This window comes from Episyrphus balteatus, chromosome 4 (assembly GCF_945859705.1).
Source record: "Episyrphus balteatus chromosome 4, idEpiBalt1.1, whole genome shotgun sequence".
NCBI classification, from domain to species: Eukaryota; Metazoa; Arthropoda; class Insecta; order Diptera; family Syrphidae; genus Episyrphus; species Episyrphus balteatus.
Window position 1 is genome coordinate 9,928,430 of NC_079137.1, and position 230,105 is coordinate 10,158,534.

The 230,105-nt window shown below is 31.8% G+C and overlaps 10 protein-coding genes and 1 non-coding gene across 11 annotated transcripts; 6 read left to right on the forward strand and 5 right to left on the reverse strand.

The window, feature by feature from the left end:
* Window positions 1–4,760: 4,760 nt before the first annotated feature.
* LOC129918153 (uncharacterized) lies at window positions 4,761–5,732 on the reverse strand. Its single transcript, XM_055998524.1, has one exon. It carries the CDS (start codon window positions 5,730–5,732, stop codon window positions 4,761–4,763), a length of 972 nt encoding a protein of 323 aa, XP_055854499.1.
* A 1,186-nt stretch (window positions 5,733–6,918) lies between these two features.
* Window positions 6,919–12,128, reverse strand: LOC129918155 (uncharacterized). The gene is made up of 2 exons (XM_055998525.1): window positions 10,901–12,128; window positions 6,919–7,865 (listed from the first exon to the last, which is right to left on the reverse strand). Exons 1-2 carry the CDS (start codon window positions 11,961–11,963, stop codon window positions 6,919–6,921), a joined length of 2,010 nt encoding a protein of 669 aa, XP_055854500.1. The 5' UTR covers window positions 11,964–12,128.
* A 5,333-nt stretch (window positions 12,129–17,461) lies between these two features.
* On the forward strand, window positions 17,462–35,711 carry LOC129918156 (uncharacterized). Its single transcript, XM_055998526.1, has 4 exons — window positions 17,462–17,465; window positions 19,511–19,837; window positions 34,210–34,719; window positions 34,909–35,711. The coding sequence occupies exons 1-4, from the start codon at window positions 17,462–17,464 to the stop codon at window positions 35,709–35,711; spliced, it is 1,644 nt and encodes a 547-aa protein (XP_055854501.1).
* Window positions 35,712–40,563: 4,852 nt separating this feature from the next.
* LOC129918157 (uncharacterized) lies at window positions 40,564–60,477 on the reverse strand. Its single transcript, XM_055998527.1, has 4 exons — window positions 60,471–60,477; window positions 60,286–60,411; window positions 54,097–55,362; window positions 40,564–40,670 (listed from the first exon to the last, which is right to left on the reverse strand). Exons 1-4 carry the CDS (start codon window positions 60,475–60,477, stop codon window positions 40,564–40,566), a joined length of 1,506 nt encoding a protein of 501 aa, XP_055854502.1.
* A 14,844-nt stretch (window positions 60,478–75,321) lies between these two features.
* On the forward strand, window positions 75,322–78,527 carry LOC129919922 (uncharacterized). The gene has a single exon (XM_056001030.1). It carries the CDS (start codon window positions 76,722–76,724, stop codon window positions 78,507–78,509), a length of 1,788 nt encoding a protein of 595 aa, XP_055857005.1. The 5' UTR covers window positions 75,322–76,721; the 3' UTR covers window positions 78,510–78,527.
* A 12,047-nt stretch (window positions 78,528–90,574) lies between these two features.
* LOC129919923 (uncharacterized) lies at window positions 90,575–92,637 on the forward strand. Its single transcript, XM_056001031.1, has one exon. It carries the CDS (start codon window positions 90,837–90,839, stop codon window positions 92,613–92,615), a length of 1,779 nt encoding a protein of 592 aa, XP_055857006.1. The 5' UTR covers window positions 90,575–90,836; the 3' UTR covers window positions 92,616–92,637.
* A 6,378-nt stretch (window positions 92,638–99,015) lies between these two features.
* LOC129918161 (uncharacterized) lies at window positions 99,016–144,145 on the reverse strand. The gene is made up of 3 exons (XM_055998535.1): window positions 142,831–144,145; window positions 99,188–99,534; window positions 99,016–99,108 (listed from the first exon to the last, which is right to left on the reverse strand). The coding sequence occupies exons 1-3, from the start codon at window positions 144,143–144,145 to the stop codon at window positions 99,016–99,018; spliced, it is 1,755 nt and encodes a 584-aa protein (XP_055854510.1).
* On the forward strand, window positions 136,572–199,785 carry LOC129918164 (uncharacterized). The gene is made up of 5 exons (XM_055998537.1): window positions 136,572–136,696; window positions 138,362–138,379; window positions 183,284–183,319; window positions 197,122–198,374; window positions 199,718–199,785. The coding sequence occupies exons 4-5, from the start codon at window positions 197,201–197,203 to the stop codon at window positions 199,783–199,785; spliced, it is 1,242 nt and encodes a 413-aa protein (XP_055854512.1). The 5' UTR covers window positions 136,572–136,696; window positions 138,362–138,379; window positions 183,284–183,319; window positions 197,122–197,200.
* Window positions 159,339–162,912, forward strand: LOC129918162 (uncharacterized). The gene is made up of 2 exons (XM_055998536.1): window positions 159,339–159,369; window positions 161,471–162,912. The coding sequence occupies exons 1-2, from the start codon at window positions 159,339–159,341 to the stop codon at window positions 162,910–162,912; spliced, it is 1,473 nt and encodes a 490-aa protein (XP_055854511.1).
* Window positions 199,786–202,267: 2,482 nt separating the features above from the next.
* Window positions 202,268–207,279, reverse strand: LOC129918165 (uncharacterized). Its single transcript, XM_055998538.1, has 3 exons — window positions 206,973–207,279; window positions 203,821–204,837; window positions 202,268–202,386 (listed from the first exon to the last, which is right to left on the reverse strand). The coding sequence occupies exons 1-3, from the start codon at window positions 207,277–207,279 to the stop codon at window positions 202,268–202,270; spliced, it is 1,443 nt and encodes a 480-aa protein (XP_055854513.1).
* Window positions 207,280–213,194: 5,915 nt separating this feature from the next.
* Window positions 213,195–213,267, forward strand: Trnav-uac (transfer RNA valine (anticodon UAC)). Its single transcript has one exon. It is a non-coding gene; the product is annotated as a tRNA-Val (tRNA).
* Window positions 213,268–230,105: the final 16,838 nt, after the last annotated feature.

A 230,105-nucleotide genomic window follows, 5' to 3' on the forward strand; every position in this document is an offset into this window, starting at 1 on the left:
GTTAAATTATTGAGTGAATTTTGTTATGCTGTTTTTTTATGTTTTTTTGGAAAAAAACATAATTTTGTTTTTGAATGTGTCATGTTTCTTTTATTGGTTAAAGTAATTTAGTTATACTTTTACACAATCAATTTATCTTAAAGATGTGATAAGTATCAAAAAATGCCTCGAGAAGAATTTGATTCGAAATCAAAGACAATAAATTGTATATGTTGAACATAAATATTACATTCCTCAGCTCCTTTTTTGAAATAAATTTAATAAATTGATAAATGCCAAATTGTTTAATGCTACTTTTGACCTTTTTGTGGAAAAAGATGTTAGGTGATTATGTGTTTAGGATTGATCATGATAAACAGCTTGTGAAGTGACTCTGGAATTGGTTTTATTTTTTTTTTTTTTTTAGATTAATTAAATAATTTAAAAATAATAAACTCTTCATTTTTTTTCTTTTCTTTTTTCAGGTAAGAAATTGATTAACATTGAACTTAAAAAAAAAAACAGGTAAAACATTATTCACATAAATTTTACTTTGAAAAACTAAATCAAAATCTTTCTTGTCTCAGCGTAAATTTGTATTTACTTTCATAATTTTTGATTGGAAAGAAAATATCAGACTAATGTCATATTTTAAGAAAGATGTGAAAAATTTAGGTTGGGGATCTTTGGATTGTTTAAAAAAAACATCATCGGGTGGTTCTTTTGCCATCTGCTTTTATGGAGATGGGAAAAGAAGACACAACAATGACTTGTACTGGATACTAACTTAGTAAAGGTACATTGTTACTCCAACAATGTGAAACAATTAAAAGCATGTGAATGCTATAATGCTCTACTTTTTAAAATCATATTTAAGAGTCAAGTAATGAGATATCACCTTCGACAGCATTTACTGGCATTTATTTGAAAAAAAAAAAAAAATAATAATAATAAAAAATCAGATACTGATTGATTTGTCAAAATATTGACCCAAACAATTTTTAAGGCTTAAAGAAAATAAAATTTCCATATAATTTGAATAAATTATTATCAAAATTTAAAGCCATAAGCGAATCCGCAACATACAAAATTTCTCACACGTATTAGTGTGGCACTTTTTTTATATTCAAATTTGTAGCTAAAATTTTTCAATGTTTCGATTTTTTTTCACAAAAATGATTTATATTTATTATGAAAAATAATAAAACTAGACAATTTATGGCGTCCTACGCAGAGGTAAATAAAATGCACGACTGGGTCGCACGAACTTGCTCTTGGAGTTCAAGTTGCTTAAATTTTTAAGACTTTTTTTATAGAAATTTGGAAAATGTAGGTACCTACTATATAGGTATGTAGGTACAAAAAAAAAAAATAAAAAAAAAAATCATTTTTTAAAAAAATAAAATCTGAAATCAAATTGCCCTCCAAAACAAGTATACAGTTTTGATTGATATATTAAAGTGCATTTTTAGAAAAAAAATTTTCAAAATCGTTAGAGCCGTTTTTTTAAAAAACTAATTTTTTATAAATAATTTTTTGGAAAAAAAGTTTTTAAACAAAATTGGTATGTCATTTTGTAGAAATCACTAATCAACATCTAAAAAAAAAAATTTCAAAAAAATTCACTGTCCCGTTTTCGAAAGTTTGATTTTTCAAAAAAAAAAATTTTCAAATTTTTTTTAAAAATCCAAAAATTATTTTTTGGAAATTTTATTTTTGGTTTATATTTAAATAATATAAATACTTCTTCACAAAAAGTTTCGTTGAAATCGATCAAGGAGTTTCGGAGATAATCGGATTTGAAAAAAAAAAAACGGTTCTATGGCAGGTACCATTAATAATGATTTTCGAACAAAAATTTTTTCATTAAAAAATAGAGAAAGATAGCTTAGAACTAACATTTGAATTTTTTAAACAAAATCGTTGGAGCCGTTTTCGAGATATTTCAATTTTACCAAAATCGGTATATGACAAGTACCGTTACTTTTGGTCCAAAAATATTAATTCCAAAACCCCTCTGTAGAGTCGCCAAATAATGCTACATACCAAGTTTGACATCAATCGGTCCATCCGTTTAGGCTGTAGCTTCGTTTAAAGACAGACAAACGGACTTCCGCATTCTCTATCATCGTAATGTCATGGAAAAATGCTTTCTCAACTTTTTTTTTGTACGAATGCATAACTTGATATATAGTCCCTAGATCGCAAGTAAAAATGGATTAAAGCTGAAACGTGGTTTTTCATAGATAAAATTCTTTGATAGAAAAGCCTCTATAAATAAACATTTTTTCAACATTTTAAAATATTCATCTTCAATTTTAATTTGAGATAGGTATCACTTTGAAGAAAACTTCTTTAATTTTATTTCAATAAAGGAAAATATTATAACGTCCACAATTTTGCACAATTTTTTTTTTCTACGAGTATTTTGCAATAATATTTCTAATTTACAAAAACAATCTACCCAACAAATTATCCACCACACCATCATCTGTCATTTTCCTCACAATCTCAATTAAAGTTGACAAATCTATCACAATCCTCCTTCAATTCAAGATATAAAAACACTTTTAACTTTCAATTTGAAAACAGAAAAACAAATGACATCTTCATAGAAATAACACACACATCATTAGAACATCCCATCCCGCCCATGATCATCATCATCACAACTTCTTTTCATATCAATTCATCGACACTGAAAAAAAAAAAATTGTCGTGCCTCACGTTTCATCAATATCCGCCACCCTCAAATATGAAAACATAATAATTATTAATAAAAACACTTTTTGTTATGACACGAAACAAAAATATTATTTGTTTCTTTTTAACAACACAAGAGATACTATACACAGAAGGAGGTATTGATACAAACCTACTTAGAGTCCACAATGTGTTTTTCTTTAGGATTAACGCAAGTAATGCGTAGGATGAGGCACTTCAGATAGCGTGCTGCTTAAGTTGTGCCAATAAAAAAAATACAAGATCACTCTTTGATTTGAAAAATTATTAAAGAACTTAAAAAAATCGTTCATTCACTCGACAAAAACTATGTTTTTTGTAAAATTTAACCTTTATTATAAATTTAAATTCATATTATGAGAGCCAATTGTGTTCAAATATTCGTATTTTTCTTTGAACACAGATAAAATACAAAATACGAAAGAGCTGAGCAGCGAACTTAATTTTGTTTTATTTAATTTATTAATTTAATTTAATAAAGTAAGGCCTTTTTAGTGAAAATTTAAATCGTAAAAATAATGGGAGCTAAAGTCCTTTCTTAAGGTATAAGAAAATCACTGAGGTGGATTTTTGTAGCCTCACTTGTTAAAAAAAAATATATATAAAATAAAATGTCTTTCAGAAAGGCACTCAGATGACTTTTAATTGTATAAAGTGTCTAATTTCTTATGTTTTCACTACTGAAAAAAAAGAAACATTTCTCAAAGGAAAACATACACAAATATTTCCAAAGCCATGAATTTATTATTTATTAAACATAAACATTTCTTGCCTAGAAATTAGTCTTCATACAATTTTCCCCCAAAGTTTCCATTTAAAAATACAATATTCTCCAATAAAACAAATAGTAGCACCCATCAACGCAAATCATAATAATAAATTATCAAAATTTTTATAACTGTATGTAGTAAGCTGAAAGAGTTCCAGAAATTTTTAAGAACTACTATTACATTCACCATTCTATTTTTCCAGCAGAAATTAATAACATTCTTCAGAAATGAATAATTTCTTGAAGAATTCTTGAACACAAATATAGTTTTACAACATCGAAGAAATTTTAGATCTTTCAGAAGTCGTTGAAGAAGTAAATTCAAGTTCAATTATTGTTAGCAAATTTTCATGAAATTTTTCTTTTAAGGAAAATGAAGAATGTCCAGTTAACAGAATTACTGGAATATCAAGTGAAGTTAAAATGTTTCGTATGAAATTGTCATTTAAATCAGAGAAAAAATAATCGTTTGTTGATTTGAAAAGAAATATAATTTCAAATCTCTCGATTTGCTGAAGATTGTGGAGGAAACTTGAAAAATGCGTTTTAAAGTCAGCTTCTGTTTTCAAAATATTTTCGGCAAAAATGGCAAGAAAAGTTGCAAAGCTTGTAGTTTTGTAATTCATTACGAAAAAAATTCTATTTCATGAATTATAGTTAATCTTAAATTTTGAAGGTACATTTGCCTTCGCGCACAAGGAACTGTTGGGGTGGTTCAGGAAGAAAAAATCAATTGAATAAAATGAGTAAGTGTTGGGTTGAATAATAAGATTCTTTATTGAGTATGTCTTACCTCTGAGATGAGTTTTACAAAAGTGAACGAGTTGCATTTTAGTAGAAAGGAAATAGGTTTGTGGGGGTAAAATGGGAAATTATTTGGGATATTATATGGGGTATTGAATTGTTCAAAAGGAAGTTGAACTGAGCGCCATCTAATATTTCGTGGGCGAATCTCACCTAAACATTGCCGGCCGCCTTGCAGGATTGCTGCAAAACAACTACATGTGCGAGATAATACATATTTTAAATACACCCTATTAGGGGTTGGAGAACCTTTGAAAAGAGGGGTTCTGCTCACTCTTGGTGGGAAATGTTAGTATGGGAAAGGGAAATACAATTTGGTTTTATTTGAATAATATGATTTAAGTTAAGTGTATAAATTCAATTTCAAACTAAGTTATTTCAAATACGTACAATTTCTGAAGATAAATGCATTGGTAAATAAATTTTTACACAAAATAGATATAAAAAAAATTAAATTAAAGATAATTCAAAGTGTGTTTTCTTCTTCATCGCGTAGTAGGATACAAAGCTTAACGATAGGACGTTTCAATATACCTTTTTGAGTCTTAACATCTGCTACCCTAACTCTTCCGTCAGAACCTGTATAAAGTTTTACTATGCGTCCTAAAAGCCATTCGTTACATGAAACATTTTCTTCTCGGATGACGACGAGATCGTTAAGGGCTATATCGCGTTTTGAATATTTCCATTTATATCTTTTTTGTAGCTCTTTAAGATACTCTTCTTTCCATCTCAAACAGAAGTTATGATGGAGAATTTTAACTTTTTTCCATCTATTGCTTAGGCTCAAGGAAGTGGATGTCATATCCGGTTCCGGTGGAGCCAAAAGGGGTGCTCCTCGTAGGAAATGACCAGGAGTCAAGGGTAGTATATCTATGATGTTATCAGTTAAGGGTATGAGGGGACGAGAATTCAAACAGGATTTGATTCTTGCCAGGAGAGTAGTAAACTCTTCAAAAGTGAATTTATTTTGACCAGCAACTTTGCGGAAGTGGGCTTTAAAACTTTTAACGCCCGCTTCCCACAAGCCGCCCATGTGTGGGGCACCAGGAGGTATAAATTTCCAATTAACTCCTTGAGGTTGATATATACCAGACACATCTCGAGCAAATGAGTCTATGAAGAGCCTGAAATCGTTCGCTAAAACCTTGCTAGCGCCTACGAAATTAGTTCCGTTGTCGGAAAATATGGTTTTTGGAAGACCACGGCGAGCTACAAAACGAGAAAAGGCAGCTAAAAAGGCAGAGGTAGAGAGATCACTTGTGGGTTCTAGGTGTATTGCTTTAGTAGCAAAACAAACAAACAGACACACGTAACCCTTTGTGATGCGACAGTTACGTGCAGAAAAGCTTTTGATAGAGAAAGGGCCAGCAAAATCGATGCCAGTATTAGCAAAGGGAAGTGAAAGTTCTGTTCTTTCCCTAGGCAGTGCAGCCATTATTTGAGTGGTAATTTTTTGTTTATAAATTGTGCAAATGGTACACTTACTTATGCAATATTTGATTAGGTTTTTGAGTTTTGGAAGAAATGGGTTGATTTCTACATAAAGCTGAGTATTCATTTGGGAAGTAAAGGTTTTGTGTTAAACGAATTAAAAGGGTTTTGGTATAAGCGAGTTCTTGTTGGGTAAGAGAAAAATTCATATCCTGAAAGGGTTTCGGTCTTCGGGGTCTAGAATTTCGGGTAAATCTAAAAACATAACACATGACGCGTAACATTCTTGTCCATGAAGAAAATCTTCTTAGAACGGATTGAATATCGGGAAAAAGTATAGTCAGAAAAGTCTGAATAGGACGCGCTTCAAGATCTTGTTCCATTGGAGAATTGGGAATCGAACTAGGCCAAGAGTTTTGTGATCCCGATAACCAGTAAGGTCCACGCCACCATAGTTGCTTGTCAAGGAGTTCTAACGGGGTCAATCCTCTGGTTGCAAGATCTGCTGGGTTATCTGCAGACCGAACATGTTGCCAGTCGATAAGTCCAACATTTTGAATTATTTGAGAAACTCTGTTTCCGACAAAAGTTTTCCACATATGTGGGGGTTTCTTAAGCCAAGCCAGAACAATAGAGCTGTCGGTCCATAAAAACGTTTTTTCAATAGTGTAATTGAGTTGAGGGATAATTTTCTTAATGAGTTTTGAGAGAAGTAGGGATCCACAAAGCTCCAATCTTGGGAGTGATATCTGCTTAACTGGGGCGACCTTAGTTTTAGCACAAAGAAGGTGAAAAGTAAATTTGTTATCTTTATGGTTCACTCGAATGTATAATGCAGCGCAATATGCGCGCTCAGAAGAATCACTAAATCCATGTAGCTGAATTGAAACTGAAGGGTTATATTCAATCCATCTAGGAATTCGAACATTTCGGATTTCGGGAAGGGTTGCTACGAAATTCTTCCAAGCTTGACACGTTAGAGGCTCTAAGGGTGAGTCCCAAGACGTGCCATCTTGCCATATCCGTTGCATTAAAATCTTCGCCGTTATGATAGTCGGGGCTAGCCAACCGGCTGGGTCAAACAATTTTGCAATTGCCGAAAAAACTTTTCTTTTAGTGATTGGGGAAAATTCGATTTCTTCGAAGTGCGAAATTAGGGAAAATTCAAATGCATCATTAGCAGCGTTCCACTATATTCCTAACATTTTTGCGCTGGACTTTTCTTCTAGTTTTAGGAACTCTAGACTTAAGAGATCTGCAGAGGGAAATGAATCTAAAAGTTCGGAACAATTAGAAGTCCATTTTCTAAGGGTGAAACCAGCTGAGTTTAAGGCTGCCACTAACTCTTGTTGGCAAAGCTTAGCTGTTCCAATATCATGAGCACCAGAGAGGGCATCGTCTACATAAAATTCATTTCGAATAATGTTTGATGCTAATGGAAATTGAGTTTGAATATCATCAGCTAGCTGTTTTAGGGTTCGGATTGCTAAAAACGGTGCACAATTGATACCAAATGTGACGGTTTGCAGTTCAAAATCGCTAACGGGTTCATTTCTTGAGTTTCGAAACAAAATTCTTTGGAATGGGGTGTGTTCAGGATGAACAAAAATCTGGCGGTACATTTTTGTGATGTCAGCATTAAAAACGTATCTATAGAAACGCCAATTGAGAATTAATGAAATGAGATCTGACTGTAAGCTAGGACCAGTATAAAGAATGTCGTTTAAACTTTTACCATTTGAAGTTGGACTGGATGCATTAAATACGATTCGGGTTTTGGTAGTAGTACTCTCGGGTTTTATCACAGCGTGCTGAGGTAAATAATAAGAATTTATGTCGGTAGACTTTTGAATTTCGATCGGAGCAACTTTTTTCATGTGATTTAGGGTTAAATATTCTTCGAGAACATTGTTGTATTCAGTATGGAAACTTGGGTTTTTAGCTAATGCATTTTCAGTACTAAGATACTGTTTCAAGGTTTGTTCTCTCGATACCCCGAGAGCTGGAACTTCATCTTTGAAAGGAAGCTTACAAATGTAGCGACCATCAGCATTGCGAGTTGTCGTTTCAGCAAACAACTTTTCACAGATTTCATCTTCAGGAGAAGATATTATATTGTCTAAAATTTCTTCAATTTCTATAAATTTTGAAATCTCTTGATTAAGAGAAATTTCACTGAAGTATGTTAGGGACGTCGAAAAGCATTGCATGGGTCGTTGAGAGAGACTTCCTGATAAGACCCATCCAAAGATGGTATCTTGAGCTACCAAGGATCCGAAGATGTTATGTTTTAAACCATTTCGAATTATCGAAGGATATTGTAATGTTTTATTTCGGGTTCACAATAAAACTTATTTAATTTCCACTTATATTTTCGTTCAAATAAGAACACACTTTATTTCAACTCAATTTACTTTTATTATTCGTTCAAACAAACACACGTTTAAATCACTTTATTTACTACTAAACAATTTCCAACACTTTATTTCACTTTGTACTGCACTCTTTCACTTTCAAAATTAAACTGTATCCGGTCGGTGTCCACGCTGCCCTTTTATACCTGAAATTCGGAATTCGAGAATGTCTTCGAAGGTTCTCGTCTTTGCTTCTCGAAGCTTCCTTTCCAAGAGGGGGCGCTTCATACTTCCAGTCCAGTGGGATATTTTGGGATATTCAGCAGTCGAGGGAATTTCTTTGGATGCGTTCAGAGGGTAGTTTCTTAATTACTAAAGGTCCGTTCACATTTCTACCTTTACTGTAGCAGGTAGTGTGTTCAGACTTTTATCTTAAAAGTAGTTCGGTAATTCATCGTTACATTGCCCCCCTCTTAGGATTGTTCGTCCCGAACAACTCCATTGCTTCTTTCACCATTATAACGATGTAAACGGTCACAATGAACTACCTTTAACTTGCCTCTTACCCCTCTCTGTATACGGTAAACCACGTCGTTGATTCTGGTTATTACTGTGTAAGGGCCTTCCCAGTTTTGTTGTAGCTTCGGTGATAGTCCCTTTTGTCGGTGGGGATTGTAAAACCACACAAGTTCTCCTTCTTGAAACCCTGTTGCTGTCGCTCGCGCGTCATATCTTGTTTTCATCCTGTCACTAGACGCTTTTATATTTGTCCTTGTCCGTTGGTGAATGTCAGCCAGTGTTTCTTTCAGGTTATCAACATACTCATCTATTTCCTGTGGCTCATTTGGAACACATCCGAATTTTATCTCACTTGGCAGCCGTATTGTAGAACCAAAAAGGACTTCCGATGGTGTATGTCCAGTGGAACTATGTGTTGCACTTCTATAAGCCATCAAGAATAATGGAATATGTCGATCCCAGTCTCGTTGATTATCGTTGACTACTTTTGACAGGTGTTCTTTAAGTGTCCTGTTAAATCGCTCAACCATCCCATCAGATTGTGGATGAAGCGGTGTTGTTCGCGTCTTCTTGATGCCAAGGAGTGAGCAAACCTCTTGAAAAATCTTAGATTCGAAGTTCCTTCCTTGGTCGGAATGAAGTTCCATGGGTACTCCGAACCTGCTCACCCAATGAAAGACAATCTTATCCACAACTGTTTTGGTTTCCTGGTTTGGGATGGCAAATGCCTCAGGCCACTTGCTGAAGTAATCCATCACTACGAGGATATACCGGTTTCCTTTGTTGGTTTCGGGAAAAGGACCTGCCACGTCTATTGCAATCCTCTCAAAAGGTGTGCCCACATTGTACTGATGCATCTTGCTTTGCATTTTTCTAGCTGGTCCTTTGCTAGCGGCACAAGTATCACATTTTCGGCACCACTTTTCAACGTCTTCTCTCATACGTAACCAGTAGAATTGCTGGCGTACCTTTTCCAGCGTCTTGTTGATGCCTAAATGGCCTCCAGAAGTTCCCTCGTGCATCTCTCGGAGAACATCATTAACCTTTGACTGAGGTAGGATTAGTTGCATTACATAAGATTTACCATCTGCGGATTCCCACTTACGCCTGAGTAACCCTTCTTGCACATGAAGTGAGTCCCATTGTGCCCAATATGCTTTTAAAATGGGGCTTCGGTCGGAGATGTCGGCCCATTCTGGTTTCTCTTCATGTTCCTTCCATGCAAGGATGGGTTCGATGTCCGAATCTTCCTGTTGGGCCATCCTGAGTTCTTCATTACTCCAGCCGCAAATGGGGTCAGCTCTCGTTCTTCTTACAGCGACAACTTCCTTTTCCTCTAGCCGTGTGCAATGCTTGCAGTCTTGCTTGCACGGGCGCCGAGATAATGCGTCTGCATTTGAATGTAGCTTTCCTCTTCGATGTTGAATCTGACATTGATACGTCTGGAGTATCTCGATCCATCTTGCTACTTGACCCTCTGGATTTTTGAAGTTCAAAAGCCAATTTAGTGCACCATGATCTGTGCGAAGAAGGAACTTCTGTCCATAGATGTATTTATGGAAGTGCTTTGTTGCCAATACCAGAGCAAGAAGTTCCCTCCTGGTCACGCAATAGTTTCTTTCTTGTTTCGACAGTACCTTGCTGAAATAGGCAACGACTTTTTCTTCTCCATCATGAACTTGCGATAAAACAGCACCAATTCCAACATTACTTGCATCTGCGTCAATGATGAATTGTTTGCCTGGAGTCGGATAGGCCAGCACAGGAGCTTCACATAACCGCAGCTTCAGTTCCTGAAAGCTTTTCTCACACTCACCTGACCATTTAAAGGGTTTACCCTTCTCCGTAAGCTGGTGTAAGCTTTTGGCGATTCTCGCAAAATCCTTCACGAATCGTCGATAGTACGTTGCCAGACCGAGGAAACTCCGAAGTTGATGCTTGTCCTGAGGGGTTGGCCAGTTCTTCACAGTGTCAACTTTTTCAGGATCAGTCTTTACTCCTTGGGATGAGATGATATGCCCCAAATATTTAACCTCGGTCTTGAAAAGTGCACATTTCTTTGGATTTAACTTAAGATGTGCTTCTCGTAGCCTCTGGAATACAGCCTTTAGGTTTTCACAATGGTCATCAAATGTTTTCCCGTAAACGATGACATCATCCAAATAGACTAGGCAAGATTTCCAGGTTAATCCATTTAAAACGCACTCCATTAAGCGCTCAAAAGTAGCTGGGGCATTGCATAGCCCAAACGGCATGACATTAAACTGCCACAGACCATTTCCTGTGGAGAAAGCCGTCTTCTCCCGATCTTCTGGATGGATTTCTACCTGCCAGTAGCCACTCTTCAAATCCAAAGTCGAAAACCATTGTGCTCCTTCCATTGCATCTAGAGTATCGCTGATTCTTGGCAGTGGGTAGCTGTCTTTCTTCGTCACATCATTCAGCCTGCGGTAGTCGACACAAAATCGAGTGCTTCCATCCTTCTTTTTGACGAGAACTACCGGTGATGCCCAAGGGCTTTTGGAATTTTCGATCAGCCCGTCTTTCTTCATTGTCGATATCATTTCTTCAACTTCACCTTGTTTGGCCAAGGGGAGACGTCTTGCTGGTTGACGAATCGGCCTAGCGTCTCCTGTATCGATTCGATGCTGCACCAGTTGTGTTCGGCCGTATTGCCCGCTGGGTGAAGAGAAGATATCAGCATATTCATGAAGAAGCCTTCCAGCAACATTAAGCTGATGTTGACTCAAGTTGTCTGATTTGAGAATTTGAGTCTTTAGTTTCTCAGAGTTCATAGTCATCTGTGTGTCCATGTCGTTGATCTTAGTTATTGCGGACACAGATTCACATTGCCCAACAACTTCTCCTTTCTTAAGCTTGATTGGGTACGGTTTGATGTTAAGTATACGTACAGGTACCATGTTGTTCTTTGGTGCCACAAGAGTCTTCCCGATGATGATGTTTTCGGAACTTTGCTCAACTTCTGGTTCAACCATGAGGTATCGATGGCTTCCAAAGTTCCCCTTTAACTTGGTCCACACAAAAACTTCTGAAGAAGGAGGCAGGCACATGTCTTCTTTGATGACAGTTCTAATTGTTGTCGAGTTGTCAGTGCCATAGACCATTGGAATCTCTACATTTCTGTATTTCAGGACTTGATTACCGATATCCAAAATGATTCCATGCTCCTTCATGAAGTCGATTCCAATGATGCACTCGTCACATATATCTGCCACCAAAAACACATGCGAAAACTCTAGTTCTGCCATACGGATCGTAAGACGAACTTCACCGTACACCCTTGCTGCTTCTCCTGTGGCGGTCTTCAGACGGTAGCTGTTGGTGTTATGTAGCCATGTCATCTTCACCAAGTCTCTTCGTACAATAGAGGCAGTGGCACCGGTGTCAATTGTAGCCACGTGTTGGTTGTTGTTTATGGTTGCCTCCACTGTCAGACTTTTGTTGTCTCGTTTAGTCTGTGAGACTTGAATTGTGGTTCTGGGGCCATCGATACCAGAAACCAGCTTCTGCCCCTCGAAGTTGGTTCTTACTCGTTTCCCGAATGGGAATCAAGTTGAGGATGAGTGTTGGTTGTATCGCTTACCTGTTGTTGGGCAATATTCCTGTTTCCACAGTGTGTGCAAGCAGTTCTTCTTGGTGGCAATCTGCACTGCCGCTGGAGATGTCCTGTCTTGTTACAGTTCCAGCATCGAGCAGCTCCGTCTCGTTGGTTTCTTTGGAATGCGAGTTTTTGACAAGAGCATTCCTCCACTGCAACTTCTCTTACCCGATGAACGCCTTGAGAAGCCTGTTCTGCTGCTTCCATTGTTAGTGCGAACGCTAATGCTTCAGGAAGGGAACGTTTTCCAGCTGTTCGAATCGCTCGCTGAAGATTTATATCAGATACAGCACGAACAAAGGCTTCTGTCGCAAACTGATTTATAATGTCGTCTCCTGCTGTCGGATATGCCAGATGAGCTAACCTTTCAATATCTGCTTGGAGTTGTTGCAGAGTTTCTCCTCTTTTCTGCACTCTTGTATTGAGTTGGACGCGGAAGACTTCCTGCATATGGCCATCTCCAAAGCGTTTTTCAATTACCTGGACAAGAGCGTTAAAGTTACCATTCTTTTCTGGTGGTAAAGTTTGTAATAACTCAGCAGCAGGACCTCTAAGAGCAAGAGTCAGCGCTATACATTTGTCTTCGTCATCCCAGCCATTTGTTGTGGCAGCTGCCTCAAACTGTTTTTTGTAGATTGACCAAGAACTTTGTCCATCAAAGGTTGGTGGATGCATTTCCTTCTTCTTTGGATACTCACCAGAACTTTCTCGGATCTTAATTTTCCGAACTTTGTCAAGTTCTTCGGTAAAACTTTGCATTTTCACTTCCATTCCTTTAAATTTGTCTTCGAATTTTATTTCTACTTTCTCGAGTTTTTCTTCAACTTTCTCAAACTTTTCTTGAGATTGTTTTTCAACGCCTTTGATTGAAGCATCAAGAGCAACGAACTTGTTCTCGATCGCATGAAGCTTACCTTCGATGAGGTTTTTCTGTTCATCTAGAAGGTTCTTTTGCTGTTCCAGAAGATTCTGTTGTTCACTCTTTTGTTCTTTACGTTGTGCCTCAATTTTTCCGAGAACATTACTCTGTTGTTTTTCTAATTGTTCTCTCTGTTCATTGCGTTGTGTCTCAATTTGTTTGAGAAGATTTTCCTCGAACTTAGCAAGGAGAACAGACATCATGGACGACATATCGGAACCAGTACTTACTTGTTCTTCTGTCATTTCAACTTCGAATTGAAATGTATCCAAATTTTCGTTTTCCTGGGTTAAATAATCCTGCAGACGAATAATGAGGTCATTTTTCGATCCAGCAGTAGGAAGACCTCGCTTATTTAATTCCGCCTTCAGCTCAGTTAAACTTAACTGATTTAATGTCTTACCCATTTTAACTTTTTAAAACGCGAGCACTTTTACTTATTTCAAAATGTATTACACTTTGTTTATTGTTAAGACACACGCGCACTTTTTATTTTTTTTTTTTTTCCCGCGAAATTATCTGATTCGCACAAATAAATAAGTTTTATTCCACTTTTCTGACACCAATGTAATGTTTTATTTCGGGTTCACAATAAAACTTATTTAATTTCCACTTATATTTTCGTTCAAATAAGAACACACTTTATTTCAACTCAATTTACTTTTATTATTCGTTCAAACAAACACACGTTTAAATCACTTTATTTACTACTAAACAATTTCCAACACTTTATTTCACTTTGTACTGCACTCTTTCACTTTCAAAATTAAACTGTATCCGGTCGGTGTCCACGCTGCCCTTTTATACCTGAAATTCGGAATTCGAGAATGTCTTCGAAGGTTCTCGTCTTTGCTTCTCGAAGCTTCCTTTCCAAGAGGGGGCGCTTCATACTTCCAGTCCAGTGGGATATTTTGGGATATTCAGCAGTCGAGGGAATTTCTTTGGATGCGTTCAGAGGGTAGTTTCTTAATTACTAAAGGTCCGTTCACATTTCTACCTTTACTGTAGCAGGTAGTGTGTTCAGACTTTTATCTTAAAAGTAGTTCGGTAATTCATCGTTACAATATATTATATCGGCACCAAGTACGAGATCAACCTTTGAGCTTGATTTGAAATCGGGATCTGCTAAAGGAAAATCAATGGGTTGTGAAATCTCAAATTGTTCTATACAACAAGATGGCAAATCTCCCGTGAGTCGTTTTAAGACAATGGCGTTTACACTGAGGGTTAAATCTGGAGTTTGATTAGATCTAAGAATAAGAGAACAAAGTTTTGAAGCGTTGGCAGTAATAACAGCATTTATTCCAGAAATATGAGCTTGGATAGACTGGGCAGGTAGCTTAAGTCGAGTTTGTGCTTCCTCAGAAATAAAGGTCACTTCAGACCCCGGGTCAAGAAGTGCGCGAAGAGTAAATGATATACCATGGTGTTCAACAATAACTAAAGCGGTAGCTAATATAACGCGGTTTCGGTTGCTGCTATAATATGAATGTAAATATGATGAGTCTTGAGTTTGTGGTTGAGTGGACTGTATAAACGAGGAACTATGAGCTGAATTGGGATCTGAACTATAGTTTGTAAAGTGTGATTGATTTACAGATAAAGGGTGAAGTAGAGAGTGGTGACGTTCTTTACATTGTATGCATGTGTAGGTACTCTTACAATCTTTTTCTACATGAGAAGTTGCAAGGCAATTCGAGCAATAATTATGGGATTTGACGGTTTTAATTCTATCATCTGTTGTCATTTGCAAAAACTTATTACAAAACCGTAGGGGATGATTTTGATCGCAAAGCTTACATGTGAAATTGATTTGTTTACTATGATACGACTGTTGAATTCTTTCGTGAGAGGGTTGAGGTGAATGAGTTTTAGTAAAAGTTGCTTTTGGTTTGGGTTTTAGGCGAATATCAGAAACTGTTTCTAAAACTTGAAAACGGTTGGTTAAAAAAGTGTCCAACTCGGACCATGTAGGGATCTTCCGCGGGTTTTCGATGGACTGTTCCCACAATGAAAGTGTTACGTCAGGTAAACGACTCGAGCAAAGATAAACGAGAATAGAATCCCAATTGGATGTATCTATTTTATTAACTTTAAGAGCGGATAGACAATCATTAATATCTCTTTGAATGTTTTTAATTCCTACACTTGATTCTTGGGCAATGTATGGCATGTTAAATAACGTTTTAAGTTGAGTATTCACTAGAATACGCATGTTTTCGAAACGATCCTTAAGGGCTTCCCAAGCGAGATCAAAACTTCCAGCGGTGAGTGGGAATTTGCAAACGATGTTGCTTGCTTCACCTCGCGTCTTAGATCGAAGATGATATAGTTTTTGCACAGCACATAATTTAGGGTGGTTTGCGTACACTGCAGTAAACATGTCCCTGAACGAGGGCCATGTTTGGTATGTACCATAAAAAATCTCGGTGTCACACGGAGGGACTTTAAGACATGACACTTCACTACTTGAATTATTACTTGAATCCTGAGATTGCCTTGCACTTTGAGAGTCGGATGTATTATCTTTTAATTTACTTTCAAAAATTGTCAATAATTTCTTTGTGAGCTCAATAATATCACTTAAACAATTAACGAATGTATCCGAAGCCTGTTTATATTTAGCTTTCACTGATTTTAATTGATTTTCATCGTCTGTGCACTCAGAAGAACGAATGCAAAATGAATAACTTTTCTTAACTTCATTCCAAAGATTATTCAATTCAAATTTATAGGCTTCTAAGGAACTGACTGTAAAATCAGTAGAAGCTTTACCTTTAAAATCGGAACAAAATTCGACCAATTGATCTGAAGCCAAAATAAAATCATCGAGAGCAATCATATTGGAAGATGAATTGTAAAATGTATGAGTTTAAATGGAGTTTGAAATACAAAAAATGCTTATGGAAATTGAAGGGTGGATATGTTATTGAAATAATGATCGCTAAATTGAGATTATTATGAAGCGTTGAATGGGGATGCAAAGTATTTTAAAGATCAAATAATAATGTCAAAGAATACTCACTGTTAATTGAAATCTTGGTTATGTAAACTCTACGCATGAAATATGTAGGTATATGTGTGTGTAGAATTGTAGGTAGGTATGATTTATACTTTTTTTTTTTTTTTTATTTTATCCGGGATTTATAGCTATGGATATTGAATTTAACTTGAAGAAATTCTATCAAATTGCTAGAGGTTTAAATTCAATTGTTCTTTAAACTTTGTATAGAAGATTTTAACACTTTTATTATATATGTAAAATACCATCGGTAGTAATTTGTGCGGGAAATCACGTGGGTATGATTTTTGGTAGCTTTCACCTATTTTACAACTTTTTTATCATTATTTTTCTATTTTTTGTAAATTATAACGCTTTTTAATAAACTTATAAGAGATAGAGAACTGAAAATTCACGTGTTTTGTGGTTCAAGACGACAGGATTTCGCACAGTAAAGTATGGGGCAGAAAATGTTAAACTTCTCTTTTGAAATGATTTTATAGCAAGATTTAACTATTTTACTGACAACTTTGTCTGAAATATTATTGAAAATGATACTAACAATGAGAATGAAAAAACACTTTACACGCGGTTTTTTTTTTTTCTTTTTTTTTTTCGTTTCTCTACCTTTGCAAGGAATGTATTACCGATCGCGAGAATAAAGACAAACTAATGAATTTTTACCAAATTTATTTTTCAATGCACTGATCTACACAAACTGTACGCACCTGATAAGAAGTTTTGCTCTGGATTAGCGGTGGTTTTGCATATGATGATAATAATGATGATCAGTGGATGATAAAAGGCGAATTGGGTACAGTTTTTCTCCGTTGGGAAGTATTTTTTGCCAAAATTGATGAGAGAATTTTGTTCTCGTTGATATACATAGATGATGTGTGTTGTTTTTATGATGAATTTTCTCTTTTTGTGTGATGTGATGATGAAAGCTTCTGAGGGAAGTTTTTTAGCAATTCTTGTGGTAGGTTAGGGTTTAGTCATTTGTGTATGTTTGGTGTATGATGATCTTGTATATAACATCCAATACGATATATGTGTGTATGCGGGAAATTGAGATGATTTGATGAATGATAGCGAATTGGTGATGAATGATACGATGGGAATTTTGAATGTTGAGATGAAATCCAACATTATCTTTAAAATCTTAAAGATTTTTATTCAGCTTTTTGGGATGGGTTGTCTTATGGGTTGATTTAAGTCGAATTCAGCTTGATTATTTCATATAATTTCAAGGACAGAAATTATCCGGCTCGTTTGGACCAAATGTTGGGGTGGTTCAGGAAGAAAAAATCAATTGAATAAAATGAGTAAGTGTTGGGTTGAATAATAAGATTCTTTATTGAGTATGTCTTACCTCTGAGATGAGTTTTACAAAAGTGAACGAGTTGCATTTTAGTAGAAAGGAAATAGGTTTGTGGGGGTAAAATGGGAAATTATTTGGGATATTATATGGGGTATTGAATTGTTCAAAAGGAAGTTGAACTGAGCGCCATCTAATATTTCGTGGGCGAATCTCACCTAAACAGAACTGAACACGGCAAAAACTTCAACCAAACCAGGTAGACATTAGGGTGGGTCAAAATACAATTTTTTGGATTTTCAAAAAGGCTCAGCGATTAAAAGGTGCTAAATGGTTCGGTTAGCTTATAAGTAAAATTTCATTTCATTATTTTAAGCCTAAGTGCCTCCGGATTGTGGTTTCATTTTTGAAAAAAGCTGATTTTTGCCTAAAAACCACATACGCTTTGCTTAATTTATTATTATCTCATTTCTTATACAAGCTTATTTAAGGGGATGTGCCAAAAAGCTTAAGCGTGTAGGTTGGGTCTGGACAAGAAAAAAAATCGTTTTGGAGGGGGTTAATATTCGCCCCCGTTTATCCAAGAGGGGCAATTTTCTAAAAAAATGATTTAATTAGGAAAAAATATTATTAAAAATCAACCGTTATACCTACAACAACATGTTATTATATGTGCCTAATGCTCTCCCATCAAAAAACTCAGTAGGATTACCCTCTTCTACCAAAACGTAAGAGGGCTTCGTAGCAAAACCGCTGACATTTTCGTCAATTCTCAAACATTCCCACATGATATTTTTGCTCTGACAGAAACCTGGTTAAACCCAAGTTTTTTGGACACGGAACTTTTTTCCCAAGAGTTCTTAGTTTATAGAAAGGATCGTCATGTTGGAAACTCAAGGGAATTGGGGGGAGGTGTCTTAATAGCTGTACATAATAAATTTGCTTCTTCTTCTGTTTCATTCCCTTTTAAACTATCAATTGATCTAATTTGTGTAAAACTTACTGTAGAAAATAATTTTGTTTATATTCTAAACGCCTACATTCCTCCAAAAAGTTCAGCATCCGTTTATGTCGAACTTTCCTTTGCTTTAGACTTCGTACTTGACCTGGTTTGCCCCAACAGCAATATATTACTTGTGGGAGATTTCAACTTACCACACATAGAATGGATTCCTTCCGAAGACGAGACTTACCAAGAAGCTTCGTTAACTTCTTCTCAAAATGAACTGGCTCTTCTTGATAAAATTAGTTATTCTGACTTACAGCAAATAAGCTGTATTAAAAACTTTAAAAATCGAATTCTCGATTTGGTATTTTCCTCTGACGCTATTAGTACTCTTGTTCTAGAGTCTAGAATTGGAATTACTAATATAGATAATTACCATCCACCTTTGGAAATCTTTTTTGACTGTAGCAGTCATGTTACTGAAAACAGTAATGACTTCGATTGCTCCTATTTTTTTGATTTCAGAAAAGCAAATTTTGAGTTGCTATCCGAAAACTTATATAGGTCTGGAATATCTGACGTATTGTCTATGTCTAATATTGATGAAGCTGTTAACAGTTTCTATAGTATTCTTAACAATTGTCTTATTAATACTCTTTCCATGAAAAAAATGAAAAACACGAATTTAAATCAATCTTGGTACACAAAAGAACTGAAATCGTTACGAAATAAACGAAATAAAGCATGGAAAACTTACTTAAAAACCTTATCTCTAACTGATTACGCCTCTTATAGCGCTCTGTTTGAAGAATTTAAATCTCTTTCAAAAACACTTTACACCAATTATTTGACAGAAAAAGGAAATAGCTTAAAAAAGGATCCTAAGTCTTTTTGGAAACTCGTTAACTCAAAGAAAAACTCAGATGGCTACCCTGCAAACTTTATTTATGAAAACGTCCCAATGCAAAAAACCTTTGATATTTGCAATGCTTTTGCGACAAATTTCCGTAAATCTTTTGTTGATGAAGCTTTTGACATTGACGAAACATTTTTTAGAAATCTACAAAGCTATTCCCAAACGTGTTGTAACAATATCCCTTTACTAGAAAGTACTGTTTTAGAAATTCTTTCATCGTTGAATGACGATTGTTCAGTTGGACCAGATGGTGTTCCTCCAATATTATTGAAAAACTGTAGAAACTCGTTATCTAAGCCCCTTACGTATTTGTTTGAACTTTCCATCAAATCTGGAAAATTTCCCATCATTTGGAAATCATCATTTCTAATTCCAATTTTCAAGAAGGGTGATAAGACAGATATAAAGAATTACAGACCTATTTCAAAACTATCGTGTATTCCGAAGATTTTTGAACAAGTTGTTTGTGAGAGTGTTGCATTTTTCAGCAAGAATCTAGTATGTGAACAACAGCATGGTTTTATGAGGAAAAAATCAACTGTAACTAATCTTCTTACCTTTTTACATAAATGTTCAAATGCTTTAGAAAAAGGAAGTGAAGTAGATTGCATATACACTGATTTTTCTAAAGCATTTGATCAATTAAATCATAAAATTATTTCTTTCAAGCTAAAAGCTTTTGGTTTTCCGCCTTTTTTTATAGCCTGGATAGAATCATACCTAGAGAAAAGATCCTATCAAGTTAAATTCAGGAACTGTCTTTCTGACCCCTTTATTGCTCGCTCAGGTGTACCCCAGGGAAGCCATCTGGGTCCATTTCTTTTTATACTTGCTATAAATGATGTAACTTCATGCATAAATTCAAGTGAAATTCTCATATTTGCCGATGATATGAAGATTTTTAAGACAATAAAAAACAACCATGACCGGATCCTTCTACAAGCTGACATTGACAGTTTTAGTGTTTGGTGTGGGAAAAACAGTCTCTCTCTCAACCCAGTCAAATGCCAAACAATTACTTTCTCTCGAAAACGAGTCCCGAATGCCTTCGATTATTGTATATCGCAACACAAGCTCTGTCGAGTATTTAGTTTTAAAGACTTGGGTGTCCAATTCAGTTCAAACTTAGAATTCACCGAACACATTAATCTCATAGTAAACAAAGCGAGCTCAATGCTTGGATTTGTAAAACGCTGGGCAAAGGAGTTTGACGATCCATTTGTCACACTTTCTCTATACAACTGCTACGTTCGACCCCACCTCGAGTACGCTTCCCAAGTATGGAGTCCATTTTATGAGGTTCATAAGAATCGTATAGAATCAATCCAACATAATTTCATACGCTTTGCTCTGAAGGGTCTACCTTGGACAGATCCTTACAACTTACCACCTTACGATCAGCGGATTCAACTTTTAAACATGCAAACTTTGCAACAAAGACGTGTTAATAACGATATTATATTCTTTCATCAATTAATTAATGGCCAAATTGACGCTCCTGACTTATTAGGTTGCCTTGGCTTTAACTATCCGGGAGGATCTCACCACCTACGAAGATTTGAACTCTTACATATTGACTTTCATAGAACAAACTATGGTATAAACGAGCCTCTTAACCGAATGAGCAAACTTTATAATTTAAACGATATTGACTTTAATATGAGCAAGATGAAATTAAAAACTTTATTTCGAACCAGTGCTCCACAGACGTGATTGTCAGTTAATGTTTTAGTTAGATTTTTAAATTGTATTTATGTTAGTATATCATTTTTTGCTAATATTAATTGTATATTGTGCATGTGGATAGTATTTGATTGTTTTTGTCCTACTAACTACTAACACATGCACTAATGATGAACCCTCTGATAGTAGTATACAGCTTGCTCTAAGCTGACTACATCAAAGAATCTGAAGTGAAAAAAAAAAAAAAAAAAAAAAAAAAATACCTTTTTGTTGAGCCCAAAATCTCTTTTTTATTTTTATTTCAAATAAAGCTGTTTTATAAAACAATTTTTGAAAAATTAATTTTCAAAATCAAAATTTTGAAAAAAAAAAATTTTAATTTGCGAACTAATTTTTTTTCAAAATTTTATGTGATTAAGTACTATTTAAGTTTTCAAAAATCAATGATCTTATTTGTTTTCAAGCAAAAACAGAAAACCAGATGCAAAAATGTTTTGTCGTTTTTGAGAAATTAAAAAAAAACCAAAACTACATTTTTCTAAGACTTGTTAATTATTTTATGAAACATTATACAGGGTGTCCCACAAACACCGCCCCAAATAAAAACCATGGATTCCTGAGGTCATTTTAAGTCGAAAAACTTAAGAGGTGATTTTCTCGTTTTCGTCCCGTTTTCGAGTTACCACGGTTTTTATGATTTTTTCTCTTTTGTCCTTTAACTGGCCTTATCTTTGTCAAACTACGTTTTAATCGAAAGATTTTTGTTGCAACCAATCAAGAATTTATTGCAATTTAAGTTTGTCTCAAAACTTTTATTTCTGCGGACTACCGTTTCTCCACAATTCAGCATCAAACACAATTTTCTTCGTTTTTTAAGTTGTTTTTTACACTTTCATATCATTTAAGTCAAAAAAACACGTTAATGAGTATAAATTTTTTGTGCTTTTTATTAAAGCCCAGTTTATTTTCATAAAAAAAATAAGTTTTATTTCATAAAAAAGTAATTAAAAAAAAAATAAACAAACTGAGTGAATGAAAAAAAAAATAATTTTTAAATAAAAAATTAATTTAAATGAATTAAAAACTTTTTCTGAGCAACTGTGGTTAAGAAAAGAACAAATAGATAAAGCTCAGAAAAAGTTTTAATTCATTTAAATTAATTTTGTATTGAAAAATTATTTTTTTTTTTAATTCACTCAGTTTGTTTATTTTTTTTTAATTACTTTCAGTAGCCTTTTTTATGAAATAAAACCTATTTTTTTATGAAAATAAACTGGGGTTTAATAAAAAGCACAAAAAATTAACACACATTAACGAAATCTTTCAAATCAAACGTAGTTTGGCAAAGATAAGGCCAGTTAAAGGACAAGAGAGCAAAAATCATAAAAACCGTAGTAACTCGAAAACGGGACGAAAACGAGAAAATTACCTCTTAAGTTTTTCGACTTAAAATGACCTCAGGAATCCATGGTTTTCATTTGGGGCGGTGACTGTGGGACACCCTGTATACTAAGTATATTATACTTCTTTTATTATTTTTAAGGCAATACCACGCCTCCAAGGCAGAAAATCTGAAGTTTGAATATTTTTCCTTTGCATTAACTACAATTCTACCAAGTTTCAAGATTTAAGGGTATTCAGAAGTATACTTTTTAATAATTGATATTAATTCTACCAAAATGAGCGGTTACCACGCCCCCTGAATGCAAAATCTCAATTTTTCGATTTTTTTTTCTTTGTATGTACTTCAAGATCCATGACCATAACAAGTTTCTATGAAAACTAGAAGTTTGCCATAATTTTTATCATTTGTTAGTTAGTATGTTAGTGAGTAAATCAGCTACTCTTTTTGCGATTTTTGAAAGCCTTTTTCTCAGAAACTACTAATCCTACGTAGCTGAAAGTTTTTGAAAATCTTGATTTGGACTATGTTAAAAAATAAAACGAGTTTGAAATGTTTGACATTATTGAAACAAAAGTTAGAATGGTTCTAAAACTGCCTGAGTTGTTTCCTAAGGGTGTAGGACCAAAGTTCATAGAGAACTTGGTTGGGCAACCGGAGGTAGAAGATAAAGTCTGATTATAACCAAACTTTATATTACTGTTCTATTTACAGTTTAGCACCTTTTCATTACTGTGCCCGTAAAAAAATCAGCAAAAAAAATTTCTCCATACATTTGTGACCCAGCCTAGTAGACATTTAAAAGTTCATGTTTGAATTCCTAATGGAAATAAATAATTCGTATATTCCACTAGATTCATAAACACATAATTGAAAAGCTCTACTTGATGACCACCAATTTTCTAATTTACGAGCAATTAATTATTTACCTTAGAAATTTAGTTAAGTTATTATTACATACTATTACTTTTCATTAGAAATGCAATTAAAATCGTAGCTGGGGTGAGATTTAAGGAACACGACGAGAGTGGTTAATGAGATAGCCAAAGCAGGTAGTATTTTGATACAATTTTGAGTGAATCGTGAAAATTGTGCCACAGGAATCTCTTCCAATAGTACCTACAATTTAAAAGTTATAAATATTTGTAAATTCAAATAGGTGACAAATTCGTTATACAAAAATACTAAAATAAGCTTTGAAACAATTTTTAAACTGGAAAAAAAAATAAAATAAAAATAAGAGGTTTTTAGTTCTATTTTGTATTTCGTTCTTTATGCTAAACAACTGCTGACTTTTAATAAATTAAAATAATTATACAAAGTCAAAAGTTTCTTAATGAATACACAAAAAAAAAAGTGAATCCCAAAGTTTAGGTTTCTATCAATATTTTCACCCGTACCGAATTAATTTTCAATGTTTTCATACAAAATATCAATAAATTATAGGTAGTTTTGAAGTATTTTAGTAAAAACTTTCGTTAAACTTTAAAAAATTGATAGAAAATTTTTAAAATTGCCAATCTAAGACCAAAACAAACGGGTACCTACCTGTCATTTATAACCGAAAAGAAAAGTAAATTTTTTTCAAAAACGGTTCTAACGATTTTTAATAAATTTTTGTACGTAATATTACAGATAAGACCCAACTTTTGAAATAAAAAAATATTTTATGAACGGTACCTGCCATAGAACGTTTTTTTTTTTTTTTTTTTTAATTTCTGAATTTCTCTTAAAAGACTAACCCGATTTCAACGAAAGTTTTTATACAAAAGCGTTTAAGTAACCGTAATATTTACATTTTAGAAAATTTTCAAGAAACCCATTTTTGGATTTTTAAGAAATATTTCAAATAATTTTTGTTTGAAAAATCAATTTTTTTGAAAACGGGTTATTGAAATACAGGGTGTCCCAAAAGTAATGGATCAAACGAAATATGCTGATAGGCCAACTTAAGGACTCTAAGAATTTGGTACTGTTTTTTTTTTTTAATGTAAGAAAATTTTTATTATTATTTTAAAAAACAACTGTAACGATTTTCAAATTTTTGTTTCTAAAATTTTCTTTTCATACAAGAAATCGGATGGTATATTTTGTTTTGTGAATTACCATTAAAAAACATTTTTTAATAATTATAAAAACAGATGTTATGTATTTTTTTTTTAACATTTTCAGAAATACCTATGCTTTAATAAAATCAAATCATAATTTTCCCTAATTTCATTGAAACCTTTATAAGATAAAAGCAGTTGTGCATTTTATTCTTTAATGGTTTGATATTATAAAAATATATTTTTTAACACCCGTTAAAAAAATATAACGCATAAATATTTAAAAAAAACGAAGTTTTTTAAAAAATTCCTTCAAACATAATGCTTACTGGAAACGAAATGGATTAATTTTTCATATTGAATATGATATCCACAGCTTAACTCATTTTTTCGGAAAAACAAAATCCCAAATTAAAGGCTTCTAAAAGTCACCGAAGCAGACTGAATCGAATTTCTAACGTCACACCCGTTACATCTTATCTTAAGAGCTTGTGACGTTGAAAGACAGGTTAGCAAAATGTAATTTTAAAAATATACATTTTATAACTGAATGTTTTTTGTTTAATATCGTCGGAAAAAGTGTAACAAATTGGCGCCCAACATAAGGTGTTGAAGCTAATATTATGCAAAAAAAAAAATGAAGTAACTGTGTCACACCCGTTACAATGAAAATATGTACCTGCTTCTAGTTTCACACCCCAAGTTGTTTAAAGTGCCTTAAAATAATTGCCGACTAATAAAAATGTCTTAGATTTTTTTTGTTTTTGCATAAAAATTTGAATTAATCATTTACCAAAAAATAATCCAAATGTATTGCCAAATACTTGTCAGATTAAATATAACAATCTTTAATAAATTAGAAATTCTCATCAATATTTTCTCCATACACAGACCTCCTTGAGTGTCAAATTTTAATAACCCGGAGATTCACAACTTTGTTAATATAGGTACGTTGGCCTTATTTGGGTGATCAACAGATATTGAAAAAAAAACTCTGAATTGCAGATAATTTAGCATAAACGTTCAAATGTATTTTAATACAGTTTTGTTTAGAGATGAGGTAAGTCGTGATTTTTAAATCACAGGTATACCTGTGACTGTGATTTTTAATTCACGGTGATTCTAACCTGTGATTTTTAACCGTGATTTCAATTTTTTTTTATGAAAATCCCAAAAAAAAAAAAAAAAAAAAAAAAAAAAACGTAGCATTTTTAACGTTTGTATTTTCGTACGATACTTACGTAGGAAGTACTATTGAAGCTCAAATACGAGTATATTTGAAGCAATGGAGCTGATTTTACAAGGAAAACTGGTTTAAGCAAACAGATCCGCGATTTACCAAAGCCATTAGTGATTATACTGGGGAAAACATTATTTTGTCTAGGCGACTCTTGATTTTACGGAAGAAATTTATTATTTCACGAGAAAAGTAACTTTTAAACCCCTTATTCTAATCAGGGCAACCTGCGATTTCACAGCAAATATTCGGGTGCAAACCGTGATTCTTCTGGAGCCATACGTTATTGTAAGGGGTTAACAAAACAATTATTTTACCGAACGTGCGTGAATTTCGGTAAAAACAATTCACGTTGCAAAAAATTGTTTTATCCAAAATCACAGGTTAAAAGTAATTTTCAATGCATCTGCGTGAATTCCGGCTAAAATAATTCACTTTTACACTGTTGCAAATAGTTGTTTTGGCCAAAATAAAAGTCATTTTCAATGCATTTTCGAACTCTGCTTAAAATAATTCACCTATACACTTGACCTGTTGCAAAAGTTGTTTTGGGAAAAATCACAGGTTTAAAATAATTTCAAAGCATTTGTGAAGTGAATTCCTGTCAAACCAATTCACGTTTACAAAAGAACTATTGCAAAAGTTGTTTTGGGAAAAATCACAGGTTAAAAATAATTCCAAAGCATTTGTGAAGTGAATTCCTGTCAAACCAATTCACGTTTACATAAGAACTATTGAAAAGTTGTTTTGGTAAAAATCACAGGTTATAATTTCCAATGCACTTGTGTAAATTCCGATAAAAACAGTTCACGTTTGCACAAGAACTGTTGCAAAAGTTATTTTTTCCAATCAAAGGTCAAAAATAATTTTCAATGCATTTTCGTGAATTCCGCTTTAAATAACTAACGTTTACATAAGAATTGGTGCAAAAATTATTTTGAACAAAATCACGGGTTTAAAAAAATCCTAAACATTTGCGTGAATTCCGGTCAAAACATTCACGTTCACAAAAGAACTATTGCAAAAGTTGTTTTGGGAAAATCACAGGTTAAAAATAATTCCAAAGCATTTGTGAAGTGAATTCACGTTTACACAAGAACAAGAACTGTTTAAAAGTTGTTTTGGGAAAAATCACAGGTTATAATTGCCAATGCACTTGTGTAAATTCCGGTAAAAACAATTCACGTTTACACAGTAACTGTTGCGAAAACGCATTGAAAATGACTTTTGACCTGTAATTTTGGAAAAAATACCTTTTTGCTACAGGTCAAGTGTAAACGTGAATTATTTTCCGCGGAATTCACGAAAACGCATTGAAAATGACTTTTGACCTGTGATTTTGAAAAAAAATAACTTTTTGCTACAGGTCAAGTGTAAACGTGAATTATTTTCCGCGGAATTCACGAAAACGTATTAAAAATGACTTTTGACCTGTGATTTTGGAAAAAATAACTTTTTGCTACAGGTCAAGTGTAAACGTGAATTATTTTCCGCGGAATTCACGAAAACGCATTGAAAATGACTTTTGACCTGTGACATTTACTTTTGACAAACATTTTTGCCTCACTTCTAGTGTAAAGTGTAAACTTAAAACATAGAGATCTTTTTTATGATTGATCTATGAGATCACGCCATATCCTAAACGAACTTGTCGAAAATGACATTCGGGGTAAATGCTCTATTTGAGCGAAATGCGAACTGTAAAGTGAAAAGTAAATACCCAATTCACGGTTAAGGTAATCACAGTTTATTTGAGAACTGTTCACAGGTAGTGATTGTGATTTGTCAATCACAGGTTAAAAATCACAGGTCGTGATTTTTTGCTCATCTCTAGTTTTGTTAGTCAAATAGAATTATCATTTTTTTTTTAATGAAAAAAAAAACATCAAATGAATATTTATAATTCAAATAGCGTGACGCAAATCTTATTTTATTGTAAAAATATTTACTTAAAAAATCGTTTAAATTGAATTAAATTAAATATATTCAATCTGGTTTAAATTCTTTTGTTTTTTAACAAAAAAAAAATGTGATACACTGAAAAACTATGTCTCCATTAAAACCATTAAAATATCTTTTCTTAATTAAAACATTCTTAACTATTCAAAAAAAAAATTATTGAATAGAAAATGGAATAAAATTTCAATTTGGCACGATCTATAAAATTTAATGGCACAATCCATAGGCGGATTTAGGGGGGGGGGCACGGGGGCACGTGCCCCCCCCAGAACTTAAAGTTCATACTTAAAGGAAATCAAACTATAAGAGTTTTAAAAATATATGAATAATAACAGAAAGAACTTGAGTAAAATTCTTGTCTATTTCTGGCTGAAAATGCGAATTTTGTTGATTGTTTCATCCCTTTCCCATGAAAAGCTCCACCTCACAAATAAATAAACGATTTTTCGATTTAAAAAAAAGTGAATTTTCAAAGTGATTTTGGTGAAAAATTTTGATATGGACATCGAATGACATTGAATGATATAAAAAAAATAATTGTACCTATATGCAACTCTATTTTTTCATACAGAGGGGTTAAAAAAATTTGCACTTTTTTCGTTGTTTTTTTTTTCAACATTAGTGTTTTTAAAATAGCGGAACACGTCACAAAATTGCATAAACTATACATTATAGAACTGCAATATATGTAGAACAAACTTGCATTTCAGAAGTTTGCCCAAGTTTGCACCCCGAAAATAAAGACCCCTTGAAAAAAAAAACTCCTCAAAAGCGACCCTTACTTATAGATTTTTATAAATATTATTTTATTGAGAAAATTTCTCCAGGGATACCTCTAAAAATATGTAAAAATAATAGTGTTCCAAATTTCAAAAGAATCGGTGCAGTAGTTTTGAAGTTATGAGGAGCACCGGCGTTGAAAACATTAGTTGTGGGAATAACGATTTAAAGTTTTGAACTCTGGACTAAAAGACTAAAACGTTCCTGAGGGTAGTATTAAAATACTTATAACTTGGTCAATTTGGCTCCAAGAGACCTACGATTTGAACACAATATTCTTGAGGTATAAAACAATTTAACCCCTTGTAGCCATGTGACATTTCTGTAACAAACCGAAAAAGATTGCATAAAAGCTCTACAAACTATTTTTTTTTCTTTTGAAGCTTCTAATATTATAATCTTTAAGTATTGCTTTATCGAAATAGTACTTCAAATTTCTAATAAATAGCACCAATAGTTTTTAATTGACAGTTAATGTTGAAAGTTGGGCTTTTTTTGAAAATAAGCAAATTTGTATAAAAACTACGAAATTCAGAAAAAAAATAGTTTTTGTTAGTAAACCCCACGGGGTTTTATTTTTGGATTTTAGGAAAGTGCCTAAAAATTAATATTAGATAGTTTTTTGCTTGAATTTTTGAATTTTTATATAAAAATAAATTATTTAAACTTTTTTTTACTCCCAAAATATCGAAATAACTAAGTAAATAATGACTTTATTGAATTTTTAAAAAATACGTGTTTTATTAAAGATAAAGGCCAATCGATTGACTTATTAATTTTTAAATTTACGACCTTGGGTTACAAAAGGTTAATGCAAATAAAAAAAAAACTGGGTTTCCCGGCAAAAAAGTAGGATTCAGTTTTTTTGTTATTCTTAGGAACTTTAATATTTATTAGAATGAAGTCTTTAGTATTTGACTAAAAACTACTAGGTCATTAACTAATGGTATAATTATGTCCATAATATTGCAAAATTTTATACAAAATCAATTAAAAAACGTAAACATTTTTTTTTTCAAAATTTCATCTTTAAAACTTAATTTCTCAAAATCTATTTGGTGAAACAACTTAAGTCAAAAAATTAAACAAAGAATAGATTACTAACTTTAATATAGCACAGATTGTACGTGCATTTTCTGATTTTTTATATTTTTTTTCTTCCGGCTAATCCAGGAGTAAGAGGGTTAGCACTTAATTGGCTTTTACTGTAACAAGAAAATGAACATTTTTCCTTCCGAATAACTTTTTGGTCATTTGGTACCTATTTGATGTGGGAAATGTGCCTAAATATTTTTGGCCAGGTTTTAGACCACTGTGGGTCGTTAAAATTTTCTGCTTGTTAGTCAGTCGTATGGTACTTCACTTTATTTCTAACTGTTATTGCTGTTTTTTTTTTGCCAATCCGTCCCTTGTGCCCCCCCCAGAAAAAAATCCTGGATCCGCCCCTGGCACAATCTAATTGATATAATAGAATACTTTTATGTCTATTGTTAGTTTGCTTTTATTTTTTTTCTTGTTAAATTAAAAATTTAAATTTTTATTAAATTAACAAATTTGTTTTTATTATAAATTTTTGTCTTTGTTGTGAAATCCGTCAAGGTGTTAAAATATACGAGATCATTTCGAATAGATAATCTTGATATTAATGTGGTGGAAAAATTTAATAACAACAAGATCTTTATCAAAGATTTTTAAAATACTGGAATTTATTTATTTGGACTTCTTATTTTCTTTAACAACTTGTTCCAAAAAATTAGGATTTCATTTTACTTGTTTTGGGTACTTTTTCCTAGTTTCTTCAATCCACATCGAAAATCATGCTAATAATAATCATATTCCATTTGCCAATGAAACCAAATAAAGCCATAAAAGAAATGAAGAAGGCAAAGTGGTTGAGATCTTTATCGATGGTCATAGATTATCTTCTCTACTCTAGAAAAATAAAAATGTAAAGACGAGAAGAAGAAATGAAGATTTTAAAAAAGCGATAAATAACTTAAATTTATGAACTATCTTAATGTTGCAATTTTTTTTAGTCTCACTCAATCCACCAACAAACAGTAAACCTAGTTTATGTGGAATAAAATTACTTCATATTGCACCTGCTACTATACACAAAGTGGATAACCCACTATTTTGACCGAATAAATGCGCTTATCTTCAATCAAATAAAACCAAACATTATTACTTTGTTATAGCTTGCATGGATTTGCACTTGCGTGGAATCAAAAGTATATACTTTGTTGCATGCTGAAAACAGCAAATGACACTCTAAACTGTGTCTTAACTGTTTGCATATGATTATGAGTTTATGACCAAAAAAATCAAAGAAGCTTATGCGAAAATACCATAAAAAGTCATGAATAAAATTGTAAAAATTTCATGTCATTAAAAGCATTTAAGTCTTATAAAAAAGATATACAAATATTTTTTATAACGATGAAATTAAAAAGATTTTAAACTTTACCACTGCCGATGAAAAATTTAGGTTAAATATTTCCTATCGGACACATAGTTGGCTAAATCAAGTAATCAAGTAGCTTTTAAGTTCCTAATACCTAGTTGAAAAAGATTTTTTTAAAGTTCAACAAGTTTTTATAGAAGAATTAGACCGTATGAAATAGCAAGTTCAATTGACTAACAACCCTCAACCATTCTTGTTTTTGGGCTAAGATTAAAACTCATCTCACTAACCACTGCACCATTGTGTATTAAATTAAATTAAATCGATTCGAAATAAAATGCACGACTGGGTCGCTCGAGCACGAACTCTTGTTTCAAGGGAAAAAAGAACATCATGTTTTTCTTTTGTAGTTTAAAAAAAAATAATTTTTTATGAATAATTTTTTGAAAAAAAAATTAAAAGTAAAATTGGTATTAGCAATTAATAAAATCAACACCTTAACCCTCTACTGCATGAATTATGATCGAAGTGATAACAAATTTTTTTTACAATTTTTTAGGGGTTGAAAAGAGGTATTACATAAAAAGTTTTATTTTTTTACATATATATAAATTTTTGGAAACAACATAAACCATAGATGGGTTAGTATGCAGCAAGGTGATTTCCAACAAAAAATTAATAACCCATATATGGTTTAGTATGCATTCAAGGTATGTTTTGTAAAGTATGTTTTTATTACAATGGACTTTTCTTATTCATGGAATTTATTCAAACTCTTTCTTTTATCATTGTAGCAGAAGAACACATTCCATTTTCTACACATTGTGTACGTTTTCAGTCCACAAATTTGACATATTGGTGTTTTTTTTTTTGCCATTCAGGGATATGGTCGATGTTTCCAGTTGGCACTGAATTCAACGACTTTTGCCCTTGGTTGTTGTGAGTGAATTGAAGTTTCGGGAAAAGATGGAGATGGACTTCCGTGACTTGTATAACCCCCTCCCCTTTGTTTTGTTTCATCTCTGCTTTGATCAACTGATAAAGTTGAAGGTCGTCCTCTTTTTCGTGACATTGTAGGTTTTAAAAATTTGCATATAAGTGCTCGGAGATGGCTTGTTTAACATCAAAAGAGCCAGAATCTGAAGCTAGATCATCATCACTTCGAAAGCCATCACGAGTTATAGCATTTACACACTTATTTTTTCTATAGAAAGTCTTCGAATTCATTTTTCAAAAAAAAATATAAATCGTACAAAAATCAGTCATGTATGTCGCCAACGCATGATAACCCATATATGGTGTTTTGGAAAAATGCCAAAAAAAGACAAAAATTATTATAAAAATAAAAAACAAACTTCGTAAGCATATAAAAGTATAATAAATACATATGAAACTTATTTTTAATTGGATGCAACTTACTTGTTTATTATAAAAAACACCGGAAAAGTACACACTTTTATTCACTGATTTGCGCTTTACACATGCTCTTGAAACAATGAATTTATTTCAGAATCACGACTCTCTTACTGATAATAAAAACCGATTTATTATAGAAAAATAGACGTAGTTTTATTATAGATTTTTCTTTTTGACATTTGGTGCAATATAACGGAAATAAATCGATATGAAATCGATAAACCATATATGGGTTGGTATGCGGTAGAGGGTTAAATCAAATTATAAAAAAATAAATATTTTATTTTTGAAAATATTTATTTTTCAAAAAAAAGGTACAAAAATAAAATAAATAAATATTTTAATACAAAGCCAAAAAAATATTGTTTTTCAAACTTATTTTTATTTATAGCAAAATTATATAACTGCTTTAATATAAAAAGTTAAAAGTAGTTTCAGATTAAAAAAAAAAAATGTACCGTTGAAAGGGTTGCAAAAATATCAGTTAAAAAAAAATGCATTTAAAATTTTAAAAAAATTGCATTAAAAAAAAATTTGTATTGCAACTGAAAAATATTTGCATTTATTTATTTTCAAAATAAAAATATTTTGCATAAAAAAAATATTATTGCATTGAAAAAAAAATCCAATGCAAAATGTCTGCATACATTTTTTTTTAATATTTGCCGAATTTCATACAACTTTGACATTGGCCCATATTCATAAAAAATACTAAATCCATATTTTTTTGCTAAACTTTCGACATACATTCTGTAAACCTTTTCAAGTAATTTATCGCAATTAGTTTGATCAATTACTGGTTAGGAAGTATCAAATAATAGTGAAATCATTATGTAACCCTTTGTAGGCACACCTCTTTTTTGCGAATTTTGTTTATACTTTTTCATGTCGCTAGAACTTTTTTTGGTCTCACTATTTTATCGAGAATCACATATGAAATTGATGTAGAATTTTCCGAGAAATTCGAATATTGTATTCACAATTCCAAAAAAATGTGTTTTCACCATTATAAAGACACTTTTTTGTGACAACTTTTTATTTTTGTCCTGCCAAATTCTCACCCGTGTGCCAACAGAGGGTTAATGGGAATGGCTAATAAAATAGACAAATTTGAAAACCATAACCAAACATCCTCAAATGAATTAAATAACTTCTCAGCAAAAATAATTGCTGAAGATCCAAATCAAAATAATTGGTTAACAAAACGCTAATGAATTGGGGTAAAGGTGAAATTATATATCCTTTTTTTTTGTATGAAATAGGGTGATTCCACCTGCACAACTATGATTTGTTTTGCTCTTTGACCTTAAAGTATAGAAAAAAAAGAAGTTGTTAGTCATTTTCAATCATTTCTTCCATAACAATGAAAGGACTATAATAATTCTACAATGTCTATTCAATGAACTCAAGCTCTTAAAAAAAGATTTTTTAGCCATTTAATTAGGTACAATTACTGTGAAATTTGAATGGGAATAAAAATAATAACACCCTGTTGTTCAAGGAAGTAGACATGCGAGTTCCCGATTGAAATCGAATACAGGAAATTAAAATCCATTAAGGATTTGAGCCAAAGATAAATTACAATACTGGATTTCTAACTACTTTTGTTACAGAAGTTTTTCCAGTACAGCGTAATAGAGGATACGAAATTCACTTTAGTTTATCATGAATTCTAAAAACAGTTTTGTGATTATCCTGGCTGTTTTCTCAGTTAACATTTTTAATATCGAAGCCGAATTATTCAGCACAAAGTTTTTGATTTTTATTAAAGAATTAAACAAAGTCGAACAATTTGATAGTGTATTTCTTTTTAAAGCAAACCAATACCATTTCTTTGCTGATTTTAATGACAAATTCATAAAAAATATTTCATCTTCACTTGGAATTCCAGTAATTTTGTCATCGAAAGGTTTTTCATTTTACTTGAAAAGGCAATTTAATGAAAATCTTCTAACAATAGTACAATTTGAGCCAAATGATTTATTTCTTCAACGACTTGTTGAGCATTTACAACATTTTCGATTTTGTAAAATTATTTTTCTACTCGAGAATTCTTCGGAACAACAACTGAAAAACGTTTTTAATTTTTGTTGGAAAAATCGTATGGTGAATGTTATAGCAGTTTTTCAAGATTTCGGGATTTCATCGACTTACTTCAGCTACAGCAATTTTGGAAAGTTCCAAATTGAAGAATTCACCTGGAACCGAGAGCAAACTGCTGATATATTTCCCAATCAAATGCGAGACGTTCATGGTGAAATATTGTCAATTCTCTTTGGAGGAGCAGAACCAGGAGTAATATTATCAAAAAATCCTAAAGGTGACACAATAATTAGTGGTTATATGGGAAACATATTCAATGCATTTGTAAAGAAGCACAATGCCAAGTTAAATACTTCAAATGTCAAGACTTCACTTTCGCCTTGGGAAGTTCATGAACTCGTGTTAAATGGAACAATTGAGATATCAGGTGCTTACCCGGTTATTTTACAAGATTCAGCATTTAAATATTACTCAAACCCTTTTATTTTTTTTGATTGGTGTGTAATGTTGCCCATTGAGCCGAATATACCAATCTTTAAAGTGTTTGTATATGTATTCAATTGGAAAGCTTTTCTTCTTACAATTGGAATACTTGTTATGCTTTCTAATTTTTAAGCTGCAACTGATCAGTTCTCAGAAATACATTGGAAATTCTTCTTTACACCTGGTTTGATTTTCAATATTGATTGTTTTCGTGGAATGATAGGACAAGGAATATTTGAAGCTCCCAAGGCTTCGTACAGTAAGAAAATTATCTATTCGCTAATATTTCTACTGGGAATTTTAATGGTCACTACATACGATGCATTTCTTCAATCATTCATGACTGAACCACCGAAGGAAAAGATGATAAAATCTTATGATGACTTACTTTCATCAGGTTTAAAAGTCTACATACTTAGAAGTGAAACAAAATTTCTATTTCTTCGCCGATCCGAATTTATGCAAAAATATCAAAATGTTTTTGAAGGAATAGTTAATCTTGATAATTTTACAAAAATTCGAGATACACTCAATACTAAGCATGCCTACACATCAAATAATGCCAAATGGAAGATTTATGAAAATCAACGAAAATTCTTTGGTTATCAACTATTTCGTTGGTCTGAAGAATTGTGTCTGCTAAAAAGTGCACCAACTTCTATTTCAATGAATGAAAATTCAATTTATCGAAATGTATTAAATTGGCTTCTATTGCAAATACAATCTGCAGGATTGATGGAATTTTGGACAAAAAGAGCATTTTATGAGTTGATTGAAGCTGGAAAAATTCAGAAGTTAAATGTTACAAGTGATTCGAAACTACGAGCTATGAAAGTTGACGATTTGAAATGGATTTGGATATTATGGGGGATGGCATTGATGATTGCTGCTTTGTGTTTTATTGGAGAAATTTGTATTTTTAGGTGGAAAATGTAGAGGAATTTTTTTTGAAACTTATGACTGCTTTAATGAAATAAAAGTTGAAATCATTTATTTTCAAGAAGTGTTTTTTTTTTTATAAAGTTGTTTTATTTTTGGTTGAATTTTTGACGTGATAACGTTTTATAAATCGATGAATCATGGCAGCATCCACGAAAAAGTGACTCCATTTTCTCCTTCCACCTGAAATTTTTAGCAGTGCGGCATAAATTTCAATTAAAAATAAAAATAAACTATTGGAGATACAAAAATCTTCTATTGCTTATTTGAAAGGTAATAACCTAAAGGGAAAAAATACACTGGTCAACAAGGTTTTTGCCACAACAACCAAAATATACTTTTCTAGTAGTTTTTAATGTGCTGAACTCGAATCTGAAGTCAGAAAATTGTTATTGGCTGCTTTCGAGGTTATGTTTTTATGTGGAGTAAAACATTATGAATAAATTTGTAACGGTGGCTATAAAAACTGATTTTATTCTTTCAAAAAATGTTTAAATCTTTCCGATATCTCTTTTATTGCCCGAGATATTTAAAATTTAAATAGCGGTCTTTGAATCAGAAACAACACTGGCCAACCAAATTAAACTTTTTTTGCCACAAGAACCAAAATATACTTTTCTGAAGGTTTTTGGGTTGCTGAGCTCGAATCCGCAATTAGAAAAATTTTATTAGCCTTAGTTCTTGAAATATTACCGTTATAAATGCAAAATAAAGGTTTTTTTTTATAACGGTTATATTTCAAGAACGGAAGCTAATAGAATTTTTCTAATTTCGGATTCGAGCTCAGCAACCCAAAAACCTTCAGAAAAGTATATTTTGGTTCTTGTGGCAAAAATTCTGTGACCAGTGACTTAATCTTTAAATTAAGTTTAGTTTCTCTTTGGCTTATTAACTGAAACTTAAGATATCTCGAGCAATAAAAGAGATATCGGGAAAATTTAAACAGTTTTTGAAAGAAGAATATCAGTTCTTATAATAACCGTTACAAATTTGTTTATAATGAATTACCCCACATAAAAACAGAACCTCGAAAACAGCCAAAATGACGTTTTTTAGCATTTTATAACGGTAATATTTCAAAAACGGAGGCCAATCAAATTTTTCTGACTTCAGATTCGGATTCAGCACTCCAAAAAATACTAGAAAAGTATATTTTGGTTCTTGTGGCAAAAAAAAAGTCAAATTTTGTTGACCAGTGATATTAATGGAAAAATTCAATCAATAAATAGGGTAAAACAAAATTGCAAAAAAGTGGCTATTTTCTAAACGCGACCTTGTAAAAAGTTAAATTTTTTTTTTAATGGATAGATACATTTATTATTAGGCTAACAAAGGTATTTAAAAATTTCTAAAAACTATGCACTTTAAAGATGGTTTTTTAAAACTAAAATACGTGGTAAACCTTTGATAAAGTAGTGATTATAGGTAGGGAAACTTTTTTGACAAATTAAAAATGCCATTCAAATGATAATGAAAAAAAAATTAGGGGTCTGTTACGAATTTTTGAAAGTTTTTCCCTTTTTGAAATATGAATTGAAAAACAACTACTTTCTTTATATATTTTCGGGTGTTTTTTTATTTTTAGCAATTTTTTTGAAGGGTTCAAAAAATCTCAAACTTATAGGACATATAGTTTATGGCCATGATTATTGACCGAATAACGAGAAAAAAAAAGTTTTTTTTGTCCCAAGCATTTTTTTATTTTTATCTATTTTTCTTGCACAGATAAGTGAATGAAAATTATACTTATAGGCATTGTAGAAATATAATTGATGTGGCATATAAATGGTGAAATAATAAGCTTTTAGATGATATCAAATTTATTATAGGCTGTCATACAAAAAAATGGATTTAATGATGTCAGAAGATAAAAAAGATTGATTGTTTTGCTTTTTTTAATGAAAATTGATTGCGTTCAAAAAATTCTAGCTCTTTTTATAGAGCTGAAGCGAAAGGCTTTCACAAGGTATAAAATTTACATAAAAAAATGGATTTATAATGGTGTTAGAAAAATAAGTTTGATTTTTTCACTTTTTTCATACAAAATTATTGTTTTCAATTAATTATTTTTAAACTTTTTACGCATTGTAAAAATTTAAATATGGCTTTATTCTTGAGAAGAAATATTAAACTTTATAGTGGTGTAATTTTTTGTGAGCTTTTCATATAAAAAAAATTGATATAATGAGAAAACAAAAAAATGTATTTTTGATAGCTTTTTCTTTTAAATTATGATTTGATTCAAAAAGTTATTCCGCTTTTCTACAAAACAAACAGATATATATGTAAGGTTTTAATTTTTAACATAAGAAGGTACTTTACTATAAGTTCTATTATTTTATAAATTTTGTAACAAGAAAGTTGACAAAAAAATAATTTTTTAATCATTTTTTTCTCTTTAAATAATTTTTTGATATTAATATGAAAGATTAGACTTTCTTGAATCTAAATCCGGTTTCAGAAAAATTCTATCCGGTACAATTTTGGTAAAAATGATTTTTGAAAAATGTTAGTAGTTTCTAACAAATCACCCTTTTAAATTCATTTGAACTTGTATAAAATTAAAATTATTTGTCGCATTGAGATCAAATTTGGAGGACTTATTCTTCATAATATCCTATCAATTGACACCAAATATGTCCTTTTTCATTAATGTTTACTCTTTTTTTTAAACACTGATTGCCAGACATTTCGAAACCCTTCACATTTTAGTTAATCCTACATGAACAAAAGCACCTTAATTAAGGAAAATGTAAAATATCAATGTCCATTATATTTAAAAAGTCAAATACATATGTAAAGAGAACCATAATAAAATACATTAAACAAAATTTTTACGTGTTTTGTAATTTTATATACTATTTTTCTATTTAGAAATATCTTATTTGTAAAAAACCATGATAAACTGCCTTGAAAAGCTTCAGATTTGTTTCTCCTAGAAACAAAAGTATACTTTTCTTATAGTTTTTGATGTGCCGAATTAGAATCCGAAGTCAAAAAAAATTCTATGACGTCAGGATTTCGCATTAAAATATCACAAAATCAAGTTTTTTTTTTTAGAAAATCTCAAAAAAACTACTTTATCTTAAAAACCAGAGCTGACCGAAATTGTTTGATTTTCTCACGGGAATATCTAAAAAAACGTGAGGTGCTAGGTTAATTCTGACTTCGGATTCGAAATCAGCATACAAAAATCCTTTAGAAAAATATAGTTTAATTTAAAGGAGGATTTCCTTGCAGACCAGTGTTATTGGCCGTAAACCGACTTTGCAGACAACCATTTTTATTTTATAAAGTTGTTGGTTTATTCATTCAAAAATGTGTTGCATAAAAAAATTACTCAATTAGTTTGGTGTGCATCTTGAGATAGAGAAGGACAATAAAATAGAATTAGAATGAATAGTCTTCGAATGCAAAGAAACTCTTAAAATCATATAAACTTTTTTTTTTTAATTTTACTTTCAAATAAAAACCCTTTCCCATGTGACCTCATTTTCTCCCAAATCTTTGATGACAAATTAGCATAAAAATTTCCATAAAAACAAAATGATGATTAAAAAATTAAATCAGAGAGATCTTAATAAATCAACAGTATAAACAATTTAAAACTATAAAGATTCTTATGCAAGATCAATCCTTTCAGAATCTTGTCACCTTTCAAGATAAAACCGCATTAACCATCAATCAAAAATGTACACCAAAATAGTGATTGATCTACTTCTTCGAGTTCTTCATCTTCATCATCATTAGCATCCAAAAATCTTGTTGTTCATCATCAAGAAAAAAAAACAACACGATTTCATAATCAACACAACCTCATCCCTCATCGTTCATCGTCAGTCGTCGAAAATGTCAACTGGCAAAAAAAAAAACTAGCAAGCAAAAACCAAATGCCAACAATTATCATTTTGTTACCAATTACAACGTCAATTACAAATGCAAAGAGATCACTATCATGTCATCAATGTGGAGTGGAGTTGGATGTTGACTTGACTCCATATGGATGTTAGAGATATCACATAATCCTCTCCATCACCCGAATAGTCAGTCAGTTAGTCAAGTCAGTTATTTAGTCAGTCAGACAGATATCTAGAGAGTTCCTCTTGTCATCATCATCATTATCATTTGTGGGGCACAAAATCACTGTCATCATAATACACGAGATCATCATCGCCTCCGATTCATCACCCGCCGCCGGTTGAAGTGGAAGTCGAAGCCGACAATGACAACGATATGATACAAACGATAATGATGACTGAGTTAATATGACTGAGTATGCCGCACTTTGTAGTTGTTGTTGTTGGAAATGCGTATGTATTCGTTTTTTCTCAACAAAATTACAACAAGTGAAGCAACACAAAAGTGAAAAAAAAATAACAACAAAAATAATTGAGTTTCACATCGAGACAAACAGACAGAAACCTTTAATCTTTTGGTAATCGACAAGTTTGCAGCAACCAGCCCAAGTGCATGATGATCTTTATCGATTGATTGAAAGCACCGACAATGCGCTCGGTGCTTCAATTTACCACCCCTCTTCCCTCTTTTATCAAGAGTAGTCTCCTCTCTGAAGCGGCACCTCAAAATCTGAGCCATATTTTAAGCTAAAACCGTCGTCGTCGTCTTTGGATTGGATCAGTCTTCGCGGTGATGTTTCGCTTTAGTTCAATATGCCGCACTGGTATAGTTTTCTCCAAGTTTCAATCCTTAAACTACTTTTGTTTCTTTTCTTCTCTCTTTAAGATGGTTGCCACTATCACCGCTGCCGCCTTAGCGATGACAATGTTAAATGTCGTGCGGCCTAACACTCGTCGTCGTCATTGTCGTCGAAATGTCGTCGTTATGTCGTTTAAGCTGCCACATTGTCGTCATAGTCGTCGCCAATGGTCGACCAGCGAGCGGCGGCGGTGGTCTTTGTCTTCTCAAGGAACATTATGGCTGATTTCCAAAGTTGATCTAGAAATAGAAGACAACAACAATACAAAAAAAAAACGGTTCACATTGCCCCCGGGTTACGTTGAAGTTCCTTATCTTCTTTTAGGGTTGCCGTATGCAGGTTAAATTTTCTCAAATTCAAGAAAGATATTCAAAAGATTTCGATTTATGCTGAAAGCGTAAAAGCACCTTAACTGATAAAAATGCTCCCGATTTTGATAAAGAAGATGTTATTTGTAGCGTGCGTTGGCTTGAAGTCTGGCTTAAAGTCTTTATTATCAACTTTAATGATATGAAATGAGTCGATTTTTCTATGAGGTTTGCTTTTGTATAGCGCTAATATGAGCGCAATACATTCTAAAAAAAAAGGACTTAAAAATATTTGTTTAACTATTATTTTGAATACAAAACCACTTGGTTACCTTTTTAAAATTTGAAAATAGAAGAAAAAAACCATTAACCCATTGCCTCCGGATAACGTCGATGTTCCTTTTTATTTGCGATATAGCAACTATATATCAAGTTATGCATTCGTAAAAAAAAGAGTTGAGGTAACAATTTTCCATGAATTTTGGGAAAGTTTAAATTTCTCAAAAACAAAAATTTTGATAAAAAATCTTTATTAACGATACCGTTTTACCGTAGAACCGTTTTTTTTTTTTTAATCTGATTTTGTCCCAAAGGATTTTCAAAAAAAAAAAATTGTAATTTTTTTTTTTAATCCAAAAATTATTTTTTTTTTTCAAAATTTGAATTTTTTTTAAATCGAATTTTCGAGACATTGGACATTTTTCAAATTTTGGTTTTTGGGTGTTGATTAACAGTTTCTACTAAATGTCATACCAACTTTATTAAAAAAAATTTTTTTTTTCAAAAAATTATTTATAAAAAAAACAGTTTTTTTTTTAAAAACGGCTCTAACGATTTTGATTTTTTTTTAAAGAAATTAAACTGCATACGTTTTTTGGAGCTCTATTTAATTTAAAGAGTTGTTTTTTTTTTTCATTTGAAGAACAAATTGTCGTGCATTTTATTTTTACTTAGGGTTGCCGCTTTAGCTATTAAAAAATTCTCAAATTTAGCGTACATAAGGATGGAAATAAAGGAATCCTACTTAGTAATAAATATTTCGATTTCCAAAAAAAAAAATTCAATTTGCAACTTAAAACCTATAACTCTCCTTCTGGTGGAAAATTAAGTTGATTGTCAGCTTTTTAAATCTTTTATAGCAATTCTTTATTGATGATAGAAATGAAATTTTTCAAAAAGGTAGTCATTCGATGAAATAGTTACAGAAAGCTTATTGGAGTCTTATTTGAGTCTGTTTTTTTTTCTTCTATAAGCCTTTTTAATTAGATGGTTATTTGTTTTTTTTTTTATTTTTAATTTTATTTAATATAGGAAGTTTTTCGTCAGAATTCTGTAAACAAAACTAGAAAATGAAAAAAATTTCTTAATTCCTCACCATGGCAACTCTATTTTGTCTGCCATCAAAACAATGCGGCACGTCAATATCAAAATCAGTACACGTAGTTTAACAATCGGGTGGAGCACCAGCAACAGTTCTATCCGCAAAGATTAACAAAAGGTTGTTCTAATCAGAAATTGAACTTCCTGTTTCGTTGTCATCGTACTTGTTGTTCTTGTTGTTCTTGTTGTCATTCAATAGAATGCCATCATCACATCCCATTGTTTCAGTAAAAATTCTACTTCTCTATGTTTTAAAGGAGAGTGGTGCAGTTCAGTTCATCAAATGGCAATTAAGACGCGTGCGCTACTATTCTCACACAGAAAAAAAAAAAAGTTTCTTGCTCAACTCTTTCGTTTCATCGTTGTTTAAAGTTTCTTTCTCATCGAACTCGAACAACAATTTATTGTAAAATAAAATAAAAACATTGTTTTTTGTTTGGCGTGGTCTCTCTCATGTTATGGGTTTTTTTTTTATTCTGTTTCTGCTGTTTTTACTGACAAGCACCTGTTGGCAGTCGTGTTCGACATTTTTTCGATGTCAAACAACTTTGACATTTTTCAATAAAAAAAAAAAAAATCCAAAGAAAAAAAAAAACAATATAAACAATACACGGATTGAGTATGTCTATGGCAGCTCATGATTTCCTGGAAATGATTGTGACAATGGGAAGATAACTTGAGGCGTTGCTTCCATTGAAAAAAATAGAAGACAAAAAAAAATAAAAACATTATAGCATGAGAATTGTTGACATTTCTTTGAAGTTCAATTTTTGCATTGACATACTAGGTGTGGTGTGGTATATTATATTGGCAATTAGAAGCAAATGATTTAAGCAAAGGCAGAGGGAGAGAGGGTGTTCACGAATAATTAAAATGGGAACGATGGGTGGCATAACTGTCGAATAAATGTCATGAGACACCAAAGCTGGAGGTGGGTATAATTTTCGAGACATTTTTGTTTTAAAAATTTATAACTGTGCCTTGATTATCATTTTCTAAATTGGTTTGATTCCTAAAGGCTTCATTCAACAAACAACTTCCTTGTCTCTCTCTCTAATCTGTATGTGACAGCGTTGTTGTTATTTTTTTTTTTTTTTATGAAAATTTATTTTGTATATGGCAAATTAAGTCAGCAATCAATTTACCGTTCCATATCAGCTAAACGACATAATTTCAATGCACTTGACAGTTACTTCCAAGATAAAAAAAAAACCTATTCGCAACTATCTTTCGCTTAACATCTTCATGTTGTCAACTGTTTTTATATGAAAGACCACAAGGCACAACGCAATTACGTACGCGTATTGAATTCTTTAAAAACCCCCTACGCAGGCTCTGATCATCATCATTTCCACAAACACCGCCACACCGCTACACCGCCTCCGCGCGTAAAAACAACCAACAACGATGATATTAAAAAGCCACTGTCGCTGGATAGTCGGTCGTCATCTTTCTGCAAAAGAGAAGTAGTACGTTCGATATTCCAGACACCACACCCACCAATCCATTAATCGTTTTTATTTTTTTTTATTTTTTCATTTTTTTTGCAACACCACACGTCCGCATGGGGTCTCTATACGCATCTTCAAGACATTTTCAAGACTGGGCCGAGGCTATATGTATGTTGTTGATGCCAATGCCGAAGGCCTAAAAGGTCAGTGGGCGTTTCAAACGGTGTGTGCTGGATCAGCGTCCGATAAAATACGATAGCTATAAAGATGACGATGATGATGATGACGATGATATTGGATTGGGATCGATAGAAACGAAACGATACGATACGAACGGTGAAGATTGTACAGAAAAGTGTGGAAGTAGAGTATACGCGTGCGTTAAAGCCATATCATCTAGCTAGGACATCGCTAGCTGCCATTCACTAAACTATCTGCCACAGCGGGATTTCTTAAAAAGGAACTCACTGGATGGGGGCGATACCACAGTGACAGGTCTTAAATCAAAAGTCAGCACAAAAAAGGCTTCTGCATTATTATATTGGAACCAATGTCAAGACTTGTTACAAGAAAAAAAAAAAAAAAACCATAAGATGGACAATGCAGTGATGGCTTTATTTTTATGAGCTTCTGAGTTGTATTTGATCTAGTTCTTCTTCCCCCCAATCATCATCATCGTCATCATCATCATTGTCAGTGAAAATATTTTCATCCAACAGCGCAGGGAAACATTTCAATATGGTAAAGAAACCACAGAAGCAGCCAGTAAATACGATAGAGATATGCGGGACGACTCACATCAAGTTTGTGTGGCTCATAGCCATTATGGTATTATGGGTATGCGAGAGAGCTTGAGTATGTGTATATACCGCCAACATATTTTAAAATGAATTAAGGTTTGATTAATTGAGAGACAGCGTGTCTGTGATAAATATGACAATAATAATCTCGAGGCAATTTAATTGCTCTGTTTTTTTGTTGTTGTTGTTGTTTGCCTTCTGCTGACTCTATTCTGGTTAAGGTAGCATGATATTCATGGAAATATAACGTCATTGAGTACAGTAATATGGATAAAAGTGCCGCCGAAGGATGATTAATGAGAGAATTATGGAATTCTTTGCAACAAAAAAAAAAAAAATAATACACTTATGGTGTGGTATTTTTTTTTTTTTTTGCAAAACAAAAGAGACAATGTAATTGAACTGGTTACAATAGTTCGAATAGACTTGATTGTTATTGAGACATCAAGGCTTAATAATTAAATAAAAATAGAAGAAAATTAATAAAGCTTAGGAAATATTTTAAAAATTCTTACAATGAGCTCAGAAGTGGGATGAATTTACTTAGAACAAATATTTCAAAGATGATCCTCTTTGTTTAATGGAGGTAAGCACTAAAGGTTTTAAGTTTTATGATCAAATTACTTATGATCTGGGACTTGCAAAATTTGTGGAAGGATTATGGACTTTTGTACATTAATCGGTTCGTTACTTTCAATCAAGTTCGCTACTCAGCTCTTTCGTTTAAGTTATTTTTAATTTTTGTTTTCAGTTTCAAGGCCTTGTAAATGGTGGTTGTAAGTCTATAGACTTTTGTAAGAGTTTGTAAGAGTTTGTTATAATCTTCTGCATCTTTTGACAATCAAGTTCGTTGCTCAGCTCTTTTGTTTTTGATATTTTATCAGTTTTTGTTTTTTTTTGTTGATTTGAACAATTTTTTGCAGCAGTTTCCCGTTAATTTACTCTGGCAACATGTGCTCTACTATTTATACCAAAGGACATGATAAACCAATATTCATCTATAAGACAATTTACCTTTTAAAAATTTTGTGGAGAAATTAAAACTTCATAACAAATAAGTTCAACTTGATTCAAGAAAAAATAGAATTCCCACCAAAAAGACAAAATATCTTACAAACACAAAAAAAAAAAACAAAGCTTCAAGATAATTCGTCAAGAAGCCGGTAACAAGATTTTTCTATAAAAAAAACAACAGCGACGAAGATGATGAAGAAGATAAAAACACTTTGAAGCTTCTGACTTTATTTTGAATTTTTTTTTCTGTTCATGACCATGGTGTGGTCCATTAAATTTAAGTAGCAAATGAAACTTAAGAATCATTTCTCCTACTTTTTTGTATATATTTTCAAGTAGATACCAAACTTGAACTTCTTTAATTTTTTTTTTAGCAAATAACGAATATAAAGCGAATACATAAAGTTTTTTTGGTATAATTTCTAGGTTAAGTGGCCTAGAGGGACTTCTGGTAAAGAATTCAAATTCATGAAAGATAAGCGCAATTGCTGTGTTGTTAGTTGGTCGAAGAATATTTAGCTAAAAGAACTCTCCAAAGAACAGCTACGGAAACGACTTTTAATGAAAAAAAAAAAGATAGAAAAAAAGAATGAGAGTGTATCTTAACAAAAATTATACCTGTGAAGTTTTTTTTTTCTCTTCTCCTCAGAAAACAAAAAAATAGCGAATAAGAGGTAGATTTTATTTGTTAGATGAGTAGGTACTTTAGGTAGCCTGGTTATGAGTGAAAATTGCATTTGATTGGAAAATAAGTAGTTGCAGGTATCTCGTTTTGAACGCGAACCACAGGGTGGTATTTTCCACCTCTTTCGGACTTAATTGTAGGCGATGGTGGTGGGATAAAATTACAAATCATCAATTTAGATTATGATAGCAGTTGGAACTTAGCTTTTGATATGAACAAAAAAAATGTTGGAGTGAAAATTTAAAGTTGATCCCATCATAATCAACTGAAAAATTGGTGATCGACTTTGGCACGAGATCGATTTTACTTAAAAATCAAATCAAATTATAACAAGCACGAGGCTTTTGTAAGTGGTTTTAAATTCAACACCAAAACAGTTTTCAAAAAACTCTCTACTTGAATGAAAAAGGTGTTTTTACAAAGCTTCTCTGAAAGTGATAGAACAAAATTAATGCGCTTTTCACATTTTCAACGGTTTTAGACAATCTTTCTTCAATCAATTCACTACTCTTAGTTAAGACCACAAATACAACAAAAATAAAAACCAAAAACCAATGCAACTAAATTAAATCTCAATTAAAATAAAAATAATAAATAAATAGAATTTATAAAAAAAAAACCCAATTCGTCGTCTTCAAAGCAAAAGAAGAATCCAAATTAAAATTAAGATGATTCTACAAAATAAAAACTCCACATAAAAAAAGCAAAACTAGAAGATAAAAAAAAGAAATCTCACGAATTTAGACTTCCTCCTGCTGCTGTTCGTGAATTTATTTTATTTATTTATTAGTTCTTCCTTCTTAAGACTCTTAGAAAAAAAAAAAACACATAGCAAGGTGCTGCTGAAAATCGTATGGGTGGCACGTTGATATCATGATGGTTGATGGTAACTAAATTTCCAATGAGTTTAATGGTTGCAACTAAACTAACGGCAGAGCGCATCCTACAATCGAGTTTGTTGCTCAGCTCTTTCGTTTTTTGTTGTTATTTTTTCTTCTATTTGTTATTTTTTTTTTTTTTTTTTTTAGTTTCCTGTCGATTTGTACAAGGTTTTGCTGCAGTTTTCTCTCAATTTGTTTTTGGCATGAGCTTTAACGCTTTAAAAGAAAAATATATAGGTACAAGTGCACGAAATAAAGTCGATAGGTTCATTTCGATAAAGATAGATCATGATAATATCCCTCACATGGATTCTTTTTTATTTTTATAGAAAAGTAAGGTGAATCTTATAACTTTTTTTGTTAAGCTATTTACTGAATGGTAGAATGGAAAAAAAATAAAATTGTTTGGTTTTGATTAAAACGATTAGAAGTAAATTAGATAGAAGCGAAAACAAGTTAACGATGTTGCTTGTTAAATTGCTTCTTTTTTTTTAATAAAAAAAAAAAAACGAATTTTCAAACTGATAACACAATTTTCCGGTGAAAAAAACTTGAATTTAAGGAATTTTTTTTTCTTATTTATTTTTCATGCATGGATGAAATTGTACAAGGCAAGGTTTTAAAGGAAGTAAAATAATATAAATTAAGCAATTTAGAATTTTAAACTTAATAGACGATTGAAAGATTATAGAAGAAGAACTTGTTTTAGACTTTAGCGAGCTACTTTATTAGTAGGGGATTACTTTATTTGTTTTGCAGCAGGTGTAGTTATATAAAAAAAGTTATATCATGTTTTTGAATTTTTTTTTCTAATTTTTCTACTTTCAAATAACCAATTTAAAATATACTTTTATATCCAACAATTGTTATGAAGAATTAAAATGTTTTTATTTTGTTTTTTTTTTTTTTTCAGGTATGTTCCAGTTTCTTTGCATTTTAAAATATATTTTCCAAATCGCAACTTTTGTTTTGAATAACGAAAAAAACAGGTAATATTATTTTAAGATTCGATGTAGGAAATTCTCAGTCATACAAAAAATGGTTTTTTTGCCATACCAATACTTGCCCCATTTTTCCTTCTAAAAGACCACATTCCATTATAGTGTTGGCCAATTAAATTCAATTCCCAATTCTAAATACCGGCAACCTATTTTTATTCTTCTTTCTTCATTCTGATGTCATGATGAATATTTTAATTTTATCAAAAAAATGATGAATTGTTTCTGGATTCAAAGAAAAGAAGGAGGAATTTTTCACTTTTTCTTCATTATCATCATTTTCTTTCATTTGTATGGTAGAGGATGAGGAACATGTTGACTAATTAAAATAATTGCAGATGAAATTAACACTTTTGATTGTTATCTTGATGATTGTGGTGGATGTGGATGCATTTTGTTGAGGAAATTATTTCAATCTAGATAAGTTTTGAAAAAGAAAAATGATGAACACGTCTTTTAAGAGGGTGTCCCAGTTTAATTAAGAAAGAAATAATAAAAATTCACATCAATCATCAACTGAATTCCAACAGCGGCCTTCATAAGTCTTTTTTCCTTCATCTGAAGGTCATTTCCGATAGTTGATCTATAATATAATCTAATCAAATTTAATTTCCTTCCTCTACACAAAACACTCTCATTCAACTTAAAAGAATTAAACTTACATGATTACAGATTAACATAATTTTTCCATTTCAATCAAATCAATCATCAATTTAAAATCCGTCCACACCTGAGTTTGTGTCACTCAACAGCAAGACACAAAAAAAGGCAAACACAGTTATTATAATATTGTGGCACTAATTTCACAAAAAAAAAAAACTATCAAGAAATAAAAAAAAAAATTACAACAACTACAAAATCCATGCATTGTAAATTCCTTGTATGGGGTAGGTTAGAAGTATCTATATCTCTTGCTGCAATGTGTATAATTAAAACAATTATCATTATAAAAGCGAGTAAATGTAACTAACCATACAGCCAACTTACACCACAACACAAACAATACCTTATATTTACCGTAAACATGCCTCCACCCAACCATAAAAATAATATAGAAGAATGATAGACGTCTGGTCGCGGAATAATGTAGTGGTGCGGGAGGTGTGAGAAATACGTACAAATTATGGTAGATTCTGCAGAAAATAAAAAAAAAAAAAACTGCTGTTGGTACCACACGACAATGAGTTAATAATAATAATAATTGAATCCAAGAAAAAGTCAGAGCTTGGTAGTAATAATAATTATGAAAGCAGCAAGGTGTTTTGCATTCGCATCAAAATATGTGCTGGGTAATGCCCGTTTTTTGTCTTGACTTGGTGCAATAAAAAACTACAAAGCAGTTGTCATGAAACCTGTCACTCACCTGCTCAATCATATTTTATAAATACACTGTTAAAAATGTTTTTGTTGATTTTGATGTTTGGGAAATATAAGTTGCTTATAAATATGTTGCTTCAAATTTTACAGCTTCTAAAATTGGCATCATGTTGCAATTTTTTGCATATTCAAAAATGTTTACACTCATTTAACTTCAATCTTTTTAGTAAAGACATATACGAGTTCTACCAGTAAAGTTATCCGAAACTAGAATTAAGTCTTAGCAACATGTTGCACTGCAATTTAATTTTACTAATACAAACTTGATATTCCCATCACGATTTTAATTTCGATATTAAATCTTCGGTGTTAAATAAAACTGCTTTCTTCTCAGAAACAAGTTGCATTGCAAAAATAAACTATAGTATTTTACTTCATAAAATACTAGATTTTATAGCTCACAACAACATTTAAACAATTTTTTCTAATTTTACTAACGATATTCTTTATACATACATAATGTACATATATAGAATGAGTTCTTGGTATTATGGTGGACGCTAGATAGTATTTTCAATACAAAATATATAAAAATCTATTTTTTAGAACTTAGCAACATGTTGTAATGTTGGAAAAGTTTATATTCATTAATGTTGTAACAAACGAGTTTTACTTGTCATAATTTTTGATTTTTCAAAAGCATTTATATATTCATTTTTTTTTTTGTTTGAAAAATAAAAATTTTGTGTCAAAAATTAAAGATTCCCTGGGAAACATGTTGGAATCAAAATACTATTTTTAATATCGTTTCCCTTGATAAGTATCAAAAATATCCGGCCGAATATTTTTAAATTAGACATTTTTATTTGAAAAGTAACATTTAACATTTCTCAACAACATGTTCCACTACCAAAAATGTTTATATGCATTCAAAATCAAAGTTTTTATACAGTTGGTTTATTTTTACACAGTGGAAATTTTAACATTTATGTTTCTTGTAGTTGTAATGAACTCGTTGCAACATGTTGCAGCATAAAAATCTTCACATTCATTTTATCTAACATTTTTAATATTTTGTTGATTGCATTTGAACCGGAAAAAATTTTGGCAACGTCTTGCTTCCGATCAACTGGATTGTGTGCTTGAAAATATGACAGAAAATCGTTGCAACTAACGACTTGCAGTGATATATTCTCAAATCATCTTTTCATATTTGCAATTTTATTTTTAAAAACTTTTTCCTGTCAAATACAAAAAAAAATAAATTGCACGACTGGGGTCGCACGTACTTGCTCTCATGCTTAAAGTAACTATAATGTTAAAGCTTTTTATTCAAGAAATTTAAAATTTGATATTTTGAAGAAATTTCATAAGTAGTATAAAATAAAATGCACGACTGGGTCTGACGAACTTGCTCTTAGAGTTAAAGTTGCTTAAATTTTTGAGACTTTTTATATAGAAATTTGGAAAAAAAAATAAAATTCGTTTAAAAAAAAATAAAATAAAATCTGAAATTAAATTGCCCTCCAAAACAAGTATGCAGTTTTGATTGATATATTAACATGCATTTTTAGAAAAAAAATTTTCAAAATCGTTAGAGCCGTTTTTTAAAAAACTAATTTTTTATAAATAATTTTTTGGAAAAAAAGTTTTAAAATAAAATTGGTATGCCATTCTTTAGAAATCACTAATCAACATCTAAAAACAAAATTTCAAAAAAATTCAATGTCCCGTTTTCGAAAATTTGATTTTTCAAAAAAAAAATTTCAAAATTTTTTTAAAAATCCAAAAACTATTTTTTTCAAAATCTTATTTTTGATTTATATTTAAATTATATAAATGCTTCTTCACAAAAAGTTTCGTTGAAATCGAATAAGCCGTTTCGGAGATAATCGGATTTGAAAAAAACGGTTCTATGACAGGTACCGTTAATAATGATTCTCAAAAAATTTTTTTTTCATTGAAAGATAGACCTTAGCTTAAAACTAACATTTGAATTTTTTAAACAAAATCGTTAGAGCCGTTTTTGAGAAATTTCAATTTTACTAAAATCGGTATAGGTATGACAAGTACCGTTATTTTTGGTCCAAAAAAATTAATTCCAAAAACCCCTCTGGAGAGTCGCCAAATACCGCTACATACCAAGTTTGATATTAATCGGTCCATCCGTTTAGGCTGTAGCTCCTTATACAGACAGACAGACAGACTGACAGACAGACTGACAGACAGACAGACAGACAGACAGACGGACTTCCGGGACCCACTTTTTTGGCATTGTCTACCATCGTAATGTCATGGAAAAATGTTATCTCAACTTTTTTTTTTTGTACGAATGCATAACTTGATATACAGGGTGTCCCAAAAGTAATGGATCAAACGAAGTATGCTGATAGGGGACCTTAAGGGCTCTCAGAATTTGGTAACTTGTTCATCCCAAATCCTTACGGTTTTCGATTTAATGCAATTCTTGTGAAATTTTGAAAAATCCCTACTTTGCAACAGTATTTTGACTCCTGCTGCCATTATTGATTTTTGTTTTTTACAATTCTTGTACTAAAACATTGACAAATAATTAGGAACAATTAATTAATCAAAATATTTTTTATTCCATACACCATTTCGCTGCAAATTAACTAACAGTTTCAAGTTTTATAAAAAATCAATTTTTAACTTTTATTTGAGAGCAGCACCGCAAACAAAATTTCTACGGTGTGAGAATGGTTTATTATTTTAAAAAATTGCCCTGTTATTGTAGTTTTCAAAAATTTATAAAAGTTTGCAAAGTTGAACTTAGATCGCATAATATTACAATTTGAATTCAACAAAACAGGGTTTTTCAGAACAAAAAACAAGCAAAAATAAACACATTTTCTCGAGCTGTTATTTGTTTATTTTTCTTTGAACAAAAGCCTCTATTTTTGTTTGTATTTTTGCTTTGAAAAACCCTGTTTTGTTGAATTCAAATTGTAATATTTTGCGATCTAACAGCACCTTTGGAAACTTTTATACCACCTTTTAAACCATTCTCACACCGTAGAAATTTTGTTTGCGGTGTTGCTCTCAAATAAAAGTTAAAAATTGATTTTTTATAAAACTTGAAACTGTTAGTTAATTTGCAGCGAAATGGTGTATGGAATAAAAAACATTTTGATTAATTAATTGTTCCTAATTATTTGTCAATGTTTTAGTAAAAGAATTGTAAAAAACAAAAATCAATAATGGCAGCAGGAGTCAAAATACTGTTGCAAAGTAGGGATTTTTCAAAATTTCACAAGAATTGCATTAAATCGAAAACCGTAAGGATTTGGGATGAACAAGATACCAAATTCTGAGAGCCCTTAAGATCCCCTATCAGCATACTTCGTTTGATCCATTACTTTTGGGACACCCTGTATAGTACCTATATCGCAAGTAAAAAAAAGAAACCATTTGTAAAGCACTATCAAAATGTACCTATTTATTGATTTAGATACATTTCATGGAAAATTTTTCAATATTGAGATTATTTTTCAATCACAGGGTGTTCTAATAATGAATCATGGTGATATCATGGAGTTATTCTAACATCCAAGTTCTTCAGTTTCAAGACCTTCAATTTTTGTATAAGGTAACAGTTTAACTGCATCCTACCTAAGCTCTTTCATTTTTTCTAAATTTGTTAGACTATCACGCCAGAAGTCTGGGTTCTAATCGCAGCTTTCACCACCAAAACACATTTCCTACTGTCTCCTGCAAAAAAATTATATAACATTATATAAAAAAGTTCACACCTTCTTAGCCGTTCGAACTCAATTGTAAGCCTCTTTTATTTTTGGCTGAAAAATGTTTAGGTACTGGCTCCTTCAAGGGTTCTTGTTGAACAAATTTATTTATTTATTAGCACCCTGTAGTATTTTCAAGCCCCATTCATTTTTCAATTTTTTCCACATTCAGCTTATTGAAAAATATTGTTTTGAATATTAATCAGTCAGTACTTTGAGGAAATGCGAGAAGAAAGTTGGTATAAAAAAAGTCAGAACAAAGGTGTGTTTAGGAGATGTAGTAGAGGCAAGGAAAAATGCATATTAAATCATAACAGTGATAGTAGGTGATCTTGGAAAGCAGCACTGAAACGAACGTACGAGAGTATCAACAAAATTTCTCTGTTATTGTTATACATATATTGGAATAACACGAAGGTCTTTGGTTAAAAACCAACGTTGTAAAATCGTTATTGAAGATTTTAAAGCTACATCACCAAATCGACTGATACCAGTATTATTGATGATTTCTCTAAGAGACTTTTTATAGTGAAGGTTGATTTGTGGAAGTTACTTTCGAAGGAATTAAAATTGAAAATCACTCTCAGTTCTTCAGTTCAAAATTCGAAAAAGAAATACAAAAACTCCTTTTCAACAACCAAAATGAATTTATTTTTGTCTTAAAAATTGACAAGAAAACAAACTAATATTTCTTCTATTTTTCAATTTAAAAATACAAATTTCTCCAATAAAACACAAAGTAGCTATTAAAAACATCAAACCCAATAACATCCAAATCCACTTTAAATCTTTAACTTTCAACTGTCGCACTTTAGATTTCATTCCAATATTTAATTTCTGAACTTTTCCAACAGCAAGTAATTCATAAAATGACCTCTTCATCCAAAATTCAAACAATCCACTTGATTGTGTTTTCAAGATATGAAAGTTCAAAATTTTTTTATAAATTGAATTTTCATTTAAAACAATTGCTGTTAGTTTATTTTTTAATAGACACAGTTCTTCAGACCATCGAAATAGATTTTGATTGAAGAAATCCTGCTGATGTGTATAACTCATCCAGGTGATACTTGATACTGCGAAAGCATGCTTGGTATTGAAAGTATCTCGAAATTTCTTCAATGTCGTGTAGTCGATTTCAGCATGAAATGAGGATGAATATTTTTCCATCACACATGGTCTCAAATTGAACAAAATATCAATTTCCGATTCAAGTACTGATATCTTTAATCCAGCTGGTTCTAGTTCAGCAAAAGATTTTATCACTTTTTCCCTCGGTGGTTGGGTCATCAAAGATTGCAAAAATCCATCGTATGAAGTTACCATCATGATTCCAAGCAAAAATAACAACGTATAGATGATTTTTGTACTGACTGAAGCTTTTGATGTTTGTGAGAATGACTGTCCGAGCATTCCACGAAAACATACAATATTATTTAACATGAAAGTACTAGTAGATCCTGAGACTTTACCAGAGGCTGCTAAAGTTAAAGAGAGTAAAAGAAATATCACAATTAATATTACAGATGCTTCCCAATGGAAAATAAGGGTAAAAACTTTGTAGGTTGGGATTTTTGGCTCTACAGGAACCATTACACCCCAATCGTATACTGTGATTGGATATGAAAACCATTCAATTGGAGCTTGTGAATGCATCATTTTTCCACCTGATATCTCAATTATTCCCTTTAGCACAAGTTCATAAATTTTTTCTGGTGAAATTGAAGAGTTTACATTCGTAATATCCAATCTGGCGTTATGTTTCTTCGCAAGAGTACTGATAATATGCCCCAAGTAACCACCAAATTTAGAGTTTCCTGAGATAATCACTCCTGGTTCTGATCCTCCGAAAAGAATTGGAAATTGAACACCATGAAGATTCAGCATTCGGTCTGGAAAAATACCCAAATTGTCTTTTCTCCAGATAAATTCTTCAATTTTGAAATTTCCGAAATTACTGTAACTGTAGTAAGTTGAAGAAGTTCCGAAATCTTGAAACACTGCAATAACATTTACCATTCTATTGTGCCAACAGAATTTGAAAACACTCTTTAGTTCTTCATAATTTCTTAAAGGATTCTTCAGCACAAATATCGTCTTACACTGTCGAAGGTGTTGTAGGTCTTCCAAAAGTCTTTGAAGAAATAAGTGTCTTGATTCGGTTTCGACAATAGTTAGAAAATGTTCATTAAATTTTTCTTTCAAGTAAAATGAAGACACTCCAGTTGAAAGAATTACTGGAATTTTAAGGGAACTTGTAATGCTTCGTATGAATTTGTTGTTGAAGTAGGATTCCTTGGATGATTTGAGGAGGAACAGGGTTTCAAAACGGTTGACTGTGTGAAGATTTTCGATTAAATTTAAAAACTTTGTATTGAATTTAGCTTCTGTTTTTAAAAACTCAGCAGCAGCCAAAAGTATCACGACGAAAGCGACCCGACTTGTGGTAGAAATATTCATGACTGATAGGTCATTCCTTTCGAATGTAAACATGAATCTAGCAGTTAGTTGTTTACAGGGTGTTTTGTTGATGGTTGATAAAGTTGCATAGAATTGTTCTGCTGACACCATTTGAATTTCTCAAGGTTATTTTTTTCGTTTAATTCTCTATTCCGTCCCAGTTTTTCAAAGTGACATCAAAGTTGAGCTCGATATAAATCTTGGTCTGCTAACCAAATATTTTGATACCTTTTCTCGACCTTTGACAAGCCCTTCCGAAAACTTTTTCAGTCTTTTAAAGTTAAATTTGGTTCGTTGGATTTAGATAACCTTAGATTAGTTAGCCTTGATGACCTAATTCACGCATAAAAATACACCCTGTATTATTTCCAACATCAACAAATCAAATTTACATAACTGAAATTTTATGGATTAGTAAGTTTGAATTTAATTTACTCTTTTCAGCCGTTTTTTTGTTGTTATTTATTTTGTCGTGTGTAGGGTTAAGAATAACTTGGAACAAAAATGGGTGATTGCACATTTTGATTAGTAAGGTCAATAATGCCATATACATAGTTGGCATTAATAATAAATGTAATCATTTTCATTGATTGTTTAAACATGTGACATGATTTGTTTGATTGCTTATGTCACTTGAAATTGATGTGAGGAAAAGAATACTGAAACAAATAGTATTCAAACAAAGGTGTTGCATGAGTACTATAGAAGTAGAAATAGCGATAAAGTAGGTGTTTCACCTCCGAATATTTAAGTGGTTTTGGGATATGTCGCTGAGAGAAATGTTGCTAACAAATATTATTTTAGGGACACATGTTGCTAGATAAATTTTCGAATAATTGATTAAAACTCTTCCCATCGAATTCTCAGTCGAATTATTTTTTGAAGAAAAACAACTTCTGTGTGACTTTTTGTACGTAAATAATGTTTGTTGAAAAAGGTTAATATGGACGGAAAACGGCAGCCTAAATGCAAGTATGGAAACATACGAAAAATATAACTAAATATTAAAGTTTGCTGGTGACACAGTTTTTAGTGGTTATGTTGGACATTTTCTCCGTTCCCTTGCAAGGAAACACAATGGTAAATTAGAAATTTCAAATGTTAATTCTTCGATTAAGCTGAACGAAATATGTATGTACATAGATGGACTTGTTTTGAATGGATCCTTTGAGATATCAGAAACTGTCATGTTGCTATAACAATACCCAATAGAATGGTATTCATATCCACTGGTTCTGTATGATTGGGGTGTGATGGTTCCTGTGGAGTCTTATATTCCCATTTATAAAGTTTTTGCTTCAGTTTTCCATTGGGGAGCTTGTGGAATATCAATTTTGATACTCATTTTCCTCTCTTTCCCTTAACACAACTTCTAAGTTCTTCAGATCAAATTGCCATTTCTTCCGTCTTGATTTTTTCTTCAATATTGATTGTTTTCGTGGAATACTTAGTCTCCTATTTTTTTTATCACGATAGTGACTTTATATGATGCATTTCTTCAATCTTTCATGACCAAGAGAAAAAATGATACAAGCCTTTGAAGAACTCCTTTGGATTAAACATTTACGTAGCTCAAAGTGATTTGGATGATATTTTGCAACAAGATAAGTTGCAACAACTAAATGTTGAAGATTTAAAGTGGATATCAATTTGATTTGCATTGATGGTGGCTTTTTTGTTTTTGTTTCATTTGAGAAATTTTGATTTTGAAATTGAAGAATTAATGTTAATAACTTATAAGTTAATTATTATTGTTTGCTGTTATAAAATATAAATATAGGCTTAGTATAGTCTTTCCTGATACATTTTAAAGTGTTAATGAACTTGTTTCAACTAAGTTTTTAATGGACAATTGATTTCTGTATTATTTTTTCTTCACACTGCTCTAAGACATTGGTTACTTAAGAAATGTCTACTGTTTTCAACAAAAAGTTCGGTTTTCATATAAAAATTTATGTAAGAAGAGTTCTATGGGAGGTATAACCAGTAATCTTGATATTGGTCGATTTGGTGAAGTAGCTTGACTTTTGTTGAATTTTCTTTGGGATATTTTTTTTTTTCAGATTTCTAGTACTTTTGCCTTACCCGTTACCCTAGTTGTATTGAGGACTTTAAACAGTCTTATTTTTAATTTAGAAAAAAAGCTTGAAAAAATATGCATTGCCGCTAAATGCATGAAATCATCTTTGTGCTGAAATTATAATAAATTTCGGTTGAAATGGTTTTTGCCTTAGTTTTTGTTTTTTTTTTTGCATGATTTAGTACAAATTAAACTCAAAAATACAAGCAAAATGAGCATTTCAATGCAAATATTTAAAGAAATTTCTTGATTTCTTCGAATTGAACGACGAATTGCCTTCCAGATTTTTTCATACACGTTTTAAGATGCTGTGAACTAATTTAAGATTTCTTAAACTTTTATTCAAATACCAACATTTTCTGACCATAAACTTTAATCTTTTTTTAATCAACCTTGATTTACAGGCACAAATGTCGAAAAATAATTGTTTTTCAAAATTATATTTCCAGTTCAAGTAAAATGAAAATTGACAAATTTAATGGAATGCTGAGAAATTTAAAATGTTTCGTATGAATTCGTTATCAAAAATAGTGACTGTAAAATTCTGTCACTCTTTTAAGATTTTCTATAATTTCAACTGCGCTTCTGTTATCCAAGAATTTATAGCAACAATCACTTCAGCAAAAGCATGTTTTTTTTTGTGATAATTCATCACAAACCTTTCTTCTATTACAATCTTCTCCAAAACTTCTAATTTCTTGAACTGTATTTAGAAAAGACTTAACTACTGTTTTTTAAATTATTTGGTGAGTCGCTAATGGCTTTAAACAAAAAAAAAAAAACAATAAGGAAGTGATAAGATCTAAGTTGCATTACATTGGAGGTTTTTAATTGTTTTCAAAACGTTAGCATTACTGAAATATTGGGGCTTAAGTGCCCAATGACAGCAATTTCGTTCAAAGCAAAACACCCTGTGTTCATCTAAAAACTGTTTACGTGCATTTAATTGAGTTTTTTTAAGTGTTTTGGTAGTTATTAGTCTAAAAGTAATGCAATAGTCTGCTGTTGCAATTAACCGACACGTGTTTTGTCCCATACAATGTTACTGGGATATCCCTGTGACATTTTAAATAATGTTTCAGGAAATAGAAACCAATTTTTTTTTTTTTTGTAAAAAACTCTTCGAAATAACCAGGGTTAAAAAGCAACAAGTCTTAGAAGTTCTTCTGTGCGTGTATTTAATTTAAAAGAGTGTAAACGGCCTACAAAAAATGTAGGTACTCAGAACGGCTAAGCAGAAATGCACTTTTTCATGAGACTGATATTCTTGGAGACTTGCAAAAGACATTGAAAACAAATTGTTTTTGTGGTAGACTCTGGGATTCGTACCCATACCAAAGGCCCAACAACCCGTGGCCCAATTGGCTGGTAATCTTTTCAATCTAAATAACACTACTAATTAAACCCTGTTAACATTCATAGGCCTTTCAACAGTCCTGACATCATACATGAATAGAAAAAAAAACATCCAAATTCTTAACAGAAAAATAGCCATACAAATTATCAACGTAATTGAAGATAATAAGAGTAAATTTAGATAGGTATAATTGAAAGTTATATTGAAATGATTTATTACTCTCTTTGTAACAATGTTCTTATTATGTGAGAAAATTTCGATGAAAATTGGACAGTCAAATTAATGACTAAAAAAACTACTAGGTGATAAACTAGTGGCAGTTTTTCCAATATATTTCTTAAAATCAGAAGTATTACATTAAAAAATATTTGAAAACACAGTATTCCGTGATGTATTCCGACACTACGAGTCTTTTAGGTCTTTTTGCATTACTAACTGCAGAAATGGAAGATCAAATAAAATTTGTTTTAAAATTTCTGAATTTCATCAAAGATATTAACGAAATTGAGAGATTTGAAAGTATATTTCTCATGAAAAATTTTAACGAAATATTTTTTGATAATGAATTCGTACGAAATATTACAATTTCACTTTGTACTCCATTAATTCTTTCAAATGGACAGTCTTCATTTTACTTGAAAGGAGAATTTAATGAAAACCTTCTTACCATTGTCAAATTTGATGAAAGTGAATTATTTCTTCAGCAACTTGTCGAAAATCTTCAACACCTGCGACAGTCTAAGATGATTTTTGTCCTCAGGAATTCTTCGGAAAATGATGACGAACTAAAAAGAGTTTTTAATTTCTGTTGGCAGAACAGAATGGTGAATGTTATTGCAGTTTTTCAAGATTTCTTCATCACGTCTACTTACTACACTTATAGAAGTTTCGGAAAATTTAAAATTGAAGAACACATTTGGAACAAGAACGTTATTTTTCCAGATCGAATGAAAAATCTTCATGGCATAACGTTGCCAATTCTATTTGGAGGAACAGTACCAGGTTTGATTGTTTCAAAAAACTCGAACGGCGATACAAAAATTGGTGGTTATGTATGGCACCTTTTCCATGCATTTGCCAAAAGACACAATGCAAAATTGAACACCACGAATATAACGACTTCACTTCCAGCTTACAGTATTCACAAACTTGTCTTAAACGGAACAGTTGAGATATCTGGTGCTGATCCTTGTATCTTACAACCTCCAGTTCAATGGGGTTCATATCCCCATACAATATTGGAGTGGGGAGTAATGCTGCCTATAGAATCAAGGATACCAATTTATAAAGTTTTTGCCTTTATTTTTTATTTCCAAACTTTTATCATTACAATTGGAGTACTAATAGTACTGTCTATCTCACTTGCACTGGCTGCTAGCTTCTCAGGATCACATCGTCCTTTTTTCATACGAAAATGTTTCTTCAACATTGATTGTTTTCGTGGTATGCTTGGACAGTCAATTTCTGAAGAACCAAGAGCTTCTGCAACTACAAGAATAATTTATTCGTTGATATTTTTGTTGGGAATAATGATTGCAACTTCTTACAATGCATTTCTTCAGTCTCTTATGACCGAACCTCCCAAAGAACAAGTAATAAGAACCTTTGAAGATTTACAGTCTTCAGGATTAAAACTGTTTGCATTGAAAAAATATGTCGACGATTATTTGTGGAAATTAAAACCGGATTTTATGAAAAAGTATGAAAAACTATTTAAATTGGATCCCGATGAAGAAAATTATACAAAATTACAAGACTCGCTGAATACTAAACAAGCTTTTACAGTTTATAGTGGCCGATGGGAAATCTACAAAAATCAACAAATTTTCTTTGGATATCAACGATTTCGTTGGTCTGACGAAATGAATTTGTTAAAAAATGTTTTAGTTACATTTACTATTAATGAAAATTCTATTTACAAAAATGTATTGAATTCACATATTTTAGAAATGCAAGCAACTGGTTTGATGGATTTTTGGAAAAGACGAGTATTTTATGAGTTGATTGATATTGGAAGAATTAAGAAGGTAAATATTGTTGACGAGATGCAACCAAGACAAATGGAAGTTGAAGATTTACAATGGCTTTGGATATTGGTTGCTATGGCATTGGCGGTATCTATTTTCTGTTTTATTGGGGAAATTTGTATTTTTAAATGGAAAAATGGGAGGGAAATTGTCGGGGAATAATGTTTATCTAGATAAAGATTTCTTGATGTGTGTTTTTTTTTTTTTTTGAATGAATTTAATAAAAGCACTTTTCTTCTTTAATTATGTGTTTTTTGAATCGATTTATTTCAACAAGCCTGAAGGCTTTGCGAGACTTAAACTTGTTCGTGAAAAAAGGTTCAGGAAACTTGACCCCATAAATTTAATTTTGATGACAGGTTTTCTGTTATTATCTTGAGGTCAATCAGTTCTTTTTTTACAGCATGACCTCACAAGTAAATTCATATAAATACACAACACAACCAAACCCATCATTCTTTTGTTTTTTGTTTTTTTTAAGTCTCTCATTACTCATCTAAGGATAATGAGTCAAGCTGTTTTTTCTTGCCTAAACATTAAATACTTGAAGATGATCCATGGAAACCCCATCCATTTTATCCTCTGCAACAAGTTTGTTTATATACGTTTTTTTTTTCATTTTAATTTTATTTCTTTCTATGCAAATTGATAGCAGGAAAAACTTCTCCTGATCATCATCAAAGTGATTGTTAGTCGCCGTTGGCTAAATCAAATCTGTTAACAAGTTTTTCTTCCTTCTGCTTGTGTGTTTCGGTAGGTAACATTATTTGTTAGATTGTTGTTGTTGTTTGTTGTTGTTGATGGTTTGTCTTTTGTGCTTCCTGTGTGTCAGCAACATTTTCTGATATCAAATCTGATGGTAAGTACCCGCATGTTGCTGTTCCCCCTCCTTTTCTATTTGCTTTTTTTTTCACTTATACTTTGTGTTGTGGTTTAAGCACATCTTTCCATTATTTACTAGTTTTTGTCTGAGACCGGTAGGGGTTTTTTTTTTTCTCTTCTTCTTCTGTTTTCTGTTGAAACAAATTTATTTGCACCATCGATGAGCAGACTAATAGATTTGCTAGTAATGTCAATATGGTTGCCAACAAAGGTTCATTCCAATCGTCCTTATTTTCTGAAATTAAGTTGAAATGGTTATAAGTTGGTACCGTTAGTTAAAGATTCGTAAAAAATACGTAGGCTGTGATGGTTTGTTGTGCACAAAAACTATTCTTTATTGTTAGAAATAAGAAAAACAACATTTCTCCATACAAAAAAGGGTCACTCAAATGCATGAGAATCAACAAGAACGAACAATTTCTCCTTTTGGTTTGATTTCTTTCAAGGAAAACTGAGACAAATTGCACATTTGCATGACAAATTTTGACGGAAGTTGCAAGATAGAAAACTGAAGATTAATATTTACAGATTCTGATTTCAAGAATGTCAAAAATTAATTAGATGTTGGACCATGAAGAGATAAAAAAAACTATTTGAGCGATTTTTGGTGGATTTATAAGCTTGTCATTAAATTTTATTGATACAGTAGTTCTACTAGCCACCAAATATTAATAACGAAGTCTTCTTTGATGGTTACTTGATTACACAAAATTCTGTTAACTGAAAGAAATTTTGCTATACAAAAAAGGGTCACTCAAATGCATGAGAATCAACAAGAACGAACAATTTTTTCTTGGTTTGATGTCTTTCGAGGAAATCTGTGACAAAAAGCACATTTTCATGCAAAATTTTTGCGATATTCTAAAGATAGGAAATTGAAGATCAATATTATAATATTTTAAACACAAATCAGTCAAATTTTAAGTAGAATTGAGACGATTAATTGCATAAAATGACAGTAGAAAAAGACATTTGGGCAGTTTTTGGCGAATTTAAGCTTGCTATTAAATACTTTTTGATACAATTGGTTCCTCTAGCCTTTGAATATTAAAAACTGCTCTTCACTGTAAGTAATGAGAAAAATATATTTTCGCCATATGAAAAAAGGTGACTCGAATGCATGAGAATCAACAAGAACGATCAATTTCTTCTAGGTACTCGATTTCTTCCGACAAAAGGTGGGACTTAGGATAAACAAGTGTTAAATATTTTGATGGAAAACATGGGTCTGATTTGGAAAATTTAATTGAGAAATCAAAGAAGTAGTTGGCAACTTAAAATCATCTTGGGAACCCACAATTATTGTGTCCCCAAGTCCTGACTCTCTAAATGTTATAAGTGAAAACAAGAAGAGATGCCGCCACTCCTGTTGTACTTTTATATGTACCTTAACGTGTGGTTGCCCCTGCCACTGGTGATGATGATGTGATGCAGTTCGTGTGCTGCAGCTGATGTTGCAAAATCTCTTTTTTTCTTCTTTCTTTCTTTCTTTCTCTCTCTCTCTCTCTCTCTCTCTCTCTCTCTTTGTATCTATATTTTGCTTCATATCACGTTACATACCGGTCTATGGTTTTCAACTTATTTTTTTGTCAGTAATTTATTAGATAGTAGTTGCCGTTGTTGCACACGCACAACGCATATCTATAAACTTAGATATACTTGCCCCATCAAGACACACAAACACACATAACTTATAGTTTATGTGGTTTATGTCCTGCATTTGATAGCCAATTTATGCCTCTTGCTATTGGTTTGGTCTTCTAAGTCATGCACGAGTAAGTTGCTTCATTTTAATTACAATAACCACCTCACCGTGCACAAACGCAAGTGCAGGTGAATATTTTTTTTTTCTTAACTTCGTTGGTCTTGGTGATTTATTAAAGATTTTATGCGCGTACAAATGGCGCTACGACTTCTCTCTCCCTCTTGTTGTCACCAGTCTTTGCCATCTTGCAACTATATATTCGAAGACGACGAATTTTATATGTGTCCAATGTGCGTTTGGTGTTGGTTGGTTACCGATGTGATGTGTGGTGTGTTTGCCAAAGGCGCACACTCTTGAGAAGCTATTGACAGGTGACGTTTTGGATTTAGTGATGCGACGCGTAAATCGTATGCGTGAATCAAATGAACGAACGAACGCTGTTTTGTAGATGATGATGATGATGATGAGTGTTTTGTGATGACGATGACGGTTTGCTTTGCCTGATGATGCGTGTTAGCTGCCATGGGGTCTTGACTTTTTTGACAAGCTGGACGATTGAAGACAAGGCAAAAGACGACGCGACGATGATGACGAGTATACGACAACGAGTTGTTAAGAACACCTGAGAGCACTTGAAAATGTCTACTATCTCGTCGAATAATAATAATAAACCGTTTTGATTGAGAGGCTGATGTTTTTTTTTTTTGTTTTTTGTTTCTTAATAGATTTTTCCGCATAAAAATTGAAAAATTGAAATTTAGTGACGCGCCGCGTCGGTCGTTGTTGTACATAGAAACTTTGTGCCGCCACACTGCTGATAACCGCGAGAGATGAAGAAAATTGATTTTAATGTAATTATTGTAATTTTATGTGTGGACATTGCGCGCTAGAAAATTTGTTAAACATTTTTTTGTTTTTTTTTTTTTTGTCAATAATTTAAAATCTTGTTGGCAGATAAGGTGTTATAAAATTGCTGTTTGAATGAGTAGTTTTTTGCAGAATTTTTCATTTCAAAAGTGAAAATCTTAGGTTTAATTTTATTGTCTTCATTTTTACAATAATTTTTTACCTGACCTATTCTTCTTTATTTCGGAATTCTTTTGTTCTCTGATTGTTTATTTCACCCATTGCTGCAAGAAAAAGAAGAAAACAACATAATGGGACGTGAAAATAGGGTCACTCAAATGTGTGAGAATCAACAAGAACAAACAATTTGTCCCTGCGATTTCAAGAATTCAAAAACTTAAGTTTAATTATTTTGAGAAATTTTGATGCACACCGTAAGAAAGAATCCTGTAGATTTTTATTTTGACATTTTTAATTCCAGTCTGTCAAAATAAAATTAGTTTGATACTATAAATTCGAAGAAATAACTCTAAAACAATATGTTTTGGAATATTTTGAACGGATTTTGGCTTTATAATAAAGAATATTCGGTAAAATTGACGCTGTTAGCCTTAAAGCCTTAACGAAGAAATATTTTCGTGTTGTGTATTAAAACCATTCTTCACTGTAAAAGCAAAAAAAAAACCGAAATTTTACTATTTAAAAAGAGGTCACTCACAAGAACGAACAATTTTTGCTTCTGATTTTATTTCTTTCAAGATAAACTGAAATAAAAAGAAGTTTTACTTAAAATTTTGATGCAGATTTAAATTTTAATATTATCGACTCCAGGACTTTAAAATTTCAGTAAGTTGGGACCTTAAAATAACATTGAAAAAGTTCGCTTGAGTTGTTTCTTCATGGATTTGAACTTGTTATAAAAGATTATATAATAATATTCTCGCTAGCCAGTTAAAGATTTGCAGTAAAGAAGTCTTTTCTAACGGTTTGTTGGTCATTCAAAATAATTTCCACTGTAAGAAATAAAAAAAGCGAATTTTTCTAATGTAAGAAAGTGTCACTTAAATGTATGAGAATCAACAAGAACGAGTGATTTCTTGGTTCAGTTAATTTTTTTTTGGAAAAAAATTAACATAAAGCTGGTTCTTTTAATAACTTTTAATGTACATAAATCTTAAGATTAAAAATCTAACATTAGCTAATATTTTGACATTTTAAACTTAACCCAAAATTTATGGAAATTGAGTTTGAAAATTGTACTAAATTACCTAAAAACAATTGTTTGAGCTATTTTTGGCCAGTATATTAAAAATTTTTATAATAAATTTGGTACCGTTAGGTAAAGAACCTCTGTAAAGAATTCTTCTTAGATGGTTCCTTGTGCATGAAAACTATTTTCCACTTTTCTTAAGCAAATGGGGTTACTCAAATGTATAAGAATCAACAAGAACAAACAATTTTTTCCTATGCGTTGATTTCATTGCGGAAAAACTGGCATAAAAGACTGATTTCCATTCAGTTTTTTTTTTTTCAAGTTTGTCTTTATCTTCTTCCGTGGTCTTTAATTTCTCTTTTTGGTAACCAAAAAATAAATATCAACATCCCCCACCTCCATTACCGAATTCAATATCCCAATACAAATGTCATCAAAATTCCAAATTGATATAAATATCAATTTTATCATAACTTTAAAATCATTTTGCTCTCCACAAGATCTACAAAAAAAAAAGTCTTCAAGTCTTTGTAAGCCTAAAGGTATCTCCCTCGAGACAAAAAGTTACGCATATATACGCTTTCATGCATTTCTACACTTTTGTCCAAATTCAATGGAAAAAAAAACACTCCACACAAAATATACATTATGCTCATTTATATAGGTTATATATGGGATTATTGAATTCCTTTTCTGCTTCCCAAACGATGCACTCTTTTAACCATAAATCTCAAAAAAATATATATAAAAATAAAAGAATAAACAGTAGCCTCGAGGGCTACTGTATGGATGCTCAAAACAATGTGTCCAACATTGCACCATTGAAAATTTGTTTACGACCCACCGCGCCATCTATCCTTTGTTGTAAAGCTCAAGAAAAACTCTTGTTTTCATTGTCTTTTCTCCCTCGGGGACCGCGCGCAGTAACTTTCAGATAGAAGGAGAAATTTCGACCCGTGCCAAACCTTTATAACTAAGAAGAAGTTATTCCATCTCTTTTTTTATAGAAGAATACAAGAAAAAAACCGATCTGATTCAGTCATTTCGGAGAACAACCCAGTGAGGAGGTGGTTCATGGTGGTGCTAGGAAAGGTATCTTTTTCCTTAAAGGCCGTTTGTGCGGTTTTTATTGTTTCTTTCGTCGGCGATCTTTATCGCTGACATCCGAAGACAATAAAGTAATAGATCCAACAGAAAGTGCGCGCTCCGCCGAACTGTAAGAGATTCCAACTGGCTTGAGGTTATAGTTCCGAAACTACAATACCATCTACCAGCAACAGCACCCTGCACACCCGAGAGACAACGACACAATACAATTGGGTAGGGTATGGCCTTGATTATATTTTTTTGTATCTTATTGTGGGGCATTTTGGTCGTTATTATGTTATGGCCGGCTTTTATTACTGTTATTATTTTTTGGTTTGGTTTGGGTCTCTTTCGACCAATACTTTAACTACCAATTCGGAACAAAGGAACGAAAATTGCGCGAATGTCAGAAATTACAGCTATTTGGATGGAATATTATTATAGCCGGCAAGCATAAAACTTATTAGTGACTTACCGGTTTGTGTCGATTTTATTCGCCTTTGCTAAAAAGCTGTTCCTTTTTTTTTATATATATTTTGGAATAGATTTCTCGAATAGATCCGCTTTGATGGCAATTTATTAATAAAAAAAAAAAAAATAGAAATACATAAAGCCGCACCCCATTTGGGGTAAGGTGGATTGATTAGGTTTGTGTGTGTATGTGTACCTTGTGGAGACCTCTATAGTCATGATCAAGATACTAAATTACTAGCGGATTGCTTGTTCAGATACATGAGATTCCAATTGAATTGTTTATTCTTATTTGCAAAAAAAAAAAAAAAATAAACAAAAAAATACAACAAGAACAAAGATGGATAGTGGTAATTTGATGAAAAAAACCATTTGTGTTGGTTATAAAATTTAGAAAATTTACACACGAGTATTTAGTTTCAAATCGTTGAAGTTCTGGGAAGAAGTTAAAATTTTTTGGCTTGGAGCAACATATTTTTATCTCAATGCAGAAACTAAGGAACCTGATTTTAGTTCAATAAACATTTAAAATTCAAAAATGGGGGCTTCTCAATTGATCAATCCTTAACAGATTCAGAGTTTTGTTATCTTAACCGGTAACATTTGAGAACTTTTTGACACTTTGTAGTGCACTTGCTTGGTCTCTGATAAAAGTAAAGCCTTTGGTGAAATATCCAGAAATTAAAAAAATGACACAATTCAAGGTAAAAATAGGGTCACTTAAATGTGTGAGAATCAGAAAGAACGAATAATTTTGTCCTTTCTTTAACGAATTGCCGATACAAATATTTAATTATTTTTTATAAATTTTGATGCAAACTTGAGATTAAAAATTAAATCTGTCAAAATTTTAACTAGATTGGTACTGTTTGTACCTCGAAAAAATATAAGAAAAAAGGATTTTGTTGTACTTTGGCATTTAGGTCGTTATAATAGATTATTCTATAAACTTGATAATGTTAGCTTTAGAACCTAAATGAAGAACTCTTTTTTGATGATTTGTTGGGCATTAAAAATACACTCCTCTTTTAGAAACACGAAAAAACAACATTTTCATATGTAAAAAGAGGTCACTCAAATGTATGAGAATCAACAAGAACGAACAATTGTTGGTTTCATTTTTCGCATTGTTCCAGTTTTTTTTGCAAATTACTTTCCGAACGAATCAAAAATTGAACTAATTTTTAAGTTAATTTTATTTGACAATTAAAATGTGTAAAATAACAATTAAAATAACAATATTTTACCAATTTTTCCACTTAAAAATACACACTTCTCCAATTAAACACAAAGTAGCAACTATCAATGCCACACCCATTAACATCCAAATCCATTTCAAATCTTCAACTTTCATCGATCTAAGCTTCGATTTACTTGTGAAATTTAATTTTGAAATTTTTCCAACATCAATTAACTCATAAAATGCTCTTTTTGTCCAAAATTCGATCAAACCAGCTGATTGTAGATCCAGCAAAAGGCTATTTAATATATTTCGATAAATAGAATTTTCATTCAAAGCAATTACTGACGGTACATTTTGTCTGAAAATCAATTCTTCAGACCAACGAAACAATTGATAACCAAAGAAAATTTGTTGTTGTTCAAAAATTTTCCACTTGCCACTATTTACTGCAAATGCATTACTAGTATTTAAAGTTTCACGAAATTTTTGAAAATTAACTAGATTAGACTCAACTTCGAAGATGCTGAAATACCTTTGATCTAAATCTGTCCTCAATTTTAAAAACAGATCTAATTCATTCTTCACTAATTTAATTTTTAATCCAGATGATAGAACATCGTCGAATGATTTGATGAACTTTTCTTTTGGAGGTTCCGTCATGAATGATTGAAGAAATGCATCGAAAAAAGTATCCATTATAATTCCCAACAAGAAGATCAGTGAGTAGATGATTTTTTTACTGCACGAGGCTCGTCGAGCTCCAGCAAATGACTGTCCAAGTATTCCACGAAAACATTCCAAGTTGAAGACAATATCACGTGTATAAAAACAAAAAGACTGATAGGGTCCTAAGAACTTAGCAGCTATTGCAAGTGTTGCAGAAAGAAATATAAATGCAATGATTGTTAAAAGAAAAGCTTTCCAATAAAAAACAAGGCCAAAAACTTTATAGATTGGTATATTTTGTTCAATGGGTAGCATCAGACCCCAATCGAAAAAAATGTATGGGTATGAAGAATGCTTGTCTGGATATGTAGGATAAGCACCGGATATCTCAATTATTCCATTCGAAACAAGCTCACGAATTTCCAAGGTTGTAAGTAACGTGTTGACATTAGAAGTATTCAATTTGGCGTTGTGTTTCTTAGCAAGAGCATTAAATATATGCCCCATATAACCACCAATTTTAGTATCGCGATGAGTGTTTTTTGAAATGATTAATCCTGGTTCTGATCCTCCAAAAAGAACTGGCAATACAGTACCCTGAAGATTTCTCATGCAATCTGAAAAAATTCTTCTTGTTTCTTTGTTCTTCCAAATGAATTCTTCAACTTTTAACTCTTCAAAGCAATTATAACTGTAGTATGCCGAAGAAATCCAGAAATTTTGAAAAACTGCAATAACATTTACCATTCTATTCTGCCAGCAGAAATTGAAAACACTTCTCAGTTCTGCATCATTTCTTGAAGAATTCTTCAGCACAAAAATTGTCTTGCAATGTCGAAGATGTTGAAGATACGCTCCAAGTCGCTGATGGAGAATTAAATCACTTGAATTAAACTTGACTATAGTAAGAAGATTTTCATTGAATTCGCCTTTCAAGTAAAATGAAGTTGCTTCAGTTGACAGAATCACTGGAGTATCAAGTGAAGTTGTAATTTTTCGTATAAATTTGTCATCAAGATGAAGTTCCTTGGTTGTTTGTAGAAGAAATATACTTTCAAAGTGCTCGGCTTTATTAAGATGTTGGATGAAATTGAAAAACTTTAAATTAAATTTAGTTTTAGTTGCCAATAATTCAGCAGCAAATAGTATTGCAACGAAGGCAGTAATACTTGCAGGAGGATATTTCATGACTGAAATACTATTTGAACTTTTTATAGAAATTTTCGATTTTAAAATGGAATTTCAATAAATTCCTTGGAAATACAGGGTGTTATTTCAGGCATTTGCCTTAGTTCTTAAAGAGTGATTTCTTTGTAACAGCTCCTTGTAGTTACATTCTTCAAATTTGTGTTTGCTTTTTTAGGAGTTTATAGAGCTTTTAAAATCTTTTGAATTTTTGTTATTTTTAAACTTTTCCGTTTTGCATTTTTCGATAAAGATTTATCAGTTCCGGTCATATTTATCAAATTCAGCTCAAATTAAGCAATTCAGCTTATGCTCATGCCTTATGCTTAGATTGATTTATCTGCTATTTTTAGCAGACATTGTTTCGACAGCAGTTTACCAATGACTAAGCAATTCAGCTGAAGTATCTATCTGTTTCTTACCGGTTTTAGCTGAGATAAACCACCTTTCAATACGATTTCAGTATCTTGGTATGCTTAAATATTTCAGTTACTATTTTCAGCTTTAATTTTGAACTCTGTTTAAGCAATTCAGCTGGGATTTGGTCTAGTTTCGACGAAAAATTGCCAACTATTTACTACTAAATTTACCGATCTTCGACTGTGATTTAGTAATTCAGCCAAGATTTTCAGCAGTGATCTGGCAATTCAGCTAAAATTTTCACCATCCATATTGAACACCCTATATCTTAAAGTTTTAAAAGTTTCGACGAAAAATTGCCAACTATTTACTACTAAATTTACCGATCTTCGGCTGTGATTTAGTAATTCAGCCAAGATTTTCAGCAGTGATCTGGCAATTCAGCTAAAATTTTCACCATCCATATTGAACACCCTATATCTTAAAGTTTTAAAAGTTTCCACGAAAAATTGCGAACTATTTACTACTAAATTTACCGATCTTCGGCTGTGATTTAGTAATTCAGCCAAGATTTTCAGCAGTGATCTGGCAATTCAGCGAAAATTTTCACCATCCATATTGAACACCCAATATCTTAAAATTTTAAAAGTATTTTTTCAAGGATTTCCGCCCCAAGTGTCAAATGGTTTTCGTTGTATTTTCTCCATTAGAAACAAATCAATACAATAGATAAAGGAAGAGCTTTTAAAAATTATAACTTAATTATTTTTTAATGGCTGAAGGCGTGTTAGAATTTTACAAAAAACATAGAAAATGAGTGACCTAGTTTCCGAGTACTATCCTCTTCTTGCGAGGAATAGCCCTTACTGCCAAAATGCTAGGACAGTGGAAATGACGTCTAACATGTGAAAATCGACTTGAGAATACTAGAGACAAGGTTTAACTAACGCTTCATTCTTCTCATCGCTTAGTTGTATGTATTCATATCAGAAAGTTGGGAAAGGATCTGGTCACCCTATTAAGATCAATTCAAAGGTCTCGATACAACATAAAGCTGCACTAGGGCAAGTCCACTCGAATAGACTTTTTGAGGGACAAATATTTTTTACCCTGTGACACAGATATTCAGCAAAGATTAACCACTCTGCATTTACCATCTTGGGCTATGACTAATCAGTTCCGGCTGTCCGTTACCAGCTTCAGTAGTATTTAATACAATTCAGCTTTAATTTAGCAATTCAGCTCAGAGCCTTATCTGAGAGTTTCAACTCAAATTTTCGGCTACAATTAATTGTTCTTTACCAGCCTAAGTAGAATTTTATCAAATTCAGCTTTAGTTAAGGAATTCAGCTGAGAGTTTTATATGGAATTTTACAATTCAGCTGAGTAAAGGAAACAAAAAAGTTTACATGAAAGTTACAGGTACTTATCACATTTCTGAATTCATGAGATAGAATAGGATCTAATATATTGTTATCAATTCAAATGCAAATCCGTGAGTAAAAATCTTTTTTTCATATGGAAAATATTATTATTAAGGGCGTGTCTATCCTATACATTTTACAACAATTATCCACATTTTAAAAGAATTTGCATTCAATGTTGTTTTAAATTATAATCATTTATCAGTCTCCGCAGGCATGATAAATCTATTTTCATGTAAAATCACGACTAAACCTTTTAAATTTTTTATCAACTACATTGATCATCATCCATTTGAGGGCTCAAATACAGCATTATTAATTAATACCAATTAGATTAGATTCAAAACAAAACAGAAGAAGAAGAAAAAAAAACACTAAACAAAGTAAATAAAAAAAAAGCAAACACGACATTTTCAATTTAAAATTGTGCATTTATTAAGCAATTATTGTAATTACAAGCTACCAACAGTATAATGGTCTCACTTTAATGCTTTTATTAGTTTTTTTTTTTGTATTCTGCCACTGAATGGCAAGACTCTGTCAGTTACAAGATACTACTGCATCAACATAGAAAACAGAATTCACGTGCCACTAGTTGGTTTTTTTTTTCAATGTTTGCTTTTTTTGTTGTGTTGCCATCAACAAGTGCACAATACCATAACAAAGCTAAAGTTTTTTTTCGTTTGTGCTAAAACAAGATTTTTATGCAACAACCCCTCATCAACAATAAGGAAATTTTTTGTTGTTGTTAACAATTTAGTTTTTGTGTGTGCTTCTATTTAATTCCATTGAAAGTGCATTGACCATTGGAGACTCGAGAAGCTTTTTTTTTTTTTTTTTGGTTTGCTAGCATCTGGAAAATGAGAGTTAAATCAATTATCCACGGTTAATAGAAATTGAGCCAGAGATATAAATTAAATTTAAAAACGTTTAAAATAATTTATTAATTGATATCAAGTTTAGTTACTCAATCGTCTTTGACATGATAAATTAAAATGATGATGAAATTAAAAACTAAATCAAAAATGTGGAAATTAAATGAATTTGTCTTTTTTAAAAGAATAGCAGACCATGGTTTAATCTGGCGGACAATCTATTTTTAGTCAGCTAAGCAATTTAGCTTATATTTTTCAGTCATTTAGCACTTTCAGTGGTAATTTGGCGTTTCAAGTGAGGTTTTTTGCAGAGATTGTCTTGCTGTACTTTTCAGCTCCGATTCAATAAAAAATATTCAGCTGCGAACAATCATTTCAACTGTGATTTACTTGTCGTGTATGCACTCCACCAATTTCAAGAGATTTTATCGTATTTATCGAATTCAGCTAAGATTAAGCAATTCAGCTTAAGTAGCGATTTTTAGTTGTGATTTAAAAAATTCAGCACAAGTTACTAGTTTTGTCTATAATACTTGAGCTTCGGTTTACCAGTTTATAGTCTATAAATTAGAAATTCAGCTGTTATTTTATAATTCAACAGAACAAAAAATTACAAGTTAGGACTGAAATTTAAGACTTTGTTGTGATTTACATGTTCCAGCCATCTTTCAGTGTTTTTTATTTTTTATAGATTAAGCATAGATTTTGTCATTCAGCAGATGTACTTTTATCTGATTCAGCTGAGATTTTTAATCTGGTTAGTAATTAACTAGTATCAGCTGAAATCTAATTTAGCCAACTAGCATTGATTAATAAGCTTGAACTTGCGACTTGTCAGTTTTAGCTGTTATTTAGTCATTCGGCTGAGATAAACCTTAAAGTATACCATAAAATGGCGTCTAAAAAGAAATTTTTAGAGCGATTGCAGCATTATAAGGCAGAAATATACAAATGATCATTTTAAAACTTATTCAAATATTTCACATACTGATATTGTAATGTCCCAAAGACATGCAAGAATACATGAAGTGCAATTAATCTTCCTTATAAGCGCATGGCAAGCAATACAATTAGATATGGTTACATATTTTGTATTTTAAAAATGATGAATTAGCCATTAAGTGTTATTTACCGACTCAAATTATTGACATGAACATTCGCAATGCCGTCTTTACCATAAGGGCACACGGGGCCCGTGCCCAGGGCCCCCATTCTCAGGGGGGCCCCGAAGGAACGAAAATTTCTCTCACACATTTATTCTCAAAACATTTTTGTCGGGTAGACCATCTACCAAAAAAGTTTTAGTTTTTATATGGCAACCAAAGAATCAAATAAAGTTTTTTCTACTAAACGGAAAATATATGTTTTCAAAATGAAAACAAATTATGTGGACAAAATTCTAAATCCAAACGACCAAACCAAAATTCAATTTTCCAAAAAATAAGACAATTATTAAAAAAAAAAAAAAACAAGAAAAATATCTTTTTTTTCCACTGTAGCTAGGATTATAATAAAAACAACGAATTCTCTTCCATTATCTTTTTCCTTAAATAATAATTTCGTTTGAAGTTTGCAAAACTGTCAAATTTTTAGTGCTTGTGTAAAAATATGTGTAGATTCGTATTAAAAGACGAAAAAAGAATCAATTCGTCGGCAAAAAAACATCAATACTTTTTCCGTTGGAAAACGTTTAAGAAAAAACTATTGCCGGCTCGTCGACGGTACATCAATGTTTTGGTTCAATGGAAAACGCCATGGTACAATGGTTGGCAACCCCAAACATTTTTTAATTTGAATTGCTCTCGTATTTAAAGATTGACACATAAAATTCATTAAATAACTTAAAAAAATTGTTTTTCAAAAAAAAATATTTTTTTGTTAAATCCAAAAATAATTTTTTTTAAAAGTTTTCTTAATTTTAATATCAGTATAAACCTTTCTTATGTCAAAATTTTCATTAAAATCGATTGTGTCGTTTACATTAAAAAATCGGTTCTATGGCAAGTAGGTATCGTTAATAACGGTCCAAAAAAATATTTTTCTTATTTCAAAAGTGCGGCTTATTTGCAGCATTACATGTTTTTTTTTTTTCAAACTAAAATCGTTATCCGTTTTTGAGAAAATTGCAATATCTCGAAAACTTTATATTGGAGATCCGTTAAATCCGTACAAATCGTCTGTACCGAGTTTTTAGCAAATCTATCAATCCGTTTGAGCTCTTTTTTCCAATTCTTCAAACTGAAACTTATAACGGATACAGGGTTATTATTGGCAGTGGCAACGATTGATGTCTCAATGCACGTATTATTGGCGCCCCCTGCCAATAATAAAGACGCTAAGTACTTTATATGGAACGATATATTGGCTCGCCTTTTTCACCAACCATTGCACTTATTTTACTTTCCAAAAGGGCCCCAAATTCTCGTGTGCCCAAGGGCCCTAGGATAGTTAAAGACGGCCCTGAACATTCGCAATAATAGTGCAATTTCAGTATTTTCAGTCGAACTGCGAGAAGCAGAAGTCAAACGGAATATCTTACCATGAATAGTAATATCAACAGTTTTGTGTTTGTTTTGGAAATTAAGCAGCTGATTTGCTGAAAACAGACGCTGAATTTTATTCAAAGTTTTTGAATTTTATTGATAGTTTAAACAAAGTTGACAAATTTGAAAGCCAACAATTCAACAGCAATTATTATTGGAGCAAAAGCAAACTGACTTACTGTACTGTAATTCATGACTACTAAAGACTTACATTGATTTTTGTTTTGGTGGAAAATTTTTCAATTTCATTGACATTGTAAATTAATAATTTTCTTTTAATTTACTCTTTTCTGCTAATAATTATTTATCGTTTGGAAAGTTTAAGGATAATTTAAAAAAATTAAGGTTCCTAATGGTTCGGCATAAATAATTAATTTGATAATAATTTACTTTTCCAACTGTTTCCGCATGAGTCGAAGTTGTTTAATTGTTCATGTCTATTTCAGTTCTTTAAAAAGTACTAAGCAACAAACAACAAGTCACAGAACTTGGTTTTATCTTCAAATAATAATGCGACTGAGAATTCAATGGGAAAAGCTTTAATCAATATTTCGAAAGTTCATCCAGCAACATCTGGCCCTATAAAAAAATATTTTCTAACAACATTTCTTGTAGCAACATATCTCAAAAACACTTAAATATTCGCAGATGAAACACCTACTTTGTCTTTGTTTCTTCTTCTATAGTACTTAAACAACACCTTTGTTTGAGAATTATTTGTTTCCGTATATTTTTTCTCACATAAATTTCAAGTGACATTAGCAATCAAACAAATCATGTCACTTGTTTAAACAATCAATGAAAATTATTACATTTATTATTAATGCCAACTATATGGCATTATTGACCCTACTTATCGAAAACGTAAAATCACCCATTTTTTCTAAGGTATTCTTAACCCTACCGACAAAATAAATAAAAACACAAATCGGCTGAAAAGAGTTAATTAAATTCAAACTAATCCATAAAATTTCAGTTATGTAAATTTGATTTGTTGATGTTGGAAATAATACAGGGTGCATATTTTCATGCGTGACCTAGGTTTTCAAGGCTAACTTAATCCAACTTTAGAAGAATGAAGAAGTTTGTTTAAGGGCATTTCAAAGGCCAAGAAAAGGTATCAAAATATTTGGTTAGAAGACCAAGATTTATTTCGTGCTCAACTGCAATATCACTTTGAAAAACTGGGATATTAGAAGAAATAACCAAGAGAAATTCAAATCGTGTCAGCAGAACAATTCCATGCAACTTTATCAACCATCAACAAAAAACACCCTGTAAATAAATAACTGCTAGATTCATGTTTACATTCGAAAGAAATACTTATCAGTCATGAATATTTCTACAACAAGTCGGGTCGCTTTCGTCATGTTACTTTTTTCTGTTGCTGAATTTTTGAAAATACAAGCCGAATTAAACACAAAGCTTATAAATTTAATCGAAAATCTTAACAAAGTCAACCGTTTTGAAACTATTTTTCTCCTCAAATCATCCAAGGAATCTTACTTCAACGACAAATTCATACGAAGCATTACAAGTTCCCTTCAAATTCCAGTAATTCTAACAACTGGAGTGTCTTCATTTTACTTGAAGGAAAGATTCAATGAAAATCTCCTAACTATTGTGGAAACTGAATCAAGTCAATTATTTCTTCAGAGACTTTTGGAAGATCTACAACACCTTCGACATTGTAAGACAATTTTTGTGTTGAAGAATTCTTCAAAAAAAGATGAAGAACTGAAGAATGTTTTCAATTTCTGTTGGCAAAATAGAATGGTGAATGTTATTGCAGTTTTTGAAAACTTCGGGCAATCTTCAACTTACTACAGTTACAACAATTTCGGAAATTTCAAAATCGAAGAAATCATCTGGAACAAAAATGATTTGCAGGTTTTTCCAAATCGAATGAAGGACCTTCAGGGTATTACATTGCCAATTCTTTTTGGAGGCCCAGAACCAGCAGTGATTGTGTCAAAATCTGCTAATGGCAATACGATAATTGGAGGTTACGTGGGGCATATCTTCAATACGCTTGCCAAAAAGCACAATGCTAGGTTAAACACATCGAATGTTAACACATCACTCTCGTCTTACAACATTCATCAGCGTATTTTGGATGGAACTTTTGAGATATCAGGTGCAACTAAAAAACTCGAAAATATTGAATGGTTTTCATATCCATTTACCATTACTAACTGGGGCGTAATGGTTCCAGTAGAACATAAAATCCCCATCAATAAGGTGTTTGCTTTTGTATTTCATTGGAAGGTATTTGCTTTAACAATAGTGGTATTCATTTTGTTGTCTATTTCCTTGGAAGCAGCTACTAATTGGAACTTATTCACATGGAAACTCTTCTTCAATATGGATTGTTTTCGTGGAATACTTGGACAGTCTTTTCCTAAAGTACCAAAAACCTCATGTAGCACAAAAATCATATATTCATTGATCTTTTTGTTAGGAATTATAATGGTCACTTCTTATGATGCATTTCTTCAATCATTCATGACCCATCCACCAAGAAAAAAAGTAATAAAATCCTTCGATGACCTCAAATCCTCTGATCTAAAAATTTATATTATGAAATCAGATTTAGATGATTATTTGAACCAATTGAAGCCTAAATTTGTGGAAAAACATTCAAAATTATTTCTTAGCGAAAGTGATTTTGTGACTTTTGGGAGATTCCGTGACACTTTAAACACCAAGTATGCCTTCACTGTGCCCGAGCTCAAATGGAGGATTTATGAAAATCAACAAAAATTCTTTAATAGACAAATATTTCGTTGGTCTGAAGAATTGTGTCTTGTGGAGAATATTTTCTCAGCAAGTTCGATAAATGAAAATTCAATTTATAAGAAAATTTTAAATTTTCATATCTTGGAAACACAATCAAGTGGTTTGCTGGATTTCTGGATGAAGAAGGCTTTTTATGAGCTACTTGGTGTTGGAAAAATTCGAAAACTTAAATTTGGTTTCGATCGTAAGCTGCAACCATTGAAAGTTGAAGATTTGAAATGGATTTGGATATTTATGGGATTGGGATTGATGGCGGGTATTTTGTGTTTCATTGGAGAAGTTTTTGTTTTTAAATTCAACAGTAGATCAATTATTGTGTAAACCAAAAGATGTCCTAATGAAATATATATTTTGTTTTTCGTTTTCTTGATTGATTTTTTTAAAGTCGACTAAATAAACTATTGCATTATTATTGTTTGAAAAGTGGTTTCTGCATTTTCAGTTACAAAAATTTGCGTTAAGACCCTATTTTCTCACATTTACCATTTATAATTGTGTTTGTGCATTTCATGCATTTAAGATCAAAATTATAAACTAAATTGCAAACTGTCGTAAAAATAATAAGTTTTGATATATGGTCTTAAAGTAATATCGAAACGTTTGCTGATTGATTGAATTATTGATGCTTGGGGTCTTAAAACAAAATTAGTCAAATTTTGTGTTTTTGCTTTGGATTAAATTCTTGCTTTGTGCCATTCGAGGAACTTTGATTTACTGGAAAAAATTAAATAAAATTTGTCTTAATTAAATTAGAGGTCTCAGTGCAAAACACATTTTGACTCAGTTTTCAGAGTAAATGGTTTGTAAAATTTCAACACTTACTTTTTTCCAAAAGCTTGTTTTAAGTCAGTCAATACGATATTTATGTTAAGACCCTAATTTAATGATGGTATCAATATATCCCATATCGTTAACATTAATATCAAAAAATGTTATCAAATCATAGTCGAATGCAGTCAGTCTTTTCCAAAGAAGATTAAATCTCAAAATTTATAGATGCGGTCCTAACGAAAATAACGCAGTATGGTGTAGTAGTTTTAGTTCAAATAAAATAATTCTATCTGATACTGTAATATGTATATCAGAGAATTAAAAAAATATAATATATTCAGTTTGAAACTTGGGGTCCTAAAGTAAAATAAATACCTGCTTTAAAACAAATCATACATTGACCTCTAAAAAAAATGCTTTAAAATGATAGGCTGTCTTTAAAGTACCAAAAAGCTAAATAACTTCAAATTATAGAGACTTTAAGACCCCTAAGTCACTATTAGAATTCAAATTCACCACGAAGAAATGTAGACCTCTTCGTATAAAAACAATTCTATACACATTTTTTTTAATGAAGTTTGAATTCTGTGAGACCTCTAATAAAATCAATTACATGCAATTACATGCAACATATCCTTTTACTTTATAATAGCTTTTAAATTGCTTCAATTATTTGTTTGGGCTGTGGCAACTTTAACGCCTTTCAAGTAATATCACATTGGTTAACGCCAATATTGTGACCATTGAGGCATTCAATTATTGTCATTCGAGTCTTAATTAATGGCTCAAATAAAATGTCATCTTAATGTGGAAGTGTATTCCAAGAAACGCACACAACAAAAAAAAAAAAAAGAACTACAACAAGTTCTTGTTATGGTTTTTTTCTGTTAAAATACTGCGTTAAAGTTTTTAATTTATTTCTTAAAAATTTTTTTTTTATCTTCCATTTGAGAGAATCTAGTTCCTTCAACGCTGCGAGTATAAAAACTTTTTTGACGATTACATGTCATTTAGATTTATGAGCTGTCATACAAAGTTTTACTGGCAAATGTAGCAATAATTTCTGCGACGCTCGCTATAGTGATGGTGTGTTGCTCTAACAAAAAACGAAAATATATTGCAAAGACTTGTCTCAGAGGTAATCATTTGAGGAGAAAAAAAAGATGGAATGTTGTGTTATGATCACCACTTTTTTTTAACGCAGGAAACTCATTTATTTATTTTTTTTTTTTTTTTTTTTTTTGATATTTCGAAATTTATATCTACGCAATGCAATTTGATAAAAATCTAATAGAGTCGTAAGTAATTAAATTTAAATGTGTGCCACTTTTGTATGTTGTCACAATAACAACAAGTTGTAAGGTGACAATCGATATTTTTGGTTCATATAGAAGCAAAAAGTCTTAAAAATTGGAGTCTCAAGTTGTCTCTATGAAAACAATGTGTTTTGTTATAATTTGTGCCCTCCATTATACTTCATCGTCGGCGCCGACGAAATAATGTTTAAAAATTGATACATTTAAAATAAAGCAATAATTAAGAAAACACATTTGCTCGAATTACATGTCGCTTTGCTTTGTAAGTAATGATCAAATCCATTAAAAATAAATAATGACTCAAATAGAAACTATTAATGGTCAGTCCAAACCGAAACTCCATTTTTAGTGTTCTCGAAGTCGCCCTCTGAAAAATAGAATTCAAATTGAAAACCTCTCGATGAATTACAAAATCCTCATTTTTGTAACTTTTTCAACAGTTTTAATAGCTGAATTATTACTAACTGAAACTGAATTCAACACCAAGTTCTTGAGTTTTGTTGAAAATCTAAATGAAATTGAGAAGTTTGATAGCGTTTTCCTTTACAAATTTTCTCAAGACAATTTCTTTCATGATTCTGATAACAAACTTATTCGGGACATTTCAAATTCACTCAGAATACCAGTAATTCTGTCAACTGAGGCTTCTTCATATTACTTGAAGGGAAAATTTTATGAAAATCTTCTCACAATAGTTCAATTGGAAACGAATGATTTATTTTTACTGCAACTTGTGAAACATCTAGAACATATTCGTTTCTGTAAAACCATTTTTGTGCTCAAGAATTCTTTAAGAAATTTCTGGGAACAATTGAAGAAACTTTTCGAGTTCAGCTGGAAGAATAAAATGATCAATGTTGTTGCAGTTTTTCAAGATTTCTCTACTTCATCGACTTATTTCAGTTACAGGCACTTCGGAAATTTCAATATCGAAGAAATCATCTGGAACAATAAAGATTTGCAAATTTTTCCAGATCGAATGGGAAATCTTCAAGGTGTTAAGTTGCCAATTCTTTTCGGAAAAAGAGAACCAGGAGTGATAATCTCGAAAAACTCTAATGGAAATACGTTAATTGGAGGTTTTCTTGGACATATGATCAGTACCTTTGCAAGCAAGCATAAAGCTGAATTTGATATTTCGAACGTAAACACTTCAATTTTATCTTATAATATAAAAGAATTTGTTTTTAATGAAACAATTGAGATATCAGGAACATACATGATGAATTCACGGGTTTCAATTGAATGGTGTTCATATCCAATTTTGTTGTTCGACTGGGGTATAATGCTTCCTGTGGAGTCAAAAATCCCTATTAACAAGATTTTTGGTGTTATTTTTCATTGGGAACCATTTGTAATAATAGTCGTGATATTTTTGTTGCTCTCTGTATTGCTTGCTGCCTCTGCTAAGTTCTATAAATCAAATTATTCTTATTGGTTCAATATTGATTGTTTTCGTGGAATGCTTGGACAGTCCTTCCCTGAAACACCAACAGCCTCATTTAGTACAGAAATTATCTATTCGTTGATATTTTTACTGGGAATCATAATGGCAACTTCATACGATGCATTTCTTCAGTCTTTCATGACTCAACCACCGAGGGAAAAAGTTATAAGAACTTTTGATGATTTGCAGTCATCTGGGTTAAAGCTAGTGATAACAAAACCTGATTTTGAAATATATTATAATTTGGAACCTAAATTTATGAAAAAGTATTCAGACTTATTTCAAATTGAAAACAATGTGATGACTTTGAAAAAATTACAAGCTACCTTTGACACCAAACACGCCTTCACCGCGCCGTGTCAATTCCCAGCTGGATGTCTTTTAAAAATCAGCAGGAATTCTTTAATCAACATTTGTTTCGTTGGTCTGAAGAATTATGCCTCTTTAGAAATAAACTTTCAGTGCTTATTTTAAATGAAAACTCAATTTACAAAGAGATTTTGAGCATTCATATCTTGAAAATACAATCAAGTGGATTATTATTATTTTCAAGATTTTGGGATCCCATTCGGAATTTTGGGTTTTCGGGATTCTGGGTTTTCGGGATTTTGGGTTTTCGGGATTTTGAATTTTCGGGATTTTGGGTTTTCGGGATTTTGGGTTTTCGGGATTCTGGGTTTTCGGGATTCTGGGTTTTCGGGATTTTGGGTTTTCGGGATTCTGGGTTTTCTGGATTTTTGGTTTTCGGGATTTTGAGTTTTCGGGGTTTTGGGTTTTCGGGATTCTGGGTTTTCGGGATTCTGGGTTTTCGGGATTTCGACCCCAATCTCTGGTTTTATTTTAGATTCTCATAAAACAACACTGAATAGAACTCAGCAGTGATAGTACAAAGTACTTCTAGAATAGACATAGAATCAGTGGCAGCCTTAGGAGGTGGCGAACGGGGCAATCGCCCAGGGTCAAATAGTGTCAAATAGTTACGATTTGGAACTATTTTCAACTCACCTCCAACAGATGATTTGAGAGTGTTTGTAAACGTAAATTTTTGGTTTACAAGATAAACTCAAACAGTACATTTCAAATTCACTCAGAATTCCAGTAATTCTGTCAACTGAGGCTACTTCATATTACTTAAAGCTAATATTGAATAATCTGCTAACAATATAGTTCAATTCGAATCAAATAAGATAGTTCCTTAATTTTTCTATATTTATTGACGTCAAGTATTTCATTCGAAAATAGAATTTGGGACTCCTATGGGTTATACAAAATTTTCTATGATTTTTTGTATAACCCGTACCTCTTGTTAAAGCCATTTTTGAATTAACTCCCACAACAATTAAAACTACCAACTGTAAGGTCCTAAACAAAATTTATTTAAGATTTTCAATTTTTCACATTGTATGGGCTCAATTTGATAAATTCTATTAAAAATTCTTAAGAATTTAAGACCCCAAAAATACAAAGTTTTTCTTTTATTGTTGGGGTCCTAAATTCTTAATAATTTTTTAATTGTTTAAAGTCAACGTTTAAATAGTTTTAACCAAACATAATACATATTAGATTTCAGTGTCATAATAAAGAGGTAATTCCAAAATAAAAACCAAATTTCGTTAGTCAAGACCATAGTTATGTTTAATGTCAAGTTTTAATAACCTTAAATAAATCAATAGTTAGGATATGAATTTTTTTTATATTCTGTAGTTTTCTCTGTTTTTATCAAATTTTAAGTAATTTCAGAAAAAATGAATAAATCAAATTTAAGACCTCAAAAAAGTATTTAATATTCACGTTTTTATCTTTTTTTTCCAGTTTTTGTAGGGTTTTAGGTACCTTTTGTAAAATAAAAAATTTTAATTTCCAATCAACATTTAGAACTTAAAAACTTAAGACCCTCAAAACCCTAGTAGGTATCAAAGTATAGGGCATTACCCAAGTCTTAAATATTTTGTAATGTCAATTTCTAGACTAAAAATTTCTTATATTTGCACAAAATTTATAAGTATGTATAAAGTTTAAGACCCTACAAAAATGATATCGGCTTGTTAGCAGAAATTCACGAACTGTCGCTTTCTCATTGTCCCTCTTTTATATAATTTGGCATTAAAACTCTCTACAGGAAGTTGTTGATTTCTTTGCCAAACTTCATAAAATTTTACTAGCCACTTCCCAGGTCTTAATTGATGATATCATAAAATTTTACATAACCATTCAGCTAAAGTCAATTGAATGTATTTTTATGAGTCAAAGAAAAAACCAATACGGTACACATGTCTTTTTTTTTTTTTTTTTTTTCGTAAAACCAATCTTTTTCGACCTCGCCGCCAAGCTATATACCTACTAACAATCTATCTCTAATGAGAGGAGTTTCAAGGAAGTTCCTCTCATTCAGCAGAGCAGACCTGCCTTTTGCCATGTGCCGTGTGTGTCCATTGTTCTGCATCATTTCAGATTGCGTCTCTCTCTCTCTTTAAACATTGAAACGACCAAACATAACAAAAAAAATAATCAAAACACCAAAATAATTTTGCACGCTCCATTGAAGAAGAAATGATTTATCTATTTTCGAGCTTCATCGTCATATCCAAACAGAATGCTACAGCCAAACCCTTCTAAAAAACCAAACCAATGCACCTGTTTCCAATTCAATCCAAAGACTTTGCCAGTTTATAAGATCCAAATATTGCAGCAATATTGCTCTCTGGATTCTCCTTATAACAAAGGTTAGTTAGTCCATTTAATCTAGTTCTTCCTGATGGTGTCTCCCTCTGGTGTGTGTTTGGTTAAGCTGCTCTTCAAACAATTGAACATTTTCTTGCTATTTTTTTTTTTTTATTTCTTTGAAATACTTGTGAGGAAAAATCAGGTCTCTTGGGGCCGAAATAATAAATGTTAATCCATAAATCTTTAACCAGCTCGGCCGCGGCGGTACAAGTATAAGCCTCCGCAGAAAGGATATGAAAAGACATCATGAGTAGAATTGGACTAGATAGACCAATGTTAAGTAAAAAGATAAAAAAAAAATATAGAAAAACCACGAGATGAAAAATAAATGTGCATAATTATACTTTTGGTTTGGGCCTTGAGTATGTTAGAACCTCTAAACAAACTGCGAAGAATATAGGTTTGGGTAGCTTAGCCTTAGCTTGGGCTTCTTCTTCTTGTTCTTACCGGTTGGTATTATTTATGGATATGCCAGAGATAGCAAGATCGAATTTCTTCAAGTCTAGTTTCTATCTTTTCTCTCTGTTATTGTCCGATATCTTTGGGTGAGATTAAATCTGCACTTGGATAAGATAGATATTATCCGTTTCGTCTGTCCGTCGTCGTTGCGGTCGTCTAAAGCCAGCCCTGCCCTTGTATATGTGTTGTCATAAACATAACATTCAGTTTGGATTTTAATTATACATGCCACCCATGTTGGTGGGGGTTTTTACTCTTTCTGGCTGTGGAATATAAGCAAAAGCAGTAGCCACTATAGGAGTTGCAATTTCAATTTGGTGGCAGCTACTGTTGCATTGGGGAATTGACAATTTGACAGTACTTCGACTACCTGTGCACTGTTATTGGCGAATTGATTTGTAACTTTGTATTTTTCTCGTTGCTACTGGGTTGATCTGTGAGGAGGGGAAAAAGAGTGTGCAGAAAGATTTTGCTCAGTGTGGGATTTGAAATTATATATGAGATTGAGTTTGGGAAGATGTGTACGATCTCAGAAGTGGGATATAGATTATTTTTTAGTAGCAGAGGACTTACAATGTTGCATGAAGTTTATTGACATTTTGTGGGATTAAGGTTTATTTAAATGGCAAAATGATTCTTTGTTCTTTTAAAATTGTCTATGGGTCTCAACTTATTGAATTAAGACACATTTTCGGTGTAAGGTCTAAAGTACGAAAAGGGTCCATTCAAATAAATAATCAAACTTTATGAATTTTAAAAGCCTTAACAAAAATTAAAAATAAACATGAAACAGTTTTTTTTTACTATTTTTCATATGCATTGAAATAAATTGCTTCCTTGAACAATAAAATTCGGGACCCCTATGTCTTATATCAGATTTTCATTGATACGTATAAGAAGGACCCTTAATATTTTGATATTGTCAAAATACAAATATGAAATACTTTCTACAAAAATTGAAACTACAAAATTAAAGACCCTAAACAATTTTTGTAAATGATTTTCTGTTTTCCATACATTTTGTAAGGTCAATTTGTAGGTACTTACGATAAATATCATTTAAAATATTATTGGTGATAAAAAAGAAATTAAAAAAGTGTAAGACCCCACAAACCAAGATTTCTGTAATTATTTGTTCTATTTATAAATTAAGGTACCTATAAAAATCAAAATTTAAAAAAATTTACCTTACTTTAATTTTTAATATTATTTAAATGACACAAAATTTCATCTATTCGCACAGAACTTAGAAGTGTACAATGTAAGACCATAAAAAAAGTTTAAACATTTACATATTACAAAAGGTCCTAACTGAAATAAATTTAACAAAATCTAAGACTACAAAAATTGTTAAAATAAGGCATTGTTTATGATATTCTATATGGTTTAAGTCAGTTTTTCACTATTTACAAAAAAAATAAGAAGATACAAATAGTTTGAGACCTCAAGAAGAAAATCTAGACTTATGCCCTCAGTTTTTAATATTTGTTAAGGTTTCCTTTTTTATAGTTCTTAATTGTCAAAATGAATATAGGAAATCAAGTAAAAAATTTAAACATTATAACTTTTGCCACTGTCTAAGACCTTGACGGCTTTTGAAACTCTTTCGTTTGGGTCAAAATTAATTTTGGTTCATTTGTTTTGTTGATTGTTTTTAACAAAATCAAGTAAATATAAAAATCTTTTAATCTATTGTTTAATTTTTTAGGGGTCCTAAATTTGGCTAAATTCTAAATTGGATAATTCTAATTCTAATTCTAAAGTGGATAAAAAAAGCGTTTTAAACAGTAAAATTTTTTTAGAGGTCTTAGTTTTCCTTAGGTTGTTTTTACTATACAAAATGATCTTCAGTTCTTCTTAACTTTAGAAATATAAATTAATACTATCAAATTCCAAATACCTACTGGAGAAAACACCAGAGGTCATAAAATTCTGTGAGGATCACTTTTCTCTTATACTAACCCCAAAGTAAGAGTTTTTTTTTTACCTAAAAATATCATTTTCATTTGTAGTTTTCTCTTTTTTTTTGTATTTAAATATCATTTTGATTTATTAATGAAAAACTATGAAAGAAGAACAAGAAAAAAAGATCTACAACATCAAATTTCGAAGGAAAAAGCGAAACCAAATATGATGCAAGCATTATTTACAAATTAATTGTTACTGCAACAAAGCACCTACATGTTTTTTTTTTCAAAACAAAAAGAAAACTGCAAGCAGAATGAAAAAAGACAAAAAAAAATAATGATTTCATTTAATATAATCGCTGGAGGAAGATTATTTTTTTTTTTTTGTAGAAAAAATATAAAAAAAAAAAATTCCAAAACATAATTAGAGCAGAAATTCTGACGTCGTCGTCATCATCGTTGTCTATCGTTGCAACAATATGCCTTCTGCAACGGGTGCTTGTAGTACCTACCGCCACCGCAAAACTATACGCCATCGAATCGCGCAGTGTGCCAGTGTGGTATGAATTTCTCCTCCAGATTTCGTTATGTGTAGTCATCGTCATTGTTGTTGTTGTTTTAGTATTTTATTTTTTTTTTCTGAATTTCCACCTGTTTTAAAGCTTCAATATTGTAAGCGTTACCGTCAGGGCATGACAGGTGCTGCACGGCCTGTCGTGTTAACAGAGCAACTCATCAATGAAGTGAGAGCACGAATTCAGCCCACCAGAAAGTCCATCGTCTTCATCGTCATAGTCTTTTGTAGTTTTAGAAGTTCCATAAGTCCCCTATAGTAGTTTCCATCATCCAGTATTTTTGCTCATCCACAACTACTGAAGCTGAGGTTGGTTGATCTCGAGAAATGCAACCCAAAAGGTGGGTGGTTCGTCAGCAGAGTCGTTGTGGTATTCAATTTCGGTGGCATGCGAGCGAGCTAGTGCATATTTCTCTATAACTCTTCAACTCTTTTCGGTTTGGTCTTGTGAGTCTTCCGTGACCGCGTGATATATTGCATTGCAATAGTCAAAACAAATAGTCGTTACAGGTCTGCTGTGTGTGTGTGTATAACAACCATCTGGGTCTGTTTTTAAACTCGAAACCCAACTACAACGGACGACCGACGATGAACGAATCATAAGTCGAGGAGAAAAAATGATTAACAAATGCAACTTTCTGCGCTGCGTTTCAGCCGCACCTCCTTTGGCCTAATGTTTCATGTTTTATACCAACCAGACTATCAGAGGTGAAGTAAAACCATTTTGACTCTTAAATTGCATATAGCAAAATGAAATTTATCTAAGAAATTCATCACTCGAAATGAAAATCGTCATGAAATTGGAGATGAATTGTTGCATGCAGGGGCTAATCGGTGAGCTTTGGAGACCTACCACCATGCTGATGATATTTGAGGATGGTGATGGCAATTTTGGGAGAGAGTGAGATTAAATTGGATTTGAATGAAAATGAAATTTAAGCTCAAAAGTTTAAGCCATTTTTTTGAGGTCTTAAACCAAAAATTTCACTCTCATTATTGCAACTATTAAAAGCTTACCAAACTTATAAGAATGAATATCTACCAATAAAATGCAAGAAACTTAACATTCAATTTTGTAGGGTCTTAAATTTTCAAAATTGGGATTTTTCATAATACTTGCGAAAAGATGGACCCACATAATGTGTATTATGTTGGAGCCATTGTCCATCATAATTACCAAAGTATAGAGGGGTATTTGATTTTAAATACTTTGGGGTCCTAAATTGCTTCAGGTTTATTAAGACGATAAAACTATTCGATTTAAGTTGTAATATTTAACAATACAGAACTTGGAAAACTTCTACATTATGTAGTTTGACTAACTCGTACATTTATGGTCTTAAGTTTAAAATTTTGTCACAGTTCAAACTATTAAAATTATTACAAAATTTAACATACAATTTAAGACAAGAGCAATTGAACCAGGAAAAAAACTAAGTCTAACGAATTTATAGGGGTCTTAAATATTATACTTCTATAGTTAAATTGAAACCAAAGACCCTAGCAATTTTTTGGGGTGTTCGATTTTTTTGAAGATTTTACTTAGACAACAACAGACAACATTACAAATTCTGCAAGTTTATACTTAAAGGGTCTTAAAGTATAACCTTCCAGTCTATGTTGAAATTAATGAGAATTTGGCATAAGCAAAATGAATTTACAGACTCGCAGGCGTATGTATCTAAACTTTTAGTTTTAGAGATTTTCAAAAAAACCTTTTAAATTTTTTTTTGGGGTCTTAAATTTCGTAATCCTTACTTTGATAAAAAAAAACTTTACCTTAAAGATTTTTCGGGGAAATTAATTATAATAAGTTTTAAGTACCATAGAGATTATGGCAATCCGGGGTCTAAAATTTTTTAGTCTTTGTTTTTGTAAAAAAAAGGGAAATATATACTTAGCTATAAGAAGTAGATTATGGACCTTATCAAGTCAAATGTGAAGGCATAAAACTCAAAGTTTGTAAGGTCCAAAATTTTGATTTAACTTCTGATATTTCTATTAATTTTATTGGGGTCTTAAATTTTGTTTAACATTATTTTGATTCTATAAATGTTATGTAAAAATCCAAAAGCTTGCAATTAAGAACAGAAATTTTAGTTTATATTATCTTGAGGTCTTAAAGTGAAAATTAACTCAATTTATTTTTCAAATATATAAATCCTAAGGGTCATGTTAAATTTAATAAATCAAAGACATAAAACTTGCATTTTCTTGTGGTTCGTATAATATTTAAGTAATGCATTTTTTGGGGTCTCAAAATAAAAATAAAAAATAAAAATGGAAACGCTTTGTTCCTTAGGGTCAGTAATTTTTTGTTTACCGTACCGATCCCAAGCTGCACCATCTCTAAAAAAAATTGTATGACTCTATCAATTTCATAGTCAAATATACTTTAAAGATTAAGGTGTCATCAACGACACGGTAACTGATGTAATTATCATTAATTATCATTGTCGTCTGGATAGAGGTGTCATAGGTTGACATTTGTTTTTCTTTTTTCTAAACAAACATAAACATTTATTATGAATGGACAGACAACCAAGCAAAGAGTCAACACCACTATGTAGTATCCATCTTCTTGTAGACAATGACCTCAGAAGTCATCGCGACTATATAGCAAGTCATTGCCACAATGATGCCTCAATGGACATTTTGAAGAGTGTTTGTCACGCACAATGACAAAATAATTATATTTTTCACTCTTGACGATAGAGGTAGGAGTTGCGTTGGCATGGTAGGTAGTTGAGGTACATGTTGTCTGACATGCCCCCGGAAGAAAGTCAAACATAAAAAGAAGACTCGCAGCCATGGTCATCAATCAAAATTATGTAGTTGTCTTTTTTTTTTTGAGAAAAAAAAAGAGTAAAAATATTTGTGACAAGACGCAGTCAAGTGGACACTCTTTGGATACACTACAGTTTTAGAGATATGTAAAAAGTGATGAGTTAACGGTGTCGTTAAAAATTATAACTGTTGATGAATTTTTTTTTTTTTTGTAAGAGCTAACTTGGATACGTAGAAGTTAAAATTAGATTCTTTAAAAGAAACATGCTGCAGAGTGGGATGAATGTTAGGAAGTTTTAACAGAAAGTCCAAATTATTATGATGGCAAACTATTTTGATAGAAATTACAAACAATATTGAAAGAATGTTAGAAAACTGGAACGATAGCAAAATACATTACAAAAGCTGTCCATAAGACTTAATTATTTTTAATAGCCTTTTAACCTTGACCTCAGAAAAATAAGCCCCACCGTTTTATAAAAGCAACATACAGACACGCCCTGCTGAATGCACATAATTTCAATTCCATTAAACGATTGCATATCACTTTGCCAATAATAAGGAGTTTCACACTAAAAATCATCAAATCCATTAAAAGGAATCAGTGACTCAAATAGTAATTATTGGGAATGGTCAGGTCAGTCCAAACCAAACGTCCCAACGATGAAATCAAATGTCCTCAGTTTTGTTATTTTGTCAGCAGTTTTCGTTGCTGAATTATCAAAAACAGAAGCTGAATTCAACACCAAGTTCGTGAGCCTTGTTAAGAATCTAAATAAAGCTGAAAAATTTGATAGCATTTTTATTTACAAGTTTGCTGAATACGAATTCTTCAATGATTTTAATGACAAACTTATTCGAAATATTTCAAATTCCCTTAGAATTCCAGTAATTCTGTCAACTGAGGATACATCATTTTACTTGAAAGGAAAATTCAATGAAAATCTGCTAACAATAGTTCAATTTGAAGAATATGATTTATTTCTTCAACGACTTGTTGAACATCTACAACATATTCGTTTCTGTAAAATCATTTTTGTACTCAAGAATTCTGCAAGAAATGGTTGGAAACAATTGGAGAAATTGTTCGACTTTTGTTGGAAGAATAAAATGATCAATGTTTTGGCAATTTTTCAAGATTTCGGGACTTCTTCGACATACTACATTTACAATCACTTTGGAAATTTCAATATCGAAGAACTCAAATGGAACGAAAACGATTTACAAATTTTTCCAGATCGAATGAGAAATCTTCAAGGTGTTAAGTTGCCAATTCTTTTTGGAGCAGCAGAACCAGGAGTGATAATTTCAGAAAACTCTAAAGGAAATACGCTAATTGGTGGTTTCTTGGGACATCTCGTCAGTACATTTGCAAGCAAGCATAACGCGAAATTTGATATTTCGAACGTAAACACTTCAATTTTTTACAACAATATTAGAAAACATGTTTTGGATGAATTAATTGAGATAGCAGGATCTCAAACGATGGACTCAGAAGTATCAATTGAATGGTTTTCATATCCTTTTGCTACGTTCGATTGGGGTATAATGCTTCCTGTAGAGCCAAACATCCCTGTTAACAAGGTTTATGGCAATATTATTCATTGGGAAGCCTGTTTAATATTAATTTTGATATTCTTCTTGCTTTCTGTGTTACTTTCAGCTTCTGGAAAGGCCTCAAAATCGATAAGTACCTTCAAATTAAATATTGATTGTTTTCGTGGAATGCTTGGACAGTCCTTTCCTGAAACACCAACAGCCTCATTCAGTACAAAAATCAACTACTCGTTGATCTTTTTGTTGGGAATCATGATGGTAACTTCATACGATGCATTTCTTCAGTCCTTTATGACTCAACCATCAAGGGAAAAGGTTATAAAATCGTTTGATGATTTGCAGAATTCTGGTTTAAAAATACTATTAACTAAGGATGAAATCGGAACTTATTTAAAATTGAAACCTAAATTCATGAAAAAGTATTCAAACTTATTTCAAGTTGAAAACAAACCCATGACTAAGAATAAATTACGAGATACTTTGAATACCAAATACGCTTTTACGGTAGCAAGAATAACTTGGATGACTTATAAAAATCAGCAGGATTTTTCCAATCAACACCTGTTTCGATGGTCTGAAGAATTGTGCCTTTTTAAGAATAAACTATCAGCAATGTTTATAAATGAAAATTCAATTTTTAAAAGAATTTTAAACTTGCATATCTTGGAAACACAATCAAGTGGATTATTTGATTTTTGGGTGAAGAGGACTTTTTATGAGTTACTTGCTGATGGAAAAATTCAGAAGTCAAATATTGGATTTGATTTAAAATTACACCAGTTTAAAGTTAACGATTTGAAGTGGATTTGGATAGTGATGGGTTTGATGTTGATGGTCGCTACTTTGTGTTTTGTTGGAGAAATTTGTATTTTTAAATGTTTATGACAAAATAAATGATGAAAATGGACAAATTTAACACCATTTTAATGTTATAATTGTTTTAGAAGCTGGTATTTCGATGCCTCTTCATCGCTGTCATTATTAAATATTGGCTTTAGGTAATATTATTTTCGAGAAAAATTACTTGGATTCATCTAGAATATCAATAATTTTCAATAGCGCTGAATGATGCTGAATAACTTGAACTGGTGTTGAAAAATAACTATTATAAGAGTAGAAGAAAAAGTTTTATTTGATACCCCTCCCACTACCCTTCATAACGTTTACATGTTGCTTTTTAATAAAAATATAGCAATTAAGAAAACAGATTTGCATGAATTGTTTATCGCTTTGCTTTGTTAGTAATGATAAGTTCAAATCCATTAAAAGGTTTTAACGACTCAAATAGTAATCAATAATGGTCAGTTCATATGAAAGACCATTTCCAGTTGTCTAATTTGCCCTCTGGAAAAAAGAAGTGAAATTAAATTCCTCGCCATGAATTACAATATCATCAGATTTATTACTTTTTCAGCAATTTTCTTAGCTGAATTATCAAAAACAGACGCTGAATTAAATACAAAGTTCCTGAGTTTTGTTAAAAATCTAAATGATGTTGAAAAATTTGAAAGCGTTTTTCTTTACACATTTTCTAAAGACATTTTCTTTAACGATTTAAATAATAAACTTATTCAAAACATTTTAAATTCCCTTAGAATTCCAGTAATTTTGTCAACGGAGGTTACATCAATTTACTTGAAAGGAAAATTCAATGAAAATCTGCTAACAATAGTTCAATTCGAAGAAAATGATATATTTCTTCAACAACTTGTGAAACATCTTCACCATATTCGGTTCTGTAAAACCATTTTTGTACTCAAGAATTCTTCAAGAAATGGCTGGAAACAATTGGAGAAATTGTTCGACTTCTGTTGGAAGAATAAAATGATCAATGTTGTGGCGGTATTTCAGGATTTCTGGTCTTCTTCGACTTACTACAGTTACACTAATTTCGGAAATTTTAAAATTGAAGAATTCATTTATCGTAAGACCAATACAAATCTTTTTCCCAATCGAATGCAGAATCTTCAGGGTTCTAGATTACCAATTCTTTTCGGAGGAGCAGAAAGTGCAGTGATATTATCAAAAAATTCTTACGGTGAAACATTATTTGGTGGCCAAGCAGGACATATTGTCAGTACTTTTGCTAAAAAACACAACGCCAGATTGGATATTTCTAATGTCAACACTTCAATTTCACCTAATGCCATTCAATACCTCGTTTTAAAGGAAATTATTGAGATATCTGGTTTAAGCACGATGCATTCGGCAATATCAACTGAATGGTTCTCATATCCAATTTTTGTGTTTGATTTTGGTATTATGCTTCCTGTAGAACCAAACATTCCTATTTACAAAGTTTTTGGATATATTTTTCATTGGGAAGCTTTTGTAATATTAATTATGATATTTATTCTGCTGTCTGTATTGCTTGCAGGCTCTGCAAAAGTTTCGGGATCAACTTGTTCTTTCTTCTTTAACATTGATTGTTTTCGTGGAATATTAGGCCAGTCATTTTCTGAAGCACCAAAAGCCTCAATTGGTACCAACATCATCTATTTGCTGATATTTTTACTGGGAATAATGATAGTTACTTCATACGATGCATTCCTTCAATCATTCATGACCCAACCACCAAAGGGAAAAGTTATAAGATCGTTTGATGAGCTGCAGTCATCTGGGTTAAAAATACTTGTACCTAGTTACGAATTTGAAAATTTCGTCCAAATGAAACCTAATTTCATGAAAAAATATTCAGCCTTATTTCAAGTCGAACCCAATTTTAAGAATGTGAAAAAACAACGAAATAAACTGAATACAAAATACGCTTACACAGTAACAAGAACTGGATGGATGAGTTATAAAAATCAGCAAGATTTCTTCAATCAACATCTATTTCGTTGGTCTGAAGAATTGTGCTTCTTTAGAAATATACTATCAGCTATATTAATAAATGAAAACTCAATTTACAAGAAGATTTTGAACTTGCATATTTTGAAAACACAATCAAGTGGATTGTTTGAATTTTGGACAAAGAGATCTTTTTATGAATCACTTGCTGCTGGAAAAGTTCAGAGATTAAATTTTGAGCTCGATTTGAGTTTGAAACCATTGAAAGTTTTTGACCTGAAATTTATTTGGATATTGATTGGTTTGATGTTGATAATGGCTACTTTGTGTTTTATTGGAGAAATTTGTATTTTCAAATTAAAGTATGGCTTAGGTTTTCTTAAAAATATGTAAATAAGTGTAATTACTATTAAGAGGTTGGGGATTAACTGAATAAATAAAACTTAATTTAAACTTTATGAAAAGAATTATTTAATTTTCCTTGTCATTCTGCTTAATTTTAGTCACGAAATTTTAGTCACATATGCTGAATGATGCTGAATAAAATCTTTCAGTTTCATGTGCTGAATTTCAAAATATGTTTCTGAATAATAACCATTCAGCAATATATTTATTTATTTTTTTCCAGAATATCATAAAACGACACTTTTATGGTAGTCGTTAACAAAAATTAACTGTGTTTTCACAATTTGGTAGCTGAAAATCATAAATAAGTGCTGACGAGCTGCATGTGAAGCCTAGTTGGCTTATTTGCTAAACTAGAATAGAAATAATGCTGCATGGAATGCAGCTGAATGTCAGCTGAATGTCAGCTGAATATTATAAAACAATGCTTAATTGTATTTAATAGCACTGAATATTGCTAGATTTTTATTGAGAAGGCTCACTTTTCGTTTTTGAAAATTGAAAGTCTCAACATCTTTAATTAGTTTTGAATAGTTTGTAAAAGTAAAAGCTGAATAGCTAATGGTTAATAGTTTTTGGTTAAACTTGGTTTGATATACTTTTTTCACTAGCTTAGAATCTTTTAGTTTCATTTTCTGTGGTATGTATCTTAATTTTATTGCTGAATAGCAAATAACTATGCTTAAAAATATTTTATATATTTTACCCAGAATATCATAAAACAACGCTGAATTGAATTAAGTTGCTGTTGTTGAAGCTTTGTTTGATGAATCTTTTAAACCAGCGTACAAACTTTTTGTCTCATGTGCTGAGCTTCCTTGACTGTTGCTGAATAGCAGTGTATTTTTTCTATTTTTTAGGCAGATTATAATAAAACAACGCTGAATATTGATCACTTCTCATTTATTTTTGATAAGTTTACAATTTATTAATTTTGTATGCTAAATAAAGCTGAATTGCACTTATTGATACTGAACTTTAAATTATAATAAAAAGTTACAAAATGTTACAAAAATTCACTGCCTGGGGTATTTTAGGTATATAAAATTCCTGTTGTTGTCTACTAACATACATTACATAGTTATTGATTTTGATGGTTTTTAATATTTTAGGATTTCTTTAAATAAAAGTGCTGAATTACTGAATTTGTGAAGAATATTTAACAGCTGTGACAAAAATAGCTGAGTAAAACGTAACTTTTAGCTGAATAACAAAATCATTGATTAAAAATGTACCTACCCAATTTTTTAAGACTACAAATATTGAAAACCGAATTTTGCATCACCTATTTCCTGCGGAACTATTTTAAGTCCATGCATTTTCTTTTTTATCCAAGCCATCGATTTTATTTCATGCACAGCAGACAATTTGAAAAACCTCATGTAATCGTCACGTAATCGTCACTTAAAGTCGTTAACAACTAGCGGCTGTGACAATTCATGTGATATAATATAAGCTAAGCCCCAACACACAACCTTTTAGTTGCATGCAACACACAATTGTCCACAAAAAAACGAATTAAAACAAAACTCCCCTCTAAAATAGTAAGTAGTTCAATTTTATTTCAAACTCGATTACCTTTCAAGTCATCAATTTTTAGTGGGAATCAGACCACATTCAAAAGACTATTGGAGACACTTTATCATGATTTCAAATTAGCAATCTCTCAATTCTCGAAACGGATCTGCCCCAACAGCAGCCGCGCAGCTGTTTTGTGTTTAGTCAGAGGCGCACAACCTCAAAACGTGGTTAGCAAAAACAAACCACTGGTCGCGTCGCCAAACTGTTTCTCCACTCCACCACCGCCACTAACTTGTCTCAAAAACTGTGTGACACATTTTGTCCAATCTCATTTGCATATTATTATTATTATTGTTATTATTAGTTTAATCGGCGAGTTAATGGAAATGGCACCTGGCTTGGTTAACTGCCATCAAAAGGGAGCTTAGAGCTCCCTCGCTCGCCTCCCAATAGTTTAGATCATGTCCAACGCCATACAGTCGATTGGTTTTAATTAGTGTTCCCAGCATCATTGTTGTCGTCAATTCAAATTGAATGTGCACTGGGCATGCTTGACAAACAACATCATACATAGCAAATACACGAACCATGTTGCACCATTTTTATAGTCTCAACGAGCTTGTGAGACAATAGAGACCAAGTGTCGCGTCACAAAATTCGATAGACAGATGGGAATTAGCGATGGAATCAAATTCGAAGCAGCCAGCAACAATTATTGACGAGTGTGTGTTCTGTCGGTGTCAGTCGGTGGTAAGGTTGGGTTCCAAAAAAAATAAAAAAAAAACACGTGGCTGCTGGTATCCACCATAGCGAACTGCACACACAACCTCCGGCATCAGCACCACCAAGAGATCGTAATTAAAATTGACTTAAAGTGCTAGACAGTGTCACTCCCAGTTTGCCGTTGAACTGGGGGTCTAGCTAGAGGTTAGCAACGATGACTGCTGGTGAGGTGGTGTCTAGTGGCATGGTGAGCTAGCTGTAACTTCAACGGTGACAGTTGTTGTCGTCTTTTTTGCCATGGAGGAGAGGTTGTTGGAGGTGGTTAGTGCTGGTTTGCTTGCTTGCTTTGCTCGTCGTCGTAGCTGAACATAAAGTCGAAATGTTGTTGCTTTTGAATGGTTAACCAGGTTTTGCTGATTTTTTTTGGGTTTTTCAAATTTTAATTACATCGAATTCACTGGGTGCGGTTCTTGGTTTAGGTTTTTTTTTTTTTTCATTTTCTCTAGGATTTAATGTTCCGACAGTAATTTCTATTTTATTAGGCAACTTTGAAAATTTACATTTTCTATTTGAAAGACTCTCAACGGGTAATTTTGGAATTATCAACTTTTTGGGATTTGGTCGGAGTTTTAAATGTTAAATAACAGAATTAAGGAATAAGGTACTCTTCCCAACCTATTTTCTTAGAGTTAAGAATGCATTTAAGCAATAGGAGATTTTTTTTACAAACAAGAGAACCCTCTGCAAGATCTCGGTTCTGCTGAATAGCTGACAAGATCGAATACAAACTTTTCGGGTTGTTCACAAAACAAAATTTATCCAGAAAATATCTGTTTTTTATCGGTGGATAATATGATATGGGTCCTACAGCGACATCAAACTATTCAGACCCTTTGTAATAAGAGTTGGACTATCTACTCAATAGGCCCATGATAACCTTAAAGTTGCTCTTCCTCCTAATAACTAAACGTAAACGTAATATTAATTTACAAGAATGGAGGCGACCTACAATTTTTAACCGAGTCCGAAAAATTTAGGGGTAAATTTTTTGTTGAAGAACTATTTTTAATAAATTGAAATGATGTGTAGTTCCTAAAGGTCCTTAAAAATAGTAAAAAAAAATTAAAATCTATTTATTTATTTCTCAGGAAAATTCAGCCATATTTCAATTTAAAAATGCAAATTTCTCCAATAAAACACAAAGTAGCGACAATCAACATTAAACCCATCAATATCCAAATCCACTTCAAATCTTCAACTTTCAACATCTGCAATCTTGAGTCTGATCCAAAATTCAATTTCCGAACTTTTCCAACAGAAAGCTGTTCATAAAAATTTCTCTTGAGCCAAAATTCCGACAATCCACTTGACTCGGTTTCCAAGATATGAAAATTTAAAATTTTTTTGTAAATTGAGTTTTCATTAATAAATATTGCTGATAGTTTGTTTCTCAGGAGACACAGCTCTTCCGACCAACGAAAACGATGTTGATTGAAGAAATCTTGCTGATTTTTATAACTCATCCAGCCGATTCTTGATACTGTAAAAGCGTATTCAGTATTTAAGGTATTTCGCAGTTTTTTCAAAGCTATATAGTCTGTTTCCCCGTGAAAGAATGTTGAATATTTTTTCATGAAATTAGGTTTCAATTTGACGAAATTTTCAATTTCATAATCAGGTAATAGTATTTTTAATCCAGATTTTTGCAGTTCACCAAATGATTTTATAACTTTTTCCCTTGGTGGCTGGGTCATGAATGATTGAAGAAATGCATCATATGAAGTTACAATCATAATTATCAGCAGAAATATCAACGAATAGATGATTTTTGAACTGAATGAAGCTCCTAATGCTTCAGAAAATGACTGTCCAAGAATTCCACGAAAGCAATCAATATTAAAGAAGAAAGAAGAGGTTGTTCCTGAGAATTTCGCCGATACTGCAAGTAATACAGAAAGTGAGATAAATATCACAAATAATATAACAAAAGCTTCCCAATGAAGAATATAGCCAAAAACCTTGTTAATAGGGATGATTGGTTCTACAGGAACCATAACACCCCAATCAAAAAAAGCAACTGGATGTGAATACCATTCAATTGCAGTCATTGGGTTTATCATACTTGCACCAGTTATGTCAATTTTATCATTTAAAACAAGTTTTTGGAGAGTATAAGGTGAAATTGAAGCATTCACATTAGAAATACCCAATTTGGCATTATGCTTCTTCGCAAAAGAACTGACAATATGGCCTAAGTGACCACCAAACACGATATCATCGTTAGAATTTTCTGAAATGATCAATCCTGGTTCTGCTCCTCCGAAAAGAATTGGTAACCGAGAACCCTTAAGGTTCTTCATTCGATCTGGAAAGATCTCAAACCCGTTTTGAATCCAGGTAAGTTCTTCGATTTTGAAATTTCCAAAATTACTGTAACTATAGTAAGTCGAAGAAGTCCCGAAATCTTGAAAAATTGCCACAATATTGATCATTCTATTCTTCCAGCAAAAGTCGAACAACTCCTTCAATTGTTTCCAGTTATTTCTTGAAAAATTCTTGAGCACAAAAATGGTTTTACAGAACCGAATATGTTGTAAATATTTCAAAAGTCGTTGAAGAAATAAATAATTTTCTTCGAATTGAACTATTGTTAGCAGATTTTCATTGAATTTTCCCTTCATATAAAATGCAGTAACCTCAGTTGAAAGAACTACTGGAATTCGGAGTAAATTTGAAATATTTCGAATAAGTTTATTATTCAAATCATTAAAGAAATCGTCTTCAGAAAATTTGTACAGAAAAACGCTTTTAAATTTCTCAACTTCATTTAGATTTTCAACAAAACTCAAAAATTTGGTGTTAAATTCAGCTTCTATTTTAAATAATTCAGCTACTAAGAAAGCTGATAAAGTGATATTTAAATTCATCTTGTTGAAATTTTAATTCTGCTCTTTATAGTGCGACTTGAAATACTGAAACAGGACTACCGAATTCAAGGTTCAGCACTCATTATTTATAATAATTTATTAAACTTTTGTGACTCTTAATGGATGAACTTTATTTTAATGTAAGACTCAATATTTACAAAGTGTTATAACGCTTTTTAATTGAGGGGCACGTGTAAGTTTGCCGGAGTGGTTAAAATGAAAGGTTTTACAAAATACTAGCTTGTAATGTTACAAATTAAATTTGGTCTATGTCTTTTTGTGACAGCCCTGTTTTATCAACATTATCAAAAAACTATCGAAAAAGAAAACAAGCCTCCTCAATAACTATCCAGCGCAATTCAGAGCTATTAAACACTTTTCAGCGTTGTTTTATTATACTCTGGTTCGTTATTCAGCATTATTTTTTGAAGCTCTGTATACCTATACAATTTGTAAGCACTTATAAATTATTTTAATTGAAATAAATAAAATTTATAAACAAGTTCTTTTTTTAACAACCTATCAGTGCTATTCAGCAGCATTCAGCATACATTAAAAAAAAAAAAATTATCAAAAAATTAATTTTCTCCATCCGTTAATTACAAAATGAAAAGACAACTAGTTGCTTGTTCTTAAATTGTCTTCTCTAAAAAAAAACTTCGCAGCAGACCAACTTCTAAAAAATGAAAATTTATTTATTCAGCTATTCAGCCCAACTACTGAAATACAATTCAAATTAATTCATTTATTTCTCAGAGAAAAATAAACTTGATACATTTTAAAAATACAAATTTCTCCAACAAAACACAAAGAAGCGACCATCAACATCAAACCCATCAATATCCAAATCCACTTTAAATCTTCAACTCTCAAATGTTGCAGTTCCCACTCCGGTCCAAAATTAAATTTTTGAACTTTTCCAGCAGCAAGTAATTCATAAAACGTCCTCTTTAACCAAAAGTCTAATAATCCACTTGATTGTATTTTCAAAATATGAATGTTCAAAATCTCCTTGTAAATTGAATTTTCATTTAAAAAAATTGCTGTTAGCTTATTTCTAAAGAGGCATAATTCTTCAGACCAACGAAACAGATGTTGATTGAAGAAATTCTGCTTATTTTCAAAAGACATCCAGGCGATACTTGATATTGCGAAGGCGTTTTTAATGTTCAAGGAATTTTTTAATTTTTTCAATGTCATTGAGTTGTTTTCAACTCGAAATAAGTCTGAATACTTTTTCATGAATTTAGGTTCCAAATTTAAAAAAATTTCATATTCAGGTTTAGATAATAGAATTTTTAACCCAGATGACTGCAAATCATCAAACGATGATAGAACTTTTTCCCTTGGTGGTTTGGTCATGAAGGACTGAAGAAATGCATCGTATGAAGTAACTATCATTATTCCCAGCAGAAATATCAATGAATAGATGATTTTTGTACTCAATGAGGCTGTTGGTGTTTCAGGGAAGGACTGTCCAAGCATTCCACGAAAACAATCAATACTGAACCAATTAAAACAATTTGATTGATAGAACTTAGCAGAGACAGCAAGCAGTACAGAGAACAACAAAAATATCACAATGATTATAATGAATGCTTTCCAATGAAAAATAACGCCAAAAACCTTGTGAATAGGGATCTTCGGCTCTACAGGGAGAATAATACCCCAATCGAATACATTAATTGGATATGAAAACCATTCAATTGATACTTGCGAATCCATCAAGATAATACCTGCTATCTCAATTATTTCATTTAAAACAAGTTTTTTATTGTTGTAAGATAACATTGATGTGTTGATATTCGAAATATCAAATTTTGCGTTATGCTTGCTTGCAAATGTACTGACGAGATGTCCTAGGAAACCTCCAATTAACGTTTGTCTTTTAGAGTTTTCAGATATTATCACTCCTGGTTCTGCTTCTCCGAAAAGAATTGGCAACCTTATCCCTTGTAAATTCTCCATTCGATTGGAAAAAATTCTCAAATCGTTCTTGCTCCAGATAAGTTCTTCGATATTAAAATGTCCAAAATTGCTGTAACTGTAGTAAGTCGAAGAAGTCCCGAAATCTTGAAAAACTGCCAAAACATTGATCATTTTATTCTTCCAGCTGAAGTTGAACAATTTCTCCAATTGTTTCCAGGCATTTCTTGAATAATCCTTGAGTACAAAAATGATTTTACAGAAACGAATATGTTGTAAATGTTCCACAAGTCGTTGAAAAAATAAATCATTTTCTTCAAATTGAACTATTGTTAGCAGATTTTCATTGAATTTTCCTTTCAAGTAAAATGAAGTAACCTCCGTTGACAAAATTACCGGAATTCGAAGGGAATTTGAAATTTTTCGAATAAGTTTGTTATCAGAATCATTGAAGAAATCGTGTTCAGAAAATTTGTAAAGAAAAACGCTATCAAACTTCTGAATTTCATTTAGATTTTCAACAAAACTCAAGAACTTGGTGTTAAATTCAGCTTCTGTTTTTAATAATTCAGCTATGAAAACTGCTGACAAAGTCACAAAACTGAGGATATTCGAATTCATGGGGGAGAAGTATTCAATTTGAATTCTATTTTTTAGAATGCGACTTGAACAACTGGAACCTTTAGTGTCATTTGAAGTGACTATTATTGATTACTATGTAGCTAATATCATTTTTAATGGATTTGAACTCATCATTATTTACAAAGTAACGCAGAGTGTAATTATTCAAGCAAATGTGTTTTCTGAATTGTTGTTTTAAATAAAATGTATCAATTTGTTAAAATTTGTAGGGTAGTGGAAGGCAAAAACGGGCAAACCAAATCCGTTATGCGTTATCTTGTGATTAAAGGGATCAAGAAAACTGGTTTACAAACCTCCAAGTATAATTTGTTTTGCTTTTAACAAAGTTTACTCGTAAGATTTTGGAATCATGTATATTTTCTTAGGAATCCAACTCCAAAACAAAAAACTCTGGTTTTAAAAACAAAGAACCCAGTTTCAAACAACAAATTTCTAAAAAAAATTTCCAAAAAACCTTACAAAAATTCAAAAAATACTTAAAAAATTCTTCACTCCATAACAAAGACTAAACGCTACGTTCATATATTTTGGTTTAATCTTAAAAAATATTTGAAAAACCCAAAACAAAATGGATCAAAATCTAAACAGATTCATCAAGCTTAATGCCAAGCAATTTATGATTAAAATCAAAACATGTCTTAAATCTGTTTCTACTATAGAGGTCCTAACACTGTTGGCATTAACACTTCAACAATTTGTCTAATAGCTTTACTTCGAGTGAGTAGATGGAATCATTTTTTTTTTTTTTTAACACAACCCTAACCTAAATATCAGTTTAGCCCTAGATTTTGTTTGTATTTCTTTAACAAAAAAAATTATTTGACCAATAAGCAGCTTATAGAGAATTGCTCGAGTTGGCTGTCAAAATCTCTACAATCTTATCTTTATTGTGCGGTTTTGTATATTCAGCTTTGTAAGAGTATTGGTACACTCTGGACCGCACCCTCGATATACTTTATATTATTTGCAGCTGCAATAAGCTTTTTTTTTAAATTTTATTTTTTATCAGATAAAAAGTTTTGGCGTTAAATCACGATTTAGCTCTGTGAATTGTGGCTCTGTGTGTGGACAAGAATTGGTGGTGCGCAAACATGCGGTCAAAAAATCTCTGCAACTCTACTACTGTCTTCACTGTGCAATTAATCATGTGCGCAATTGTGTGAGCTACTCTCTGGCCAGCTCCTGCTGTTGGGGGACAACTGCTGTTTATGCTAAGCGATCAATTCGGTTTTCTTTTTTGCACAAAAAAAAAAAAAAAAATTGTAAGCAAAGCAGGCGTACGACGACGACGCCGACGATGTCGCGCCCTCAAGCATAGATTTTGTTGCTATTTTTTCTTAAAATCGTAGTGCAAGGCAAACACACTCACCACATCATCTGTCTTCAAGACAGATCGGAAGGAGAATTTCATATAAAAATTAAGTGATAAACCTCTAAGCTTAAAAAAAAATAAATTTGCAATGATTGAGTGTGAACTGTAAGCTCAAAAGAAAATTTGCTATCACTTCTTTTCTTTATTAAAAAATACCAGGCATTAGGAGATGGACCTTAAAATACTAGACATTAGAAGATCGACCTTAACAAATATTCGCCTCTTACGCTTAAAAAAAGAGCTTGCAAAAATTGAGTGTGAATTATAAAATTAAACGAAAATTGCTCATAATTCTATTTTCTTTGCTTTAATATAAAAGGCATTAGACAGTTCATTTTTTAGACGTACAAAGGACCTTGGGAATAGTCATCTCTTACGCTTAGAACGTGTAATAATTGAGTGTGAATTATAAGCACAAACGAAAACGGTTCATAATTCTCTTTTCTTTGCTTTAAAATACCAGACATTAGACGCTTGACCTAAAAAACGAACGTTCAATGATTGAGTGTAAACTATAAGCTCAAACAAAAAATTGTCTATAATTCTCTTTTCTTTGTTTTAACATACCATACATTAGAAGATGGACCTCAACTCAAATATTCGCCACTTACGCTTAAAGAAAGAGCGTGCAAAAATTGAATGTGAATTATAAAAACAAACGAAAATTGTTCATAACTCTTTTTTCTATGCTTTAAAATAAAAGGCATTAGACAGTTAATTTTTTAGACGAACACAGGACCTTGGGAATAGTCATCTCTTACGCTTAGAACGTGTAATAATTAAGTGTGAATTATAAGCACAAATGAAAATTGTCAGTAATTCTCTTTTCTTCGCTTTAAAATACCAGACATTAGACGCTCGACCTTAAAAAACTAGTCACCTCTTCCGCTTGAAAAAAGAACGTTCAATGATTGAGTGTGAATTATAAGCTCAAACGAAAATTGTCTATAACTAAAAATACTAAGCATTAGAAAGTACATGTGTGAAATGTTTTTTTTTTTTTTACTCACGCTGGACCTCGGAAATAGTGTCTTCTTACGCCTAAAAAAAGAACGTGCAATAATTGAGTGTGAATTATAAGCACAAACGAAATCGGTTTGTAATTCTCTTTTCTTAGGCATTAGACTGTACGATAAGAAATGTTATACAGTCAATGCATTATATATTTTCACTCATTTAATCTATCAAAAAAGTTTATTAACGTCACTTATCGCACTCCTATAAACCTTGTTTAACACTCCTTTAAAAAAATGTTTGATGTTTTTTATCCCTTTGCACGTTTTTTGTTTCTTTCATTTTCATCTTTTTCTAATTGAACAATTAAAGAAATTTCAGTATGATGCTGGTGAAATTCCCCTTCCTTACAAAATATCACTATTTTTTACTTAAAGAGTCTTTTTTGCGGGACTTCTTGTGCTCGCACTGGAAGACCCTTAATACAATAATCAAATTGAAGAGATGACATTCGTGAGTGTTGTATTCACTACATCACACAACAACGTTCACGCCCACGCGACCTCGTCAATCACATAGATTCCACTTCTGAGACACATAAAGCAATCCGTCAAGAGGTTGTAATTACTTTTTATGTAAAAAAAAAACCTACCTATGAGGTGAGATTTGAGGTTGTTGTGGTTGGTCAGGCAGCAATTAAGAAACTTCCTATTCCCCGTTGAAGTGTGCATGATGAAGTGTAAAGAAAAAAAAAACCTGCCTCAAGAGTTTGAAATTTTGCACAGCCTGCACCTGTGCTCTGTGGCTTGGCAAAAAAAAAAAGAGCCAACGCCCGCATATGGGAATTGATGATGATGATGATTGTGTCCCAAGTGGGGAATGGTTAGGTTAGTTGCTTGTTGTAGTGGCAACAAAATAGTGGAACACTAATTCAATGCTGAAAATGACACGACAAACGAACAACGACCCAAGAATTATGGTCCAATGGTTGGTGAGTTATACGCGCTGTGCCGAGGCAAATAGTGTAGAGTGCGCTGTGCGAATAAATTCTTACAAAGGTGGCGTATCTGGAACTGTCTCAGAGTGTGTCCAGTGTTTACCAGTGTCCAGCTCGAGATTGTGTGTTGTTTTTTGTTGTTGTTGTTTAGAGTAAAAGAGATAGAATATAAAGAATGTTTTGTATAGCTTTTCTTTAAGACCTCAAGGAGTTTTGTCCTGCGGCTGTGATTTATTTCTTCTGATATCAATCGATTGTGATTACAAGGTATTTTGTGAGAGTAGGCGCGGAGAAAACAGAGCTAAATACCTTGCATGAATGAAGTTATCTAAAAAAAAACGATGTCTACTTTGTTGTTGTTGTTCGCATTAGTGCCAGAATGTTTATGTGTATTTGTAGATATAAAAGAACACACATAATAGCATATATGGAATCTAAAGGAAGATGGCAGAAGTGGGTTAAGAGGCTGATGAGGTTTTTAGATATTTATTATGTTGCAAGCAATTAAGTGGGCGACACAAAGTCTTGAATCTTGAGAGACTTTAGAAGACTATGTAGATGTTGTTTTTTTTTTTCTTCAATTAGTCAGAAATGTCCTGAATAAATTGCTGCAAGATAACTGACAGATGCGATGTTTGTAGAAATTATAGAAAATTAGATAAGCAGTTTCTTAGATTAACAGTTTGAATTTTTCGCAGGAATTGCGTCGGGCAGAATGTTTGCACTAGTATTTTGAGAAATATTTTTTTATTCAACAATTTTGAAGCAAGAAAACATTTAAGTTAACTTGCCTAGATGTTATACTTCAGAACTTGAGCAGTTAAGGGCACACATTGGGTGTCACTTTAACACTGAATTGTCTGATTTAGTTATTAATTTTAAACTTATAGAAACAAACAAATTTGAAAGCCAGATTATGGCAAGTTCTCATATACCTAAGAAATCTGGAAATATAAAAATATATAAAATAGAGACTCACGTTGGGCGCCATTTTTAATAATCTACAAAGGAAAGCAAAACTTTGGAATACTTTTACTTTTAATAGGAGTTCTAAGTCAAATTTCAAAACAAAAAGCTCAAAAGATCAAACATTTAATAACCTTTATCTAACGTTGGGCGCCATTTTTTTTTTAAATACGAAATTTTCAAACAAGAAAAATATTTAAAAACAGGGATATATCGAAATTCGTAAGCCTAACCCAGACAAAACTTGATAGTAGAGACTTGCCAAAATCAAAACATGTTAAGATAGAAACTAACGTTGGGCGCCATTTTAACAATCTACAAAAAAAGGGAATGCAAAACTGTGGAAGCAATTATAGCTTTTAATTTAAACAGAAGTTGGAGTCCGATTTTATAAGAAGAAGTCTCAAAATATCAAAGAATGAAAAATTTGATTTCACGTTGGGCGCCATTTTTTAAATATTGAGAAACCTATTCTAATAGCATGAAAGTGGAAAATTATTTAGAATAAATTAACTTAAACAAATTTTTAAAACCAAGATATAAAAATTAAGTTATAAGATCAAGCGATAGCAACTAAAATCTTACGTTGGGCGCCATTGTTATGGAAATCAGTTAATAAAATTGGTCCTCGTTTTCTTTTATTGAAAAGTAAAAACGATAAAAGACAAAATAAAAGAATGAATTGAGTATTCTATTTTGAAAACGGAACTTAAAATCACATTTTTTGGCACAGAGTAAATATAAAATCACACTTTTTTGAATAATGAATTTGTAGAACGAAAATAAAATTCAATGAGTTAAAAGAATTGGAACAAATGATTTTAGATTATATTTTAAAACATATAAAACTATTTCAGAAAATTAAAGAATAAAGTTCACATTGGGCGCCAGTTTTTTATTTTTAATTTTACTAAGTCATAAAATTAAGACAAATACAAAAAAGAATTTAAAATGTAAACAGAATAAATTTGTTCAGAATTGAGAAAAAATTCTTACTTGATTATCAAAGACATCTAACAAAAGTTGTAACTTTTTGACAAAACATATGCCAAACCTATTGCGAACACAATTCCTTACAACATGCTCTTTTTTTATTGTTCCACATACAAACCAAAACACAAAAAAAAAAAATCTCCTAACAGGTAGAAATACTTTTGTAAAAAAATATAACACAAAACAATCTCAGTAGCCAAGCCCCAATTGAATCGAATAAATATGTTGCTGCCAGAATTGGAAACACTTCCAATAAATCCAATGTGGCAATAAGTCCACAAATTATTGCACATTTGTTTTTTTTTTTTTTTTACTTTTTACTTTGCTCTATTCACTGGTTTTGAGTTTTACTTTGGTCAGTGGCCACACTAGAATATTGCACACCTACTGATGTTTTTTTTTTTTTTCTTATTGCATTAATCCCGTTTTGGAGCCTATGGAAGGCACTAAAACTCTCACCTGTTTTAATGATCTATACAGAAAGGTGGTGTATGCCCTGTCTCGGTCGTCCTGGATTCCTGAGTCATTTGTATTCCAAACCAAACATAGTGTGCGCATCGTTAACTAGTCCAATATGGTATTTGCGCGCCTTTTTTTTTTTTGTTTTTTTTCTTTTTATATTTGAACTTGATGCAATCATTGCGCATTCATTTACTGTGTGTATATATTAAAAAAAACGAAGCTAATTTGTGTTAAAGTCTAAAAAAAATTAGACTTTGCATATTTAAATAAGATGTTATGGTAAAGTAGCATCATTCTCAGAAAGGCACAAGCCAAAGAAGTCTGCCTAATTGAAAAAAAAAAATTAACATAATTGCCCGTCAGATGGCGTAATTTTATAGAATTAGTGCAGCCATATAAAAATTTTAATAGCTCAGAGGCCTCTTCATTAGCGGTAATCAGTTGAGAATTTTTGCATTTTTATTATGTTGGCTGAAATGTGTTTTTTGTTGGATTTTTTTTAGGATTTTACTTCTGGACACATCTTATAACAAAAACTGGAACTAAATATTTTTTGTAGTTCCTATTTTTGTCTTTTTGGATGAAATTATGTATTACTTTTGCTTCCAGAAGCTAATTTGTTTTAAAAAATGGCGCCCAACGTGACTTATTTTTTTATTGAAATGATTTAAAAAATCATTGTGAGTTTTCTAATTCTTTTTATAAGTATGAGTGAGAATAATGTGATTGTTCATACAAAGTGGAGCCCAACGTGAGGTTTTTAAGAAAACGTGAGGTTTTTAAGAAAACGTGAGGTTTTTAAGAAAAAAGGGAACTCATAAGAATCAATACCAGAAGTGATATTTAAAATTTTTAAAGAGTGACACGAAGAATGACAGGATTGAAAGGAAAAAAATTGTGATTTTAAAAGTGGCGCCCAACGTGACTTTTTAGGGGAAAACTTAACAAGAGAACTCATACGAATCAATGCCAGAAGTGATATTAAACATTTGTAAAGCCATAGTGACGGGGATGAAAGCTTTATTCAATGATAAGGATGCAAATGTCTTTAAAAAAAGTGGCGCCCAACGTGAGTTTTTTAGGGTAAATTATTTAAGGAAGTTGATAGGAATCAATGCCAGAAGAGAAATTTAACATAAGTTAACTCAGAAATATAAAGAATTAAAGCTTAATTCAATGATAAGGAAGAAAATTTGATTGTAAAATTGGCGCCCAATGTGAGATTTTTTTTCTTCAAAATCAAATAAGAAGACTTATAGGAATCAAAGCATGACTTAATAGTAAGGGATAACATAAAATTTGAAAAATGAACCCCACCATGACTTGGAGCTGATATTTGTTTGATAAGTGGCGCCCAACGTGAGTTGTGTTAGGTAATAATCATCTAGAAAACTAATTTTAAATAATTTTCTTCCATTCCAAGTCTTTTGTTGTTTATCACTAAAACACTCTGGTTAACTTATAGCAACAAAAAAATTAATGATGTGGGTACAATGTGACAACAATTCAACAAAAGCCAAACGAACACATATCGTTAACCTCCTGCTAAGTGTTGCAATTTTTCTTCCTCGAATTTTATACTATTTTTACCCCATTGCATCGCATCCATAGGTAAAATTTATACCCGTTTTATCGCTCCCGTGCCCCCTTTTGTTGCAAATTAATAATATTTCTGTTAACAGTGTGGCTATATAACTTCCTTTCTGGTTAAGATGTCCGAACGTCGGTCGTCGTCGTCGTTGTTGTCTCTGTGTGGTGAGTATTATAGAAGAAGTCTTTGGTTTTCATGGAATCCCATTTTGCCTGGTGCAACAGCAGCAGCTAGCTTGGAATCCCAAAAGACCGAAAGAAAGATTATCTTAGAGACGCTTACAACAGAAATATCTTGTTATTCCTTTGGAACTATTGTATATCTCTTTACACGCCTCTGAAGTCTGTTTAAGTGTGAGTAAGATTTTTAGTGTTTTTTTGTTTTTTTTTTTTTTTTTTTAGCAAAAAGGAAATAAGGCAGCAGCCAGTGGTAGAGAGAATAATTTATAGTCTAGTCTCACCCTTAGACAATTTATCTACTCACTTAAGTCCGTTTGGTTTTTCAAATAAAACGAAACTTGCTTTTCCAAAAGGAAATGAAAAGAAAGAAGGAATATTTTCTTCCAAGTTGTTTTTTTTTTTTTTTTGTTTTTTGAAGTTCTCCTTCTGTGGCATCCACAACACATAGAAAATGAAGATGCAGATTTGTTGATAAATCTTAATTCGGTAAAAAACTACGAACATTGGGTGAGGAAAAAACTACTCTTCTACAAGCCCCAAACTAACAGACTTGGATAAAGGATAACTGTTTAAAGTTCAATGATTTATTGAATATTTAATCAGTGACACTGGGGGGAAAGTAATCATTTAATAAGGCATGTAGTTGGGCCTGTCAACGCTCGCGCGCCATTATACAGTGTATAGCCATCGACGTCGTCGCCGTTGTTGGTCGTCTTCGTGCGCATGCTTAGAGGTTTTTTTGTATATATTCGATGAAATGAAATCTTAATTAAATTTGTCGAAAGAAAAATACAAAATAGTTTTGTTTTTTAGGAGATGTACAAGATTAATTTGTTGTGGATTCACGTGCCGGAAATTAATTTATAGACTTTGAATTGGAAATGTGAAGATGGAACTTATTGTATATTGGACAGCAGTTTTTCTTAACTGTACATGATATTTTCAAATTAACGTTTATTTGTATGAAGAAATTGAAGATTAAAGGTTAACTCTGTGATGGTTTGCGTCTATATTAGTAGATTAATGCTAAAATTTGATATAAGAAACGCTAATAATGGACAATAGATTGATAATTTTGTGAATTTTTAATAATTCAGCTTCTTAAAGTGTTATTCAGCTCCTTAAAGTGTTATTCAGCTCTGTTTTATCATATTCAGAATATTCAATTGGCTATTTATGGATATTCTACAACTACTTAGCGCTCTCTAGGACTGTTGAGTACTATTCAGCGTTGTTTAATGATGTTTAGAAACTCAGGACATAAAACTGACAGGTTCTGCGCTGGCTAGAAGGCTCTTATTTATGATATAGAGTCTATAAGTTCTTTAAAATAAAGCATTTAGTGGTATTCAGCGCTATAAGGTGCTATTCAGCAACCTCTTATTATTTTTATAACTGCAAAGTGCCATTCAGCACTATTCAGCGCTATTAAAACCAATGATAAACTTTAAAATTTGTAAAAAAAAAAAACACATTGAGTTCACCAAAAATCTAGATTAACATGCAAGCACGAGTCGAGTCTTAAAGAAACACCATTTTATCTATTTATTTATCAGAAAAAAAAATTCTTAAAAAACATACATTTCTCCAACAAAGCACAAAGTAGCGAACATCAACATAAAACCCATCAATAACCAAATCCACTTCAGATCTTCAACTTTCAATTGTTGCAATTCCTTCTCCATTCCAAAATTCAATTTCTGAACCTTTCCAGCAGCAAGTAATTCATAAAACATCCTCTTTATCCAAAATTCCATCAATCCACTTGAATGTGTTTTCAAGATATGTAGGTTTAAAATCTTTTTGTAAATTGAATTTTCATTTATTAAAATTCCTGCAAGTGTATTTTTCAACAGGCACAATTCATCTGACCACCGAAATAGGTGTTGATTAAAGAAATCTTGCTGTTGTTTATATTTCATCCAGCTGACACTTGAAACAGCGAAAGATTGGTTGGTATTGAGAGTATCTCGAATTTTTTTCAATTTTGTAAAATTAAGCTCGCCTTGAAATAAATCTGAATACTTTTTCATGAGATTAGGTCTTATGCTGGACAAGGACTTAATATCCGATTCAACTAGGGCAATTTTTAATCCAAATTCTCGTAGTCCATCAAATGATTTTATAAATTTTTCTTGCGGAGGATGAGTCAGGTAGGACTGAAGAAATGCATCATACGAAGTAACAATCATAATTCCCAGTAGAAATATTAGCAAATAGATGATTTTTGTACTCAATAAGGATGTTGATGCTTCAGAAAATGACTGACCTAGTATTCCACGAAAGCAATCAATATTTAAGAAGAAAGAATAAGGTGATTTCGAGACCTTTGCAGAAACTGCAAGTAATACAGACAATAAAATAAATATCACAACTAATATTAAAATTGCTTCCCAACGAAAAATAAAGCCAAAAACCTTGTAAACAGGGATTTTCGGCTCTACAGGAAGCATTACACCCCAATCGAACAAAGCATATGGATATGAAAACCAATCGATCGGAGCTTGTGAATGCATAGTCCATGGAATTGATATATCAATTCTTCCATTATAAACATGTTTACGAATATATTCAAGTGAGTCTGAAGAGCTAGTATTTGAAATATCCAATTTAGCGTTGTGTTTCCTAGCTAGTGTATCGATCAAATGCCCAAAGTAACCACCAATTATTATCATATCACCTTTAGAGTTTTTTGAGATAATCACTCCTGACTCTGTTCCTGCAAAAAGAACTGGTATCTTTACACCATGTAAATTCTGCATATTATTCTCAAACTCTTCTTGTTCCAGATGAATTCTTCGATTTTGATATTTTCGATATAACTGTAACTATAGTAAGTCGAAGTAGTCCAGAAATCTTGAAAAACTGCCACAACATTGATCATTCCATTCTTCCAGCAGAAATTGAAAAGACTCTTCAATTGTACCCAGCCATTTCTTGAGGAATTCTTGAGCACAAAAATTGTCTTACAAAATCGAATGTGTTGAATATATTTCAATAGTTGCTGAAGAAGTAGCCAATTTGAGTCAAATTGAACTATTGTTAAGAGATTTGCGTTGAAAATTGCTTTCAAGTAAAATGATGAATCTTCTTTTGAAATAATTACAGGAATACTGAATGAAGTTGAAAGTTTTCTTATGAATGCATCGTTGGTATCAGTAAAGAAATGGTCCTTAGATGTTTTAAAAAGAAAGACACTATCAAATCTCTCGACTTCATTCAGGTTTTCTACGAAACTCAAGAACAACTTTGAATTAAATTCAGCTCCAGTTTTTATAAATTCAACAGCAAGAATGGAAACAAAAGTTAGAAATCTGATTGTATTGTAATTCATTTTAAACTATTCAGCTAATGACTTTTGCTTTTGCGAACTCGACAATGAAAACTGCACAAAAACTTGCATTGTAATTTTCCTTATTGAACATTTCTGACTGTTATTTTTGTCACTAATGGTTTTGAGTTAATGTTAGACTTTTTATTTCTCTGAAAGTGATATGCAATCGTTTGATTGAAGGCACATGTATAATGAAGATAGAAATAATAACAGCTTTTAAAAACTCATGCTTACAATGTTAAAAATTCAATTACTTGTTTTGTCTGTTTGTTACAGTTTTAACCTTACAGTTTTTATCTGATTTCAATAAAACATTTCGAAGGTATGCATTTCGGTCCAAAGATGAACATAAGATAAACATATATAAATCGTTTTTCACACGACAATGTCAATTATCAAAACTCCAATTTACATAATAGCTCCAACAATTTAACGTGATCTCTTACAACCAAAAACAACTCATTTCCCTGAGAAAAATCGCAAACATGATTCACCAAGTTTTCAGCTGTATTCAGCGCTATTAAGCACTATTCAGAGTTGTTTCAAAATGAACGCATGTTCAGCCAGTACTGTTTTTGAAATACAAGTGATGAAACTGATATTTCCACTCTTTTTAAATATAAAAATAATAAAACCAGACAAAGTCAATATTATTCTATAAAAAAATTGTTTTAAAAGGATCCGCGCACAAACTATAAGAATTTAAATTTATTTATTTATGAAATTTATCTTCAGTTTATAAAAACAAATTTCACCAATAAAACAAAAAGTAGCAACCATCAACATCAAACTCATCAATATCCAAATCCACTTCAAATCTTCAACTTTTAACTGTCGAAATTTAGAGTCAAATCCAATATTTAATTTCTGAACTTTGCCAGCAGCAAGTAATTCATAAAACGTCCTCTTTATCCAAAATTCCATCAATCCACTTGAATGTGTTTTCAAGATATGCAAGTTTAAAATCTTTTTGTAAATTGAATTTTCATTCATAAAAACTGCAGTAAGTGCATTTTTTGACAGGTACAATTCTTTAGAATAGCGAAATAGGTACTGATTAAAGAAATCCTGCTGATTTTTATAATTCATCCAACTGATACTTGATACGGCAAAGGCTTGTTTGGTGTTGAGAGTATCTCGAAATCTTTTAAATTTCGTGAAATTAGAATTGCCTTGAAATACAGCTGAATACTTTTTCAGGAGACTAGGTCTCAAATTGTTCAAAGTATCGATTTCCGATTTAGATAAGGCAATTTTTAATCCAGATTTTTGCAGATCATGAAACGATTTTATAAATTTTTGTTGAGGAGGTTGGGTCAGGTAGGACTGAAGAAATGCATCATATGAAGTAACTATCATAATTCCAAGCAGAAATATCAGCAAATACATAATTTTTGAACTGAATGAAGCTTTTGGCGCTTCAGAGAATGAGTGCCCAAAAATTCCACGAAAACAATCAATATTAAAGCAGAAAGAACAATTTAACCCCGACACCTTTGCAGCGACTGCAAGTAATACAGAAAGCAAGATAAATATCACAACTAAGATTACAACAGTTTCCCAATGAAAAATAAAGCCAAATACTTTGTTAATAGGGATGTTTGGCTCTACAGGAAGCATTACACCCCAATCGAACAAAGCAAATGGATATGAAAAACATTCAATCGGAATTTGTGTTTGCATAATTATTCCACCTGATATCTCAATTTTTCCATTACAAACAAGTTCCCGAATTTGGTAAAATTTCAATGAAGTGTTAACATTTGAATTATCCAATTTAGCGTTAAGTTTCTTAGCGAGTGTATTGATTAAATTCCCGAAATAACCACTTATTATGATATCATCCTTAGAGTTTTCTGATATGATCACTCCTGGTTCTGCTTCTCCGAAAAGAACTGAAAATCTTGTACCCTGAAGGTTCTGCATTCGATCCGGAAAAATTCTCAAATCGTTCTTGTTCCAAATAAATTCTTCGATCTTGAAATTTTCGAAATAACTGTAACTGTAATAAACCGAAGAAGTCCAAAAATCTTGAAAAACTGCCACAACATTGATCATTCTATTCTTCCAGCAGAAATTGAAAAGCCCCTTCAATTCTACCCAGCCATTTCTTGAAGAATTCTTGAGCACGAAAATTGTCTTACAAAATCGAATATGTTGAATATATTTCAATAGTTGCTGAAGAAGTAGCCAAATTGAGTCAAATTGAACAATCGTTAAAAGATTTTCGTTGAAATTCGCCTTCAAGTAAAATGATGAATTTTCATTTGAAAGAATTACTGGGATACCAAATGAATTTGAAAGTTGTTTTATGAATGCATCGTTGGTATCAGCGAAGAAAGGATCTTGCGATGTTTTGAAAAGAAAAACACTTTCAAATCTATCGACTTTATGCAGATTTTCTATGAAACTCAGGAACAACTTTGTACTTAATTCAGCCTCACTTTTTATTAATTCAGCAGCAAGAATAGAAACAAAAGTTAGAAGTCTGATTTTATTGTAATTCATTGCAAACTATTCAGCTATTGACTTTTACTTTTGAAAACTCGACTGTGAAAACTGCACAAAAACTTGTAATTATAAGGTTCTTCATTGGAAACTTCCGACGACTATTTGCGTCACTAATGGTTTTAAATGAATCAACTTTATTTTAATGTAAAACTCTTTATTTCTCTCAGAGTGATATGTAATCGTTTCATTGAAGGTACATGTATAATGGAGATAGACAGAATTACAGCTTTTAGAAATCCATGCTCATAATGTTACAAATTTAATCATTTGTTTTGTCTGTTTCTTACAGTCTCAAGCTAACAGTTTTATCTGATCTCAATTTAAACTTTGTACCTTTAGCTAGGCATTTCGATGGAAAAAGGAATATAGGATATATCAATCCTTAGAAAATCGATGTACGTGATTTTATAGAACAGAAAACGACTTATTGACTTGAGAAAAAGCACGAAAATGGGTCACACTAATGCAAACTTACCCACTGGCACTGATTTTTTCTATGACCATTGTGTGTGAACCAGTTGATTAAAACAGCCACGTTGTTAAAAAAAAAAAAAACAGAACTTTAAACTTAATATACATGGAGTTAATCGTATTGGTCTCTAATTTGGTTCATTCACCTACTTTGGGCGCCACTTGTTGCTCTTTAAAATATTAATATTCATTAAAAATGCGTTAATCACATAAAAATACCGTTTAAACAGTGAAAAACTAAATATAAAAGAATAGATTATGTTATTAAAAAAAAAAAAAAAACTAGCGTTGGGCGCCAGTTTAAATTCTAATTTTTTCCAATAAGAAATAACCATCTTGAAGTTGGTTTAAGTTCCATTTATTTGAAAATAAATGGCAAATATTTCATTATCTATGGGTGGATAGGTACAATTCTGTTTTTTTCAAACTCGTGTTGGGCGCCATTTTATTCAAAGCAATTTCAATTCCCTTTTTCATGTTGATACAATAGAAATATCCAATTAAACACTTCCTACCTTCTCTTCACAGCAATTAACTTTAATCCAATTAACTATGTAAAAAATATAATTATTTTCTGATCCTCTGGAAAAAAATGTCACTCAAATAACTAGCGGCTTTATTGTAGTTTGTTATTTCTTTTTTTTTTTAATTACAAAAAATCATTAAATGACATCCTACAGCTAATTGAAAGAGTAAATAATAAATTTTGTATTACAATAAAAAAAATCCCTCGCCACAGGCATAATTCAAGTTGGTAACACTTTACAAGCAAACACTACAACATGATTCAGCCACTCCCGTTTTATATTGAAAGCCTATGATTTTGTGACAATTCCCTGGAGCGGTTTTGTAAAAGCGTTTGACATTTTTGTAACTCGATAGTTTTGATAAAAAAAAATATATACACAGAATCCCGCAGAGACACAAACTCTCTTTTGGGTCCTTCTACATTTATTTTTGTTTTTTTTTGGTTCCCATCTCGAAACAGATTAATCAAGTTTAAGTCTTTATGTGTATCAAAAACCTCGATCGATCCGCATCTCAAATCTTAATCGAAGCTTTTGATAATCACGTTTTTCTTCACTTTTATGAGGCGGTCGATGGCGGCAGTTGTTGGAGATGGATGGAAGAAAAAAAAGAGACAACGTATGTTTAAAATGATTCCCTGTGGTCATTGCCGTAACACACCGTGTGTCGTCGTTATTTTTGACGTGGGGACACAATTACATTTTTTTTTTTTTTTGTATAAAGCCTACATATTTTCACCCGCAAGCAATGTCCAATATTTCTTCGGTCTTTTTTTTTAATTAGATACTTTTGTAATGGTATTTCTCGGGGGAGATAAATGACCATAAATTGGATTATATTTTTTGCTTAAGGGTAATTTAATTCCAGTTAGTACACGCCCTGTGATGAAAACACGCATGATTGTTATAGTAAACTAACTGTCAGTGGGTAAAATTATGTTAGTGCTGATTTTCACAGGTCAATGAATCGTTTTCGGTTTTAAAAAATCATGTAAAGTAAAGAGTTTTTATTAACTTACCGCGATAAACGATACTGAGGTCTTAAATTAAAGAAGATTGTGTTTTTAACTTTGAGAAATGTATGTGCAGTCTATGTTCGTTATCAAACCAAAATGCATATTTCAGTTTCATAAAAAATCAGTCAAATACTGAAAAATAAACGAAATGAAATCATACATTGTCAAAAGCTATCATTTTTCCCATCGTTAACTTTAACATTTGCCTTCAATTAAATTCTTTTAATTATTCCTTAAAATTAAAAAAAACTATTAGCAAATTTAATTTCTAGCAACAATTAAAAAGTTCTGTATACTTTGAAACAATAGTTTTGTAGCAGTTTGTTGTATTTCAGTCTTCAAAAAACAAAAGTCAATAGCTGAATAGTTTGCAAACAGTTTGCGATGACTTACAATACAATAAATCTTCTACTTTTTATTTCTATTCTTGCTGCTGAATTATTGAAAATTGAAGCTGAATTTAATTCAATGTTCTTGACATTCATAAAAAATATATACAAAATCGAGAGATTTGAAAGTGTTTTTCTATTCAAAACCTCGAAAGACCAATTCTTCACTGATTCGAATGATAAATTTATATCTTCACTTGGTATTCCAGTAATTCATTCAAATGAAGATTCATCATTTTACTTGAAGGCGAAATTCAATGAAAATCTTTTAACAATAATTCAACTTGATTCTAGTAAGTTATTTCTTCAGCGACTATTAGAACATCTTCAACACATCCGATTCTGTAAAATCATTTTTGTTCTCAAGAATTCTTCAAGAAATGGGTGGATACAATTGAAGGGACTTTTCAATTTCTGCTGGAAGAATAGAATGATCAATGTTTTGGCAGTTTTTCAGGATTTCTGGAATTCTTCGATTTACTATAGTTACAGTAATTTCGAAAATTTCAAAATCGAAGAAATCATATGGAGCAAAAACGGATTGGAAATTTTTCCAGATCGAATGAAGAACCTTCAGGGTACGAGGTTTCCAGTTCTTTTTGGTGGACGAGAAGCAGGAGTGATCATCTCAACAAATTCTAAAGATGATATGATATTTGGTGGTTACTTGGGGCATATGTTCGAAGCCCTTGCAAAGAAACATAACGCTAGATTGGATATTTCGAATGTTAACACTTCAATCGCCCCGAAACAAATTCAGAATTCGGTTTTGACTGGAACAATAGAGATATCAGGTGGAAAATTTCTCCATTCACAAGATCGAATTGAATGGTTTTCATATCCAGTTGCTTTATTAGATTGGGGTGTAATGCTTCCCGTAGAGCCACAAATCCCTATTTACAAGGTTTTTGGAATTATTTTTCATTGGGAGGCAGTTGTAATATTAGTTGCGATATTTATCATGGTTTCTGTAATACTTGCAGTTTCTGCAAAGCTCTCGGGACCACCTTATTCTTTCTTCTTAAATATTGATTGCTTTCGCGGAATACTTGGACAATCTTTATCTGAAGCATCAACGCCCTCATTGAGTACAAAAATCATCTATTTGCTAATATTTTTACTGGGAATAATAATTGTTACTTCATATGATGCATTTCTTCAGTCCTTCCTGACCCAACTTCCAAGAGAAAAAGTTATAAAATCGTTTGATGAATTGTCAAAGTCTAAATTAAAAATATTACTAGTTGAATCGGAACTCGATACTTTGTTCAATTTGAGACCTGATCTTGAGAAAAAATATTCAGCTTCATTTCAAGGCGAACCTAATAATACAAAATTGAAAAGATTTCGCGATACATTTAATACAAAATATGCTTTTGCAGTATCAGCTGTTAGCTGGATGAATTATAAAAATCAGCAATATTTCTTCAATCAACATCTATTTCGTTGGTCTGAAAAATTGTGCCTATCGAAAAATACACTTACAGCAATTGTTATTAATGAAAATTCAATTTATAAGAAGATTTTAAACATTCATATCTTGAAAACACATTCAAGTGGATTGATGGAATTTTGGATAAAGAGGACATTTTATGAATTACTTGCTGCTGGAAAAGTTCAAAAATTAAATATTGGATTCAACTCTGAATTTCGACAGTTGAAAGTTGAAGATTTCAAGTGGATTTGGATATTGATGGGTTTGATGTTGTTGGTTGCTACTTTGTGTTTTATTGGTGAAATTTGTGTTTTTAAACTAAAGAAAGATTGATTTTTTTTTGATAAATAAATTAATATATTTTTTACTTTGATTCTTTACGAATTGTGCTTAGCCCAGATTTGTTTCTTATCAAATAAATGATTTAGTCATTTTTTGAATTAAGCATTTAACAGCGCTGAATAATGCTGAATGGTACTCAGCAGTTATTAAAACAAAATTTAGGTTTTGAATTTGATTTTCAATTAACTGTGCGTGGTGTATTATCCTTGTGCTGAAGAGTAGAATTTAAAAAATATTTCTGAATTGTGGATTTCAATAAACTTTTTCTTGTGTCGATTATCTTTGCACAGTGCTTAAAATAACACCCGATAGTGAAATTTTTTTGCTGTTTTTACAATACTCTTCGTAAATTATTTCTGAATATCTTTCGATTAAGCCAAAAATTGGAAGTTAGGTCACGCAGCTGTTTTAAGGTTAGGAGCGTTTTTCACTTAAAACGTTCAAGCAGGCTGGGGGGTGAAATGACAAGATGTGGCTTGGAAGACCTCTGGTTTTCAAAAAAAGACATTATTAGCTTTAATTTGAAATTAAATTCGCCTTTTAATTCGGTAAGTTGTAAGGGGCGCAGAGTATTATTTGAGACTTTTTCGTGAATTATTCGTAGTTTTGCATATACTTTGGGTCATTGCTAATAAACTATCAAGCATTTTCCAAAACATCGTTTTATATTTAAATGCTAATAACTCATATTTTTATTTTATAGTGAAAAAACTCCTTAACTCATCCACCAAAATACCAAAAAACAAGACTTTATGAAAAAACTCACTTTTATCGCTTCTAACCTTAAAACGGGCTGCATGACAAAACTGCCAGACATTCGCCCGGAAGACCTCTGAATTTTGATAGCTGACAATAGCACCTTTAATTTGACACCAATATTGTCTTTTAACTCTATAAGATGCACGATGCACTTTACCACGCCAATCGTGCCAGGATGCGAACGGGAAGACCTGTGGTTTTCGTAACTACAAATAGCCCTCTTTCACTTCCCATTTGAAATTTTCTTTAGCTCGATGAGTTGAGCGTTTTTGCAGTGGCCGCCCGGACTATAAGAGTTCCTAATTAAAAAAAAAAATAGATTTATACATGTCTATGTATTCTGTTATTATTAAGATTCTAATAAAACAGCGCTGAATAGCACTCAGCAGTCCTTGATAGCACTAGGTACTTGTAGAATAGATATAGAATCATCGAAATGCTTATGCTGAATATCAATTAATAGTGCTGAATAATACGATTTGACATTTAATTGTTAGTAATTATGAAAAAGTAACAAATCTGAATACCACTGAATAATTCTGGTTCACTAAATGGCTTTTCTAGTTAATACATCCCTTGTGATGAAAACACTCTTATAATACTATCTATAGTATAGTTAGGATTGTAATAAACAGACAAAACAAATAAATTGTTAGCATGAGTTTTTGAAAGCTGTTATTATTTCCATCTTCATTATACATTTTCCTTTAATGAAACGATTTCATATCACTTAGATAGAAATAAAGAGTTTTACATTAAAATAAAGTTGATTCATTTAAAACCATTAGTGACGCAAATAGCCGTCGGAAGTTTCCAATGAAGAACCTTATAATTACAAGTTTTTGTGCAGTTTTTACAGTCGATAGCTGAATAGTTTGCAATGAGTTACAATAAAATCAGACTTCTAACTTTTGTTTCTATTCTTGCTGCTGAATTCATAAAAACTGAAGCTGAATTCAGTTCAAAGTTGTTCCTGAGTTTCATAGAAAATCTGCATAAAGTCGATAGATTTGAAAGTGTTTTTCTTTTCAAAACATCGCAAGATCCTTTCTTCGCTGATACCAACGATGCATTCATAAAACAACTTTCAACTTCATTTGGTATCCCAGTAATTCTTTCAAATGAAAATTCATCATTTTACTTGAAGGCGAATTTCAACGAAAATCTTTTAACGATTGTTCAATTTGACTCAAGTTGGCTACTTCTTCAGCAACTATTGAAATATATTCAACATATTCGATTTTGTAAGACAATTTTCGTGCTCAAGAATTCTTCAAGAAATGGCTGGGTAGAATTGAAGGGGCTTTTCAATTTCTGCTGGAAGAATAAAATGATCAATGTTGTGGCAGTTTTTCAAGATTTCGGGACTTTTTCGACTTATTACAGTTACAGTAATTTCAAAAATTTCAAGATCGAAGAATTCATTTGGAACAAGAACGATTTGAGAATTTTTCCAGATCGAATGCAGAACCTTCAGGGTACAAGATTTTCAGTTCTTTTCGGAGGAACAGGAGTGATCATATCAGAAAAATCTAAAGGTGATATGATAATTGGTGGTTACTTAGGCCATTTGGTCAATACACTAGCTAAGAAACACAACTCTAGATTGGATATGACGAATATCAACACTTCACTTTCATCTTACCAAATTCAGAGTCTTCTTAATAGTGGAAAAATGGAGATATCAAGTGGACAAATTATGCATTTAAAAATTCCGATTGAATGTTTTTCATATCCATTTGCTTTGTTCGATTGGGGTGTAATGCTGCCTGTAGAGCCAAACATCCCTATTCACAAGATTTTTGGCTTTATTTTTCATTGGGAAGTTGTTGTTATTTTAGTTGTGATATATATTTTGCTCTCTGTATTACTTGCAATTTCTGCAAAGGCCTCGGGATCACCTTATTCTATCTTTTTAAACATTGATTGCTTTCGTGGAATGCTTGGACAACCATTCCCTGTATCACCAAAAGCTTCATTCAGTTCTAAAATTATCTATTTGCTGATATTTCTTATGGGAATTATGATAGTTACTTCATACGATGCATTTCTACAGTCCTACTTGACCCAGTATCCGCAAGAAAAATTTATAAAATCTTTTGATGAACTGGAAAAATCTGGATTAAAAATTGCCTTAGTTGAATCGGAAATCGATACTTTATTCAATTTGAACCCTAATCTCGTGAAAAAGTATTCAGCTGTATTTAAAGGCGAAAGCAATAATACGAAATTGAAAAGATTTCGAGATACTCTAAATACGAAGCAAGCCTTTGCAGTGTCAAGTATCAGCTGGATAAGTTATAAACAACAGCAAGATTACTTCAATCAGTACCTATTTCGCTATTCTGAAGAAATGTACCTGTCGAAAAATACACTAACAGCAATTTTTATGAATGAAAATTCAATTTACAAAAAGATTTTAAACTTGCATATCTTGGAAACACAATCAAGTGGATTAATGGACTTTTGGATAAAGAGGACGTTTTATGAATTACTTGCTGCTGGAAAAGTTCAGAAATTAAATATTGGATTGAAGATGGAATTGCAACTATTGAAAGTTAAAGATCTGAAGTGGATTTGGATATTGATGGGTTTGATGCTGATGATTGCTAGTGTTTGTTTTGTTGGAGAAATATTTATTTTTAAACTTACGAATAACTAATTATAGTAAATAAATACTGAATACTAGCTGGGGACATGCTTGGGACACCTTCGGGACATGCTCGGGACTTGCTCGGGACATCTGGGCCGGTTTTACGGGGGGGGGGCAGCCTGGGCCGTCAAGCAGGGGCGCAAGAATTTAGGGGCGCCGCAGGCGAGGCGCCCCGAACTTTTACAAAAGCTATATAAATAACGAAGTCTTTCCAATCGAAGCTTTATTTATTTTTACTTGCTCAAAGGCGCCCCAATTTTTTTCTACTTTACATTTTCAACGGCGCTCGTATTGTTTGTCCTAAACTTTTTGAAGAATGAAGGTGCCCCCCAATTTTGGGTTACTTTGTTTGGTTTCTGGAAGGACAATGTTGTCCAAAATCTTCGCTCATATTTGAAGAACAAGGCGCCCCAATTTCTTTTGAAAGACTAAAGCAATCCTAATATTCCTCCTACCAATTTAATTTTTGCAAAGGCGCCACTATATATAAATCACTAAATCATAGCTCGTTATATCCAGACTGTAATAATGAATAAGGAAACAGAAGGGAGACGGACCCGAAAAACCAAAATCCCGAAAACCCAAAATCCAGAAAGGACAAAAATTGACAGCTTCTCCATTTCTCATAAAAACTACGTTCGTTGTTCCCCCTCCAGGGCACTCTAAGTCATGTCAATTAACTGTCAAAAAAATCAGAGTTTCTCGGGTTTTCATTTTACATCGAACACCTCAGAGCTTTAGTTTCATCAGCGAACATCGAACACAGAGGAAATAACTCTGGTCGAAAAAGGAGCTAAAAAAACGCTTGTCACAGCGACAGCGAATTCTTTTAATACAATAAATTTGCTATATGGATATGTATTCTTTATGTTTATATAATTAAATGCCTCTTTACAAAAAATCCACAAAAAAGAAGGTTGTTTTTGCACTTACAACTAGATATAACCCCTTAAACTTTCAGCATATGTTGATATTGATGTCTGTAGCAAAATAATGGGTGGGGAAGTAATGAATTATATGGTTTTTTTTTTGCCTTAGAACGTGGAGCACACTACTGCACATTGTTAATAAATGCATTAAAAAGAATATGATAGGTAAGACATACTCTGCTATTGTTTTTTTTCGTGATTTTAAAAAATTGTTTTAAAATGATTTTTTTTTAGAGGCGCCACTTGCAATCTTGCCCAGGGGCGCCGGTAGTGCTTAAACCGGCACTGCGGGACATGCTCGGGTAATCTTCGGGACATCTTCAGGACATGCTCGGGACATCTTCGGGACATCTTCGGGACATCTTCGGGACATCTTCGCGACATGCTCGGGACATCTTCGGGACATGCTCGGGACATCTTCAGGAAATCTTTGAGACACCTTCGGTACATGCTCGGGACATACTCGGGACATCTTCGGGACATGCTCGGGACATCTTCGGGACATCTTCGTGACATGCTCGGGACATCTTCGGGACATGCTCGGGACATCTTCGGGACATCTTCGGGACATGCTCGGGACATCTTCGGGACATCTTCGGGACATCTTCGGGACATCTTTGGGACATCTTCTGGACATCTTCGGGACATCTTTCATACATCTTGGGGACAACTTCGAGACAACTTCGGGACATCTTTAGGACATCTTCGGGACATGCTTGGGACACCTTCGGGACATCTTCGGGACATGCTCGGGACACCTTCGGGACATGCTCGGGACATCTTCGGGACATCTTCGGGACATCTTCGGGACATCTTCGGGACATCTTGGGGACAACTTCGAGACAACTTCGGGACATCTTTGGGACATCTTCGGGACATGCTTGGGACATCTTCGGGACATCTTTGGGACATGCTCGCGACATCTGCGGGACATCTTCGGGACATGCTCGGGACATCTTCGGGACATCTTCGGGACATGCTCGGGACATCTTCGGGACATGCTCGGGACATCTTCGGGACATCTTCGGGACATCTTCGGGACATCTTTGGGACATCTTCTGGACATCTTCGGGACATCTTCCGGACATCTTGGGGACAACTTCGAGACAACTTCGGGACATCTTTGGGACATCTTCGGGACATGCTTGGGACACCTTCGGGACATCTTAGGGACATGCTCGGGACACCTTCGGGACATGCTCGGGACATCTTCGGGACACCTTCGGGACATGCTCGGGACATCTTCGGGACATCTTCGGGACATGCTCGGGACATCTTCGGGACATGCTCGGGACATGCTCGGGACATCTTCGGGACATGCTCGGGACATCTTCGGGACATCTTCGGGACATCTTCAGGACATCTTCGGGACATCTACGGGACATCTTTGGGACATCATCTGGACATCTTCGGGACATCTTTGGGACATCTTCTGGACATCTTCGGGACATCTTCCGGACATCTTGGGGACAACTTCGAGACAACTTCGGGACATCTTTGGGACATCTTCGGGACATGCTTGGGACACCTTCGGGACATCTTAGGGACATGCTCGGGACACCTTCGGGACATGCTCGGGACATCTTCGGGACACCTTCGGGACATCTTCGGGACATGCTCGGGACATCTTCGGGACATCTTCGGGACATCTTCGGGACATCTTCGGGACATCTTCGGGACATCTTCGGGACATCTTCGGGACATCTTGGGGACAACTTCGAGACAACTTCGGGACATACTCGGGACATCTTCGGGACATGCTCGGGACATCTTCAGGACATCTTTGGGACATGCTCGGGACATCTGCGGGACATCTTCGGGACATGCTCGGGACATCTTCGGGACATCTTCGGGACATGCTCGGGACATCTTCGGGCCATGCTCGGGACATCTTCGGGACATCTTCGGGACATCTTCGGGACATCTTTGGGACATCTTCTGGACATCTTCGGGACATCTTCCGGACATCTTGGGGACAACTTCGAGACAACTTCGGGACATCTTTGGGACATCTTCGGGACATGCTTGGGACACCTTCGGGACATCTTAGGGACATGCTCGGGACACCTTCGGGACATGCTCGGGACATCTTCGGGACACCTTCGGGACATGCTCGGGACATCTTCGGGACATCTTCGCGACATCTTCGGGACATCTTCGGGACATCTTTGGGACATCTTCTGGACATCTTCGGGACATCTTTCGGACATCTTGGGGACAACTTCGAGACAACTTCGGGACATCTTTAGGACATCTTCGGGACATGCTTGGGACACCTTCGGGACATCTTCGGGACATGCTCGGGACACCTTCGGGACATGATCGGGACATCTTCGGGACATCTTCGGGACATCTTCGGGACATCTTCGGGACATCTTGGGGACAACTTCGAGACAACTTCGGGACATCTTCGGGACATCTTTGGGACATCTTCGGGACATGCTCGGGACAACTTCGGGACATGCTCGGGACATCTTCGGGACATCTTCGGGACATGCTCGGGACATCTTCGGGACATCTTCGGGACATGCTCGGGACATCTTCGGGACATCTTCGGGACATCTTCGGGACATGCTCGGGACATCTTCGGGACATCTTTGGGACAGCTTCGGGACATCTTCGGGACATCTTCGGGACATCTTCGCGACATGCTCGGGACATCTTCGGGACATGCTCGGGACATCTTCGGGACATCTTCGGGACATCTTCAGGAAATCTTTGAGACACCTTCGGTACATGCTCGGGACATACTCGGGACATCTTCGGGACATGCTCGGGACATCTTCGGGACATCTTCGTGACATGCTCGGGACATCTTCGGGACATGCTCGGGACATCTTCGGGACATCTTCAGGACATCTTCAGGACATCTTCAGGACATCTTCGGGACAACTTCGGGACATGCTCGAGACAACTTCGGGACATGCTCGGGACATCTTCGGGACATGCTCGGGACAACTTCGGGACATGCTCGGACATATCCGGGACATCTTCGGGACATCTTCGTGACATGCTCGGGACATCTTCGGGACATCTTCGGGACATGTTCGGGACATCTTCGGGACATGCTCGGGACATCTTCGGGACATGCTCGGGACAACTTCGGGACATGCTCGGACATATCCGGGACATCTTCGGGACATCTTCGGAACAGCTTCGGGACATCTTCGGGACATCTTCGGGACATGCTCGGGACATCTTCGGGACATCTTCGGGACATCTTCGGGACATCTTCGGGACATCTTTGGGACATCTTCGGGACATCTTCGGGACATCTTCGGGACATGCTCGGGACATCTTCGGGACATCTTTGGGACATCTTCGCGACATGCTCGGGACATCTTCGGGACATCTTTGGGACATCTTCGGGACATCTTCGGGACATCTTCGGGACATGCTCGGGACATCTTCGGGACATCTTTGGGACATATTCGGGACATCTTCGGGACATGTTCGGGACAACTTCGGGACATCTTCGGGACATGTTCGGGACATCTTCGGGACATGCTCGGGAGATCTTCGGGACATCTTCGGGACATCTTCGGGACATGCTCGGGACATCTTCGGGACATGCTCGGGACATCTTCGGGACATGCTCGGGACAACTTCGGGACATCTTCGGGACATCTTCGGAACAGCTTCGGGACATCTTCGGGACATCTTCGGGACATGCTCGGGACATCTTCGGGACATCTTCGGGACATCTTCGGGACATCTTCGGGACATCTTCGGGACATCTTCGGGACATCTTCGGGACATCTTCGGGACATCTTCGGGACATGCTCGGGTTAGCTTCGGGACATCTTCTGGACATCTTCGGGACATGCTCGGGACATCTTCGGGACATCTTCGGGACATCTTCGGGACATCTTCGGGACATGCTCAGGACATCTTCGGGACATCTTCGGGACATCTTCGGGACATGCTCGGGACATCTTCGGGACAACTTCGGGACATGCTCGGGACATCTTCGGGACATCTTCGGGACATGTTCGGGACAACTTCGGGACATGCTCGGGACATCTTCGGGACATCTTCGGGACATCTTCGGGACATCTTCGGGACATCTTCGGGACATGCTCGGGACAACTTCGGGACATCTTCGGGACATGCTTGGGACATCTTTGGGAAATCTTCGGGACATCTTCGGGACATGCTCGGGACATCTTCGGGACATCTTCGGGACATGCTCGGGACATCTTCGGGACATGCTCGGGACATCTTCGAGACATCTTCGGGACATCTTCGGGACATGCTCGGGACATCTTCGGGACAACTTCGGGACATGCTCGGGACATCTTCGGAACATCTTTGGGACATCTTCGGGACATCTTCGGGACATCTTCGGGACATGCTCGGGACATCTTCGGGACATCTTCGGGACATGCTCGGGACATCTTCGGGCCATGCTCGGGACATCTTCGGGACATCTTCGGGACATCTTCGGGACATCTTTGGGACATCTTCTGGACATCTTCGGGACATCTTCCGGACATCTTGGGGACAACTTCGAGACAACTTCGGGACATCTTTGGGACATCTTCGGGACATGCTTGGGACACCTTCGGGACATCTTAGGGACATGCTCGGGACACCTTCGGGACATGCTCGGGACATCTTCGGGACACCTTCGGGACATGCTCGGGACATCTTCGGGACATGCTCGGGACATCTTCGGGACATGCTGGGGACATGCTCGGGACATCTTCGGGACATGCTCGGGACATCTTCGGGACATCTTCGAGACATCTTCGGGACATCTTCGGGACATCTTTGGGACATCTTCTGGACATCTTCGGGACATCTTTCGGACATCTTGGGGACAACTTCGAGACAACTTCGGGACATCTTTAGGACATCTTCGGGACATGCTTGGGACACCTTCGGGACATCTTCGGGACATGCTCGGGACACCTTCGGGACATGCTCGGGACATCTTCGGGACATCTTCGGGACATCTTCGGGACATCTTCGGGACATCTTCGGGACATCTTGGGGACAACTTCGAGACAACTTCGGGACATCTTCGGGACATCTTTGGGACATCTTCGGGACATGCTCGGGACATCTTCGGGACATGCTCGGGACATCTTCGGGACATCTTCGGGACATGCTCGGGACATCTTCGGGACATCTTCGGGACATGCTCGGGACATCTTCGGGACATCTTCGGGACATCTTCGGGACATGCTCGGGACATCTTCGGGACATTTTTGGGATATCTTCGGGACATGCTCGGGACAACTTCGGGACATCTTCGGGACATGCTTGGGACATCTTTGGGAAATCTTCGGGACATCTTCGGGACATGCTCGGGACATCTTCGGGACATCTTCGGGACATCTTCGGGACATCTTTGGGACATCTTCGGGACATCTTCGGGACATCTTCGGGACATGCTCGGGACATCTTCGGGACATCTTCGGGACATCTTCGGGACATGCTCGGGACATGCTTGGGACATCTTTGGGAAATCTTCGGGACATGCTCGGGACAACTTCGGGACATCTTCGGGACATGCTTGGGACATCTTTGGGAAATCTTCGGGACATCTTCGGGACATGCTCGGGACATCTTCGGGACATCTTCGGGACATCTTCGGGACATCTTTGGGACATCTTCGGGACATCTTCGGGACATCTTCGGGACATGCTCGGGACATCTTCGGGACATCTTTGGGACATCTTCGCGACATGCTCGGGACATCTTCGGGACATCTTTGGGACATCTTCGGGACATCTTCGGGACATCTTCGGGACATGCTCGGGACATCTTCGGGACATCTTTGGGACATATTCGGGACATCTTCGGGACATGTTCGGGACAACTTCGGGACATCTTCGGGACATGTTCGGGACATCTTCGGGACATGCTCGGGAGATCTTCGGGACATCTTCGGGACATCTTCGGGACATGCTCGGGACATCTTCGGGACATGCTCGGGACATCTTCGGGACATGCTCGGGACAACTTCGGGACATCTTCGGGACATCTTCGGAACAGCTTCGGGACATCTTCGGGACATCTTCGGGACATGCTCGGGACATCTTCGGGACATCTTCGGGACATCTTCGGGACATCTTCGGGACATCTTCGGGACATCTTCGGGACATCTTCGGGACATCTTCGGGACATGCTCGGGTTAGCTTCGGGACATCTTCTGGACATCTTCGGGACATGCTCGGGACATCTTCGGGACATCTTCGGGACATCTTCGGGACATCTTCGGGACATGCTCAGGACATCTTCGGGACATCTTCGGGACATCTTCGGGACATCTTCGGGACATGCTCGGGACATCTTCGGGACAACTTCGGGACATGCTCGGGACATCTTCGGGACATCTTCGGGACATGTTCGGGACAACTTCGGGACATGCTCGGGACATCTTCGGGACATCTTCGGGACATCTTCGGGACATGCTCGGGACAACTTCGGGACATCTTCGGGACATGCTTGGGACATCTTTGGGAAATCTTCGGGACATCTTCGGGACATGCTCGGGACATCTTCGGGACATGCTCGGGACATCTTCGAGACATCTTCGGGACATCTTCGGGACATGCTCGGGACATCTTCGGGACAACTTCGGGACATGCTCGGGACATCTTCGGGACATCTTCAGGACATCTTCGGGACATCTTCGGTACATCTTCGGGACATCTTCGGGACATCTTCGGGACATCTTCGGGACATGCTCGGGACATGCTCGGGACATCTTCGGGACATCTTTGGGACATCTTCGGGACATCTTCGGGACATCTTCGGGACATCTTCGCGACATGCTCGGGACATCTTCGGGACATGCTCGGGACATCTTCGGGACATCTTCAGGAAATCTTTGAGACACCTTCGGTACATGCTCGGGACATACTCGGGACATCTTCGGGACATGCTCGGGACATCTTCGGGACATCTTCGTGACATGCTCGGGACATCTTCGGGACATGCTCGGGACATCTTCGGGACATCTTCAGGACATCTTCAGGACATCTTCGGGACAACTTCGGGACATGCTCGGGACACCTTCGGGACATGCTCGGGACATCTTCGGAACATGCTCGGGATATGGTCACGACATGCTCGGGACATGCTCGGGACATCTTTAGGACAAGCTCGGGACATGCTCGGGACATCTTCGGGACAGCTTCGGGATATCTTCTGGACATCTTTGGGACATACTCGGGACATGCTCGGGACATCTTCGGGACATGCAAGCTTTATTTTTGACTTAGTGGATCAATATTAAGAGGCCTGCGGTCAAAATTTTGAGAAAAACGAGAAATTTAGAAAATTTCTGCACAGTTTGTGAGGTCCAAGGAACACTTATTGCAAAATTAATTTGCTAATGAAAGATTGACATTTAATCTAGCTACATTTTAATTTTTTAAATTTTGTTCGAACCTTATTTTAATATTTCAGTAATAGTTTTTGCAAAATAGTCCATAGTTCTTGCATAGTTTAAGAGAAACTGAAGTTTAAAACACATATGATATGTCAATTTAAAGGTAATGAATAAAATTAGAATATGGTCTGAGCGGATTTTTAATTTTTGGCCCGATTTTTGAATAATCATTTCATGAAAAACATCAAAATTGCTCATTTTCTAATGCATTTTTAAATGTGTAGTTAGATGATAAAAGCAATATTGTTTTCCCCAAATGACAAAATACTATATACGTTCTACAATTTATTGAGTGAACAGTTCATTACCTAAAACAAATAAAAACAATAATTCCTTAAAATTTCTTATCCGTCCTTTTTCATTATTTTACTGTTTGAATACACAATCTACCATTTTCATTCGAATTTGTTGTTTTTCAAATTCCAACGATATTCTGATTTCTTTAACATATTTTCAAAATTCAAATAAACCAAAAATTAAAAAAATGGCGCCCAACGTAAGTTTCATTCCTCAAGAATTTACTTTTAACCAACACGATATGAATGGATCTTTACTTAAATTTCTCTAAAACCTTAACGGTTGTCAAAATTTCAAGAAATATTACTCAATAACCTAGTCAAACATTATGAAATCAACTACTTCTCAGTATGAGACACCAAAGTTACTTCAGAGACTCCTGATTTCCATAGAATTTGCAACCATACTCTTGACAAATTCCATCTCGATTAAAAAAATATTTATGGCTAAATCTTGTTTTAGCTTTTTCTACATGTTGTCCGGATGATAACCACCCACAACTTGATGTGCGAGTGGAGTACCTTACTCTAAATGCCCTCTGACCTCCATGAAAAGTGCCACCGTCATTGCCGTCATCGTCATATCAGGTGTGATTTTTCACAGGCTGGTGTAGTTTGGTAGCATTGCTTGTGCATAGATTTAGCAATGAATACCGCAAGCAACCATAACCATCACGATACGGTCCATTAGAAGATGAATATATATTCGATATAGCTTAGGTCTCAAAACCCACAAAAATATAAAAAAAAAAACCTCTCTTGACGCAGTTGGGTGCTTTTCACATGAATGCTCGCTCGAGCCTAGATTTCACTTCACCTGATAAAAAGAAAGTCTTATAAAATAAAAAAAAGAAAAACAAAAATGAAAAGTCAGTCAGTTTAAGTTGCACTTTGCTGCATCACAGTAGCTTGCTGATCCGTTGTCTTACAAAGTTTTTTTTGTGGTGTTTCATTCTGTCAACTTATATGTATATCTATCTACATGTCTGTTGTTTCAATTGGCCTCCGGGATGACACAAAACATACAAAGATTCATGAAGAAATTGAAGAAAAAACATCACATTGAATCAAACAGCTGTGGAACAATGGACAACGCGAAAGACAAGATGACAATAAAAACGTATGTGTGATGTATTTTCTTCTTGGATTTTTAGTCGCGCGCTCTACTAATTATCAGCAAAAAACTAAAGAGAAATTCATCTCTCTATTTTTCTAATATTTTAATTTCTTCCAAGAAAAGTCAAGCTTCAGGTGGATTTTTTTTTTGGTGCAAATCAAGTCCATTGTAAAATGACTACAATTTCAAAAAGGTGTGATTTAAGGGGAAGAGGGGACAAACTACAACATTATAAACCATAATTTGTTGCCCAGTGGATAATCAACACAGGGTGTTTCGCCAAATTCTCTGCTTGCAACAAAATTTTTAAACACTTAAATGTCAATAGAAAGCTATAGTTAGGAGGGTTGCAGCTTTGAATAGCCTTTAAGTCGAGATCGGAAGCCTTTAAGACGTTAAAGAACCTTGTCTAAATTTTTTTTCAATTGAAGGTTTAGCTTCATTACAGCTTTTGGAAAACCAGGGCCTATTAGCCTTCGTCAATTGTTCACGAACTTTCGATACTAAAGCTTACAGTTACAATATTTTTTTTCTCGGGAGAATTGCTTCTCTTGAGAGATAATTTTCTTTCTTCCTGGTCAAAATTATTATCAGTTTAGGTTACTAGACCCTGGTTTTTCAAGAGCCTTGAAAAAAAAAATATTTAAGTCTAAATTCAAGTTATAGCCTTTTTTTACCGGCATTTGTATAATTTAAAACACCCTATAATGTGAAACAAAGTATGATATCTGATCCCTTTTGACTACACATCACGACTTGAGTTGTGTTGATTTTTTTTTGTTTTTGTTTCTCTCCTTCAGGTGAGTGGGTGTAGTTTATATTTTTTGAGCAAAACTTTACTAACTGTGTGCCTTCATGCCAGTGCTTTGCTCTATTATACGAAATGACCGCGTGATGATGATGTGTTGGAGGCTGGAGGAACTGTGTGTAGATGATAAAAATAAAAAAAAAAAATATAACAAAATTAGACTATACACTTGTACCTCTAAGCTATGTGTGGGGAGAGACTTCTATGGGTTTTCTGTTTTATAGCAACAAAATAAATCCGTTAGAATAATAAAAAAGTTTACAAAATTTAACTATTTGAAACCAGCATTTGAATACTTGCCTTAGGGATTGAGGGTGTGATTGTTATTTGTCAATAAGACACGATTGGCACATTTAGCTGTATAACACAAATTTTAAAATAAAAACAAAAAAACTAAATGGCGCCCGACGGGGGGTGTCTTAAATAATTTAAACAGTTATTAATTTTTGTATCCAGTTATACAGGGTGTCCCAAAAGTAATGGATCAAACGAAATATGCTGATAGGCCAACTTAAGGGCTCTCAGAATTTGGTAACTTGTTCATCTCAAATCCTTACGGTTTTCGATTTAATGCAGTTTTTGTGAAATTTCGAAAAATCCCGACTTTGCAACAGTATTTTGCTTCCTCCGCTCATAATTGATTTTTGTTTTTTACAATTCTTTCACTAAAACATTGCCAAATAACAAAAAATAATTATTTAATCAAAATATTTTTTATTTCATATGCCATTTTGCTGCAAATTAATTAACAGTTCCATGTTTTATAAAAACTCAATTTCTTAATTTTTTTTCTGAGCAACACCCTGAAAAAAATTTGTATGGTGTGACACAGGTTAATTATTTTAAAAACTTTCCGTGTTATTGCACTTTTCAAAAATGTATAAAAGTTTCCAAACTTGAAGTTAGATCGAAAGATATTACAATTTAAATGCAAGAAAACAGGCCTTTTCAGAGAAAAATAACAAAGAAAAATAAAAACATTTCTTCGACTGTTGTTTGTTTATTTCTTTTTGAATAAAAGTCTCGATTTTTGTTTGTTATTTTGCTCTGAAAACCCCTGTTTTTTTGCATTAAAATTGTAATATCTTTCGTTCTAATTTTAACTTTGGAAATTTTTATACATTTGTGAAAACTGCAATAACACGGGAAGTTTTTAAAATAATAAACCAGTATCACACCATACAATTTTTTTTCGGGATGTTCCTCTCAAATAAAAGTTAGAATTTGAGTTTTTATAAAACATGGAACTGTTAATTAATTTGCAGCAAAATGGCATATGAAATAAAAAATATTTTGATTAAATAATTAATTTTTGTTATTTGGCAATGTTTTAGTGAAAGAATTGTAAAAAACAAAAATCAATTATGAGCGGAGGAAGCAAAATACTGTTGCAAAGTCGGGATTTTTCGAAATTTCACAAAAACTGCATTAAATCGAAAACCGTAAGGATTTGAGATGAACAAGTTACCAAATTCTGAGAGCCCTTAAGTTGGCCTATCGGCATATTTCGTTTGATCCATTACTTTTGGGACACCCTGTATATATTTCCTTTTTAACCATGTGAATTCTTAACATTTAGAATTTTGTTTATTGAGTGGCGCCCAACGTGAGCAATATTTTCTATTTCCTAAGTGGTCACAAACTGCTGGTGTTCCAACTTTGAAATTTGTCAATGGGTTTTATTAAGATTTTCGAGAGAATAATTCTTCCATATAAAATTCCATGCACTGATTTATGGCGGCCAACTTGCGCCTAGTAAAATAAAATTCGATTAACAGTCTTCTTTTTTTGTTTGTTTTTGAAGTTTTCTTGGATTTTCATAGTTTTCGGTAGATATCTTGTCTTCTTTTTTTACCAATTTTAAAAGAACTTGCACACAACATAAGCCTTTTTCAGAAGAGTTTCGAACAAAGCAATTTTCTTGAGATTTAAAAAGTGGCGCCCAACGTGAGACCTTTTAACTACAAAGAAATAAACTTTTTTATATTTAGTTTTCTTAAGGTTATCGTCAGCTTAGAAGATATACTTTTTTTGAACAAAGGTTTTTCCTGATTGCATAAATAGTTCATAAACAAAAAATGGCGCACAACGTGAGTATTATTAACTATGCTTTGACCAAATTTAAATGAACTTATATCTTTGAACGTTTAATTTTCATTTTGGACGATATTTTCGTAATATTCGACCACATCTTCAAATTTACGAAAAACTAGAGAATTAAAAAGTGGCGCCCAACGTGAGACCCTTTTAATTTACTGTAACTATACAATAAAATTTACACTTCAACTTTTCAGTTTTATCAATCTCAACGTAAATTTGATGGATAATTTTAATGAAACTTAGCATCGTCCAGCACAAACACGTACAAATCTCAAGGAAAAGAAAATGGCGCCCAAAAATGAAGAAAATGAGAAATATTAATTCAAAATTAAATTTTTAAAGTGACTTTCAACATTAGTGACTGTTAAACTAAAAACTGAAAAAAAGTATGAATTATATATTGCATTTCTTAAAATGGCGCCCAACGTGAGTTTACAAAAAATTGAGAAAATGATAAATATTAATTTAAAGTTGCAAAGTGGTCCCCAATATAAGTTAAAAACGAAAGGTATTCAAAATAGGGATTAAATATTACATTTCTTAATATGGCGCCCAACGTGAGTTTATGAAATATGAAGAAATATAAATACAAAGTTGCATTTCTCAAAATTCTTATGTATATCAACTAAAAAAGACATTTTAATCCTCCATATCCTTGCTCGCTGTCAGACAATCTCGACAAAATAATTCAGAAAAAAAAACCAGTTGATTTAATGAAGACTTTCGGCTTTATTTTGTATTCAAAATTTACAAACTAATTGTGTTCGGTTTATTATCAAAAAAATATCAACTTCAAAAAGATTATGTCCGAAAACTTTTACATTACAAAGGTGCTTCTTGTAATGAGGATTGTTTTTACAACAAAAAACACCGCCGAAGTTATTTTTGCCAAAAAATTCCATCTCGTTAAAGTCTCAACTCTTCCATCATATTCCTTGTTTTTTGCTGCTCCTCATGACCGCGATGCAATTGGCCTTCGGCTTAAAGGTTTCAAACTGACGTTTCGACCTTCCTGCCAAAATAATTGTCGGTTTGTCTTTCTGAAAGATTCAAAAAAATATATATTTATTTGGTGCAATTGCTGAATTTGGACGCGCACATGAAACCTCCCTCCTTTTGAATGTAATTTTTATGTTTTTGTATTCATTACATTCACGAATGTTTAACTTTAAGGAAGGTGGTAGCTTCATGCGATGCCCCCATGTGGAGCAGCATGCTGCATGCATTGATGTGTCGATTCAGCGATTATTTTGCCATCATCATCATCAGCAAAGAAAGAGAGACTCAATATGTGTAACGCGCGCGTCCACACAACTTGTTGGTTGTCACGCATTTTTCCCCAAATGTATTTATACGCGCGCGCATGCTGAGGCACAAAAATCCCAAATAAAGATCATTTTAACGAGCTCCAAATAAGCTAACGTGAGAGAGGCTTTTGTTGGTTTTTAAATGCATCCAAGACGACGACGAAGACAGTGAACAAGAAACTAGGAGTTCCAACAAAGCTCAAAGCCATCACAAATAAGACGAGACTTGGGGCGGTGAAGAAGGGGCCACGACCCATAAAAAAGGGAAGTTTAGATGGAGGAATCGACCTTTTTACGGTTTGGGTTTGGTTTGTGTTTTTTTTTAATTTTTAATTGCATAATGATGTCTGCAATTGCAACCGATAATAAAAAATTAAATAAGTAGATATCTGGATCTTTGATGCAGACATAAAAAATAATTTTGTATTTTGTTTTTTTTTTTATCTCGAGAAACCAACGAAATAAGATCTTGAGATCTTAGTCGGTCTCTCTGGGGCTGGGTGGAGTCTTTGGTCAGATCCAAGTTGGGCAATTAATTTGTTCAGATTTGGTGTCGATTTGTATGAGTTGTTTTCTAAACTTGTGAGATTTTTTAGCCCGGACTTTTGTGTGTGTTTGTTTGTTGGCCAGAGTTGGGGCTGCACTTTTAACAGCCTTCACGTCGCCGCTATAGTGTAAAACTATATTTCTTCCAAACAGAAATTACTTTGAAATTGTTTTTTGATTGCAAATTAATGATTTTGTTATTATTTTTTATTTATTTTTTTATTTTTTTTATTTTCAGACTTTGAAGTTGTGTTGGGTAAGTGATTTTGATTTTATTTTTTTTTTTTTACCTTTTTATGGAGTTTGTTATTTTTATTTTTTTTTGTATCAAAATTTATATGAATTGGATTTTTATTGCGCACGAGTTTGAATTAATTTCAATTTATATTTTTTTTTTTTCGATTTAGAAATTTGACTTATTAGTAAAGTTGTAATCAGTTGATTGCTGCAATAAACAAGGAAATACAAATTTTTGAACCAAACTTATAAAAAATCGTTAAAAAATTAAGTAAATGCATTTTTTATGGGCGATTAAGGAATGTTTTATGGGGAAATAATGAATTAATTTTATTTTATTTTATTTGGAATTAATGTGTTAACGTTCTTGTTTAAGCGGATTTAATTAAATTTTTGGTCAGTTTTTTTTTTCAATGACAACTTGATTTTGGAAGAAAGTGGTTATCTGTTTTTTTTTTTTTTTTTTATTTCAATGCATGCATTTTTAAGAGGATTTTTTTCTCGAAAATTAATTTGAAACTTCTACAATTTAAGTTTTTTTTTTAACCCAAATGGCTGATAGTTTTATTATGATCCAAATAACTCAAAGAACAAAAAAAAAATGGCGCCCAACAAAGCCGCCATTTCTTCCAAATCGAAGAAAAAACCTTGATTCTCATTCAACTTGAGGAAAAAAAGTGGCGCCCAACGTGAATTCTCTCATTATAACCACAGTACTGCAAAACTCTCCAAAAGTTGGATTTCCACAATTTGTATTGCTATTAATTACAATTTGACTGAAACAGTTTCCATAGGTCAATTAACATAAAAAGTGGCGCCCAACGTGAGTTTTTTCTTGACCACCACTTTTGTCAATATAAACAATTCTTTTGTTCATTTCCACATAATGTTTATCTTAAAAATACAATAAACTTGAAAAAAAAAAATGGAGCCCAACGTGAGTTCTTGCTAATGAAGAATTTTCTCTGTTTTTTTTTTTTTTTAGTTTAATAAAAATTCTAAATCTTTTTGGATGAACACTTAACTCGATGAATATGAATTTTTTCTGAATATCCACAGTAACTTGAGGAAACCATTTTTCACTAATCAAATTTCTTCACAATTAAGTTTTTTTTTATTTTAAAGATATATGAATCTTCTGCAGGGCATTTTAGTTATACGAACACGGTTTTTTGGATTAACAAGTGGCGCCCAATATGAGGTCCTTGTTTAAAACGAGATACGTGGGGGAGTTATCTTCTTGAAATCGACATCAATACAGAAGTACTACGTACATTATTTTACTAAGGATATATTAACTGGCGCCCAACGTACCTACCTACTTCAAAAAAAAAATACACATTACGAAAAGTAAATCAATCAGCTCCAAACAACTTATATCTACTTTTTTACGTCGGAAACTAAAACACTCCAATAAAATAGTTAACCCCTTTTAAAACAAGAAAATGACAATGACAGAAATCCAAACATTGTCTAAAAGTGAAAACTCGAACTTATTCTATCAAAATATAAAACCCAGATCCACCAACCCAGCCAACAGCACAAAGAAGCTACATGAATAAATATAGGACAAGGGTGATAGAAATACCCTTGAGGTCATAAAGAGTAATTCTTCTTCGTATATAACCTGTGCGAATGAACCAAAAAAAAATTATGATTCCTCTCAGGCTATATTGGAATAGAATTGTATTTTTACGTTTTTTTTGCATTTTTATTTTTTATATTGCTATGAAGTTACGATACCAAAGTGCAGATAATTCTTTTGTTGAACACACACCGGGGGCAAGTTGGCAACCTTTTATATAGTTCTCCCCATCTCCTCCTTACTGACATGTATTGTTTTCGCATAGTGACAACAATAAAAAAAAAAAAAAAAAAACTAAAGAAGGCCATCGTGTAGGTATCGGCTAGGTTATACGTGTTAGGGACAGTAGTGCCAAAAAGTGGGCTCTTTAAAATAGGGTTACTTAAATTCTTGAGTATCGATTTTCAAAAAAAAAAAAAAAAATTAAAATTAACTAATTTTTGTTAAATACTAAGTACTTGAGTACTCTTGAATTGAGTACTTCGAGTAGAATAGGTACAAATCTTAAAAGTGAGTATTTTACTGTAAAAAAAAACTGAAACATAAAAAATGAAATATAAAAAAAAAAAAAATACTTAAATTATGACTAAAATACTTGAGTACTAAGTACTTCTAATAGAATACAAAACCTAAGAAAAAAATACAACACAAATTTTAGTTTAAGTATTGATTCTAGTACTGACCAACTGACCCCACTGTCATTTTTTTTTTAAACCTACAAAGTCTCATCGTCATATCGGTCGTGTGTTGCAATAAAAAATATGTGTGTCTATTCTATCTATACAAAACCATGATTGTTGGGTGACCTTAGTGTGAATGTCAGGCTGCGAGTCCTATTTAGATAACTTAAATACGATATCGATTCATGCCTTGAATATTGGTTAAGGTGTATTGTATATCTATTTGACAAGAAAAAAAAAACTACACAGAATTGTCTCAAAGGTAGTATAGTTTTTTTTTTTTTTGTTTTGTCTTGTGGGACGTAAAGATAATGCCAATTGGTCTGAATATATTTATATGTCGCTGAAAGGTCTGCGATAGTTATTAAATCGAGAATAGAATCAATGAATAATGAGTATATGACTGGTCTGGACTAGGTTTTGAGAGATAATATCCAGTTGATTTCAAACTTTTTTTCTATAAAATTGAATTTACATTGTGTGTATTCTAGTCCAAACGGCCTTGCGCACGACCTAGAGTTGTTATTAATATTGTATGGATCGAACTGTTGTAGTACTTGAACAATATAAAAATGAAATTTTCTGTAAATGAAATTTTAGCATTTTCTATCATTTAAAGGAAACAAAAAATAATCGAAAACGGAGTAAAATGACCACCTAAAAACGCTAAAACTAAGCGGAGTTCTGCATGTTTTTTTTTTGCCAAGATAACTTCCGTCTTAAATTAAGCGGAAAAATCTTATTAATTTCTTGAATGCGCAAATTAATTTGAGCGAGAAATTATTTAAAAAAATACATTTTCAAAAATTTCCTCCAAATCGATCGAGTGGAGACATCAAAAGAAAGGTCTGATTTAGGTCTGCAAACCAAAATTTTCTTCGAGATCTGGTTGCTGAAATATTTGCGATCGAAATATTTTTCTTGTTTTTTTTTTCTTCTAATTTTTTTTTTTTTTTTTTTCTAAAGCTGATATTTTCTGATCAAAGTCTCGAAACAAGTTTTGGTTTTCAGATACGAGTTCACAATGTGAAAAAAATTTTAAATTTTTTTTAGGATTTTCGCGAAAAAATCAAGGTTACCCTTGCCTTTAAAAAAATATTTTTCAAAAATTTAATCCAAATCGATCGAGTGAGACATCAAAAGAGAGGTCTCTTTATAACTGCAAACCAATAGTTCCTTTAAGGTCTGGTTGCTGAAATATTTGCGATCGATTTTTTTTTTTAATTTTTTTTTTCAAAATTTTTTTTTTTTCTAAAACTGATATTTTTGGATCTTTTTATGTAAAAAAATTTCAAATTTATTTTTTTCGGATTTTCGCGAAAAAATCAAGGTTAAAAATACATTTTCAAAAATCGATCGAGTGAGACATCAAACGAAAGGTCTCATTTAGATCTATTAATAAATGCAAACCAAAAATTTCTTCGAGATCTGGTTGCTGAAATATTTGCGATCAAAATATTTTTCTTGTTTTTTTTTTCTTCTATTTTTTTTTCTAAAGCTGATATTTTCTGATCAAAGTCTCGAAACAAGTTTTGGTTTTCAGAAACGAGTTCACAATGAACAAGCCCATCTTTTTATGTAAAAAAAACTACAAATTTATTTTTTTCCGATTTTCGCGAAAAAAAATTTTTTCAAAAATTTCCTATAAATCGATCGAGTGAGACATCAAAAGAGAGGTCTCTTTAAAGTCTATTCATAACTGCAAACCAATAGTTTCTTTATAAGGTCTGGTTGCTGAAATATTTGCGATCCATTTTTTTTTTATTTTTTTTTTCCAAAAAAATTTTTTTTTTTTTTTCTAAAACTGATATTTGTGGATCAAAGTCTCGAGACAAGTTTTGATTTGCAAATACGAGTTCACAATGAACAGGTACAAATTTATTTTTTTCGGATTTTCGGCTAAAAAAAATACATTATCAAAAATTTCATCCAATTCGATCGAGAAAGGTCTATTCATAGCTGTAAACCAAAATTTTTTTCGAGTTCTAATTGCTGGAATTATTTGCAATAGAAATATTTTTTTTTTTAATTCTTAATCAAGGCCTCGAAATAATAAATTTCAATAAAAAAAGAAACAATGCCTTCTATTTACTTCATTTATTTGAATTTAAAATTTCCAAAGCAAAACACATACTGAAGAGCTAAAAAATATATATTTTTAATTTTTATTTCTAAGTTTAGATAATTTAAAGACACAGAGTTCACCAAAAAACACAAAGCCATTAACTCCACAAGCAATACCAAATGCAAACCAAATCAATTTCAAATCTTCAACTTTCATCGGTTTCATTTCTCTCTTCTGTCCCAAGTCCTCCATTTTGATTCTTCCAATTTCCACCAATTCATGAAAAGCTCTCTTTCGCCAAAAATCCAATAATCCAGCTTCATGTATTTGTAAAATAAGACGATTCAAAATATCACGATAAATACAATTTTCATTTATCGGAAAACAATTTTGAATTCTATGATATAAACACATATTTTCAGCGAAACGAAATGTTGGTCGAGTGAATAGATTTTGTTGATTTTTTGAGACACTCCAATTATCACTTGTTGCTGGATAGGCCCACGAAGTATTTAGAGAGTCACGAAGACTTTTAAATAATGTATAATTTTTTTCCAACACAAAATGAGAATAACGAGTCTTGGCATCGGGCACATATAAACTTAATGCTTCCATTTCAACTTGGAGCATTCGAATTTTCACTCGTGATGATTCACGAACATCATCGAAAGTCTGAAGAATTTTTTCACTTGGCGGTGTTGTTCGGTAGGTTTGAAGAAATGCATCATACGAAGTAACCATCAACATTCCCAACACAAAGAGCAATGAATAAATAAGTCTAAGACTTAAAGAAGTATTTGGTAACTCGGAAAAAGATTGTCCAATTAATCCACGTAAACATTTATCATTGAAGAAATAGTTGAATAACGAGGTTTTCCTTCCTGACAAAAAAGTAGCTGATTCAAGTAATGCTGATAGAAGGACTAATTCCACAATCAATATGACCAAAGTCTGCCACTCAAAAATGATGGTATAAATTTCAAAAATTGGAATTATTGGTTCGACAGGAAGCATAATACACCAATCGTTTACTTCATAAGGTATTGTAAACATTCTTACTGGATTAACCCGAAATTTAGCAGCAGATGTCATTTCAACTGTTCCGTTTAAAACAAGTTGATATATTTCAAATGGTGTTTTAGTTAGTATAACGTTTGATGTATTTAACTTTGCGTTGTGTTTCTTTGCCAAGGCTTCGAAAAAGTGTCCATATTGCCCCAAGATCTTGTTTTCACCATTTTTGTTCTGAGATAGTATAAATCCTGGTTCGTTCCCTCCAAATAGAACTGGAAGTATACTACCATTCAAGTTCTGCAGTCGATTTGGAAAATATCCTTCTGTTGGTCGAATTCTGTTCCAGAATATTTCTTCAATAATTCTAATGTCTCCAATACTAGAACTATAAAAAGTCGATGAATTTGAAAAGTCTCGAAAAATTGCCATCACATTGATCATTCTATTCTTCCAGCAAAAATCAAAAATATTCTTCAACTCTGTTATATTCTTCAACTTACTGTTTAACAAAAAAATTGTTTTAGAAAGTCGAAAATGTTGAAGATATTCAGAAAGTCGTTGAAGAATTATTTCGCTGGTATTCAATTCCACTAATGTAAGAAGATTTTCATGAAATTTATCTTTCAAATAGAATGATGTTATATCGGTTGACAGAATTATTGGAATATTAAGTGACGTCGAAATATCCTTTAAAAATTGATTATCGAAATTATTGTTTGACAATATTCTTTCAGATGGTTTCAATATGAATAAATTTTCAAATTGATAAATTTCGTGAATATCCTTGAGAAGTTTCAGCAATTCGATGTCAAATTTTGATTTTTCATTCAACAACTCTGTTGTTTGGCAAGTTGCTAAAATATTCAAAAGTGTGGTTATAGAAATTAGTTCAGTACGTAAAAGATGGTTTCCCATTATTGACAAGAGAATTTTACTATAACTTCACAGAATAAAAATAGAAATGACAAAAAGTGAAAGGAGAATGTAGGTAAATTTTTAAATAACATAACGATTGTTTTCTAGCCCGAAATTACTCTTACTTGGAAAAATGTGTGTTATTAAACTAATGACAGAAGATAACAAATTAACTAGAAGGTTGTTATCCTTTTTTGCAGTATCAAGAAATCTATTTAATGGAATTTCATGTAACTCAGTTATTATTATTTTATAACATTTCTATAAAAACTTTAGTGCATTGTGTTTTTTAATCATTGAAATCACCCTCCTGTGAAAGAAAATCACGTTACAATTAATAGTTTTGATCAATTTATTCTAATTTCATTTTTATTATTACCAATTACTGTGATATAATTTTCTTATCGTAAAATAAACCACTCATTATTGAATTATAAGAAAAACTTCAAGCTTAATTGAAATAATTCTATTAGAATGATTTCTACATTTGAGGTAACAATATTAACTAACATTACAAAATCTGTTAGTATTAAAAAGAAATGTTGTTTTAAATTATTACAAATTTTTTTATTTTTTGTGCTAAAACCGATTTAAGTATTTTAACACTAATTTTTTAAGTAATAAAGAAAAAAATCAAGAAATGTTGTATACATATCAAATTTAGAGAAATAAATTGACAAAAAAATAAATATAGGACTATTAAGGGGGGAAATCCCTCTGGACGACACCTTTTTCAATATTTTTTTATGAAAAACTGAAAGCACTTATTGAAATTTGGAAAAGGACAAGATATTACTGACATTATTAAGTATTGAAAAAATTTGTTTTGAAATGAAAAAATAACAAAATGGCGGCTCTGGAGCCTTTCAAAGTTGACGCCTCTAGTTTACGCCGTGCAATGCACAGGTCCAGGAAATCATCTTAAATCGAAAAGGAAATTTTTTTCCGTTAGATGATATTAGTACGCATTGCATGAACCTAAATTTATTTTTTTTAAATGAAAAATAAAAATTAGAAATCAAAAAAACGAAAAAAAAACATGTTTTTTTTTACAAAGAAGTAGTTAAAAAAAATATTTACTGTACAAATTTTATTCAACTTTTAGGTTCATGTTGTGGCCAATAAGTTAAGGAGTAATTTGCTTCAAATTTCAAGTCGATAGCTTCATTAGTTTTTGATTTACATTGCACGGCGCGGAAAAAAACTAGTTTCGAAAAAAATGCGTTTAAAGTTTTCGTAATGCAAAAATAAAAAATTCCAGAGGGATTTCCCCACTTACATAAGTGTCTTGCAGGAATTTGAGGAGAATTCTTAACAATAATTTTTATCTCAAAAAAATCTATTTTTAAATGAAGAATTTATATTTTTTTAAAGAATAATTTTTTTGTAGAATTTTCGATACAAAGTGAATTAAATTGCATTTGAGAATACTCATAACAACTTTGATAAGTGTGACGTTTATTTTAAACTCATATTTACTTGATCTATGGGATAGGAGTCACAAAACAAACGAGGCTTATATCAAAACCGACAGTACAATGATGGAGAAGTCTAAAATAGTGGATGAATTTGTTTGAAATTTGATACAGATAATTATTTTTTTTAATTTTTTTTTAATTTTTGAAGTTCGTTTCGTTTTAATTCTTATAATTCTTATTATTATTTAGTTGTTGCAATTTTTTCGAAGACAGTTCTAACGATTTAAAAAAAATTTGGTGTACATTTTTAGTTTTTCTCAAAAAAAAATCGGATAGTGGAAATATGGAGTTCCTGTTTTTTGAAAATTTTGTTTTTTGAAAAAGAAGTTTTGCGCAGGTATTCAAAATTTCAAAGAAAAACTTTCGAAATAATCATTTTTAGCAAAAAAACAAAACCGACTTCCATGGATCAAAACTGGGTTTTACGGTTTTTAAAATAGTTCCTATGGCAAAAAGTGAAAGAAATTGAAATGGGACCACACTGCAGCCACCAGCTATCCAATACAAAAAGAATTATCAAAATTGGTTCACTCAGTCCAAAGTTATGCGGTAACAAACATAAAAAAAAAAAAAAAAAAAAAAAAAAAAATACAGACGAATTGAATACCTCCTCCTTTTTGGAAGTCGGTAAAAAATTAAAAAAAAATATTTGTTTGGTACATTATTTTTTTTTTGTACATATTTTTTTCTATTAGCACTTCTTCGAAAGTATTAATTTCATGACGAAAAAACTTCTTAAAAACTCCCAGAAAAAAATATTCACTCCAGTAACTAAACATGTCAACAAAAACTGCATGTCAACACGATATCGTCGGTGAAACCAGAAAAGTGTGTAACTCCATTTTAGCAAATTTTATAGGAGAGCAAAAAAACAAAATCGTTTTGAAGGCATTTCTATGAGTTTTCATTTTCTAATTTGCTAATAAAATAAAAACTATGAATTTTAAGGGGATTCTGAGTTTAAGGAACGGTAGATATTTGGTTTGTCTAACAGATGGCATTCAAATCTAATTTTCAGAAAATTTGGAGTTACACACTTTTCTGGTTTCACCGACGATATATAGCTTTCATAATGCAATTAATGTAAACAGCCAATAAACCTTTTAGTTCTGCAATCACACCCATCAATTATATTTTGTTGATAAAATAAATTGTAAATTACATCAATTATCTTCACACGAACAACTCTGGTGGGGAAACTTCTATAAATAAAAATAAAACTTTGTTCATGAATAGTAATAATAATAATCCTTACCGTAGGAATAGTCAAAGGTTGCTTTTTTACTTATTTTTCTTTTAATGGAGGGAAATTGAAGACATTTTTCAGTAATAGCTGGTTTTAAGCCCTTCATTTTGTTACTTTTAAAGATTCAACGATTTTCCTGTAAACAAAAATTTTCATAATCTTTTACCCAGTAATAGTAAAAAACGAAACCTTTGTTCAAGGCTTCGATATGTACGAGTATGTTATTAAATTTTTTGCTCAAGGACACTAAAAATATATCCTTTTGTTTTTTTTTTTTATCTAAGTGATTTAAAATTAATTCAACAAGGCTAACAGCGACATACAAAAAAATATCCTGCAAAAGACTGGCTATGTCGTTCCCTAACAAAAAATGCGATGAAACAATAATAATTTGTTGATTCAAATCAAAAAATTAAATATCGTGATTAAGGACAATGCAGGTGAAATTATATTTAATTGAATAAAAATATCAACATCAATTTTATTATTGGTTGTCTTTTTTTATAGAAACATTAGATATTCTATATGGCACAGGGTGTTTTATTTTTCTACCTCCGAAGAAGTGAGCTGATGAAAAAGTTGGACCTTATTTACAAAAACGGACTATTAAGCGTGTTATAAGAATGTATGGAGAGTTCTCAAATGCAATTACAATAATATTTTAAAATAAATTTTATGAAAAAATCATCTCATAAAGGAAAAAATAAAAAAAAAACTGAAAAAAATAAATCAATAAAATTTAAGTTTACCAATAAAATACATTTTTAAATGTTTCTTATTCAGGATATTTCTAGAATTACGTCAAATAACTTTAAGAGGTCCAGTAGGTTTGGTTATTATTACCTCACCCCCCCCCCTCCTTCCGTTTCTTTTATAGTCTTAAATTCATCTTGATCGTTCAGAAATCTAAATACCTTTCATTTCGACTCATTTATGGAAACAAAAAAAGAATTCTGGACACTCACATTCTGTCTAAAACTCACAGCCCTGCTAAATATGATTTCTATGTGAGTTCTGAAGGACATCCTGCACGATTTTGCAATAACTTTTTTTTTTTCTTGACTGAAGTAATTGCCTTGTTACCAAAAAATGAGGGTTAACACCTAGTTTCTATTCATTATTCGTATAATTTTAACTTCTATAATTTTCTTTTAAGTGAATTAGCTTAGAGTTATAATTTCACTGGCAAGTTTTTTTAAATTTAGAAAAATGTTTCATTTCTCCATTCGTTCTTGTCGTGTGAAGTTTTGGTATCGGTGTCTTCTTTGAAATGAGAATTTGTCACTTTCATAATTTTATTCCTAAATTAATAATTATTTCCGCAATTTTAAATGTTTTCGGAATTTCTCAATCAATTCAGTTCAAAATATTCTTGGAAGAAAATTTACAATTTAACACTAAAATGCTCGGTCTTATTGGGAATATCAACGAAGAAGACGAATTCGAAACTGTATTTATTTTAAAATCCTCCGAAACTAATTTTTTAACAAGATTCGATGATATATTCTTAAAAGATATTACGACATCACTCAAGATTCCAATAATTCTATCAACTGACAAAACTTCATTCTATTTGAAGGTAAAATTCCATGAAAGTCTTCTAACTTTAGTCGAATTGGATACCAGTGAATATCTGCAACATTTTCGATTTTTTAAAACAAAATTTCTGAAAAATATGACCGAAGTGAAAAATATTTTTGATTTTTGAAAAATTAGACAATCCTTTTCTGAATTACCAAATGCTTCATTCACTCTAAGACTTATTTATGTAATGATCTTTGAATTTGGAATATTCGTATAATGCATTTCTTGGAACCTACCTAACAACACCACCAAGTGGAAAAATTATTAGATCCTTTGATGATATTTGTGCATCATCACGTTTAAAAATTCTTATGCTCAATGTCGAAATGGATGTTGTAGCTCAAGGATCGTTAATAGCCAGAGAATTATTATCTCATTTTGTTGCCGAAAAAGACTATCATACCTACAGTGGTGGAAAAATAATTAGAAACACGCTCTTTTTTTCAAAATGTTTGTATGTTCTTAATATGAATAAAAAATATTAGAAATATTTTTTAACAGAGGTATTTGAAGCGCTTGATGTTTTACTAAGGATCTCCTCTTTATTGCACCTTCTTTTTCTAAAATATAAGGGGTTGGTGTGTCAGGAATATTGTTAATAACGTTTTATTATTTTTTTGGAACATGTGGCATTTTTCGAGGACTGCAACCACATTAACCAACTAATAGAAATTAGTTGGTGATAGTCCTTTTTATTAATTGTACGTTTAATTAATTGACCAAGTTTGGCAAATGTAAATGCTAAAAATCAAAAACAGGATATTTCTTAGTAATTTTTCCTCAGTGTTTCTAATTATATTTCCACACAAAATTGGACTATATTTTAGATTTTTTGCAATATTTTTCTTTTGTTGGATAAATTCTAAAATTTTTTTCCTAAAATGTTACAAGGATTGTATTATCACTCATGTTTGCTAAAAATTTGTTAAATATTTTGTATTTATAGTAAGAAAAAATAACATTTTGTAAACAAATAAGAACGTTTCTAATTATTTTGCCACCACTGTATACAAGATAACGTGATTCTTTAAATACAACTTATGGCTATCCAGCCACAACTGACTTATGGGATGTTTTTAAGAATCAACAAAATATATTCATTCGACCATTATTTCGTTTTGCTGAAGATATATGTTTTTCGTGAAATGTTGAAAATGCATTTCCGATAAATGAAAATTCTATCTATGGGGAATTATGAATATTTTGATTTTACAAATACATGAATCTGGACTTTTGGAATTTTGGCGACAGAGGACTTTTTATGAATTGGTTGAAATTGGAAGAATCAAAATGGAGGACTTGGGACAGAAGACAGAAATGAAGCCGATGAAAGTTGAAAGTTTTGTTTAAAACCGATAAATTTTTGTACCAAATTTTGAATGATGATCGAATAAAATAAAACTTAAGAACTATTTTGACATACCTTTAAAATAATAAATAGTTGATTTTTGCATTGGAAGGAAGTCAGTATTTGTGTCTCCTTAACTTCTTGGGAACGAATTTCTCTTGAAATAAGCAAAATTTTAAGAACCTTTTTTTTTGTTTTTTTTTTTTTTTTTTAAATTATTTTCTAATGAATGTCAATTACCGCATTCAGTTTTAAATTGATACCGAAGTTAATTTCTTTCAGAATTCTTTTCATATTATAGGTACAATGGGCATTAAAAAAAAATTAGGCAAACAACAAAATTAGAGAAAATTTAAAATTTGATATTTTTTAAAGGTATTAATTATTTTAGAAAAAAAAAATTCAAAATTCGTTAGAGACGTTTTTTGATAAAAATTTTCCAAAATTTTTCAAAAAAAAAAAAAATGGGGATGCCATTTTTAAGATTTATAATTATATGTATTTATATTAAACCAAATTTCGAAAAAATTCACTAACCCGTTTTCAAAAAATTGATTTTTCAAAAAAAAAAAAAAAAAAAAATTAATTTCAAAAATGTGTTTTTTGAAATTAAAAAATGAAAAGAATTGAATTTATATAACGTTAATTCAACGTTTTTGTATAAAAATTCTGGCTGAAATCGGCATTGTCACTTACTAGAAATTTATAAATAAAAAAAGACGTTCTATGACAGGCTCCGCTAATAACGGTACAAAAAATATTTTTTTTTATTTCAGAAGTTGGATCTTATGTGTAGTGTGTAATAAGATGAAAGTTTTAGTAGATAAAGCCGAGACAAAAGATCCAAATTGTCCTTAAAATAATTTTTGGTGAAAGGGTGTTTTTTTTTAGGGGTTGAGTTTATTAAGTGTAAGAAAGGTATCATAACAGCTGACATACATTTTGTTAATTTTTTAAGCTTGGTGAAAAAGTTTTGTTTGTTATAAGCACTAAAAATCTACAGAGTCTACAGTATTATCGTGAGTAAAATGGTGTTTTATTTTTATGAAATTCAGAATTAGTAACACAAGAACTGGGACGAAAATGCTACCCAAATGAAAATAGGTAGAAATGATTCATTTATAACCAGAGTTGTAAAAAATCATTTTTTAATGCATTTATTTTCCATTAGAAATTTAAAAAATATTTATTGTAAAAAAAAATTTTTGAAATTAAAAACAAAAATATTTATTGAAACTGAAAAAAAAAATTGCATTAAAAAAAAATTATTGCAATTTAAAAATATTTGTATTAAAAAATATATTTATTGCAAGTTAAAAAAAAATTGGCATTAAAAAAAAAGTTACTTATTGCAACTGAAAAATATTTGTATTGAAAATAATTTTTTATGGCAAATATAAAATCCGCAGTCAGAAAAATTCTATTAGCCTTCGTTCTTGAAATATTAACGTTATAAAATGCAAAAAAAGATTTTTTTTATTAACGGTAATATTAAAAAAACGTAGGCCAATCAAATTTGTCTGACTTCAGAAAGTACTAGAAAAGTATATTTTGGTTCTTGTGGCAAAAAAAGTTAAATTTTGTTGACCAGTGTAATTTTAATTTATTCAAAAAATCTTTTTTTTTTAATTTAAAATGCATTTTTTTTTAAAATGGTATTTTCACAACCCCGTTTATAACAGAAACCAATAATCTAAGCAGTCTATAAAATTAATTTAGGTGAAAGGGTGTTTTTTTCGGATATACCTAAGGAAAATTCACGATAAGTCCAATAAAATCAATGGAAGGTATAAATGGTACGCCTACGACCTTTATTAGAAACATTTTTTCCTTGCCATGGAAATTACGAATTACTAAAAATGCGAAAAAGTGTTTTTTTTTTGTGGTATAGTGAAAATGTGAGTCTATTGAAAAAACTATGTAATAATAAGTAGTAGGTACCCTATTGCAATTCAACAATCGCCACTCATAAAAAATCTTTGCCTTCATTTTTTCTTTAATTATTTGATTATTATTTCTTAAGAAGTTACAGGGACTAGAGAAGTGACTTTAAATGCAGAAAAAAGAATGAAAGGTTTGGTAGAAGTCTAATAGAATTGGATTCGTTTTTCAGTCAATAATTTTATGTACCTATTATCATATTAAAATCACCAATTATTCATTTTAGATGTGAATACATCTGTCATAATACGTCAAAGCTTAAAAGGTTACCACGATAAAGTTTTGATCCTCTCATTTGTTTAAAATTTCGACAAAACCAACAAAAACCCTCCTGAGCATTTTATCACGGAAACACTCTTAAAAGTCAATCCATAAAGTCTAATTAGCTTTCACCTTTAACTTTCCCATGAGACACCATCATGGCTACTTTAAACAACAATACATAATTCTTCTCAAATTTATACAATTAGCATATTGTTGACAATTTGACAGCATTTTCCACACTTTTCCAAATATAGAAAAAACCATCATATCCATCAATCCACAGCGACACCCAACCAACCAACCACCCAAACCAAACTATTCAACTAGCCATAGTCATTCAGCCAACTATAGTCTAGGAGTCTTCTTCCTTTTGTGTTTTTTTGCCTAAAGGTCTTCTCTTGTGTGTGGTAGATAATGTATTCAAAAACCATTTTAAACTCTTGCAACCTCTTTTTACCTGACCAAAAAACAAACTCCATCTTCAAACGCCCATTTAAATAAAAAAAAAAAGTTACAATTGATGTTTTTACCTTGCTTGCTTAGATCAACATAATAATAAAAAAAAAGAAGTGTTTCACAAAGTGCACACCCGGGGGCATGGTGCACCATGCGCGCGATATATGCCCTCTTGACTAAACAGATAGAGCAGCAAACCACACAAATAACAACAACAACAACGTCGAAGGTTGCGAGCTTTGACATTTTTTTTTTGTCTTAGCAAACTCTTGGGCTTGTGTACTACGAGGCTAACTACGAGCTATATGACTGTTTGTTTATGCAAAAACACAATGTGCACTTCAAATAAAAACAAAACTGAGAACAAAAAAAAAAGTGGAAACAATGTGATGCTGGAGCGATCTTCTATAGCTCTTGAGAAAAAAACTATCATCTCTCTGAAGGAAGGCAGTGGAGTACAATTGATTCATGTGCCATGTATGGACCTTGCCAGAGAGATAGATACTACTAACATAGCCGGTAACTAAATGCTGCAAATGTTTAACCATACTTGGGTGTCATGTACTTATTTATTGGCATTAATTTTGTGCTTAGCCGTCGAAGTCGTCGGTCGTTGGTAATTTTTTTTTTTGCATTGGCGTTTCTTGGTGCCTTTGATTGGCTGGTGCTCGTCAAGTTCAAGCCTTTAAGTAAAGATCAGTATGACTATGACTTCAAGCTGCACCTTGCAGGAATTGTTTTTTTTTTTTGTAGATTTATGGTGACCATCTTAGAATTTTGAAGAAAAGCAGCTTCAAGAGAAAGACATTAATTTACTGAATTTTCGAACTGCACAGAATAGCCAAAGAATAGCTTGGAACAATATCAGAACAGCATAGAACAGTATCAGAATATTAAAAAAGAGTACCAAAACATCACAGAAGAGTTTCGTATAGCACTAGAATAGTACAGAACAGTTAAGAACAGTACCAGAAACGCACAGAATAGAACAAAACAGCCTCAAAATACCAAAAGAATAGCTTAGAACAATATCAGAACAGTACAAAAATACCAAAACACAAGGTAATAGTAAGTCAGAACAACGCCAGAATAGTACGGAATGGCTTAGAACAGTATCAGAACACCACAAAAGAGTATCAGAACAGTAAAAAAGAGTACCAAATCATCACAAAATAGTTTGGTATAGCACTAGAATAGTACAGAACAGTTAAGAACAGTACCAGAACCGCACAAAATAGTACAGAACAGCCAGAGAATACCAAACAATAACTTAGAACAATAACAGAACAGTACAGAAAAATACAAGGCAGTAAGTAGATCAGGCCAGAATAATACGGAGCAGCTTTGAACAGTATCAGAACAACACAGTACAGTATCAAAACTGTTAAAAAGAGTACCAAAACATCACAAAATAGTTTGAAATAGCACCAGAATAGCAAAGAATAGCTAAGAACGTTACCAGAACCGCACAGAAAAGTACAGAACAGTCACAGAAAAGCTTTGAAAAATTTCAGAACAGTACAAAACAGTACAGAAGAATACCGCAACAGAATAGAATAGTACAGAAATAGTACAAAACAGCTTAGTACAGTATCAGAACAGTACAGAACAGTAAAAAAGAGTACCAAAACATCACAAAATTATTTGAAATAGTACCAGAATAGCACAGAAAAGCTAAGAACAGTACCAAAATTACACAAAATAGTACAGAATAGCTTAAAACAGTATCAGAAGAGTACAGAAAAATACAGAAACAGAACAGAATACGATATAACAGCGCCAGAATAGCACAGAACAGCTTAAAAAAGTACCAGAATTGTACAGAATAGTTAAAGTACAGAGTATTCCCTACGACAGAAGAGTTCGTAAATAGCACAGAACAGAACGAAACAGCCAGGTCTAGAAGAAATATGTCTAATTTCCATGAAACAAAAATGGAGTTTGGTCACTCTATTACATGAAACACACTCATCACACAGCAATATGTCTGGTCCCAGCTTATAATAATAAGTAAACATTTGACATTGCTCGTTGGGCATATTTTGGCCATGAAGATAAAGAAGATTCCCATAACTCGGAACGTTGTCTATCTGTTTGCTGCTTTACACACAGTTATAGATGCAAACATACCTCAACAGTCTTTCGCATGAGTTACGCAGAAGCGATGTCATTGGCGATTGCGCTCGCGCATTTCTTGAGTTATAGTCCTTGGCTTTGCATACAATTTGAATCGGTAATTAGGAATTTACTATGTATGACGACTCTGACTATGCCTGCCTGTCTGACTGTCTGTCTGTTAAACAGTGTCTGGTATGGGTTTTTTGAGCATATTACGGCACAGATGAGGAGAAGAAAAATTCCATGTTTGCCAATATGACTTCTGTGGTAGCTGAGATTTGCTAGTCTGCTGTGTGAGCCAACCATCATCGTATAAATACCCACAATGACCAAACGTTGCCCGGACTTTATCGAAATGGGCAATAAAGTAAAGTAAAACAAATAACCATTGATATTTATGGGTAATTAAATTTGCAATGATTATGGTTAAATGTTATATGCACTATGTTTGCTTGCTGCAAAGAAAGAAAATCTTCACATCAACAAGAAGTCCACTGAAGAAGCTCTAATGTTTGAAGAAGAGAGTATAGTGAAAAAGAAGAAGATGAAAAAGCTGAGGCACTTCAAGTGGAAGAAATTGACCGGAAATTTTAATATTTATTGATGATGGTTCTTTTTTTTTTTTTTTTGCTTATGTTAGTGGCTACTGAGTTCTTCACAGGTAGGTAGTAATGCAGTTATATGACCATAGTTAGTTAGTTAGTACTATGGAAAATGCAAAAATTGATTTTTCTCAGTTTGTTTGTTTAAGTATGTGCAATAATTTTTAGACAGTTTTTTCTTCTTTATTTGTTTGTTACCAGCATAATAAACGTGGATTACCAACAAGTTTTTTTTTTTTTTATTAGATATTTTACAACTTAATCGTTTTGGGGGTTTTCTATTTTATTTCGGACTTTTAGAGGTGTTTGAAGATGTTAGAAATGACTTCGTTGATACTTTCATTTTGATAGAAGTGGTAAAGCTTTTAAATTTTTCTTAGCTTGGAAGACGTCCTTCACGAAGGAAGATTTTCTGACGTATTTGAAGTTCAAAGTGGAGTCCCACAGGGCTGCATGCGTTCACCAATTTTTTTTTTTATTCGTAATAACAGATGTATTACGCGCATTTTTCTCAGGAAATTGATGGAGTCTGAAAATTTATCTAGATTACGTATGTGTGCTTCCTGAAAAGATCATAGATCTCCATCAAATGACATTGAAAGTAAAAAAAGAGGCAGAAATCGTGTTAATATTCTCTAAAAGCTTGACCTATAAAAGATAACCCTGCTAAATAAACAATGATGTTCAAAAAAGAATTTGTTTTTAAATCTCAATTCTCCGAACTTTACCTAGTCTGACTTCATTTCAACCTTGCAAATTTTAAAGAAACTCTGACAGCTCACTTTTAACTTTCTTGAAATCAAAATGACCGATTACTTGAATAATTTTTTGACTTAACATTCTCATATCTGGAAATTGGTGTCATCTCTCCTTGGATTGGTTTAATCCAATTGAACAGATATGTTTCTTCTTTTTTTTGCACATTTGTATGATGTTTAGCATCTTTGTCTGTAAAAATTAACCTTCACGTCAATCATTTTGAAAATTCATTTTACTCGGTTAAATCCACATCAAACAAAACAAACAAAAGAAAAAAATGAAAAGATTGTTTTCATTTTCACTTTTATTTAATCAAAAAGAAATAATTTTTCGTAAAAATTTCTACCATAAGTCTTGCATATAAATCACTTTTAAGCAATTTTTAATTACACTGAAAAAAATTTGTGGTTTAAATTTGGTTTCTTGTTGAAATTATGCAAAAATTCTTGGTAAGTTGCAACTATTTTTATAAACAGAATAAAGGATTTTCCACATTCTAGTCGTAAAATTTACATTTTTACATAAGATTGGCTTAAAAATGCACAGAGTAGATGTTACTCTGAAACTTTTTCTCATTTTCTTATATAAATGATGAAAAAGTCTTGGTTAACATAAGTTGCTTTTAAGAAATGTCCGCATTCATACAAGAATAACTTAAAAATGCTCAGAGTTGATGTTACTCTGGAAGTTTCTTAAATTTTTTTTTTTTTTTCTTGTCTAAATGATGAAAAAGTATTGATTAAGATAAATTTGCTATTAGGTAATGTACACTTTCTTTTCGTAAAAATAAAATTTTCACTTGAGAATACTTTAAGAATCCGCAGAGTAAATGTTACTCTGTAAATTTAACTTGTTGATTGATAATCATTTCGTCTCAATAAAGTCATTTAAGACTTTTTGCTATAAAAAGAGTTATAAATTATAAGTTTTACTCTGTTTTAAATCAATAGAGTTAACTTTACTCTGGATGATTTTTACATCTTAAAATTATAATTATCAAGGGGCACGGTAGTGCCCAGCCAAGTTCTCTAGTAACTTTGGCACTACACCCTTATTTACAGGAAACAACTCAGGCCATTTTCGACCCCCCTCTAACTTCCACACCAAAGATGCTAGAAATTTCAAACTCGCTACATTTATTGAGCTTGTCAAAACCAAACTCCTTACAAAATTTCAGCCTTTTACGATGTGTAGTTTCTGAGATATAGGGCTTCAAAAATCGCAAAAACCGTAACAGACTGACTGACTGACTGACTGACTGACTGACTGACTCACTCACTCACTGACAGATCATCAAAATTATGGAGAACTTCCCGTTAACGTAGAAACTTGAAATTTTACACGGTGATAGGGCTTGTGGTGTATACAAAGGGAAAAATCGAAAATTTGAGATTTTCAATTCAGGGGGCGTGGCATCCGCCCATTTCCGCTGAATTATCATCAAATATTATAGAGCACTTCTGATTATCGTAGAATCTTGAAATTTGGTAGAATGGTAGAGCTGGTAGTTTATACAAAGAAAAAAATTTAAAGTTTGAGAATTTCAGCCAGGGGGCGTGGCAACCACCCATTTTCCCTGAATTTTCATCAAACATAGAGATTTTTTATTCTACAGCCATACCTTGCAAAAAGTAGTGAAATCACAACAAAAACATTACTGTTAAAAAAGGAGCCAAGTTTTCCTATGTTTAAATTATGCTGGCACAAAAAGTACTGAGATGTAAAAGTGTACCAAGTTCTAAAGTTGGGGTTCAAATTCGTATCAATAAAATTTTGATTGTTTACTTGGCAATTTTTGAAATAACTTTAAAAATCGGTAATTAAAAGAAAAATTGTCAAGAGAACAATCAAAATTTTATTGATACGAATTTGAACCCAAACTTTAGAACTTGGTACACTTTTACATCTCAGTACTTTTTGTGCCAGCATAATTTAAACATAGGAGAACTTGGCTCCTTTTTTAACAGTAATGTTTTTGTTGTGATTGCTTTTCACGCGAACTATTTTGTATTTTGACTCATCATATCACTGCTTAAAGGCGAGGTACTATCAAAATGTCAAATAAGTGTATATTTTAACTTTTTTTTCTGTCAGTGTACTGAGGCGTCATTTGCACTACCACCACATGTTTTGATGATGCCCAATTGAAAATTGCCTCTTAGCACAGCACAAGCTGCGGTTTTTTTCAGTTAATTTGAAAAACGAGTCTGGTTTTGGCCATTTTGTCCGTTGGTTCGTGTCACTGTCTGTCTGTCTGTCACTAAACCGCGATCCGCGCCGCTGCTGTTGCCGCTGAAAATTCACCTCATATCCTGAAAGAGAAAATTATGCGTATGATGGTTATACAGCAAGTTAGTGCATTTATGCAACTTTCATTGGTCGAATCCATTTATCCATAAGATTTAACCATCGCTTCGGTGTGTATAGTGTCCAGGGTTTATATTGCGAAGAGATCGCATCTTTTCTAACAAAAATGAGTGAGAGAAGAAAAAAATTTACAACTTGAATCTTGCGATGGCAATCATTTCCGAAGATGATGGCTCAAATGATAATGACGACAACAAAGATGATGATGATTGAGGTATTTAGGTGGCTTGAGATTTAATAAATGCCCAGATGCCAAGATTGAAGATGCTCAGGAATGCGCGACATTCCGATGTGCGCGCGCGTATACATATCTCTCGATGGACGACCGACCGACCGACGACAGGGACGACACATAAACAACTCCTCGCACTCGGCACACACATATCTAAGGCGCGGACAATGTCCGTTGGATGGACTATCAAAGCATCTTTCATCTGTTTCGTTTGAACAGTCATAGATTAACCGCATAAATTTTCTTTTTTTTTCATATTTTTTTTTTTTTTTTTTTTTTGCAAAAAAAAAATTTTTTATGAAGAAGAAAAATTACTTGGAATTAATGCCACAATTGGCAGAAAATGGTGATGCAAGTATGTTTTGTGAAGTCGTCCGTCGGTCGTCGTCACAAAACAACTCTAGGTAATACGAAAGAGAGTTAGTTTGTGTGTTTGTTTGGCACGAAACAATTGGACACGAACAATTAGTATCGATGAGAGTATTGAGTATGTTGGAATTCACCAAAAACGCATCATTATTGGAATTTAATAAGTGTTTCCCAATACGGTTCGAAAATTAGTCACTTATTTGAGGTATAAATGCGAGAAGAGTATGCCAATCATGTATAGAAGTTATATACAAAATGATTTGATGTACAAATTTATCATTTTTTAAGTGGAGAGAAAAAGGCAAATTGGTAGTTTTAATAGAACAAAGGATTTTGAGTTGATATTTCTTAAATTAGAAAAGTAAAAAAACTGCACTTTCTTCTCAATAATTTAGGTCTAAATTCAGTACTTTTGGAGACTATTACAAATCTTTTCAAGAGATATTACCTTTCCAAACAAAAAATTAGATGGTACAGGCTTCAAACATAGATCTCTTGGAAGCTTTGTCAATTATTTGCAAGAGGGAGTACCTACCTTCAAAACAAATTTTGAGTTATTTAAGGCTGGGACTAGAACCCAGACTTCTTGAAAGTTTTTTTTTATCAGTCTTGCTCTTAGAACTAAAAACTTTCAATATACAAATTTGTTAAATGTATAAAAAAAAAACAATTTTTTAAATGAATTTGAGCTCCAAAAAAACTATGCAGTTTAATTTATTTTATAAATAGGTATGCATTTTTAGAAAAAAAATTTCAAAATCGTCAGAGCCGTTTTTTAAAAAAGTATTTTTTATAAATAATTTTTTGAAAAAATAAAATTGGTATTTCATTTTGTAAAATTAATCAACATTTTGTTTTTGATTTATATTCAAGCAATATAATTTTTTTTGCATAAAGAAATTCGTTAAAATTGAACTAGTAGTTTGGAAGATAGTTTGAAATTTAAAAAATCAGTTCTATGAGAGGTACCGTTCTTAGTAAAGATTAAAAAAACAAAAACTTTTTTCATTAAAAAGATAAACCTTATTTAAAAACTAATATTTGATTTTTTTAATAAAAATCGTAGAAGTCCTTTTTGGGATAATTAAACTTTTCCAAAATTGGTAGGTAGAGTTATTTTTGGTCCAAAAAAATGAATTCCAAAAACCCCTCTATACACGATTCAAAAACTGCTACATACTAAGCTTGAGGTAGATCCGTTTAGGATGTAGCTCCTTACACAGACCGACAGACGGACTTTCGAGACCCACTTTTTTCGCATTTTCTATCAACGGTGGTTTAGACTGGGACTCATACCCAGACTACTATCATTTTGCCACGTGGTGCTATTACCCTTAACCATCATTTAGATAATCTACCAACAAGAAAAACGTAAGCATGTGTCTTCAATATCTGATTACACCGATTCCTATCACACATCATTCATAAAAAGGAAATTTCTACCTCAATATCATTCGTTTGTTGATTTTCATCAAAATAACAAACCCTCAATTAATAACTTGTGTCTTCAACAAAGACATTATCAACAAGTGAAAGTCAATTAATAACATGCTTTTTGATGTTCAATTATATCCTATCGTTCCTATAATTGACCTGTATAACACATTTACTTCATAATAATTAATCTAAATATGAAAAAACTTTATTACATTTCCTTGAATAAAAAAATAAATTAATGAAATGTTGGAAAGTATAAATAGTCCTTGAGGACAGAGAACCTTTTCTTATCGTAAGTCTGTCGTCGATGGCTTCAGTTTGGTTGGTTTTAATCGTTTTTACGGTCATGGTTGATACAAAAAAATATACGGTTTTGAATTTTATCAAGGACATGCATAAGGAAGAACAATTTCAACAAGTTTTAATTCTGAGAAACTCCAATGATACTTTTATAGAAAATTTTGGAATGGATTTTATGAAAAACCTTTCAATGGATATTCCTGTGATAATTTACTCAGAGTCTTCTTCAATATATTTGAAGAGCAAATTCAACAAAAAACATTTAACAATGGTTTATTTGGATTTAAATTTAGGATTTTCACTTCTTAATCGGTTGGTGGAAAATCTATGACAAATAACTCTTACTAAAGTGATAATTTTTCTAAATGATCCATCCGAAAACAAAGAGATTCTAAAGGAAGTTTTCAATTTTTGTCTGAAAAATAGTATAATCAATATTTTAGCTGTTTTTGGGGACTTTTCAGAGACAAAAATTGCCTTCACTTATAAACTTACTTTGCCGAATTTTGAAATCATAAAATTGAGAGTTGGTTATCGGACCTCGTCATACTTTCCCAATCGAAGCAGAAACTTCCAGGGCCAACAACTTCGTGTCGTTTATGGTGGGACTGAACCAAAAATCATATTTTCTAAAAATAAAAAAGGTGAACTCATTATAAATGGTTATGTGGCACATTTCTTGGAAGCATTGGCCAAAAAACACAACATCACTCTAATAAGATCCATTATTAATTACACCCACACGTCTAACCAGCTTCGTGAATTGGTACGTAATGGCAGTGTGGACATTTCAGCTGCCGTTACATATCCTATTAAACCTTTTAGTCAATGGACATATCCTTTGGAATTCATTAACTGGTGTATGATGCTTCCAATTGAGCCAAGCATCCCTCGTTATGATATCTTTTTGGAGGTTTTTCGTCCTGAAACTGTCCTCATCACAATGGTTACAATTATTCTTCTATCGGCTATTTTGGAGATATCAAAATTACAAGCAGGAAGGAAAACCAAACTTCAAGGATTCATTGTGAATGATAATTGCTTAAGAGGTGCATTGGGCCAGCCTTTCATAGAATTACGAAAGGCTCCTCTCAGGATTAAATTGATTTATCTACAGATTTGTCTTTTGGGAATCATCATAACCACTTCATACAATTCATATCTCCAAACCTATGTGACAAGTCCCCCAACAGTTGCAAAAATAAATTCTTTCGATGATCTTCTCAAGACAAATATCAAGATTATAATGTTAAAGGAAGAATTTGTTGAGCTAATAAAATCTGATCCACGTTTCGGGAATAAATATTTGAAAATATTTTATTTGGAAGAAAATTTCACCAGATTCGTTATGAAAAGAGATTCTTTGGATACAAAACTTGCCTACCCAGTGCCTCAAGTCAAATGGGTTACAGTAAAAGAACAACAGAAAATGTTCACTAAACCTCTATTTCGTCAACCCGAAGAAATGTGTTTTTTTGATTTTTTTCCAGCAAATTTTCCCATCGATGAGAATTCTATTTTTATGGATGTGATAAATTTTTTGATATTGGAAGTGCAATCATCTGGATTATTAGAATATTGGAATCGACATTGTTTTAATGAATTAATTGATTCGGGAAGAATTAAACTTGAAGATTTGTCTGGGAAGAAGGTTGATTTTGTACCAATGCAGGCGGATCATTTGAGACTTATTTGGAAAGGTTGGAGTGGAGGATTGTTTGTGGCAAGTTTATGTTTTTTGGGTGAAATTTTAATATTTCGATGGAAGCAGCGAAGGGTTTTGAAAATGTAAATTTAAATTTTTAATAAAAAAAAAATGTTAAAATAATATGTTGATTTTTTTACCATTAATCCTTGGCTACTAATTTCAAGCCATCAGCAAAATAATTTGCCCAATATACTCTAACTGCATATTTTTTTAAAGAAATTTATATACTTAAGTCAAAAGTGTAGTGATCCTGACAACTTTTAAGAAAGTCTTTTTTCTTTGAGTATCATAAACGAAAGAGCTGACATGCAAACTTGATTTTACATAAATTAAATTGAATACAACCCATTATTGCATAATTCTCCATATTTCTGAACGATATTCAAACAATTGGATCATAAGGCTACTTATAAAAATTAACAGTGATCAATATTTAGTTCTTGGGGTTCAATATTTGCAAATTTCAATCATCAAAGTAATATTTTTACTATTTGATCATTTTTATGACAGTAAATCAGTTTTTTTTGTTGCTAATCTAAATTTTATAAATGACACATGTTTATCCAAAAGATAATCTGATTTTACAATAAAATAACAAATATTCTTTAAAAATTCAATATCCCCCATAATTCTACAAAAAAAAAAAGAACAAAGAAAATTCGTCTTCCTTTGTTGAAAGAAAAGTAGAAAACCACACAATGTAATTGATACATTGTTGGTAAATATTAAATTTCATGGTGTTAATTTGGTTACCGTCAGCTTCTAGAAAATTGAAACCAATTTGTCAAAAGTTAATATTTAAATTTTTGTGTGTATTTTTGGGAGTAGTTCTCACATTTACAACCGGACAATGACATCTCATTCATCAAGATAGGTATATAAAAAAAACGAAATGAAATAGAAGCGAGTGAATAAACTCAAAAGCTATCAAAAGGTGGGTATATTTTTTTTGTGTGTCAAACTAAATTATTCTTTTGTGAAAAAAATTGAAAAATGTATTTGGAGAAGTTGCAAACGATTTTGTTTATTTTGTTTTTTTTTTTTGGGTTAAAAATGAAATTTGATTTTATAAAATCAAATTATTTATCATTTTTGATAAATTAAATGCTAAAGCGTAAGTTTTCATAAAAATGATTGTCATAATTTTGAACTATCACCTCGATTTAAGAAATATGAAAAATAATACCAGGTGAAATATTAATAAATTGACAAGAGATTTATTTAAACAATTACAAGGCTAGAATTTCTATTTTGACAAAAAAAAATTAATATCTGATGTTTTCTGTTGAAAATTCCATTGATGGACGTAATTATGGTATCAGTAACAGCTTAAAGGTAAAATGTTGCTTTTATAAATTATATCGCAATTTTTTTTTTCAAATGCATTATATAGAACCTTTTTTAAATTCATTGATTTCTGAAATATTTTTTTTCTGTTTCTGTTTTTTCTTTCAAAAAATTTCTTCCTTTCTTCATTGAAGTGAACCCATCAAAGTATTTCTTCACAATATGCATTAAAACTTTGACAGAAAACATTTATTTGAATGCCTTCAGCGGGTCATCCTAAATTTATCAACCATCATGGACATGCGCTTCTTGATTTGTTTTCCTTTAAAACATTCCAACCTACTACCATCATTTCCACCACGGTAGTGTGACGAAAGCAAAAAAATTTGCACATCTGTTCCAACACACTGGTTCGCCGGCCAACGATCAAAAACTTAAGACAAAACACAAGAAAAAAAAAGTGAAGATTCACATATATCGAAGATCGAATTCATCCTTATTTTTTTTTTTTTTTGGTATATTTCTGGGTTAAAAGGTTGCAAATTTATTTCTTGTCGAAAAATTCAATTTTTTTTCTCGCGGGCGCTCTTCTCACCATCATCACTATTTCATGGCAGCCCCCAAAGCAGCTAGAGTGGCGTGATGTTGGTCCTCATGATGTTGATGATGATGGTTCTTCTTTTTTTTGCACACATTTGAATGAAACTTAAAGATTTGTCTCCTGTGCGATGGCAATCGCGTTTGCTGTCTATACTCTGTTCAATGCAATATGTGCCTACATATATGAACACAAAAATTCTCTTGTTAGTCGTAAAATCAATTCGGACGTGAGGTTCATCGATATTTTATGCATATGATCCGAAAAAGAAGATACCTCTTTTTGTACGAAAATGCGGGGTGCACATATCGCTGCACATTTCGTGTGTCATTTTGTATGATTTGCGATTTCTCAATCGCGCACACAGAGCAATGTCTTCACATTTCCGACAACACATAAATGGCTATCGGTAAATTCATTCCAGACAGCAGCTTAAGCGCTTGATTTGAAGATTCACTTCTTGTTTTTTTTTTTTTTTCTTAAGAGATGTAGTTTTGTGTGGATACACTGATAGAAAATGTTGATTTTTTTTTTGTGTTAAACGGGGCCTAGTTAGGAGCAATTGGTTAGTGTGATAGACAATCTGGTCAGAGGTCTGGGTTCGAATCCAAGCCTCAATCAACTTCAAAATTTTATAAGAGCACTCCCCTTTGCGATAACTCAACAAAATCTCTAAGAGGCCCAACTTCCACCACCTTAATCATTTTTTTTTTCACTGTTTCTATTGATGAATTGACAAATCTTTCAAGAGGTCTAAAGTTCAAATCCCAACCTCCATCACCTCAAACTAGAATCTTTCAAGAAATTCGTCTATTTTTTTTTTGCATTTTTTTTTTTTTCTTTCAGTGTATAAACTTCTTCAGTAGCATTAGAGATAGATAGATCGATAAAAAGATAGATATCTATTCAAACAAAACAGAAATAAAAAAAAAAAACTCATCTAAAATTGAGATTTCTCTCCTTATTGAAGAAATCCGCCAGAAAAAAAAAATATAAACAACAAAATCGATGCGCAGGTGTTAGATACTCATGATGTTGATGATGATGTTGAAAAAAAAAATAAAAAAAAATAAATATCTAAATAGTTCCAAAGTCGTGCAAAAACACTCTTAATCATTTCCTATATACAAAACAAACAACAAAAAAATAGGCAAAGAGTTGATCATCATTCAAAAATAGGATACCTACCTCAAAAAAGTTCCCACACCATCTCAACAATCAATATTTCATTGCGCAGCAGAACGACCTCGAGAATAATTTATCATCCAACATGCAACCAAAATCACGCATCGAACTTGAATTCTTGGCATAAATCACCATTTGCAGAGCACAGTGTTATTCTAGAACCAATTTTATATTTTTATTTTTGCCTGGACGACCTACCTACTCTGTGTGACTCTTTATGGTCGGGAACAAAAAAAAAGGAATAGTAAAGCACCTGATGCTGCAACAGAACTATCTATCCTCCTAATGAATCGAATGTTTGTTGGTTTTGTGTTACCACTTAGAGAAGATTTGGGGGGTAACCTCTTTCTACCAAACCTACACACAAAATAAAATAAACGTGCAACGATTTCCCATGGAATTGTTGTGTCCCAGTGTCTCAAACGCCACCATATCAACCACCACCACCATCCAATACTTAAATATCCTTCTTTGCTTCTCATCTAACTCCTCTTTAAAACTCTATTTTTTGTTTTATTTTTATTTAGAAGGAACCGAACGGTTTAGTTTGTGTTAAACCAAACAGCGAGAGAGACCATAATAATATTTTGAAAGAAAACACATCCGTGTAGCACAATTTTTCCATGAGTGCACGAAAATCCTATAAAAAAGTGTGTAAGTGCGATCGATGACTTGGTCCATAAATCTAGCTTTAGAGCATAGAACAAGAAGAAGAGTCGTCTTGTGGTTGTTTCTTTTAATATGGCGCTTCTTTAGCGGATAGTTTGGTTGCATTAGAATATACCAGCAACATTGGTAATTATTTAAAAAAATGAAGTATTACTATGAATTTTGATCCTTAAGGAGGTAGTTTTTTGTTCTGTGAATTTATGTTAGTTATGAGTTTTAAGTAGGGGTTTAAACTTGTGTTATTATAGGAATTAAATAAAATAGGTGATTTGATTGAAGACTCAAAGTTTATGGAAAACAGAACTTATGAAAATTCAAGTTCTGTTTTCTTTGTTATTTGGTATGTCTGTGTCGGTATCAATCTAGGACCAAAAAATACCTAAAGTAATTTTCTTTTTTTTTTAATCCTTTCCTTACAATATAAATTTTAGAACTTATTTAAAAAAAAAAAGTTAAAATGATAAATTAATACAATATAATTTAATTTACAATTATTTCAAAAACTCTGAATGGCTCTGATTTTGATGATCTTTTTTTTTTCAAAAATTGGTAATTAAAAATACATTAAAGTCTACCTATAAATAAAAAATTGCCGCTGTTTCCGTTTTGATTTTTTAAATTTAATTGAAGATTTTTGTGAACAAAGAAATTACTATATATATTTGTCAAAAATGGTTGCTTTAATTTCATAAATGTTCTAATGCCAAAAGATTGTCTAGGTAATTAAAGGAAAACAACTATAAGGGACCATCTTCCATCGTTTAGGCTATATATGCATTTACTCACAAATTGACTTCAAACACGAAAAAAAAAATAGAACACTACGGCAACACCTACAATGTTAAAAGCTATAAACTTGATCAGATTTGTAAAATTAAAATTAAGTTGATTGAGGAAAGGGTTTTTGAAAAAATGGTAATTAAACTCAGATTTTTGAAAAAAAAAAATGTTATTGAAAACATTTTAACGTGGTCATTATAAACTTTTTCGTAATATAAAATGCATTTATTTTTCAAATTTTTCTGGCCACATATATTATGATTTGATATTATAAAAGGAAATGTCAATATGTATTACAATTTATGAAAAAAATTAAAAAATATTTCATTTTCGTAGAACTTTTTTAATAGAAAAAATTAACTTATTTTTTTTTTTTTTAAGTTCAACATTTTAATATAAAGTTAGTTTTTCTTCATTCAATAGCCCTTATTGTTGAAAGTTAAATAGCAAAAGTTTAAAGTTTTTATTTGCCAAGGTCTTTGAGAAAATCAATTATTTCAATGCAAAAATTCAGTTTTTATCAAAAAATCCAATAAAATTGAAGTAATTTTAAATTTTATTTTTTTTTTTTTTTTCAAAACTGTAAAAAATTTATTACCTTTTAAAATAAATTAATATTTAACTACGAAAAAGTTTGTATTATCAATTCCAATGAATGAAAATTCAATTTAGAAAACTGTTTTGAATTTTCATATTTTGGAAACGAAACCATGTGGATTATTTGATTATTTTGGAAAAGAAGGCTTTTTATGAATTATAAGAGTTTGGAAGAATTGAAAAGTTATATTTAAAATTTGATTCTGAATTAATGGCTATAAAAATTGAAGATTTGAAATGGATTTTCATAACAATGGGGATGGCAAGCGGTTGCTACTTTGTACTTTCTTGCAGAAAATTATGTTTTCAAATTCAAATTTGGAAGACAAAATTTAGACTGATGGTGAAGGATTAATTTAAAATATGTTTTTTTTTTTTTCATAATGTTTGAGTTTTTGTAGATAAATAAATAAATAATTTTAACTGTCTTTTTCGAAAGGTTTATTTTATTCATTTTTATTGATACCTTTTGTTTTGGTTCAGTTTTGAATGTCTACTTTTGATTTAAATTTTAATTTTTTTTATTGAATTCATAAAACTTTTATTTTCAATATATAATTTAACAACAGTCATAATGAATATCGAAATTGGAAAAATATCTTGTATTTCCAACATTTTAAATGAATCTCTTTTGATTACGTTAGACCAATAAATGTTTGGTTTAACTTTATTTTTTTGTAAAGAATTACTTCGTCAAAGTAACCTAAAATATTAAAAAAAAAATTACAAACTTTATATATTTGCCATTTAATGTTACAAAAAGGAATCAGACAATTTGTTTTTCAACTTTCAATCAAAAGAAGCTTAACTTAAACAAAAATCAACTGTACCTAATTATGTATAATTCTATCTGAAAATGTTCGTTCTTGTTGATTCTCATCGTTTTGAGTGAGTCTTATTATTTTGACTTTGATTGTTTTTTTTTTTTGTTAGTTGTCCTTGAATTTTTATGCGAAACAATAATTTCTAACACAGTTTTTTCGGAGTTTGAAAAAATTTCTTTTGTCTAGTCTTTGGTTCTTTTGCCAAAAAACTAAGTGCAAAACTGATGCAATGCTTGAATACAAATTTATTAAGTTTTAGAAAATTTGGCCTAAAAAAAAAATTTCTTAGAAAATGTTTCATCCTTTCCATTTTTTAGTAAAATTTCGAAATTCTTTTATGTCAAAATTCTAATCATGTCAAAATATTTTTAAAACACAGACATCACGATTTATTGCCCAAAGTTTACAATAATAGTTTTCTTCTTTTTTTTTTTATAAAACTTCATCAAATTTCAAAAATATTTACACATTCAATCTGACAAAAACGATTAAACCTTATATGATAATTTTCAACTTGAAGAAAGCATAAATCTCCCATCTTACAAGCCTATCAATCATCAAAAAAAAAAATACCTAAAATTAGGGTCAGCATTATAATATAGCTGAAGACATTCAAAAATCATCATCAAAAAAAAAAAAAAAATTAAATGTTTCCTTAAATGGTTGTCGTGTGGATATTAAATATTTTGTTTCAAATCATTTGCATATTAGTTAAACACGCAAACTTATATAGTTTTTGATGTGTTATTAAACTTAGTAATCACATTTAATTGCCCAGGTGGAATGTGCGCACAAGCAATAAATTTAAAGTGAAACGTGAAATACAACAATCAAATGTTTGTTCATCTTTTATTATTTTTTTTTTTTTTTTTAAGATCATTTAAGCTCTCTCGCCTTGTCAAAGTTATAATTTTTGTAGAAGCTGCTAACAAGCCACTTAGCAAAAAAAAAAAAAAAAATGATCGAAAGTCAACTTCTTTTATTTTTTTTTCTCTGTCTTCTAAATTTGATTTTGATTTGTTTTGTCGTTTTTATTTTTATGGCGCGGGCCTATTTTAACATCATTTTTTTGTATATGATTTTGTTTTCTATTGAAATGACTCTGAAGAGTGCTTGATGGCTGTCTTCTGTTGTTTTTTTGATTAATCTCGTTTCTCATTTATTCAACCCGATTAAATGGATTCCATTGAGTTTTGTCGTGTAACTGCCACCACAGGAGCTGGCAGGCAGCTTTGAACATTTTGATAGTCATTGTGAGTTAAATGTGTTGCAACATGAAGGTTTTTATTTGTCTTTCTTTTTTTATAGGCAAGACCTTGTTTGTTTGTCGATTTATATGAGACCATCATCTTTGGAGGTTTAGATATTTTTTTTTTCTAATGTGATTATCTTTATTGTCGTTTAAAGACTTTGTGTTATTTTTTTTACAGCTTCGTAATAAAAAAAAAACACAATAAGATTAATTTTGTTTGATCTTTTTCGATATCATTCCAAGAGATGATCGGACAACACATTTTTTGAATAGTTTTGTTAGATTAAGTGAGAAGACATTATGTTTTGTTGTTGGTTTTAGTTGAAATGCAGCTATTTGGAAGCAAATAAGAAAATGCAAGAAAACTATAAGACCACCATTTGTATTCAAATATCGAATAATGTCAAAATTTATTGCTTTTTCTTATTTGTTAGGTGTTAAGAAAGACAACAATTTTCTTTTAGAATCACTTTATCCTATTTGTCTTATTTTTAATTTAATGAACGACGACATAAAGTTTTATCTTATTTCTTTGAGAATTTATGCTGTTTTCAGACCGACTTTAGATTTCTCTAACTTCGAATGCCTTCACGGCGATACTTAAATACCCTATTTACATTGAATTCTCTTATTTGTATATAAAGCTAATTGCCTGCCAAGTTTCACCTTTATTCCATTAAAATTACAAGAAAAAATCATCAAAGTACATAACTTCAAGTTCGCACATCAACTCTTTCGTTTTTAATTTATTTATTTCATTACTTCAAAATTCTTATTCAAAATTAATTCTGCTTTTATGATTATGGGAAAATATTATCAGCACACCTCTTTCTCACTCTAAATCACGTGCTACACTGTGTAAAAAAAATAAACCATCATACAAAAAAAGGTACACACACCACCTATTTGTAATTAATATTTATTCATTCACTGCAAAAGAATTTTCCAAGCCAAGCCTTTTTATTTCACGCAACAAAAAAACTATATAAGAATAATGTACATTAGAAATAATTCTAAGAATCTAAAACTGCATTCTCAAGACCAGAAGCTTTAAAGAAACGTTTTTTGTGAGCAGAAAACAAACCCTCTCTCGGCGGTACAATTCCGGGAATGTCAAACTAATTAACAGAATCCAAATAAACTATCAATGTATTGTGAATATATTGTGAAAACAATTTGCTAAGGTTTTGAGATTTCTTTAAGGCCCCCAAAGCCCGCGCAATGTAGTGTGCTAGTATCATTGACTGGAGCTGTGGTCAGTGTGTCACTTGGACACAAGCATTTACCAGCCACCAATTAAAGTATTGCCAACAAAACTGCAACATGACTGACTACTCTATACTCTTAGACTTTGTGTGTTTGAGAGACAGTCCAACTGAATGACAGAGAGTGAGATAGAACTCTAGAGGTATTGCAGCAAGACATAAAAGTGTTGCTGCAGCTTTGTCATACCATGACCATATTTCAATTGCGTCAGTTCTTGAGCTCTGTGTAAAAGATTGAAACACAATATGCGTCATCTCAATAGAGTATACCCATATAGTCGGCCACCCTAAGACAGTGTAATTCTGCTCAACAAAAACCGACAGACGAAGACGACGACGAAGACAATGGCAGCAAAAACAACAACAACGCTCTTGTTACGCTAGAGAGACATATAAGAGTTGATATACATTTTTCAAAATGAAGTGATTAAAAGCCGATACTGATGTTTGCCTAGAAGGAATGCCGTCAATTTCCTTATTCAGCTGCATGTATTGGTGCACAATATCTATCTTTTTGATCGATCTGTTTGCTTTATCGATCAACCGACAACGACGACGATGGACAATGATAGAAAATAAAACGAAGACTGAGAAAATGAACAAAAAAAAAGCTAAAATCACGATTAGTATCGCTTTATGTGAAGTTTTCTTTTATCAATTTGGTCATTAATGGGTGTTCCATGAGATCAATGATTTTGTTCTTCAGCGTGGCAAAGCTTGACAGAAAACTAAAAAAAAAAAAAATCAATGAAGGCGCAAGTAATTTTTGTAGCGATGGTGTGGATATAATATCATGACAACTCACTCGCATTGCAAATACATACCTAATTTAGTTTCTATCATGGTACAAATGGTATTTCCTCTCAGGAAATGTTATGTAATTTTTTACAGAAAAAAATTGCATGTAGAAAGAGTTGGCCAAATGAGCGATGTTTAGAGATTTAAATTTAGAAACGAAATCAAGGTTGTGGGCTATTCTTCCATTAAAGGATTGTCGAATTTTATATTTGGTAAAAACATCAACGTCATAATATCTTAATAAAATTTTCGATTATGTCAACACTACAAAATTTATCAATTCACTGGATTAACGACATTTTTAGGCTATATAAATTGAAGAATTAATATGAATTGTGCCAACGGTTCCAAAGTTACATTATTTTCAAGCAAAAAAAAACTGAATTTTTTTTAATTAGGTATATAATAAAACACTTCTTATCCTCGTACAATAGTTGTATTTATTTACAAACGTTTTCGAAAAGTTAACTTTTCATCTTCAGGTGATAGCACCACCTGAAGATGAAAAGTTAACTTTTCGAAAACGTTTGTAAATAAATACAACTATTGTACGAGGATAAGAAGTGTTTTATTATATACCTAATTATAAAACTCGTACAGAAATTCCAAATATAATTCAATACGAATTAATAGATAATTGAATTTTTTTTATAAATTTTTTTTTAGATTCCAATATTTTTAAGACGTATTAAAAAATATTGGACTTTATGACAAATTTCATTTAATCCATCAGCATGTTTGAGATTCATGCAACCAAATCATATATAAATAGTCATTTATTCCTGATTTCATATGTTTGTTTCTAAAATTGTATATTCCAAACTTACAGTTGGATATAGCTCATGCAACTGCACACAAATCGTGATTGCATCACATTTGTTTCACAGTTAAACCAAAAATCAAAAAAAAAAAACTCTACAAAAAACATCTATCTAAATAATAATATTTTGATTTAATTCACATGTGTGCATGTCTGTGCATTGTAAATATCCCTCATGAAAATATAGTCTCTTCCAAGCGAAGCTAATACGGGAATAAGAATCTCTCTGAAGGAAGAAAAAGCATAATGCCGTGATATACTCTATGCTGCTCCAGACACAGACCCTCTCGGCCATAGCACGTGAGAGAGATACTTACTACAACTTCAAATAGTTTAAGCAAAATCCAATTCAACAAACAAAAACTAACAAAAAAAAAAAAAAGTAACGTTTTGCGCCATCTTTGTGCTGCTTTCTAATAACGCGCGCGTTTGGGTCATATCCATCTTCTCTGGATCAAAGTAAAAAAAAAAAAATAGTGGAATATAACGCTCGTGTTGTTTGTCGTATAGTCATCGTCTCAGTCTCATTGTCGTGTATACATATATTTAAAAAGAATCTCCCATCCCGTTTAGATTGAATAGAGAGAAAAAAAAAGAAGCAAAGCAAAAACAAATCCTTAGAAACTCTATCTTACTATTAATTGCCATCCTCTTACTCCACACAACACACACATATTCAATATCCATCGCTTTTAGTTGGTCGGTTGGTTGTTTCAATCCCGAATCTTTCAAAAAAAAAGAAAAAACGAGTGAAAATCGTTACAAATCGATTCATGACATATCATTGCAGGAGGCAAGATAAAAATAATGACTATCATGCATGCTCTCTGCCATCATCTCCCTCTCCCAATCGAGGCAGGGTTAGCTGTTTTTTTTTTTTTCTATTTTATTTTTATTTACCTACTTTGTTGTGTATACGTTGCAACACGATCTGCCCCTCGGAGGAGATGTGTCTTTGAGATGTGTCTTTGCAATTTTAATCGACAATATCAGTGTTGTCGGTTTTTGTCTTAAATTTCAATCAAAATTGACAAAATTAACATTTTTCTTATCGAATAAAGTCAAAAGCAAGAAGAAATATAAACAAAACAAATAAAACAAACAAAAAACTCAAAAAATTGGATTTTATAAAAAACCTCACTCAAATCCATGAGAATCAACAAGAACGAATATTTTCAATCGCAAATGGAAAATGACAAAAGAAGGTGCAATTGTTTTGTTGTTTGTAATTTGCTTTATTTATGATATTTCTGTTGTTTATTTTAGAAATCATAATAAACAAAATGTTCGTTCTTGTTGATTCTCACGCTTTTAAGTCAGGTTTTGATCAGTTTAATGAAATTATTGAAGCTATTCAAAATTTTGAATTTAACTACAAAAAAACTGAAATTCAAAATTTCACAAAGACACTTTTTTTGAGGATAAATATCGAAATAAAGAAATTGAAACAATTTTCAAATCATTTAACAACGAAACATAAAAAAAAAAAAACTTGGAGAGCAAAATTATTTTCTTTACTAGATCATTCATATCTTTCAGTGAAATTCCCAAAAATGTATATAGTTTGCATGAAAATTGATTAAAAATATATATAACTTGTTAAATTAAGTCAAATATATTGAAAAAAAAATTATTCAATTTGAAATTAAAGGAAAGAAACAAAAATATCTTACTTATACCTGCAATGTTCGTTCTTGTTGATTCTCACGATTTTCAGAGATAGTGTTATTAATTTAATGATATTTTTGGGTTAATTCAATATTTTGACTATAGTCTAATATGAAAATTTTTAGAACTCTTTTTGTTAGAATTAAATTTTCTATTGAAATAAAGTAATATTCAAACTATATTGCTAATATTTTTGATAAAATTTAGAAAAAAATTCATTAATTTCAATGACAGTTGACAAAACAATAATTTTTCTTAGAATTAAGTCAAAAATAACGAAAAACGTGAAGTTAATCAACAAAGCAAGTCAAAAATGATCAAATTTTAAAAATTAGAACCTAACTCAAAACGATGAGAATCAACAAGAACGAACATTTTTAGATAAAAATATACATTACAGTGGCTATTTGTCTTTTAGTTTAAGTTAAGGTTGTTTTTTCCATCAATTCTGTTGTTTAGATTCAAAAATTGAGAAAAAAAATTCTGAATCTTAATTCAAAAATATTCGTTCTTGTTGATTCTCACGGTTTTAAATAGGTATATGTATTTGGTTTATTTACTGATGTTTTTTTTTAAAAAGATTCAGTTTTTTTATATAACTTTTAAAATAAGTCGAATTAAAAAATTTAGCTTGAGACAAATTTTGTTGGAAATTTAATTTTCTAAAAAAAAGTACAATTTTAAAAATTTGAAAAAGTCGAATAAATATTTTTAAGTAGATTTTTATACTTCTTGAATATGTTTTGTTGATTAAGGAAATGAGATGAAATTTGGAAGCAAAAAAGTACTAAAATATTACTTTTTCTAGTACCTTCGACATCATTGTTATCTACCTATCAGTTGAAATGATTTGTAGGTGAATTTGTGGCTACGCGATCCAGATTATGGAACAAAAAACTATACACAAACATACAAGTAGTATATTTCTAATGAACTCATTTGCCAACGAATTATGGTTGGTGTCTCTGGGTAAAAATTGCATTTAGCAATTTTTGTACAAGGCCAGAATTATAGGTGTGCGTAACTATATCTACGCAATTTTTTTTTGAACAAAAAAAAACGAACAAAAATTTAAATCAATTCATAGAATTCAATAATTTCAAATATCAACAAAGGCGCAAAGCTGAGTGCTGCACGAATTGACATACACATGAAGCCAGTACAGATAGATTTCAGCAACAGCAGTTTGTGGTAAGCAAATGTAAATTGATTTAGTTTTTCCATTTTTTGTTGGTCAAGTCCAGACAGAAGTCGTGGACTTCATTGAATATAACGTCAAAAAGCAAATATTAATTTAATTGGCTCAGCATTGCTTGTGTAGGTACTTGTATGCAGTGTTGCCGTTATGCGACTTTAGTCGCATTTTGACCCCTTTTTTTGCCCCATGCGACCATGAGACGACCTTTTGAAAAAGTGGTTATTTTGACCCTTTTTTAAAAATCTTGCGACTTTTTTGACCCCAACTCATCTCTAGAAAAAATGTGTGAAAAAAAAATCTATTTCCATTGAAATAATATTGTTTCAATTCCAGAATTCAACTCGACTTTTTAATTCTGCATGAAAATCTTGCAATTCCTTCTAAGTTGTGAATCGTGAATGTATTACACTGGTTTACAAGGGTTTTGTTGCCGAAACAAAAATACACTTCTCTGAAGGTTTTTGGTGTGCTGAACTCGAATCCGAAGTCAGAAAGAACTAATCAGCTCCCGTTTTTGAGATATTACCGTTAGAAAATGCAAAAATACGTTTTTTTTTAATTCTTCGCACCTTCTTCTTTTGTGTAAAGAAAATTGTTTGAGCATATTTAGTAACGGTTTCTATAAGAACTGTTTTCCATCTTTCGACACCTGTTTAAATCTTTTCAATATCTTTTATATTGCCCGAGATATCTCAAACTGAAGTAAGTGGGTTTGGCTTCATATATCATATAGAAGATAATGACGTTATAAAATTTATAAAAATACCAATCAACTTAGGATATCTCGGGCAGTAAAAAAGATATCGGAAAGATTTAAACAGATTTTAAAAGGCTGTATATAGTACTTATGAAAACCGTTACTAAATATGCTCAAAAAATTTTCCTTATATAAAAGAATAAGGTCCGAAGTACTGCAATTTCTAACGGTAATATTTCAAAAACGGGATTAATTTTTTTAATGTTTAATTTTTTTTGACTTCAGATTCGAGTTCATCACACCGAAAACCTTCAGAAAAGTATATTTTTGTTTCGGTAACAAAAAAAAGTTTAATTTTGTTAACCAGTGTTATGTAAGTAATTTCACCACTCTCCACTCTGTATCCGTTTAACAAAACTCTGCAATTATGTCTGTGTTTGTATGTGTTCGACTGAGGTGAAAATTTCTCCGTTATTTTACTGTTTCATTTGCTGTTGCTAGGGATGAAGGGCCCGACCCATAGAATCCGTTGCGTCCGTTGCGTCGAAGTTTTAAAATAAAATACACACGTTCTTATGGGAAGCGACCCATAAGCGACGGATCGGACGGAGACGGACTTCCCATAAGAACGTGTGTATTTTATCGAGCTGTCAGTCAAAAACTTCGTTAATCGTTTTCTTTTAAGGCATGTGCACATGTTCTGTTACTGGATATAGATGTTGAAAAACATTTATCGCCAGTGATAAAGTTAAAGAACAGGGACCCGTTAGTGATAAAAAATTTTCAAAAATAAAAAAAAACTCTTGCAGAGCATACATTTTTTACAGACGTTTTGTATGGGAGCTGAAATTTAGCTCGATCTGGGTACAAGGCTTAAATCAATGTTAAGTTGTTTGAAAAATAGTGAAAACATATTTCAGATTAAATATCTAGCCGCGGGTAAATTTTTAACATTTATATGGATGTGAATACAAATTTATCTTTGGTGAAATTTATACATATGTCAGAATTGGGATTAATTTTACGAGGCTAAAATTTTTTTTTAATCCAAAACAAAAGAATTAATGCTGTTACAAACACTTATAAATCTTAACAATTTACTCCGGAAACACGTTCTTCTGTGAATTTCATTTTTGATAATCTACCATTCACTAACAATTTATATTAGGCGTGTTTTTTTTTTCTTTATCTATATAGATTTTGAACAAAAAAACGACATCGATATATTTGAAATCAAAACAATTTACGTGTTAAAAGCAGCAGATTTTTGAAAAATCCAGATAATTATCCAGTTTTAACTTTCTCTCGATAAAAACAGCAGTGCCAAGGTACTTTATTTGTTGTGTTATAGGTACTTTATACAGAAATATATAAAAATATTAACAACCAAAAAAGCGGAGAAAATGGGGTTTGAAAACGCTCTCATCGAAAAAATAAGCGAAATTTTGTTTGACATGATTGCATTGAAATGGCAATATTTCGAGATATACGCAATGCTTTTTTCATATAAAAGTCTTAAATGGATTCTGATAAGATATTTGAACAAATATATACATAAAATTACCAAAGTTTTTTTCGAAAAATTAGAAATAAAAATAAAAAAGTTTCCACGTTCGATTTTTAAAAAATCGAAAAAAAATTCATTATGGCTACCTTCAAACGCTTATAACACAAGAACGGCGCAACTAATGTTAATGGTCATGGTCTTAACCCTAGAATGCATATATACATATTTGTATACTTATTTCAATCTTTTGTTAAAATAGGACATACATTTTAGTATAAGTTAAATAAGAGACATTAGTTCACATATTAAGTATTGAAAAGGTTAAATACATTTTTGTTTTGTTTTATTTGATTTTTTTTTAAGTTTTAAAAATAGATTTTATTAAATAATTAATTTTTTGGGTTTCATATATTTCCGATTAATTTTTTTCATAGGTAAGTATACATATGTAATATGTAAATTATTATAATACAAATGTAAATATTCCACTAGTATTAAATGAAAATATTTTTTTTTTAAGTTGTTATGTTTCAATAAATAAATAAAAAAACTTGAATTGATATTTTCGATTTCAATTTATATGGATTTGGTTTGATTTTGATTCATACACAAAAAAATTTGGAAATGCGACTATTTTTTTCTCGTGACCCCTTTTTTTGCTTTTTTTGCGACCAGCCAAAATTTCCCAGCGGCAACACTGCTTGTATGTATATTTTGTGTATTTCAATTATTTTTTGGATTTTTGTTTGTTCTTAATGTTGCCACCAACAACGTTTGGGGGTTTGCAGAGTGTTTTTGATGACTGATATTTATTTGCTTGTGGGTGATATGTACGGTGACCATATTTCTGGAAGCCAAACCCGGGACGGATAAAAAATTCGTTGGATCGTTTTGAAAATATTGATTTAAAAAAAAAAATTAAAAATTTTTTTAAATGAGTTTTCATAATTCTTCCTTTTTTTGATATTAAGATTTCCTAAACGATTTTATTGCAGCGTTTTTGTTGAAATCATTTAAGTCGTTTACGAAATCAGAAATCAAGAAAATGGTTTTTTAATATTGTCTGTTAATAACTTCTAAAAAAATATTTTTTTAATCAAATTCGGGAGAGCTGTTTTTTAACATTTTTATTTAAATGGTTTTGAAATTGTAAGAACCTTAACACAATTTTTAACATGTCCTTAAAAGTTTTGAAACTTATCTGGGTTCTTTACTCTTCCATATGTTGTTCTTTATTCGAAAACATTTTTCCTGGTGTAGCAACCTGACAAACAGAAGCTGGAACTAAATAATTGACGAACATTAAAAAAAAACTAAAGCCTAGTTTTGAGGAAAAACGAAAATTTTCATACAAAACCAGCACAACGAAATCGTAAACGAAAATTTTGCTTTTCGTTGCACAGTACGCAGCTTAGACAACGAAATTCTTACCTGTGCAAAAATATATGGAGCGTTTTTAATCGTTTTTTTACTTTGGAGACTTAAAAAATTTTTCGTTTTGCTTCAGCAGCGTACTAGAAAAATTTTAATCTTCAACCACTGTTTCCTTGTTTTCCGTACAAAGTATTTAAAATATTGAATACAAAAACCAGAGAATGTGCAAATACGGGAAAATCACGGGACAAATTACAAAATACGGGACACTTATACGTCCCGGGTTTCTTAAATAAAAACCCGGGACAAGCTGTAGAAATACGGGACAGTCCCGGGTAAACCGGGACGGATGGTCACCGTAGTGATATGTCAATTCGTGATACCAAATAGACTAAACTGACCGGTGGCTAGTTAAAAGTGCAAAAAAAGTAAAATATTTATTCTTGACTTAATGACAAAAAAAAAAACGAAAAAAATGCAGTTTTGAGTCATAACGTGGGCAATTAAAAGGTTTTTTTTAAATAAAATCAAATATTCAAATACCAATAACAAATATTCTGCCATTCCAAGAAAGCACGTGTCGATGATATGTTTAACATCAAAGATACAACAACCTTAAACATTTTCTATCGTTTGAAAAGATATCCTCGCACTTCAACATAAAACCATTGTATATCCATCAAAACAACATTATGAAGAGATAACTCAAAAACCATCTATGGACTTTGTGGTGTGCGCAAGAGTTATCCCCTTGAGAGAGTGTGTACATCGATCGGGGTATTTCTATTGCACACACCCGTCAATTTTACTACATTTTTGTTGGTTAACATCTTAACTTCCCCATATTTGTGGCGATTCAATCTTCGCCAAAGAATCAAAACATTCAAGACCTTCAAAAAAAAAAAAAAAAAAAAAACTATGTGGAAATACCTTTGCACACACAAAACTATCAGCTGATGTGGTGTAAAGAATTTCTTAATATTTTTCAAAACATGTTTTTCGGGGGAGAACCGCGAACATGATATATGTTTATCTCCAAGTTTAGTTTAGTGGCAGTGCGACTTCAAGTTTCATTACCGATTAAAGAAAATTACAAATTGCCTCTTTACCATGACATTATGGAACCATCTAAATCTGCAGCCGCAACAACAACCAAGGAGGGACCACTATCTTGTTGTTGTTGTTGTTGAATATGCATGCACCAATCCAAAAAATATACAATGTATTTTGTTTAAATTTAAACACGAAATGAAGAGAAGAAGAATTTATGCACATTTGGATGGAAATAGAGACTCGCGCAGAGGTTAACTTTTTGGCCAGAGACGAGAACCAGAGATGAAGAAATACGAATTTCTCTATGAAATAGACACCACCACCACAGCCGACATCGACGAAGAAGTTTTTTGTGAAGCGCCATCTGTCTGCACCAACTCAGGAAAAAGAATGATTGGAGTTTGTTGCGGGTTCATTCGTTTTGTTTTTTTGACCATGACCATGGTGGTTGAGCACGTGCTTGACCTTTAACAATTATGTACATTGTATCTATTAAAATGATGGTTGCTTTGATGCATCACCGGCGGCGCATGTCATGTTCTTGGTATCATGTTTTTGTTTGTAGAAAGAGGTTTTTGAATATTTTTTGAAGTTTTGTGATTGGAAAAAATATTTTGAATTTTTTTATAAATTGTGTATACTTTCACATTACATGTATTATTGTATTTATATAATTAATAATAAATATTTATTTTGGATTTAGTTCTTTAATGCAGCCAAAATTGATAATTTCATTCAAACACATTGTTGTGAATAAAAATTTCTTACGAATTATGGAAAAGTTGCCAATGTTTGAATCAAGGCAAGGTCTCAAAAAAAAAATGATTCTCCATGAACTAATCACTGAAAGAGAACATAAATTATAGAACTGCATTGCTGCGTTTTTGGGTCCAGGGTCAGATGATAAAAAATTATAGGGTTCACAAACTGTCTGTGTATGAGCTAAGGTCTTAAATGTTTTAACATATTTTCTAAATAAGGTCAAATATAAACCAAATATTTTATATCAAATGAAACAAATAACAAAAATTTTAATGTGAAAATGGGCAATGATGATAAGACCTCTAAAATGTGTACCCTTTAAATCTAAAAACGTTAGTCTTCTAAGATTTCTTTGTGTTCTAGAACGCAGTTTATTTTGGTATTTAATTTTTCGATGGTAAAAATTGGTAAATTTTAATTTTCACATTGAGACCTCAAAATTTTTTAGATTGATATTACAGATCGCTAAACATAAAGAATTGGATTTCAATACTTTTCACATAGTAGTCGGTTTAAAATAAAAGCAAGTTTGAATTGGAGGAGAACTCGCATAAATTTTATTTCTTGATGTAAGCTGTAAGGTCTAAAAAATAAGTTTTCATAGAATAACTCAAACAATTGATTAAGATAAATAGATTTGTAATTTTTATACCTAAATGCATAAGTTTGTTCATCATAATTTTAAACAAAATTTTCGAATCCTACGAAGATATCTGCTTCCACTATTAAAAAATTAAAAGAATACTGGCATACATTTTATTTCTTGATGTAAGGTCTCAAAAATTATTTGTTGAAGGCATTACTCCTTTTTTAGAATCAGATGATATTCTAATAAGCTGAAAAATATATATAATTTTTTTCTCGAAAAGATTATCATTAATTCAGGGTCTCAAAACTCTATTTTTATAAAATAATTCAACAAAAGAGAAAAAAATTTTAGAATTTTACCACCCCATTTCGGTATTTTAAGTGAAATTGATAGAAATAATAAGTTGTATTAAATAACAAAAAAAAAAAATACATTAAGACCTCTAAATTTTTAAAACTGTGGTTACTGATGAAAAATCGTACTTCTTTGGTATAATAAATTTAGTTTAAGAATTTTAGTAAAAAACGAGAAATTTTGCATTTTGATGCTAAGGTCTTAAAAGAGTATATAAATAGAATTCCTCAGATATTTAAAAATATTAAAAAATTGTTTTCCTCTTTAAGGGTCTCAATCTCAGTCAAATGTAAGTAATAAAAGGGTCTAAAACATATTGAGACCTCACACGATTTTATTTCGAAGTTTTGATTCTAAAAATGTAGATATTTTTGAAATAAATGTAAAAAAAATTACACTAATTGAGTTAAAAAATGTTTTAAACGTCAAGTTAACATAATCATATTTTCAAATCTTCCTCAGAACTTCTTTAAGCTCCACCACATATCATCTTTTCAATGTTTAAATAGGCTTTTCTTCTCTTTAGTTCTTTAATTATTTCTTTCCCAACATTATATTAATGAAATACCCAAAAACATATTAATTTAGAAAAAAATTGATAAAAATCTTGCTATACAATTCACTAGTATATTCTTAACAAACAACGTTTTGTTAACGTAACGCTTGATTGCTACTCGTGTGAAACATCTGATTGAAAAAATCTTGAAAAATAAATTCCATATAACCTAATGTTACTTTGTGAAAACCATAAAGTATTAACCAATCAATGGGCGTTAACATACCCTGAACTACTTAAAGCTCAAACATACAATAAAAAAAAAAAAAAATACAAAACATAAAATATCTTAAATCTAATATATACCAAACTACTTTACTTCGACAGCTCCAACTCCACCCAATTATTGCTTTAACATAAAACAAAAAACAAAAAAAAGCTAAAAAATATATACAAAATCCAATAACGGAAATTCCATTAAACGGTAATATTTCTAAACCAAAAAAAAAAAAAACTAAAAGAAAAATCCACTTCACGTTGATCTGAATACATTGCTCTCATTATTTATTGAAATAACAAAACAAAACAAAAAATCAAACAAAAAATGAATAAAATAAATTTTCAAGTTTGCAACTCAGCTCTTTTGTTTTCATATGAATTTTTTTATTTATTTTCATTTCAGATTCAAATGCTGTTGCTATTATTCATACAAAATAAGGTAAGTCACAGTTAGAAGTTTAAATTGACATCTAAGATAAGAAACCATATGTATGACCCACAAAAATTGTATAAGCTCAACTCTGGGCTAAAATGACAAAAAAAAATCACAAATGCTTTGCTTTGAAAAATCAATTAATTAATCATAATCAGATGTTGGTTGAGTATAAAACTTCAAAATGGTGTTAAAACCCATATCATGCATCCAGTAACTGACACTTCAATTTGCAATAACTTTGCAATAATACAAGACCCACAAATGTGTATATGAAAATAAAAAGACTCTAACAACGCCTCTTATAATAACAATTGTTGTGTGTACCCCAGAGAGACCAAAAAAAAAAATATATATAATAATTGACCACCAACACCACAAGCTCACAGAATGGGATCGATGTGATTTTCACAGTAAGCAAATGTCAGAGCTAATTCCATTTCGGTAAGTACGTAGTTATCCCACGTTCTTATAAAATTTTGCTTACCACCGTGGAGTTTTTGTTGCCAATAAATGGTCCGTGGTCGTCTCTCTTAGGGTCTCCTTTGGCATTTTGTTAGAATTGACCACGCAACAAGCGACAACAAAACGATTTACAATGACAGCCTACATTTGGTTGGTTTTTTGTTCTCTCTCGCTTACTCTTTTTTTCTGAAGCTATCTCTTTCAATCTATTTAAGCATGCAACCACAGGCATTTTGAGGTACAGCACCTTACTTTTTTTCTTTGATTTTTTTAAGCTCCATGGGCTTTTATGCATGTTGTGTGTGGATAGATTTCATGCCAGTTAGTTATCTCACCTGACACAGCATGGCAAACAGATATCCCCAAGTTGACAGATGTAGTTGATTGATTTATGCTTCGATGATTTATTGCTCAATTTAATTATTTGCCATGTGTGTGAGTTTAAAAGTCGTTGTGAGCAGGGGCTCCCTGGGTTGCAAATTTTTGGTTTGAAACTAATTTTTTAAGGTAAGGTCTTTGCTTGAGACTCTCATGTAATTGTCCGTCTAATATTTATTAGCTATATAAGGTCTCTCTTGTGTGTGATAAAACGATTTGAATATTGCTGCAGTTTTTTGGGAATAGATTGAATTACTTTTTTCGGCCCACTCTATTGTTTGTCTTGGCGAGTATAATAAATTGGAATTTAAAATGGCATTTTGGCATTAATCATTTTCTATTTAATTTGATTTTTTTTTTTTTTTTTTGTGGTCTGTTTCTGGACTATGAATGGCATGTAATTTGCAAAATAGAGTAAAGTTTCTCAATAAAATATTTTTTTTTTGTTTTAAATTTATTTTGGAAATTAAAAAAAAAAGAATGATGACAGGGAGATTTATTTATCGTAAAATCTTTTTTTTCATAGAAATTAATGTCAAAAGAAGTGGCAAGAAATAGACGAATTAATTCTTTTATTCGAAAAAATAATTTATTGTCTTTATTTTCTGATTTAATTTTTTAATTTATTGCTGATTTTGAATGATAACATAAATATTTTGACAGAAGTGACAAGATCTTAGATGAAAGAGTTGTCTGTCATTTAATTTAAAGAGCTTGTTGGCAATAGTGAGGTTTTGGAGATTTATTTATTTATTCCTTGGTGTTGTGTGACTATTTTAGTAGAAATATTATGTTCGTTGGGCGTCATTGCTGTTATTTTGAATTTATTATACAATTAAAATTGCATTCTATATATATGTTTCACGTTGGGCGCCATTTTTGTAAAGTCTAAAATATCGACTTTCAAAAGACTCGATCAAGCTATTGTTCAAGTAACTACAGTTCATCCAAAAATTTTTTTTTAACGCACAAAGGCACAATTTTTTTTTTCTATTTAGTAAATTTCACATTGGACGCCTTTTTTTTTCATCGCAATAAATTAGGATACAAAAAATAACCTTACCAATATCTTAAGCAAAGTGCACTCAGAAGTAGTTTAGTCAGAAACAATATAACTTTTGTAGACCTAGGTTCATATTGGGCGCCATTTTTGCTACTACAAGTACTTCGAAAGCGTTTTAGCAATTTTTTTAGCAAAGTGAACTCAGTAGTTATTTATCAGAGAACAATGGCTTGAATTGGAATTCCTTCTGAAAAAAAATCATTTGACAATGAAATAATTTATTGGTTAGTTTTTCGCGGCTTTCTGACCGATTTAAGTTAATTTCAAAATATTATCGAAATTTTTCATTGGGCGCCATATAAGTTTTTTTTTTTGTTAAGATCAAGGCGTTTGGCTAAGTTAAAGTAAAGTTATACATAATTGCTTTGGCTTTTCGTTGGGCACCATTTTATTTTGGTAAAGAAAAAAAAAAAGTTGGATGATATTTCTATAGATTTGTTTGAAAATCAATGGGCAATTAAGTAACAATGTCCTCTATAAGCATATTTTTTAGACGATTTTAAATTAAGTTTAGTTCCACGTTGGGCGCCATCATTGTGTAAGTACTAAAATCAAAGATTTCTGTAGTGGCTAAAATTTTCTTTTCATAACATTTTATCTATTGCTTGCTTGCTTTCAAGTTTATCTTAAATTGTAGTTTTTACTAATTGTTTCCATCAGAATAAAAAATGACTTTGAAGTTCAACAAGTTCCTAAGGTCACTTTTGTCAGCTCTATTAATGTCAAACTTGATTGTGAATCTTAAAATAATAAAAACTCTATCCAAGTTTAACTTCACTCAATATACTCCTCTCTCTCTCTCTCTTTAGTTTGCCCATCGAATTCATTACATCACTAAAGTCGATAATAATTTAGAAGACAACACAAAAAAAAAAAAAAACTATCAAATTAAAAAATGCTTAATTGCAACGCTTTAGCCGTTAAACTAACGTACATGTCGCGTACTCCTTTTTTTTTGGTTAAATCGATGAGATTACTACCACCTGATAAGCCCAAATCAAAATTCCTCGCTTCAAATGATTAGTGAAGGAAAATGATTGAACAAATAAAACAAAAAAAAAAACTTATCTCACAATGGAGCTACATGGAGCAATTTATTTCGTAAAAGGTAATTGCAAGCGATATATGTGTGGTGCGCGCTCAGCTCAGTAAGCAACAACAAGCAGCTTAGTCGACCCGTTGCCAGAAGTCAAGAAAAATCAATCAAAAAACTAAAAACCACACACACCACCCACTCTGTATTCCTCGCGCTCGGGGATGAGGGTCGACAATCAAAAATAACAACAACAACAAAAAAAAACTTTGAAAAAACACTTCTTATCTTGAACCACCTCTGAGGCATCCAATCAACTCTATCGTTGATCGCAACGTTTTCAAGCCAAGCCGCCCTCACTCACTCACCGAACGTTATCTCTTGGTCTTCGTCATCGTCGTCGTCCTCGTCGTCGATTGTCCTCCTCTTCTATCTTCTCCTCCTTATCCTCATCTAAGAAAAGTCCATGAACAATTTTTTTTTTTTTTTTTTTCATTGCTGACCCCCAACATGTAACCATTTAACGCCTCCGCATACCTTACCAAAACCATAAGAATGCCTCGCCGCATGCAAATAGACGTCCAAGCAGCCGTCTTCAAACTAAAAAAAAACACACCGCCAAGCCGCCACCATCGTCAACTTCAAAACCCTATCTGGAGTTTAGATATCTTTGGCAAGATAGTGCTGGAGCAAGTATGTCCCGTCAATCTCGTCGTGTATTGTGTCCATGTCAAATAAAACAACCATTGAGCTGGTGTTGTTTGCTTATAGAGGAGCTCTCTTGCTAGCTAGCGCGTGGTGTGCGGATGGCATTTTTTGCAATGTTGCCAGCAGGCAAGTTGTGATATTTTTGTTTGAAATTTTTTCAAATAATTATTTAATTAATCTAGTGCCAAAGGATATTCAATGACAACTTTGAACTTAACTTTCAAAATATAAGTTAATTTCTTGTTTTTAAGCAGGTTCTGACTGTTCTTGTAAGATCCTATGACTATTATCTCTTTGTTTACATAAATCTTCAAAAAATTTCATGGATTTTCGTAAAAACTTGATTATTTAAAGGGGTAATGTGGTCCCACGTTGGGCGCCATTTTGATTGTAAGGTTTATTTTATGAATTTAGTAAAAGCTAAATGTTCAAAGACCCTAGAAATTATGATTCATGAATGAATTTGTCTTTATTTGTCATTTGGATGCAATTACATCGAGTGTTTGACCTCACGTTGGGCGCCATTTAAGTATTTTCGTTTTTTCCTTCCTTAATTCGATCTATTTTTTTTTTTATTTTCAACTGTAACTATATCTACTGGCAACTCTATCACATTCTGAGCATAATCGCGAGGGAGGCAGAGTTGTCAGCAAAAGCACTTGGTAGATCGGCTGTTAAGTGTTTGAAACTTTATTTTTTTTTTATTTTTGTGTGTTCGTTCTCTGTGAGATTTGTGTCTCTTTTGGATGTCAGATGACATGCAGCTTCTGCATACAATTGGAGTTGAAAGATATTGCGGGGCGCGCAAAAGCATTATTTTTTAGTTTTTTTTCTTTTATTTGCTTAGCCATGCTTTCACTTCATCAATCTGTCAACGTATATATCATTTAAGTCTCTCTTTGTAAGCTTGTTGTCACGAGAGAAGTTAAAAAAAAGACTTATTTGTTTTTTTTTTTTTTTTTCAAACAGATGCGCGCTGCCGGTTAGTAGTGGACGAGATTTCAAATTGAATTATAATCCAGGAAATCAGTTTGACATTGTCACATTTTGGGATTTTTCTTTATTTTGCGCCCGTGCATTTTTGCGTGGGTATGACATTGTATCAATGGAATAACAAATAAGATTTGTTCGGGTATATGTATTTTGGGGTATGAGCTATGTTTGACCAATCAAGTGACAATCTAATGCTAAGAACTTAAATCATTGAGACAGCTTTAGTTATTTTTCTAAGCTAGAGACGAGTTCTCAATATTTTTAGTACAAATTCGCAAACTTTCATTTTTATAATTCTTGGTTTGGTTCTTAATAGTTTTTAGTACATACGATTTTTTTGTGATTGCAGTACTCATTTCTAATTGCATATTGAAGTTTCTTTGTTTAGTACAACCGTACTAAACTTTTTTCTTAAATTAGCTGGATTTGTCCTTTTCTTGGATGATTTTTGATCTCCACAAAAAGAAAACAAGAAAGCAAATCGTTTTTTTTTTGAAATTTATTTCATTTCTCTTATGTTCTGATTTAATTTCTGATATTTGAATGTTTTTGTACTTAGATTTGTAAATTTTAGTTCTTAGCTAGCTTGTAGATTTTTATGAGTTTTAGTACAAAATAAAGGTTTATCTACCTCAATTATACAGTTTTTTTTTTATTTGTGGTTTAGAGATAACATTCGTTGATTTTTAGTACAATATATTTTTTAGTACTAAATATCGATGACTTTGCGACAATATTAGTAAATATTTCATACAAATTATTTTGTATTGATTTTAATGTTGTACTAAACTTTCTTAAGCTTTGTTTGTTTTGTAAAAGAATGTATATTATTCTACTGTAAACGACTTTCATAATATGTACTAAAATGTCAACAAAACAGCTTAATTGTTGTCATTACAAGAGGACATTACAATATTAGAATATTTTTTCCTTTAAATCTAAGTATTTCCTCCCCTGCTTCTTTCCTTGTAATTTTAGTACAAATAGGTCCCAAATAAAGGTGAGTAATTGCTTGAACACAGTGATCAAAATATGAATACAGGATAAAAAGTATTCTCAATGAGATATTTTGAGCTGCCCAAAGTGTCAAGCTGATCAAGTTTCTGTTCTAAATTTGCCCAAGGTATTATTTTGATTATTGATTATAAACGCTTGAACAAGGTAGGCTCCAAGTCAGAAATTGGTCCCATCGAACAATCTACTTCCCTAACCCCTCACTTCTATGTCCCAAGAAATGTGAAAAAACGTTAACAAACCTCATCGAAAGTTAGCAAGAACACATTTTTTTTCTAACCATCATTAGTATAAACTCTCACCAAAGTCATTTGTCTCCCCCGCCTTTCCCCTCACAAATTTTCATTTCCATCGATTTTGCATATTAAAACCAATCCCGTGTGTACTAACACACAAAAAAAAACAACTCAAAACCACCCATCACCGATTTAAAACAATTCGCAAACATGACACAGTCGACAACGACGAGGAACAAAAAAAGTGACCACCCAAACAGTTTGCACCTTTCTCGAACCCAAACCATGCAACTTTACTTCACTTAGACCTTAATTTAAATGCCAATGTTTGTAAGCCTCCTACATCTCTTCCAAAGCCACATTGATTGACATTTAGGTAAACCACATCACGGATCAGGCATCAGCATCCAGCACACAGCTGTGCCACTACTTCTTACCACCATATCGGAAGCTATTCCTTCAAATGTTGATGATAATGATTACCATGACAACGATTGTAATTTTTTTTATGTGAACTTTTTTTTTTTTTGAAGCCTAAAAGTGGTTTTAGAGAAGCCTAAACGCACATGTGTGGTGGCAGTGGCAGCGGCGGCAAAATCTGCCTATAATTCCATCTAATGTGCGTCCGTTAATCCACCATTGATTTGTTTATGGCCAAGTGATCTCCCGTCATGTTATCCGTTCGAGATTCTTTTTGTTGTGCTCTGCTGGTAGTCGGTCGATCGTATACTGGTCATGTCGTCCATCGCCGTCGTAATCCAGAAGGATTACCCATCGAGAAAGAGAGAAAACCGACGTGGATATCGGCTGCATGGATCGAGTGAGGCCCCTGCGGGAGTAGATTGCTGTAACTAATTTTTACTGTTCCACCTACTGTGCTGCGTAAAAGCTTTATACAACAACTCTGGGGAAGACACATCATGCTGCTGCTGCTGTTAGTGCCACCGACGCAAAGAACACACAGCACATATATGTGGTGTGTCTTCAAAATTATGGCCAAGACTGTAACCCTGTGTGTGTGGAAGATTTGATGGATGGATGAAGGTTCGCTCGGATTTTTTTTTGTTTTTTTTTTTTTTTTTGTTCACCACGATCGTGCCATGGAACACCTGGTTTACTACGATTGCTCTGGATCATATAGATTTTTTTTCTTTTTGTTTTCTTTGAATCCTGCTTTACACAGACTGCGTGTGCTCCACAGCTAGTTTGACTCTGATGACTTTTGTGTTGTGTTGTACTTGTGGTCACCATCGCCATGCATCGGGGTGAAGTGAGAGAAACCAGTCGAGTATCCGCTTGTTTGCCAGTTGATGATTGGCACTATTTTTTTTTTTTTTTTTGTTCTCTCTACAAATATTGATTCAGGAGTGGAGTGGATTTTAGAAGGAGTAAAAGGCTCTCTGGTAAATTTGTTTTTACTTCAACGAAGAAGCTTAATAGATGCTTTTATAAAGGTTTTATTAAGGCCTTAAAACCTTATCGTCCTAAAACCTTGTTACCTTAAGACCTTATCGCGCGAAGACCTTATCCCCATGAACCTTATCGCCCTAAGACATTGTAGCTTTAAGACCTTGTCGCTTTAAGACCTTGTCGCTCTAAGACCTTGTCGCTCTAAGACCTTGTCAATCTAAGACCTTGTCACTCTAAGACCTTGTCGTCCTAAGACCTTGTCGCTCTAAGACCTTGCCGTCTTAAGACTTTGTCACTCTGAGACCTTGTCACCCTAAGACCTTTTCTCCTTAAGAACTTGTCGCTCTAAGACCTTGTCGTCTGAAGACCTTGTCTCCTAGAGTCATTATCGCCCTAAGACCTTATCGCCCTAAAACAGTGTCCTAAGACTTTCTCGCCCTAAGACCTTGTCGCCCTAAGACCTTTTCTCTAAGACCTTGTCGCTCTAAGACCTTGTCGCCTTAAGACCTTGTCACTCTAAGACCTTGTCGCTCTAAGACCTTGTCGCTCTAAGAGCTTGTCGTCCGAAGACCTTTTCTCGTTGAGTCATTATCGCCCTAAGACCTTATCGCCCTAAAACACTGTCCTAAGACCTTGTTGCCTAAGACCTTTTCTTTTTAAGATCTTATCTTCTTTAATCCTTGTGGCTCTAAGACCTAGTCACCCCAAGACCTTTTCTCCTTAAAAGCTTGTCACTCTAAGACCTTGTCTCTTTAAGGCCTTTTCTTCTAAGACCTTGTCGCTCTAAGACCTTGTCGCTCTAAGACCTTGTCGCTCTCAGACCTTGTCGCTCTAAGACCTTGTCGCTCTAAGACCTTGTCGCTCTAAGACCTTGTCGCTCTAAGACCTTGTCGCTCTAAGACCTTGTCGCTCTAAGACCTTGTCGTCCTAAGACTTTGTCACTTTGAGACCTTGTCACCCTAAGACCTTTTCTCCTTAAGAACATGTCGCTCTAAGACGTTGTCGTCCGAAGACCTTTTCTCCTAGAGTCATTATCGCCCTAAGACCTTATCGCCCTAAGAGAGTGTCCTAAGACTTTCTCGCCCTAAGACCTTGTTGCTCTAAGACCTTGTCGCTCTAAGACCTTGTCGCCCTAAGACCTTGTCGCTCTAAGACCTTGTCGCTCTAAGACCTTGTCGTTCTAAGACTTTGTCATTGTGAAACCTTGTCACCCTAAGACCTTTTCTCCTTAAGACCTTGTAGCTCTAAGACCTAGTCACCCCAAGACCTTTTCTCCTTAAAAGCTTGTCACTCTAAGACCTTGTCGCCTTAAGACCTTTTCTTCTAAGACCTTGTCGCTCTAAGACCTTGTCACCCTAAGACCTAGTCGTCCTAAGACCTTGTCGTCCTAAGACTTTTTCTCCTTAAGACCTTGTCGTCCGAAGAAATTATCGTCCTAAGACCTTGTCGTCCTAAGACCTTGTCGTCCTAAGACCTTTTCTCCTTAAGACCTTGTCAATCTAAGACCTTGTCGTCCGAAGACTTTTCCTCTGAAAGTAATTATCGCCCCAAGACCTTATCGCTCTAAATCTTACCTAAATCTTAAATCCGCCTATGAAACTAACTTCTCTTGTCTTCACCCCACACTGTTATTACCAAACTGTTTTGTGCCCAAGACCAAGATCAAGACAGCAGCAGCTAAACAACATGTAAAACCTACTCGAAGGACTATTTGTATAATCTGTGTTCGTTTGCCGCAGAAGAGTTGACCTATATTTTTGTCGTCCAAGTGCGGTTTTGTATGTTTTTTTGTTTTTATTTTCTATATCCCTCTCTCACTCTCAGTACATTGAGATTGATAGTTGACAGTGCACGCGGTGAATATGAACGAGGTCATGGCATTGAATAGTATGTATAACTCTTAGTCACATGGCGGCGCTGCTGAAGCCTAACTGGCGCTGAATGTGCAATGAATATTTGAAAAAAAAAATAAAAGAAATATTATTTATAGTTGCACATAATTAAGGCGCGCTCTAGGTCTAGCTCTATAGTGCACAACTCTGGAAGAGACTTGTGATTTAGAGGTGTCTTTTGATGTTTGGAAAAAAAAGCAATATTGTTTTGTGTCTCTCTTGTCTTGTCCTCTGTCTTGTGTGTGTTTGAGAAAAATGCAAAAGACAAATTTTTGTGTAAACTTTCTCGAGAAGAAAAAATTTGCCACATGCATCATTGTCGCATGACATTTTCAGATAAGTTACATATTTCTTTGGCACAGCATGCAAAAAATATCTCAACAAGGGAATTTTCTTTCTGGAGTCTCTAACAATTTGGTGGTCATATAAATCAAGTAAATGGTTCTTTTTATGGTAAAATGTTCTCTTCTTGTTTTTTTGGAGAGGAGAGGATTTTTGGTTTGTTTGTTTGTTTGTTTGTTTGAAAAGTCGTGACACTCAGTGTGATTCTGAAAATCTCATCAAAGCAAATTGCTTGTGCTGGTTGGTACTAATGTCACACAGGTGATTTACATTGAACATTGAATTTTTGAAGTGTACAGGTTCAATGAATTGTGGAGTTACAAGTTTGAAGGAGAGATCAGAGGTTATGGGCGTTAGTTTCTTGTTAAAAGAAATTCAATTTGATGAATGAAGTTGGTTTGGAGAAAATGGAGCAATGTTGGGAGAAATTGAGTAGGAGGAAATATGGACTAAGACATTCTTTTGCGATGAATATTTTCCAAACTTTTTTTTCGAAGTTCATTGAATCATTCATAACATTCTTCAATATTTCAAAACATCTCCATCTTACTGAGAAAATCCCTCATTAAAAACCTTTAAAGTCTACGTTTTCACTTACTTTAATGTTGCACCATCATAATTTTTTTTTGTTTCTCTCTCACAAAAGGCGTCACAATTAATTCGGTAGCTCATTAAGCCATAATTTATACGATCGCTTTAGTTAAAAAAAAAGTTAAAAATCATCCGCATGGGCAATATATGATGGTGGCGGTATAAACACAAACACACACAGTACACCTCACTTCTTAATTAAATTCCATTAAGAGTATATGTTAAGTGGTAAAGGACACAGCATGAACCAAAAAAAAAAAAAACAAAAATACCGACGAGACAGCATTAAAAACGCTACGCCATGGAATCTCACTTTACTCGCAAAAGACAAGACCAAAATAATACAAAAAAATAAAACCTTCCATCCATCCAACCAACAACAACCAGATCGATGATATCAATTTCTGCAAAATAATTGCCCCAATATCGTTCTTGTCTGTCTTCCCTTTGGAGAAAAGAGTTCCCCAAAAAAAAAAAAAACAAAAACCTCCAACCTCTTAACGAAAACTGTTACACAAAATAAAAAAAATTGGTTAAAGAAATTCAAAACCAATATATGTGTGTGTATAAAAGGTGTACGTACGTGCTCCCGTGCCAAATGAGCCCGGCAAAGGTCCTAACTCACTCACAATTGGCACACGATGTGCCACATAATCATTGCATTTAAAGTGTTCCAAGTACTGGACACGAAGGTATACCCGGCCATAACATCTTATAGGGTACCTACTCTCTATATAACCTACTCACCATGCAAGCCAGGTATCGTCGTATGTAACTTTTATGTCAAAATAATTGGCTCTTTGGAAGATTCCGGGACACAAAAATGTCCTCTCTTCCAAATCCACACACCATCATCATCATCATCATCATCATCATCATCATCTCACCAAGTTTATAAGTCGTCCCCAAAGTTAAGAAGCTGAAATTTCAAATGTACTTATACGCGCGTCTTTTTCGTTTTTTAAGGTTTTAAGTTTCCAAAAACCTACCTACAAGAAAATTGCATGGCTTCGCATAAATTTTAACCAAAAACAAAACAACAACAAAAAATTTTTTTTTTTTGTTTTTGGGCGAAAAAATTTCAGTGTTGTAATTTATTTTAAAATGAAAAAAAAAAAAAAAAAACAAAACAACGTGAAGACATGAGTGTGAAGAAATTGCTAAGAGATGGGAAGAGTCCAAGGCTATATGACAAAAAATTATTCGGACAGAGGGAAGATGTGTGGAATATTGTGCAAGAGTAGGTTTATTCTTGTTTACAAGTTTCGGGATGCGGTTTGAACTGACAATGACAACACTAACGAGGAGCAAATGAATATTATTGGAAATCCTGTTCCCAGGAAATCAATAAGAAAAAAACTCTATCAATCCTTGGTGAGGAACATTTTTGGGCATCAGTCAGTTTGGTGATGAGGTTTGACAGACCGTAGAATTTATTGTAACGAAAAAATAACAGGGAACAAAATGAAGGAAATACTAATTTGGCGAAAAAATTGTCTTGAATTCTAGTTTTTTTTTTTTCTTCAAAAAAGCTGCTTGATTATAAGTGTTTAAAACCTCATTTAAACATAAAACTATCAAGTAATTCCTGGGTCGATTCTGGCATCTAGAAAACGTGAAATGCAGCTGTACGGAAAAAACAATAAAACCTGTGTTTCAATTTTTAATTTTGCAACACTAATATCAAAATTGAAGTAAAATTAAATTTTCCTTTGAATTTCTTAGTCCATTTCATCAAAAAAATTCTATAAAGTCCAATATTTTAAAAATAATCATAAATCAAGTTCGAATGTCAGCTCTTTTGTTTCAAATATTGACTATTTTTCTTCTTTATCAATCCTTCTCCCGATCATGGTATTAATCAGTTTTAAGTCTAAATAAAAATAAATATGAATTGAAATTCCATAAAATGAAAGAATTTCAAAGCCTCTTTAACACCAAGACATTAGGGGAGCTGCAGAAAAATCAATAAAATTTCCTAAGAATAAATTGTGTTCCATTTCATCTATATAATCTCAATGAGGCTAATTTTTGCTATCAAATAAAAATGTCACTAATAACTTGCAATTGGTTTTCTGTGTGTGTATATTTTGTTGTAATCAAATAGCAGCTATCACACCACAGCTGCATCAACGACGACGCAACGCGCATTTAAAGATATACTCGGGCAAAAATCTATAAGAACCACACTATCAGGAGGCCCACAAATGCTAAAAAGAAGTAGAAGAGTGGTTATAGTAGACTCGCAAATAACATTAAGCACAATCATAAATTTTCAATTGATTGAAATGGAATATAGTGGAATGATAATGCCCTGCGGTCAGGATTCAAGTCTTTCAAAAAAACCTAGAGCTACCACCAAAAGGCCTTGATAATGATGATGATAGTTTTTTTTTTAATTTCATTTTCATTGTATAGATTGTTGTTATTGCGAGTATCTTTTCTATGACAATTTGTGGAGTTTGGGTGGACGTTGGACGACAACAACGATAGGATACACGATGCACATGTTAATCCGTATCGTTTTCCTTTTGGCGGCTAATTGCAGATATTTTACAATCTTAAAATTTATTAATTTTGTTTTAAGCTTAGTGAAGGCTTAAGAAAAAATATTGTATCTTATGAGATAAAGTGGACAACAATTGGTTGAATGTGCGAACGCCTCGGATGTTAAGCAAAAGAATTATGCCTTCGAGGTGAAAATGTTTTAATCACCAATTCAGATAATAACTGCAAACAATTCAACTCAAACGAAAGATTAGTGTGTTATGCTGTGAAGTTTGCCTTCAAGGCGGGAATATCAGATTAAATACAACTATTTATTGCTTGAAGTGAGAATTGCAATGAAAAGGATAAATGTGAGCCTTAGGCGACACGATTAGGGGATAAACTGCTAAGGGTAATATCTTCAAAAGGGTGCCGTCTTTTAAGGTCTAAAAGTAAAAAATTACTACCTTAATAAAGATATGAAGGCTCAATTTTTAAAACGATGATTAGCTTAGAGGACAATTTAAATGACACAGTGATACCGAGATTATTTGTTTGGCCAAGCTTTTGAAGAATTAGAAAGTTAAACCTAAATGGAAACTTACTTTTGTTCAATTTTGTAGGAATGCCTTTTTTTTTTGCTAAATACAAAAGCTCCTCTACTATATTTATTTAAAGCTTTCTAATGGAAAATAATTAAATAAATTATAGTAGAAACAAAAGGTAATACAAATTCTATTAAACGATCGCATAATGACATTAAATAATTACACATTTAGAAAAGAGAGAAATTATTAAAAAAATGGTCAGGATTCGCTGTCAGTATTCTCAGTCGAATTCCTTATAATTTCAACAATGAACTACATTACAACTGTCCTTTTAGCCATTTTTTTGGTAAAATTTTCGGCAACTGAAGTTAATTTCAATTCAAATTTTTTAAGTTTTATAGAGAATATAAACAAACTCAAACAATTTGAAAGTGTTTTCCTTTTCCAACAATCTAATTTTGATGACAAATTGATAGAAAATATTTCAACTTTGCTTAATATTCCAGTAATATTGTCAACAGGAGTTTCTTCATATTACTTAAAAGGAGAATTTAATGAAAACATTTTGACAATAGTTAAAACTGATTCAAAGGATTTATTTTTTCATCAGCGACTTCTGGATAATCTTCAACATCTTCGATTTTGCAGAACAATTTTTGTGCTCAAGAATTCTTCAAAAAATGATGTAGAATTGAAGCAAATTTTCAATTTTTGCTGGCAGAATAAAATGATCAATGTTCTCGCAGTATTTCAAGACTTCTCGAATTCTTCGGCTTATTACAGTTACAACAATTTTGTACAATTTACAATCGAAGAGCGCATCTGGAACAAGAATGAATGCTATATTTTTCCAAATCAAATGAAGGACCTTAAAGGCTCAACATTGCCGGTATTTTTCGGGGGACCAGAACCAGCAGTGATTGTCTCAAAATTAACAAACGGTGACACATTAATTGGTGGTTTCGTTGGACATATCTTCAATTATATTTCCAAGAAACACAATGCCAAATTGAACAGCTCCAACGTTAACACTTTACTTTCGGTCTATGAAATGCATACACTTGCATTAAATGGAACAATTGAAATATCAGGGTCTCATCTGGTAGTTTTACAAGACAAAATTGATATGTCTTCATGTTCATATCCATATATTTTGGTGGATTGGAGTATAATGCTGACAATAGAGATAAAAATTCCCCTTTATAAGGTGTTTGCATTTGTGTTTCATTGGGAAGCTTTTGTTTTAACAATTTGTGCATTCATATTTCTTTCTGTGTTGCTTGAGTTGGCTACTGAATTTTCAGGATCACAACGGATCGATTGTTTTCGTGGAATACTTGGACAGTCATTCCCTGAAGCACGGAATCCGTCTTTCACTACCAAAATCATTTATTTGCTTATATTTATGCTTGGAATTATGATAGTTACTTCATACGATGCATTTCTTCAGTCTTTCATGACCGAACTTCCACGAGAAAAAGTTATAAGATCCTTCGATGACTTGGAATCGTCTGGTCTAAAAATCTTTGCATTTAAAGGTGATATGGATGAGTTATTGTACAAATGGAGACCTAATTTCATGAAAAGATATTCAAATATTTTTCAAGTCGAAAACAATGGATATAATTTTGTAAAATTTCGAGATACTTTAAATACTAAATATGCCTTCACAGTAAATAGTCCCAAATGGGAAATTTTTAAAAATCAACAAAATTTTTTTGATCAGCAATTGTTTCGTTGGTCTGATGAATTGTGTCTTTTGAAAAATTTACCAATGGCTATTGCTATAAATGAAAATTCAATTTACAAACAAATATTGAATAAATGCATTTTAGAAATGCAATCAGCTGGATTGATTGAATTTTGGAAAAGAAGAGCCTTTTATGAATTAACCCTCTACTGCATACGAAGCCAAATATGGTTTTGTCTGTTTGTATGCACTTTTCTCTTCTCTGTCACAAAAAAATGGTAAAGATTAAATACAATCCTCTTCTTTAAGTTTCTGAGAACCCATAGAGATAGTTTTTTCGTGTGTCCGACACAAAATAAATGTGTATTTTATGATCACAGGTGAGTCGATCAGTCGTGTGCATTGAAATCGAAAATGTAGAATATATCCATACTTTAAGTGTTAATTATTGCGTTTGTTTGGAAAGTAAAGTGGAATTAAAAATTTATTTTTGATCGATTGTCTAATTGTGTATGCTATGAACCAATTTTTGTTGAAAAAAAATTATTGGCCTGGTCTTGGGAGGGCAAAAAGTACGGAAGCCATATTTGGCTTCGTATGCATTAAGGGGTTGTAAATCTACACAATTTGTTAAATTTTTTTGTTGGAAAATTTTGTTTCTTTACATTGTTATTTTGCTTGGAAGTTATGTTTTGCTTCAGAAATGGAGCCCCTTCGCCTTTAGAGACATTTTTCTCATGTTAACCATATTTCCAGCGGCGTAACCTTTAAAATTTTAGGGGGAGGGGGGCTCACCAATAATATTTTTCAATAATTTTATTACTTTATAGTTTTTGTAAGATCTGGGAGTGGGTGAAAATGTTGGAGCAAGACTAACTTCGACAGTGGAAAGAATGTGAACCAGAAGAAATGTTTAAAACGGACGAAAACAAATTGCTTTTCTCGGTTCCATGTCTTAAAATGAGCCAAATTTGAATTAATTCGTAACCTTTTGTAATACAATGTATTTTTTTTACTTTATTTTGTTTTTAAATGATAAATATTTATCTTTTGATGTTTTTAATTGTATTTTTTACATAATCTGAATAAATAAAATTTGTAAGATTTCTTACCCCTTAATGCATACGAAGCCAAATTTGGCTTATAAACAAATTTTTTAAACAAATTAATTTAAACAAATTTTTTTTAATGAAAACCGTTTTGAAATAACCCAAAGAACCCATGTAAAGCATTTTTTAATTTTTTCGTCCGCTAATATTAATTCATGCAGTAGAGGGTTAATGGCAATTGGAAGAATAAAAAAGTTAAATTTTACAAATGAAATAAAATTGGAACCAATGAAAGTTGAAGACTTGAAATGGATTTGGATATTGATGGGATTGGCGGTTATGGTTGCTTTATTGTGTTTCTTTGGAGAAATTCTGATATTTAAATTGAAAAATGGACGAAATACTGTTTGAAGAGATACTTAAATTTATGCTTGTTTACTATAGTTTTTTGTCATTTGGTATCAGAAAAATAAATAAATTTAAACTTTTTTTTTAACTATTACAGTATTTTTTGTTATAAAGAAATTGTTACAAGGTTTGTTAAATTCACTCGAACTATTAAATTGCAGCTAAAACTACTAAAAAACTACTAAATCTCCTCAAAAACTCGTATCCATTAATTCAACCAAGTATTTTCTTTTTTTTTTATTAAATTGAACAACTTACTTTGTTGCAAAAACACAAAACAAACAATCCAACATTTTTTTAAACAACACACATTCTTCTTTGTAAACATTCTTACTAATAGCACATTTAATGTTCTCTCATCCTTAATAACATACCACAAGCACTCTATTTTAGCGAATTATTCAATGATTTGGCGGAGAGTTAAAATTTACCACCACACACCATAATCTACCACACACACACACAACAACAACTAACAATATAATTTCCAATTTTCTTGACTAATTCATAGTTACGTGGTAACTTTAATACCAAAGTCCGCGCAACTCCTTCTAAGTATAAAGTGTGCATATCTGCCCTCCTTTGGCACACATCACACAGCCAATCTTTAAAAGCTAGATACGCATGCCAAGATAGCCCACCGCATATAGACTCTTGCCGCTCGGTGGACTTGTTTGATCGCTTTGCAATCATTTAAATTAAATCCTTATACGTAGGCTAACGACGACGATGGAGTTTCTTTCTATATACTCTTTTCTCTCTAACGTGTGTCTTTCAATTCTTTTGAACTTTCGACGGACGTCCAAAACCAAGTTGCATCGTTCTGCATGTAATTCTTGTTAACCGCAGTGTTAAGATGTTTTCTTTAAGCTAAAATCAAGCATCGAGCATCCCATCATTGTGCTACCGCAGCAACCCCATCAGTCGACCACAAGCTTCCAAAAAAAAAAAATACTACCTAGAACCGACGAAAACAAACTGATCTCTAGCTAAATCGCTTAAGGTGTTTTGCAAATTACCCAGAGATCAACTAGAGATTAGAGTTTAAATAGTTTCATTGGAACGACAAGTAATAGCAGCAAAAAGCAGCAGAAGCATCAAGCCAGTCAATATCCTGGTACGGTTTTCGAGCCTACGCGTTGAAATATTCTAGCTGGAAGAATTTGTTCGGGGAGTTTGTTTTGAATATTCAAGATAAATAAAAAAATATGCCTTTTAACAGGTCCTATTTTTTTCTTAATGTGTGTCTACCTGAAATTGAAACCTCATTAAAATTAAACAAAAAGATACTGAGTGCATTCTCTGAATCTTAGGGGTATATTCCCTTCAAATTACTGATCTACAAGAAACTCTAACAAATCATTGACCAAAAGATTGAAATATTTTCTTAAGACCCCATAAGAAAATTATGTATTTTGGAATTTTATCTGACTTCCAGTAACAAGGATTCAAATTTTTTTCACACTGCTGATTATTTTTAAAAAAGTTCTGCGTTTAACATTTGAGACCTCTTGTCTTGTATTTGTGAAAAACACTCTATACATAAATTGAGGTCTTTTAAGACCTTTAAATGGATATCGTAGTGGATTAACATAAAAATATATGGATTTTTAATAGTTATTAAATGCTTGAGACCCACAGGCAACAACATTTCAAATTTATATATTTTCCAAAACTGCAAAAAGTTTTAAAATAAAAAAAATTCACCAACCCATAAGTTTACACTTTGAAATTCTAGAAGTTTTCATTGGATGTTTGAAAAAATTCAAAAATTGTTTAAATTTAAGTAATCGACTTGAGACCTATAGATTCAAAACTATCAGATAACCTGAAATTTTCCATCACAAATCCTTATTTACAAGTACGATGGCTAGTGAGTAAAAAACCAAATAAGGCGCAAGCGCTTCTGAAACCGTAAGATGTATTAAATTGAGACCCACAGATTTAAGGGATCATATTTCCATCAAAGATTGTTGAATTTCTCATATACGACTTGACTGCAAATTTAGAACTTTTAAAATACGTTGTTCCTAGTAAGAGGTTAAACAAGGTCCGTTATTATATTTTTATTTTGCAGGACTACCTGTTAATTTAGTAATTACGTTTAAGACCCCTATAAAAAATTGTTTATATCACCAAAGTTGCATTTTTTTCGACAAAAAAGAAGTTAAAGTTTGTACAACGAGCTTTATAAGAATAAGCTTAAATTTTGTTGTTAGTTTTAAAATCTTTAGCCTTGGCTTGAGACCCATAAATGCAGTTTTTGAACCTACAAAGTATCGTTATTTGGTACTGTTATATAAAATAAGTAAATATGACCCAAACTTATATTGAATAAAAAAAAAACTGTTATCTTAGCTTAAGACCCTCAGAAAATAACTATGCTCTTGCAGAAATTCGTCTTTACATAGATCATCGAGTATAAAGTGGCATTTTAACGGATCTTCATTGCTTTTGGTTTATAAAGACAAAAAAAAAAAAAAAAAATCAATTGATCCAATCTCTATCCCGATACGCACACCATCTCGATGGCGGGGCTCGTTCGCTGTCGTTCGCACATGGTCATTAAGCGTACTTCTAGGTCTATACCAATGGCTTCCATATACCAAATTGAACTTTTAACCAATTGACAAGTTGACTCTTGTGTTCAATTTCTGCAATGGCACACAATCCGGGAAATTGTATTTCTGCCGTAGCTACTACAAACGATAAGACCTCCATCGCCTTCGGTCAAACCAATTACACCAACCAAAGTAATAGGCCTGGCTATTTTGACAAATTGAGAACATACCAAAACTAAACCCATATACTTACCTACCTGATATATACACGTGATTGCTACGAGATGCGATAATAATCAGTGTGAGATATTTGCCACCAATCTCTAGATGATATCTTGATTAAAATCAAAAGCCAAATTGTGTATGCGATATAATATATACTAAGTGGATGATTTGCGTACCCTGAGATTGGTGCGGCGCGGCGGCGGGCGCACGGTTATACTTCTCAAGACTGCGACGCGCACTGTGCTGCTGCTGCAATATAAGGCGATTAGAATCTAATGCATAAAATTGTGCATTTAAGTTGACAAACTGAACAATTTTCTACCAAAAAAAAAAAATAACAACAACAACGAGAACTGATGGAAGCACTATACAGAGGATAGAGATTGGAACAACGAACCGACCAACGAACGGGACGGACCGGACGGGTGAAAATGAAAAATACTTTATTTTAATGGCAGCATTAATGCAAAGTGTAACGCCATTTTCAAAATTGATATTAATTCTATTGAAATATGCGGCTTGTAAAAATTGTTTGTTAGCGCGAGAAAATCAGAGAGACTTAGGCGTAGCTCTTTTTCTTTGAAAAAATTGTATATCTGGCTTTGGACAGCTTGAAGTGGCAAAGCTACAACACAAGCAACAACGAACGATCATTATTTGACATATATCAAAATTAGGTGGACATTAATGTTTTGTAAATATTTATTGATTTAATTGGCCTTTGCATTTACACGTCCTAACGTGCCATGACGAGTTTTTTATATTGTGGGTTAGAAATTATTATAATACGCGAGTCCAGTAACCTAGAATGACATGTTTTGGGTTAATTGCGTTCAGGGTTAAGCCTTGGTGTGTTAGAGAAAATCTTTTTGTAATGCAATTGTGAGAAGAGGAATTGAACGAAACTGAAAAAAAATAAATACTTAGGCCAAGGCTTCTTATGAGCATTGGTGAGCCTTGACACTTGCAATAGGCTACGAAAATATTTTAATATATGTGGTAGATATGTAAATATTTTTGAATAATTTTTACATAATTTTTAATAACAATCAAGCCTTTTTAAATAAATCTAATTAATTTCAAGTTCGAACGTCAGCTCTTTTGTTTCAAACAATTCATAGAAGTTAAAAAAGAAATACTGAACTAATTCGCTCTGCATTTCAACTAAAACATTAAATAACTTTGTTATCACTCAGTTCGGTTAGAATTTTGAAATAGTTTTAATCTGCTGTCTTAAGATTAACCTGGAGACAAATTGTTTATGAATTCCATATTTTATTTCAAAACTCACTTTTTTTTTTCTTTTTTATTTAAAAGATGAATACACATTTAAAAAAAAATCAGTATTTCCATCGAAATATCAAAACCTCCACCAAAAAACATAAACTTGCCACCAACACCCCACACCACCAACCAATCCAAATAAGTCTCAAATGATCCGCCTTCATTGGTACAAAATCCACCTTCTTCCCCGACAAATCTTCAAGTTTAATTCTTCCCGAATCAATCAATTCATGAAAAGACCATTTTTGCCAATGTTTTTGCAATCCTGATGATTGAATTTCCAATATCAAAAAATTAATAACATCCATAAAAATCGAATTCTCATCAATGGGAAAATTAACTGGAAAGAAATCAAAGAAACACATTCCCTTTGGTTGACGAAATAGTGGTTTGGTGAAAATTTTCTGCTGTTCTTGTATTGTTATCCATTTGATTTGATTTACTGTGTAGGCAAATTTTGTATCCATTTTATCGCGAAATATAACGTAACGAGCGAAATTTTCTTCAAACATGAACATTTCAAACCATTCGTGAGCAAAACGTTGATCGGATTTTATCAGATCTTCAAATTCAGTCCGATAACTATAGATTTTGATACCTGATTTGAGAAGATCATCAAAGGTATTTATTTTTGCAATTGTTGGAGGACTTGTCACATAGGTTTGGAGATATGAATTGTATGAGGTGGTTATGATGATTCCAAGGAGACAAATCTGCAGGTAGATGAATCTGATTCTGAGAGGAGCATTTCGGACTTCAGTAAAAGACTGCCCCAATGCACCTCTCAAACAATTATCATTCACAATGAATCCTATAAGATTGGTTTGCTTTCCTGCTCGCAATTTTGATACTTCAAGAAGAATTGATAAAAGAACAACAAAAACAATTGTGGCGATAACGGTTTCAAGGCGAAAAACTACCAAGAAGATATCATATCGGGGGATACTTGGTTCGATTGGAAGCAACAAACACCAATTTATGTATTCCAATGGATAGGTCCACCCATCCGGGGGAATGTCAGGATATACAATTGCAGCTGATATATCCACACTGTCATTTCTGACCAATTCAATTAGTTCGTCGGGAGAGTGCTTGAAGTCAATTGTAGATCGAAGCAAAGTGATGTTGTGTTTCTTGGCCAAAGCATCTAAAAAATGTGCCACGTATCCTTTTATAATTTTGTTACCATTTTCATCTTTGGAAACGATGATTTTTGGCTCAGATCCTCCATAAACAACACGAAGATATTGACCCTGGAAGTTACTAGTTCGATTGGGGAAGTATTTCGTTTCGATTATTTTCAATTTAGACTTGAAAAACGTATAAGTGAAAAGAGTCTTCGTTTTTTGAAAATCTCCAAAAACTGCTAAAACATTGATGACTTTATTTTTTATACAGAATTTGAATATTTCCTCCAGAAAGCCTTGATTTTCAGAAGTACCATGAATTAGAAATATGACTTTTGTGAGAATTATGTGTCGAAGATTCTTCACCATTTGTCTCAGAATTGAAAGTTCAGAATTTAACTCCAAGTAAACCACTGTTAAATGACTTTTACTGAATTTTCTCTTCAAAAAGAACGACACAGCCTCCGAAAACACAATCACAGGAAAATCCCTCGAAAGTTCTTTGACAAAATTCACTCCAAAATCTGAACAAATTGTATCTTTTGAGTTCTTTAGTATCAAAATCTGTTGAAATTGTTCATCCTTATGAATGTCCTTGATAAAATTCAAAATCGTATACTTTGAAGAAACGTCATTTGTTGTTACAACCACGACCGTGAAAATAAATAAAACCCAGCGAATTGAAGCCATGACCGACAGACTAAATATAATAAAGGGTTTCAATGTTTGCAAGGAGTATTTATAAAGACCCAAATTTCATTAATTATTTCATTTATTTTTTTTAGAAATAGAACTAAATCAACAGGAATTTGATTTATTGTTTCTTTTCGTGTTGTCAATGTGTCATAAATTTGATTATGAGTAAGTAGGGTGTAACCATACATGCAGACATGTTATTTATTGACATTCACTTGTAGGATTCGAGATTGTTTTATGTGAGTTCAAGGATAAAGGTGAGAAGTTCAATTAAAGTAAATAAAAGAACGCCAATTGATGTGGAAAGGTCGCATTTTTATTAATCAGGTTTATGAAGGTGTGTGTCAAAAACATTGATGGCAGACAAGTTCTTCTTGATTGGGGATATGGTTCAAGGCTACAATGTGGTTAAGTCTTAAATAGGGTTAATGAACGAAATTAAAAAAAAAAAAAAACAATTATAGTCTAGTAAAAATTAAACTAAAATGTATTTAATTTTCTGATGCAAAAAACAAAAATAACAATAGGATGCAAGCATAAATTTAATTATCTCTTAAAACAGTATTTCTTCCATTTTTCAATTTAGGCATTAGAATTTCTCCAATAAAACACAATGTAGCAACCATAACCGCCAATCCCATCAATATCCAAATCCATTTCAAATCTTCAACTTTCATTGGTTCCAATTTTATTTCATTTGTAAAATTTACCTTTTTTATTCTTCCAATTGCCATTAATTCATAAAAGGCTCTTCTTTTCCAAAATTCAATCAATCCAGCTGATTGCATTTCTAAAATGCATTTATTCAATATTTGTTTGTAAATTGAATTTTCATTTATAGCAATAGCCATTGGTAAATTTCTCAAAAGACACAATTCATCAGACCAACGAAACAATTGCTGACCAAAAAAGTTTTGCTGATTTTTAAAAATTTCCCATTTTGGACTATTTACTGTGAAGGCATGTTGACTATTTAACGTATCTCGATATTTTAAAAATGCACTTATATTCTTTTCGGCTTGAAAAACATTTGAATATCTTTTCATTAAATTTGGTCTCCTTTTGTATAATAACTCATCTAAATCATCTTGAAATACAAAGATTTTTAAACCAGACGCTTCCAAGTCATCGAAGGATTTTATAACTTTTTCTCGTGGTAGTTCGGTCATGAAAGACTGAAGAAATGCATCGTATGAAGTAACTATCATAATTCCAAGCATAAATATAAGCAAATAAATGATTTTGGTTGTGAAAGACGGATTCCGTGCTTCAGGGAATGACTGTCCAAGTATTCCACGAAAACAATCGATCCGTTGTGATCCTGAAAATTCATTAGCCAACTCAAGCAACACAGAAAGAAAAATGAATACCCCGATTGTTAAAACAAATGCTTCCCAGTGAAATACAAATGCAAACAATTTATAAATGGGAATGTTCGACTCTGTTGGCAGCATCAAACCCCAATCCATCAGAATATATGGATATGAAAGTGAAGACCAATCAATTTTTTCTTGTAATACTGCCAGCTGAGACCCTAATATCTCAATTGTTCCATTTAATACAAGTGTATTCATTTCGTTGATCGAAAATAAAGTGTCGATATGAGATGTGTTCAACTTGGCATTGTGTTTCTTAGCAAAGTATTTGAAAATGTGTCCCACAAAACCACCAATAACTGTATCACCATTTTTTGATTTTGAGACAATTAGTGCCGGTTCTGGTCCACCAAAAAATACCGGCAATGTTGAGCCTTTAAGGTCCTTCATTTGATTTGAAAAGATAACAAAATCATTCTTGTTCCAAATGCGCTCTTCGATTGTTAAATCTCCAAAATTGTTATAACTGTAGTAAGCCGAAGAAATGATAAAGTCTTGAAATACTACGAGAACATTAATCATTCTATTCTGCCAGCAAAAATTGAAAATTCGTTTCAGTTTTGCATTATTTCTTAAAGAATTTTCGAGCACAAAAATTGTCTTGCAAAATCAAAGATGCTGAAGATTATCCACAAGGCTCTGAAAAAGAAATATATCGTTTGGATCAATTTTAACGATTGCCAAGATGTTTTCATTAAAATCTTCTTTTAAGTAAAACGAATAAACTCCAGTTGATAAAATAACTGGAACAGAAAGTAATGTTGAAATATTTTGTATTAACTCTTCATGATCCTGGGATGGTTGGAAAAGGAAAACACTATTAAATTGCTCGACTTTGTTAATATTTTCAATGAAACTGAAGAGCTTGAAGTTGAATTTAGCTTCTGTTTTCAATAATTGACTTGAAAAAATAATGGCAAATAAAGCCACAAAATGTCTGATAGTGTTATCCATGACGAACTATTTAACTTTGATTTCTGAGAATTCGGCTGAAAATACTGACAGCGAAACCAACTAGAATTAATTACAGTATTCTTCATAGTTTCGCACATGCTACGTATACATATTTTCATCATTCGTGTCTCTAAAATGTCCTCACTTTTGTCAATAAACGTGTAACTAATATGTAAAATTTCATTTTAATTTTTATTACAACTTATGACTTCTATAATGACTGTTATAGCAATTATAACGACATGAGGGTGGACCTTTTAAAAATATATATATAAAAACAAATGGATCAATCAAATTAAACTAAAAGCCATTTTGAACTTATTCCTTAATGTACAATATACAATCTATTAGTTTGTAATTTTTTTTTTTTTTTTTTTTTGAGCGAAGGAGGGACAAAAAAAAAGAACTTCAAACCTGGTATTTGTCTGTGTATAATTAATTAATGAATTCATTCCTTACACACATTGTTGATTTATTGAACAAAGTAATATTTGAAAATAACAAACAAAGAATCACATGAATATTCATTAAAAATAATCTATATATACAATTTCAAAATTATTAATACATTTCCATTAGGAAAAACACGAACTTTTCATGCAAAATTAGTTGCTTGTGTCACTTTGCAAAATTTCAACACAACATCTATAAATGTAAACAAAAAAATATACATATACCTTAAATACAAATTTTTGTTTTTATTTTAGAAATTTCTTTTACTATAAACCTAAAATAGGTGTATGGTGTATTTTTAACATGTTTTTTTGAATTATATTCAATTCATCATATTCATCAATCACAATTAACTTAAAATGAATTAATCGTTTTTTACATTTTTATATACATCATGGGAATATTTTTTTTTTTTCTATAATAACAACAAATTTGTAATATTAAACATAAATAATAAAAAAAAAGCATAAGCAACAACAACAACTGAAATAATAAAATATTTGCATACCTTTATAAACAAAAAATTCCTACGAAAAAAAAAAATTAATCAATTTTCTCAATAATCAGAATGATTTTATTTGAATTTAAATAAAATTAATTTGCATAGTTAGTCTTAATTATAAATAACCTACAAACACAGAAAATATCAATATAGTCGGAGAAGTACTGTTAGATTTATTAATTTTTAAGTTTTTTTTTAAAAGGAAAAGCATACTTGCTGTATAGGGCAAGTTTTGGTTTCGTGTCGAAAAAAAGTTTGAGGTTTTAATCAAAACCAACATTACGATGATGGAGAATTCCAAAAAATTGGGTCTCGCAATTCCGTCCGTGCGTCTGTGCGTCAGTTCGTCCATCTGTACACAGTTCCACAGCCTAAACGGGTGGATTTGGTACAGAAGATTTTTATGGAATTCTGAAAATTGTTTTTTTTTTTTTGTTTACAAGATATAAAATCTTGCTTAGAAAGTGTACCTCCCATACAATTTTTTTAATTTATACCAAATAACTCGAAAATGGCTCTAACGATTTTGATTTAAATATTTGTGTGTAGTTTTACACATAAGAGCCAACTTTTGAATACAAAAAATAATTTTTGTACCTGTCATAGAACGTTTTTTTTTTTTTTGGTTTCTGAATATCTCTTACAAAATTAACCGGATTTCAACGAAAATTTTTATACAAAAGCGTTTAGGCAAAAGTAATATTAAAATTTTAGAAAATTTTCAAAAAACGCAGTTTTGGATTTTTAAAAAATATTTCAAAATTTTTTTTTTGAAATATCAATTTTTTGAAAACGGGTTGGTGAAAAATTTTTAAATTTCGTTTTTATGTGTAAATAAATTATTTCTTCAAAATGGCATACCAACTTTTTTTTTTTGAAAAATGTTAGAAATTTTTGATATATAAAAAATTATTAAAAAAAAAAAAAGGCTCTAACGATTTTCGAAAAAATTTTTTTTCTAAAAATACTTTTTTATACAAGAAGTAATAAAATGGCATACTTGGTTTTTTTTTGTAAAACATCATTTAAAAAGGTGTTTCATTTATTATAAAAAACAGATTTTATTTTTTACACTACTTATGAAGTTTCTTGAAAATACCAAATTTTAATTAGTTCCTAATTTTCTTGAATAAAAAGCTTTAATAATAGAGTTACTTTTAGGATAAGAGCAAGTACGTGCGACCCCAGTCGTGCATTTTATTATATTGAAAAATTTTGAAATGTTTTTTAAACTACAATTCACAGTTTTTCTTTACTTTACTTTTTCTTAAAATTGTTTTAAAACTTTCCAAAGTTAAAATTTAATCGATACCTATTTACACCTAATCACATAACTTAGTAGCCTTTCATATCTTAGTGGTTAGTGCATTTTGTGGCAGACTTGATTCAAACCCAAGAGAATCTGGATTTTTTTCACAATAAAGTTTTTTCATGAAAATGCGCTCTTTTTGACAAAGGATAGATCTCAGTTTAGAGAAAAGCTATTCCTGTAGGTATTATAACTATCTGTTTAACACTATTCCGACCTAGATTATTATGTTTCGGTCGCTTGCGAAGCATTTTTTTTTAGTTATTTTACTTTCAAAGCCTTTAGTATGGATGCAATTTGAGTTTAACATTGATTCGGGATATTTTATATTAAAGAAAAAGTTCAGTAGAAAAAATCAGTCTCCTAAGCTACGGAAATGTATCAAATAACACTGGTCAGCAAAATTAAACTGAATTCAGCACACTCAAATTAACTAGAATCGATGTGTCTCCACTCTGTTACAAAATCGAACTATTATAGTGTAATTATTATTTCAGTTTGCTTATAACTTCATTATTTCTAATTTTTTGAAGTCTTAATTTCATTTGCATGTGCAATTTAAAACTCATAGATCTTTTGGATTTTTACTTAACCATTAATACACTTTTTTTTACCTTAAAATTATAAATATCAATATCAAGCACTTTTTAATCTTTCCTATGGTTTAAACGTCAAGTACCAATGGGGACTTGGTAAATTTTATTATTTTATGATGATGAGCTCCCTTAATTTTTGGTAGAAATTCAAATTTCAGGGTTCTTTGGTATAGACATTTGAGAGAGTTTAAAATTCCTGAGATGGTTACTGAAAATACGGTTGAGTGTCAAAATTTCTAAAAAAAAAAAAAAAAATTTGACTGGACACTATCATGTTTCTTGCATTGCATTTTTTTTTTATTTTTTTTTTATTTTTTTTTTTTTTTTCAAAAAAATCTTAGAGCATAGATTCGAACAATTTTGACTTTTGCATTTTTTTTTTAATGATTTCATTAACGATAGATTTAAGAATTAAAGGAAATTCCATCTTGTAGAGTTTCTAAAAAAGCACATTTTCCAAACTTTATAAAAAAGAACCTTTGATAGCAGATTTGGCCTTTCTGATAATCTTTTGTTCCGAAAGCTAAAAAAAGAACTTCGAAGAAGAAAATTTACCAAAGATTTTAAAGAACTTGACAAAAAAAAAATAACGGTATTTATATTTTTTTTCACTACGTCAAACTACTTAAGGCTTATAACAGACTGAATTGAATAATGAACAAATAAAAACATGTTCAATTTACTCCCTTTTTCTTGCATATCGGCAAACTTATTGACGTCGCCTGGTACGAAATCGAGTTAAGCGCCTGTAATAATTGTCAGATTGCTGAGAAACGTTTAAGAAACTTGAATTAACTTAAATACCAAACAAGCTAATTGAATTTAAAACAACTGATTAATGTCTAATGACTTGGATCAAACATAATTTTAAAAATTCAAGAAAAAAATTATTTAAGAATTTTAGCCGAGCACGCAAAACCTCCAAATGAATGTTTATGTTCACAAATAAACTTTTATAATTTATAACTCAAAAATCTCGAGAGATCGCAATTTGCGATTTTCAAAGTCCGTTGTGCACGACTACGACCTCAGAGGTCTGCGTTCGAACCTCAGCTTCCATCACCTAAAAAACATTTTTTTTAGGGGTAATGTCTTTTGCAAGGCACTGGAAAAGCTCCCAAGAGTATCATTGCCATATACTCGGTTGTAAATTCTAGCAAATCTCATGAACAAAAATGGTTGAAAGTTGGAAGTCACTACGCCTTGGTTTCTTCGTGAGTTATCGTGCCACTATTTCTTACACGAAAGTGACAGCTTCATAAAATTGGAATTAGTTTATGTATACAAATTTACTTCCTTTTATCATCGACTAATGTTTTTGTATTGATAACACTGGTCTGCAAAATTTAACTTTTTTTTTTTCTTCTTCGAATAATTTTTTCATATTATGAAAGATTAGACTTTCCTAAATCTAAATCTGGTTTCAGAAAAATTCTATCAGGTACCATTTTTGTAAAAATGATTTTTGAAAAATGTGGGTAGTTTCTAAAAAATCACCCTTTTAGATTCATTTGAACTTGTATAAAATTAAAACTATTTGTCGCATTGAGCTTAAATTTGGAGGACTTATTCTTCATAATTATGACCTAACGATTGACACCAAATATGTTCTTTTACATTCATGTTTACTCATTTTTTAAAATACTGATTGACAAAAAAGCAGATATTTCGAAATCCTTCATTTTTTAGTAAATCCTACATGAACAAAAGCACCTTAATTAAGGAAAATGTAAAATTTCAATGCCCATTATATTTAAAAAGTCAAATATGTAAAGAAAACCATAATAAAATGCTTTAAACAAAATTTTTACGTGTTTTGTAATTTTATATACTATTTTTCTATTTCGAAATATCTTATTTGTAATAAACCATTCGATAAACTGCCTTGTAAAGCTATAGATTTGTTTCAGAAAATCTCTATTGTTTTAGAAAATCTCAAAAAAAAAACTACTATATCTCAAAAACCAGAGCTGACCGAAATTTTTTGAGTTCGGATTCAAAATCAGCATACTAAAGTCCATTAGAAAAAAATACTTTTGTTCTAGGGAGAAAGATATATTAATTTTTAGAGATCAGTTTATTTATGGTAAGATATGACAAACCTACTAAACATATTTAAATTAAGATATCTCGGAGAAGAAAAGAGATATTGAGAAGATTGAAACTGAATTTGAAAGAAAAAAATAAGTTCTTTCATAAACCGTATTAATTTTAATTGAATGAGATTACATTATGCCAAAATATTTCTTCGAAAACAGCAAAAAAAAATGGGTTTTTGAGATTTTCTAACGTGAATATCTAAAAAACGTAACGTGCTAGCTCAATTCTGACTTCGGATTCGGAATCAGCATACAAAAATCCTTTAGAAAAATATAGTTTTATTTGAAGGAGGATTTTTTTGCAGACCAGTGTAATCGTAACTATCCATACAGTTAATAGTTATTCCTGTCTTCATTTCAATGTTACACCACTGACCCATACAATTTCATGTGGTTCCATAGTGTAGCGGTTATCACGTCTGCTTTACACGCAGAAGGTCTCCAGTTCGATCCTGGATGGAACCAGGGTTGTTTTTTTTTTTTATTTATTTTTTTTTTTTTATCTTAAATTTGAGGGAGATGCATTTTTTTTTTTCTTCACAATTTTGGAGAAACCCTTTCCATTCATCAATAACAGAACTAAAGTATAAAAATTTATAGATGATTATCAACCCAAACTCACAGACTACTCTAAAACTTCTGCATTTCCACACGCTTTTATGTTTATTTTTTTGTTTTGTTCCTCTTATTTAAAACCAAAATGTATGCCAAACGGAAGTTGATTCTGTTACGCGCGCTTTATAATACCTTTTAGACACATTTTTATCTCTCTGAATGATGATGATTAAAAAATTAATTTTGACATATTTAATCGATATCCAAAGAGCAACATCTCCCATTACCATTTAACTGTGTTGTGATGATGAACTAAGTCACATTAATTTTCATTCAAACAAGCAGGCGCTCTACGACACAGGTTCCTATGGAGAAATTAAAAATTCACACGACCACGCATTACACAAAATATACATATTACATAGAAATAGACTATAACAAGCCTCTAGTCCAGTGCGTGCGCGTCGCACGCACGTTAAAGAAAAAAAAAGCGTGTGAATGAGTTTTTCTTTTGATTTTTGTAAGCAAAAATTCAAAGTGCCATAGGCTAATGGTATTTTTTTTCTATATTTTTGTATTTCTTACAAAAATAAATACAAAATAAAAGAAACATTGATAATCTGGCTATAAATTCTGTTTTTAGCAATTTTGATTTTCATTTATCATACAAAAAATATGAAATAAAATAAATTTATGATATTCGCACCACAGGGAGGCTTTACATATTTTTAAGTTCTTTTCATGTTTTAGGATTTTTTTTTTTAATTCTTTTTTTTTTGTGTTTTTGACTTTATATTGAACCTATGGACTTAATCTTGTAAAATTCATGTTTTCAGTGGGTAATTTGTCAATGTTCTTGTCAAAATTAGGTTTTTTATTTGATGGATATGATAAAACAAGTGCTTGCTGGTTTTGGTTGATTGATAGCTATACAAGCAATGACAATAGAAATGAAAGAAAGAATTTATTTATGCTGTTTGTTGAACTTTTGTTTAAAAGAAAACAAAAAATGCTACCAACATAGATTTTTGTTAAATAGGTGGTAAGGGCGTTTTGATGAGTTTTGTTTGAGGGAAATGGGTCAAGATTTTAAATGAGAATTTTTTTTTAGAGTGATGCTGCTTTAATGGCTCGTAGTTTGAAGGAACTCCTTATAACGCACTGGTGTGGGCAGCATACCTATATTTTATTTGTGAAGCAAGTTAGTGTGAGCCTTACTCAACAGATATAATACATTTTTTCCATCAAGAATTGAACCCCGTTAGATACACTGGTCTTTTTTTCTCCTTCAAATAATTTTCTAAAATTATGAAAGATTTGACTTTCCTAAATCTAAATCTGGTTTCAGAAAAATTCTAGCACATACCATTTTTTTAAAAATGAATTTAAAAAAATAAGTAGCTTTTAGATTCGGTTGACCTAATACAAAAATAAAACTAATATTCGTACTGAGCTCAAATTTGGAGGATTTTTTTCTCATAAAATGATCTATCATATGACACCAAATTTGTATTTATTATTTAAAGTTTACACACATTTGAAGATACTAATTGACAAAAAACAGCAAAAATATTGAAATCCTGCAGTTTTTAGTAAATCCCACATGAACAAAAACACTTTAATTAAGGAAAATGTAAAATCACAACGCTCCTTATATCGGCAAATATGTAAAGAAAACTATAATAAAATACATTAAAACAAATTTATACGTGTTTTGTAATTTTATATACCTACTATTTTTCTATTAAGAAATATCTTATCTGTGATAAACCATTCGATACACTGCCTTCTAATGCTTCAATTTTTTTCTCCTAGGAACATAAGTATACTTTTGATGTTCTGAGTTTGAATTAGTAGTAGAGTAACTAAAGCAAATTATTAGGGAACTCGGCCGAACAGCTCTGATTTTGACGATTTTTTTTTTCAAACGTAAGTTATTAAAAATACTTTAAAGTCTATGGGTGGATTAAAAATTGCAGGTGTTGCCGTATTGTTTTTTTTTTTTTAAATTAAAATTTAATTTTTTTTAACAAAACCATTTTTTTTGCTTAAATTTCATAAAACAAATGATGGCAAAAGATTTTTTAGGTAATTTAAGGAAAATATATAAAAGGCAGTAAGGGACAATCTTCCCTCGTTTAAGCGATAAATGCAATTTTCTAAAATTCTGACCTCAAACACAAAAAAAATATTTTGAAAACAACGGCAACACCTACAATATTTTAAAATACATTTTTAAAAAGCCAGAAGCTCATTCTTATCTCTTAAATTTAAATCCACTAAATTTAATCAAGACTTTTTGAAAAAATGGTCCTCAAACTCAGAATTAAAAAAAAAAATGTTATTAGAAAAATTTAAAATGCATTTTTTCCAAACTTTTTCTAATAAAATATGAATTTATTTAAAAAAAATTTTTGGCCATAAATATTATCAGTTGAATTTCGAAGCAAAAGAGGTAAAATATATCACACTTTTGAAAAAAAAAAAATGAAAAATTACTTCAATTTCAATGGTTTTTTTTTTTTATTAAAACTGAATTTTTGCATTGAAATGATTAATTTTCTCAAAGACTGTGGTAAATAGGAACTTTTAATTTTTGCTATTTAACTTTCAACAGTAAGGGTTATTAAATGAATAAAAAATAATTTTATGTTTAGATGTTGAACTTTAAAAAAAAAATAAGTTACATTTTTTTCCAAAACTTTTATTAAAAAAAGTTCTTCGAAAATGAAATACTTTTTAATTTTTTTCATAAACCGTAATACATATTGACATTTCCTTTTATAATTTGAAATCATAATAAATGCGGCCAAAAAAATTTGAAAATAAATGCATTTTATATTACGACCAAGTTTAAAAAACGACATGTTAAAATTTTTTCAATAATTTTTTTTTTTTTTTCAAAAAATCTGAGTTCAATTACCACACTCTCAAAAGCTGTTCATTCAATTAACTTAATTTTAATTTTACATATATGACTAAGCTTCTAGCTTTTAAAAAATGTATATTTGAATATTGTAGGTGTTGCCGTTGTGTTCAAATATTTTTTTTTGTCTTTGAAGTCAATTAATAAGAAAATTGCATCTATCGCTTGAACTATGGAAGATTGTCCCTCACTCCCATATATCTTTTTTCCTTGAATTTCCTAGACAATCTTTTGGCATCAATTAATTTATGAAATTTAAGAAAAATTTTTGAAAAAAATTTGTTTTTGTTCACAAAAATCTTCAATTAAATTTAAAAAATCAAAACGGCAACACCGGCAATTTTTAATCTATAGACTTTAAAGTATTTTTAATTACCGACGTTTGAAAAAAAAGATCATCAAAATCTAAGCTGTTCGGTCGGGTTCCCTAATATTGCCAATTTTTGAGCTTTAGTTACTTCACTATAAAAAAAAATCTACGTCACGTCATGATTTTGAGATATAAGCGTTAGATAATCACAAAATCACGTTTTGGTTTAGAAAATCTCAAAAAAAAAACTACTATACCTATCTCAAAAACGGGAGCTGATCGAAATTTTTTGAATTCGGATTCAAAATCAACTTACTAAAATCTATTGCAAAAGTATACTTTTGTTCTTGGGAGAAAGAAATGTGAATTTTTAATATGATCAGTTTCTTTATGGTAAGATATGCCAAACCTACTTAACTTACTTAAATTAAGATATCTCGGCTAATAAAAGAGATATTGAGAAAACTGGAACTGAATTTGAAAGAAAAAATAAGTTCTTTCATAAACCGTGACAAATTTAGTTCGAAAACGTAACTTTAGGCCAAAATATTGGTTCGAAACAGCAAAAAATGGGTTTTTGAAATTTTCTAACGGGAATATTTTAAAAACGTGACGTGCTAGGCCAATTCTGACTTCAGATTCGGAATCAGCATACAAAAATCCTTTAGAAAAATATATTTTTATTAAAAGGATGATTTCCTTGCAGACCAGTGTTATTGGTTCAAAAAAATCATAAAATTGTTTAAGAAGAACAAGCTCTTTAACCTCTTAAATCTAAAAAAAAAAAACAAAAAAGAATAAATAAGAATTTAAATAAACTGTTAAATAACGCATTAGATAAATTAACTTGAATCAAAGCAAAAAAAAGTATAAACAGTTTTTTCCTATTATTCTCATTCTACTTCATGTGACATGTTTTGAGTGATTTATTTCTTTCATTTTGCACTTAAGAACTATTTTTTTTTTCATCCTCGTTCAGTGACCTCTATAATTATATTCTTCATTATCATCAAACACATTTTGTCCAATTGAATTTATTACATCCCGACAAAAAGAGATGAAAATAAATGAACAAAAATTCAGTTAGTCAATCTCTTTTCAATTACCAAAACGGTAATCATACTTAATTTATCCTTCTCTTACTCATATAACCGTTATTCCATTTCAATAATTCTGCCACCATAATCATTTTCATTTACAGAAAAAAAAGCAAATGAAAAAAAAAAAAACAAGTTTGTACCATAGCTCTTTTATTTCATATCATTTAATATTTTTTTCTTTTCCACTTATTCCATTGCTATTTTAATTGAAAATAAATCAATTCCCTTTTTAAGCAGACATGATGTTCGTTTATTTTTTTTCTTCAATAAAACTCCCATAAATTTGCATCATCTGATCGTGGTCGTCGTGAACGTTGTCGGTCGTTTTTTGGCACAAATCTTTGAATATAACGTCATATTGGCTATTTTATACGACTACACCACGTTTTACAGCCGTGTTATCACCAAATTCAATCGGCCTATACATATTTTGATTTAATCAACTATTTTTTTTTTTTACTTCTTTTCGTCTTCTTGTTAGAAATATGTTTGTACATACTTGAATGTGTATATAAATCTATACAAGTCACACCTTATAGACTTTTTAGCAGCTAGCGCAACAACGGAGCGGTGGCGGCGACGCGACGTTCCACATCCATTAAAGGTATCCAAAAAAAAAAAAAAATCTCGTATATAGTTCGTCCAATTAACTTTGCATCAAGTTTTACATTTGGAATTCTGTCTCTTGAACGCGCGTGTGAGGAGGAATTGAATATTAGATATATGCTCCGCATGCAATCATAGCTACTTTTTTTTTTTTGCTGCTTTTTTTTATCTATAAAAGATTCAATATCTAAATTTCATTTCAATTTCTTTCAAAAAGAAAAAAAAAAACTAGATTTTATGTTGAGATGCTGTGAATACCACCGATTGGTGGTATTTCGTTGTCGTTTGCTACCATAACACACCGCATCAAGACACACACAAAAACCGTCAAGCTTCGGTTGGCAGCCGACAACCAGTCTGCAGACCATTAAAAAACCATTAAAGGGAATAAAATATTCACTGACTCTGATCTAAGAGTTGGTGTCGGTCGTTCGGTGTGGTGTGTGCCTCTGTGGTCTCTATAGACTCTTTTTGGCTATGATACATATCGAGGGGGACGGTGACCATTTTTGGTCGTTAGGCGTTAACATTTTGCATTGCGTGTATTCGCGTCGTCGGTCGCCGAGCGAGGTATTGGTTGCAGTTATTTTGCGCGATTGCGCATAAAGCGCTGCAATTCTGATAATGAAGTTTATCCATCGCACAACATTTCGTTTGGGTATATCGTGCTAGTGTTTCTCAAAGGAAGAGACACATTTCAAAGCCTTAGGCAAGTCTTTATAGAAAATTGTAATTCCCTTATGACAGGATTGGACAGCGCCTGTTTATTGATTGCAGATATATAGATCGAGCGCGTGTGTGGATTGTTTTTTGTGTTATCGTAACCACACGACATATCTTGAATTCACAAACGACTGTCTGTCTGTCTGTCTTGATGCGCTTACAACGCATTATTCAACTTTTAGTGGAACACTTTTGTATGTTTGTTGGCTTATATTGACCACCCAAAGTAACCCTTGCTCGATAGTAATTATTATTGTTAGGTGTAAAATCGAATTGATACAAAGAGAGAAATAATTGTATATGGTACCGGCTTTGAAGGACCATTTTTGGTTTGAATTTTCATTTGGGAGAGGAAGAAAATGGGTGTTAACCATGTTCGCCCGATCACTTATTGAGTTGTTATTTTACAGCTTTGTACTAGTTTCCAAATCATGCTCGTGCCAAAGTGGATAAAAGGTCTCGGTTTTTTCTTTATAGTAAACAAAACAAAAGGAGAACGCGCAATTTATAATGAGAAGAAAAATCCTTTTGTGGAGGCTTTTTTTTTGGGTCTAAAATCACTAAAAGGGATATTTGTATTTTTTCTTCAGGTTAAAACTGAAATTTTGTAAAAGTTATTTGTAAAGTAATTTGTTGGAATTTAAACAGAGTATTTAATTTGTTTGAAGGTGAATATTTGGAGTGGCGAGTTATCTGTCATTTGTCAATTTTAAATCTGTCAAATAAGTTGACATTTTGAATGTAGAAGTTGTAAATTAAGAGTTCGATTGTTTAAAGTACCTTCCGATTAGGTGTTTGAGTGAACAATATGACCAAGACAGACAATGAAAGTCATATTAAGGAAGGTGAGGCTGACAATTTTTTGAAAGGTTAACTTGGAAATGGAAAGGTCCTTGCTGTAATTCTTGATTTAAAATGTTTTTATTTTTATTTTGGTCCTAAGAAAAGAAAAACAAAAATTAATGGAGGATCAAGGCCTAACAAAACTCAGCCATTTCTTTTGAACGTGTTATTAATTTTATAATCAAACAACCTCTAAGATCCGCTTTGATCTTCAAATTCATAAAATAAGTCTAAAAAAAAAACTAGTCCAACTCTTTATCACTCGAATACTGTCAGAAGTGTCCAATTTATAGTTTCAATTAAAACAAAAAATAAACAAAAATACCCACATTCCACCTTCGTCACAGTTTAAACCATTTTTAACTTATTTATTTAATTATAGACCCAAAAATCTATTCAAATGACACAAAAATCCATTATGCATTCATTTAAAATTCCACTCTTCTCAAAAAAAAAATTCAAATAAATTATCACAATCTAAAAATGTCAAAACCTATTCTCTTAAATTAGTTTAACATAACTTTCCGCTAATATCACCCACATCATCTCTATACATATAGAAAATCTATCTTTGAACTATTTAAATATTTATTCTAAACTCATTTAAAAAAATATACAAAACAAAAAACATCTTGTTTACTAATTTGTTTTAAAGTCATTCCAATTTGACATAGTAAAACAAAAGAGTTGAACAGCAAACTTTTTTTTTTTGAATAATAGAAACTAGATTATTTAACAATTTATGCAAACAGTTGTTAATTTAAATTATTTCCATTAATCTTCAAGGAGTGAAAAAAATTAATCTACATAACACAGAGTCAGATATCGCCACTGTTGATGCTGCCGCCGCACAGCAGCAGTCATCATATCCACCCACACATCAAATAAAGAAACATCTTTTGCCATAAAAATTAATTAAAAATCAAATTAATCATTGATCTTCGCCTACATATTGATTTATTGAATTTGAAATCAATATACTCTACCGAATTCAGTATCAAATTTGTCTTTTATCTTTGAGGTTTTTATCGGTTTTTTAGATCTAAATGACAGGACAAGAAAAATCTGGTATAATTTCTGTATGTTAAATAGAAATTGAATATTCAATTGAACTATTTTCTGGTCATGATTGAGTTTGCGCTGCCCATCAAATTCTTGATTTGTTTTTAATTTGAAAATTTGCCCAAATCAAGTAAACCCATATATTTCATAGTCATCGTTGTTGTGTCGTTTGTCGTCTTTTCCAGACACAAAAATGTCAATTTTCAAAAGAGTGAAATAAATCCAATTGAATTTTTGTGTGTGTATAAGCCATAGTGGGCACACTCTATATCCAAATGCCAAATATTTCATTCAAAATTGATTTACATTGACCATTTTTGGTTTTTTTTAGCTTCAACCGGTGGCATAGTTTAAAATAAATAAAGAAAAAAAAGAAAACATCCAATTTATGTTAAAAGGAATCCGTTTTTATTGCTATTCGTGTTTTTTTTTTGTATATACAAAAAAAAAATCGCCCTCTTTCTGCGATGCCGCCTTCCTATTTTGATATTAAAAAAAAAAAAGTTAAAAATGAAGCCATGTTAAATAGATTGACTCGCGGTCAGTCCAATTAATTTAAATAAATTTTCAAGAGAATTTCGTTAATGTTTGGTTCAATTTAAATTTAATTTATTACTTTTATTAGTTTCACTGTTTTTTTTAGAGGTTTTCTCGTCTTTAACGTGTTCCGCTCTGGTGATGCATTTTTTTTCTGTTACTAAATAAAATGCATCAAATGTGACGCACTCAAGTGCATTGTGGAGAAAATAAAAAAAAATAAACTGTAAATGCAACAAAATATTATGCAAATTAAAATTAATGGCAGTAAAATGTTAAATTTATCATAATGTTAATGAGCACAGTTGGCAACGCGGTTATGGTCATTGCAGGTTATTTTTTTTTTTTTTTTGTATTCTTTGATGAAGAAAAAAATATCAAACAATTATAAGAAAAATGATTGTTGACAGCTTGTAAATAAAGGATTTAAATATTTAAGTAGCCAAGTGGTTACTCTGCTGGCATGCATAATTTCTTTTTTTGAATTCAAAATGTGTGATGACATTAAGGACTTTTGATGGCTTCATTTCGTTTTGTTTGTTTGTTATCTTAATCTGTATTTTGTTTCAAATTTTTGAAATCGATTGTTTATGTAAATTTTGGATAAAGAAACAAATTGTTTTCAGTTGAGCGCAGTTGGTGAGTAAAACAAAGCTTTTAATAAAGTAATAAATATTAAAAGAAGTGCGCTCCAATGCTTCTGTATTTTTTTCGATTTTATGTCTTTTAAGGGGGTAATTTTGGATCGTGAAATTGCAAGTTAATTGACAATTTTTGGCACATCCCACTTATCGTGTTGTTTATGGGTAAAAGGTTGGTAGCTTAAAAGTGTCATATAATTTCAAAGTTAATGTAGGTAAATTTTTTGAATATTTGAAAGTTATATTTTTTGGTGAGGTAGCAATTTTTGATAATACTTTCAAAAATAAATTGTACATTTAAGTCTTGACGTAAATGAGCTAATTATAAACATCGTCTGGAGATTTATTTGAATTAGATAAAGATGTTAAGTGTTTCAAGAAATAAATTTGATTGAATTTTGACAGTTTTAAGATATTTGGATTTCTTTGTTTCAGTATGACCCAGATTGATTATTGCATAGTTTATTTCGGATATTGCCCTCTGAAAGTTTGGTTTTAATTTCAGTAATTTCTTCAGTTTTAAAAGACTTATCGTATTAACAGTTTCAGATTGAGAACGTTTCACTTATGGAATATTTTCCCTCTCAATTTTATGAATTTTTATTACATCTTAGACTTAATCTGAATTTTTGCCAAGCTTAAACAAAGTAGTGAATTTTCTTGTTTTCAAGAACTCTCTATTCAACCATGAAGCATACTTAATAGTAGATAATACTTTCACTTTTTTGGTCTTATAAATAAACTTTTCAACAAATTACATGTCAACACATGAATTAACCTTCATAATTTTGTAAACAGTCAATATACCTTTTAGTTCTGCAATAAAACCCTTAGAGTATTGTGTTGATTGAATAAATTGTAAATTACACCAATTATCTTCACGCGAACAAATTGTAGAGGGACACTACTTCTATAAATAATATCAAAACTTCATTCATGAAATAAATTTAAACATGAATGTTTGATTGATATCCTTTACATATGAATATTGAAAGCTTTTGAATAGGTATTTGCCTTTGTTTTTAAGCAGATATTTTCGGAGCAACGCACATAGGAGTATTGTCATCAAAAACCTGGCCATAATTATTTTTCGTGGTTTTTGTTATTATTTCTGTTTAAAATGAGTATTCCTACAAGAAAATACAATATAAATCTAGTTTTTGTTATTTTTATTTTTTTACCAAAAACTAAAAAAATTGATTAATGGCCTGTACTCCGCCTGTCGACATTATTTTTCTCAAAATTTTTTCCTCATCCAACCTTAATTAAGATCACCCAAAATAAAATACACTAATAACATCAGTAAATTTAATTTAAAAATAAAAAAACGCTGCATAAAGTAAGGAGTATTTTCTATCAGAAAGTGAAAAACTAATTGACCCTCGATTCTCTAAAGAGCACCTAAGAGCACCCAATTTTTGTTGCATTGTGTTAAAGAATATATAACTTAACTCATAAGTTTCAATTCATCGCAGAATAACGGGGTATACTAAAACAAAATCATTAAAGTTCAATAATAATAACTTACCAAAAATATCAAGTTTTTAGATACTAGTTCTAAGCCCGAATTAAAATAGAAAAAACCATCTTACATTTTCAAAACTTTATTAATATCGTTAATAAATAACTGAAGAAGAATTCTCCATTTAAATTTTTTTTTCGATTTCTATCACAACACTTCGATATCGCATATAGAATAACACTTACCAAAATACTTCGAATTCAAATAAAAATGAGGTAGATGTAACAGTTAACTTTGAACTCATTTTTTAACAAGACACGATCGAAAAACAAAAAAAATGAGTGCAGCATATTGACACAGGTTTATTTTGCACCCACTTTGCCAAACTTCACCAGGTTTTTACTGCAAATACTCCTATGTGCAAAGTCTCGAAACAAGTTTTGGTTTGCAGATACGAGTTTACAATGAACAGGCCTATATTTTTAAGTAAAAAAATTACAAATTTATTTTTATTAGGATTTTCGCTACAAAATCAAGGTTGCCTAAAAAAATTGATTTTCAAAAATTTCCTCCAAATCACAAAATCATCAAAAAAAAGGTCTCTTTAGGGTCTATTCGTAACGGCAAACCAAAAGCTTCTTAGAGGTCTGGTTGCTGAAATATTTGCGATCGAAATATTTTTTTTTTCTTCTAAAGCTTGCATGAAAAAAAAAAACATTTTCAAAAATTTTTCAAAGAAAGGCTTCTTTAAAGTCTACTCATAACTGCAAACCAAAAGTTTCTACGAGGTCTGGTTGCTGAAATATTTCCTATAGAAATATTTTTTTTTTTTTTCGGATCAAAGTCTCGAAATAAATTTTGGTTTATAGATACGAGTTCACAATGAACAGGCTTATCTTTTAATGTGAAAAAAATTACAAATTTATTTTTTTCGGATTTTCGCGAAAAAATTTCACCTAAAAATTACATTTTCAAAAATTTCCTCCAAATCGATTGACTGAGACCTCAAAAGAAAGGTCTCTTTAAGGTCTATTCATAACTGCAAACCAAAAGTTTCTTCGAGGTCTGGTTGCTGAAATATTTGCGATTCAAATATTTTTTTTTTTTAAACCGATTTTTTCGGATCAAAGTCGCGAATCAAGTTTTGGTTTACAGATTTCTCGAGGCATGCTTTCTGAATTATTTGCAATACCTAAAAATGTTCATCCAAAAAAACTGTTAAAAATGTAATTGAAAGAATCCTCATTTGGACTTTCTTCAATATCTCTAAATACCCTAAAATTATACATTTTAAATACCCAATGATTCATTTCATCTAATTATCTACAGATAAATTTACATAAATGCATATATAAGTTCATCAATGATTAAGTAGATTAATCATTATTCTAATTATCACACTCCCCAAATAAAGCCATACTAAATTATAAACAAAATTTATTGCATCATTTAAAAATTCTCACCTTTCTTTAATGTGAATTAAATTAGATTCCGTTTATAACATTTCTGATGCATCAACAAAAATGTTGATCTAAACAAAATTCAAAAAATGCCCAAATTCCAAAATTTCTTAAAACAAAACTCCCAAAAAAAAGAACAAAAAACATAAAAACAATTAAAATCAGATAAAATCTACAATTTATTAATAACTGTATTTAAAAAGAAATAAAATCTCTTAATTTTTTTTTTTTTGTATTTCAATAGGAACGCCCCTTTTTTTATAGATATTCATTTGAATAAAAGAAAAAAAAGGTCACACGCACCATAAATCACTTCAAAAACTTCATAAATATGTTGTTTGTATCTTTTGGCTTTAATCAAAAGCGACCTATACCTTTAAGCACATTTTTGGATGTGATGGAACTCTTGGTGGTGGAGTGGGAAAAGATACTTATTTTTTTGTCAACGTTAACACCCAAAAGACAAAAAACAGACAGCCAAAAAAGCGACAAGCAAAAAATGACTTATTGGACAAAACTATCTTTTTTTTTGGACTCCTCCTCTCTCTCTCTCAATTTCAATCTCAATTCTTAGATACAAATTATTATACTCACACAAATGAACTTCTTTTTTTTTTTGTTGAATATTTCAAAGCAAACGGCTTATTCCCATTAAAATAGTTGTGAACGGTAAAAAATAAAAATTTATCTCACAAAAGCACCTTGATGGAGAACTATTAAAAAATTAATTTGTTCTGGTTCTCAAAATTTTGATCGGAATTTGTTTTTTTTTTTGTATTTCAAGTGGCCCAATTTTTTTTTTTTTTTTCTTCTATCTTATCTTTGTATCTAATCGTCTAATACTCGTCAATAATTATTCCATGGAATTTGCATCCTGGTTTGACTTTGAATGTATCTTTTGGCTTTGATCTTAAAAAGAATTTTATTTCAACCAAAACAAATCATCTCAGAGATACAAATTGTTCTATATTTTTTTTGGTAATTCTCTTTTTTTTTGTCTCTCTTTTTTTGTAAACTTGAAATCTTAAGAGAAACAAAATTTAAACTAATTTCAAAGGTTAAAACCTCAAAGATACTAACACAAATTAAAATTCAATCAAACTTTGAGACGTCTATTTCTCGTGGAAGCACGCGTATAGGTTTGAGAAATACACAAAAAAAAGAAGGAACACAAGAACCTAAACAGCAAGAAGTAGGAGAAATTTGTATCTTTTTTTTTTGTTAAGTTGGTTTTAAATGAAGAAGAAACATTTGGACTTCTTTTATGGTAGGAAGTTTGGTGTGGTGGTCATTTTTATAGGTTCACACATGTATCTATGAGTTTTGTGAGCTTTTTTTTCGGCAATCAAAAGAGATTTTTTTTTTATTTGAATTTTTTGTGGATAGACGGAGTCTGATTGAGATTGGTTTAGTTTTTATCGGGTTTCGTACTTTGACGGATCGTTTTTTTGGCTAACGAAAATTTGTTTCTTTTCTTCTGATGATTTCTCTATCTTTTTGCGATCGCGACGGGTGGATGAGAATTTTTTTTATTTGTGTCTTTAAAAGGAAAAATATTAGTGAAAAGTGTAGAAATTGATCTAGTCAAAGTGAATCCTTGAAAAAAATTCAGGAAAAGTGATTTATTTATTTTTTCTTTTTTTAAAAAAAATTATTCTATATGAAAAAATTAAGTCTTAATCATTTTGATGAAAAATAATTTAGACAGCATGAAAATTTATAAATGCAACACCATTTGGTGTTAAATTAAAATTGAAAATATTGAAAGTTGAAGTGAATTGAAAAAAAGAAGAAAAAAACCGTGATTTGTGTAATTACTTAAAAAGTTGTTTTTCTTTTAATAAAAATTAAAACAAGTAAAATTAAATCACTCAACACATTAAATAAATATAAATCTATCTTTAAATCAAGACAAATAATACAACAGCAACAACAACAACAAAAAAAAATATATGTATAAGAAATAATTTAATCGAATGCACCATGTGGATATAATTGGATCATTTTGAATGTTTTATGAGGTGATTGCAACTGTTTAATAGTTTGTTTTAAAGACAAACTTGTTTCTATTTTTATTTTTTGTTAACTTTTATTTTTATGACCCACTTTGAGGAAATGATTTTTATTGAGATTTTTTTTTCTTTCTGAAGAATAAAAAAAAAAAAAAAACAAGTCATAAAATATCATAAAGAGCAATATATTTGAAATTTTTTCTGACGCCAATTTGGTTTGATAATACAAATATCATCATGTTTTACCAGATGGAACTTGTATTTAATGATTAAATGGTCGTAAAGTTGAGTATATTTTAGTGTTCAAAATTTTGAATTTTAAAATTAGTTAAGCAATAAAGTTTTTTTAAGACTTAAATGTTGTCTTAAATTAGAACTTTTCTACTTCTTTTATTCATTATCCTTTTCTGCATTGAAAAACGAGTGAGCTACAACAAACAGCTTAGGTTTTTTCAGCACTTAATTGAAATTAGTAGCTTGAAACTTTAATTTTGTTAAGCAAGAAAAAAGATCGTAAAACAGTTATATATTTAAAATAGAAAAGGAGCATTTTTCTAGAAAAGCAAAGATTTGATGCATTAATTGTGTTGGAATTCTTTTCAAATCTAGGGTTGTTATTAAAATCCTTAGCATCTACAAATCTTAAAAACTGATAAAAGCGAACAAAAAGTTTTAACTTCAGCTCTTTTGTTTTCTCACTGTTTTCTCATTTCTGCGTCAAAGAGCATTAGAACTATAAGATTTTCAATAAATTCATATTTTTGATAAGAACCAAATATGATATATTGATGTAGAGTAAGCCCGTGACGCAATAATTGGCAGGAATGGACCCAAAAATGTAACCAAAATGAAAAACTGATTTTTCTCTAAAACGGCTTTAACGATTTTGATAAAAATATTTTTCTGCACTTTCTTAAATTTGATCTTTCTTATAAATGAAAATAATATTTGTGAGCCCTTAGTAATTGTAAAAATTAAAAAAAAAAAATCAAAAAAGTTTTTTTTTCTTGAAAATTGATTTTTTTCAGCATCTTCTTAAATGTCAAGATAATACAAATTGTGAATTATATATAAGTTTTTTTTTAACGTAATGCTTTGTTAAATGTTTAAAATTATTTAAATAAATGTTTTGTAATTTAAAAAAAAATTATTATATATAATTATTTAATATATAACATTACTTTTTTTTATTTTTTCGTAAATGTATGTTTTTTCTTTGTGTAATTCTAAGTATTTCCAATGATAAAAACATATATATTTTTCGAGTCTTATTCGAAAAGTCTCTTAAACTCATTTAAAAAAAAAAACCATAAACCTTAAGAAACATAAAATCGGTTCTTTTTAAATTCTGACTAACTAAAATGCCTCCATTCAAATTAAAAACAAAATAAAAAAAAAAAACAACTTTGAAGATTTTATAAAAATCACTTGTGCTTAAGTGTGATGAGATGGATGTATAAACACACTAAACACCATTATATTCTATGATCATCTACAAAATTGTCAAGTTATGGTCAATTTATTTCCAATAAAATAAATTTCAAAGCAAAACAACATATAAATGCTAACTATTTGCCTTGTAAAACCTTTTTTTTCACATTTAGTTTCCCACAGTTCAAGAATTCTTCATACATATGTAAAATGTATGCATTTATGTAAATTCAATGTTTTCTTTTAAACAAATTTACAAAAATAATAAATTTGATTACAAATTCATGTCAAAACAAAATAAATTAGAAATTAAATTAAAAAAAAAAAAAAGAAACAGAAAAAAAATTATACAAGAGTAATTAACACCTTCAATGTCAAAACCATACCACGCCTCTCATGGATACAATTAATTTTATTTCTTAAGTAAATTAAATGCAAAACATTAAACAAAATACCTACTCATACAAATATGTTATAATTATTTAATTTATTTTATTCTTAAACGATTGACAGCCATACGACATTGAAATCTCCTTCTCTCGCATTTAATATGACAGGAAGTTGATATTTTTTTTTTTTGCATTTTTTTTTTTTCATCCGACTTACAAAATACACATACATGCATACAAAAGTAGTCTATTTAATTTTATCGAAAAGCATTTTGTATTTTTTCTTAATACCTAAGTGATTTATATTTAATCACGTAATTAATTTTTATCAAGTTTCTGTTTGTATTTTTTTTTTGTTTTGTTTTTTTGTTTTAATTGATCTGGAATAATAAGGAAATTTATGACTCTTAATTGATTTTAAATTTGAATATTTATTGGAGGTATCATACAGATGTGTGAGTTTATACTTTTGTTTGTATAAATTGTTTAAGTATGAATTTCAGTTTTTTTTTTATGCAGGTACTTGATGAAAATTGACATTAATTAAAGCGATTTTAAGGGTTTCCGGTAACATTTTCGAGGGTTTGTGGGAAATCTTCAATTAAAAAAAATATATTTGATTTCCTTCCGTTTTAGAATTTGATGTGATTGATATGTAAAATAGGGGCAGTTGACTTTCTTGATGAACCTTCAGATAAATTTTTTGTTCCATAACAAATTTCTATTAGTTTGTTCAAAATAAATACCCCCAGATTGTTTCAGTTCTATGTTTACAATACAGAAAAAAAAAACCAACTGCTTTCAGTTGTCCTCAGAAAGGGAACAAGGCTTGCCGCCACTTGTTGCGGTCAAACTGGGTAGCCCAATTATACAGATCAATATTGTGAAGCAGACATCATAACAATATTGAGTAAGAAAAAAAAAGAAAAAGAATTAAAGTTAAAACGACAATTGAAGAGTGAAAACAAAAGAGCTGAGGTACCTACAAACTTTTTAATAAATAAAATTGTTTTTTATTTCACAATTGTCACAAATTAAGTTTTTATTTTAAAATGAATAAGGCACAAAATTGTCCTTAAAAGCATTTAGATAAAAAACGCCTGGCTATCATTGCCAGACAGACATTAAATTACATCTTTGCGAAATAAAAACAGGGCGTTATACCTTATTTCTGGAATGATAAATGAATTGCATTTATTACAAATTAATTTATTTCTAGAATAGTACTGCCCTATAATCATTAATT

Bases quoted from the DNA above. Each gene is read 5' to 3' on its own strand.
- LOC129918153 (XM_055998524.1), bottom strand. From the start codon at position 5,732: ATGGCTGCACTGCCTAGGGAAAGAACAGAACTTTCACTTCCCTTTGCT.
- LOC129918155 (XM_055998525.1), bottom strand. From the start codon at position 11,963: ATGACATGGCTACATAACACCAACAGCTACCGTCTGAAGACCGCCACA. The intron at 7,866-10,900 runs AGACGGCTTTCT...CAAAATTTATAG, and splicing joins CCATCCAGAAGATCGGGAGA to AAATTGAAGAAATTTTAGAC.
- LOC129918156 (XM_055998526.1), top strand. The intron at 19,838-34,209 runs GTTTTATGAGGA...TTCTAACAATAG, and splicing joins AGTATGTGAACAACAGCATG to TACAATTTGAGCCAAATGAT. The intron at 34,720-34,908 runs GTGCTTACCCGG...CTAATTTTTAAG, and splicing joins TGGAACAATTGAGATATCAG to CTGCAACTGATCAGTTCTCA.
- LOC129918157 (XM_055998527.1), bottom strand. The intron at 55,363-60,285 runs GTGAGATAGACA...ATCTTCACACAG, and splicing joins GAAGCTAGCAGCCAGTGCAA to TCAACCGTTTTGAAACCCTG. The intron at 40,671-54,096 runs GTATCACCTGGA...TTCTATTTCTAG, and splicing joins GCATGCTTTCGCAGTATCAA to ATCAACTTTGGAAATCAGCC.
- LOC129919922 (XM_056001030.1), top strand. From the start codon at position 76,722: ATGAATATTTCTACAACAAGTCGGGTCGCTTTCGTCATGTTACTTTTT.
- LOC129919923 (XM_056001031.1), top strand. From the start codon at position 90,837: ATGAAATCAAATGTCCTCAGTTTTGTTATTTTGTCAGCAGTTTTCGTT.
- LOC129918161 (XM_055998535.1), bottom strand. From the start codon at position 144,145: ATGATCAATGTGATGGCAATTTTTCGAGACTTTTCAAATTCATCGACT. The intron at 99,535-142,830 runs GTGAACTCTGTG...AGATCTTTCCAG, and splicing joins TAATGGCTTTGTGTTTTTTG to ATCGAATGAAGAACCTTAAG. The intron at 99,109-99,187 runs GTTTTTGGCTAT...TATTACTTGCAG, and splicing joins CAATCATCCCTATTAACAAG to TATCGGCGAAATTCTCAGGA.
- LOC129918162 (XM_055998536.1), top strand. From the start codon at position 159,339: ATGCCACAATTGGCAGAAAATGGTGATGCAA. The intron at 159,370-161,470 runs GTATGTTTTGTG...CTCTTACTAAAG, and splicing joins GGCAGAAAATGGTGATGCAA to TGATAATTTTTCTAAATGAT.
- LOC129918164 (XM_055998537.1), top strand. From the start codon at position 197,201: ATGATCAATGTTCTCGCAGTATTTCAAGACTTCTCGAATTCTTCGGCT. The intron at 198,375-199,717 runs GCATACGAAGCC...TAACTATTACAG, and splicing joins TTATGAATTAACCCTCTACT to TATTTTTTGTTATAAAGAAA.
- LOC129918165 (XM_055998538.1), bottom strand. From the start codon at position 207,279: ATGAAGGACCTTAAAGGCTCAACATTGCCGGTATTTTTTGGTGGACCA. The intron at 204,838-206,972 runs GTTTGATGCTGC...CACATTTTTTAG, and splicing joins ATATATTCTGATGGATTGGG to ATGCTTTGGCCAAGAAACAC. The intron at 202,387-203,820 runs GTTGGTGGTGTG...TTGTCAAAATAG, and splicing joins TTTGAGACTTATTTGGATTG to CCAGGCCTATTACTTTGGTT.